Source organism: Myxocyprinus asiaticus, chromosome 41 (assembly GCF_019703515.2).
Source record: "Myxocyprinus asiaticus isolate MX2 ecotype Aquarium Trade chromosome 41, UBuf_Myxa_2, whole genome shotgun sequence".
In the NCBI taxonomy this organism is placed as follows: domain Eukaryota; kingdom Metazoa; phylum Chordata; class Actinopteri; order Cypriniformes; family Catostomidae; genus Myxocyprinus; species Myxocyprinus asiaticus.
In genome coordinates, this window is record NC_059384.1 from 8,687,441 (window position 1) to 8,975,798 (window position 288,358).

At 38.5% G+C, this 288,358-nt stretch overlaps 1 pseudogene; it reads right to left on the bottom strand.

Moving 5' to 3' along the window:
• Window positions 1-23,900: 23,900 nt before the first annotated feature.
• Window positions 23,901-222,347, bottom strand: LOC127431694 (dihydropyrimidine dehydrogenase [NADP(+)]-like; annotated as a pseudogene).
• Between the last annotated feature and the right edge of the window lie 66,011 nt (window positions 222,348-288,358).

Sequence of the window (288,358 nt, forward strand, 5' to 3'; positions counted from 1 at the left end):
CATTCATTGTTACATTTTCTTGACAACCCCCTCCACCCTATTCTCATTACTGTAATGTGAAGAAAAATTTTTTTTGTAGAACTGCCAATCGATTAAAAATTTTAATTAATTACATGACATGGCGATTAATTAATTGTTATTAATTGCATATATCAATATTTGCTAGGAAAGGCCCAAAATAAAGATAATTCAATATATTGTATGTAATACATAATAATTCAAATAAATATAAAAATACTATTTAGGGCCTGTAATAAATTTACTAATTGAAATATATTCAATTTTTGTGGCAGACAATTAGAAAATACAAAAAGTGGCTTTAGAATTCAATATAATGTTTGTTTTATTCCCATATCATCAGTATGTCCTGTTCTCACAGGATGGGTTAAAGTGTTCCATCCGTGCTATTTTAATTTTAGGTCTAGGTATGTGTTAGATGGATGCTTTTGGAGCATCTCACTGGTTTTCAGTGTCATAAACGCTTCATCAGGACCCCACACACCCTGCCCACTCCCTTTTTGAACTGTTGCCCTCTGGCCGGCACTACAGAGCACTCAGCACCAGGACAACCAGGCACAAGAACAGTTTTTACCCTCAGCCCATTTACCACATGAACAATTAAACTGCCTTCAGAACTCCCCATAGTGCAATAATGTAAATAAATATCTCATGTACATATGTAAATTCACTCATATTTAATTCAATAACTGTGCATACCCCTACCTTGCACATATTTTACCACTTGCACATGTACATACACCATTCTATGTTATATGTCCTATTTTTTTGTATGTCTATTTAGACTCACCTTGTTTTATATTCTGTGTCTCACTGTAATGTTCTGTGTGCATTTGTGTAACTGGACAATAAAGCTCATTCTGATTCTGATTTCAGGATGCTGTATCAGGTTAAAAGTAGCTGAAATTTTTAAAAATCATGCCTCGAGATACACTATATTGCCAAAAGTATTCACTCACCCATCCAAATAATTGAATTCAGGTGTTCCAATCACTTCCATGGCCACAGGTGTATAAAATGAAGCACCTAGGCATGCAGACTGCTTCTACAAACATTTGTGAAAGAATGGGCCGCTCTCAGGAGCTCAGTGAATTCCAGCGTGGTACTGTGATAGGATGCCACCTGTGCAACAAATCCAGTCGTGAAATTTCCTTGCTACTAAATATTCCACAGTCAACTGTCAGTGGTATTATAACAAAGTGGAAGCGATTGGGAATGACAGCAACTCAGCCACGAAGTGGTAGGCCACGTAAAATGACAGAGCGGGGTCAGCGGATGCTGAGGTGCATAGTGTGCAGAGGTCGCCAACTTTCTGCAGAGTCAATCGCTACAGACCTCCAAAGTTCATGTGGCCTTCAGATTAGCTCAAGAACAGTGCGTAGAGAGCTTCATGGAATGGGTTTCCATGGCCGAGTAGCTGCATCCAAGCCATATATCACCAAGTGCAATGCAAAGCGTCGGATGCAGTGGTGTAAAGCACGCCGCCACTGGACTCTAGAGCAGTGGAGACGCGTTCTCTGGAGTGACGAATCACGCTTCTCCATCTGGCAATCTGATGGACAAGTCTGGGTTTGGCGGTTGCCAGGAGAACGGTACTTGTCTGACTGCATTGTGCCAACTGTGAAGTTTTGTGGAGGGGGGATTATGGTGTGGGGTTGTTTTTCAGGAGCTGGGCTTGGCCCCTTAGTTCCAGTGAAAGGAACTCTGAATGCTTCAGCATACCAAGAGATTTTGGACAATTCCATGCTCCCAACTTTGTGGGAACAGTTTGGGGATGGCCCCTTCCTGTTCCAACATGACTGCGCACCAGTGCACAAAGCAAGGTCCATAAAGACATGGATGAGCGAGTTTGGTGTGGAAGAACTTGACTGGCCTGCACAGAGTCCTGACCTCAACCCGATAGAGCACCTTTGGGATGAATTAGAGCAAAGACTGCGAGCCAGGCCTTCTCGTCCAACATCAGTGTCTGACCTCACAAATGCGCTTCTGGAAGAATGGTCAAAAATTCCCATAAACACACTCCTAAACCTTGTGGAAAGCCTTCCCAGAAGAGTTGAAGCTGTTATAGCTGCAAAGGGTGGGCCGACATCATATTAAACCCTATGGATTAAGAATGGGATGTCACTTAAGTTCATATGCGTCTAAAGGCAGATGAGCGAATACTTTTGGCAATATAGTGTACATTCTGTTGTGCTTCACCCAGCTGTCAAGAATGCATCCAATGTGACCGGCTCCCATTCTGTGGGTGTGCTGCTTGTGAGCATTTATAATGATGAGATTTTTTTTGCATTACTGTACTGAAAATTTCTATACTTAATTGGCATCATGTAACAATGCAAAAAAATGGAAATGGACTTAAAATGGGCTTCATAGTATTTATGCGAAATATAATTTCTTGGTTTTTTCCTTTTGATTTCGGGGTGAAATATGACCCGGACATTTCTTTGTGAGATTCATTTGAAGTTGACATGGAGAGGTGCACACCATTCACTATGTTTGATCATTTGTATCACAGAAACTAACCTAAAGGAGGTTGCTCCTTCTATGCATTGTAGGGATGGCCATGTATTTGTTGAGAAAGAGGTGGACTTGACCTTTTGGGTCCAAGATGAATAACAGCAAGGCTTCATCTCTAATGTCTGGAAATAGTCACAGATGACCTTTTATTCAGAATGTCCAGCATATTGCTGGGGTAGACCAGCTCTCTAAATGACCATGTCCTGATGGCTAATGCAATCAAAATCAACCACATTTGTTATTAAAAGGAATAGTTCACCCAATAATGAAAACTCTGCCATTATTTTTCAGTGAAACACAAAAGTAGAAATATTTCAAAAAACATTACACAGCATTTACCAATGACATAATGACCAGGGGCTGGCAAGCTCTAACAAGGACAAAAATCACCATAAAAGCACCATAAAAGCGGACCATACAACTTGTGCTATATATAAAATCTTCTGAAGCCAAACAATAGCTCTGTGTGAGGAACAGACCAAAGTTGCTATTCACCTCTGCTAAAGCTCGCATTCAGTCCATGTCCAGACCAAAAAATGGCATTAACGTCATTGGCACCAAAATGGCATTGATTCTCTAATGTGTGGTAACGATTCTCATGCATGCTGTGTAATGATTCTTCAAAATGTTCTACTTTTGTGCCCCACAGAAAATTAACAGCAACAGCAAAACATGAGGGTTAGTAAATAATGCTAGAATTTTCATTTTTGGTGAACTTCACTTTTAAAGGTTAGAAATAAATAAATACAGTAGCAAGAAAAAGTATGTGAACCCTTTGGAATTGGCTGGTTTCCTGCAATAATTGGTCATAAAATGTGATTTCATCAAAGTCATAAGTATAGACAAACACAATGTGCTAAAGCTAACAACACACAAACAATTATAATCTTTCATGTCTTTATTGAACACATCCCATTAAACATTCACATTGCTGTAGAAATAATATCCCTTGGATTTAATACTGGTCAATCCTCCTTTGGCAGAAATAACCTCAACCAAGTGTTTCCAGTAGCTGCGGATTAGACCTGCACACTGATTGGAAGGAAATTTGGACCATCCTTCCATACAGAACTGCTTCAGCTAAGCCATATTCTTAGGATATCTGGTGTGAACAGCTCTCCTGAGGTCATTCCATAGCATTTCTATTGGATTAAGGTCTGGGCTCTGACTGGACTGCTCCATAAGATGATTTCTTTTTTTGAAGCCATTCTGTAGTGGATTTACTTCGATGTTTATGGTCATTGTCCTGCTTCATCACCCAACTTCTACTGAGCTTCAGCTGGTGCACAGCCACCCCAACATTATCCTGTAGGATATCTTGATTATCTTGGGAATTCTTTTGTCCCTCAATAATGGCAAGCAGTCCAGGCCCCAAAGCAGCCCCAAATCATGATGCTCCCTCCACCGTAATTCACCATTGGGATGATGTTTTCATGTTAGTATGCGATGCCCTTTTTACGCCATATGTAGTGCTGTGTGTTCTTCCCAAACAATTCAACCTTAGATTCATCAGTCCACAAAACATTTTCCTAGTAGCGTTGTGGAGTGTCAAGGAGGTCTTTGGCTAAATTCAGGTGCGCAGCAATGTTTTTGTTGGAAAGAAGCAGCTTCCTTTGTGGTGTCGTGCCATGGACACCATGCCTGTTTAATGTTTTCCGTATAGTAGACTCATGAACAGAGATGTTAACCAGTTCCAATGATTCCTTCCAGTCTTTAGTTGTCAATCTTGGGTTCTTTTTACCTCATTGAGCATTCTGCGGCGTACCCTTTGAGTCATCTTGGCTGGACTGCCACTTCTATGAGAGTAGCCACAGTACAAAATAGTCTCCAATTATAGACAATTTGTCTAACTGTGAACAGATGAATATCTAAGCTCTTCGAGATAACTTTGTAACCCTTTTCAGCTTTATGAAAGCAACAATTCTTGATGGTAGGTCTTCTAAAATATATTTTTTGCGAGGCATGGTCCACGTCAGCAAATGCTTCTTGTGAATAGCAAACTCAAAATGTTTGTGTGCTTTTTATAAGTCAAAGTAGCTCTAACCCACACCTCCAATATCGTTTCGTTAATTAGATGCCAGATTTGTCAGCTCCTGACTCTAATTAGCCTTTGTTAATGTCAGTAGTCTAGGGGTTCACATACTTTTTACAACATACACTGAGAATGTTTGAATGATGTATTCAATATGTTCAAGAACAATACAATATTTTGTGTTATAGTTAAAACAGATTGTGTTTGTTAATTACTGTAACGTAGATGAAGATCAAACCAGATTTTAAGACAAATTTATATATAAATGCAGGTAATCCAAAGTGTTCACATACTTTTTCTTGCCACTGTACAATCAATGTCAATTAGAAATAAAAGTAGTTAACAAATCATTTCTAAATAAATAAATTCTTGCTTTACATGCAATGTATTAACATGCTTTAATACTAGTTAATTTTGAAAGGTATACTGGCTGTTTAGAAAACTATTACATATAACAAACCTTTCGTAATCATTGTATGTTGTGGAAAACTTGGTGGAATGTGATTCCAAGCCAAACTAGCCACCATTCAATTAAAACCCATTCATTTTCACATTTCATCACCACCCCTTGTATATCTGATTGCATTCTGTTCAGGATGTAGTGGACAATCCATCACTGTGGCTCTTATTAAGGATACCGTGTTCAGCTATAGACTTCCCACATCTGCGTAAACATGCTTAGATTCATTCCCATCAGCCATCTGAGAAAAAGCAGAAGCTTCACCTCGACAAGTCACCATGCTATTGTTTCAAAATAACACCATGCTTTTCACCCCCCGAAATGACTTTTGGATAATTGGCTCCTGAAAATCAGGCAATTATTTCTTATAACTAATGATTCGCTTGACCCCCTCAACAACACAGTTAAAGGAATACAGTAGATCACCCATAATTTACTCACCCTCATTTTACTTTTTTTTTTTTAAACCGTATGACTTTCCTCGGTGGAATGCGAAAGGAGATGCTAGGTTGTATGTGAGCCTCAGTCACCATTCACTATCATTACACAGAAAAAAAGATGTATGCAAAGAAAGTGAATGGTAACTGAGACGAAGCATTCTAACATCTCCTTTTGTGTTACATGGAGGAAAGAAAGCCATATGGGTTTGTGATAACATTAGGGTGAGTATATGATGAAAGAATTTTACTTTTTTAGGTGAACTGTCCCTTTTGATTCTTCACAAATCAATGCTGTGCCATAGACATTTTGATCTTTTTTATCTCTGATTTCTCTCTTTTCCTCTTAGTTCAGCACATAGGCTCCACGACTTGAGGGATGCCTTGCTTTGGCACATACTGTAAGGCGTTGTCCTGGCAACCATGCTGATGCAGTCGATGATGGGTTAGATGCCGAGGCAGAGAGTGCAGCCGGTAAGCTGTCCTGAATCACAGGCAGATGAGTCTCAGGGTCAAACACAACAGTCTGCCAGACACACAGACATCATTTGGTGATGTTTTGGCAGGCGAAATCGAGTAGAGGCTCCTTTTCAAACATACAGTGCATTCAGAAAGTATTCAGACCCCTTAATTTCTTTTCACATTTTGTTCTGTTGCAGCCTTATGATTACATTTCTAAAAAAATAATAATAAAAAAAAAAAAAAAAAAAATATCACATCAATCTACACTCCATATCCCATAATTTCAAAGCAAAAAACAGATTTCTGATAACTCCATAATTCTTAAATGGAAGAAGTTTGGAACAACCAGGACTATACCTAGAGCTGGCCACCTGGCTAAACTGAGTAATCGGGGGAGAAGGGCCTTGGTAAGAGAGGTGACCAAGAACCTGATGGTCACTCTGGTTGAGCTCCAGAGATCATGTGTGGAGATAGGAGAAACTTGCAGAAGGACAACCATCAATGCAACACTCCACCGATCTGGGCTTTATGGCAGAGTGACCAGACGGAAGCCTTAGTGCAAGACATGTAAAAAAGCACCTAAAGGACTCTCAGACTGTGAGAAACAAGATTCTCTGGTCTGATGAAACGAAGATTGAACTGTTTGGCCTCAATTCCAAGTGTCATGTCTGGAGGAAACTAGGTACTGCTCATCCCCTGCGCAATACCATCCCAACGGTGAAGCATGGTGGTGGTGGCATCATGCTGTGGGGGTGTTTTTCAGTGGCAGGGACTGGCGACTGGTCAGGGTTGAAGGAAAGCTGAGCGCAGCAAAATACAGAGATATCCTTAATGAAAACCTGGTCCAGAGCATTCGGGACCTCAGACTGGGCTGAAGGCTCACCTTCCAACAGGACAATGACCCCAAGCACACAGCCAAGACAACGCAAGAGTGGCTTAGGGACAACTCTGTGAATGTCCTTGAGTGGCCAAGCCAGAGCCCAGACTTGAACCCAATTGAACATCTCTGGAGAGACCTGAAAATGGCTGTCCACCGACGGTCCACATCCAACCTGACAGAGCTTGATAGGATCTGTAGAGAAGAATGGCAGAATATCCCCAAATCCAGGTGTGCAAAGCTTGTCGCATCATACCCAAAAAGACTTGAGGCTGTAATTGCTGCCAAAGGTGCTTCAACTAAGTACTGAGTTAAGGGTCTGAATACTTATGTCAATGTGATATTTCAGTTTTTTCTTTTTAATAAATTTGCAAAGTTATCAAAAATCTGGTTTTTGCTTTGTCATTATGGGGTATGGAGTGTAGATTGATGTGGAAAAAAAGAAAGAATTTGAAGCATTTTAGCATAAGACTGCAACATAACAAAATGTTATTAAGGGGTCTGAATACTTTCTGAATGCACTGTAACTGGACTTCCGCTATTGCGGGAATGTGCTGTTTTGTAATGCTTGATGAGCCACCTATTTGATTGTGACACATTATGTTGATGAATGCTCTTCTATATTAGAAAGCATTAATAATGTGTAATCCCTCTCAGAGATCCACTCACAGACAATGAGCGTCATGGTGAACAATTACTGCTTTGATAAAACCCGCACTCTACTTCATCAATACCCTTATGATAAATTGCAAGGGACATTTATTTAACAGGAGAGGGTGAGATGAATACTTTAATAAAACTGTCAGAGCGTTCCCACTTGCCGTTCTTCTGCAGGCTGAAGCACAAGGGGACATTGTCGTTTTCAGTGCTAATATTCATTACGGTCTCTAAAGGGAAATTCAGGTGTGCTAATGAGCCTGCCAGTAAGAGGCGCCATAGCAGCTTTTTTTTATTTATTTTTTTATTGATAAGGATAGTGAAGAAGGACAGGAAATAATGGGCAGAAGAGGGGGCAAAAGAATCCAGAAATGTTGCGTTGGATTTGAACTCTCGTCACCTGCGCATGTCGCTAAATGCTAGGCCATGACTCTATCTTAGATGCATGTTAAAGGGATAGCTCACCCAAAAATTTAAATTCTGTCATTATTTACTCACCATCATGTCCTTTGTAAACGCATACGACTTTCTTTCTTCACTGCAATTTTTTTCTTACTGAGTATTTATTTCTTGTTTTCCAGTAAAAATATCTAAACATTCTAAAAAAAAGATACATTTATCTGAGACGCAAAATTACATAATTTAACATTTATGCTTATAAAAAGAAAAACTATCTGCCAATGGGGTAAGAAAAATCTTTGATTCAAAGGGAAAAGAAGTTTACTTTTCTTACTCCATTGGCAAATATTTTTTTCTTGTTTTAAGCATAAACATCACTAAACTTTAATACGATTTCTCTGAAAACAAAACATAAGATGTCATTGTGCTTCTACAGTCATTTTTTTCTTGTTTTAAGGTTGTTTAGATATGTTTACCAAAAAATAAGCGGAAATATAACAGATTGCTTTTTATAGATATGTTTTTTGAAGCCATACTGTAAAATGCCCAGAGTGCTCTTTTCCACACAGCACAAATAAATGGGGACTGTGACTGTTAAGCTCCAGGAAATGACAAAAAAGCACCATAAAAGTAGTGGATATGAACTGTTCACTACATTCCAGGTCTTCTGAACCTTTTCCAAGACCTGAATAAATAAAATTAATACCGTATCCCCATAACAAAACAAACCAACAGAATCTCAAAATAAATCATGTATCACAGACTCTTACTTATCCAGACAGGGGCACACATTCAATATGGACTTAACATTGCTTATCAGTAAAACAGGGCAGGCGTAATGCAAGTTTAAAATATACAAGACATGTTTTACAAATATATATAACATTAAAATTGGTGTATGTACCATTATATAAATAAATACAAATTAGAGGTTGACCGACATTGGATTGTGCTGATTTAATTATGTATTGAAAAAAAAAAAAAAAAAAGCCAGTTAATCTGCCAACAGTTTTCTAAAATTGGTAGCCAATATTAAATGTTCTTAGTCTTTTCTTCCTGTGATGGCACTTTAACTTTGAAATACAACTGGGACTCATATTTTAAAATGCTTACGCTTCACTGCTTCCAGCTGCATATTCAAACAAATAAGGGATATCAAATGTGCACTCCTACAATAATCTACAACATATTACATTATAAAAAATTCAAAGTAAACATTGTCATATTTCATCAACATTATATCATCATCATCATCATCAACAGCTGATCTTTAGTGATAGAAATGTCATGAATGGCTTAATCATTGTGAACTGCTCTGCAACAGCTGAAAACACTCACAAGCCCCCGCGTGCTTGGAGAAAATACAGTGCCACGTTTTCACTTTAATGGACGCAACACGTGCATTTATTTAATTAAATTGTATTCTTTTGAAGTTAGATAATCACATTAGTTCATACCACGATTCCTGTCTGTCCGCCCTCAAATTTAAGACCTCTTTAAATAAAAATTAAGACTTTTGTTGTATCATTTGTATCAAGGTATTTAAGACTTTCTATGACCTTAAATTTTGGAAAACTGAATTTAAGACATTTTAAGACTTTTTAAGGATCCGCGGGAACCCTGCTATCACACGGCTTCAGAAAAAATATACAGTGTACAAGTCATGCAGTTTGGTGTTTAATAGAAGATAGAAATCATACGAGTTTTATATGATATTAAGTTGAGTAAATTATGACAGAATTGTAATTTACAAGTGAACAAACCCTTTCTGCAAGCTAGAGGTGAGATCCGGTGGAGGACATGGTTCTATTTCTGTTTAAAAAGCTGCTAGTTGAAGCCATCGAGTCCTTCAGAGGACAGAAGTGATAAGGTAATAGCCAGAGGCTCAAGCTATTGGTTTATGTGAAAACAAACAAGAAGTATGCACACATGTCTCTGTTTAGGTGTTTGGTAGGTAGACAGAGGTATGCACCTGGTATACAATGTCGTTACAGGTCATGTAACACTTCCCACAGTTGATGTACATCTCTGGATCAATCAGAGCTTGCACTTGCTCTTGGATATTTAGGTCCTGATAGGTGCAATATGTTTCAGAGCTTTGGCGATCACATCCTGACCCAAAACACAAAGACATGAGAACTTCCGACTAAAGGTCAAAGGTCGTGATGAGCAAAAGTTCTCAGCTTGAATCATGCATGTATGAAAAATCTGGTGGTAAGTACAGAATTGAAGCAAACACACTTAAACTCTTGGCATGGGTCCTTTAGGAGTGTAAATTCCAGTTCCCTCGGAAATCAAGTTGTCACTATAACCTTCTTCTTTTCCTGCAGGTATGAGCTGAAACTATGTAGACTCTTGACAGAGGGGAACAAGGAACAAGTTATTTTTGAACTGATGGGACATTTTATGGCCTGCGCATATTGCATGTTTTCATATGTGTTTCAAGCCAGTAAAAGACACATACTGTTCCCTTTTGAGGAGTGGCTACTCTTTTCCATCCTTGAAAATGAATGAGATCCCTTCTACCAACATACAGCGATTTAGAGTCTAATCTGTGCCGGGCTTAACCACTTTCATTCCCCAAGGAGTTGATACTTCAGGTTTGTTGTATTTTGCATCATTTTAATGTTAAATGAAAGGCAACGTATTGGTAAGCACAATCAATATTACATCGGCGGTTCCCAAAGCAGCTGTGCGCATTGTTGAAATCACTTGTGCATACAAAGTAAAAATTAAAACTGATGCAGGTCACGCCGAATGCTTTCTGAGAGATTATTGTCCGTTGTTTACCACTTTTGTATCTTTTGAAAGCCCTGTACTGTAAAATCATGCAATATATTTGCAAAAATATTCATTTGCCATTCAGGCTTAAGACATTACCGTGGCGTTGAACAGGGATTGCGTGCGCGCACAGAATTGTGGGTGGAAGACGCCCCTGTTGATGAATTTAGAAGGAATGTGTGGACAAAAAATTCTCTCACCCATTTCACACTTTCTGATTAGAGCTTTTCTTTTCATACAGAAGACTGAACATTCAACATGGGCAGCACCACTCATTTAAATCACCAGTTCTCACCCTGCTGGAAAACCCAGATCATACCAACTTACAGTCAATGTGAAATCAAAATTGACCTTATTTACTTTCTTAAAACACACTCATGGTCTTATTGTACGAAACATTTTTGTGCATGTGGTTCCAAAGACAAAATGTTTGTATTCGTAAATTGATCAAAATGTAATAACTTGTTCCACCTCTGAAATAACTTTGCTTTTTGGTTGACGTCATCAAGCATCTTATTTTTTAACCCTTTATATCTCTGCTTCAACCACCTGGTTCAATTCTGGTATGTTACATTCACTTTTCACAATCCAATCACAATTCCCGATGGATAACATCAAGTCATGTCATACATTTTTTCCTCATTGAATATCTCTTCACTTGCAAATATGTCACATTAAGGAAGCAAAATGGGCTGCAAATGCTGGTTTCCTGCTGATGTTAAGGTTGTTCAAGTTGTGGGAACATGAAAGCTGTTTTTTTGAAGGTCCAAGGTGGTCTCTTACCTTCTTGACCAAGTTAACCTATCAGGTTGAAACCAGGTGAACCAGCTGATTGTCCAGCTGATCAACTATCTAAACGGGACCAGCTAATCACCATGAAAAGCTAGCTTGGACCATCTAGAATCTGTGAAAAACCAGCTTCCACCTTCCAGTTTTAGCTGGATTTTCCAGAAGCACAGATCACAGGAATATGGAGTGGCATTTAAATGGCAAGTATTTACATAATCTCCATACACTGGACTGACATTATGCACCCTAATCACCAGATCGTTGTCCAGACGGAGATTATTATATTACATGTTGTGTGATCTACACCATGAGGAAGAAAAATAAAATAAAGCCAACCAAAGGATTGTCATGGTTTGCCAGACTGCAATTACGTAAGCAATATGTAAAATTGCTGGAAATCAAGAGCAACATTCAGGCCTCTTTTGAGCTCAAATGCATGATTGCAACAATCATATACAGCTGGCAGTGTGTGTGGAGGGCTGGTAGCCCCAACAGAGAATGGGAATTGGGGCAAATTTATCCTGCCATGTGTTTAAGTGGAGAAATACCTCTTTACTGTGATTTCCCCAGGTTATCATATTCAAGACAGTTTGAAATGGAAGGATTCAATACACGGCCACCCTTGGATGCAAGAGGGCACATTATGAGCATGCTGGCAGGCAGTTTGTCTTCGGCCTGCTGAGGACAGGGCTTTGGCGCAGCTCTGCGCGGCTGTTTGTGGATAGCGGGTGAGAAGGACGAGCAGCTGTGACAACAGGACCTGGCACCACAGCTGTGTGAACATACACCAGCCGAAGCACTCAAACTTATAAACACATTTACACAAAGTCAGGTCTGCCGCAATATCAGGCTGCAACCGCGGGGAACGTTGTGGGTGATCAATAAATGAATCACGGAAACAATTTATATTTGCTTCTATTTTAGAGGAACTTCCATTTTTATTTATCTCTGTGAATTCTGTTCCATTTCTGTTTATACAGCCCCTAGAAAAATAAAGTAAGGCTTTTGGAGAACTGACAGCCTCAGAATTGACCACACAATTAGACTGCCAAGTTACTTCATCTCGTAATTAGAGACAAAATTCAACGTTCTCTCATACAGAATCATACTAAACAAACTAACTGACAAACACTAACAAAAACTCCAATGTTTGGTGTGTTGAAGCAGTTAAAGGAATAGTAGATAAAAATGAAAATTCTGTTGTTGTTCCAAACCCGTAAGACTTTGTTTTTTCTTGGAACACAAAGGAGATGTTAGGCACAATGTTCAATATACTTTTTTTCATACATTGTAAATGAATGGGGATGGACACACTTGAGCTCCAAAAATGACAAAAATGTAATATTAAAGTACCATAACAGCAGTCCATACTCAAGCACTACATTCAAAGTCTTCTGAAGCCATACGACAGCTTTGTGTGAGGAGCAGACCAAAATTTAAGTCATTATTCTTGGAAAATGTTCCCCTCTGCTGTAGCTCTCAAATCTCATTTACAATTGCTTATGTTCTGTCTTAACATCTCCTTTTGTATTCCACAGAGGAAAGAAACCCATATGGGTTTGGTACAACAAGAGGGTGAGTAAATGATGACAGAATTTTCATTTTCACAGAATAAATGGAAAATTGAGAATTGAAAATGTCTGTGCTTCACATAAACATTACAGCAACTACAATCAGATCTAATGATGACATTGTTAATTAATGGCATATTGTTTTTGTGATATTCCTGTTATAAGATGCTAAAAATGCAATTTCTTGGCAGCAGTGAGTTTGACTGTGCATTAGAATATCGTTACACATTACTTCGTCATACGTACAAAATAAAACATTCATTTAGTGTCAGAGTGGATGCCAGTGCAATTGCTGATCAAAAGATGTTAATCTTTCTCTCTACAGATTTCTACAGATATAGCGCACAGGTGTCATGCCACAAGTTTGAAGGTAAAAAACTCAAAGACAGGCAGAGACAAGACTACCTACATGAAAGAGCAGCACAGGATCAAAGCAGAAGCAGAGTGATCTGCATATTCCACACGACGTCAGTGGCAGGATTATTACAGTTTTTAATTTTTCATTTAGGTTTTATTTCTGTTTCACTACTTTTCTATTTGCTCTTTAATTTAGTTTTAATTCGTTTTCACTCTAACTAAAAATTTTGTTTTATTTAAGTTTTTACATTGCTTTCTAGTTTGTGTTTAGCTTTTCTTTTCATTTTAGTTGTATTTTAGGGCTGCTAAAGTTAAGTGATATAATTTAAACATGTTAAATGGCATTTCATTTCTAAGAGCCATCCAGTATTATCGCAATATAGTGGCATTTTCATGTTTAAAGCTGAAGTGTGTAATTTCTATGCCACTAGCGCCACTAAACGAAATTGCAAAAATAAACATTGTTTTCTGAGCACACCCTTCATCTCCTATTGGTCGACCTAAAAAATAGTCTCTCCCCCCAACCCACGATATTGGTTGAGCCATTGTTGTTGTGTTGGGCTGGACAGGTTGCTCAAAGATGAGCTGCAGTTAACACTTTTCAGGGGAATCAATCAACAAAAACAAAACTAAAATTAATTTGTTGTCTTAATTTTATTTCAGTTAGATTTGTAGTCATGTGAATGTATTTAGAACAATGTATTTTTCAGTTTTTTTAGAAAACTGTTAAAGATAATAGCACTGCTCAGTGGGGCATTTCCAGTTGAGCACGTCTATACGATCCAACTATTAAAGTCTTATTGCTCTTTCAACTGCTCACTGCCATTAAGAAAAGAGATCAGCTCATGAGTCAAAAATAAAAGCCATAAAGAATGCTATAAACAACCCTGAAGCATAATAATTGTATGATTTATCCACACTCAACTACTGCAGCAGCTATAATTAAATATGAAAACCTAAATTTATCTCAAGAGCGTTCAACCCTCATTAATTTAAACCTAAGACAGCACAAAGTCTTTTTAAAAGCCACAATGTTTTTCCTTCCCATCTTGTTCCTGCCTTTTCCTGACACTGTAGAGCGTTAAAAAGTACATCAGGCTCTGCATTCCAGCGACGTAAACCACAGAAAAAGAAGTGAATATCCTGGGAGACATCAAAAAGTAAAGACCCCACTGTCCTGACTTAATAAGATAAAGCTTTCTACTTCAAAATCCCAGCATTATTTGTTGTGTAATAATGAGCAAAATTATATATTTTCGAAACGACAAGTCGACAGGTTATCTGATTGATTAGTCTTTACACAACCGAGTTAAGCCTTTGCCTGCTCAAACTTCCATGTAAAGACGCAATGGTGCATTAAAGCCAGACCAAATTATGCCTGCTCTAACCCACCTCAGTCCCTAATAAAGGCAGTTCTGATGTTGCTTTGGTTCTGTATAAATGCAATGCAGCATCAGAGCAGCCTTAAAATTATTTGTTGTCATGATAGAGCATACATTTCAACATTTAGTTTCATATTTAAAAGTATAACTTCACATTTTAATTTGTTTCATATTTCTATATTCATAATTTTAATTTTAAACATTACTCTCATAACATTATTTATGAAATTATAATTGGCTTTGGGGGGATATTCGGGGAGATTCGTAAGGCTGTTTAAAAACAATGTTCATTTTTGCAATTCCTTTTAGTGGCGCCGAAATTACATACTTCAGCTTTAAATAAGACACGTTCTTTCATTTCAAAAACAGCTAGGAGAAGTGCAATGAAATTGAACAAAATCCAAGCATTAAGACGTGTTCTTAATATTTGGACTACTTTTAATTTCATATGCCATCTCGCAAATGCAATGCTTGGGGCAGGATGTTCTCACAGCTAAAAAAAAAAAACAAACTCAATTTTGGCTCCACTTTGTGAACATTTCAACCGGAAACTGGAGCTCACACATGCCCATACGTTCAAAAACAAGTCTAGCTTCGGCCATTGTGGGCAGTGATTCGAAATTCGGTAAGCACAGACCGGTTTCAGCTGAAGAACTTTCAACTTACTGCCACTAAATTCACAGTGAGATCAGTCTGGTAGCAGTGGTGCTATAAAGAGGAGGAATTTAAAATCGCAAGTTTTCCAAGAGGTTTTTACCATACAAACTGTGCTAAAGCACAGCATGTTGTTAGCACGCTAATTAAAGCACCACCATTAAAAAATATAAAAACTATAACAACAGAAAAGTCAAGATAAACTAGTCAACCTCACTAATTGACCAGTTGATTATCGGATGACTAGTCGACCACCATGACCCACCCCAAGTAATAATTTAGTTGCCCGCTATTAAAAAAGTTGCATAGTTGTCAAGCTGTGTCTGATTTAATGAAAAGTCCACCACCCCACAAGCTAGCACTGTGCCTTTGACTATCATACAAACGCTCCTAATTGGATGTATTGTTTTTTCCCCAACACACACATAAGCCTTTTGTTCCTACTTGTACGGTCCTCTCAAATTTGTAAACAACACATGCGTAGCACACATCAGCTGTTCAAAGATACATATACTGACAGACAGATTGCTTGTTTTAAGTTATTGTTTACACAGAACACAACATTACAAAGTGGGATAAACTGGGACAACTGCTGACATCTCTTACACCACCGTCAACTACTGTTTAAGAAGGAAAATCTATATTTATGCCTTAATAATCTCCGTAGCCCCTAAAGCTTTATAATAAAATAATAATAATAATACATAATAATACGTTTTATTCATAAATCGCCTTTCTGGCACTCAAGGTTGCCAGAAATATGAAAGCAAAAGCAAAACAAACAGATGAAATTAATGAATAACAAAACTCAGAAAATATCCAAAAGGAAAAAATAACAAGGATATGTCAAATAGATAAAAAATGATAAAATTACTAGCAGGTTATAAGGCTATAAAGGGTTAGTTCACCCAAAAATGAAAATTCTCTCATAATAAAATTCTCAAACATCCATATCTTCAGAAGGTCTGGGTGAGAAACAGATCAATATTTAAGTCCTTTTTAACTATAAATCTCCACTTTCACATTCTTTGTGCATATCGCTACCTACTGGGCAGGGAGGAGAATTTATAGTAAAAAAAGGACTTAAATATTGATCTGTTTCTCAACTACACCTATCATATTGCTTCTGAAGATATGGATTTAACCACTGGAGTCATGTGGATTACTTTTATGCTGCCTTCATGTGCTTTCTGGACCTTCAAAGTTCAGGCAACCATTCACTTGCACTGTATGGACCTACAGAGCTGATATATATATATATATATTTTAAGAATCTTAGTTTGTGTTCATTTACATTTAGTAATTTAGCAGATGCTTTTATCCAAAGAGACTTACAAATGAGACACATAGCAAACAATTTGTCATACAAAGTTTAACAACATCTGCAGAAGAAAGAAAGTCATATACATCTGGGTTGCAATGAGGGTGAGTAAATGATGAGAGAATTTTCATTTTTGGGTGAACTATTCCTTTAATGGAAAATTCTGTAAAGTGTTTCATAGCTTTGCATCACAGTGTGTTCTGCACTGTGACTGGACGGTGTCTCATGGGTCAGATATGAGAGAGGGCTAATAAAAGACCCCATTGAGCAGTTGGACAAACGCAGGGCAATAACAGTACATCTTCACTCTGGCCAGGCAAACAGGACACCGGGCGCCCAAATCCCTTCATATTTAATGTGCACTTCAACAGCCCTCTAAACTGTCCTCTGCAGGACTGTTCACAGCTCATGCACAAATGACTCCATATGTATCCTAAAATAAACATGATTTCAATTGAGAGCTTGGATTAGAAGAGGCTCCTGAACCTGGAATGATATGTGAAAAGTTAAATGAATGTTCTAGCTTTAATAAGCATTTGTGATTGTCAATCAACAGCATTTGTGGCATAATGTTGATTACCACAAATATATTTTCAACTTGTCCTTCATTTATTTAAAAAAAGCAAAAATTGTGGGTACAATAAGGCACTTACAATGAAAGTGAATGTGGCCAGTCCATAAAGATTAAAATACACAGTGTTTCAAATGTATAGCCAAAAGACATACACGTTATATGTGTTAACATGATATTAGAGTGATAAAATCACTTACTAACCCTATCTGTGAAAAGTTACATTTTCAACTTTGTTACAACTTCGTTGTCATGACAACATAATGCCGGTAACCTGTAATCTGGTAAATGCCTTGACTGCCATCCCTGATTTTATCACACTAAAATTATGTTAACACATATAATTCTGAGGGCATTCATAAAATTTAGTCTTTTAAATGTTTGCAAAACATGTCCACACTCAGACACACATACAAGCTCCATCTGTTCCTTTCCTCCCCTGGCCAGGGTGTTGTGTCGGCCCCCTGACAGTGTGAGGCGAGACAACCTTGCTGAAGACTTCATTACCATTATAGTCCTGCCAGGCAGCACTGAACCGCACATGCAGCCAGACCGCTGTTTACAAGCATTAATACCCCCATGGCCTGGCCTAGCTTAGAGAGACTGGATCACATGACCAGTATGTGCACAATCAGGAATCAGTTTCAGTGTTCAACTGCCTAAACACAGCGTTTTGGAAGAGGCTGTGAAAAATTTAACCACACAGCACATCACACAGAGGCGGCGTACATCCCGAGAGACGACAACGCTCGCTGCCTCAGCGCTCTGACAGCCTACATTAGACGAAGAGAAGTAAAAAACAAATATGTCTTTGGATGAACGCTCCGTTAGGCTCCACTTTATCAGCTAGCAGTCATGTGAATTGCTATAACAGTAGCCTTTGGGCTCTTGTCTTCTCTCTTTTGAGTTGTAGGCTCTGTTCCAAAAACTAAAGAGCTACCTCATGTCTACTGCCACTGTCTAGGCAACTACTTTCAAAGGGAACATTCTAACTGAGATGCAACCTCAACAGTGACTGATTTGGAAAGCTCTCCAACTCTGCGCTTCATAAATAGGTGTATGCTGCACATAGGAGACTCAACACTTATCAGCGGGTCAGGCTAAAAGACCACCTAAAAATCATCTTGGCCAGGCTAGGAGAACATCTAGACTTGCTTAAACCAGCTAAAACCAGCAAACCAGCTTCAACTGGTTTAAACAGTTTTTATTGCAGGTAATTGATTCAAATCTAGTTTTGCATTAACATGTTGCTAAGCTAACAATGCAATACTAAGCAGAAAAATAGCACATAAAGAAATATTGGGTAAAAGTAAAAAAAAATTGAAAATTTAGTATTGAATGAAATGTACGTTTTTATAATCACCAATTCTCTCATTTCTACAGTAACCAATTTTTCACCTCTCAAATACGGGACACTTCAGCATTTTTAGAACTTCAGTATGGGATGTTTCGCCGTTGGGTGGGTGTTCTGATCACGCTTTTGCATCTGTCCGCACTGTTTATTAAAGCAACACTTTACAATAAGGTTATATTTGTTAACATTAGTAAATGCATTAGGTATCATGAACAAACAATGAACAACATATTTTTTCAGCATTAATTAATCCTGGTTAATATTATTTTATAAATATAACATTGTTCTTTGTTAGTTCATATTTGTTCATAATGCATTAACTGATAACAATTAACTTTTTTTAAATATAGCTTAAAATTGAACACATTTCACATGTATTAAGTTTATGTTGATATTAACATTAACCAAGATTAATTATAGCTGAAAAGCATTGTTTATTGTTAGTTCATGTTAACTACCTTATTTTAAAGTGTTACCATTCTTTAATTGTTTTGAATTTGAATTTGAATTTGTCTATATAAACAAGCGCTAAAGATACGTCTTTGACCATTGCGCCATGTCTCGCTGTTTTTTCAGTGTCTTGCACAGGAGTGCAACGTTTTTATACGGTGTGTCTAGTTAAAAAGAACATCAGAAAAACCTTTCAAAACACATGCGTTCTGTTCTATTTGTTGATCTTTGTCTTGAATTTTTTTTTTTTTTTTTTTTTTTTTTTTGTGCAAGAACACATTTGGTCTGAAAACCCCCTTAGAATTTGGCCAAAATAGGATAGTCTATCTTAGGAGGCAGCATCCTCAAAAAAAAAAAAAAAAAACATTTTTTCACACCACTCCCTGTCCTCAATCCCCCTTTCCTATCGCTTAGTCTTCGGTTTGGCACTGTTTTTATTTTCCCTCTTTTTCATTGGCTTTCTCACAGTCTCTCAAGCTTTGAAATAAACTGCATCTGGGCTGGTGCTCTCTACTCTCAGTCACACCAAACTCTGCCACAGATGGACTGTCAATCAAAGGCCTGACTCGGGGCTTCAGGAGGGGCTGTCTAAGAGCTGACAGGTAATATCAGTCTGCAGCCCTTCCCTGACTACATCCTCCAGGCATAAGCCCTGCAGAGATTAAGTTGGACTTCAAGATGATGTCAATTTCACAATAACATGGTCTTATTTTATCATGCAAAATTCATTAAACAATAAATTGAAATATAACAGAGGTACTTCAAATGATATCATAGAGACCAAAGTTATATTTGAGCACTTGCAGGGTGCGCATCTTGGAGCGTCTTGTGGCTATACTTTGGAAACAGTTTGTATTTTAATGTTTATAGACTGGCCCCATTCACTTTCATTATAATATAGAATGTACAGGTATATGTACAGTATATATATGGGCTTTTTCACAATGGCTTTGAATGTAGCTCAACCAATCAAAACAGAGAGAAAGAACGATCCGTTTCATAATTTACCATTGACGTGCATCAACAGAATGTTCAGCATTCAAAATCAAACTGCCAGTGATAAAGTCAAGCACTGGTATTTACCCTACTGCAAATCCAGTTTTTCTTAGTAGGCTATATCTTTCTGACAGATGAGTTGATAAAGTTCTCTTTAATTGCACAAAAGCAGAGGAAAAGTGCAATGCTCACATGCTCTAATGTTCATTGATTTTTCTTGTTCTTTATATCTCTTGGTTTACAAAAGACAGTTTGTCATCCGAACATTCCTTTGACCCATGCGGTGAGTGACTTTTACACTTTTACACTGTATGTCACAGCTTTGAGCAGGAACTCTGGATAAAGTTCTATGTTGCCTGGGATTATGTTGGCTGTCGATTTGCATCTACTACATCAGAGGTTCTCAACTGGTTTTGCTTCAGGAACCAGATTTTACATTGAACATAAAGTGGCACACCCAACACAATACCCAAATTGTTCAAATCATTCAAAAGTAAAAATGTCCTTAAAATCAAACACTGAAATTTAAGAATATTCTGGGTTCAATATAAATTAAGATCAGCTGACATCATTTGTGGCATAATGTTTATTACCACAAAAAATTATTTCAACTTGTCCTCAAAAATCTGGGTTCCAGTGGGGCACTTACAATGGAAGTATACGGGGCCAATCTGTAAACGTTAAAATATTCACCGTTTCAAAAGTATAGCCACAAGACGATCAAGCAACGATTTAAACAAATTTAAAGCTAAATTGATACACACGTTTTAACAGAAGAATTAATGTGCGCTTTAATCAAATTTTAAACCCTCCAAAAATTGGCCTCATTCACTTCCATTGAAAGTGCCTCACTGTAACCTCGATCTATGATTTTTTTTAAATAAAAGTAGAAATTCATTTTTGTCGTAATCAACATTATGCCACAAATGCTGTTCATGGTTTTTGAGGACAAGGGCTTGTCACGCAACCTGTCCATGTTGGTATCAACATAATTTGGCTAGCTTCCACCGAATGACTGATAATTTGCACCAAAACATGCACAACCTGTTGCGTCAACAACAAAAACAAAAATATTTGGGAAGTGTTTTCTCCTTCCTATTAAAAGTTGATAAGCCTAATTACTTTGCTTTCTTAACTATGCTCGATTATATGGATAGCATTTAATTATTTGCATTTAGAGTTATTTTATCTCTTCCGTCTACGTCCCAAACAGAACATAAATTTTTAGTCAAGATCTACCAATTGAGAACCACTATACTACACAACACTGCACATTCTCCCTCTAACCAGTGTTATAGATGAGACCAGCTTGTCCAAGTCCAGGCCGAGACCAGAGTAGGTCGAATCCCAGTTAAGACCGAGACCAGAGAGGGTCAAGACTCAAGTCTGAGATGAGACTCATATAGGCCTGAGCAATCTTAATGAATGTACACTTTAAACAACTAAATTGACTCTAGGCTCATATATCAAATATATGTCATATGTTATTTGCTTAAGCTTATGTTGTTTTAAACAATATTACCAGTGGATAACAAACATGAAATACATGCTACTGTCATGCCCCCTTCCAACCACCAGTGCTCTTGAAGAGCTTAGACTACAACTTCGCAGATCTATCACCACCTCGACCATTTCTACTTCTGACGCCGCTGTTAATCAGCCCCAGGAAAGCTTGCAAGAGATTCCTACCTCAGCCACCATACCAGTGAGTACTTCTTCCGCTGCAACGACTTCCTCTACGCTCTTCAGCCATTACTCTGGCCACCTCGCTACTCCAGTGACATACTCTGGCGCGGCAGAGGATTGCAGCAGTTTCTCACTTCAGTGTTCTCTCTCCACGGAAATGCAGCCACACAGATTCATCACTGATCGTTCCAAGATCGCATTCATTATTTCATTACTGTCTGGCAGAGCACTTCAATGGGCCACAACTATTTGGAATCAAAATGGACCAGTTACCCAATCCATTACCGCCTTCCTCTCCCATTTCAAAGAAGTTTTCTCTCACCCTGAAGTAGTTTCTGATGCAGGAGAACAGCTTCATCACATCAGGCAGGGGTAATATCTATTTCTGATTATGCCATCTCCGTTCACACCCTCGCAGCAGCTAGTGGATGGAATGAGACCGCTCTTCTCACCACCTATCACCAAGGACTCAACACTACAGTCCTAGGGGGGCCTGGGTAGCTCAGTGGTAAAATATGCTGGCTACCACCCCTGGAGTTCGCTAGTTCATTAGTTCGAATCCCAGAGCATGCTAAGTGACTCCAGCCAGGTCTCCTCAGCTTGACCAAATTGGCCCAGTTGCTAGGGAGGGTAGAGTCACATGGGGTAAACTCCTCGTGGTCACTATAATGTGGTTCGTTCTCTGTGGTGCGCGTGGGGAGTTGAATGTGGTTGCTGCGGTGGATGCCTCCACACGCGCTATGTCTCCGTGGCAACATGCTCAACAATGGTCTCAGGTTGATGGTCTCAGATGTGGAGGCAACTGGGATACGTCCTCCGCCACCCGGACTGAGGCGAATCACTACGCAACCACGAGGACTTAAAAGCACATTGGGAATTGGGCATTCCAAACTGGGAGAAAAAAAATATATATATAAATAAATAAATAAAACTACAGTCAAGTGTCAACTAGAAGTTACAGTCTAGAAAGATTCATACAACTTTCCATTAGAGTCGCTCATTGGCTGCAGTCCTGTGGTACCGAGGTCCTACCCAAGGCAGAACCACGTTCATCCCCCTCATACTCCACCACTTCCTTTAATGAACCCATGCAAATAGACTCCTCACGTCTCAGTACTACAGAACTTCAATGTCGTATTCAGGACAGACTCTGCATGTACTGTGGAGCTGATGACCATCTTTTCCCTAACTGCTTCATTCATCCTTCTCGTGTGCTGGTGAGTTCAGTCAATTGCAAACCCACCATTCATTCTCCACTGAGTAAAAATGATTACCAACTCACTCTCCCTCACTGTTGAGGCCTTCATCGATTCAGGATCGGCGGGTAACTTCATCTCCAGATCTCTCTGCAAACAACTCAGCATCTGACCATCACCTGCTCCACGGCACTCCCCATCCACTCGGTAGTTGGCCATCCACTGGGAAAAGGTATCATTACTCATCGAACTAAACCCATCCTCCTACAAGTAGGCACCTGTCATACTGAATACATTCCACTTCTCATTCTTAAGGGTTCCACGTCAGAAATTTTCCTTGGCAGACCCTGGCTAATACAACACTCTCCCACAGTGTTCTGGGTCCCACAGTGTCCTGGGTTTCCGGGGAGATCCTTACTTGGGGTGAACAATGTTTCCATGAATGCCTGACCTTACCTCATCTTCACTCTTCTCCTCGTCTTCATCAAACTCATCATGGTCACTCACCTCCTTGTATCACAACATCCTGGATCCATCCCTACTTTCCATCTTCCACACTGATCATCCCAATCGTCCGGCTCCACGGGGACGTCCGCGGTGTGGTGGTGGTGGTGGTGGGGGGGGGGTACTGTCACACCTCCATCAGGCTCCTACCATTCTCTGCTCCCGATCACCAGAGTTCTAATCAGTCTCACCTGCAATCAGTGAACAGCTCATTACAAACAATATATTAACTCACCTCCTACAACACATCATTGTCAAGTCTCAAATTGGACTATTCACGACCGCTCTGCTCCCATGCAGTGTTTCTCTCCTCATCATACAGTACTCACTTGTTTATTATCTACAGTATATGTATTTAGCTACTTACCATTGTTACTTACCTGTTGGAACATCATATTGTCATTCTGCATTGTACTGCTGATATTCCTGCTTAACTGTGTCTGCTGTATCCATCCATCTGCTCATTAAATCCTCCAGCATCTGGGTTCACCTGTGCATTGGTGTGAGTGCATTCCTAACAGCTACATCCTAGGTTAAGTGAACACAATTTTATTACAATTAAGACATGTCAGAGATAACAATATGTCAGTACAATAGTGCAAGGTAATACAAACTACCAGTTTATGTTTACTATTATATTCCAATCATTATAAGTAAACATTTTTGCTATACAAAATACAGTATTACTGTACTTGAACTAAAATGGACCTAAAAACCTGACAATGTATTAAATATGACATACTGTATGTCTGTATATGTACTGTATGTAAATGAATCTAAACCCTTAATTACAATTTGTTTACAATTTCAGTTGAAAAATTGGTACGCATAGAAACTTCAAGGTTTAATTTAATTTCAATTAGAACTATTTAATTCTGATGACATTTAAATAATTATCTTTATATTTTCTTCAGTAGTTGTAGTATTTATGTAATTACTGGCTAACGCATTTCTAAAAGACTTAGAGGCCATTCAGACTGAACACGTTCTTACACTAAAAAAAGCAAAACGAAGCGCAACATATAGAGCAGAACACAAGTGTCACGACATACAATAACATGGACGGATGCAAAAATACATTCGGTGTGAACGCGTTATTCACATGACACAGCACTATTTCAAGTTTACCTCTCAAAAAAGGAGCCATTTGTTTTAAAAATGAGTGTAGGTAAATATCCACTTCATTTAGTGCTATGTTTGTTCTCTTTGTCCTTAAATATCTTGATGCTGTTTTACTGAGTGAGAAACCACTGCAAATGATTCACTGATTTAGCAGTCTGAATAAATCGGTATAACCCGATTGGCCAATTCACTCATAAAGAAATGACTAAAAAGAATTATTCACTTGTGAATTGAGCCTCACTAGCTCTTATTTTAAACAGCCAAAAGAAATACGGGACACACGTCATCACCACTAGAAATGTTTTTCAGATCAGTCGAAGCACTCATGATTTATTTTTTGAAGGGTCTTGATTGGTCTCGGGGAAAAGTCCAAGTCAAGACTGAGTCCAAATGCTCCCAAGTCCATGACAAGACCAAGACAATAAAAAATGGTATCGAAACCAAGTCAAAGACCAAGTCTGGTCTCGAGTACTACAATGCTGCCTCCAACACACCATTGGTTTTCCCAGCACCATGGTTATTGTTGCCACTGTTGCAACAATTCCAGCAATAATGACTTGCACTTATCACTCCCTGCTTCTCTTTCGTTTTATTCCATCATTCTCCAATGCTCATTTGGCATTAGCATTTAAACTATTGCGCTGAGGCGCGGTGAGCCGCCCTCCCGTCAGAAGCTGAGAAGTCGTGGCTGGCGCGTTAGCAAACACTTGGCGGGCTTCAAAGCCTTTTCCTCGACTGGTGAATTAGCAGAAAGGCTGTGATCTGATAAAGGCCTTTAATTTGGCGCTTTGAAAGGAGTTTACTGAAGTTTTGCTCATTTACATGTTGCCTAATATTCCTTGTGCACAAATAATAAGGGAGATTACCAAGGGCTGAGCGTACACGGCAAATACAAACCATTAAACGTGTGAACAGCTGCCTTTGTCAAATCTCATTTTACGATTCTATATTATTTTGTTGCTACTGTTATGTAAATTCTGTGTGCAAGGAAAAAGTAGGAATAAAAGTTGTGACATAAAAGTAAACCAATTATTTTCTACACGAGTCAAAGCTCTTTTGTGCTTCAAGCTTGAAAGATTCGATCCTGCTGCAAGCTCTGTGTTTAGTCTAGCCATTCTCTCAACATTCATGGTTCTTCTGGCTGTTATTAGCAGGTGTACTTTGACTTAATTTGGGTTATAATAGTGCACCCAAAAATGAAAATTCTGTCATTACTCAACCTCTTGATGTTCCAAACCCCTCATGACTTTTCTTTCTTTTGTGGCACACAGAAGAAGAAATATTGAAGAATGTACTGATTGCTCTATTACATGCAATACAATGAATGAAGACTGGAACTTTCAAGCTTTAAAAAGGATGCATATGCATCATAAATGTATCTGGTTTGTGTCAAGTTTGTAGAAATGTAAGCTTTGTGTCCATGTTGGTTTCACAAAATAAATAAATAAATAAATAAATAAAAATGTATAGCATTTTCTACAATAAATTGATTTAATGACTTTAAAAATGTAATGTGGTGTAATCATCAAGTAAAAGGTATTAAAAGACTTTCCTTGCACCTTAAATGCATGTTAATATACGCAACTTAATTATTCATTTTAAATGTAAAAATATCATACATTTTTTATTCAAGAATATCAAGACGTTTTCTCAGTGTTACACCTGAACAAAATGTCCCTGTTCATAAAAATGTCAAAATATTAATATTTAATGATATGAAAAAATACAGATTAAAAAGAAAAATGTCATGCACAGTCTTGAGGGTCTAAAGGGGTCCTCTCTGTTTTATGTTTTTTGTCACATGACAAAAAAATGGCAGCCTACACGGTAGTTACACCACACGACTTTGATTTGGTGGAGAAGTTTTTCAAATATAAATAAAATATTAATTAAAATTTGTATTATTTTTTTCTTTAAAAAAAAAATCATTTTTATTTACATATATATATATATATATATATATATATATATATATATATATATATATATATATATATATATATATATATATTTTATAATAATAAAAGATTTTTCTGCACTACTCATGCCAACATTAGTTTTTATAAACATTTCGGCTTTTAATGAATTTTTTAATTGTATTTTATTTATTTATTTTTTTTCTGTCTCTGGAGTGTTACACCACATGACATTTTTTTACTTTAAAAAAAAATAAATAAATAAACAAAACCAACAAAAACAAAACAAAACAAAACATTGAACTCAGTAATTGAAAATGTTCATCATTGAAGAGGTGTTTTCAATTAATTGTTTTGTGTGAATTTCATGTTAAATGTGTTTTTTAATAATTTAATAAATCTAGACAATAAATAAAAACATAGCATAATGTCAGTGACCCACATGCACATCCACAAAAAGGCAGAATATATAAAAAAAATTACCGTCCATCAAAAGAGTCACAAAAAAAAGATGTCCTTATTCCTAATAAAATCTGTACTGCAACAAAAAACAGCCTGAAATGCTGAATACAATTGACCTTAAGAGAAATCTAATTCTCTGTTTACCGGCAGGGCGAAGACGAGGCAGATAAACCAGAGCTTATGCTCACTCATCAACTGCACGTCAGCGTGCACCGAAGCCCTTTCCATTGACTCTATTACACTCGTGTAGCTCAGAGACTGTGATCTGCATGGAGCGCTTGAAGCCTCTGCTTTGTGCAAGTGTCTACTGCCACTTCAGATGGCAGTCACACCGCATCTTAAGGAAGCAGATAAGATGTGCTTATCTACCGACGCTATCACCAATCTGACATCAGTCTGAGTCGGCCCGAGAACAGCCTTTTTTCACGGGATTAGCATTCAGTCGTATTGCAAATGCTCACAGCTGGTTTCTGACTTTACATGTGGACCCCTGGATATCTGCACTCTCTGAGTTCCTATCTGATATCTCACTCCTAGGGTAGGGATTGGAGAATGGGGTGATGATTTCATGTGGATTTTCATTTGCATAAAACTGGCTACTCTTCTCCGTTACGCCACAGTTCGCATCTACACATCACTTTCGAAAACAATGCCCTCACAGCATTATAAGACAATAATATTATGGTTAAATTTACCATTCTAAAGCGATGGTAAAATCAAAGTGGCAAATATACCACTGGCATTTCAGATTCGGCATATATGTATTTACACAAGTATCACAGTTGCAGGAAACAATGTATCATGTGCTTGAATGTTTATTATTGATTCATTGATTCCATTCCAGAATCATCAAATTGCTTCTCTCTTATTTATACCACAATCAAATGTTTACTAATATTGAATCTCCAGCAATGACCCACTGTAGATAAACTGTCGTCTACATAATATAATATAATATAATATAATAATATATTAATATAATATATTCCAAAATTCAAATTGTCTGGGTCCCAAAAACAACAGTGTAAATGTTAAAACCAAGACTAAATTTGACCAAAAAGCGAGACATATTTGAGTATTTTGAAATATCTTAAGTCTCAAAATTTTACTTTTATTGTCATTCTACCCCTGTGAAGTTTTTAAAGACCTTAAAAAAAATTATATATTTCTATTTTATTGTATGATTCCATGTTAAATATTAAAGGGATAGTTCACATAAAAAAATAAAATTCTCTCATCATTTACTGACCCTCATGCGATCCTAGATGTGTATGACTTACTTTCTTCTACAGAACACAAACAAAGATTTTTATAAGATTATCTCTGCTCTGTGGGTCCATACAGTGCAAGTGAATGTTGGCCAGAATTTTGAAGGTCCAAAAATCACATAAAGGCAGCATAAATTTAATCCAGACGACTCCAGTGGATAAATCCATATCTTCAGAAGTGATATAATAGGTGTGGGTGAGAAACAGATAAATATTTAAGCCCTTTTTTACTATAAATCTCCACTTTCACTTTTGTTTTGGTAATTCAAATTTTTCTTGCATATCGCCACCTACTGGGCAGGGAGAAGTATTTATAGTAAAAAATGACTTAAAATTTGATCTGTTTCTCACCCACATCAATCATATTACTTCTAAAGACATTTATTTATTCACTGGAGTTGTGTGGATTACTTTTATGCTGCCTTTATGTGCTTTTTGGACCTTCAAAGTTCTGGCCACCATTCACTTGCATTGTATGGACCTACAGAGCTGAGATATTTTTTTCTAAAAATCTTTGTTTGTGTTTTGCAGAAAAAAAGAAAGTCATACACATCTGGGATGGCATGAGGGTGAGCAATTGATGAGAGAATTTTCATTTTGGGGTAAACTATCCCTTTAATAAATTACTTTTTAAGAAGTATGACAATTTGTTTTACAATTAATCCTCATAATCACAATTATTTGTATGCAAATTAATCATCAGCCAAATTTCATATCATACCACAAATTCCAATATTTGTGATACACCACTGCTTATTCAGGATCGGTTCCCCCAAGTGAGTTCATCCAAAAATGTAAATTCTACTGCTCTTTCCCTAGTCACCCTAGTTAAACGTACTTACAGTATGTGAGTAATTTCATGTAATTATGTGAGTAAATAAATACAGAATTTTTATTTTTAGGTGAACTATCCCTTTAAGGGACCTGAATTGCTAAAGTGGAATCAGATTTGTTAAATTCCTTTCTATTCCCATCTCTACTCCCTCATCACCCCTCCTCACAGCAACAAAGAAAGAGTTTCTCAGGGGGGTGAAGCATCATTGGCCATGCTGCGGCATTTGTATATTTAAAAATTAAATCCCAAGTGGTGTACCTCATGCTGAGAAAATGGAGGCATTTACCCTGGCCAGCTTATCTCTTGGAGATGTTTTCATTTGGATTTCCATTTGCATAAAACTGGTTACTGTTCTCCGTTACACCACAGTTCGCATCTACACATCACTTTCGAAAAACAAACAAACAAACAAACAAACGTTTGTCTGCTGAATGAGTCCAATTTAGTTGGATAACATTTTACCTTGATTTAACATCAACAAATAAGCTGAGCCTACTGATGCTTGACGTGTAGTTTAACAATTGATTCGTAATTATAGCAGTTAACAGAGCAGACTGGAGTCAATAGTACACATTTTTCACATGTATGTATGGATCAAGGGTCTATGGAGCCAGGAGGGGTGGTCTATTGTTCATCAAAGAAAAACTGTGAATAGATATGTGACATGACCATTTTCACCCTCTATTTGTGGACTTACTTAAAGAAAAATGTGGGATTTGAGTTAACAAATCATTCATTATGATGAAAAGAATCACAGACGAGACTAAACACAGTGTTCTCCCCATGCTGAAAATCCAAGGCTTGTTGCTTTGTGAAAAGGAGTCGTGGCCCATTACTGATTTTCATTTGATGCCAAACATCAAAGATATCCTGACTGGGTGTATTTAGCGCTAATGTGAGTCCTGAAATAAATGTGAAGTGAGAATTTCTAAGTAGTTTCCAGGCAATTGAGACGGCAGGTCCTTTTTATCTGCTCACAAAACTGTGGCGCTGCATTGATTTTGACTTCTTCTGAGATCTCAGACGCTTTTAGATTCAGCACTCTGGCTCATTTCAACTGCCTCTATCCTCATCTTGCGCTCCCTCTCTCTTTCTCTTTCTATCTGCTCTTTTATTTCCTGCAATAAAATCCTGGCATTTAGCTGTGCACCGTCTCCCCCAAAGAGATTCGGTTTGGCATCCAAATGTTACAATGACTATGTATGAAGCTCTTGTCCTTTTTGATACACACAGATTGACCAACGCACCGGGAAAATACGAGCGACTGATATTTTGTCTAGTGCTCCAGGTAAAAGAAAGCACCTTTATGGAAGTCACTGGAAGTAAATGTGTTTCACATGCCAGTGAACACTGGGACTAGATTTGGTCAATATAGTCTAGTTTGGTGGGGACTGTCTAACAAGACTGCATAACCTTTTTCCTCTGGTTTTGCCAAAGGATATATGCATCGATATGTTATTTCTTTTTAAACGTAAACAAAACATTTAATCAAATGCTGCAATGTGGCCTTGCTTGTATTTTAGGCCACATCCACACTAATCCATTTTTAGTTTCCTAATGTCATAATTTTCCAAAGTATGCGATAATGGAGAGCTTTTTCTAAATGCTCCATTCTCAATGGAGGAAAGCACCATTCTAGTGTGGATGAGAGGTGTAAACATAGCTAAATTAAAGCGTTTTCAAACATTTCGTATTTAGCATAGACATGGCCTTAGTCATACATTCTACAAACAAATACATTTTCACTACATTTTTGAATGTTTTATTTGTAGTATTGATAATTTCATTAAAAAAAAATTCAACAAAACATTCTGCAAATGTTTGATCTGGGTTTGTTTTCATAGTAAAACAAACAAACATCCATTGAACACCTGGGTGGCCACGGGCAGATGCATAAAACACAAAAAATACAATGGAAACATTGAAAACGTCACACACACTGTTTTAGTTATTAGATTTTTTTATAAGCAACAACTATTCCAATTCTTTTTTTTTTTTCGTAGTAAAAATATTAATGTTTTGAGGATACTTTCACAACTTTTGAGGTATTTTCACAGTGTTTTTAAAACATTTTAGTTTGGTTGTATAAAATTAAATACAGCAAATGTAACTTTTTTATTTTTGCTATTCCAAACACGACAAATGTACGTCATGTTTTGGTCAGGGGTGGAAAGAGTACTGAAAAATAATACTCAAGTAAAAGTACTGTTACTTCTTAAAAAATGTAGTTTGAGAAGAGTAAAAGTACCTGTCCTAAAAACTACTCAAGCAAGAGTAAAAGAGTAGTTCATTTAAAAGTACTCATGAGTAGTAAGTATTGAGTACTGAGTTGCGAAAGCTATGCCCGTTTATAATAAAAACTCGATGTTGCAATTTAAAAATGTAGCACACATACCGTAATTTATATTCCCTTCTATGGCTGTTTGCCAGAAAAAATAAAAAAATATAGGTATTTTATAGGTGTTTGTGATTGACAACTTTTAAAATACATCACTTATCTATGATACTGTAAACACTACATGAATCTTATTTTTAAAAAAATTAAATAAAAGGGCGACATGATTACAGAAATGAAAAGATGAAAAAGTTATTTTCAGTATCATAATGTATGAAACAATTACATTAAAATCAGTTTATGTGTAGGGTCTAAATTTTCCAAGGTTTAGTCACCCTTATGCCATCCCGGATGTGTATGGCTTTCTTCAGCAGAACACAAATTAAGATTTTTAGAAGAATATCTCAGCTCTTTTGGTCCAAAATTTTGAAGCTCCAAAAATCACACAAATCAGCATAAAAGTAGCCTAATCCATGTCACTCCAGTGGTTAAATCCATGTCTTCAGAAGAGATATGATAGGTTGGGTGAGAAACAGATCAATATTTAAGTCAATTTTTACTATAAATTCTCCTCCCTGCTCAGTCAGTCTCCACTTTAACTTTCACTTTCTTCTTCTTTTGTTTTTGGTGATTCACATTCTTCATGCATATCACCATCTACTTGGCTTAAATATTGAACTTTTTCTCACCCACACCAATCATATCACTTCTGAAGTCATGGATTTTACCACTGGAATCATATGGATTACTTTTGTGCTGCATTTATGTGCTTTTTGGAGCATCAACATTTTGGCATCCATTCACTTGTATTGTATAGCCCAACAGAGCTGAAATATTCTTCTGAAAATCTTAATTTGTTTTCTGAAGAAAGAGAGTCATACACATCTGGCTTGGCATGAGGGCAAGTAAATGGTGAGAGAATTTTCATTTTTGAGTGAACTATTTCTTTAAGTAACACATGGGGGGCCACATTGTCCTCCTTTTGAGATACAATGTTCCACATTGATTTAATTCTTGTATCCTTTAAGCCCAGCAATAGTTGTGTTCTCCCCTGAACCCTCGCGGCTCGATGATTAGTTCCTGGGTTCGCGGCGCCGCTCAAAGCAGCCACGCCCCGCTCCAGTTCCTTTCTTCTTGGAAGTGCATGAGGAGCTGAGAAGGTCGTGGGAGGCACCTTTTACTGCCCGGTCCCGATCTTTCAGCTCCCCCGCCCTCATTTCCCTCAATGGTGGGGTGGCAAGGGGCTATTCGGCGATTCCTCCGGTGGATAAGGCACTCGCGCTGCCACCTGGCGCGGGTGCCCAAAGCTCCTGTCCAAAGCCTGTAGGTTTACATCGTCCCTGATGGCCAAAGCCTACAGTGCCGCTAGACAAGCCGCCTCCGCCCTGCACGCCATGGCTCTCCTGCAAGTCCACCAAGCCAAGGCGCTAAAGGAACTGCACTAGGGTAGTTCTGCCCCAGATTTGATGCAAGAGCTGCGCTCGGTGACTGACCTCGCTCTCCGGGCGACGAAGGTCACGGCGCGATCTCTCGGGCAGGCGATATCCACCTTGGTGGTCCAGGAGAGCCACCTTTGGCTCAACTTGGTCGAGATGGGTGAGGCCGACAAGGTACGGTTCCTTGGTGCCCCCATTTCCCAGGTTGGCCTATTCAGTGACAGAAGCAGCAGACAGAGGCTATCCAGCACATCCTGCCCTGGCGCGGCTCAAGATCCCGCACCCCGCCTGCTTGTCGCCAAGGGCATCCCCCTGCGGTGACTGCAACGGCTCCGCTGCAGCCTGCCCCTTCAGCCCGGCCCTGGCGTGGAGCCCATCGCAGGAAGCAGACGCCACCCGTCTCACGGACGGCCGCCAAGAACCCACGAAAGGCTTTGAAGCGCCCCTTAGATGGGTGACCCAGGGACGACGAAACCCACTGCCTTGGAGCTGGTAAGCAGACCACTTCATCCCCCGGTGGAGGGCCGGGAGGAGAATCTTTTGTTGCCTTTTCATTTCATTTCACCGCATGCCCAAGTGGTTGCTGGCAATTCTTCTCGCCCTGCGGAGGTTTCGGCCGTTGATCCAGGGCAAGCATATGTTAGTTCGGACAGACAACACGGCAATGGTAGCATATGTCAATGGTCAAGGTGGTCTGCACTCCTGTTGTATGTCACAACTCGCCCGCCGTCTCCTCCTCTGGAGTCAGCAGCACCTCAAGTTGCTGCGAGCCACTCACATCCCGGGCGACCTCAACACTGCAGCGGACGCACTGTCTCAGCAGGTTACCCTCAGCGGAGAGTGGAGACTCCACCCTCAGGTGGTCCAGCTGATTTGGAGTCGATTCGGGCAGGCACAGGTAGACCTGTTCGCCTCCCAAGAATCCTCCCACTGCCCACTCTGGTACGCCATGACTGAGGCACCTCTCGGTATAGATGCGCTGGCACACAGCTGGCCCCCTGGACTTCGCAAATATGCATTTCCCCCATTGAGCCTACTTGCACAGACCCTGAGCAGGTTGTCCTGGTAGCACCCTACTGGCCCACCCAGACGTGGTTCTCAGGCCTCATGCTCCTTGCGGCAGCCCCCCCCCCGGCAAATTCCCCTGAGGAAGGACCTTCTTTCTCAGGGACGAGGCACCATCTGGCACCCGCGACCAGACCTCTGGAATCTCCATGTCTGGCCCCTGGACGGGACGCGGAAGACTTAAGTGGTCTACCATCTGCAGTGGTAGACACGATCACTCAGGCTAAGGCCCCCTCTACGAGGCGCCTGTATGCCTTTAAGTGGCGTCTGTTCGCTAAGTGGTGTTCTTCCCGACGCGAAGACCCCCAGAGAAGTGCAGTCAGATCGGTGCTTTCCTTCCTGCAGGAGAGGTTGGAAGGGCGGCTGCCCCCTCCACCTTGAAGGTGTATGTAGCCGCTATAGCAGCACACCATGACACAGTGGACGGTAAGTCCTTAGGGAGGCACGACCTGATCATCAGGTTCCTGAGAGGTGCCAGGAGGTTGAATCCCTTCAGACCGTGCCTCGTTCCCTCATGGGACCTTTCTGTAGTTCTTCAGGGTCTACAGAGAGCCCCCTTTGAGCCCTTGCAGTCAGCTGAGCTTAAGGCACTCTCTTTGAAGACTGCCCCCCTGACTGCGCTCACTTCCATCAAGAGGGTAGGAGACCTGCAAGCGTTCTCTGTCAGCAAAACGTGCCTGGAGTTCGGTCCGGGCTACTCTCATGTGATCCTGAGACCCCGACCGGGCTATGTGCCCAAGGTTCCCACAACCCCTTTTAGGGACCAGGTGGTGAACCTGCAAGCGCTGCCCTAGGAGGAGGCAGACCCAGCCCTGATGTTGCTGTGTCCGGTGCGTGCTTTACGCATCTATTTGGATCGCACGTAGAGCTTTAGTATCTCTGAGCAGCTCTTTGTCTGCTTTGGTGGACAGTGGAAAGGAAGCACTGTCTCCAAGCAGAGGATCGCCCATTGGCTCATTGACACCATAACTATGGCATATCACGCCCAGGACATGCCACCCCCGGTAGGGCTATGAGCCCATTCTACCAGGGGTGTAGCGGCCTCTTGTGCCTTGACCAGTGGCGCCTCTCTAACAGACATTTGCAGAGCAGCGGGCTGGGCAACACCCAACACCTTTGCCAGGTTCTATAATCTCTGGGTGGAACCGGTTTCGTCACGTGTAGTGGCACGCAGGTAAGTCCGGGACAGCTGGCCGGGTGTATCGCTTGCGCATAACGCCTTTCACCTCCCCTGAGCTGAAGATGTGTGCCGTTGACTCCCAGTAGTGTCACAAACTGTGTTCCCTGGTTGATTTCCTCCGAGCCCTGTGGCAGACGAGTTTGCGGAGAAACTCGCTGCTGGATCAGTACACGTGCTAACTAAGCCCTGTACTGGAGTAGGTGCTCCACATATGGTGGTTCCCCGTAGGTAACCCCATGCGACGTATATCTTCTGCTAATTCGTTTCCCTGTTGGTAAACTGCGTCTTCCTTGGGCAGAGGCCCCTCTGCCCCAGTCACTATGCTTGTAGAACTCCTCCCCCGCAGGGTAGGACCTACCATGGGACTTCTCCACATGGCATACTTCCGACAAAGCTCGGCAAGACCACGTGATGTATTTCCACTCAAAATACCCCCACTCTCTTTGGGCGGTGTGTGGTCTCCGCGGTGTTTTCCTCTTGGGAGTGACACCCCCCTCCGACTAGACAAGGTGGCCCCAGTCAGTCAATTCCTTTTTTTGGGGGAGAGGAAAAAAAGGGGATAAGAGGCCAACCCTGGGCTAGCCCATCTCTATCTCTATCTTTTGGGTAGTCGATTTGTCCCCAAAGGACCGTTTGACACTCATAACAGTGTTGGGGGAGGTTACGTGTCGGCCTGGTGCGCTGGCTATGAGGCACACAGTGGTCTGCCTGTCACACACCGCCAGTTCATGTAACACAGTTCAGCCAGTTGCAGCGTTTCGTATAGGGACCCCTAGTGTCACTACATCGACACAACGTCGAGTGAGTGACAGATAGGGAACGTCCTGGTTACTTGCGAAACCTCTGTTCCCTGATGGAGGGAATGAGACGTTGTGTCCCTCCTGCCACAATGCTGAACTACCCGCAGAAATGGCCGGACCTTGTCTCGGCTCCTCAGTGCAAAACCTGAATGAGTGGTTGCATACCAGCTCCTTTTATACCCGTATGTCCGGGGGAGTGGTATGCAAATACCACTCGCCAATTTTCACTGGCCATTTATCAAAGACCAGAGGTGTCTCGGGCTCCCAAGAGTGACCCCTAGTGTCACTAAATCGACACAACATCTCGTTCCCTCCATCAGGGAATGCAGGTTACGCAAGTAACCAGGACGTTTCCTTGTTATTGTTGTATGATTAATAGCCTTTAAGTAAAAGTATACCATTTTAAAACTACTTAAAAAAGTACAATTCCTGGGGGAAACGACTTAATTACAGTAACGTGAGTATTTGTAATTCGTTACTTTATACCCCTGGTTTTGGTTACATAACTTTTGAACATTTTAGGAGTGTTTAGAAAGATCTTAAAATGCTGAACTGTCCCATAAACTAACTGCAACCAAAATGTAATGTTGTCAAATGTTTTTAAAACGTTTTGTGCTTGCTGGGTTAAACGCTAACCATGCTGTTCATTAAAACCTCACTTTGTGTTGTTGGCTCATCTTTTGTTTTTCAGCCCTCTCTGTGGAACCATTTAGCAGTTTGAAACAAAATGACAAAATTCCTGATGTTTTCTGGGCCACAAGTCATTTTTACTACCTGGTGACGGTCTCTTTATTGCAGCTCGCAACTGTTTACATGCACCGGGAAGGACCCAAATTACAGAGTGGATCATTAAGATTGAACCAGCTCTGCCATTAATGAAATTTTGCTCCATTGCCCCCAAAGACCTCCCTATGAAAACACTGTCCCAATCTCCTGCAGCTGCCGCTTAATGCAGCTATTTTACAGTCTCATAATGACAGATGAAAATCTATCATAACAGCCCGATCTTATTAAAGGAGCAGACACTGTACTTTGAAACAACACCGTAAGTGTGAATGCTTGACATCATTACTCTGAGTAAATGAAAGTCATTTGACAGTTTTTCCCCTTTTTTTTTTCTTTTTCATATAAAAATGAAAATTCTGTCATCATTTACTCACTCTCATGGTTTTCCATTCCCGTTTCTTTCTTCTGTGGAACACAAAAGGAGATGTTGGGCAGAATGTTAGTCTCAGTCACCATTCACTTTCATTAAATGTTCCACAGAAGAAAGAGAGTCATACAGGTTTGGAACAATGTAAATAATGAAATAATGACATAATTTACATTTACCTTTCAAACAGTAACATTTTAAGATCTTTGTAGTGCTCCTGAATAGTGGCAGGCACCAAACGAGGTGGCTTACTTTAACATTAAAACACATGAAAGTCAATACACACTATGAGGAGCATGGATCCCCTACAGGGTGATTGCAAAGTATTCGGTAATAAATCAACTAAAGAGTATCGATCGACAAGCAGATCACATTAGCTGTGGCAGGGTAAAGTACATGGGTTAGCAGAAACCCGGGGACGTGGTAGCTATGTAGGTTATTTGCTCTCCTGGTTTGTCAAATGATGCTATGTAATGTGACCCAAGAAAGAAACAAAACAAAAAACATACTGTATTAAAAAAAAAAAAAAAAAACATACATAGATAACAGTACAAAGTAAAGCTAGTCATTATCATGTCAATAGGGCTGAAGATCTTTCCTCTGAGCTAGTGATGTCTGATTTGAAAATGAATAATTCTTTTGAACCAGTTCTTTTCAAAAACGATTCTTAAAAATAAATGTAAATCATTTAAATGCCTTTGTAGGAGTAAAACAATGGAAACAATATTGTTAATAATGTTATTAACAATATTGTTGGCATAAACAATACAACATTTGATGCTATCTACTGTAAATAACCTAATTAAAAAAATAGTAATGAATGGCTCATTGTAATTGTAAGTAATAGTAAGTGAAACACTGTAACTGAACTCAAAAGAACAAGTGAATCGCTCTTTGACCAGGTTCATTTAAATGAATCATCCGAATAAACCAATTTGCTAAAATTAATGAAATGTTAGATTAGCCCAAAGCTATTTTTTTTTATCAGGGTGACAGACATTGCGTTTGTAGCTGACATCATTGGTACATCCTTTTCTCGTGCAGAATGTGGACGAACCACAGAGGAGAACTTTGAGTTAGGCTTTTAATAAGATATCTGCTGCTCTTGAGTAAACTTTAGCATAATCTGATAATAAAAAAAGTTGTCTTTTTGCACACATTTTTTCAACTTTGAGAAATTTAAAGCCAAACGACCACAGGTAACACTGAAGCTCTACAGTTTTGCTTTTTTTTTTCTTAGTTAACAAAATACATCATGCTTTCGCATAGACTTATACTATATCCTGTCCTCAATAACCGAGGAACGTCACAACTCTACAGGTTCAACACAATTCGATCCCAAGAAATCAATACAGGATATGAATTGACTTCATTATATTATTTGTTCTTGGGAGAATAATTTTGTTGTGGTGCAAAATCGATGTGTCTGCTTAGAAACAATAGCACGAGTGCCTACAGCATTTGTGTTTACACTGAGATGTTTCAAATGTGTTGAAAAGCCTGATTCTCCCATTCAAACCATCCATATGCCTTCAGTTCTGACTACAAGAAGCACTGATTGCAACAGTTTGCATTACAGTGCATTCTTACAACCACCACATTCCTAATCCAAAGCTGGTTCGTTCTACATTGACCCAGGCCTGACCTGAATTCTGCAAGCGTGTGGAAAAAAAGCCTAGCCAGGCCTGGATGTGCAAGTTTTATCTTTAAAGATACAACACTGCCAAGGATCTTGGAAGGAAACTGCAATCAGAAACAATGTTTCAGTGTTTATTTCTGTTGTGCTGAAGATGCGGTTGCATGCAAGGTTATTATTGTTAACCAAAACTATTGTGAAGAGTTTGCAAAAGAACAAAAACTGAACTGAAACTATAAATGTGCACTAACATGAGAACAAAACCTCAATACAATTTTGAAGAAAATTACTTTTTATATTTTAAATCAATGATGGATGGTCTGATTTACACTCACCAAGCACTTTATTTAGTGTTCCACTTTATTTAGGGTTCCAGGACCTGTACAGCTACTTATTCATGTGATTAGATAATTAGCTAATCGCGAGCCAGCAGTGCGGTGCAAAAAAATCATACAGACACAAGTCAGGAGCGTCAGTTAATATTCACATCAACCATCGGAATGGGGAAAAAACTTTGATCTCTGTGATTTCTACAGTGGCATGATTGTTGGTGCCTGATGGGCTGGTTTGAGTATTTCTGTAACTGCTGATCTCAGATTTTCACACAAAACAGTCTCTAGAGTTTACTCAGAATGGTGCAAAAACAAAAACATCCAGTAAGCAGCAGTTCTGTGGAGGGAAATGCATTGTTGATGAGAGAGGTCAGCGAAGAATGGCCAGACTGGTTCGAGCTGACAAAAAGGCTACGGTAACTCAGACAACCACTCTGTACAATTTATTACTTAAGTAAAGGTCATCCATTAAAATACTACTTAAGTAAAAGTTAAAAGTACCTGGTTTTTAAAAAAGATACTTAAGCATAGAAAATAAAATTACTACAAATTCAAATCTGTTCATCTTATAAAATGTGACCCATTTATGTTGTTATTTTTGAAGCCATTTAATTGAGTCTCACATAGGTAATACTGGATACAATAAATATTAACTTTTATAGTTAATATTTTCTCTTCAAATTTCAAAGCTTTTTTTTTTTTTTTTTTTTTTTACTTTTGATTGTTTTTATATATTAATTTTATTTTATTAAAAAAATTAAAAAAATTAAAAATTGGGGGAAAAAGCCTATCTAGGGACCTGAGATGCAAATTAGCATGTGCTGTAATCTCTATGTACAATGCATCTTTTTACTATTATTTATATTTATTTATTTATTTTCCTGAAATTATGTTCTTGTACTGTACCTATACAAATAAATATATTTTAAACAACTGTTAATTAAAAAAAGGGATCAGTATTAAACAGCATTTGAACAGATACACCAGTGTGTAAATACCATAAATGTAAACACATTCATGTAAATAAATTAATCGAAAACGGTGGGGAACATCATCATTAAACTAAATATTCAGCAACAAATATGAAGAAGTGAAATAATGCATAGGGTATTCTGCATGAAACTTTAATGAATCATTCATGTACATGAATCCTCCGAACAAACCGATTGACTAAAATAAATCAAACTTCCCAATACCTCATATGAGAGGGAAAGGACAGTTCAGGAGAGCTTCATATACAAATATGAATTGTCCATATATGAATTGTCCAAATGAACCAGTTCACTGAAATTAATCAGACTTTCTAAAGATTCACATGAAAGAGCCGTTTAGGAGAGCACATTTGTGTCACGTGGCAGTATCAGCCTGCTTCAGTTTTTTGTGTACTCCCTTTGTTTTGCCCTTATGTGTTTCAGGTGCCGCTGGCATGCGGAATCAACATTTCCATGGTAACCCTGATTGTTTCCATGGGATACGCTGATCATGACAACTGTCAGCTGTGAGCGGCACCTGTCCCTTGTTTGTTTCCCTGCTTATTTAAATCCCTTCATGTGTCATGTCCGATGTTGGATGTTGTTGTTTTGAGGGTTAGGGTTTCTGTTGTTTCTCACCCTCCTGACAGAATGATCCAACCACACACAGACCCAGCAGAGGAATAATTTCTTCACTCTGCCCTCTCGCAGCGAGAAGTCCTGCTGAGGCGGCAACAGGAACAGATTTCCGCTTCGAGCCGCGTATTGGAGAAAATGTCATAGCAGCTTACAGAACTCACCACGGCGGTTCAACAGCTCCGCCAATTTTCTAATCCTGGCTTGCCTCAGGACACACCCCCATTGGCTTCGTTGGCTCCCCATGCCCCTTGGTGCCCAGAGGCACGCATTCTCCCTCCAGATCTGTTCTCAGGTGAGGGATCCTGTCTCGCCTTTTTGTCCCAATACGTTCTGTTCTTCACTTCGCAGCCCTCTGCTTTCCCGATGGAGAGAATGAAGGTGGCTTACATCATCCTGCACCTCACCGTAGAGGCTGCTGAGTGGGGAACCGCCATGTGGGACAATGAATGCCCTTGTTGCACCTCGTTCTTGGATTTCGGTACAGAGCTCTGCCATGTGTTTGATCCGGCTGTGCTGCATTGTGATGAACCGATCACCACCAGGAGGAGGAGGAGGAGCCAGATGCCTACTCCTCTGCTGCTGACGATGTCCACGGCCATGATGTCCATGGCCATGAGGGCCGTTCCCCTGTTGCTGTCTGCACCCATGGTTGCTGAGGCTGTTTCCCTGCCACTGCCTATGTCCACTGCTATTTCCCTGCTGCAGACAGTGCCCACACCTGCCATGACCAACGAGCCAGCACCCATGCCTGCCACGGTCAATGAGCCTGTTCCTGAAGCCTCATCCATCTCAGAGCCAGTGCCTAAAGCCTCTTCTGTCCCAGAGCCAATGCCTGAAGCCTCGGCTGTCTCAGTGCCAGCATCCTCGGTCATGACGGCCGCTCTCACAGCAGTGCTCCCGGCCGCCCGGCTCCTGTTTCCCAGGTGCTCCCAGTCTCAGAGGCCGTTCCCCTGTCCCTGCCTGTGCCCACAACTACAGAGGTCATTTCCCTGTCCCTGCCTGTGTTCACAGTCATGAAGGCTGCTCCGCTGCCACTGCCAGTGCGCACGATCACAGAGGTCATTCCCTCATCCCTGCCCATGCTCACAGCCATGAAGGCTGTTCCCCTGTCACTGCCAGTTCTCACAGCCACGGAAACTGTTCCCCTGTCACTGCCAGTTCTCACAGCAATGGAAGCTGTTCTTCTGCCACTACCAGAGCTCACGGTCATGAAGGGTGTTCCCCTGTCAATGCCAGTTCTCACAGCCACGGAAGCTGTTCCCCTGTCAGCACCAGATCTCACAGACATGGAAGCTGTTCCCCTGTCACTGCCAGTTCTCACAGCCACAGAAGCTGTTCCCCTGTCACTGCCAGTTCTCACAGCCACAGAAGCTGTTCCCCTGTCACTACCAGAGCTCACGGTCATGGAGGCCATTCCCCAGTTGCAGCTGCCAGTGCTCACGGCCACAAAGGCCGTTCCCCTGCCGCTATCAGATGGGACCACGGCAGTATTGGACTACCTTGGTGTTTTGTGTACCCCTTTGTGTGAGCGCACGGGTCTGGTTGTTTGGGACTGCGTGCACGTGCCACCGCCGTGCACTCTCTGGTGATGTCATGGTCCTGTCAACCTGTCAGTTTGGGTTTTGTCTGACGAGGGCCATGACATCATCGTTCCCTGTCTGTTTTTTGTCAAAACATGTTTACATTTTGCCCTTATGTGTTTCAGATACCGCTGGCATGCGGAATCAGCGTTTCCATGGTAACCCTGATTGTATCCATGGGTTTCTCGCCCTCCTGACAATTTGATATTTATGAATAATGTGCAAATAAACAAGTGCTCATATGGGTAAAAGCAAATGTTCAAATTCCGGGACATTTTGCAAATGTATTTATTTTTCCAGGACAAACCATGAAGATCCCGGGAAAACATGGATGGGTGGCAACTTTATGAGCACACTTTAGAACACACGCAGACATACGCATGCATGTGAGAGTTTGAAAGCAGCCGACAAACAGCACGCAGGTACCAAATTGATTCAATACTCGCTTTTCCATTTATTACCTTTCATGAATAAAGCTAAATCACGTGGAAAAAAAAACACCTACTGTCATTATTCCATAGCATCTTAGAAGAGCCCTCCATTGTTCCTGTGTTCCTTGTATTCTGTGGCTTATACTATACAGTGATGAACAGATTTAGACCGTCAGGTTTGTACATAGCTAGGGTAAAATACATATTATCTGTGCATTTGGAAGTGTGTTTAGCTAAAGTTTAGTCTCTGGTTTAGTTCAGCATGCCTCGCTGGTCTGACAGACTTCTTGAACGCATGCGCTGAGTGTCTGCGTGCTTGTGCTAGCTGCTGTCAATCAAAAACACTGCGTGCTGTTTAAGCTGCTCTCTGCTCTCTTTTCCCAGGTAACGAGTAACAAGAGGAAATGTAGCGAAGTAAAAGTTGCAACAAATTTAAATACCCAAGAAAGTACAATAAAAAAAATAAAAAAGCTACTTAAGTACAGTAATGAAGTATTTGTACTTTGTTACTTTACACCATTGGTTTTAAAAGAGCTCATCTTATGTGAAGCTCATATTTTTATAACATTGCTTATTCCTCTGTTTTAATGGTTTTAGGGTTTACTGTGTTACATTGTCATGGCAGCAAAGTTGTTAAACTGGATATAACTTTACAAATAAAAGGTTAGAAATTGGTTTTATCACACTTAAATCATGTTAACATGCATACTGTTTTTGTCTTGTGGCCCCATTCACTTCCAATGTAAGTGCCTCATTGTAACCCAGATTTTTGCTTTTTTTTTTTTTTTTTTTTTTTTTTAAGAAAAAGCGGGCAAGTTGAAATACATTTTTGTGGTAATCAACAATATACCACAAATGTTGTCTTAACCCGGAAAATGTATTTAATTTCCTAAGCCTGATTTCAGACTATGAGTATATTTTCTCAAAAAGAACCAACCAATTACACACGAAAATACCACCTAATTGACCTGTAAAACTACCAATAACAGTTTGGTTACTGCATTGCTGATAAAGTGTCATACCTTCAGAGGCAGATGAAACGATTTTTGGTGCCGTGTTATAAGGGAGAAAGTGAAAACGAAAACTAAATAAAAACGACTACTAGTAAAACCTAGCAATTTCCAAAAATACTAACAAATTACAACTATTTATGAACAATTAAAACTTACCAAAACTAAATGGAAATTCAAAAAAAAAGAAACTACTGAAATTTTGAAAACCACAATAACCCTGGTTGCATGCATTTATTTTTTTACAGTCACTCTTTGATGTTTTGATGTTAGAACTCATGCCATATCTTGTGTTCTCAACAAACTCATCTTCCCGATTCCAACCCCACAATACATTCCACTAATCCTCTACTAAACCCAAAGTATTAGCATGAAAAAAAAAAAAAAATTCTTTCATCAATTAGACAAACATCTCTAAAGCTCGGAAAGCATCACAAACAGTGATTATATTCTGTACGATGAAATAAAAAATACGGCTTTTTACAGCAGTGAATTTGTAATTGAAGGCATTATTATTCTATCAAGAGCCCAAGTTATTCTGTTATTAAGTTTTCATATTAACTCAAAGGACAAATCTCTGAATGCAAAATGCTCTTCAGATCCCAAATGTTCCTACTGAACAGGTAGGAGAGGGAAAGACATTACCAAAACATTAAATCAACCTTTAAAAATAGTAAATGCATTTATTCAAAGATAGAGATTTGCATACAGATTCTCTAAATGATTACTCCCCAGACACAAGCAAACCGTGATGTGGAGAGTTTAGAAACACTTTTCAATCTGCCATCTAAATATTATGATTAACTATACTGTATCTCATTTATGACAAAGTTTTCTAATTAAAACTTTGTGTACAGCTGAGACAAATGCAGGGTTGACAATATCAGTTAAAAGTAATTGTGCATCGCATAAACAGAACGCACACTATAATTGTGTAACAAACTATAAACACACAGTAGGGTCTAAGTCTAAGTCCAAAAGTCTTAGACCACTAGTGAAAATGTTTCTATTTTGGACATTTAATTAAAAAATAAATAAATAAATAAATTATATATATATATATATATATATATATATATATATATATATATATATATATATATATATATATATATATATATATATATATATATATTATTTTATTTTTTTATTATTTTTTTTATTAAATGTTAAAAATTACACATTTTTTAGTATTTGGTATGTCCCCTTTTCCCTTTATGACAGCATGCACACAAGCTGGCATGCACTTCACAGTCTTATGCAAAACCTGAAGATCCAGCATGATTTAAGAATGTTTTAATGATTCAGTGAAAGCAAGGAATCTGTCAGATGTACAAAAGAGCTAACATGGTCAATGCCATAAATTTTCTTATTTGATGTGTCCTTGAAAAATGTGCAAAATCGTAAATATTTTATTGCATATCAGAACATTTCTTTGTTTAAACTGTTTCAGAATCCTAAAACCTTCTGTTTTTTTCCAGGTTTAAATATGTTGGATTGGTGGAATTCACCACGTTTTAAGAAGTTTTAAACACTATTGGCATGAAAGAAAGATGGAATTTCTGATTTTATCTGAAAGAATGTGATGAAAAACAAAAAAACAAATGTATATTGAAAATGAATAACAGCGACGGAGAAAGCAAGTGAGGTGATTGCCACGACCAAAGGTTTGTTGTGGAATCTTAAAAGGCATGTGTCCAGAAAACACGATAATATCCGTTCACATGTGGAAAGAAAATCTAAAGGTCAGTAATACATATCTTACTTTTTCTCTCTTCTATGAAATATTTTGAATCATCATATAATCATTCTAATCTAATGCATCACCATCTCAACTGTATTATGTCCCACATTAAATAGAATTGAACTTTTAATGACCTAAAACACCAACTGAACTTATCAATTTGTTAATATTGCGTAGTTTGACTTAAATTGATTGGAATCTGTCATTTATTTTAGTGCCATAATTTATGCAATTTACATGTGCAGATGCATGTACAAACGTGAGCAGAACGTTTAAATATTAAAAATATTAAAACTATTTAAGAGATAATATTTAAAAGCTAGTATTTCTGAAAGTGAACTAAGCATGGGACATACAGTACTGTGCAAAAGTTTTAGGCACTTGTGAAAAATGTTGCATAGTGAAAATGTCTTCAAAAATATTGCCATAAATAGTTTTAATTTATCAGTAAACATCATACAAAGTCCAGTAAACATAAAAAAGTTAAATCAATATTTGGTGTGACCACCTTTGCCTTCAAAATAGCACCAATTCTCCTAGGTACACCTGGACACTGTTTTTCTTGGTTGCTGGTAGATAGGATGTTCCAAGCTTCTTGGAGAATTCGCCACAGTTCTTCTATCTATTTAGGCTGTCTCAATTGCTTCTGTCTCTTCATGTAATCCCAGACTGACTCAATGTTCAGTGGAGGGCTCAGTGGGGGCAATGCCATCTGTTGCAGGGCTCCCTGTTCTTCTTTCTTTTCAATTAGCAAAAGGAATGGTTGGGAGTCTAAAATGTATATTTCCTATTGACACACTAAAATTGAAGAAATAAATAACCATCTTAAGACTGTACTGTATATTTTTAATAGTCTTGATAAAACGTATAGAACATTCTGAGAATGCCATTTAACCAACTTTATCTTCGTTTACAGAATTATAGGGCAATGTTTATTGATAAATTAAATAAAGGTCAATATATATATATATATATATATATATATATATATATATATATATATATATATATATATATATATATTAGTTCAAGTCAGAATTTTACATACACCTTAGCCAAATACATTTAAACTCAGTTTTTCACAAGTCCTGACATTTAATCGTAGAAAACATTGTCTGTCTTAGGTCAGTTAGGATCACTACTTTATTTTAAGAATGTGAAATGTCAGGATAATAGTAGAGAGAATGATTTATTTCAGCTTTTATTTATTTCATCACATTCCCAGTGGGTAAGACATACACTTTGTTAGTATTTGTTAGAACTGGTGTAACTGATTCAGGTTTGTAGGTCTCCTTGCTCGCACAAGATTTTCTATTGGACTGAGGTCAGGGCTTTGTGATGGCCTCTCCAATACCTTGACTTTGTTGTCCTCAAGCCATTTTGCCACAACTTTGGAGGTATGTTTGGGGTCATTGTCCATTTGGAAGACCCATTTGCGACCAAGCTTTAACTTCATGGCTGATGTCTTAAAATGTTGCTTCAATATATCCACATAATTTTCCTTCCTCATGATGCCATCTATTTTGTGAAGTGCACCAGTCCCTTCTGCAGCAAAGCACACCCACAACATGATGCTGCCATCCCCATGCTTCACGGTTGGGATGGTGTTCTTCAACTTGTAAAAATTTAAATTTTTGTTTCATCAGACCATAGGAAATTTCTCCAAAAAGTTAGATCTTTGTCCCCATGTGCACTTGCAAACTGTAGTCTGGCTTTTTTATGGCGGTTTTGGAGCATTGGCTTCTTCCTTGCTGAGCAGCCTTTCAGGTTATGTTGATATAGGACTTGTTTTACTGTGGATATAGACATTTGTCTACCTGTTTTCTCCAGCATCTTCACAGGGTCCTTTGCTGTTGTTCTTGGATTGATTTTCACTTTTCGCACCACACTACGTTCATCTCTAGGAGACAGAATGTGTCTTTTTCCTGAGCAGTATGATGGCTGCGTGGTCCCATTGTGTTTATACTTGCATACTATTGTTTGTACAGATGAACGTGGTACCTTAAGGCGTTTGGAAATTGCTCCCAAGGATGAACCAGTCTTGTGGAGGTCCACAATTTCTTTTTTCTGAGGTCTTGGCTGATTTCTTTTGATTTTCCCATGATGTCAAGCAAAGAGGCACTGAGTTTGAAGGTAGGCTTTAAAATACATCCACAGGTACACCTCCAATTGACTGAAATTAGCCTATCTTAAGCTAATTGGCCAATTTCCTAAGACTTGACATCATTTTCTGGAATGTTTTTTTTTTTTTTTACTTATATAATTAAATGGGTTTGGTAATGTTGCCGACATGTTTCAAAAGTAAGCTGTCAGGACCAGTGAGCAAGGGAACCCAGTTGCAGTGAAAACATAAAATCTTTTTTGACAAATGGCAATCAGAAAAGCTCTGAGTAAAATAACTGGGACTGTTAGGGACCCAGAGGAAATGGTGCCAAATGGCTGGAGGTAAGGACGTCAGGAGCGACCCAAGGCCAGTAGCTTGAGGCAAGAGTGTGCAAAGATAAGTATAAAGTAAGGCTGGCCAGGGGTGGGTACCAGAGAAACCAACCCAGGGTAGCAGATACAGACTGAGGCAGGCAGAGGTGGTTACCAGCAGAGCTGATGAGTAAGTCATTTAGTTTTACTTACATATTAGTTGACATGCTATTTTATAGAAACATGTACATATTTTACTAGTTGGACTATTTCCATGACTAGCCAGCCATGATTCAGAGTATTGAAATTTGAAATATGTCCTAATAGGCAAGTTTTAGTTACATTTAAATGTATTTTAGGCTAAAGCAGTTATTTAATTTGTATGCTGTATGATATAAATATATGTAATATGATATAAAAATAATATGAATGTTTAGATTATATTTTAACTAGTGTTTATGCTGCCTCATTATCATCAACGAAGCTTGTGCTTGCAAATATCTGTTCGGGTGTAAATGTGTAAAATGTGCTGTAAATATGCCCATATTAGAAAATCGGCATATAAGAATGATTTCTGAAGGATCATGTGACACTGAAGACTGCAGTAATGATGCTGAAAATTCAGCTTTGATCACAGGAATAAATTGAATTTTACAATATATTCAAATAGAAAACAGTTATTTTAAATTGTAAAAGTATTTCACAATATCCTGTTTTTGCTGTATTTTGGATCAAATAAATGCAGCCTTGGTGAGTAGAAGAGACTTCTTTTAAAAACATTTAAAAAATCTTACAGATCTAAAACTTTTAAACGGAAGTGTAGGTCTAAAGTTTTTAAGTAAAGTCTTTATGTAAAGAAAATGTATAGTCAGATTACTTATTTAAACTTAATTTTGTGAATAAGCTACAAACAATACATTCAATCATTAAGTCTGCTCACATACATTCTCTCTCAGGGGAGGGGTCTTTGTCTCAGGTGTGAATCACATCAATATTCATGATCATCCACGCCTCCTCGCATATGACCTTTCTAACACTAAAAGTGTCTTACAAAAGTTAAATGACTATATTTTTTGTATGAATGAGTGATCAGGATGGTTTTCACGTCATTTTTGTAGCAAAAACTCTAGGCTACAAGATCCAGTTCTCAAAAGTCTTGTGAACAAATGTTTAGTATGTGTTATATGGCCTTATTTCAGTGACTTAAAATTTTTGTTTTTTCAAAAATCATGCATAAACTTTATTTTCTCAAAAATACAAACATGTACATACTGATTGTACAGATTTTAGCCATTAATATGTTTTTAAGCAACTGAAAAGAGCACAAATGTCAAGGCATTTCAAAACTTCTCCAGGGCCCAAAACACCCTCAGACCCCAGAGGGTTAAAAGCAGTCTTCCACTCATCCCCCACCTGGATGCGAAGCAGATGGTAAGCATTGTTGGATGTCCAACTTCATGAAGAATCCTGTGCCCTGCAGAAACTCGAAGGCCGATGACATTAGAGGTAGGGTGTAACTATTCTTAATGGTAATGTCATTCAGCCCACGATAATCAATGCAGGGACGCAGAGATCCGTCCTTCTTCTCCATGAAGAAGAACACTGCACCCGCCGGGGAGGAGGATGGGTGGATGAGACCGGCTGCCAGAGAATCAGAGATGTTATCTGTCCATAGCCTCCCATTCAGGGGAAGAGAGGGAGTACAGTCGCCCTCTGGGAGGAGAGGTGTCTGGGATCAGGTCAATGGAACAATCGTAGGGATGGTGAGGAGGGAGCGATGCAGCCCGGGACTTGCTGAAGACAAGCCACAGATCATGTTAAATCACCAGGTCCTCAGAAAGATCCACAGCCTCGTCCTGCAAAACATGAAAAACAGAGCCAGGAGACAAGGCAGTACCCAGACAATTCCTTAAACAAAAGGGGCTCCAGGACAGAACAGAATTTTCTGCCCATATAATGTGGGGATTGTGCTTCACCAGCCAAGGGTGCCCTATCACAATCGAGGTGCTGGGGGACTCAAGCAGGTAAAACACAATCTCCTCACAGTGATATTAGAAAGATGCATTCCATTAAGAGCACAGGCTATCAGGGGTTCAGGGAGGAGCGAGACTGGAAGTCCCCACTTGTCCGCCAGCGAGGTATCAGTAAAGTTACCCTCAGCCCCGGAGTCCCCATGTACAGACCATAAATGAGAGGAAGAAGCCCATTGTAACACAGCAGGTAGGATGGTACGAGCCCTGGAGGGACTGTTGAAAGGGGTAATGATCACCAGTACCCCCCGGCTACTGGTAAGCACTGGCTTTTACTGGACAGGCTGAGGAAAAATGTCCCGACTTGCCACAATATAAACAGAGGCCCTTACAGATGCAGCACTGCCTCTTCCACAGACTAATGGGTTCTTTCCACTTGCATAGGCTCAGGAACTGACTGAGATTCATGGCCAGAGACAGGAGGAGATGGAGGCTAGAAAATCCCCGGTGTCCAGGGCAAACAAGCCACCTGGTTGCATTGACGCAAGGCCAGATGGTGGTCATCTCTGAAAGTGTGGTCCACAAGATCGTCGAACTGGGGAGGGAGCTTGTGTGGAAACTTCATCCTGAATCTCATCAGAAAGGCCATTGAAGAACATGTCAAACTAAGCTGCTGCATTCCATCCGCAGGAGGCCGCCAGGGTGTGGAATTGGTTGGCATAGTCCGAGACAGAGCGGTCCCCCTGGTGGAGAGTAGCAAGACGATGAGCATCCTCCCTCCCATGAACAGAACAGTCAAAGATCTTGATCATTTTAGCTTCTAAATCTTTGAAGGAGGAACAACAGGGGAATTTAGCCTGCCACACCATCGTAGCCCAATCCCAAGCTCTTCCAGTAAGGAGGGTGATTACGTACGCCACTTTAGAAAGTGACTGGCTGCAGGGCAAAAACCACAGAACACTGGGCGAGAAAGGCATGGCAGACCGCTGAGTCAACATCCTAACAGGACGGCGTGTTCACTCTGGGCTCTGGCAGGCATCGGACAATAGGGGGAGGAGCGGCAGCTTGGGCAGCATCACAATCTGACCACAGCTGCTGGAGTTGTGCAGTGATATCGGCAATCTGGGAAGCCATCATCTCCATGGCTCGACTGGAAGTGGAGAGCTGAGTCTCATGACATCCCAATAAGGCCCCCTACTGGGCAATGGCCGATCTCACTGGGTCATCACTTGCTGAGTCCATACTGGCCAGATCATACTGTCAGGACCAGTGAGCAAGAGGACCCAGTTGTAGTGAAAACAAAAAAAGTCTTTGACAAAAATGGCAAACAGAAAAGCTCTGAGTGAAATAACTGGGACTGTTAGGGACCCAGAGGAAATGGTACCAACTGGCTAGAGGTAAAGTAGGCAGGAGCGACCCAAGCTCAGTAGCTTGAGGCAGGAGTGTGTAGTAGGCTGGCCAGGGGTGGGGACCAAAGAAGCCAACACAGGGTAGCAGAGATGGACTGAGGCAGGCAGAGGTGGTTACCAGCAGAGCTGAGCCTAGGGCAAACAATATCAGCCCAGGGATGGTACAGCAGTAAGAGCCAGACAGCGATCAAACACCGGGCAGACTAGGTAGCAGGGCAACAGAGAGAGATGTCAACCAGGCAGGGCAAGGCAAATTAAAAAAACAAGAAGATCCAACAGGAAACAGACAAGCCGACAGAATCAACAGACACAGGGACATACTGTAAAGCTGGATGTCGAAAGCACTGAGGCAAACAACGATCTGGCACAGGACAACACACACAAGGAGATTAAATAGAGAACAAACCAATCAGGGGAAAAGAGGAACAGGTGAGGCTGATTGTGCTGACAAGCAAACATGGAGATCACCCCTGCAAGGAAACCCTATGACACTGCCAGCACATGGCTGTCAAAACAAAACAAAACACACAAGGGGAGGGGAAAAAACACAGACAGACAGACAGAACAAAAGAAAACCTGAGCTGATCAGACTGGGGCCTTAACATAAGCTAATATAAATAATTTAATATAAACTTGGGCTTGTTCTAATAAAGCACATTAAATATTTTCTTCTAGTATTGTGTATTTATTTTTCATTTAATACATCTTCTGCATGGATGTTTGTAATATTTAAAGACATACTGAAATAACTTATAGTGGAGTGGTAGTTAGGTGCAAATTTTGACATGGAGCAAAGTGTCCCAATTTTTTTGTCATGGTCATCTGGTTACCCTCCTGTGATGTAACTAAAGCCTATTGGCTATTTAAAAAATAAATAAAAAATAAATAAATAAAAGATGTAAGTCCTTCAATACCCTCCCCAAACTTCACAGTTTTCAATATGTTGACACAGGAAATAAAACTGCGCTCACCAAGCGATTTCATGGGGTCTTTAAAAAGTAAATAATGTCAATTTTTACATTGACTTAACCTATAAGCATATGAAACTTAACCTAATGCTTTCACTACAGCTTCAACATTGCAACCATTTTAATAAAATAATAATAATAAAAAACACTAGATTGCAAAAACACATTCGTGCTTAAAACAAGAAAATGTTTGCTATTGGGGTAATAATAAACTTAGAACTTGCTTTCCCATTGAAATAAGTTTATTTTTCGTACCCCATTGGTTAATAGTTTTTTCCTTGTTTAAGGCATGAATGCATGGAGTATGACAAATATACTAAGAAATAAGTTAGTATTTTTTGCAGTGTGGTGTTAATTTTGTTTATTAAAATGATTGCAATGTTAGACATGTGGTGAAATGCTAAGAGTAACTAAATTTCTCTGAAAACAAGGCTTAATCATGTAATTCTGCTTTTTAGATATATTGTTTTAAGGATTTTTGTTTAGATACTTTGACTGGAAAACAAGACAAAAATACATAGTAAGAATTGTATTATTATTATTATTATTTATTTATTTATTTATTTTTTGCTATGCAATCTCTAAACATTTAATGTTTGAGCCCCCTGTGTTACCACATTGGGTTTGATCTGAAGATCTTGGGTAGAAGAGCTACTGCAGATGTAAATTAAATTAGTTAAATCCCTCATACTCTAAAGTTTCAGGCTCTGATTCTCTAGGGAGCGCTGCGTCTCCTTACATTACACCCTTTATTTATTTACCTGAGATGCAATTTCTTGAATAAAATTAAAACCTCTGATGTGATCCCGGTGACAGACGGAGCTGTTTATCACATTAGATTTAACCTCATTTTACCAGCAGCCTTTTTTTCCTGTCATTGATCAGTGGGAGACATTGTTGCTCCTCATTTGGTGCTGGTGTCACTAAAGACAAAGCTCATGGGCCAGTGCACTATCTCCCACACTCTAAAAGACCCTTATTAATAATACGGAGGACTCATGTTAAAGGAAGACTGTCTCAGTCTGTCTTCTCTGAAGAACCGCGTAAGATAAAAAACTAATGGTGGCATTTCCAAGAGCATTACAGAGCAGGACATATATTGAAATCATAAGATGCTTATTCTTTAAAAAAAAAAAAGCAACTTATAGTTAAAGGAACACCAAGCTGAACTGTAAACCAAGGAGGCTCCATTAGTTTGGTTGATTCCATCATTTACACACATTTGCAAGTTAAGCCAACCCAATCTCATGAAAAATCGTACATTATTTATGAGTTGGTTATTTCGTATTGTGTCGCACAATGTTGTTCACATAAACTCGTACGACTTCATCACGTGCAAATTCCCGGATGTCTAATGCGGAAGTAAGCGTGAGTTCCACGCACGAAGCTAAGGACATACTTATTAATATTATGCCCTTACCCAAACCCCTTATCTAAACTTAACCAATCAGTAGAGTGTGTAAACATGATAGGAAGCTGTTGTGTGTGACAAAAGCAAGTAATTGTCGTGTATTAGTTGGAAACGACGTCCAGCGATGTCATTGGCTATAGTGAAAGTCGTAGGAATTCAAATGAGTGTAGTCGCACGATATCATACGAATTAGCCAAATTTAGAAAAATTTTACAAATCCTGACGATTTAGCTGTGAGAGTGTGTTGGTTAAGCCCATAAAAAAGAAAATTCATATATACAGTAAGATCACTTTAATATCTCAACTGTTTCTCCTGTGATATTAAGAGAATTTTGAAGAAGTCTGCTGCTTCTCAGATTTTTCTCTTGAGCCAAAGTTATTTCAACATGTGTCCCTTCAGAAGAGTTCAGAAGAGATCTCAAAAATGACTAAAAATGTCTTTTTTTTTTTTTTTTTGTCTGAAAGAGCAAGCTGAGAAATAAAATTTCCCTCTAAAATGGATTAAAGTGACAACAGTATGTCCATACAGATTAGACCTACCCAGAGTAAGTGTATCTTCTACAACACCATTCTGTTCACAACCCAACAAAAATTAGTATTTCAAAAGCCATGTAATCTACTGACACAAATTCCAGTCTACTTAGTCAGGGGACACTTAGCAGGTTTGCCAGCTGACAAATCTAATCCCTGGGATTTAAATGGAGGAAGGAACTATATTCAGTGGCCATGGAGGAAGGATTTCTCTGGAGAAGATACCAACACCTCTAATTGCTTTAGAAATGGATGAGCTGCTCTCGATGACTGAAGCCTCTCCACAGGTAGAGAACCCTGTCACCCTGATACTGTTTACAAAGACACACACACAAAAATAATTTTCTTTTATGGACTGTCAATGAAAAAAAAAAAAGAAAAACAAAAAGAGAACAGTGTTAGGGAGAGATTGACATTCATATCCTCTACAGTCCTTTGTGTCGCTACACACCTGTCTCAACAGAACTAGGGACATAAACTTTTAGCGCACCACTTTAAGTTCATATTTTAAAGTCTTGTCAGGAAGGATGAGACAAAAGATCCAAGTGCAGAGACAATGATCTGATATTTATTTAACAACACAGCAATGCTGGTAAAGCTTCAATAGGGGAATGGCACCGACTGCAGCGGGAGAAGGATGATGTGTTCGTAGGCTTGTGTGCGTAGTGGTAGTGTTGAATAGATCCTGGAGGAATCCTCAGAGAGTAATATGTTCCTAGGCTTGTGTGCGTAGTGATCATGTGCGGAGCAGTCCCGGTGCAGAGAGGTATCACTGAGGGGAACTCAGGAGAAGCGTCAACGGAGGCGAGGCAACAGGCAGGATAATAACCACAATCCCAGTGCACACAGCGCAGACTGGTAACCAATATACAGAACACATAACACATTGTACTAGGGCAGAGGGAGAGAGTGGTAAGCTACAGCACTCAAGCAACAATCGAGCAACGAACACAAAACAGAGTGAGGTAAATATAGTTAGGGAACTAATGGCGATTAAGTGCCATTAGCTCGCAGCAAGCTGGAATGATCAGCGTTACCATGGAAACAATCAAGGCTTCCATGGCAACACTGATTACGCAAGCCAGCAACACCTGAAGCAACAGAGAGAATATGTATTTACAAACTGGAACAAACCAGCAGACTCACCGAGACTGTGACAAGTCTAAATGACATCAATTAAAGCTGAGGTTTGTAATTTATACACCACTAGCGTCACCAAATGGAAATGTAAAAATAATTACTGTTTTCAAAAAGGTTTCCTGAACACTCCCCTTGTCTGCCATTGGTTGCACAAAAAAGTAGTCACGCCTCGACCTCACGCCATTGGTTGAGCTAATGTTGCTGTGTCAAACCCGGTTCACAAATGCAGCAACTTCTAGCGACAATTTTGATTCGTAGATTTCAAACATTGATAGACTGTTCATCATCTGTTTAATGATTTAATGCACTTTGCCCTGTTTATATAAAAACACTCTCCACTGCAAAATGTTTATTTCTAGCGGCAAGGAAACTAATTCCTAGTCAAATTTGAATGATTAGAGTTTTACAGGCAATGTGTCTCACCAGACTTTCTAATGATATGGCCAGATGTGCAGTCCACCAATAACGTTAGAGCGACAGCAGTAGGAATGCCTACTAGAGACTTCACAGTACAGAGACTAGCGACTTCAAGCGATTAAGTCGCTGCTTGTGTGAACGGGGCTTCAGGCTGTTTGGGAAGCTCAAACAAACAGAGCAAAGTTTTCACAATGCTAAAGAGTCACATTGTTTACATTTTTCAGGGAAACCAACCAACAAATGACTTGCTTATAGTTATACTCTAGATATTACACTGGGATAAGATAAAGTATTTACACTTTGAAAAAATTACACATTTCAGCTTTAAATATCTTTAAAGGTGCACTCAATAATTTTTCCCTCATTAAAAAAGTTTAACTCTTAAAGACATGATTTGTAATTTTGCAATATCTGTAGGAAATCATGACAACTCACATTAAAATGAAGACTCCAGTCATATCAGCAACCTTATAAAAGCTGTTTTATTCTACATGGAGAGGGTCCGCACATGGGGGCTGCCATGTTAGAATCACATGACCAGCCAAATACTACTCGCTTAATCTCAGTAACTGTCCTGTTATTTGACAGTTTCACTCATTGATTAAAGTAATCATGGCTGACTGTGAATACTAAATTTCTACAATGGCATCTGAAACGGAAAACTATCAATTTTAAATTATGCTACATCCAAGCTGCTAGGTGTCAGTATAAGTCCAAGATGACACAAAGACAAAAGTTACTGAATGCACCTTTAATGCCAAAACATTTCTTTAGGCTGTCTGGTAGGGATCTCATAAAATATCGATATATCGATTATTGATAGTTTTTTTTATCTATATATTTTTGAGGCATCGATACATATTAAAATTAGCCGAGATTTAAATTAGAATCCTAATTAGCATGCTTTAAGATTCACTCAGTTGGCCTTCTGTTTAATAGTGTGGCTTAATAGCATTGGGAGACCACAAAAGGGTGATATAACATTTAATGAAACCGGGTCGCATGTAAGAAAAGCACCGGTAAAATATGTTACTGAGGATGAGCTGATGAGGTGCAGCAGAAGCAGTCCAAAGTTACGAAGGTTTTTGTACTTCAAGAATGAATAAAGTGACATTGATGAGTTTGGAGATTAGCGTATGGAACCGGTGTTACTGCACAAACTGAATGATTAGAAATGGTGACTTATATTATGCAATTTCTCTGTATGTAGCCTTGAATAGTTCTTTCATTCAAGCTGTCAAACCAAAAAACTACATACTTGTAACTGAAAATACATTGTGTAGGCTATATGAAAGATACATAGACAAAATATCATCCAGTAATGGCTAGAGTAAATAATATTTGTCCTTTGATAATGATTTGGGTCGTATTTAATAGAAAACTATGCAAGGTACACTCTGTGGCACTTCAGAATTTTGACGTTGAGCATTGGCGGTGTGTGCATACCTTTGTAGAAAATAATGTACAAATTTTAGAACGCTCCATTCATCTATCATGCCTTTAATTTACACTGCCGCTCACACTTTATAATTCTCAAAGTTGTGTTGAGAAATATGTTTGAAAAGACAAACACTATTGTGCAACGAGCAGCACTATTTATATCTGAAAAAAATCCCAAAATATACACAGATCAGCCACAACATTAAAACGACCTGCCTAATATCGTGTAGGTCCCCCTCATGCTGCCAAAACAGCTCTGACCCATCGAGGCAAAGACTCCACAAGACCTCTGAAGGTGTCCTGTGGTATCTGGCACCAAGACATTAGCAGCAGATTCTTTAAGTCCTGTAAATTGCGAGGTGGGGCCTCCATGGATTGGACTTTTTGGTCCAGCACATCCCATAGATGCTCAATCAGATTGAGATCTGGGGAATTTGAAGGCCAAGTCAATACCTTGAACTCTTTGTCATGTTCCTCAAACCATTCCTGAACAATTTTTGCAGTGTGGCAGGTTATCTTGCTGAAAGAGGCCACTGCCATCAGGGAATACCGTTGCCATAAAGGTACATGGTCTGCAGCAATCTTTAGGTAGGTGGCACATGTCAAAGTAACATCCACATGAATGCCAGGACCCAAGGTTTCCTAGCAGAACATTGCCCAGAGAATCACACTGCCTCCGCCGGCCTGCCTTCTTCCCATGTTGCATCCTGCTGCCATCTCTTCCCCAGGTAAACGACACACACGCACCCAGCCATCCACATGATCTAAAAGAAAACGTGACTCATCAGACCAGGCCACCTTCTTCCATTGCTCTATGGTCCAGTTCTGATGTTCACGTGCCCTTTGTAAGCGCTTTTGGCAGTGGACAGGGGTCAGCATGGGCACCCTGACCGGTCTTCGGCTACGCAGCCCCATACGCAGCAAGCTGCGATGCACTGTGTGTTCAGACACCTTTCTATCATGGCCAGCATTAAGTCTTTCAGCAATTTGTGCCATAGTAGCTCTTCTGTAGGATCGGACCAGACGGGCTAGCCTTCACTCTCTACGCGCATCAATGAGCCTTGGGCACCCGGTTGTCCTTCCTTGGACCACTTTTGGTAGGTACTAACCAATGCATACCGGGAACACAGCACAAAGCCTGCCGTTTTGGAGATGCTCTGACCCAGTCTTGCCATCACAATTTGGCCCTTGTCAAAGTCGCCAAGATCTTTACGCTTGCCCATTTTTCCTGCTTCCAACACATGAAATTCAAGAACTGACTGTTCACTTGCTGCCTAATATATCCCACCCCTTGACAGTTGCCATTGTAATGAGATAATAAATGTTATTAATTTCACCTGTCAGTGGTTTAAATGCTGTGGCTGATCAGTGTATCTACAATCATTGGGGAAATCTTCTGATTATCGATGTGTAAAAAAGGCATTGATCCCAAGCCTACTGTCTCGTGTTATCGCTTTTTATGTTTAATGAATGCAGGTTGCAAAGGTTACATAAGGTTATTTTATGACTAAAACAATAATTAAAAGGGATAGTTCACAGAAAAATGTAAATTCTGTCATTACTATCCCATGTTAACATGTTGTTCCACATGCAAATGTTGTTCTTTCTTCAGTGGAACACAAAAGTGGGTGTTAGGCAGAATGACAGTCTCAGTCACCATTCACTTTCATTGAATATTTTGCCCATACAATGACAGTGGATGGTGACTTTGTCTGTCTTTCTGCCTAACTCCTTTTCCTGTTCCACGGAAGAAAGTCAAATGGGGTTGGAACAATATGAGGGTGAGTAAATTATAACAAAATTTTAATTTCTGGGTGAACTATCCCTTAATTTGTAGTCATTTTAATTTTATTTTGAATAGTTTGGAAATCATGAAAATACTTTATGAAAACGTTTTTATGTAGTTTTTGTTTACGTTAATGCTAAAACACAGACTCCCTGTTGCCTGGTCAGTCTAGGTGAGATGCTTACTAAACCCCGGCACGTCACACCTGCTATTCCAATGAATAATTCCGAGCACAGACAGATGTACGGAGGAATCAGACAGGACACAGAGGCCTGGAATTTGGCATCATCAAACAAGTAGAAGAAAGGCAAAACTAAAAGAAAAAAAAAATCACATACAAGGAGAGGCAATTAGGGAAATACACACAGACCTGACCTATGGTATGATAATGAACATCCTGTCTAACTCCATCATGAACACACACACACAGAATGCTGGGAATGGGTAATTGAAGCTGCAAAATATACAAGAGCTGTTCATTTGTATCAAAAGAACATAAGTTATTGACACAGAAGTGCTGTGAATCTGTATTTCGGTGCAAGACAGAAACGTGGAATCAGATGTGGGAGGAATGAGCAATCACGAAAAAAGAGAGACGAAAATGTAGATGAAAAGCAAGCGCTCGAGGGCATGGCAGAGAAGTCAAACATGCACACCCATCATTACCATACTGTGTTATTGACTAATGGGGAACACTTGCAGAGAACACCAGATAGATAGACTGAGCTCTACTGGGTTTCTGTAAATATTCATCTTCAGAGCTTCCAAAAATCCACATATTCAGAATTCCATAATAAGTGATGCTTGTTAAGGCAAGCATCACTACTACTATTGCTCATACTTAAGAGTTCGGAATGTCAACAAACCCTTAACCCTAAGGAGGGACCATATCTAGGGACCAGAATATCACAGAGACTTGGGCAACCCTATAGCAACGCCTTGGCAACCACTCGCAACACCCTAATATTGTGTAGGTGACTTTTGCATGGCCAAGTGCCAATAATATCTTTTATTACATTTTCAAAATCCAGTTCCAAATTGTCGTTCTGGTTTGTTTATAAGTGGCCATGCAAAACTCACACCCTGAAAGGTGTATCAGCTGTCTTTTCTGGCAGTCTGTATGATAATACTAATACTGTATGAATAACTGATTTTAGGTTTCAGTAATAGCGTCAGGAGATGATGAATGTGTGTCCTTGTTAAATGTGTTTTAATAAAAGACTTAAGATAACTCTGACATTTGGGAAAACGTCATCAGTTCACCTTTTCTCTTAATGAAATGATGGCATTACATTTACACAATTATCCGATTAAGCAAAGTAACATGCCAGAATCTGTTGAAAAAAGGTCACTAAGTCGTCACCTCGTCCTCCGTAGACAACTGACAGCACATTTACTTTACTGAAAACAGACACCAAACTACAATGTTTATACTTTCCAAGAGAATCTACTTACGAATGACTTACTTATGGTTAGCATAGAAAAAAGTATTTTAGCATCGAAAAATACATGCTTCTCCAACCATTTCTTCTTGGAGGACATCAATGAATATCTTGCTGTTGTTTTTAATGGCTGAGGTGATTTCAAAGGTTTTCAATGAGCACAATGGATATTCAATGCAACTGCATGTTTGTACTGTAGGACAGAGGAACTACAGTATGTCAGGCCACATACAGAATAGACTGCAAGGTTGGATTACATCGATACAACGCACTATAAAAGACACATTATAGTTAGAATATGTTCAATGTACTGTATGCAATATGGGAAAACTGCTAGCAATGAGAAGAAAGAATTAAAAACATTGTGAGGTTTACTTAGAGCAAGAAAAAAAATATTAAGATGGATATTTCTGGCATTATGTAACAGAAATCTGAAAAGCTACAGTTACCTCTAATCAAAACCAGATAATTAGTAATTACTGAAGTCGGCCTGCAAAGTAAGGTATGGGGGTGGATGATGTCCCATAATTAACGCTCAAACCACTCATTATTACTTTTAGACTTGCAGAAACATGTTCTTTAACCTGTGCTAAATTTTCCACCTATTTAATACTAATCCAATTATGATGCAAATGAGGACCAAGCATGCAATGAAATCATTTACAGCTGCATAAACAAATTAACGAACATGAGTTTATAGATCATCAACTAAAAATGACTACTTAAAAAATCTCAGAGCATGTTATTTCTTTATTATTGTTTCAGCGTTTTGTCTTTATTGGGTTGATGGACACAGGAGTGACTGACAGTCTAATTTAGCGAGTGTGTTATAGATGGCTCATCTAGTGTGTGTTCTTATCATTAGCTGTTAGCCTGTGGTTACATTCACAGCCCACTCCCCGCCCCTGTGATTTAAGGGTCTGCCCTTTAGAGAATATTTAACATAAAATTTTAATCTTGACAGCGGTGAGAAATCCGTCCTGAACAAGGTGGATTTAATTAATCAGACCTACTGTACCGTGCTCTGTCCGACACAGCGGGACACAAGTTAAACAGCCGAGAGCTTCCTGCATCCTAGACGTGCATTAACAGATGGGTCATTCCTGTAATGCAGTACCTTTTGAACTCTGTAACATTTGAACATGCTTGTGTTGTAATTTATGGAAGCATTTTTATAAAAACATGCTCTGGTCAAACTCTTTATGTTTACTTTATTGTGCTATTGTGATAAAAGAAAGCTAACAAGTATGATTTGAAAATGGACTGCATAACAGGACTGACCCACATCACCTCTACTTCGTATCTACGTCAACTCTGTTCATACAGTGCGACCACGCAGGTGGTAACGGACTGAGCTATCAAGGTGAGCATGAATGCAAATACAACAAAAGAAAAGAAAAAAAGAAAACACAAACAAACAACCCCTATATATTTCCCAAGAGTCCTTTGCATAGACGATGTATTTATGACCTATGTGGGAACCACAGACTCTGAACAGGGACCTTTTCCTTATATGCACTTCATCTGTGCCAAAACAAGGGTTGTTTAACTAGTAAACAAAAACAGAGTGTTAACAGCGTTTTTTTTTTTTTTTTTCTTTTATTGCATTTGATGGTAATATGGCTTTGCAGGTGGCCACGGTTCTGAAACGTGCCGGTAGACTAGCAGAGTTCTCTCACTGTCATTACCACGAGATCACGCTTACTTTACCTTCAGCACGGCAATCACAAACAACAAGCACGTAGAATGCGGCATTATGGGTATGTTTGTAAAAGATAAGGTGGAATTGGAGCTTGGGGGTTATAAACCACTGCACAGATGTGTGTTTGCCAAACTTTTTTTGCCTTATGCACCACACAGTCCTTTTATTTAGACTTAACCAGAAATATGTTCAAAAGTCCACTTGTAAAAATACATCCATTTTGCCATTTTCTACTTACAGTTTTGTCCTCATTGCAAATTATCTAATCAGCATATATATATATATATATATATATATATATATATATATATATATATATATATATATATACATATATACTGTATACACACACACACAGTGCTGGGTGATTACAAATTACACGATTTAAATTGTTATCAGTATGTAATATTTTTGATTACACATTTCATTAATCTGATTACTTTTGGATTACTCATTGCATATTTTGAAGAAAATCTAATAATACTTAATGTATTAAGTACCAATTAAAAGAATATTCATGTTCAATGCAAGTTAAGCTCAATTGGCAGCATATGTGGCATAATGTTGATTACCACAAAAATGTATTTCGACTTGTGCCCCCTTTCTTTAAAGGATTAGTTCACCCAAAAATTAAAATTCAGTCATTGTTTACTCACCTCTTTGTTGTTATAACCCTATATGACTTGAGAGTCATGAAATTGTGAAAAACATTTGTTCTCAGTGATGTCATACAATGGCATTTTATGATGACTGCGTCTTCAAGCTTCAAAAGAATGCAAAAGTATAATTCAGAAGTCTAATAAATTATTTCATGTGACTCATGATTGTTATAAAAGCATACAATAAGGTTTGGTGAGAAACAAACTGAAATCGAATGTATTATTTAGTGAAAATGTTCACTGACCATTGTTCTCCTGTGCCCGTTCATGATAAGGCATGAGAGCAACAGCTCACGCAGCACCCTCGTGACATTAGGGCGTTCAAGCAGAACTCGTTTTGTTTATCTAAAAACAGGTCCTCCACAGCGGTAGCGATACCAGAACACAATACAGCTGCACACAAAACAGATAACTTACTAAAAATCTCTGGAGAGTTTGTAGTCAAAGAATTGATGCATTTCTATGCCCAGCCTTGTTTTTTTTTTTGTTTTGTTTTTTTAACTTTTTGGACCGGTGCCATTCACAGTGGACAGAATTACCTGTACAATGCCGAAAATAGAAAATAAGTGATCGATAGAATGTACCGTCGCTCGTCACTGCTGGTTAGGACAAAAATTCCGATTACCATAGAAAATATACCTTTTATTGTGTGCCATTTGCCATCTGTTTATGACACGGTGTGACTGTAGCTGCCTGTAGACTCATCTATGTTTCTGTTTGATTTCCGAGTACTCCGTTAAAAAAAAAAAATAAGGCTAGGCATAGAAATGCATAAATTCTTTGACTACAAACTCTTCAGACATGTTTGGTAAGTTCTGTTCTCTGTTTTGAGTGCAGCTGTGTTGTGTTCTGTTGTCGCTATCAATGTGGAGGACATGTTTTTAGATAAGCAAAACAAGTTTTTGCTTGAACGCCCCAATCTCGCGAGGGGGCTACGTGAACTGATACTCTTGTGCCCTATAATGAACATGCACAGGAGATCAATGGTCAGTGAATTACACTTTTGCATTCTGAAGAAGCATATGGTGAAGAAGTCACCATAAACTGCCATTGTATGACATCACTGAGAACAAAACTTTTTCACAATTTCTCCCTTTGTGTTAAGAAAAAGAAAGTCATACAGGGTTATAATAGCACAGGGATAAAATATACCTTTAAAAAAGCAAAAATCTAGGTTTCAGACAGGCACTTGCAATGGAAGGAAATGGGGCCAATGTGTAAACCTTATAATATTCACTGTTTCTAAAGTTTAACCACAATACATAAACAATATGCATGTTAACATGATTTGAGTGTGATAAAATCACATTCTAACCTTTCATTACCATCATCGAGACTGAGTCTAACTCCATGCCGAGAAAAGAGATGCTCTGAACCGGGGAGAGCTTGCTCTTTTCCCAGTTGACCCGAAGCCCCAACCGTCTGAGGTGCCTGAGCACCAGGTCCCTGTGCGCACACAACAAGTCCCGCGAGTGAGCCAGAATCAGCCAGTCATCGAGATAGTTGAGGGTGCGAATGCCCACTTCCCTTAATGGGGCAAGGGCTGCCTCTCCGACTTTCGTGAAGGTGCGAGGTGACAGGGACAGACCCAAGGGGAGGACTTTGTATTGGTATGCCCGGCCCTCGAAAGCAAACCGTAGGAAATGCCTGTGTCGAGGTAAAACCGAGACGTGGAAGTACGCGTCCTTTAGGTCTACTGCCGCGAACCAATCTTGATGTCAGACGCTCGCTAGGGTGTTTTTGCATCAGCATCTTGAACGGGAGTCTGTGCAAGGCCCAGTTCAGAACTCACAGGTCCAAGATTGGCTGCAACCCACTGCCTTTTTTGGGTACGATGAAGTAGGGGCTGTAAAACCCCTTCCACATCTCAGCTGAAAGGACAGGCTTTATCGCGTCCTTCCGTAGAAGTGAGGCAATCTCCACACATAAGGCAGTGGCGTTTTCACCCTTCACCAAGGTGGAGCGGACGCCGCTGAACTTGGTCGGGCGCCTGGTGAACTGAATCGCATAGCCGAGTTGGACGGTCTGGGTCAGCCATCGCGATGGGTTGGAGAGTGCAAACTCCGGGCGAGGGGGACCAAGGTGACAATCACGTCGGATGTACTGGCGGGTGGGGCCTCGCAGTGGTGTGGAGCCTGAGGCACCACGTCGAGGGGGCTCAAGCCCCGAACCTGTGGCTGTGCTGAGCCTGGGGACATCGAAGCACTTACCTGGCTCCGGATACCCACCATAGGGTTGTTCAGGGAGGGGGAAGGAAGAAAATCGTCCCCACAGTCCGTCAGAACCGGCCTGGCGTGGGCGTGTTTGTGCCAAAACTGGGCGCGCAGGGGCAGGGGGACCTTACCATACGGAGTGCCATACCTGCCATAAAGGAATGTTGGCCAGTGGTCATGATAACGATGGCAGTTAGCACCAGATATGTGACCCAGGAAATGAGGAAACCACTCATTTTCTGAACATGTAGGTGCCACAGCCCTTCGGGCATGCGGCGAATCAAAGAAAAGGCAAAGGATTCTCCTCCCGGCCTTCCACTGGGGGATGGAGTGGTCAGCTAACCATCTCTAGGCCTACATCAGGTCTCAACGTGCTTGGATCGCCCGTCTCAGGGGCACTTTGAAGCCTTCCTTGGGTTATTGGCGGCCGGCCGTGAGACGGATGGCGTCTGCTTCCTGCGGATGGATCCACGCCGGGGGCGGGCTGCGGAGGAGCCGGTGTTGTTGCAGCAGGAATGATGCCCTTGGCGACGAGCAGACGGGGTGTGGGGTTTTGAACCGTGCCGAGGCAGGATGTGCTGAATAGCCTCCGTCTGCCGTTTCATCGCCGAGAACTACTGGCCAAAGTCCTCGACGGTGTCGCCGAACAGGCTGACCTGGGAGACGGGGGCATCAAGGAACCGTACCTTGTTGGCTTCCCACATCTCGACCAAGTTGAGCCATAAGTGGTGCTCCTGGACCACCACGGTGACCCATCCATGAACGCTGTCTCAGCATGGGCAGCGCCCAAGCAAGTAAGACCGCGATCGTGGCCATCGGAAGCGGAGAGGTAACGACCGCAACCAGGAAACGGAAGAATATACTCTTTTAGCTGCTGAAGCACCCAGGGGCATTCTCTGCACTCCACCGGTGCAATCCAACAGCTTTTTGAGGTGAATGGAACGGCAGAGGATTCAGCTTGCTGAACACAACCGCTCGGCTCTAAAGAGAAAATCTGAATGAGTGGTTGCGAGCCAGCTCCTTTTAAACCCGTATGTCCGGGGGACTGGCATGCAAATTCCACTCGCCAATTCCCATTGGCCTTTTCTCAAAGATCAGAGGTGTTTGGGGCTCCCAAGGGCGACCCCTAGTGTCACTACATTGACACAACGTCGAGTGAGTGACAGATAGGGAACCAAATGCCCTGTGGGTATTTTTAGATTGTATTGAGTACTTTCAATGCAGTGTATACATTCTGGAAGCTACATGCACACATGGCTAAATGATACATAGTATAATTATTAAAATACTTTATATTTAGAGAGTACACAAATACAGAACCTCCAAGCGCTTCTTATGATTGGATGTTGAGTCTTTTTCAGTGGGTATAATTTTTATAATTCCTCAAAAAAGAAATAAAACATCATGAAACGTATCATTATTTGCTATTTTAATCTATAATTTTCAGTTTTATAGGTTAAAAAAAAAAACAACTACTCCCTGGAACCTGTTTAAGTACCCCTAGGGTCCATGCACCCCTTGATTAAGAATATCTCCTCTAAGGGTTACATCGTGAAACCAAAGGAGCAATGGAGATTAAGAGATAAAATCGTATTTATACATAAAATGCTAAAAAAGAAGGGAAAGCAGGTACAGACATAACTGACACAGTGAGGATTTCTCATGGGAACCACTGAGTGCTGCATTTGCCTTGCTCTATTCTTCTCTCTCTCTCTCTCTCTCTGAAAATTGGTGTCAGACAGACAAACACGAGCATGGCCACATCCAGCAGCTCTCAAAGGGGCCCTGATTCCACCCACTTCATGACACTGTGCTAATGCACTCTCAGGAAGGTCAATACTCACACAAAACACACACATCTCAGCGCTCAACTCAGCTATTGAAAGGAACCTCCCATGGCCCTTTTAATTGTCAGATGCTACAAGCAACAAAGTGGACACAGTGAAGCTGTTATCCATTAAGGGGAACATTTGAGTTGCAAAAAGTCAGTTTTTTCAAACTTTAGTTTGCTAGTCATTCAGTAGATTGAGTGTCAGGATAGGGTCATAGAGAGTCATTTACGGGCCAGGTTCGGGCTTAACTTAGTGCCCGTGCAGAACTCTTTATTAAGTTAGTACTAGCACTACACTATAGCAGTACTACACTGTTATCATACTATAACCAGTGAGCTTGGGTTTGGTGCAAACTCTAAAAATGTTAAAAGCGTGCGTCAAAGGGCTGAAACAAGGAATTGATGTAAAATTACCCAAAATTATGCATGATATATTTTTCCCATACCATATTGCTAAATAATATCTCTATATATTCTAAAGTCTAAGACGACTGTGTGTGCATGACTATTGCAGCGCCACGACAACATACTGTACTATACTATGCTATACTATACATATCTTAACTACACTATACTGTACTATTCTTCACTACACTACAGTGCACTACACTAAACTGTACTGTACTGCACAACACTCTTAAGGTTCCCTCTCTTTTCAAGGCACAATTTTCCAGGACATTTTATGTGCCCATCGGGTGTTATATTTGCAGCCATTTTTGACTTTTGAAGCAAAAACACACAAGAAGTCATGATGTATATTGTGGTTTTTGGATGGTCTGAGTTCCGTATTCGACAGTTTAATTATATTTTATTATCAAAAGGGTGTCTAATCAAACAAATAATTTTTATTCATAAAATTTTTCAACATAACATTGCATTATTTTTATCAAATGAAATGCTTATGTACAAAATCGATACAGCACAATCTGAAACACTGGAAATAGTTTTTGTCAAATGAAGTGCTGCACAACAGAACATAATTTTTTTTAGATATTGCTTTAGTTTAATACATATTATAATAATTATTTTTAAATTAACGTAAACATTAGTGTTTGTGTTGCAAGCTTTAGAGCGCTCTTCTCACTTTTATCTACTACACACACAAAGAGCACAATGTGTTTTCAATGTATGAGCGGCTGGCTTCACACATTCATTTTGAAGGGTGCAGCACATGCAGATGATATATTTATTAAATCACAGCCTTTTGCGATCTACACTAGGCTGCGATTTTAATTTGATTAATTCTGCATTAAAAAAATCATTTTCGTCCCAAATATATGAAATTCCACATTTATTTACAGTCATGACAGTCAACAATTGATGTTGCTTCACAATGCGCAGCCTGCAGCAAATACACAAAAAACTATACAACTTTGTGTATTTGATGCCTATCCTGAATTATACGATCCTATACTATACTGTACAATGCTACACTACAATGTACTATATTATGCCAAGAGTTTTTTTTTTTTTAAATAGAACTGAGATGTTGAGAAATAGTATTTAGTACTTGCTAATTGATACATAGCTTTAATAATAACACCAAACCATATTATACTGTAGTATGCAATATCATACTGAACTATACAATACTAAAGCATTTGCTAAATGATAAATTGCATTTGATATACAGTTGTGCTCAAAAGTTTGCATATATTGGTAATATATGTACCATTTTTAAAGAAAACATGAGTGAGCAGGCAAAACACATTTATTTTATTTCTTATGGGATTCATATTCAACTGTAGGTTATAACAGAATGGCACAATCATAAAACAAAACATGGCAACAAAGAAAAAAATGAAATGACCCCTGTTCAAAAGTCTGCATTCCCTTAGTTCTTAATACTGTGTATTGCCCCCTTTAGCATCAATGACAGCGTGCAGTCTTTTGTAATAGTTGTCTATGAGGCCCCAAATTCTTGCAGGTGGTATAGCTGCCCATTCGTCTTGGCAAAATGCCTCCAGGTCATGCAAAGTCTTTGGTCGTCTTGCATGAACCACACGTTTGAGATCTCTCCAGAGTGGATCGATGATATTACGGTCAGGAGACTGTGATGGCCACTCCAGAACCTTCACCTTTTTCTGCTGTAACCACTGGAGGGTCAACTTGGCCTTGTGCTTTGTCATGCTGGAAAGTCCAAGAGCGTCCCATGCACAGCTTTCGTGCAGAAGAATGCAAATTGTCTGCCAGTATTTTCTGATAACATGCTGCATTCATCTTGCCATCAGTTTTCACAAGATTCCCCGTGCCTTTAGATCACACACACTCCCAAAACATCAGTGAGCCACCACCATGCTTCACAGTGGGGATGGTATTCTTTTCACTATAGGCCTTGTTGAACCCTCTCTAAACATTGCGCTTATGGTTGTGACCATAAAGCTCTATTTTGGTCTCGTCACTCCAAATTACAGTGTGCCAGGCATGTCAAGGTGTTTTTTTTTTTTTGTGGCATTGGTGCAGTAAAAGCTTCTTTCTGGCAGCTCGACCATGCAGCTCATTTTTGTTCAAATATCGTCGTATTGTGCTCCTTGAAACAACCACACCGTCTTTTTCCAGAGCAGCCTGTATTTCTCCTGAGGTTACCTGTGGGTTTTTCTTTGTATCCCGAACAATTCTCCTGGCAGTTGTGACTGAAATCTTTCTTGGTCTACCTAACCTTGGCTTGGTATCAAGAGATCCCTGAATTTTCCACTTCTTAATAAGTGATTGAACAGTACTGACTGGAATTTTCAAGGCTTTGGATATCTTTTATATCCTTTTCCATCTTTATAAAGTTCCATTACCTTGTTACACAGGTCTTTTGACAGTTCTTTTCTGCTCCCCATGGCTCAGTATCTAGCCTGCTCAGTGCATCCACGTGAGAGCTAACAAACTCATTGACTATTTATACACAGACACTAATTGCAATTTAAAAAGCCTTAGGTGTGGGAAATTAACCTTTAATTGCCATTTAAACATGTGTGTGTCACCTTGTGTGTCTGTAACAAGGCCAAACATTCAAGGGTATGTAAACTATTGATCAGGGCCATTTTGGTGATTTCTGTTATCATTATGATTTAAAAAGGAGCCAAACAACTATGTGATAATAAATGGCTTCATATGAACACTATCCTTAAATAAAAGACCATATGACCAAATATGATCTGTCATATTTTCAAAATCAATGCCAAAATTTCACAATTTCTGCCAGGGAATGCAAACTTTTGAGCACAACTGTATGTAAATGTACTATACTAACATTAACACCAAACTATACTATACCGTACTATACTGTCCAGTTTATACCTGTTTATTTAGATACATCACAACTGAGATGTTGAAAAATAGTATTTAGAAATTGAATTTGATAAAGCTTTTGATAAAAATACCAACAACAAACTATATTATACTGTTCTCTACCATACAATACTATCCTGTGCTATCATATATTATATTGTATCATATCATATCATATCATATATCATATATCATATATCTCATACCATATAATATCATGTATACCACACTGTGCAAGTTTATTTATTGGCCTTACATAAATCACAAATAAGATATGGAGAAGTAGTTGGATGAATAGTTCATATTTGCTCCATCTTAGTTTGGAAAGTTTTCTGTACAGCGTTTGTTTTTCTAAAGCATAATTTGCCTTTGCTATCCATATAGTTAAAAAAAACAAAAAACAAAACAAAACAAACATGCTCACTTGAGCTGGATGAATTTCCATGTCTGTTTATATAGAGCAGCACTTAAAAACAAAAAAACAAAAATCAACAGCGTCATGCAGTGTGTTCTGTCAGAGGATAAGTGAGAGTGTGTTTGTCAAGTCATTTTTATTTGTATAATGCTTTTCACAACACACATTGTTTCAAAGTAGCTTTACAAAAAATCATGCATTAACAGAAAATGAAACTGTAATATCTACAAAGTCTTAGAGTCATCATTGTGTAGTTTGATTAAATATGATTGTAAATTGTGTATAAATATAAAGAAATAAATAATTAAATAATAATTGTATTTAGAACCCCAGTGAGAAAGCCGAAGGTGACTGTGACAAGGAACACAAAACTCCATAAAATGTTGGTTAATGGAGAAAAATAACCTCGGGATAAACCAGGCTCACTGTGGGGGCCAGTTCTCTTCTGGCTAAACAGCATGAACATAATGCCAATATTAGTTGTTTGTGTGCAGTGCAAGTCATGGTTTAAAATTAGTAAACTAAGTGTTAAGGGCCTGTTTTTAAACAAAAATGTTGTATGAACTGTAAGATTAATGACTAAATGACTCAAGATGGCACCGAGTATGGCTGTTGCGTTGCGAGCTCCGAAACAACATTGTAGTTTTTTGTTTGTTTTGTTTACAATTGTTATGTTTTTTGTCTTGGATGTTGTCTGCCTTATTGTCTACAACAGACAAACACTTTAGGACATTGGTTCTGCAATTACAAACCGTAAACTGGACTTCAAATTCCTCAATGCCGACCCGCAGTTTACAAACACGCCAGCGGAGCCCTTTGTCTGGGCTACCCGGCCGCGAAAACGCAGAAGGAAAAGGGGAAACAGAGCCGGTGTTCTCATCAGAGTAAGACGTCGTGCAAATCGACCCTCACTACCCAGTATTCTACTGGCAAATGTTCAGTCTCTGGACAACAAGCTCTGCGAGCTGAGAGCGTGGATCTCTTTCCAACGAGAGACGAGGGACTGCTGCATTATCTGCCTTACAGAAACTTGGATGTCTGCGGAGATTCCAGACTCAGCCATCGAACCCGTGGGGTTCTATGTGCACCGAGTGGACAGAGCGAAAAACCTCTCAGGTAAAAGCAGAGGTGGTGGTGTATGTTTTATGGTCAACAAATCCTGGTGTGATCAGAGGAACGTATATTCTATCAAGTCTTTCTGCTCTCCTAATCTGGAATTCTCATGCTTCTTTGTCAACCATTCTGGCTACCGAGGGAATTCACAGCGGTCACTATTACAGCTGTGTACATCCCCCCACTAGCCGACACAGACCGGGCACTCAAGGAACTGTATGGGATTATAAGCAAGCAGGAAACCGTGCACCCTGAGGCCGCGTTCATTGTGACCGGGGACTTTAACAAAGCCAATTTTAAATCAATCGCACCAAAATACCACCAACACATCAGTTTTAAAACACGAGGGGACCGGGTTTTGGACCATTGCTACTCTCCCTTCCGGGATGGTTACAAATCCCTCCCCTGCCCACCATTTGGCAAATCGGACCACTCTTCCATTCTGCTTCTGCCCGCTTACAGGCAGAAACTGAAACAGGAAGCACCCACCCTCAGAACGATCCAGTGCTGGTCGGACCAATCAGACTGTATGCTACAAGACTGTTTTGATCACGCAGACTGGAAGATGTTTCGGTCCGCCTCTGATGATGACATCGAGGTTTACACTGATAGCATAACGTGTTTCATCAGAAAGTGCATAGAGGATGTTGTTCCATCCAAATCAATACGGATCTACCTGAACCAGCGCGCAGACCTCCGCTTTTAATTCCGGGAACGCGGAGGAGCATAAACAAGCCAGTTATGCCCTCCAAAAAACTATCAAAGCAACAAAATGCCAGTACAGGAAAAAGATTGAAAGACAGTTTAACACCACCAACTCTAGAAGCATGTGGCAGTGAATTAATATCATCACGGATTTTAAAGGGAATAAAAACTCCGCTGTGAACACCACTGCTTCTCTCCCAGATGAGCTAAATACATTTTATGCACGGTTCGAGGGAAATAACACAGCCCTCGCAGAGAGAGCTCTCGCGGCCGAACCTACAGAGGTTAGTTCACTCTCCGTCTCTGTAGCGGATGTAACCTGATCCTTCAGACGGGTGAATATCCGTAAAGCCGCGGGTCCAGACGGCATTCCGGGCCACGTCATCAGAGCGTGCGTGAACCAAATGGCTGGTGTTTTTACGGATATTTTCAACCTTTCCCTCTCTTTGTCGGTAGTCCCCACATGCTTTAAAACATCCACCATTGTGCCTGTACCAAAGCAATCCAAAGTCACTTGCTTAAATGACTGGCGTCCTGTTGCTCTGACCCCCATCATCAGCAAATGCTTTGAGAGACTAATCAGAGATTACGTCTGCTCTATGCTGCCTCCATCACTGGACCCATTGCAGTTTGCTTACCGTAACAACCGCTCCAATGATGATGCCATTGCATCTACAATACACACTGCTCTCTGCCACCCGGAAAAAAGGAACACTTATGTGAGAATGCTGTTTGTAGACTACAGCTCAGCATTCAACGCCAAAGTGCCCTCCAAGCTTGATGAGAAACTCCGGGCTCTGGGCTTAAACAGCTCACTGTACGGCTGGATCCTGGACTTCCTGTCAAGCAGACGCCAGGTGGTTAGAATGGGCAGTAACATCTCCTCATCACTGACCCTCAACACTGGAGCCCTGCAGGGCTGTGTTCTTAGCCCACTCCTGTATTCCCTGTACACACATGACTGTGTGGCAACACATAGCTCCAATGCCATCATTAAGTTTGCTGATGATATGACGCTGGTGTCAGAAGCACAACCTCTTCCTCAATGTCAGTAAGATAAAGGAGCTTGTGGTGGACTTCAGGAGAAGAGAAAGAGAACACAGCCCCATCACCATCAATGGAGCACCAGTGGAGAGAGTCAGCAGCTTCAAGTTCCTGGGTGTCCACATCACTGAGGAACTCACATGGTCCGTCCACACTGAGGCCGTTGTGAAGAAGGCTCATCAGCACCTCTTCTTCCTGAGACGGCTGAGGAAGTTTGGAATGAACCGCCACATCCTCACACGGTTCTACGCCAGCACTGTAGAGAGCATCCTGACTGGCTGCATCTCAGCCTGGTACGGCAATAGTACTGCCCACAACCGCAAAGCCTTGCAAAGGGTGGTGCGAACTGCCAGACACATCATCGGAGGTGAGCTTTCCTCCCTCCAGGACATATACACTAGGTAGTGTGTGAAAAAAGCTTGGCGGATCATCAAAGACTCCAGCCACCCGAGCCATGGGCTGCTCTCACTGCTACCATCAGGCAAGTGGTATCGCAGCATCAGGACCCGCACCAGCCGACTTCATGTCAGATTCTTCCCCCAAGCATTCAGACTTTTGAACTCTTGATCTCTCACGATCAATATACATCAGCACTGCACTTTATTAATCTTATTATCTCACACTGGACTGTCATAAATTATATTCTCTTAACAACACACTGGCAACTGACTATCAACTGACTGAATGCCTGAATGTCAATACAGAACAATTCAACCTACTGTACATTTTATATATATTATATATATATAAAAAAAATATTGTATAATGTGTATTCTATATTGTGTGTATTGTATAATGTACATTGTATGTTATTATTTGTATATTGTGTTGTGTGTAATTATGTGTATATTAGATTTTAAATTGTGTTGTGTAAATTTGATGTTTATTGTAGATTGGTATATGTCTCATCACTGTCACGACTGCTATGTTGCTCGGAACTGCACCCAAGAATTTCACACACTATTGCACTTGTGTATATGGTTGTGTGACAATAAAAGTGATTTGATTTTGATTTGATTTGATTTAATGTCTTTGAAGTTAATCATGGATTAACTGCAGAAGTTTACATAAATGCATTGTCTTTTGTTAGTTGGCTGATGAAGGCATATGATGGCAATTAATTGATAGTCTATGTATTCCATTTTAAGAGTGTAGTCCATCATTAGACCAAGGTGATACCGGCAGTGATCAGTGAGGTGCATCGCAATTCAACCAGCAGTACATTTCAGGTGAGGTCTATCCTAAGTCCAAGGTTCAGGCAGTGGCATATGAAGTATCCGATGTCTTATGGTTGGAGTTGGCATCAGTTCATCCCCTGAAGTCCATCGTAATAGACCGAAGTGATGTCCGGCTGGCACCAGCTGCATTTAGTCATCATCACTCAGAGACACGTAGCAGTGGAATCCGACACCAAGCAGAAAGAGGGTACAAAATTTAACAGGTAGCCAATGTAACAATGATAAAATGGGGCTAATATGATTGTATTTCTTGGTTCTAGTCAGCACTCTGGCTGCTGCATTTTGAACCAATTGAAGTTTATTTATTGAACTTGCTGGACATCCTTCCAGTAATGCATTACAATAATCTAGTCTTGAGGTCATTAACGCATGAATCTGTTTTTCGGCATTAGCAAAAGAGAGCATGTGTCGTAACTTAGCAATAATTTTGAGGTGGAAGAATGCTGTTCTACAAACATTGGAAATTTTATTTTGAAAGGACAGATTGGTATCAAATATAACACCTAAGTTCTTCGCTGTAGAAGACGGTGTAACAGTACATCCATCGAGAGACAAATTATATTTTAGCGGCTTAATTTGAAAGGTTTTTGGTCCAATAATTAGTGCCTCTGTTTTGTCAGAATTGAGTAGAAGGAAATTTCTGGCCATCCAATCTTTGATATCATTGATACATTGAAAATTCAATGGGTTTCGAAGAAATATAAAGTTGGGTATCATCACCATAACAGTGGAAATTTATTCCACAATTCCTGATAATATCTCCCAGGGGAAGCATATATAAGGAGAAAAGCAGAGGCCCTAAAACTGATCCTTGTGGCATTCCATACTTAGCTTTTGTTTGATTTGAAAATTCCTTGTTTACACAGACAAAGTGGTAACAGTCTGCTAAACAGGACCTAAACCATGCTAATGCAAGTCCATAAATGACAACATAATTCGTCCTGGTTACTTTCGTAACCTCCGTTCCCTGATGGAGGGAATGAGACATTGTGTCAATGTAGTGACACTAAGGGTCACTCTTGAGAGCCCCAAACACCTCTGATTTTGAAAAAAGGCCAATTGGAATTGGTGAGTGGAATTTGCATGCCACTCCCCCCAGACTTATGAGTATAAAAGGAGCTGGCTCGCAACTACTCATTCAGGTTTTGTGCTGAGAAGCCGAGACAGGGTCCCGGCCATTTCAGCGGGTAGTTCAGTATTGTGGCAAGAGGGACGCAACGTCTCGTTCCCTCCATCAGGGAACAGAGGTTACAAAAGTAACCAGGACATTCCCTATCTGTCACTCACTCGACGTTGTGTCGATGTAGTGACACTAGGGGTCCCTATACGAAATGCCACAAAAAGCTGAACTGTGTTACGTGGACTGGTGGTGCGAGATGGGCAGACCGCTGTGTGTCTCGTAGCCAGCGCACCAGGCCGTCACGTAACCTCCCCCAATGCTCTTATGAGTGTCGAACGGTCCTTTGGGAACAAGTCGACTTGTCCAACAAATAGGGACAGGCTAGCTCAGCCATGGCCTCTTTTCCTCTTTTTTTTCTCCCCAAACGAGTGGAATTTTGTTTACCGGCTGGGGGCCATAAGTGTCTATGTCGGGGGGGTGTCACTCCCAAGGGGAAGACACTGCAGAGACCACACCCCACCCAGAGGTGCCCGGTCTGGAGGAATTCAACCTCCTAGCACCTCTCAGGAATCTGATGATCAAGTCGTGCTTCCCCAAATACTTACCATCTACTGCATTGTTATGTGCCGAAATGGTGGCTACATACACCTTCAAGGTGGAGGGGGACAGCCACGCCACTTCCTTGGGTTCTTGGCGGCCGGCCGTGAGACAGGTGGTGTCTGCTTCCTGCGGGTGGTTCCACGCCGGGGCCGCGGGGGCGGACTCCGGCGGAGCTGGTGTTGTTGCAGCAGGAGGACGCCCTTGGTGACGAACAGACAAGGTGTGAGGTCTTGAACCATGCCGATGCAGGATGTGCTGAATAGCCTCCGTCTGCTGTTTCACCGCCGAGAACTGCTGGGAGAAGTCCTCGATGGTGTCGACGAACAGGCTGGGAGACGGGGGCGTCAAGGAACCATACCTTATCAGTTTCCCACATCTCGACCAAGTTGAGCCATAGGTGGCGCTCCTGGACCACCAGGGTGGACATCGCCTGCCCGAGAGTCCGCGCCATGAACTTTGTCCCCCGGAGAGCGAGGTCAGTCACCGAGTGCAACTCCTGCATAAATCCCGGGTCAGAACTACCTTCGTGCAGTTCTCTTAGTGCCTTGTCTTGGTGTACTTGCAGGGAGAGCCATGGCATGCAGGGTGGAGGCGGCCTGTCCAGCAGCACTGCAGGCCTTAGTCGCCAGAGATGACATAACCCTACAGGCACTGGACGGGGGTCTAAGGCGGCCCCGCCATGTGGCGGCATTTTGCGGGCACAGGTGCAGTGCAACCGCTTTATCCACCTGGTGAATCGCCGAGTACCCCCTGGCAGCCCCACCATCGAGGGTAGTGAGAGCGGAGGAGCTCAGAGACCGGGTCCGGGCAGTAAAAGGTGCCCGCCACAACCTTGTGGGCTCCTCATGCAGCCGGCGGTCTCATCCCAGAGGGGCAAATGAATGTACTGGGGAATGGGAGGTCCATGGGGAGTTACCCGGCAGAGTGGCTCCCATTGGGGTCCCCAAATCACCCCCAGTGCTAACCGACATGGCCTCAAACCCGTAGGTAGAAGGACCAAAGCGGGGAGCCGCTGGGGTGGTCTTTCCCTCTAACGAAGGAAAAACCGCAACAGCAACGTTGCCATGGTCACGCTTTCGCAGTGAGAACATGACCCGTCCATGAACGCTGTCTCCGCATGGGCAGCGCCCAAGCACGTAAGACCGCGATCGTGGCCATCGGAGGCGGAGAGGTATCAACCGCAACCAGGAAATACACACAGACGGAGAGACTCTCCATTAATGCCACTCTTTTAGAAGGGAAAATATACTCTTTCAGTAGGAAGAATATACTCTTTTAGCTGCTGAAACGCCCAGGGGCATTCTCTGCACTTCACCAGTGCAAGAGGGGGAGAAGCCGCTGTAATGCGCCATAAATCCAACAGCTTTTCGAGGTGAATGGACCAGCAGAGTAATTCAGCTTGCTGAACACAACTGCTCGGCTCCGAAGAGAAAATCTGAATGAGTAGTTGCGAGCCAGCTCCTTTTATACCCGTATGTCCGGGGGGAGTTGCATGCAAATTCCACTCGCCAATTCCCATTGGCCTTTTTTCAAAATCAGAGGTGCAAGTAATTTGTGCAGTCTTTGTACTGTTATGAGGCCTAAATCCTGACTGAAATTTTTCATACATGTTCATAATCCCAATGTGTCATTTTTATTATCTAAGTGAATGTTGATGTCACCAACAGTTAAAGCTCTATCCACAGTAAATACTATATCTGAAAGAAAATTTGCTAATTCACCAAGGAAATCAGAATATGGCCTGGGTGATCAATATATTGTAGCAAGGGCAAAGGACGACAAAGATGTTTTATTTGTATCTGACGGTGTCACATTAAACATTTTTATTTCAAAAGACTTAAACTTATATCCTGTCCTCTGAGTAATACCAAAAACTTCACTGTAAATTGCAGCAACACCTCCTCCTTGACCCTTCAGACGAGGTTCATGTTTATAACAATAACCTGGGGGAGTAGAATCATTTAAACGAATATATTCATCCAGTTTAAGCCAGGTTTCAGTCAAACAGAGCGCATCCAACCTATGAGATCTGTAATAATTTAATTTACAATTAATGCTTTGGTTGAAAGAGATCTAATGTTTAGTAGCCCTACCTTTATATGATGTTTATCTTCAGTTTTTTTTTTTATTTTCAAGTTTTTCCTTAATAAAATGTTTTCTAAATGATTTAGTGAGGGGTTTGTGTTTGGTAGTTCGGGGAACAGACACAGTCTCTATGTAATATCTAGGTGATACAGTCTCTATGAGTTTATGTGACCTCTGTGACGTCTGAAGGCAGCTTGCAGACGTTCGGATTAGCCAGTTTGTCTGCTTCCTCACCTGGGCCCCAGTTAGTCAGATACTATCACTATTAAGACTATGAGCCAAATTACTAGAGAGGAGAGCGGCACCTTCCCTGGAGGGATGGAGTTCGTCTCTCTTTAGCAGGTCAAGTCTACCCCAAAAACTCTTCCAATTGTCTATAAATCCTATGCTATTCTCTGGACACCACTCAGACATCCAGTCATTCAGTGATACTAATCTATTATAAACCTTGTCACCACGACGAGCAGGGAGGGGGCCAGAGCATATTACAGTGTCTGACATTGTTTTTGCAAGTTCACACACCTCTTTAACATTATCTCTAGTGATCTCTGACTGGCGAAGCCAGACATCATTAGTGCAGACATGAATAATAATTTTAGAAAATCTACGTTCAGCATTAGACAGCACTTGTAAATTTGATCTGAAATCAGACGCCCAAGCGCCCAAAATGCATTTAACAATAGTGGCCGGTGTCTCTATTTCCACGTTCCTTACAATAGAATATCCTATAACAAGGGCACTTTCAACATGATTCTCAGTGGGTGCTTCACTGAGTGGGGAGAATCAATTGGAAACCCTAACAGGAACGGGAGAGTGGTGTCGCTTTGCTGAGCGAGTATACCACTGAGACATCACCAAAATGCCCTGCTGCAGGGTCTCTACAGCCCAAATTAAAGTGTGTGTGTTGCTCGCTGTTCTACCCTCATCCAAAACAGTATCTACCGGCTTCTCTTTCTCACTGACCTGAACTAGCATTCAGATGCATGTCTCTTACTCATTAACCTTCTCCGTCAGCCTGACTAATTCCTTACATTTATCACATGTAAATCCCTCACTGTGTGGAATGCAATGCAGGGAGCAATAACATGAGCGGATGCCATGACTTACTGCAATTGTTTGTTGTTTTTGTTATGTTCCTGAGCAGTGAGAGTTTGAGATCGATGTGAATCCATCACACAATTGTTTGCTGTTGTTGTGGAGGTTCCTGATCAGCAGATGTTTATGACTGATGCAATAATCTGTGTAAAACACAGAGAAAACGAATACACGCAGTCGAAATGCGAGATGTAGACAAGGGAAAAATTTTTAAGAAAAAAGAAAACAAACGGGTGCGCACAGTAATATACATGCAGTTGAAACAGTAGAAAAGCTGGGAAGAAAAAACAAAGCACACGGTAAAATAGCAAAGGATAAAACGATGAACGTAGAGGAATAAGCAATGCTAAGCAGGCTAGCAAGCTACAAAAAACAGACGCCACTTCAAGGCATACAGGTGCCTCGTAGAAGGAGCCCTAGCCTGAGTAATCGTGTCTACCACCGCATGTCTTCCGCAAAAAGACTTGAGCATTGTGTCCGTACTCGTTTGTGCATTCTGTGTGAGTATGTGTGTCATGCTTGAGAAGTGTGGCGAGATGTCTGTGTGTGATCTCTCACTGGTATATTATCAGAATCAGCTGTGAACACACATACACATGCTTACACTCAATGAGGAATGGAGGCAGTGATACTCAATGTAACAGCCCCCATGAGGAAAATTACTTCATAAACATTATTAAAAAATTCAATAAAATTCTGTCTTGTATACCAGCTTAATATGCAAAATCAACTACGAGTAAGCCATTTGTAGGTTGATTCCTCAGAAAAGTGCAACAGGATCTATCAAAACATTGTTCTGTTTGTTTGAGCGGCCCGTCCAGCCTGACACAGCAACATTGGGGCAGGGGTTTGGAAACAGTAATTATTTTTGCAAATTCATTAAATTCAAATTCATAAAGACATCATGAATGTCTAAAAATGCAGAAATGTTCATGTAAAAGTTAAGGAATAAAAATATCATTAGTTTAGTATATATATATATATATATATATATATATATATATATATATATATATATATATATATATATAAACAATAGAAGCCATTGGAAAATCCTCACAATGGTAGAAAAAATAAATCAATTTGGTGTTTGGCTCTTCCTGCGAGGACAATGTTTGTTTACACAAATGGGTTAAATTACTACAATCAGAGCAGATAAGAAGTGATTATTCAGCTCAGAAACAGCATGTAAATAGCTGCTCTTCATCTGAAGCACGAGTCTGATCTCATACTAAACACTGTACATTGCTGGTAAGGACACAATAACTGGACACAACATTCTTCTTGCTACCTCACAATAATAAATCTCTCAGGCATACCTACAACAATTTTACATGATGAGTAAATACCTCAACTGTTTGAGAGAATATGTAACACGCCTTTAGTGCCACACAGTGAACATTTCACCTTGGAACTGCCGTGATGTGTAATGAACCACGTAATTTCATTTTACAAAAATGTCACCACAGTCATATACTTTTCATGAAATCAGGTGACCCATTTTACTTCTGTGATCTGACATACTTCTGACGTATTCCACAAAATTCCAGAAATCTGCATCAGGAAGTGATTGGATTGATGTAAAGTGGGCGTTACATAATGGGATTGCTATGATACATGGCACATATGTTAATGTTTTGAGCTCTGTAAGTCTATCTGCATAGTACATTTAACTCTTTTATTTCATAAGACCAAGAAAAATCCTGTTTTCCATGATTTGGCCCCTTTAAAATGAACCACTGTAACTAAAACCCTGGTGAAAAACAGTACATCATAGGTATATTTGCTTCCAGGCTGTTGGCAGTGTCAGCGCTGGCAGCTCGTATGCCTGCAGGCAGAGTGGGGTGATGGATTTTAGGAGGGTGGAGTTGGGGAGACCCTCGCAGCTGGGACCCTCTCCACTCCTGGGGGATGTCAACGAGCTGCACACTGCCACAGCTTCAATGGGGAAAAGATAACATTGAGACAATTCTGAATGCATCATAATACTCATGGAGAGAATGTGAAAGAGAACTAGTGGCCATTTCATCTCCTGAAAATGCAGCATCCTTTAAAGGGGACATACAGTATGCATATATAAACTTCTGTAGCTTTTTATTTGCTTCCCTTACTGTAAGTCCACATACACACACTGAGCACTTTATTAGGAACACTATGGTCCTAATAAAGTGCCCTACATGGTCTTCTGCTGTGGTAGCCCATCTGCCTCGATGTTTGACATGTTGTGCATTCTGAGATGATATTCAGCTCACTACAATTGTACAGAGCGGTTATCTGAGTTACTGTAGCCTTTCTGTCAGATCGAACCAGTCTGGCCATTTTCTGTTGACCTCTCTTATCAACAAGATATTTCAGTCCACAGAACTGCCGCTCACTGGATGTTTTGTTTTTGTTTTTGGCACCATTCTGAGTAAACTCTAGAGACTTTTGTGCATGTGAAAATCCAGGGAGATCAGCAGTTACAGAAATATTCAAACCCGCCTGTCTGACACCAACAATCATGCGACAGTCGAAATTACTGAGATCACATCTTTTCCCCATTCTGATGGTTGAAGTGAATATTAACTGAAGCTCCTGACCCGTATCTGCATGATTTTATGCACTGCACTGCTGCCATACGACTGGCTGATTATATATCAAATAAATAAGTAGGTGTACAGCTTGTCCTAATAAAGTTCTCAATGAGTGTATATTGATAGAATTATCATGCCAAAAACACTAGTAATTCAGTTCTATACAGCCATTTTCCATCCTCTCTCTGACCCTAAGAATTAAAAACGTTTTTGCTACTGTACCTTTAAAGTCAATATAAAACATAACCCTGTTCATTGCCCATTTTTAACCTGGTCTCATTGAATCACGTTACTATAACAACATTTTTTCTAAATGATTTTGACATGCTTAGATGTAAGTATTGTTGTAATATTCTGGTGAAATGAACTCTAGATGAGCTGAAACAGCAACGACTTGTAATCCCTTTTACACAAATCACAAGTAACAGGGCAGATTATCAGTTCATAAACACTTACTTTTCACCCTGTTGTCCGGTTTATGACATCTAAACACTTTTTCTTCTAAGCATTTTAACGCTTGTATTACATAACCAACTACATTTACAAGCTTGTTTGAGCCCAATGAAGCTGCGTGGTAGCTCAACTGATAAGAGCATTGCACTTGCAATGCAAAAGACCAGGCTACGAGTACTGAAGAGCATGTGAGTCAACATGTAAGCCAAAAGTGTCACTGAAGCACCAAAAATGGCGTGGTTTCTTCAGCAATTGCGTTTTTCATGTCACATTTGCTTTTTATGACATCATCGATTAAGTTTTGGTTTAAGGTTTAGGGTAGGGAGGTCAGTTTGTTGATTTAAAACCCGCAAGAGCATTAACCTTAAATACCTCAACTGTTTGAGAGAATATGTAACATGCCTTTAGTGCCACACAGTGAACATTTCACCTTGGAACTGCCGTGATGTGTAATGAACCACGTAATTTCATTTTACAGAAATGTCACCACAGTCATATACTTTTCATGAAATCAGGTGACCCATTTTACTTCTGTGATCTGACGTACTTCTGACGTATTCCACAAAATTCCAGAAATCTGCATCAGGAAGTGATTGGATTGATGAAAAGTGGGCGTTACATAATGGGATTGCTATGATACATGGCACATATGTTAATGTTTTGAGCTCTGTAAGTCAATCTGCATAGTACATTTAACTCTTTTATATCATAAGACCAAGAAAAATCCTGTTTTCCATGATTTGGCCCCTTTAAAATGAACCACTGTAACTAAATCCCTGGTGAAAAACAGTACATCGTAGGTATATTTGCTTCCAGGCTGTTGGCAGTGTCAGCGCTGGCAGCTCGTATGCCTGCAGGCAGAGTGGGGTGATGGATTTTAGGAGGGTGGAGTTGGGGAGACCCTCACAGCTGGGACCCTCTCCACTCCTGGGGGATGTCAACGAGCTGCACACTGCCACAGCTTCAATGGGGAAAAGATAACATTGAGTAGTTTTGCTTACATAAAAAAAAAAAAAAAAAAAAAAAAAAAAAACTGCTGCAATAGTTTCCCGTTTAATTTTTAATGCCGCACCCTGGCTAGCCTTGTTTCTGTCACCATACCACTATATACATATATACGTTTTTCAAGCTGGTTGCTGGTTTTCAGTGAGAGAGAGAGAGAGAGAGAGAGTAAATATGAATATTTGTGAGTAATTGTGTATGTATGTGTATATACAGTATGTTGCTAATAGCTATCTATCTATCTATCTATCTATCTATCTATCTATGCTTTGACAACGTAAACCTTATTTATCATAAGTTCTGATCTGTAATGTGTTGTTAAACTTTAATTTAATTATCAAATATGTTGTTCTATTTTTACATACGTTCACAGCTTTGTGATATTGTATTGTTTACTGTCATGCCAAGAAAGACATTTTGAAATGAACTTAGTGAGAAAGAGAGAACTGAATTGAATTGAACTGAGAGAGAGTGATTGGGATATGGGTGGAGAGGCCAGAAAAATAAGAGAGACTCTGGCCCTTGTAAGTCTGTCCAGACATAAACAAACACACACACACACACACACACACACACACACACACAAGATAGTCAAATGTTGGTGCGGCTAACCTCATGAGGACTTTCCACAGACATAATGATTTTTATACTGTATGAACTATAGATTATATCCCCTAACCTTAACCTTACCCCTAAACCTAACCTTCACAAAAAACTTTCTGCATTTTTACATTTTCAGAAAATGTCGTTTAGTATGTTTTTTTTTAAGCAATTTGAATTATGGGGACAACAGAAATGTCCTCATAAACCACATTTATAGCATAATACCCTTGTAATTACCAGTTTATAACCTAAAAAAAATGTAAACCACCCAAACCCGCCCACACACAAACATACACACACACACACACACACACACACACACACACACACACACACACACACACAGACTCATACACACGCAGACTCATACATACACAGACTCATACACACATACAATGAAAGCCGGCCTCATAAATCGCATTAACTATGCAACAGTATCGCAATAGCACAATGATACAGTACAGAGAACCCACATACAATTGCATACACATTAATTATTGAGGAAGTGAATGAACACACCGCTGGTTGAAAAATATCCCTGAAGATTGGTGTGTGTTAGCGTTTGTGTGTGTGAACAAGAGCCTTGTTATGACACAAAATATCATGCTATAGTGAACACGACAGTTGTAATAAATGATTACACAGTGTATTCATCATGATACCATGAAATAAAATATTTATAAAACAAACAAACAATATATAACAACAATAACAACATTTTTAACATGTGGTTGCTTGTTCTGAGTGGAGTTTGACGTGTTGCTAAGGTATTCTAGGTGGTTGCTTACTAAAGTCAAAAGTAAAGTGCCAATGATAGTCTGGTCCCTAAATATGGCTAAGGTCCCTTCTTCAGTCTAAATCGTATGGTAAAAAAATGGTATGATGTTTTTAGCTTGTTTTAAATTTTTTTGAAAAGGTATAATTTATGGCCGTGTTACTTGCCAATGTTTAACACTTACTGTATACGAGTGATAGTAATTGTGATGCTGGCCTTAGCAAACACAACTAATACATGGAACAAAAATGCTCTTACTCTAAAGCAAGAGTCAAAGCCATCTGATTTCCCAGAATTCGTCAGATGTCAGTGGATGGATATCAGTGTGAAATCCATCAGCGCGGTACCCACAGTGTGGCAAAGAAAACAATTATTCTTTTGAAGACATCTGTCTAATATCTTCATAGAAAGCTGTACAGCAGCAGACAAGATCAATATCCCATGGAAACTTGAGGACCCTCTTTATTCAAGACTCTCTGTTGACGCTCATCACTGAGGATGACAATCTTCTTCTGAAAGCCTCTAACATACACTCACAAGACAAAATATTCACAACTTAATTCTTAAAAGATGGTGAGACTATCTAGGAACATCCTCAAGAACTATGATACCTAAGAAGTTAGATATGCCTGCAGTCTGTCTATATACTGTAAGTGGAACCAAACAAGAACACACCACTGCAATGGAAAAAAAAAAAAAAACAGTATACCTGGCAAAAGCAATCTAATATAAGACAATAGCTGAAGCCCACTTTGTATCCTTTTACTTTGCACTAACAATATGTAATTAGCTATCTATTAGCATTAGCATCTAGATAAAATTAATTATTACTTTGACATTTTGCTAACTTAAACCAGACTAAGCCACTGAATTAGACCGCTGCGCATGACAGCAAATCTGAAGATGCAAAATGACTGACAGGCAAAGAGTGTTTCTCATTGTCTAAAAAGAGTGGGCAACTGTTTACAGACTCTAGGGCTGTCACAGAGACAGGTGTGATTTCTCAGGACACCTATTTTGGTGATATCTGCCAGCTAGTACAGACATTGCATTCACTTATTCATTTGCTTACAGCATCTTTAAACTTTTAGGCTCCTATTAGCCTGTTGTGATTATTAAATAATCGTCTGATCGCGGTTATTTGATCTAACTGTGGTTATTTGAGATAACCACGATGCATTTTAAATTCCAATCACATTTTACTTACCAAATAAGGCAATGAACAGTGCGTTGAACTCCAACCATCTCATTGAGCCGCACCGCACCTAAGTGCAGCATTAAGCACTGTGATGCACGCACCATCTGTGGAGGTTCGCACCAAACTCCCACAAAAAATAAAATAAAATAAAATAAACAAGGATTTAAGGGAATGTAAAGTGCTCCGGTTTCAATTTAATTTAACAATTGTGTAATGGCAAATGTTATTTGTCGTTGTGGGTTCATACACGCAGTGTTAATAACACACAGTGACACAGAGGAGACCTGTGTCACGCCCGAGATGATAGCATGAAGAAACACGTGAAATAAGGGTTTGAGGTTGAATTGGAGAGTCTCAAGTTAAAGTATGTGTGAAAGTGAAGAATTTTGGATAGGAATATTTTACCATTGCATAATATAATATAATATAATATAATATAATATAATATAATATAATAATATAATATAATATAATATAATATAATAGCTATTCAGGTTTGCTGGGATCAACAACAACAGTGTAAATGCAAAATGGACCAAAACTAAAGTTGACCAAAAAGAGAACAGATATTTTAAGTATTTTTAAATATTCTGATATTTAAAATATAATGTATGTCATAAGTTTTTAAAGCCTTAAAGGAAATCATGTAAAAGTTATATATGAATAAATGACTTTCAAGTTTAAAGCACACCTAGTTTAGAAATTCACTTTTAATTGTTTTTATTTTATTTATTTATTTATTTATTTATTTTTAAACTAAAAACCATCTGTCCCCTGGAATCGATTATCTTTTTTCAAAACACAACATGTCGTAAATTTATGTCAAATACTGCCTTCAGTTGAATCAACTGATTCTAACAAAATCTCAATCAGAACAATTATGGCTGTCACTAAAATTATCAAATCAAATAAGTTACAAAAGATGCCATATCAATGCACAAAATATCATAACCATGTTCACATTCAGTGTTTTCAGAGCTGTTTTTAGTTATTTTCCTTAAAATCACTTCATATTAGCAATGAATACTTATTTCTGACAGCTTAAGGTCACTATAGTGTCTGCAGAGGTACTAAAACCATAACAAGATCGGTCTAGAATAAAATATTTTGAAAGGTATCAATGGTGATAATTCAATTCAGGGGCATTTTATTTATTTATTTATTTATTTATTAAATAATTTTCAACTGCATTTTTGCCCCAAGCCCAAGTAAATTTCTGATCCTGGGTCAGACCGACCCTAATCTCGCATACTATATGAGTGAATAAATGAACAGAACACAATGTAGATTATGCTGATACATTTTTTCCTCCTCCTCCAAATCTAAAGGTCTGTCTTTTTTTTCAAGTTGAATCAAGGCATGTTCTTCTGAAAGGTGTCCCTGACAGTGTTTTTCAAATCATTACCTCTCAGAACTGGTTATGCCAACCCGATCTCATAAAAATTCATACATCATTTACGAGTTGGCTATTTCGTACAGTCTCGCTAGATGTTGTTCACATAAACTCGAGAACTTCATCACGTGCAAATTCCTGGATGTCTAATGCGGAAGCGCGAGTTCCGTGCAAAAGGCGTTACGGACATACTTATTAATATTATGCCCTTACCCAAACCCCTTATCTAAACTTAACCAATCAGTAGAGTGTGCAAACATGATAGGAAGCTGTTGTGTGTGACAGAAGCAAGTAATTGTCGCGTATTAGATGGAAACGATGTCCAGTGACGTCACTGGCTGTAGTGAAAGTCGTAGGTATTCTAACGAGTGCAGTCACACAATATCATACCAATTAGCCAAATTTAGAAAAGTCCTGACGATTTCGCCGCGAGAGTGTGTTGGTTATGCCTTTTAGAAATACTCATTACATGTTCGTCCAAAAATGCATGTAAGAATATTACAGCAATGCACTTGCATGTGAAAATAATAAAACCCGTTATATGAAAGACTAAGGGTACTCATGTTCATCTCATGCCATCGGAAATGAGTCATGCAACCAAGCCCTGTTCAATGTATGCTGGCAATTCGCCCATATTTCATATTACACAGCTCAAACTGTTTTATCTTGTTGCAAAAGCCCTGCAGAAAGCTGTTCAGCAGTTTCAGCTCTCCACCAACCTCCAGTCCATCTGTCTGCACTATTAAAGCTTCTGACCAGCGTACACACACAAACAACCACACACATACATACCTATGAAAAAAATAAAACTAGATTTACGCACATGGTCTATCTGTGCCATCACCCGTCAAACCTCAGTGGAGAAAGAAATGGATCCAGTGAGGTGGGTGACACTCACCAGATATTCCGCCATATGTGGTACGTCTTCCGCGGCCGATGCCAGGCCAGGGAGAGCTGTCTGCCATGAGTCCCATCAGCCCTGAAACCATGTTGGTAGCAGTGACACCATCTGCTCCACCTTTGCCAACAGGGATCAGACATTAGGCACGGGGAAGAGAAAGGAGGGAGGCCAGATTTCTAAAAAAACTCTGGATACCAAAACCTGCAGACCTTCAACTATTTGTGTAGAAACTCCAATATGGTATGGGAGACATCAAGCTGTTAGTTGAGGTCAAGTTATCCCCAACAGGGATAAGACATTAGGCACGGGGAAGAGAAGGGAGGGAGGCCAGATTTCTAAAAACTCTGGATACCAAAACCTGCAGACCCTCAACTATTTGTGTAGAAACTCCAATGTGGTGTGGAAGACATCAGGCTGTTAGTCGAGGTCAAGTTAGGAAATAAATTATATTTTATAAGTTATATTAACATATTTTGTGGTATAATATTAGATGTTTTTTAGTATTTCATGATCATGTTCTACTCTTTCCTGACCATTAAAATTAAACAAGCTGTTTTTTTCTCCTGTACCTTTACAGGGATAGTTCACCCGAAAATTCTCTCATCATTTACTCAACCTCATGCCATCTAAGATGTGTATGACTTTCTTCTTCAGAACACAAACAAAGATTTTTAGAAGAATATCTCAGCTCTTTAGGTCCATACAACGCAAGTGAATGGTGACCAGAACTCCAAAAGCTCAAAAAAGGAAATAAAGTCAGAATGAAAGTAATCCATATGAATCCAGTTGGTTTTGGGTGAGAACAGATCAAAATACAGTATAACTCCTTTTTCACTTTACATCTTGACAGCAATCTCCTTGGCGATTATGATTTCAAGCTCGATTTCACTTCCTATAACTCCATCTAGCACTCTACACATACGTCAATCACTAGTTGACGCATGCACAGAGCGCTAGATGCCGCTATAGGAAGTGTAATCAAGCATGAAATCATGATCATCAAGGAGACTGCTGTCAAGATATATGTACAGTACAGTGAAAAAAGGAGTTATATTTTGGTCTGTTCTCACCCAAAACCAACTGGATCACTTCAGAAGACATTGATTAAACCACTGGAGTCTTATGGATTATGTTTATGCTGACTTTATCTGCTGATCACCCTTCACTTGCATTGTATGGATCTACAGATCTGAGATATTCTTCTAAAACTCTTTGTTTGTATTCTGCAGAAGAAAGAAAGTCATACACATCTACACATCATGGCATGAGGGTATGATGAGAGAATTTTAATTTTTGGGTAAACTAACCCTTTAAGACTTCTAAAATGACACCATGGCTTCAGCAAATAATGACATAATACTGGTGTTTTCCTTACACAAAGCTATTCTATGGCTTCAGAAGAATTGAAGTATGACACAAGAATCGTATACACTACTTTCATGGTGCTTTTCTGTCATTTTATAAGCTTGACAGCCCCAGGCCCTTATTAATTTTGTTTTGTATGTAAAAGAGCACTCTGACCATTCTGCCTAGCATCCTTTTGTGTTCCACAGAAGAAAGAAAGTTAAATGTGTTTGTAAAGACATGAGGCTGAGATGAAGGTATTGAGGGTGAAATACTCATTTAATTTAATAAGAACACTATTATCCCAAAAAAGGTTCAAGCAGAAAAGACGACAAAAAAGATCATTAGATACCTTCCTGTGCAGCCCTGGCAATGTCCACAATGTTGGTCACATTAGGGGTGAGTTTGGCAAAGAATGTGATACGGACAGCCTGTCGAACCCAGCGACAGATGTTAGATCGGGATCCTCTTCAAATGGTTCATGAGACAAACTAGCAAACATAAACATGGACCAAAGAAAAAAAGAAAGTTTGATGCTAAAGCAAAGGGACAAAACACAAAATTGTACAACTTAAATATTGGCAGTCTGCTAGACTTTAGTTTGTGTGTGTGTGTGTGTGTGTGTAGAAGACAGAAAGAATGAGCAAGTGATAGATGGTGAGGAGACTGTACTCTGGGATCATAACAGTGTGAACTGCTGTTCCAGGAGGATTCATGCTTTATTAAGCTGCCCTGGTCTGTCAGTCTGAGCTGTTTAGATAGAGAGAGAGAGAGAGAGAGAGAGAGAGAGAGAGAGAGAGAGAGAGAGAGAGAGAGAGAGAGAGAGAGAGAGAGAGAGAGTGTGTGTGTGTGTGTGGGGGGGGGGGGGGGGTGTTTGGTATCTGTGAACCAGAGAATAGAGAACAGAAAAGACCTCTCTGTCTCACTAACGCGTTTTGCAGTGTAAAATCACAACCACAACCTACACAATGTTTTACAACCTATCTATCCAATCTAACCAAACTATTTATCTAAGCATAATCTAGTTTAAGCCAAACTGACTTTTATTCATATATCAATAATTCAATTAGTAGTAAAATGCTAATTCTTGATATCAAAAATGGAATTTTAACTGTAAAAAAGTATAACATAAAAAAACAAAAACATAATTACTGATATCGTTAACTGCAATTTCACCAGTAGAATTTCACAATTATGTTATTTACTCCTGTACAAAAAGCAATGACAGGTATTTATAATTATTTTTTTCTAGTTTTTTTTTTATTCCAATTTCACATATCAGCAGTGTACTACTTATTAGTAAAAACAATAATTTCAGATATCTGTAGTGTGATTGTAACTAGTCCCAAAGTATTTTACGATATCTTTAATTACTCTTCAATTGATATCTAAAAATAATTTCCAGATATCTGAAATTAACATTGCCACTAGTGAAAACCAAATTACAGATTTCAAAAATTTGCATTTTTACTAGTTGTGATTCAGTTGTTGAAACCAATAATGGACATTTGCACAAGTAACAATGTAATTATTGATATAAAACATTTGCAGTTTTACTAATAGGTAGTACATTTCTGATATGTAACATTTAAAATTCAGCTAATAAGAAATTAATTAAAGGCATCTGTAATTGCATTTTGAACAGGAGTGAATGACAGATCATTGTGAAATTCTCCTAGTGAAAATGTGGTTACAGATAAAACAAAAGCTTTTGCTAGTTGAAATTCCATTTTTGATATTTCCATGAATAATGACATTAATGAAAAATTATCATCAAGTTTTTACTATAGTGCAAGTCTAATTACTGATTTCAAAAATAAGCATTTTGACTAGTAGTAATTCCATTCATGATACCAAGAATAAGCATTTTAAATATAGTGAAAATCAATTAAATATCAAAAGGTCATATGATTTGAATTTGATTTGGCCATATGTAAGAATTTCTGTGACATGACCACCAAATCTAATAGTCTAAGCAAAAACAAGATTAATTTGGCATTTAATGGGCCACATTCATAAAACACGAGCAGAACGAATGTCTGTGTACAGTAAATCTCACGTAAATTGTCACATTCAATGCAATGTAACAATTTTCGCAAGAATGGATTCATGAATGATATAGAAATTCTGCTCATATGGCCCAATATGTTGTTCTGTCTTACCTTTACAGAAAACAACCATAGTATAAACATTCAACCGCAGCATTAACCCCTTTATATCTTTATGAAGTAAAACAGAGATGGTTTAATTCAGCGAGTGAAGCCTGAAGTCATATCATAATGCCTTCAAAGACTGTAAACCTAACACTGAGCTTTTATTTAGTACAACCGCTCTCATCCCTGTCCTTCTCTGCATCGAATTTCTTTCACAGGAAATAGGTCTGTTTTGATATATCCAATAACTGTTGGCATATATACCCTTGAGCAATGGCTCTGCCCGTCTGTTCAAAGAAGTGTGATTTACAAGCTATATGTGTAAAGCGGAGTTCTAAGGTCAGTCCTTGCACAGGAAAAGGTTAGTATTTGATTTTTAAAACCATTAGCCAGAATTGATTTGAAAGAATACAGAACCTGAAAGAAAAACAGATCTCCCCTTGACTATTTCCTTTCCAATTCTAAGGCATGCTGAGTGATTCAGTGAAGTACAAAAACAAAAAGTGAAGAAAAAAATCACGGACATGGAATTTGGATGTTTTGTGTCCTTGGATGTGTATTTTAACTGAGATACAGAAGAAGTTGGGTTATATTTGCACCTTAAAGTATTCTGAATGTATTCTAAAGGCTCTAAAAGGGAGGGAACAGAAAAGGTTATTCCATCTGAGATGATAAACTGATTCTCAGATTTTTTTTTGTTATTTTTTTTTTGCAAAGTTATTGCATTTATGCACTTGACCCAGCAGTAAGCACAATTCACAGCAATTTGGCCTGATTTATTCAAGACTAAAACAGGGTATAAACAAGGCTGTAGTGTTAGGTTCAACATGTCCACGCCGAGCAGTCTGCCAAAGCATGAGAGGTAATATCTTGGCCCCAAAGAGCTGCTTAATAGTGCTGACGGGTTGCTGGAGAGATTCATTGGTTGATATAGCAAATCTGGAACTCCAGACAAAAAAAAAAGAACAAAAGAAAGTGTAAAGAACAAAAGTGGTAAGACAAAACAGTTAAGAAAAAAAAAAACCTAGAGACAGAAATTGCCAAAAACATTGTTACTACTTATAGCAAACATATTCATACAACACCTGTGATTTTCCACATTCTTACAAATCCAAATATCAATACATATTAATAAAAAAAAATACACGATTGTCAACATTCTTGTGAATACAAACAGTATGAAATTGTACTCATACAAAAAATCCATGTCTGTAAACATTCTTACACCGAGTCATAACGTGCTATTTTCATGTTGATATAATGTTATACGATGACACATTTAAAACTGAAATATTACTTGCTTTGATGAAGAGAAGCAGCACTCGTATTCACATATTTTGAATGAATGAATTTTACACTTATAGCACTTTCTGACACTACACTCAAAGCACTTTTACATAGAGAACAGGGGACTGAATCACCTCAATCACTACCTGTATATTTTAATATAATTTTTCAAGTGTTTTATCTACTCTTAATGTTTGTATTGTTCTATACTTATCAATTTAAGAGGTGATACTCGTGATATGGCTGATACAAGCTCAATGGAAGACATTAATATTTTTATAATGTATTGTACAGATAATGCAAGTGAACAGTAATACTATAGTAAATATTATGTCTATGCAATTCTCACATTAACACAGTAAACTAAAAACTTAAATAATGATGGGGATAAAATATACTTTATTAAACATGAAAATAATATGCTTAAATATGCAATATAACAGTTTCAATAAGTCAATTTCAGAAGTCATAAATATTAGTAAACATGTCACAGTAACTTCCGACAACGTACATGCATCGCGTTCGGATAACACATGATAAATGTTTGATTCATACAAGCATGACAAGCAAAATAAGCTTCAACAAACCTACCAGACAACATACCCAAGCATTATAGCAGGTACACAACTTCACCAAATGGATAACAAATAAACATCCATCCAGATTGTTGTGATGCTGTCCTGAACTGTGTGTGTGACTGACTGAACTGTAGTTTCTTTCTTCTTTTTAACGGTGACTCACAAACTAAAACGGTGCATTACCACCATCTACTGTTAACAGGGGAACGAGACAGCCGGTTCTTCTTTCCTATGTTTACGGACATGACATAATGACGCAAGGATGTATGTCATAAGCCAACGATGTCATGCCATATCCGACCCAACTGCTAAAAATACAAATCATTTTTATAGGCTTATTGTAGTGAATCGGGGTAAGGTAAGAATATTGTTTTGAACACTGGTTGTTTATGTACTCAATCAATAATGGCAATTTGTTTAGTTTTAACCGAAAAATCTTACATAGTGCAGCTTTAACGCATTAACGCATGCGATTTATTAAAAATGTTCAACACATTATTTTGTTTGTAATCATAATAAACGCACCAGCATCTACCCCAAGTCATTACACTGACACACACATCAAAAACACATCAACCACAAACACACTCACAGCAGCCATGTCTGTGATCAAATAATGGGGAAAGGACCTCTTAACTGTTGTAAAAAAAAACAATCCCATATGGGAAGTGTGAAAGAAATATAGTACTTTCCAGCCTTGTAAGGCACTATTTAATTACTACAGAAAAAGCCATGTCTTAACTATCTTGAAAATGCAGACTGAGACTTTATTTGCAAGCGCTTTTCATGTGGAGTTCACTGCGGCTGTTGACACCCTGGCGCAAATCATGAATGTGGCTTCACAATTGTGGAATATGAGATTTTAAGATATTTAATGCGCATTGCAATGAATATGCAACCTAAACAGTTCAGCAAAGATGTCATCAATGGCAAGAAAGGATTTTATGGTATAAAAATAGAATTTTATTCTTCTGTAATAAATGTTTAGCACTGCTTGACAAGCTTGAAGGTTGAGTGACTGGTGTGTGCCTGGTCAAGCCGTAAACATGCATCCTGAGAGAATGATTTATACGAGCCGAACGGTGGTTGCATTTGAGGGAAACAACAACAGCACAGCCTTACAGGAAGCAGGACATACCTGCTTTCCAAAGGGTCATGGGAAATTGCATTATGCCTCCCTCAACACAAGGCATACGGGTCGTGGCCTGCAGCCAGATGCCAGCCACCAAACAGATGTTGCCTGTAAGAACCCAGCTCCTGCACTGGGGACCTGCATCCCTCAGAGGCCTTCCCGTGACAGCTTATTACAGGCCAGATGGGGGTGAGAGCCGCTGTCTATGAGCCAGGGAGTCTGAAGCAGAGACTCTCTTCCCTCTAAGCAGTTTGCTGTACACAGTATTACATGCTTTGATGGAGAGAGCGAGGGGAAGAAAGAGCACCTGTGTAGCTGGCCCGCTTTTGGCACAGAGTCCATGACCCATCACCAACTGGTTACACATGGAGAGGTGCTTTCCGCAGGCCTGGAAGCACGGTAGACCTACCGAAGGAATCGTGAGTGTTTTAAAAAGGTGGCATGCCTCGAAGACGGGGAGAGCTTTCAGAGCCACTGACGAGCATTCAGAGATGAAAATCGACTTGTGAGCAGCAATAAGGGCTGAGTGACTCCGGCAGCACTGATTTGGCAGGTGGTTAAGGGGGGAGGCTTGTATGAAATTAAAGGAGGGGGCACACTGGATTCTTTATATATTTTCCTTGTCGTCAGGTGGAACATGGAGCAGTTTTGCAACAGAAAGAGAGGAGACAAGAGGGTTATTCCTGTTATGCACTTTTAGAGTATGCAAATCTATCTATCTATCTGTCTGTCTGTCTGTCTATCTATCTATATAGATAGATAGATAGATAGACAGACAGACAGACAGTCTAGCAGCCAAAAGTTTGGAATAATGTACAGATTTTGTTTTATGGAAAGAAATTTGTACTTTTATTCACCAAATAGGCATTCAACTGATCACAATGTATAGTCAGGACATTAATAATGTGAAAAACTGGGGGCCTGGGTAGCTCATCGAGTATTGACGCTGACTACCACCCCTGGAGTCACGTGTTCGAATCCAGGGCATGCTGAGTGACTCCAGCCAGGTCTCCTAAGCAACCAAATTGCCCCGGTTGCTGGTTCTTGCTCTCTGTGGGTCTCTATGCTGCGGAGAATAGCGTGGGCCTCCACACATGGTACATCTCAGCGGTAACGCGCTCAACAAGCCACGTGATGAGATGTGTGGATTGCCGGTCTCAGACGCAGAGGCAACTGAGATTGAGGCGAGTCACTACGCCACCATGAGGACTTAGAGCACATTGGGAATTGGGCATTACAAACTGGGGAGAAAAGGGAAGAAACAAAAGTGAAAAATTACAATTAAAAAAAAATAAAAAAAATTTCAAAGTACTTCAAAGAGTTCTCATCAAAAAATCCTCCACGTGCAGCAATGACAGCTTTACAGATCCTTGGCATTCTAGCTGTCTGTTTGTCCAGATACTCAGGTGACATTTCACCCCATGCTTCCTGTAGCACTTGCCATAGATGTGGCTGTCTTGTCGGGCACTTCTCATGCACCTTACAGTCTAGCTGATCCCACAAAAACTCAATGGGGTTAACCCTCTGGGGTCTGAGGGTGTTTTGGGCCCTGGAGAAGTTTTGACATGCTTTGACATTTGTGCTTTTTTCAGTTGCTTAAAAACATATTAATGGCTAAAGTCTGAAAAAAACAAAAAAAATTTAAGTCACTGAGATAAGGCCATATAACACATACTAAACATTTGTTCACAAGACCTTTGAGAACTGGATCTTGTAGCCTAGAGTTTTTGTTACAAAAATGATGTGAAAACCATCCTGATCACTCATTCGTACAAAACAATATAGTCATTTAACTTTTGTAAGACACTTTTAGTGTTAGAAAGGCCATATGCGAGGAGGCGTATTGATGTGATTCACACCTGAAGAGAAAAAGACCCCTCCCCTGAGAGATAATGAATGTGAGGAGACTTAATGATTGAATGTATTGTTTGTAGCTTATTCACAAAATCAAGTTTAAGTTAAAAGAAGTAATCTGACTATACATTTTCTTTACATAAAGTCTTTACTTAAAAACTTTAGACCTACACTACCATTTAAAAGTTTTTAGATCTCTAAGATTTTTTTAATGTTTTTAAAAAAGGCTGCATTTATTTGATCCAAAATACAGCAAAAACAGTGATATTGTGACATATTTTACAATTGAAAATAACTGTTTTCTATTTGAATATATTGTATAATGCAATTTATTCCTGTGATCAAAGCTGAATTTTCAGCATCATTACTGCAGTCTTCAGTGTCACATGATCCTTCAGAAATCATTCTAATATGCTGATTTTCTAATATGGGCATATTTACAGCACATTTTACACATTTACACCCGAACAGATATTTGCAAGCACAAACTTCATTGATGATAATGAGGCAGCATAAACACTAGTAAAAATATAATCTAAACATTCATGTTATTTTTATATCATAATACATATCATATTTATATCACACAGCATACAATTTAAATAACTGCTTTAGCCGAAACAACATTTAAATGTAACTAAAACTTGCCTATTATGATATATTTCAAATTTCAATACTCTGAATACTGGCTGGCAAGTCTGGAAATAGTCCAACTAGTAAAATATGTACATGTTTATATAAAATAGCATGTCAACTAATGTAAGCAAAGACTTACTCATCCGAAATTGTCTCCTTGGCTGGATCAAGTCGCTGTTCAAAATGCAAACGTTCCTCGTCGGATTCCCGCACTTCTTCTAAGGAAAATGTGAACTCTTCATCACTATCCAGGAGTTTCCTCACCTGTGTAGCGTGCCATCTTCCAAACACACAGGCAAGTGAGTGAACAATGTTTTTTAAGGCATTGTTGGGGGTGTTCACCATTTGCATTGATCGTCTCAGCCCATTACGGTATGAATAGCGCGCTCTGCTGGTGGGTGTGATCACATTAGGGATAATTAGCTGAGCCAGGAGAAACTGTACATCGCTTTGTTTCATACAGATTACATTGCAGGAGAATATTTGTTTTAAATTTGACATTTTAAGCTTTCTTTAGAAATGTTTCGTGTTTGTGTGATAAGTATTCACTGAGTTTCAGTTAATTTTTGTGACGTGTTTCAGAAAGATGCTCACGGAGACAGAGACGGCTAAAAGCGCACCCTGTTTATTTTCTTTATTTTACAAAAGCACAAGGTTTTGTTGTTATTGTGAGTGTACACAAATAAATTAGACCCTTTATAGTCTCTAATGATGTCTTACACTTTCCTGTATGCCCAAAAATGACGGAGTATTTTAAGTTGTTTCCGCTGTTATGAGGAAAAAATCCAGCAGGACGTGCCGGAGTGTCCGTCGACCCCAGAGGGTTAAGATCCATAACGCTCTTTTCCAATTATCTGTTGTCCAATGTCTGTGTTTCTTTGCCCACTTTAACCTTTTCTTTCTGTTTTTATGTTTCAAAAGTGGCTTTTTCTTTGCAATTCTTCCCATAAGGCCTGCATGAGTCTTCTCTTTACTGTTGTATATGAAACTGGTGTTGAGCGGGTAGAATTCAATGAAGCTGTCAGCTGAGGACATGTGAGGCATCTATTTCTCAAACTAGAGACTCTGATGTACTTATCCTCTTGTTTAGTTGTATCTGGGCCTTCCAAATCTCTTTCTGTCCTTGTTAGAGCCAGTTGTCCTTTGTCTTTGAAGACTGTAGTGTACACTTTTGTATGAAATCTTCAGTTTTTTGGCAATTTCAAACATTGTATAGTCTTCATTCCTCAAAACAATGTTTGACTGACAAGTTTCTAGAGAAAGCTATTTCTTTTTTGCCATTTTTACCTAATATTGACCTTAAGACATGCCAGTCTATTGTGTACTGTGGCAACACAAAAATAAACACAAATATAATGTTAAGCTTCATTTAACGAATCAAATAGCTTTCAGCTGTGTTTGATATATTGGCAAGTGATTTTCTAGTACCAAATTAGTAATTTAGCATGATCACTCAAGGACAAGGTGTTGGAGTGATGGCTGCTGGAAATGGGGCCTGTCTAGATTTGATCAAAAATGACTTTTTTCAAATAGTGATGGTGCTGTTTTTTACATCAATAATGTCTTGACTATAGTTTGTGATCACTTGAATGCCACTTTGTTGAATAAAAGTAACAATTTCCTTCCGAAACAGCAAACTCTGTACATTATAGATGCAGGATATATACAGGGTTGGGAGGGTTACTTTTGAAATGTATTCCACTACAGATTACAGAATACATGCTGTAAAATGTAATTTGTAACATATTTCGTTAGATTACTCAAGGTCAGTAATGTATTCTAAATACTTTGAATTACTTCTTCAGCACTGGTAGATTTTTTCACTTGTTTTGACTATAAAAATTCTGCCAGTACAGTAAGACAAAATACACATGTTAAAAATACATTCTCTGAAAAACCTAAATATCTTATGCAGTGTTGTTTCTAAAACAAGATAAATCAAATCGATTTTGTTTTAAGGATTTTTAGATATTTTTACAGGAAAACAATACAAAAATTATTATTAAGAATACGATTTTCGCCCTAATATCAAAGGTCTTACTAGAAAAAAGAAATTATGATCCAACGAGAATTTTCTTGATAAACAAATATAATCGTGGCTAGTAACATGTGCATGTAAAATGGCTAGAAATAGCATTTTAGCTTAGCGTAAAGCTGACAATTTACACAAGGTTTATTTCTATTTCTTCTTGCTCCAAACTTACTTCAAACTTACTTCTCTGTCTGCTCGTATGAATGTAACACATCATAAGAAAGTGTTTCACCGCTGTTCAAATGCACTTTGGATCGCATCATTGATATGTATAAATGTTTTCCATCTGAAAGGACTAAATATTAAATGAAACAAATGACAATAAAATGCAAAGTAATCTCTTCAGTAATCAAAAAACTTTTTGAATGTAACTGTATTCTAATTACCAGTGATTTAAATTGTAACTGTATTGGAATACAGTTACTTATATTTTGTATTTTAAATACGAAATCCCGTTACATGTATTACGTTACTCCCCAACCCTGTATATATATATATATATATATATATATATATATATATATTAGGGTTGCATGGAAGACCGGTGCTAAGGTAGTATCATGATACTAAAGCTTCAAAATACTGGTGGTGCCACAGTATTTTTTTAAAAGGGTAATACCGTTAATATGGTAGTAGGCTACCATAAGTTATGTTGTATGTGAGGTAGTAAATATTATTTTTGCTAAAACCTTCATTTGAATCAGTCCTATATCTGCAATAATATTAAAAATATAGTCTTTTCGAGTGCCCTTCACGCAGTGGCCTTTAAGTGCGTAAAATGCTTTTTAGAATTTGCCCCTTACATGGTATTGTATGAGTGGTTTTTCCATACTTCAAACACACACATCTGAATCCCAGCGTGTTAATTTGGCTTATTGATAATATGGATTTAAGTAAAACTTCGGAGAGTGAGAAGCTTTTTAAACAACACAATTCATGTAGTGAGATTTGGAATTATTTGGGGTTTTGGCTGATGAGACCGTGAAAACACATCTTCCGTGAATGCCTACTGATATTTCAAGCCAGAAGGGGAAACACCAGCAACCTTATTAAACACCTTCGGACACATCCCACTGCCTCTGCAGAATACACACGGGTATTTGAGTGGGACCTACCACCTGCCTAATATTGTGTAGGTCCCCCTCGTGCAGCCAAAACAGCGCCAACCGCATCTCAAAATAGCATTCTGAGATGCTATTCTTCCCACCATAATTGTACAGAGCGGGTATCTGAGTTCCCGTAGACTTTGTCAAACAATGCAGGTTGGTGGTACTTATCCTGTAATAAAGGGAAAGTTCACACAAAAATATAAATTTCATTTACTCACCCTCATGTTGTTGCAAACCCATATGGCTTTCTTTCATGAAACACAAAAGAGCATGTTAGACCCTCAGTCACCTTTTTCCATGAAAATAAAGTGAATGGTGACTGACAGTGCTGGGTGGATTACTTGTGAATTGTAATCAGGTACTGATTACAAATTACATGATAAAAATGCAATCAGTAACATAATCTCATAATTACAGACCGGAGAAGAACATAATGATATTGAAATGAAAATGATCAATTTATTCTTAACAATTTACTGCCATTGCCTTGTTAATATGTAATCATGTAATCTATAAAAAAATAAAATAACTGTAGTCCAACAACAAGTATTTTAAAATGTAATTCAATCCAATTACAAGTACTTGATTTTTTAATGTGATTACATAATCCAGGTCACATATAATCCGTTACTACCCAGCACTGGTGACTGTGGCTAACATTCTTTTTGTCTTCCGGGAACAACATGAGGATGAGTAAATTATAAATTATCATTTTTGGGTGAACTAGCCCTTTAACCCTAAACTGCATACCTCGGGTCTTTAGTGACCCGGGACCTCATTCCACCCCCTGTACCTCATCCATTTTTTGGTGTTGTGCAAACACCTCTTTTTTATAAAAAGTATAAAAAAAAATAAAATTAAAAAAATAAAATAAAAAATTATAATGGTTTAAGTACCAAAAGTGTATAGGGTCATTAGTGTCGTTTATAGAAATCCATCTGAGTTTTCTTTTTTTCTTTTTTTTTTACTTCCATAAATTATATTTTTATGATTATTTCATATCTATATAAGTTTACTATCACAGGCTATCTATTTCTTTGTTTATTACAAGAGGATGAGTACTGCATTCATACAAATGATTACTATGTCATGTTGATTTTTTGTGCAACAATGAATTAACAACAACGGTGATTTATCAATATTCCATGTGCGTGTATACATACATATTATATATGTTATTTGTTACTCAAGGTGGAACTGTTGATTCAGTGATTGACTTGATTTACATTTGACATGATCAAACAACATGGAAGTAAACTATAGCAAGTACAACACATGAACAGTATGATATGACTATTGTCACTTGGGTGTATTATTGAAATTATGTAAGTTGTACATTTGTTTAGACTCAATAAGTGCCTGAGAAAATACTTGTTTTGCTTATGTGTATCTTATGTGTAGCTCAATATTTTTTAAACAGCCAGTTGCGTCTCATGAAATGTAAGTGTGAAAGTAATGAATCCTGTTCTAGATGTGTCCTGATCTGTTGCATTTTCTCTTTAATATAAATAAATAGAAAAATAAAAGATAAATATATATTAAAATATATTTTATTGAATTATTTTCTAATTGTCATGAATGTTTTTTTTATTTTTTTTTATTTATTTTTTTTTTTTTTTTTTGTGCAAATTTGACACTATCTGGGCATTTTGTAGATGCATTTGTGATAGATATTTCTAAAGACCCAAATATGTAAGAGTGTTTGGTGAAATTCCCATGCATTTAAGGGTTAATTATGACATGATTATTTATACAATGGCAAGAAAATTTATATTATGGAACCTAACAGGATGGAAATAAAGAGCTAAAATTTGCCATTGCTCAGTGAAGGATTGACAGTTAGCTTATATACATGAGGGTTTCAATTTGAGGTTAAGTTTAATATTTATTTATTTTTTTTTTACCATATGTTTACATTTTGATAGCATCAGATGGATTTCTATAACTGTATCAAACATGACAAAAGTTTTAGAGTGAGATAAACCAACTAATACAACAAAACATCACAATTAATTTCTAATGCTTTTTTTTTTTTTTTTTTTTTTTTAATTAAAGCTAAAGTTAACCTTTTCTATGTTAAAATACTTTTCCTTATCCCAGATTATTATGCAGAGTCAACTATAAGTAAGCCATTTGTAGGTTGATTTCCTATAAAACTGTAAAAACTGTTTGTCTGTGGCAAAACAAAATGGCTTGGTTTGTTTTAAGCAACATTGGCTCAACCAATGTCATGAGTCTGGGATGGGACAATCTGTTTGTTTGATTAACGGAAGACGGGGGGAGTATTCAAAATAGCTTTTTGAAAACAATGTTTATTTTTGCAATTCTGTTTGGTGACACTAATAATCTACATCTAAATGAAAAAATAAATATTGTTTGAAACATTTCGATTAAAGAAAGAAAAAACAGTTGTAATATTTTATAATAAATTGCCAGTTTTTCAGTTTAGAAGTTTGTTAGCACTTAAGAGACATGGAAACATTCACTCAAACCAAATTAGTGAAATTATTTAAAATTATTTTTCACTTAATTGCAATATTGAAGAAATATATCTAGACAACTTTCCATCTTTAAAATTGTGAGTTTATTATTTTATATAAATAGCAGAAATGAGAGAGAGAGAGAGAGAGAGAGAGAGAGAGAGAGAGAGAGAGAGAGAGACGAATAGTGGTCCAAACCTCCCTAAGGCTATGAGAGGAGGGGATGAGGGGCAAGGGAGGAACATAGGGAGGAATGCAAGAATAATAGCAGCTTTTCACCTGAAATTTTAATTTTACAGTGCAAGGTCAGGGAAGGTGGGCACTCTCGTTAAGAGCCGGCAGGTCTCACAGGAGGCATGATGGAAGTCGGGTGTCACCCTGCTCTGTTTGGTAGGCTCAAAATAGCTCTGGGAACAGGAGCCGGTTTTAATTTGTGAATCTGGGGAACTGTGTTGAGGGCAGACAGCAAAAAAAAAAAGATGAGATCCCGAAGGATGCTGAGTCAACTTATGTAAGAACTCCATGACCTCTGATATAGCTCCATCACATATCCCTCGATCTGTTCCTCAGTTAAAGGGATAGTTCAACCTACAATGAATATTATGTAATTATTTACTCACCCTAATGTCACTCCAGACTCATATGACTTTCTTTTCTCTGTGGAACACAAAATGAGATTTAAAGCAAAATGTTAAACACTGAGAGCCTCTGACACCATTCTCTTTCATTGTATGAAAAACAAGATGCAATGGAAGTGAATGGTGACTGAGACTAACATTCTGCCTAACATCTCCTTTTGTGTTCCACAGAAGAAAGAAAGTCATATGGGTTTGGAATAACATGAGGGTGAGTAAATGATGAATTTACATTTTTGGGTGAGCTATTCCTTTAATGATTAACGCATCTAACTGATCAACATAAACAAGAATTAAACACATTAATGTAACACATGTAAACAAACAGCATCTCTAATCTCCCGCAAGTTAAATGTTAAACAGCACAGAGTAAATGGAGAGCATTTTATTGTAAAAACAAACAGAAATGAGAGTGATCGAGATGTTACAAATAATTTACCCCCTTCTTTTTTCACAGGCAGGGAATGTAAAGAAGGTGCCGAGTGGAGTGATTAAATTATATTGCGTCTCTTTAGTTCTTGTGGCAAATACCTGCCCTCGGGCTCTGATTAGCTCTTTGTCTTACAGCAGAAAATCTACAGCGAACGCAATAGATATGACTGTGAATTTATAGCCTCTTCAGAGGGATATAACTCTGTCTATATTTGGATGGAAAAGCTTGTTTATTTCCTGCAATATAACACACAGTCAGGTGAACAAAATGAAGAGGCATAAGGTCTTTGAGTTTATTCAGGCCTGAAACATGCTAAGAGAAATGGTAATACACCAAGTCAATGTTTAAGTCATGTTACAAACCTTCATTGCTTGATTGTAACAACTTTGATGAGGACATACGGTTGAAGTCAGAAGTTTACATACAGTTATGATGAAGTCATTCAAACACATTTTTTAACCACTCCACAGATTTTATATTAGCAAACTATAGTTTTGGCAAGTTGTTTAGGACATCTACTTTGTGCATGACACAAGTAATTTTTCCAACAATTGTTTACAGACAGATTGTTTCGCTTTTAATTGACTTCATCACAATTCCAGTGGGTCAGAAGTTTACATACACTAAGTTAACTGTGCCTTTATGCAGCTTGGAAAATTCCAGAAAATGATCTCAAGCCTTTAGACAATTAGCTTCTGATAGGATGTGTACTGAATTGGAGGTGTACCTGTGGATGTATTTTAAGGCCTACCTTCAAACTCAGTGCCTCTGCTTGACATCATGGGAAATCAAAAGAAATCAGCCAAGACCTCAGAAAAAACAATGTGGACATCCACAAGTCTGGTTCATCCTTGGGAGCAATTTCCAAACACCTGAAGGTACCACATTCATCTGTTCAAAGAATAGTAAGCAAGTATAAACACCATATGACCACGCAGCCATCATACTGCTCAGGAAGGAGACACATTCTGTCTCCTAGAGATGAATGTAGTATGGTGCAAAAAGTGCAAATCAATCACAGAAAAACAGCAAAGGACCTTGTGAAGAAGGTGGAGGAAACAGGTAGACAAGTATCTATATCCACAGTAAAACAAGTCCTATATCGACATAACCTGAACAGCTGCTCAGCCAGGAAGAAGCCAATGCTGCAAAACCGCCATAAAAAAAGCCAGACTACAGTTTTCAAGTGCACATGGGGACAAAGATCCTACTTTTTGGAGAAATTTCCTCTGGTCTGATGAAACAAAAATGGAATGTTTTGGCCATAATGTCCATCGTTATGTTTGGAGAAAAAAGGGTGAGGCTTGCAAGCCGAAGAACACCGTCCCAACCGTGAAGCATGGGGGTGGCAGCATCATGTTGTGGGGATGCTTTGCTGCAGGAGGGACTGGTGCACTTCACAAAATAGATGGCATCACGAGGAAGGAAAATTATGTGGATATATTGAAGCAACATCTCAAGAAATCAGCCAGGAAGTTAAAGCTTGGTCGCAAATGGGTCTTCCAAATGGACAATGACCCCAAGCATACTTCCAAAGTTGTGGCAAAATGGCTTAAGGAAAACAAAGTCAAGGTATTGGAGTGGCCATCACAAAGCCCTGACCTCAATCCAATAGAAAATTTGTGGGCAAAACTGAAAAAGCATGTGCGAGCAAGAAGGCCTACAAACCTGACTCAGTTACACCAGCTCTGTCTGGAGGAATGGGCCAAAATTCCAGAAACTTATTGTGAGAAGCTTGTGGAAGGCTACCCAAACGGTTTGACCCAAGTTAAACAATTTAAAGGCAATGCTACCAAATACTGACAAAGTGTATGTAAACTTCTGACCCACCAGGAATGTGATGAAAGTAATAAAAGCTGAAATAAATCATTCTCTCTACTATTATTCTGACATTTCACATTCTTAAAATAATGATCCTATCTGACCTAAGACATTTAATTTTCTACAATTAAATGTCAGGAATTGTGGAAAAACTGAGTTTAAATGTATTTGGCTAAGGTTTATGACTTCAACTGTATAAAGCCTGTGTACCTCACTCAAAGTAATAAAGCACAGCGTGACCATGTACTATATACAAAATGTCTAGAAAATGTACATCACAAATAGTCAGTCACATTGAAAATAATGAGCTGTTGTGACAGTATGATACTGAATCTGGAGGAACAGTTTACCCCAAAATGAAAATTCTGTCATCAAAAAAAAAAAAAAAAAAAAAAAAAGAAAAAACCCTGTAGGTCCTCACAATGCAAGTGAATGTTGACCAGAACTTTGAAGGTCCAACAAGCATATAAAGGCAGTATAAAAGTAATTCACATAAATCTACACTTTCAATTCCACATTCTGTTTTTGTAGATTCACATTCTTTGTGCATAGCGCCACCTACTGGGAAGGGAGGAGACATTATAGTAAAAAAGGACTTAAATATTGATCTGTTTCTCACCCACACCTATCATATCGCTTCTGAAGATATGGATTTAACCACTGAAGTCATATGGACTACTTTTATGCTGCCTTTAAGTGCTTTTTGGACCTTTAAAGGTCTGTTCACCATTCACTTGCATTGTGAGGAATGAAAGAAAGTCATACACATCTGGGACTGCATGAGGGTGAGTAAATGATGAGAGAAGTTTTGGGTGAACTATCCCTTTAACCAGTTTGTGTCAGTAACAGACCAGCATTGCCCATCTAAAACCAGAATATTTTCTAATTAAGAAGGTCTTAGCTGGTATAAGGTTTTTTTTGGGTTTTTTTTCCTGCATGGATGGCATACAACTAGAAGCAAGGGTTTGCATGTCATGTAGCTGACCATGATAGTTATGGTTTGAGGCTTTGTCAAACACATTTAGAGACAAAAAACATGTTTTTTTGCTTGTGGAAACAGACAAACAGCCAAATGTTTCCATTTATAGCCTTTAGAATGCATTTTACACTGTTTTAAAACCATACATCAGATATTCAAACAGCTGATGCACTTGATAAAAAACATCACTTCTCTGCTATCACAGAATAAAGTTCTCCAAGGTGCAGAGAAATTATGTTTTTTATCAAGTGCATCAGCTGACAGGATGTTATTTTGCATTTCACAGTTGATGAGTGTGTAAAATCATAAAACAGATGTAGCTGTTTTCTATGTAATATGCACCATGCCATGGCATAAAACACAAAAAACAACAACAACAACAACAACATTCCACCTTAATCTCTAGAGGCCATGCATACAAACACTGCATTTGTTTCAGTTGAGTTATGCGTTTGAATGAAAATTTCTTACAAACCACAAAAGAGATTATTTGTGGATTTTAAATTCGGTTAATTCTTCAGATGAATGTGATGGAATGGAAAAGTGTTATTAAAAGGCTTCGACAAAATCAATGTTACGGTACTGATGCAGGCTTGGGAAAGTCGAGCTCATGACAGCATCACTTCAACCATTCATAAGCACTGTGATTTGGAACAGTACGCATAGGAACACATGTGTGACTGCACATGAATGTATATCTTATTAAACAGAGCAGAATTACATCAAAATCACATCTTCTCAAAATCCACAGAGACAAACTTTTTTTGATTAATTATTTCTGTGTGTGTAATATGAGATATTTATGGAATGCTAAATTGCATGAGGACTTGTGTTATATGATGGTTTGTACTAGTCTTCACACAGTTTTCCATGTAGGTGGACATATGTGCATGGGCTTCAAGCATATAGGTTAGAATAGATTAGATGTCATGTTTTAAAACTTTCTTTGTTATAAGACTTTATGCCTGTTATAAAAACATGTATTTAGACATAAATACATAAGTTTATCAAGACAAACTTTGATGTTGGCTTGACAAAGATTTTCTTTAAAAGATTAACAAATATTTTCACGGTTGGAGTTTGAAGTAACAATCATTCCCTTGGCCCGTCTGAACATTGTCAATGTAAGTCCATAGGATTTTTCAGATTTTTGATCATTTGCTGTGCATTCTGATAATACTGATCAATAAGAAAAGATATGGGAACACGAGTCAGAACGGTCTAAAGATCTGTGTTGAATTTGGTGGTTGTAGCGTGAAAGCTCCAGGAAGAGTTACAATTGATCATTTTGGTCTTGGTTTAGGGATTTTGGAAAAACCCTAAACAAGGTCTGTAGAATAACAGTATATGTTGGTTTTGTCAAGCCAACATAATAATTAAGGGCAACCAAACAGTAACACAAACTGTTTGTACTACTATCATTCAGTACTAAATCTTAGAATAGGTTGCTTTTGGAAAAAATTATGATCTGCACTATGAATATTCATCAAAGGTTTTATGTTGAGCTGTCTAACTGTTGTACTGACAAAAAGTACAATGGTTATACTGTTTTTCAAACATGATAACATGGTTATGCATTGCATTTTTGAACCTGTACCATGGTAATATAATATTTCTGGACATTTGTGCCATATTTTTTTCTAACATGTCCTATGATAATAACATGGTTTTTCTATACGAACCACAGTAGTACCATGGTATTCTTTGAACTACATTAAAGTAATGTAAATACCATGGTACATAAATGTTTTAATCATCCAGTACCATGGTATATATCAAAGTTCCATGGTATTACCATATGACACCATCAATGTCCCATGGTACCACCACATCATACTTTCTAAGGGTTATTATCAATGCCCTGTGATATTAATAATATAATTTTGTACTTGTCATACACCGTATTCTCTGATAAACAAATCTGCATGCAATGCAGGCTGTTAAAAATATAAGACCCCAAACAAGTGCTTCTCAGTAGCTGTTCTGACCCCATGCTGTCTGACTTCTCTAACACACAGCTGACAATGTCTTTGCATGCTGACTGCTAAAGTGATTGTTGAATGTTGGATTTACCTGCCCACAGGCGAGCCCCATTCCCCTGTCCCCAATTCCACGAGGATACGCTAGATTTAGCTCCAAGGCATCAGCTCCAGATGCCAACGAGATGGGAGCAGAATTCTCAAATTATTTAAGTATATACTCAATGCATTTTCCAACTCTGCATTAAAATCAAGCTGATGACTCATGTGCAACTTTGTTATATGGAACATGCATAGCACATTCACTCTTAAAAATAAAGGTTCCAATTAGAACCAAAAAGATTAAGGACAGTTCACACAGAACGTGTTTTTACTTTCGTATGTGTTGTATTTCAAGTGTTTTCCTAGGTGAACATCTCCTAGATGGACATTTTTGACCATTGCAGCATGCCTTGCTGTTTTTTTTTAGAGTGTTTTTAGATGCCGTTTCAAAGTTTAAAAAATAACTTTTAAAAACCTGTCTCAAGACATTAACGTTCTGTTATATTCGTTGCGCAATGTCTAGCTTTTTTCAGCGCAACATTGCCCTGCCCTGTCCTCCCTTCAAGAAATATACACTTCCAGAGTGAGGAAAAAGGCTGGAAAAATCATTCTGGACCCCACTCACCCTGCCCACTACCTTTTTGAACTGTTGCCTTCTGGCCGACGCTTCAGAGCTCTAAACACCAGAACCGTTAGGCACAGGAACAGTTTTTTCCCTCAGGCTATCCATCTCATGAACAGTTAAAACTGTCCCATTAAGCAATAATTATGTGCAATTCACAGTCTAGTCTTTTTATATTCATCCAACACATCCAACCTCTTCTGCCATTGCATTCCCTTGCACTGTATATAACAGATTTGTATTTAGATTTGCACTACGTATGTGTATGTATGTATATGTGTGTGTGTGTGTGTGTGTGTGTGTGTCTATATATATATATATATATATATATATATATATATATATATATATATATATATATATATTGTCTTATCGTGTATTCTATATATACTTTATTTTCTATTCTATTCAATTTTACTTTTTTTTAATTACATTTTTAATGATTTTTTTATTATTGTCTATGTCTTGTTGCTGTTTTTGTATTGTTGTGCACTGGAAGCTCCTGTCACCAAGACAAATTCCTCGTATGTGTAAGCATACTTGACAATAAAGCTGATTCTGATTTCTCCAAACTGTGGCTGTGTGGCACTGTCAAACATTGCTCTGTTTGTCAAATTAACATTGGCTCAACCAGTTGCGTGAGTTTGGGGTATGACTATCTTTTTGTCCATCCAACGGGGTGGAGAATGGGGTGAGTGTTCAGGAAACCTGTTTGAAAACAATATTTTTTGCAATTTTGTTTGGTGACACCAGTGGCGCAAAAAATTACACACTTCACCTTTAAGAGTGCATAACAAATAATAAACAGTATGTGCAAATTATCAAGTAAGGCCTGTAGGATTCTTTGATATGCATTTTCAAAAAAATCAGTTACTTTTAATGCAATGAGTCTTCACCATGCAACAGAAAAAAGACATGCATGCACAAACTAATAAAAAAAAACCTCTAAAAAACACTTTTATGTTTATCAGACTCAAGCAGATGCAAAACAATAAGCAAACTAAATCAGCATTGACTGAGACATTGGCTCCAAAATAGATGAGAGTGGTGATAAGTGTTCCACATGGATGCACGAGAGATGAGCGAGCGAGCGGGCAGGCGGTGCACTCATGGGGTGGGGTGTGTCGCAGAGCCGAGTTTGACAGGCAATTACAGATCCTTAGGGGCTTTAAACTACATCACATGGGGGATTTAAACAATTACAAAAAGCTCTACAAACCTGCCACGCTGACTCCATCTGTAGATTTATGATTTGCCGCAGACTGACAACCATTAAAGGGGGAATAGAATAATAAGCATTTTAGCCTTACAAAGTGCAGAGGAGCACAAGGTGGGGCAATGCTATTTATCACTGTCAGCCGGGCGAAGAGGACAAACCTGCTGCCCTAAAAGATTAGGACCCAGATTTCATGGTCAATTAGGAGTAACCACAGGTACAAATGGACACAATGTGCCGTGATCCCAAAGCCAATTATCAATAATGTTTAATTTCACTCAAGTTACTTTTAAGCCCTTTATAGAGCATTCATTTTTGCCTGCACTTCCAACAAAAGGGTCGACACACAATCACACACACAATCACACACACATACACACACGTTGGTGCAGCTATCATTATGAGGACTCTCCATAGACATAATGATTTTTATACTGTACAAACTATAGATTCTATCCCCTAACCCTAACCCTACCCCTAACCCTCACAAAAAACTTTCTGCATTTTTACATTTTCAATAAAACATCGTTTAGTATGTTTAAGTGATTTGAATTATGGGGACACTAGAAATGTCCTTATAAACCACATTTATAGCATAATACCCTTGTAATTACCAGTTTATAACCTAAAAAAAGTCCTTGTAAACCACTTAAACCCGCCCACACACACACACACACACACACAGTAAGTTAAGTGCTAACATATCGCATCACAGTAAGCTGCTTTCAAAGAGAGAAGGGAGAGAAATACTACTATTTGATAATGCAGGCTTAGTAGTGACAGAGTAGGGATACTGTAAAAGGCAAATGAAAAGAAAACCAAAATTCTTCTGAGAGATTCTTACAGCGTAGTTATGAGGTTGCTATCTGGGTGGTTGCTAGATTGTTGATAAAGTGTTCTGAGTCGCTGTTAGCAAGTTGCTATGCGGTTGCTATGGTACTCTTGGTGGTTGCCAGGGCATCGTTATATGGAAGCTAAGGTCTTCTGTGTAGGGTTGCCACCTTGGCCCCGTAAAATTCCTGGACCCCTGATCAATGACCGAAAAACGTACCAGCTACCGGAAATTAATTTTAAGAGTGTGTTCCAAAATATGAGCTACAAGCTTGGAGCAGATCTGAATCAAACCTGACACCATCTTTGACAAGGAATATTAACTCCAAAGCTGATAAAGAAAACATTAGCCATCCTTGTCATTCTCTCTGGATCAGCAGGGCTACTCTAATCTCAGGGGGCATTAGAGAGATGATAGGATGAGGAGCAAAATGTCTGGTGAAAAGATACACACTCCAAAAGTGGAGGAACAGCATCAAAGGTGTTGACTCACGACCAACCCCAGCACATAGAATAGAAAAGAATAATTGTTTATAGCCACTTGAACACAGCCGGACTTACAAGGGATGTCATCTCAGAATGGCACCATTTTAAAGGTGCTGCAAGTGATTTTCTGGAATACCATGCATAACATGTCCCTACTACTCGACAGATATCACTGAAATAGGTGTGGTGAGAATCACACTTGACTATGTGACAGCCTTGGCATTTTTGGGTTAACTAACCCTTGAAGTATTTTGCTCAAGGGCACAACGGTTTGAACCTACAACCTTTTGGTTACTATCCCAGATTTTTAAGCAATATGATACTACACTACCCCCCAAATCCTAAGTGAGAAACAATTGCAGAGGATGCAGCCCAAGAAACTGGCATTTGAGTGACGGCAAAGAGACTTTCATTAGTTTAAATTCACAGATGCTGTAGCTATGCCACTCACGAACAAGTGCACACTGCACACTTACTGTATTATTGGGCCTGCTTTTAGCCATTTATCTGCAATCCACTGTTCCTTTTGCTTCTGCCAACTTTCAATTGGATAAAATAGGAACAGCTCATGGAGAGACTTTGACATTTATGAATTATAGCCTCAGGCACATCGTTATGATGTAATATTTCTCTCAAAGGCAGTGATTTTATGGAGGGAAAGTAGCAGAGGAGATGTGACAGCTAAAAGCAGAATGGTTTACTTCAGACTGACACTCATGTGAATCGAAAAGAGAGAGTGAGAGAGAGAGAGTCTGGATGAGAAAGAGAGAAAGAGAAAGGGTGAGCTTTCAAGGGAGGGAAAGAAAGCGTGATTTTTTTTTATTTTTATTTTTTTAAGTTGTATCCTTAGGCGAGGAACAGTGTTAAGTGTTCCCTTAGATTTCAAAGTGGGAATGAATGGTTGATTCTCTTTGAAAACGGAGTTGCCATGGCAACTGAGCCTTTATTTCATATTTGCTGGCACAGGTAGCTAAACAGCAGACGCGAAGAAGACGAGGCATTCAGATCACAGAGGAGTTCACCGAATGTTAAAACCCATGGCGGCGGACAAGGTCCAAAGGCAAACCGCATAACGCCATTCTTTCATATCTCTCATACATCCTTTTCTTGTTTCATCTCTGACAACAGATTAATGCTTTTGCTTTCATACAATATAGGTAAAAGAACGAGACTTTCATCAGTTCTATAGTCATTTCCTTTGCTTTTTTCTCTGAAGCTGAAGGAATAGTTTGCCCAAAAATACAAATTTTGTAATCGTCATGTCCTTCCAAACCTGTTTGACTTTGTGTTCAAGCTTCAAAAAACACGCAAAAGCATCAGTAGTCCATATGACATTTGTGTTATATTTCTATATAAGACCTCTGAAGTCATACAATTGCTTAGTGTGAGGAAAAGTTATTTACTGAAAATCTTGACATTTGCCCTAGCTGTCCTTGGTGCGTTCATGAGAGAAGCAGCGCTGTCCACAAAATAATAATTATTTTGAGTCAGATCTTTACAATGAATTGGCTGATCTGGTTCCTAAAACCAGTCTAAATTAACTGGACTGACTCTGTAATTCAGTCACACTAGTTAGCAGCTCTCTTGAAAGGAAGAGTTAATAAGTTTAATAATTACTTAATCAGTGTTGTAGTCGAGATTAGCTCATCCGAGTTCAAGTTTAGTCCGAGACCAGATTAAGTCAAGTTCGAGTCAAGACTGAGACCATAAGAGGTTCGAGTCCGAGTCAAGAACAAGACCGGACAGGGCCGAGTCCGAGTCAAGACTGAGATCAGTAAAGGCCGAGTCTAAGTGAGAGTTTTTATGAATTGATTAAATGTATAGTTTAAAGAACTACTGACTCTGGGCACATATATCAAATATCCCTCATTTATTATTTTCTTAAGCTTATGTTGGTTAAACAATATTACCAGTTGAGAATAAAAATTAAGTGAACAAATTGGTATTACAATTAAGACATTTCAGTGTTAACAAAATGTCAGTGAAAAACTCAAATTAAAGGTTTAAAATGACTATCTAGCTTAGCATGGCAATACAAACTACCAGGTTCAGTATACTGTTATATTCCATTCAAATCAATTAAACATTTCTGCTTTAGAAAATACAGCATTACTGTACTAGAACTAAAATGGGCCTAAAAACCTAACAATAATGTATTAAAATTTTTAGGCAGAAGGTGAATATAAACATTTACATTCAGTTTGTTAATAATTTCCTCAACTGCACTACTAGATTTCATTCACTGTAAGTCAAGTAAGCAATTCTGCTTACTTCTGCCTGCAAGATTTAATCTCAAGGTACGCACAGAAACCATTTTTTATTTTTTCCAGAAACCATTCAATTCTGATAACATTGTGAGAAGTATCTTTACATTTTCTTCAGTATGTGAAGCATTCATGTAACAAATGGCTAAAACATTTCTAAAAGACTACAGGCCGTTCAGACAAATGCAATGCAACAAACCCAAATAGCACACGTACATCTCCGAAATGTCTGTTTTAGATCTTTTCATCTGGAAAGCATCTAACATCTGCTAAATGTCTTAAAAACGTCTCAAAGACATTTGATGAATGACTTATTGACATCTGAGACATGCTTACTGACACGTCTTATATATGTATTGCAGATGAGCAAACAACGTAAAATAGACATCTTCCAGATGTAAACACACATCAAATAGACGTCTGTGTGTTGTATGTGTGCTGTCAGGGAATAGAGTATAACACAATTGTCTCGAGACACGTTTTTAACAGTTGATGTTCTTTTTAAATTGACAAAATAACTTGTGGCGCTCCTGCACGCAGGGTTGGGAGGGTTACTTTTGAAATGTATTCCACTAAAGATTACAGAATACATGCTGTAAAATGTCATTTGTAACATATTCCGTTAGATTACTCGAAGTCAGTAACGTGTTCTAAATACTTTGGATTACTTCTTCAGCACTGGTAGATTTTTTCTACCAGAAATTATCCTGTTTGGACCAAACGAGCTTAAAACAGTGAACAACATTGATTTAGGTATTCTCACTTCTCACGCTAAGAACTTGATAGTAGCCTAAAGGTCGACAAACAAATTAACGAAGTGGTTTGAATTAGTTTTTTCCACCTATGTTGCCTAGCTAAAACAAAACCTTTTCTATCCAGGAAAACTTTTGAAATTGTGATCAATGCTTTTATTTCTTCACGCTTAGATTACTGTAATTCTCTGTACTCTGGCCTGCACCAATCAGCACTATCCTGCCTGCAGATGGTACAAAATGCTGCTGCACGACTTTCAACGGGCAGTCGTAAACATGAACACATCACTCCCATCCTGATCTCCTTGCACTGGTTGCCTATCAGATTTCGAATTGATTTTAAGATTTTAACATTTGTCTATAAATCCTTAAACAATCAGGCACCCCATTATCTCTGTGATTTGGTTCGTCCGCATAACCCAACCAGATCACTCAGATCCGGGGATTGTGGACTTCTGTCTGTTCCTAGATCTAGGATGAAGCATAGAGGTGATCGTGCTTTTTGTATCACTGGCTCCTAACTTTGGAACAGTTTACTGGATTACCTCAGGACCATACCCTCTCTATCTGTTTTTAAATCGTTGCTTAAAACATTCTTATTTTTCTTAGCTTTTAATTTACCATAAATCATGGTTAAGCTGTGAAATTGCCCTTCTACCTATGTTTTATTTCTGTTATACTGTCCTACCTGTGATGCCACTGTACAGCACTTTGGTCAACCATGGTTGTTTTTAAATGTGCTACATAAATAAACGTGATTTGATTTGACTTGTTTTGACTATAAAAACTCTGCCAGGACAGTAAGACAAAATGCACATGTTAAAAATACATTCTCTGAAAAACCTAAATATCTTATGCAGTGTTGTTTCTAAAACAAGATAAATCTAATTGATCTTTAAGGATTTTTAGATATTTTTTTCAGGAAAACAATACAAAAATTATTATCAAGAATATGATTTTTTCCCTAATATCAAAGGTCTTACTAGAAAAAAAGAAATTATGATCCAACGTGAATTTTCTTGATAAAAAAAAAAAAAATATGATCGTGCCTGGTAACATGTGCATGTAAAATGGCTAGAAATAGCATTTTAGCTTAGCGTAAAGCTGACAATTTTACACAAGGTTTATTTCTATTTCTTCTGCTCCAAACTTGCTTCAAACTTACTTCTCTGTCTGTTCGTATGAATGTAACACATCATAAGAAATTGTTTCACCGCCATTCAAATGCACTTTTGATCACATCATTTATATGTATAAATGTTTTCCATCTGAAAGGAATAAATATTAAATGAAACAAATGACAATAAAATGCAAAGTAATCTCTTCAGTAATCAAAATACTTTTATGTAACTGTATTCTAATTACCAATGATTTAAATTGTAACGGTAGTGGAATACAGTTACTTATATTTTGTATTTTAAATACGTAATCCCGTTACATGTATTCTGTTACTCCCCAACCCTGCCTGCACGAGATGCCAAAAACACAGCAATACGGAATGCAATGGTAAAAAACATCCGTTTAGAATGTTTACATAGAAAAACAACTGAAAAACTGATGGATGCAATAACACGTTTGGTGTGAACAGCCCCTCATTAACAAGACACAGAACCAATGGAAGTTTCTCAAAGTTACCTCTCAAAAAAGCACTCTTTTGTTGACTGTAGGTAAATATTCACTTAATGAAACGATTGGTTTGTTTTCCGTTTTCTAAAATATCCATATGCTGTTTTAATGAGTGAGAAACTGCTGAAAATTATTCAGTGAGATAGCAGTCCGAACTTATCGGACTGAATAGCCAGTCGATTCAAACCTTTTTGCTAACCTCTTTGACCAATTCGCTGAAAAGAACCGATTCAATAGAATTATTTATTTGTGAACTGGGCATCACAAATTCTGATTCTACGCAGCAGACTGAAATGTGGGACAAACGTCAAGATTTCTGATACTGTCAGCCAAAAATGTTTCTCAAATATATTGAGGCTTTCACTGTATATTTTTTGAAAAGGGACTCGACTGGACTCGGGTTTAAGTCAGAGTTCACACTTGTTCGAGTTCGAGTCAAGGCCGAGTCAAATTGCTCACGAGTCCTTTTTTGTCATTTTGGAGCTTGAACACTCCAGTTCTTATTCATTGTCATTATATGGGGGAAAAAAAAGGTGGCCAGGATATTCTTTAAAAAAAAAAAAAAAAAACAATTCACCTTTTGTGTTCCACAGAAGAAAGAAATTCATACAGGTATGGTAAGTCATGCGTGAGAGTAAATGATGACAAAAATGTCATTTTTGGGTGAACAAATCCTTTAAAATCACTTCTATTCTTGCTTTGTATATTTTTTCCCCAAGGTTTTACCAAGAGTAGTGTGGTGTGACACCTGATGCGGCAGCCGTACCCTCAAGCGATGTTCTCACCATGCTTTACATCATTCGCTTGCCTTATAAATATACAAAATGCTAAATGTACCTGGGCTTCAGTGACAGGGGAATTTCAGGTGAATATATAATGACAGTAATTTGGAGGGGGGTCAGGGACAGGAAATACCAGATGTCCATCTTTGCCATTAGGGTTTTGGGTGGGTTTGACAGGCCAGTTTAATGAGGTGAGAGAGAGGATGGGGGGACACGTCAATGTAATCGATAGCAGGATTAACACATTGACACGCTGACTGTTTACTTTCAGCCATTTTCTTTGCACAATTAAGCGCCTGAGATCTGCAAGTCAGCTATGATTAATCCAAGGGTCACTTCACTGTCTCCCTCAATTTCCACTTATAATATCAAAGCCTGTGTTTATAACTCTGCATGTGTGTGTATGTGTGGGTGTGTAGACTTATCTGAGTGTGGTAGGTGTGAATGAGTGCGTAAACATGGATATGTTTGCAGGATAGGTTTGCATGTGTGTTTTCACTGGGTTGACGCAGTTTGGGGTTGATGTTGGTTTGGGTTTGATGCCGTTTTGGGGTTGAAGCCATTTGGGGTTGATGCTGTTTAGGAGTTAAAACCATTTGGGGTTGTAGCCATTAGGGGCTGATGCCATTAGCAGTTAATGCTGTTTTAGGGTTAAAGTCATTTGGAGTTGAAGCCACTTTGGGTTGATGCTGTTTTGAGACTGAAGCTGTTTGGGGTTGAAGCCATTTTGGGTTGAAGCCTTAAGGGATCAGTGTCATTAGGGGCTGATCAGGGGCAGACTGGGTAGAAAATTCGGCCCGGGATTTTACATAGAAACCGGCTGTCTTTGCTGTCCTTTTCTGCATATCGCTGCCCCCTTCCACATATCGTGGCACCATTTTGTGGCGATTTTTGCATAAAGCAGCGGCCCATGCTGCCCCATTTTGCGGCCGGCCCACCGGGAAATGGCTCTCCCAATGGCTAGTTCGCGCCTGGGGGTGATGCTGTTTTGGGGTTAAAGCTGTTTGGAGTTGATGCCATTTTGGGGTTGATTCCGTATGGGCTGATGATGTTTTGGGGATGAATCCATAAGGGGTTGAAACCATTTGGGGTTGATGCCATTTTGGGGTCGTTGCTGTTTTGGAGTTGAAGCTGTTTTGGGTTGATGCCATTTTGGGGTTGAAGCCAGTAGGAGTTGATGACATTTTGGGGTTGAAGCTCTTTACGGTTGATGCCATTTTGGCATTGAAACTGTTTTGATGTTGATGCCGTTTTAGGGTTGAGTCCTTAAGGGGTTGATGCTGATTTTCAGTTGAAAGTGTCTGGGGTTGATTCCTTTTGGGTTGATGCTGATTGGTTTCACTGACAACATCCTGGGATCTGGAGAACTCCATTCTCACAGATGGGCTGGCCTGATGAAGTCTGGCCTGTGAAGTCCCTTCATTTCCTCTCCTCCATCCTTCCATCCCCCTCTCCACATCTCCTCCTGTCTCATCCAACCATCAGCGGCTCACTCCTTGGCATCCACCGTGAAATCCCTCTCAGCTTCTTGGCAACATCAGATTAGTTGCTTCCGATAAGCATTTCCCATAAATGTAGCCTACTTTAGATCCAGGATTAGCTGCCAGGGATTCAATAAAGGGCTTTTTTTTTTTTTTTTTTTTTGGATAACAGTAAATGTTGGTTTTGCAGTTTGGTACAGGACAGTATGTGATGCAGTGTTATTGAAAGAGCCAAATTATTCCTAAGGGAAGAGGTTATTATATGTGTTCACAAATTAGCATAATAGACTCACCTCTGCCAGTTTGGCAAGCTCAGTCCAATCAGCTTTGTTGTAGCTGAACATTATGCTTGATATGACAATCTATGATGGGGAGAAGACAGAAAGACAGAGAGGCGATTTCAGCATGGATAGAATTCAAGAACGGGTTGTCCTTGTCTTACCTTGTGGCCTTTTACAGGGGTCCGTTTCATTGTGCACAAAGGTCCCATTTCGGTACATTATAAAATGGATCTGAGAGCCATTATCTTGTCTTTAAAAAACAGCTGCCTTCATTTCTCAAACCTCAAAGTCACAAAATCAATATTTATAATTCAAAAGACCTGGACAAATCCACTGTTGCACTGCCATTATTAAAACAGTATCAAACCCCCGAGCAGGGTCTGAGATAAGAGCATTTGCTGGATTAGCTGTTTTTTTTCCTTAGGACACAATAAGCCAGTCATAAAACAGGTTACGGAAGGCCTGTCTCTCGAAGACAACCAGGTTTTCAGTAATCACAGACATAAAAAGCTTTTGATATGTGGGCAAACTGCACCAAGTGCAGGGTTACTATGGCGAGGTTATTATAGTTTAGAATCTTTTAGTTGATTTGTGTTTGCAATTCAGTTAATTTTCGTTAGTTCTCAGTCAATTAAAATTTTTCCCCTCAGTGTTTCCTAGTGTCAGTTTATTTTAAGTTTTTCTGTATATTTATGTTTTATTTTAGTTTTTTTATATAACTAATATAATTTAAATATAATGTTTTATGTTTTATGATGGCTGGTTGCAAAGCTTCAAATTGTCAAATATACTGTCTCCAAAAAAGAAATGGAGGGATAGTTCAACCAAAAATTGAAATTCCATCATCATTTACCTCCACATCTTTCCAAACTTCTATTTCTTTCTTCTGATGAAGACAAAATGACATGTTGGGCTGAATGTTAGGGACTGACAGTCTTAGTCACCATTTACTTTCATTGTATGAAATAAAGATGCAATGAAAATGAATAGTGACTGAGGCTAACATTCAGCCTAATATCTCATTTTGTGTTCCATGGAAGAAAAGAAAGTCAAACAGATTTGAAACAACATGAGGGTGAGTATATAATGACAGAATGTTTAATTTTGGGTGAACTATCCCTTTAATATGTAAATTGTTTTTTAGTCAATTTAATTAAATTTTAGTTTTAGAGACATGAAAATGGATTTTGGTTTCATGTTTTCCAATTTCACTTCAGTTAACGAAAATGTCTTCATTTAGTTTTGGTTTTCGTTAACAATAATAGCATTGTGTCATGGGTCCAATTCTCCAGATTTGGACATTCTGCCTACACTTGTTGATGAAAAGACCAGATACCGAGTCCACATTTCAGCACACCGTGTCACTCATCTTTATGTTTCTCCAGGAAAAATCTAACCATGTTAACTGCATATGTGGCCATGCTCCATTATGAACCTAATAGCTGTAAATATGTTGAGAAAAAAACCTTGCAAGGAAGGCAACCCTATCTTGTGTTACTTTGTCCAAAAGAACGATTACATCTAAACTCTTGTCTCATCAGATGTCCATGACTTACATTCTGCGATGATGAGGAGGGGGTGGGCGGACTCAGTGATGAAGAAGATTGGTCCTAACAGCAGGAGAACAGGAGTCCGGGGAGACTCGAAGAAAACTGATTTCATGGGAGGATATTAAACTTGGAGGCTGTGTTGTCCCCCAGGGACAAATTTCCGCTAGATATAAATCTCTCAGGCATTACGCTTTCCCAAAAGCAGCAAGCTGTTAGGTGCTAAGCTTAGCCCACCTACACAAGAGCACAAAATATTGCCAAGTTTTAGGAGGCAAATAAAGTTAAGCACTCTGACATTTCCTGCCAAGATTTACTGTACAACAATGACATATAAGTGATATTTGATACACCCTGAAATAGTGTTTAGTAATATTACCATAAACCTCAGGCCACCCGAGAGCAACAACAGGGCTGCTAAAAGAGACAGAGATATCAACGCTGCAGGCTTCATTTCTGTTATTGTACGGTGATGCAAGTAGTCTGTTTTGATTTGGGCTTGGCCTTTGCTCGCTTTAACGTCATGTTATTGAAGAACAGCTCTTGAAAAGCTAGAGAGTGATCTAGTTTTAAGTTTATTAACACCAATCCACCCTGAGCCCCCCCTCCGGAGCGTAACATTAACAGGCGCAGAGGCTGCGGGTTTGGAGGACAGGACTGGGGGATTACCTGGTTATAAGTTCAATAACTTTCCTCCCAGTGTCCACCTCTAAACCCACCTTACACTCTAACAATGTGTCTCCATGGAGATCAGTCACCTGGAGGCGATGTGAAGCGATGACTCCCGCCAATTTCCTAATGCTGTACTGTAACCATTTCCTAATAACAGGGAAAAAATGGAAGCAATGATCACAATTTGTCAGAATTTTCAGTCACACACACTGACCATAGCTGCATTCTGATGAGGTTTGAAGGTGGGCAGCAAAATGAAATGGATAGTTCACCCAAAAATGAAAATTCTGTCATCATTTACTCACACTCATATTTTTATAAACCTGTATGACTTTCTTTTCTTCCATGGAACACAAAAGGAAATGTTAGGCAGAATGTTAGCCTCAGTCCTCGTTTACCTTTCTTTGCATCTTTTTTTTTTTTTTTTTGCATTCAAAGAAAGTGAATGGTGACTGAGGCTGTCATTCTGCCTAACATTTCTCTTTGTGTTACACAAAAGAGAGAAAGTCATATGGCTACGGAACAACATTTTTGGGTTAACTATCCCTTAATTTTTTTATTTATTTTTTTCTGGACAAAATCAGATTTGTCTTTGTGAAGGATGCATGAATCAAGCCATGTACAAGGTTATCCTGGAAGAAAACTTGCTTTATTCTGCTCTGACAATGTTCCCCAACTCTGAGGATTGGTTTTTCCAGCAGGACAATGCTCCATGCCACAGAGACAGGTCAGTCAAGGTGTGGATGGAGGACCACTGGATCAAGACCCTGTCATGGCCAGCCCAATCTCCAGACCTGAACCTCATTAAAAACCTCTGGAATGTGATCAAGAGGAAGATGGATGGCCACAAGCCATCAAACAAAGCCGAGCTACTTGAATTTTTGCGCCAGGAGTGGCATAAAGTCCCCCAACAGCAATGTGAAAGACTGGTAGAGAGCATGCCAAGATGCATGAAAGTTGTGATTGAAAATCAGGGTTGTTCCACCAAATATTGATTTCTGAACTCTTCCTAAGTTAAAACATTAGTATTGTGTTGTTTAAAATGAATATGAACTTGTTCCCTATCTGTCACTCACTCGATATTATGTCGATGTAGTGACACTAGTGGTCACTCTTGAGAGCCATAAACACATCTAATCTATTTTTAAAAGGCCAATGAGAATTTGCGAGTGGAATTTGCATGCCACTCCCCCAGACATACGGGTATAAAAGGAGCTGGTATGCAACGACTTGTTCAGATTTTCTCTTCGGAGCCGAGCGGTTCTATTCATTGAACTGAATTCATCCGCCGAGTTCATTCACCTCTCTCTGCTGGATCTTACGGAGCATTTAAGCGGCTTCTCCCCCTCTGCATCTGTGGTTTGCAGAGAAAGCCCCTGGACGCTTCGGCAGAACATTTAAAAGAGTATATTCTAATAGATTATATTTTCTTTCTGAAAGAGCGGCACGCACGGAATGTCTTTTTAAATATGCGTCTTTTTAAAGATGCCTTTCCATTTGTGTGTATGGTTGCTGTCATTATCTCTCCGCTTCCAACAGCCACGATCGCTGTCTTACATGTCTGGGTGCTGCTAACGCGGAGACATCGTTTGTGGATGGATCATGTCCTCATTGCGAGAACATGACCATAGCAATGTTGCGGTCGCAGCTTGCATTCGTAAGAAAGCAAGCCACCCCAGCGTCTCCCGGCCTCGGTCCATCTACCTATGGGTATGAGCCCATGCCGGTTAACACTGGGGGCGATTTGGGGACCTCAATGGGACCACCTCCGCCGGGTATCCCCCCACGGACCTCCCATTTCCCAGCACGCTCGCTTGCCCCGGTCGCGTGCTCGGACGAGATCGCCGGCTTGTCTCAGGGCGAGTTCGACCCCTCGTTCAGAGCCCGGGAAGAGGATGAGTTATCGAGCGCAGCATTGGAGAGCGGGCTCGTCCAGTCAGACGCAGAGGCTTCGACTGGGCTTCCTCCTTCGGGAATGGTCACCCAGTCCCAGGGTGACGCGGAAATGATGGACATGCTTTCACGGGCGGCCGCGAGTGTCGGGCTAGAGTGGAACCCTCCACTCTCCCCGGAACCCTTGTGGCTCGATGATTGGTTCCTGGGCTCGGGGCACTGCTCACAGCCGCGCCCCACCCCCATTCCTTTCTTCCCGGAAGTGCATGAGGAGCTGACAAGATCATGGGAGGCACCTTTTACTGCCCGTTCCCGATCTTTCAGCTCCCCCACTCTCGCTACCCTCGATGGCAGAACGCGGATGCCCTGCTAAGGGAAGTGGGCATCCGCATCCTCAACTATCTCGATGGCTGGCTGATCCTAGCTCACTCTCGAGAGTTACTGTGCGCACACAGAGACCACGTGCTTTGGCACCTCAGCCGACTGGGGCTTCGGGTCAACTGGGAAAAGAGCAAGCTCTCCCCGGTTCAGAGCATCTCTTTTCTCGGTTTGGAGTTGGACTCAATCTCGATGACAGCGTGCCTCATGAACAAGCGTTCAGATTCGGTGCTGAACTGTCTGAAGGCATTCAGATGGAGAACAGTGGTTCCACTGAAATACTTTCAGAGGCTCCTGGGGCATATGGCATCCTCAGCGGCGGAGGTTTCGGCCGTTGATCCAGGGCAAGCACGTGTTGGTCCGGATGGACAACACAGCGACGGTAGCATACATCAACCGCCAAGATGGTCTACGCTCCCATTGCATGTCACAACTCGCCCACCGTCTCCTCCTCTGGAGTCAGTAGCGCCTCAAGTCGCTACGAGCCACTCACGTCCCAGGTGAACTCAACACCGCAGCGGACGTGCTGTCACGTCAGGTTACCCTCGGGGGAGAGTGGAGACTCCACCCTCAGGTGGTCCAGCTGATTTGGAGTCGATTCAGTCAAGCACAGGTAGACCTGTTTGCTTCCTGGGAATCCTCCCACTGCCCACTTTGGTACGCCCTGACCGAGGCACCTCTCGGTATAGATGCGTTGGCACACAACTGGCCCCCTGGACTACGCAAGTATGCGTTTCCCCCAGTGAGCCTACTTGCACAGACCCTGTGCAAGGTCAGGGAGGATGGGGAGCAAGTCATCCTAGTAGCACCCTACTGGCCCACCCAGACATGGTTCTCGGATCTCACACTCCTCGTGACAGCCCCCCCCGGTGATTTCCCTTGAGGAAGGACCTTCTTTCTCAGGGATGGGGCACCATCTGGCACCTGTGACCAGACCTCTGGAATCTCCACGTCTGGCCCTTGGATGGGACATGGAGGACTTAAGTGGCCTACCGCCCGCGGTGGTAGACACGATCACTCAGGCTAGAGCTCCCTCTACGAGGCGCCTGTATGCCTTGAAGTGGCGTCTGTTCGCTAAGTGATGTTCTACCCGATGCGAAGACCCCCAGAGATGCGCAGTCAGATCGGTGCTTTCCTTCCTGCAGGAGAGGTTGGAGGGGTGGCTGTCCCCCTCCACCTTGAAGGTGTATGTAGCCACTATTTCAGCTCATCACGATGTGGTAGATGGTAAGTACTTGGGAAAGCATGACTTGATCATCAGGTTCCTGAGAGGCACTAGGAGGTTGAACCACTCTAGACCATGCCTCATCCCCCCGTGGGACCTCTCTATAGTCCTTCAGGGTCTACAGGAAGCTCCCTTTGAGCCCTTGGAGTCAGATGAGCTTAAGGCACTCTCTTTGAAGACTGCCTTCCTGACTGCACTCACTTCCATCAAGAGAGTAGGGGACCTGCAGGCGTTCTCTGTCAGGGAATCGTGCCTGGATTTCAGTCCGGGTTACTCTCACGTGATCCTCAGACCCCGACCGGGCTATGTGCCCAAGGTTCCCACAACCCCTTTTAGGGATCAGGTCGTGAACCTGCAAGCACTGCCCCAGGAGGAGGCAGACCCAGTCTTGGCATTGCTGTGTCCGGTGCAAGCTTTACGCATCTATTTGGATCACACGCAGAGCTTTAGAAGCTCCGAGCAGCTCTTTGTTTGCTTTGGTGGACAGTGGAAAGGAAGCACTGTCTCCAAACAGAGGATCACCCACTGGGTCATTGACGCCATCACGATGGCATATCAGGCTCAGGACGTGCCACCCCCTGTGGGGTTACGAGCCCACTCTACCAGGAGTGTGGCGGCCTCCTGGGCCCTGGCCAGTGTCGCCTCTTTGGCAGACATCTGCAGAGTAGCGGGCTGGGCAGCACCCAACACCTTTGCGAGGTTCTACAATCTCCGGGTTGAGCCGGTCTTGTCCCGAGTAGTGGCAGGCACAAGCAGGTAAGTTCCAGGACAACTGGCCGGGTGTACCGCTTGCGCATAGCACCTTTCCCCTCCCATGAGGGGAAGACATGCGCTCTTGACTCCCAGTAGTGTTCACAGACTGTTATCCCTGGATGACTTTCCTCCTTAGCCCTGTGGTAGTTGAGTTTGTGGAGAAACTCGCTACCGGCTCAGTAAGTGCGCTAATGAGGCCCTGTACTGAGGTAGGTTCTCCGCATGTGCTGGTTCCCCCGAAGGCAACCCCATGAGATATTTTCTGCAAAATTGTTTACCTGTTGGTACCTCTGCCCCCGGTCACCATGCTTTGTAGAAACTCCTCCCCCTTTGGGTAGGACCTACCATGGGACCTCTCCACACGACATACTTCCGACAAGGCTTGGTAAAGACCATGTGACGTATTTCCACTCAAAATACCCCCCCCCCCCCTTTTTGGGCAGTGTGTGGTCTCCGTGGTGTCTTCCCTTTGGGAGTGACACCCCCCCGATGTAGACACTTAGGGCTCCCAGTCAGTTAAATAATTCCACTCTGTTTGGGGAGAAAAGAGAAGGAAAAGAGGCCTCGGCTGGGCTAGCCTGTCCACCTATTCATTGGGCAGTCAACTTGTTCCTGAAGGACTGTTCGATGCTCATAAAGAACATTGGGGGAGGTTACATGATGGCCTGGTGTGCTGGCTACGAGGCACACAGCAGTCTGCCTGTCACACACCGCCACTTCACGTAACACAGTTCAGTTAGTTGTGGCGTTTTTTATAGGGACCTCTAGTGTCACTACATCAACACAACGTCGAGTGAGTGACAGATAGGGAACGTCATGGTTACTTTCATAACCTCCGTTCCCTGATGGAGGGAACGAGCTGTTGTGTCCCTCTTGCCACAACGCTGAACTACCTGCTGAAATGGCCGGGACCTTATCTCGGCTCCTCAGCACATAACCTGAATGAGTGGTTGCATACCAGCTCCTTGTATATAGAGGTCTGAAAACACTGCATCTTTTTTGTTATTTTGACCAGTTGTCATTTTCTGCAAATAAATGCTCCTGTCACCAAGACAAATTCCTTGTATGTGTAAGCATACTTGGCAATAAAGCTGATTCTGATTCTGAAATGACAATATTTTAATTTGGAATTTGGGAGAAATGTTGTCAGTACTATATAGAATAAAACAAAAATGTTCATTTTACTCAAACACATACCTATAAATATAGTAAATCCAGAGAATCTGATAATTTTGCAGTGGTCTCTTAATTTTTTCCAGAGCTGTATATATATATATATATATATATATATATGAGAGAGAGAGAGAGAGAGAGAGAGAGAGAGAGAGAGAGAGAGAGAGAGAGGTCAATTCTGATTGGTTAATCGTGGTCTTATATTTGCATTTGCAAATTATATATGCCTAATGTTTTAAAATGATTAAAATAGACAGTCTGAATTACAGAAATCATCAACAAAATCCCTTCACAAAGCTAGATCTAAGACACACATACACAAATATGCATTCAGTCTTTTGTTCTAATGAAGTTTTAAAGGAGCAAAGCATATCTCAGCTCAGTCAGGGTTCTTAAAAGGAGATTCTCTCTCTCTCTCTCTCTCTCTCTCTCTCATCTCTCTGCACCTTGTTTCAGAGCAAACCGATACATCTCTGCTGCTTTCATCCTCATTACAAAAGCCGCCCCAGTGAATGCTGGGCATCACTTCCATTAGTGCAACCCCATGATTGCTGTCACAAAGTCCTGCAGAAATCAATTAATCCTTTCATATTTCTTGAGTACAAAAAGCAACCAAGGTACAGAATCTTAGAAGTGAACAAATGAGTTGTCGTTTTGTAATTTCAGTAAGCATATGCTGCTCCTGATGTATCAATACGACGGCAGAATAATAATAATAATAATAAAAATACTTATGGATGGAGTAAGCTCACATCATAAATATTTGGATTTCATTAACAAACATGAGGATCACATTACTATGAATAATAAATAGAACAATGAAAAATGAATATTGAAATCATATTCAAATTTTATGACTTGAAAGCCAAACCACAGAGGAACAATTGAAAATAACTAGCTACCACAGAAAGTCCCATGTGGATTTCACCAAAGACGAAGACCTCCTCCCATATATTGTGAGAATGAGATTAGAAATTACAATATTCTGTTCTCAACATGTTATGACAAAGAGCTTATTGATGTTCATTCATGTAGAAATAACACCAACAGCAGCTGCTCTGTTTAAAGTCGATGAATTCTAAATTTGAGTTGTTCAAATATTCTTATTTCTGTCTTACACCTTGTTATAACTAGGTACTGCTTGATAAAGTGTCAAGCAGAAAATCACATCTCATATATGTTGAGTTTTTGTCCAAACGAGCTGTGACCGCCAACAGCAGTATGCGTCAGAATATTTTGATGGATGCTTGGTTTTTATTTTTGACATGATGTTCTATTGGGGCCACCCACGGCGAATTTTCATTGGTCCGAAATTCCATTTCACACTTGGTATTTTATACAGGGCATTAGTACTGCTTTTATTGTGATGTATTCCGATGCCAAAGGTATACAATAAGGAAAGATGTGGTGCTAGGGGCCATTCAGACTGAACGTGTTCTTGCAATAAAAAAAGCTAGATGCAGCGTAACGACTGAAACAGAATGCAGATGTCACAGGTGTTAATAGTGTGAAATATATTAAAAAAAATAACCCAGGATTACATTAAGACGGTTTAAAATAAACCTATCTTAAAGGAATATTACTGGTTCAATACAAGTTAAGCTCAATCGACAGCATTTGTGGCATAATGTTGTTTACTACAAAAACATATTTCAAATTGTCCCTCCTTTTCTAAAAAATAAAAAAAAAAAAAAAAAAGAATCTGGGTTGAAGCACTTACAATGGAATTGAATGGAGCCAATCCATAAATGCTAAAAAGTATAGCCGCAAGACAACATGCAAACAACAAGTGTGTTGACATGATTTTATAATGTGCTAAATGGCTAACTAACCTCGTCTGTGTAAAGTTATATCCAATTTTACAACTTTGTTGCCATGACGATGTAACACCGTAAACCATAAAATGACCGTAAAACAACAATTTAAACAACTTTGCAGTTCAAATAATACACTAATTTTAACAAAATATGTATGTAAGTACTTTTATACAATTATAAGCTTCACATTTCTGCCTTTAAACCCTCCAAAAATTGGCTCCATTCACTTCCACTGTAAGTGCTTCACTGTAACCTAGTTTTTTAATTTTTATAAAGAAAAGGATGGATGAGTTGAAATTATTTTTTGTGGTAATCAACATTATGCCACAAATGCTGACAACTTTGTATTGAACCCAGAATATTCCTTTAACAGTTTCAAGTGTGAAAAGCACATAAGTCATGTAATAGGGACATTTTTGCAACTTACATTGTCAGCTTTGAGTTCCTTCATGCTTTAGCACCAGTAGTCAGCGGTCTTCTCACTGATCAGCTCGATGTTGAAAAAGGAGCCCTGCCTGGGAGGTCGTTCCACGCACAGTGCGTGGAGACACATTGGTCATTAAATACTGCAAGGAAAAAAAATGAAGCAATTGGTGCAGACAGGTTTGGATTTACCAAGACTTCATCTTACGTCTGTGACCTCGCTCCACCTTAATTAATGGCTAATAATTAATATACTTACAGACCTACTCTGTAGTCAGCACAAGCACTCGCACTCACATGGCTTGTACCATCCCAATGGAAGCCTTTGCTATAAAATTGTTCTGCGCCTATAATTTCCGTGTAGAACAACATAAAGAAGACGATTATTGCCATTTTCTACAGAAATGCATGACACAAATTCAATAGTGTTATTTCTCCTATACCAGGGGGCTTTGAAGTAGAGCTAAATTCATATTTAATCATACATGTTTAAAATTCTGCTGTGCAGAAGGGAAAATGAGGTCAACTTGAACCACAAAAAAAGGCTGAGGTTTTTTATATTACAAAACAAAGTCATACATCCACCCGTTCACACTAATATTTCCTTTTTCTCACACTTCCCTGACTAGATTTTGTACATCTGGCTTGTCTTGTGGCAGACAAGGTGCCAGCGTGCCCACGAGCTATGATAGATGTTCTTTGTACTACATAAAGCTGTGCATGAAAATTAATCTCTTGGCATAAGATCCCCATGGATTTCCTGCCAAACTGCCACAATATCCATCACTGATTATATGCATAGAGGACAGGTCATCTTGGCTGGACAGTAATCAGTCCACACGGTAAATTAGAGGCATGGCTGGCAGGGACGCAAGGATCATGCCATTAGGTTAACCGATAATGGCTAATGGCTTTGGCAGATTGCAGACCACAGCCAAACTCTTTCAAATTTAAGCTCACTGTGTGGAATGAGTGTATGGACACAGTTTAGACTCGGAACTAGACATCATTTTGATAAGGCGATCCACTGTGCGAAGGAATTCAGGCTATCACAACTTTATCCTTGTTAAATGAATTTCGCATTACTTTCCAGTCTGGTCCAAGCAGGTTTGGTGCTGATCTACCTGGTAGATAAACTGATAAACTCAATGGAACAAACAAAAGAGAGTGACAGCTTATTCCTTTAAACTCTGATAAACCATCCATCATCATTTAACAGTGTGAGGGAACAGTTTACATATCCTAATTAGAACCCATGCCTTTACAGAACAATTACAATAATAGTACCCAAACTTCATTTGACAACATTTGAACAGTTTTCAAGCCACGCAGACAAGAGACTTTTGTTGCTAATTTGATCTAATTAGCATAAATTTGATTTGGAATAGTGTGGCCCAAATATGAAGTTGTTCATTTTATTATGTATGAGCTTTTGTTATTCATTACATATTTCAGTTTTATATATTTATTTTCTGGTATCACTTTTATTATTATAAAACAAATTGTTCCAACTCGAAATAGCCGATATAGCCGTCATCGTGCGTCATCTAAAATCTATGTTAATGTGGCTACTTACTATGTTGTTAGGCCACTATAATACAACCTACAGTTAGTCTAATGTTCTGCATTATTAGAAGCAATAATTTTATTCTGATTATTATTAATACTTATTATTACAGACACATTGGTGTCTTTAATCATATTGCTGTTGCCAACATTTTATAAAAGTAATTAGTCACTTGAGGGCATGTGTTGCAGTGATTTAACCATAGGTATTTATACTAATCATGGTAAAAAAATCTCTTTACACATGGCCTTGAGTGGCTTATTGCTTTTCTAAAAATGCTGGCAACAGCAATATGACACAAGATTCCAATTTTCAATGTTTTTGTGGCTTTAGCCTATAAGTGGGTCACAAAATCAATGATAAAAAAAGAAAAAAATCAATAAAATAAACAGTAGTAATTCTGAATTCCTAGGTCTCCTCTTGTCTTCTGCACCTATTATAAACCTTAGTGTGAATAATCATTATTAGAAGAATATATATATATATATATACACCACAGCCATAACATTAAAACCACCTGCCTAATTTTGTGTGGGTCCCCCTCGTGCCGCTAAAACTGCGCCAACCTGCATCTCAGAATAGCATTCTGAGATGATATTCTTCTCTCCATAATTGTACAGAGTGGTTATCTGAGTTACTGACTTTATCAGTTCGAACCAGTCTGGCCATTCTCTGTTGACCTCTCTCATCAACAAGGTATTTCCGTCCGCAGAACTGCCGCTCACTGAATGTTTTTTGTTTTGGCACCATTCTGAGTAAATTCTAGAGACTGTTGTGCATGAAAATCCTAGGAGATCAGCAGTTACAGAAATACTCAAACCAGCACATCTGGCACCAACAATCATCCATGCGATTATCTAATCAGCCAATCATGTGGCAGCAGTGCAGTGCTTAAAATCACACAGATACGGGTCAGGAGCTTCAGTTAATGTACATCAACCATCAGAATGGGGAAAAAAATGTGATCTCAGTGATTTGGAGCATGGCATGTTTGTTGGTGCCAGATGGGCTGGTTTGAGTATTTCTGTAACTGCTGATCTCCTGGGATTTTCATGCACAACAGTCTCCAGAATTTACTCTGAATGGTGCCAAAAAAACATTTAGTGAGTGGCAGTTCTGTGGATGGAAATGCCTTGTTGTTGAGAGAGGTCAACAGAGAATGGCCAGACTGGTTTAAACTGACAAAGTCTATGGTAACTCAGATAACCGCTCTGTACAATTGTGGTGAGAAGAATATCATCTCAGAATGCTAATGCTTTAAATGCTTATTTTTCCATATCAATCTACACTCCATACCCCATAATTACAAAGCAAAACCAGATTTTTGATAACTTTGCACATTATAAAAAGGAAAAAAAAAAATGAAATATCACAGTGACATAAGTATTCAGATCCTTAACTCAGTACTTAGTTGAAGCACCTTTGGCAGCGATTACAGCCTCAAGTCTTTTTGGGTATGAAGCAACAAGCTTTGCACACCTAGATTTGGGGATTTTCTGCCATTCTTCTCTGCAGATCCTCTCAAGCACTGTCAGGTTAGATGGGGACCGTCGGTGGACAGCCATTTTCAAGTCTCTCCAGAGATGTTCGATTGGGTTCAAGTCTGGGCTCTGGCTAGGCCATTCAAGGACATTCACAGAGTTGTCCCTAAGCCACTCTTGCGTTGTCTTGGTTGTGTGTTTGGAGTCATTGTCCTGTTGGAAGGTGAACCTTCGGCCCAGTCTGAGGTCCTGAGCATTTTCATTAAGGATATCTCTGCATTTTGCTGCGTTCAGCTTTCCTTCAACCCTGACCAGTCCCTCAGTCCCTGCTGCTGAAATACACCCCCACAGCATGATGCTGCCACCACCATGCTTCATCGTTAGGATGGTATTGTGCAGGCAATGAGCGGTGCCTGGTTTTCTCCAGACATGACACTTAGAATTGAGGCCAAACAGTTCTATCTTCATTTAATCAGACCAGAGAATCTTGTTTCTCACAGTCTGAGAGTCCTTTGGGTGCTTTTTCATGTGTCTTGCACTGAGAAGAGGCTTCCGTCTGGCCACTCTGTCGTAAAGCCCAGATTGGTGGAGTGTTACAGTGATGGTTGTCCTTCTGCAAGCTTCTCCCATCTCCACACATGATCTATGGAGCTCAACCGGAGTGACCATTGGGTTCTTGGTCACCTCTCTTACCAAGGCCCTTCTCCTCCGGTTTCTCAGTTTGGCCGGGTGGCCAGCTCTAGGAAGAGTCCTGGTTGTTCCAAACTTCTTCCATTTAAGAATTATGGAGGCCACTGTGCTCTTGGGAACCTTCAATGCAGCCAAAAAATGTTTGTAGCCTTCCCCAGATCTGTGCCTCAACACAATCCTCTCTCTGAGCTCTGCAGGCAGTTCCTTTGACCTCATGGCATGGTTTTTGCTCTGATATGCATTTTCAACTGTGAGACCTTATATAGACAGGTGTGTTTCTTACCAAATCCTGTCCAATCTATTGAATTTGCCCCAGGTGGACTCCAGTCAAAGTGTAGAAAAATCTCAAAGATGATCCAGAGAAATGGGATGGACCTGAGCTAAATTTCAAGTGGCATAGCAAATGGTCTGAATACTTATGTCAATGTGATATTTCAGTTTTTTCTTTTTAATAAATTTGCAGTTATCAAAAATCAGGTTTTTGCTTTGTCATTATGAGGTATGAGGTGTAGATTGTTGTGAAAAAATAAATAAATATTTAAACCATTTTAGCATATGGCTGAAACATAGCAAAATGTGAAAAAAAAAAAAAATGAAGGGGTCTGAATACTTTCTGAATGCATTTTATATATAAATATATAAATATATATATATATATATATATATATATATATATATATATATATATATATAAAACTCACTGAGCACTTTATTAGGAAAACATGTACACCTACTTATTCATGTGTTTATCTAATCTGCCAATCGTGTGGTAGCAGTGCAATGCATAAAAATCAAGCAGATACAGGTCAGGAGCTTCAGTTACTGTTCACAATAACCATTAGAATGGGGAAAAATTTTGATCTCAGTGATTTAGACCATGGCATAATTGTTGGTGTCAGATGGGCTTGTTTGAGTATTTCTGTAATTGCTGATCTCTTGGGATTTTCACGCACAACAGTCTCTAGAGTTTACTTAGAATGGTGGCAAAAACAAAAAACATCCAGTGAGCGGCAATTCTGCGTATGGAAATGCCTTGTTGATGAGAAAGGTCAACGGAGAATGGCCAGACTGGTTCGAGCTGACAGAAAGGCTATGGTAACTCAGATAACCACAATTGTTGTGAGCAGAATAGCATCACACGTCGAACGTTGTGAGCAGAAACACGTCGAACTTTGTGGCGGATGGGCTACCACAGCAGAAGACCACAGCTGGCACTTTATTAGGACCATAATGTTCCTAATAAAATGCTCAGTGAATGTATATACCATATATACATATACATTTGTTGAATGAGTTATTTCTGATGAAGACGTAACCTGTCCTTTAATTAAAGTATTGTGGCCCTCCAGTGAAGACTCTGTGGCAAATTCACACAGCCGTCCCTTGAGCTCCGGCCAATCTGTATGTCTGAATTTAATGAAGCCATGACAAGGGAACATTTGGCTGCCAGTGCTTTGGATTATCAGGCGAGAGGGCAACAAGATGTTTAATATTAAGCAACTAGAAACCATGAAAATAACCAAAAGAGAGGACTGGCATGCTGAAACAGGTGCCACACACAGGTGACGAGAGATAAGACACATACACACTCACAGTTCTATTCTCTCCTTCCCAGCATGCATCTGAATGCAAATTGGATTCCCAAAGATGAGTGCCTATGGACATGAGACGTAAATGCATTCCTCCGCACAAACCGTAGTGTTAATATGCATGACTTCTGCCGGCCAACCAAAGACAGGATAAAACCTGCCAAGGACAGACATGTTATATAGTGGGTGATTTTTTATTTTTTTTTTTCTTGACCTATAGTGGGGTCAGAAAGTCTGAGACTACATTAAAAACCTAAGATTTTTCTTTATGTATATCGGACAATAAAAAAAGTTTAAGGATTTTGGAAAAAATAAACATCAAATGGAATAAAATTAAGAAATATTTAAGATTCTGCAAGATATCTAGGACATTGAACATTTTAAGTCCTTTCTACAAAAGGCCAGATTTCCTTATGTCCATTGAAGCACACCAGATGCTCTTTGGAACAATCTCAAATCATGCTGGACAGCTTGGATCATCAGGTTTTGCACAAACTTGTGGATTCCATGCCAACTCGAGTGCATGATATAATTAAAGCCATATAAAGGGGTATACAAAATAGTCAGAAATTCAGAAATTCACGTCAATTCAACTTTATACTTAATTCATTATGGTGATAATAAAACTTTTAATTAACATTTTACATTAAACTAGAAAAAGGCAAAATAGGAAGATTCCCACTAGTGGTCTTAGACTTTAGAACTCCATGGGTCTGGACACCTCACCAGCTTGTGTGCTGGTTTTTGAAGCCTAAGGGGTCGCACAACTCGTACTCCTATGATCAGAAAAAAGTGAAATGCACAGCATCATAAAACTGAAGTGTGAAATTTCTAAGACTTTAGCATCACCAAACAGAATTGCAAAAATAATCATTTTGTAAACAAATTCCAGTTTTCCATTTGTAAGCCTAACCTGTCTTCCATTTGTTGTATAAACATATAGTCCCGCACCAAACTCACACCATTAGTCGAGCCAGTATTGCTGTGTCGGACTGGATGGCCACACAAACAAAGAAAAGAATGCTGACTGTTCCCCTGCCATCCTAAATTTTGGAAATTTGCAGAGGGGCCACACAAACAAACAGAGAAATGTTTTAATAATCCCACAGAGCCACAGTGTTACACTTTTAGGTGAAATCAACCTACAAATGGCTTACTTACAGTATAGCTATCCCAGCATATTAAGCTGGGATACTAGAACAAATTTTAACATTGAAAAACACTGTACTCATGGCGCAAGACACGAAAACAACAACAACAACAACAACAAAAAAAACATCTAGCACGTTTACAAAGAAAAACTATTTAAAACAGTGAATATGGAATTACAATAATGCATCCTGTGTGAACGGCCCCTAATATGTCTACGGAACAATTTCCTGTTGGAGTCCCATTTCCCATCTGCAGGCAGTGACCTGTAGAGGAACTGCAGGAAGTAATGCTTTTTCACTGTGGCTTCGTCTCGTTCCCCATTTCATGTGTGCTTCTGAGCTAACAATGTTTTATCACAGCAGAACAGGCCCCTAATCCTCCTGTACAACAAACAGTCTTTCAGAAGCAGACACATGCAAGAACTACTAATCAAAATGCACCAGGCAACACTGCTGCACGCTCACACTCAAGCTAGCATCACAAACCACGACCACACGCTTTCTCATACTAATGAGCATATACTGTACTCTGACCTCACTTTGCAATCTGCACAGCATACATACAAGCATCCAAATTACAGTATTTAGAACACAGGAAGTATGATTACAAAATCATAATTCACAACTTCAATGCGATCTTCACCTATTTTTGCCTGTTTTAAAACCACCTCTGAAATGCAGCGGTGGATTATTTGTTTCTCCTTACATGTTTCATTATCTTGAGGAAGATGCGCGCTGCCATTTCTCATCTATCTCTCGCTTGCTCTCTCTCTAGACATGCAGAGGAGATCAAATGTGGAATATACTGCTCAATGGCTGATAATCCCGCACATTAAACCACAGGCTTGAACTAATAGCATATCAAATGCTTTGCTATTCAGATCCAGCATCTCGCAGTAATTGTCTTATTTCAGGGGATCAAAACCTCAGGGAAAAGGCTTGCAGTTCTTTACCGCCAGTTTGGATTGTAAGGAAAAACAGGAAGTACATTTAATGGATCAATCAGCAAAAGGATGTCAATATGTGAAAGAATGGTTAAATCTTTCCTGGAGTTTCTTGTTATAAATGCTTATATCCTGCTTATATGGAGTATATGGAGTGGTGGTGGTATAGCAGGCTAAAGCACAGTACTGGTAAGCAGAAGGTTGCCGGTTCTATCCTCACAGCCACCACCACTGTGTCCTTGAGCAAGGCACTTATCTCCAGGTTGCTCTGGGGGGACTGTCTCAGTAATGTGTGCACTGTAAGATGCTTTGGATAAAAACATCTGCCAAGAAAAATGAAATACAGGTCTCCAGGAAACATTGGTGCAAACATTCAACATATAGCAGAATTACAGCAGCACAGTAGCACCACGTTACAAGCAGACAATAAATAGACATGAGCGACAGTATGTCCAGACATTCATTTTTTTTAAAAAGAAAGAAAAAAAACTGACATATAGTGGGGAACAAAAGTCTGAGAACCTAAGTGAAAATGCTTCTACTTTGCATTAATTATATTTAATTTGTAATTATAAATAATATTATGAGCGTTACAAAAAATACATACTTTTAAAAATTCATTCAATTTCAGAATTTCTTAGTATTTGGTATGTCTCATTTGATGCAAAGCCTAGTGATCCATGTTACTCCATGATGATTTGAGAATGTTTCAAAGAGCATCTAGTGTGCTTCAATGCAAGCAACGAAATCTGACCTTTTGTACAAAGGAGTTAAAGCTGCTGCAAGTGATTTATTTTTTTTTATTTTTATGAAATGGCATGCAGAAATCGCCTCTATTACCTGTCAGATATAACTGAAATATGTGCCATGAAATACCACACCTGTCTCTGTAAAGTCCCTAGGCTGGGTAAACAGCGGGGTAAAAGATGTCCATGGGCCGAGGTCATATCGTTTGTTTAGCTAATCAGAAAACTTTCTTCGTGTCAATCATGTTTCGTGTTCACAGGGCAGCCCTTGTTTGCTCATATAAGTGCCAGTGATTTGCCCTTTTTTACTCCCTAGTATGGTTATATTTAGAGTAAGGTGTTAGGGATGCACCGACACCACTTTTTATCTTCCGATCCGATTCCGATATCAGAAATCTCAGTATCAGCCAATACCGATCCCAAGCCGACACCAGTATTGTTTTTTTGTTTTTATTTTTTGCATAATTAGTTTAGAATATCTTTACATTATTGTGTGGAACTAATTGGGAGTACTCTTTAATATGTAAAGAAACACAAACCTCTAACTACATTATTTCAATATAAATGTATTGCTTATTAAGAAACACTTTATTATTAACTAGTATACTGGGTAAAATTAATAGCTGCAAAATTAACAGTAAATCCAGTCTTCAAGTCTTCAGTAGAAAAGAAACCAGTGTTTTATTTTTGCCTTTTTTTTTTCTTCTTTTTTTCCCAAAAATGTTTCAACTTGCATCTGGACTTTAAAGGATTCAGATCTCTTTTTTGTTCAATTTAGTTGTAAGACATCAGTCCACTTTTCATTCACATAGTTATTTTTTGGAACCCATTCAACTTAAATATTGTTATAAACTGTAAACAAATACTAATACTAATACTAATACTACTACTAATAATAATAATAATAATAATAATAATAATAAATTGTTATTAATATTATTATTATTATTGCCTTTTAATTTAAATTTTAAATACAACAGTAATATATTTAAATCGTGCACTTTTTTCTAAACTCTCCAGGAAGTCCTGTATGTGTCTGTTTGTAGGCAAGTTCACAGTACACTTCTTATTCAAATTCTGGTAAAATGCACCTCCAGTGCCGTTGTAAATGCATATTATAAGTGAACCGAGCTATTGAGCATCTACATCTGAGATGCTGTTCTTGAGTAGCGCTCAAATATTGCGCATCACTGTGAAGGCTAAAAAATAGCCACGAGTGCATCACCAGCCTGCGCCTGAGTTTGTGTCAAAAGAGCAGCACCATTCTTATTAAACACAGCCTTTTGTGATTCACAGAGCTATTGCACATCTTCAGGTGGCTTTGAATAAAATGCACAAGCCATATGAACTGCTTTAATGGTGTTTTTATGGTTCTTTCATGTCATTTTTGGAGCTTGACAGTAACAAACATGACTAACACACAGTATCGGATTTGGATCGGGCTCGTCGGACCAATACCTGATCCGTCTAAAAGCTTTGGTATCGGAGCCGATACCGATCCAGGTATCGGATCAGTGCATCCCTAGTAGGTGTAGGGGCGAAATAGGGACCAATGACTCCTTACTATGGTTAGGGGTGGGGGGAGGGGAGGGGTGAGCTTTCATTTTACAAAGTATATTTCCAGGTTTAAATTAGATTTTAAATCCCAGATTTTCAATGTGGTCTCAGACTTGTGGATCCCACTGTGTATCTTTGTGGGAGCTAGGTTATTGAGCTGATATATTTGATGTAAAAGACATTTACTAGTTGTGTCATTTTAATCCAGCCTTTCTTTCGAACACAAAACCTTAGTGTGATGCAAATCACACCATCAGTCTTGCTTGTTAAAGACATTATAGACTCATTAGGGTGAAATACTCAACATTCTGTGTGGATCGTGCCTGCATTCCAGACAGCTACCATCACCAGAATTGATCTGCGAGATTAGTCTCCGCTCGTTGCATTTGTATAACTATAGTATGCAGAATAACAATGAACAACTTGCTGACAAATTACTGCAACTACCAGATGTGCAGATGTTGCTTATATGATGTAGAGATGCATTAGAAGGGATGCAACACTGATTTCCCTGGTGGAAGAAAAAAAATATAGCTTAAATCAGCCTAAGATGAGAATCCAGCAAAACCAATGGAACACCAGATTGGCCAGGTTTGGAGACCAGCTAGACCATCTGAAAACCAGCATAGTCAGTCTGGGAGACCAGTTAAAACCAGAAAAATAGCTTAGAATGTTTCAAACTGTTTTTAAGATGTTTAAGATGGTCAAGCTGGTCTGGTTTGCTGGATTTAAAAGGGTTTGGGAACTTAACAGCTGGCCAGGCTTGAAGCCCAGCAAAACCATCTGAAAATGTGATTGGCCATGTCAGGGGACTAGTTAAACCAGCTGAAAACTAGATTGGCCAGGTTCGAAGACCAACTAGACCAGCTGAAAACTAGCTTGGACAGGTTGGGAGACCAGATAGACTAGCTGCAAACCAACATGGCCAGGCTTGAAGACTTGATAAGACCAGAAAATCAGTTTAGGCTGGTTTATAATGTTTTTTTTTTTTTTTTAGCCTTTTAAGATTGTCAGGCTCATCAGGTTTGCTAGATTTACATGGGTACTTGTCAGCAAGTCAGGCAGGGAGAACAGCAAAACCATCTGAATAATAGCTTGGCCAAGTTGGGAGTCCAGCAAAACCATCTGAAAATCAGCTTTGTCAGGTTGGAAGACCAGCTAATACCAGAAAACCATCTTAGGCTGGTTTAAGCTGTTTATAAGATGATTAAGATAGTCAGGCTGGATTTAAAAGGGTTTGGGCACTTTTTAGCTGGTCAGGAAGGAAGAACAGCAAAACCATCTGAAAACCAGCTTGGCCAGGTTGGGAGACAAGCTAGACCAGCTAAAAACCAGCATGGCCAGGCTGGGGAAACAGCTAAAACCAGCAAACCAGTTTAGGCTGGTCAGGTATGCTGGACTTAGAGGGGTTTTCAGTACTTGTCAGCTGGTCAGGCTGGGAGATGACCAAAACTATCTCAAAATCAGCTTAACCAGACTGGGGGACCAGCTTAAACCATAAAACCATTTTAGGCTGGTTTAAGCTGTTTTTAAGCTGTTTAAGATGGTCAGGGTGGTCTGATTTGTTTGATTTAGAGGAGGTTTTGGTACTTGTCAGCTGGTCATGCTGGAAGACCAGCACAAATATCTGAAAACCAGCTTGGCCATGTTAAGAGTCCAGCTTGACCAGCTGAAAAACTGCTTAGCCATGCTGGAAGTCCAGCTAAAACCAGCAAACCAGTTTAGGCTGGTTTAAGTTGTTTTTTGTTTACAGTAGATAAAGGGAGCTAAAATGATTCACAGAAATTCCTCCCTTTCACTACCTAAAGACGAGAAACGACTTCATAATAGAGAAGGTGTTATGAATATATGCTTTTGCGGATGATATTTGCTCTATTGAAGCACTGGTTCTGTATCTGATATCTGTGAAGCCCTTGGAGTCATTGCAGGATGGAAAACAGACAAAGAGCCATAATTACATTGAGTGGCCCCAAGTCCGGGCATTAATCATTATAAACAGCCATGGCAGAAAAATCAAACCACGGCTCGTTCTGTATACCCAGGCCAACCAATGTAATACATGAGAAAAAGAAAAAGGAAAAAGAAATGGAGAGTTTGAGGGAAAAAGAATGGAGAAAAAAAAGAGGTAGTTTACCTAAAAATTTTAATTCTGTCAACCACAAGTCTTAACAACTATTAAGAACATTCTCAGGATACATTTAAGAATAAGAAATAAAAAGTAAAATAATTCTTATCTTTTTTCTTAAGCTTGAAAATAAGAAAATACTAAGAAGAATTTTATTCTTAAGAATGTTTCATGAATTCTTGACCATGTTGCAGATTCAAACAAAACAGAAAGATGTCATTGCAATGTCTGTTCAGCTATTACAGCTCTCTATTTACCACAGTGTATGTGTCTAAGCAGTTGTGAATGTGTGTATGCTGAATATACACGCATCAATGCCTGCTGAGATTTCGGACAAAGATCTCCACTGCTACTGTAATCCGCTCTCCATGGCTGTCATTTAATATCTAAGGAACCTTGAATCCATGACAATGTCCCAGAGACACATCTGTACTCCCGGAACCTTGATTAAACCATGTGACAACTTTCTTTGCCTCAGTGAAAAGACTATGCAGCACAATACAAACCTGCATTCCACAAACTTGTGTGAATAGAATTCAGTGAAAAAAAAAAAAAAAAAAAAAAGAAAAAAAAAAGCTCTTTAAGTTTCAAGGCCTCAAGCTGCTTAAAAAAAAAAAAAAAAAAAAAAAAAACCGTATGTAACAATTGTAAAATACAGGCAAGCATGACATTCACTGAATCATGGAAAATGAATGCTGGTTCTGTAAAATGGATTTGAATCTCATGCAGTCGATAAAGCCACGGTCTTCATAGCAAATATTGGACTCAACATATAGAGGGAAAAAATGCACATTTAAAGCTGTAATATTGTTTTATATTATGTTAAAATACTGTACCTTCTCCTATTTCAGTATAATATGCAAAGACAACTTTGAATGACCTGACCAGTTCAACACGGCAACACTGGCTCAACCAATGGCATGAGTTGGGGGTGGGGCTGTCTGTTTGCCCAACCAATGGCAGAAGGGGTAGTTTTCGAGAAAGCTCGAGAAAAAAAAAAAAAAAAAATCTTATATTTGCTATATTAATTAAACAAAAAAAGCTACTTAAAAAAAAAAAAAAAAAAAAAAAAAAAAAAGCCTGCTATTTTTCGTAGGCTGTTGCAGGAACGTGGCACTAATTCCAAAGAGGGTCTAAGATCAGTTCGCCTGAAAGAGACATAATAAATTAAAGTCAGAACAGAGGATATTAACCCTGTTTGATAAATGAACAGGGATATTGTCTGTCAGCTTGGCCATTAGTCCTTTTCAACAATTACTTTCCCGAGTGCAAAGGAAAGTCACAAGTGCTGGCCCGTGGGTTCCCTCCTTTAACGCAACCCAACAAACAAGTCTGAAAATTAGACCATGCAATATATTTGTCACCCTTAGCAATAGAGATAAACATTCACTTGGACATAATTGTTATTAGATTGAGGATCTCAGCAATGGCTTTGATTCAGTATACAACACATTTATTGCCAGGCCAAATCTTAAATATCTGTAGGTAGTTGATGCATGAAATGTCCATGAGCTTTTTTAATCAACATCAAAAGTTAATATTAAAATCTATACAAATGTATAAGGGAAATTGTATGTTTTAGGTAAGATTTTCACAATTTTTAACCACCTTTTTGCCACTAGTTTTAAATCATCCTGTGGTGTGACAAATGAAATCCAAATAAAATATACAATTTCTCTGATCAAATCTGAGCTGTGTAATTTTTCGCAAACACATATGAATCATTTTCTGTCCTCAACTGTCATATCAATGAAAGTGGCACAATGTGGAGAAAGAAAAAAAAAAACTACTATTTTAGATCCTACATACGTAAGGCATTTCTGAACTTAAGCAAACTGCTTTTATTAACTGATCATTTGATGTCTACTTTGGGTGTTGGGTGAGACAACTCAAACATATTATAAACACACAGCCCAACAAACACATTTTGCACTCTTAATAAAAGTATATGAAGCATTTAAAATTGTTGACATTAAGATTTAGTAGGCTGCACTTCAAATAGACCAGAAAGCAGAGCTCTTGGCTCATTGATCAACACCCATCACCAACAGAAACATGAAGGAACACTGAGCGAACAACACTTATCCACCTCGCTGTCATGCTTTATAGGGAGTGAAACACGCAAAAACAGGATGAGATTTTGATCAAATTAGCAGACTAAAGAGATCTGTGAGCCACAACTTATTTGCCCTTTGAGCCATGCAAGAGGTAGTCAGGGGCGCTTTGATCTCCCAATTAAATGGGAATATTTATAAACATAAACATGTAGCTGAAGCTAATGAGCCTGGGCGATTGGACTTGTCATTTTTTTACGCCATGAGGCCCGATCAGCTCCACCTCAGCTAATTTGCTTGTTAAATAAACACGAATCACTGGACTGTGTCTGTTGTTCTACATGCCAATTGCAACTTGCTATTGCTTTATTGTGTTTTTTGTTTTATTCCCCATGAACTAAGTGGTAAAAACACTTGCACTCGACACCATCACCGGTTCTACGATTTGTAATTTTTTTTTTCAAATTGAACGCATAAAGAAACACAAGAACCACAAAAGATACATGTAGAACATTTTTTCAATTTTTTTTTTTTTTTATTATTTTTTTTTTTTTAAATAGGCATCTTTGGGATACTTGCCTTTTTATTAATAATTTGATACTTCAATGATGATTCTAATGTGTCGTAGCATGTGCACGTCTTTGACGTTTTTCCCCTTCTCCTAGTGTTTTCTTTTTTTTTTTTTTTTCTATTACAGGAATATTCTGGGTTCAATACAAGTTAAGCTCAATTGACAGCATTTGTGGCATAATGTTAATTACCACAAAAATGAATTTGGACTCGTCCCTCCTTTTCTTTAAAAAAATAAATAAAAGCTTACACTGAGGCATTTACAATGGGAGTGAATGGGGCTAAATTTTGAGGGTTTAAAGGCAGAAATGTAAAGCTTATGATTTTATAAAAGCACGTATATTAAAAGCACGTTTTTATTGTCGTTTTAGGGTTTACGGCATTACTTTGTCATGGCAGCAAAGTCGTAAAATTGGATATAAATATACACATAAAAGGTTAGTAAGTGATTTTATCACACTAAAATCATGTTAACACGCAGATTGTTTATGTCTTGTGGCTGTATTTAAAAAAAAAAAAATAAATTACGTGTACGGATTGGCCCCAAACACTTCTATTGTAAGTGCCTCAGTGTACCCTTTTTGCTTTTTTTTTTTTTTTTTTAAATAAAAGAAGGGGCCAAGTCGAAATAAAGTTTTGTGGTAATCAATATTATGCCACAAATGCTGTTCATTGAGCCCAGAATATTCCTTCAACTAAGCAGTAAATAAACATACATTTGACCAGCATTGTTTTCTGTATTCATAATGAAATCAATTCAAACTTAAACACAAAAGATACAGTTAGAAAATATGATTGTCTTCTAGGTTTGTTTCTCTTTTTTTTATATTTTTTTTTTATTATTATTGGATTTTTGGGATATTTGCCATTTTAATGATACTCTGATAATGTAAATATGGATTTGAACATGTTGTAGCATCTGCACACTTCTCTGAGATGCTTTTTTATTTATGTATTTATTTTTTATATTAACTAAGCGCTAAATAAATGTACACTTGACCAGCATTGTTTTTTTTTATTTGTTTTTTATTATTATTTATAATGAATTCTATATTTTATTGATGATTTGATGTCAGAACACACCAAGCAACATCTCTGACTTTTATTTTGTAAAGAAAGTTTTGTTCAAACAATTTGCACTTAATGCAAACACTGTTTCTGTTTCATAAAAATATAATTATATCATTGCTTTATTTCTTATTTACTGACACTTTGATACTTTATTAACGATTTGAATGTGTCAGAGTCAGTGTAACGAATTTTCCCCCTTTTTCTAAAAAGAGTGCATTGTTCTGATATAATGTGCCCACAATATCTTGACTTCGTCTCACGCAGGAATTGATAAATGTTATTCTTTGTACATTTATTCTCTAGCCTTGGCAGTTACGTAGAGGTTACAGAAGCAGTGTAGTCTTTTTCTAAAAGTTGTGGATTTCACCTTTGACATTTCTGCCATTGATCTGCTGGAAGTATTTACTGTGTCTTTGCTCAACTTCAAGAAGCAGTGATTGAACAGTGACTGTGTCCCTATCTCCGTCTGTATTGATTAGATGACAGCACAGATTGAGGGGATAGTCTTGTCATGTGTCACGTATCTCGGTTTCAGGTGACTCTTATCTGGATAACCCCAACAAAATGTCAGTGGCGAGATGCCACAGTTTACATGCAACATGACTCTCGATTTGCAGTCATTTATCAGGTTCTCAGAAAAATAAATAAATATAAATAAATAAAAATGAAAATGACAGCAGAAAAAGCATGCATAGGTTGGAGCTGTTGTGCAGTGGTAGCAAACATACTCTTGACAGGTTGTAGCATAAATTATGCATAATTCATATTTGTGCCTAAATTATATTTTGTCAAGGTAAATTTGCCTTTGTTGCCTTTGACTTGCTCACTGTAAGGCTCAATTAAAATGATTTGTACTGTGAAAACCGCTACACAAATAAATTTGAATTGAAAATTGAATTAGAGCCTTGGTGCTCACCCGGATGACAAAGGTTTGAGTCTGGACTGCAACATGTCCCTTTTTCCTTCATTCTTCCCAATAATTTCCAGTCAACTCTTTACTTTACTTACTAATAAAGAGGCAAAAAGCCAAAAAAAAAAAAAAAAAAACATGGTTTGATTAAGTCTGCCCATCTAACATTACACCTACAAGCTTGTATAATGGTAGATGACATGAAATACATTTGGGAAGTTGGTATGTCCTGATGTGACCTCATGATCTCAATGGAGAGACTACTCAGGATATTTTTTACTTTTAATATTGTATTTGTCTACTAAAGGGAAAAAGGTGATTAAAATTAGAGAAAACTTGACTCAGAGGTGCATGAGTCACCTGAAATAAACACTTTCCCTTAACACACCTGTGATGTGAAAATGTATGCATGGTCAGGGTGTTTTGGGTGGTTACTAGTACGCTGCTAGGGTGTTGCTAGGTGGTTGCTAAGGCATTACTAAATGGTTGCTAGATGGTTGCTTACTGGTCAAAAGAGACCTTTCCCAAGTTTCTTTGATATCCTGATCTCTAGATATATGTGGAGACCCTTTCAAAAGAAGTCTGGGATTTTTCCCAAATTTTTCGTCTGCCAGCCAGACATTTATATTCTGAATAGGGCTGTCAACGTTAACGAGTTAATGCATGCGATTAATCAAAAATTTTTAACGCGTTATTTTTTTAACACAAATTAATAATTTGATCAAGTTTGACCCCAACTTCTTTCCGTTATCGCAGCGTGGATGTTACCTAGCTTTGTGTGATAAGGGCACGGCAAAGTGAGTAATACGATGACAGAGGAGACAGTGTCCGCTCTGCTGAATGGCAAGTTTCGTTATAAAAAGCTTCCAGATGGAAGTTTTGATAAAACCAAAGTTGTGTGCACTTATTGCAGTGATGAACTGTCCTTCCACCGAAGCATGATAAGAACCATCTTCAGGCAAAACACATTTTTGCTGATGTTAGAAAAGATGCTAGTGCTGAGACAGGGTCAAAAAGCCGTGCTCGTCAACCATGCAGCCAGGGCAAGTTTGTGAACAAAACGACAACAGCAAAGCTAACTAGTGCAATTGCTAAATGGATCACCACAGACTGCAGGCTCATCAACATAGTTCAGGACCGGGGTCTTCAAGACATCATTCAGATCACCACAGGCGACCCATCATACAAGCTACCTTCGAGGGGAACTATTGTTACGAGAATACATGAACTGTACGATGCTGAAAAAGCTACGAAAGTGAGGCAGTTGGCAGAAGGTACTTTTATTGCACTCACTGGAGACCACTGGACATCAGTAAGTAACCATAACTACCTCGGTGTAACAGCACACCTAATCGATTACAACTGGCAGTTGCACTCATTCACTTTAGGTGTGTTAAAAACAGAAGAAAGGCATTTTGCCGAAGCATGCAATAGCCAGTTTCTCAAAGTTGCAAAATAGTGGGAGAGGGCAAGGTCACAACTATAGGAACAGACAGCGCTCGCAATACGATTGCCGCTGCAAAGAGTTTACCATTCGAGCATGTGCCGTGTGTGGCTCACTTGATACAAAGGGTGATCACAGCGGATTTGACAGCATTTTAGCCAAGTGCCGTAAAATAGTCGGACACTTCAGACACAGTCCCAAAAACACAGCAGAGCTGAAAGCTGAACAAGCCTCTCATGGATTAATAGAGGAGTCCCTCATCCAGGATATACGGACACGCTGGAATTCAACTCTTGAAATGATAAGGCGGATTCAACACAACAAAGATCCACTGAAAGCAACGCTGGCACAGCAGAAGCACAACTTAGCCATGCTAACCTCTGCTGAATATGACAGGCTGGCAAAGTTGGAAATGTTGCTGGAGCCCTGCAGGTAATGTGATTTCTCTGTCTTCTCCAATTTTACTGAAAAAAATAAGTAATTTGTAAGTCATCTAGACATAATTTAAGGCCTATACCCTAAATAGATGCCATCTGAATGAAAACTGTAGTCATTAAGTCAATTGTGTGGTGCTGTGTTTGCACTGTATGTACATCACTGAGCTCCTAGCTGGTGAAAAGTATGTATCCTGCTCCATGGTGCAACCTGCACTATGTCATCTCCTGCATACAATGGAGGTCTCTCATGTTGACCCTGCCTACATAGCGAGCTTCAAGCCTGCATTCACAAAGGACCTCAACGGGCGAAAGGAGAACTCAAACCTGTGGTGGTTAAAGGTAGCAACCGCTCTAGATCCTAGGTTCAAGGACCTTAGGTGCTTTCCCAGAGCAGAGAGGGGAGAGGTGTGGCAAAAGCTGAGTGAGATGCTGAAGGATAGAGAACCTGCACCACAGACCTCTGGAGAAAAAGCGGAGCCAGGGCCACCAAAGAAGATGGCCCTCCTACTGATGGGTCCTGAGTCAGAGTCTGATGATGAGGTACTGTCCACAAATAAATCTCTAGAGAGGTACAAGGCAGAGCCCTGTGTCAGCATAGAAACATGTCCACTACAGTGGTGGTCGTCAGCAGGTGCATATGGTAAGCTGGCCCATATTGCAAAAAGGTACTTGGCTACAACTGCCTCAACAGTGCCATGTGAGAGACTGTTCTCTTTGGCAGGCCACATTCTGCAGAAGAAGAGGTCAGCTCTATCATCTGAAAATGTGAACAAGCTAGTCTGCCTGAGCAACTGGTTGAAAGAAAAGTAGACTGTATGATTGGTTGACAGGAGGCATGTTGCACAGATGCACACTGTTTGAAGTAATTATCTTTAACCAAGAATGTAGAGACTGTTCACTATGTCTCTTCACAGACATTATGGCATTCCATTTCTAAAATAGGCCTACTTATTGTTGCATTCATTTGAGTTGATGTTACTATGCAAAAAATGTACAGGTAAGCTATTTGTGACTTTGTAGCAGACATTCATTTGTAACAGTTTTTGGTTTCTGCTATATATGTATTCAGTTCATATGGATGCCTCAACAAATTAAGAGATTGTTATTGAACACTTGTTAAATAAATGTTAATAGTTGAGATAATAAAATGGAAGAATCTGTTTCCTTAAACCAGTTTGTCATGCATTTATTATTTCAACACTGCACATTTACAAGTAAATCCTAGTATTTTAAATTTGCAATTAATTGGGATTAATCACAGCCCATGACTGTGATTAACTCGATTACATTTTTTAATCGATTGACAGCACTAATTCTGAAATAAAAATCTTTTAGAATATAAACTGTGATTCTGTTTAATTTCAAACAGATACAATGCGTAAGTATTCCACATTTTTTTCCACACAAAATGAAGGGTTTACTCTATATACTGTTAAATATTAGTACCCCACTGACATATACAGTAGGTGGCTGTCTTTCCAAATAAAATGCTACTATACACCAATGAGCCACAAGATTAAAACCACCTGCCTAATATTGTGTAGGTCCCCCTCGTGCTGCCAAAAGAGCACCAACACTCATCTCAGAATAGCATTCTGAGATGCTATACTTCTCACCACAATTGTACAGAGCAGTTACCTGAGTTACTGTAGTCTTTGTAAGTTAGAACAAGTCTGGCCATTCTCCGTTGACCTCTCTCATCAACAAGGTGTTTCCGTCCACAGAACTGCCGCTCACTGGAAGTTTTTTGTTTTTGACACCATTCTGAGTAAATTCTAGAGAGTGTTGTGCGTGAAAATCCCAGGAGATCAGCAGATACAGAAATACTCAAACAAGCCCGTCTGGCACCAACAATCATGCCACGGTCCAAATCACTGAGATCACATTTTTTACGCATTCTGAGCATTGATGTGAACATTAACTGAAGCTCCTGACCCATGCCTGCATGATTTTATGCAATGCACTGCTGCCACACAATTGGCTGATCAGATAATCGCATGGATGATTGTTGGTGCCAGATGGGCTGGATTGAGTATTTCTGTAACTGCTGATCTCCTGGGATTTTCACACACAACAGTCTCTGGAATTTACTCAGAATGGTGTCAAAAACAAAAAACATCCAGTGAGCGGCAGTTCTGTGGACAGAAATGCCTCGTTGATGAGAGAGGTCAACAGAGAATGGCCAGACTGGTTCGAACTGACAAAGTCTACTGTAACTCAGATAACCGCTCTGTACAGTTGTGGCGAAAAGAATATCATCTCAGAATGCTATTCCGAGATGCGGGTTGGTGTTGTTTTGGCGGCACGAGGGGGACCTACACAATATTAAGCAGGTGGTTTTAATGTTGTGGCTGTTTGGTGTATAGTAGCATTTTATTTGGAAAGACAGCCACCTATATGTCAGTGGGGTACTAATCTTTGACAGTAGATATAGTAAACCCTTTATATTAGGCAGGTGGTTTTAATGTTGTGGCTGATAGGTGTAATACAGACAGATTTCACTGTGAACTCAGTGAGAGTAGGTCGAAATTTCCTCAGCTACATTCGGTCTTTGCTTACCGAAATTTGAACCACTGCACCCTGTGGCCGCAGCAAGAAGTGTTGTTGAAAATAAGGGCACATGTAAGCACCAGTTTCTGGTGAAATGTCCACAGAGTTGCGCATAAAACAAGTCATGGAGTGAGTTGTTTTTAGTTTTGACCTTGTGCGACCCCGCATACACATGCGTTGACATTGTATTTTGGCTTTGCTATTTGCAGTGCATAAATTAAATTAATTTAAACTGACTGATCTCGCCAAACACCACGCTGCTAAACACAATGTACACTAATGTGTACTTTAGTGCATCTTTTCATTAGAAATCCTATATTCACTGTGCATTATCACATAGAGTATCAATGGGTTTATCAAAAAGCTGAAAACATTTGCATTTAGAGGCTTTATATGGAGCTAGGATGAAAATAAGGTGCATTTCGAACTGTTCTGAGACAAGTGCAGACAGACAGCACCCTGGAGGTTATTCACTAAATAGGTAGCAAGGGAACAAGGGAGCATCCTATAGCTCTCTATGCAGCTAAGCGCATTCAATCCAAACTCCCTATCCAAAGTTCAGTTTCAGGCTGCAGATGATGTTTGGACTGCTCAACATGTTTGGCAGACATGGGACAATGGTAATCAGTACATAGATTCAGAATTGATAATGTATCATTTCATTTTAACATGGTTGGCACTGATTGGATGATGCTGACCATTACTATGAATAAGAATTAATTATGCAAATTTCTGATGTAATGTCTGTAATGTCTCAAAAACATGAATAACCAACACTCATGGAAATATAATCATACATAATAAAGAAAAATCGGATTTTCTGTAGCTTGGTATTATTTAAGATTTTACAACTTAGTCCCGCTGTCCACATATCTTGCCATCAATTTTTAGAAAAACTATATGCTCTAGAATTATTATTATTATTATTATTATTATTATTATTATTATTATTTTATTATTGTGCATGTTTATTAGGTGCTACTAGTAACATATCAAAAATGGAAATGGAAAATGCCCACAGGAGTCACTCTTGGGTCTATAGCAAGTTGTTTTAAGCAATCTCTGAATCACACTCATAATTTTTTTTTTTTTTTTATGTGAATGCGATTACTTTCTGGTTTCCATACGGAACCTGAACCCATGTTTCTAAGGTTGCAAACACAATGCCACGGGAAAAGGTAAACACACTGGAATTGTTGCAAAAATGTCAGATGGAAGATGCCGCTTGTCAGTAACTTGGCAAAAATGGGGTTGACATCAGGGTACCGGAACATTCGGTAGCAACATGATGACTTCCCATGTTCAGTGTGAAAAACAAGCCTATGCAAATGTTCATGTTTATATTCAAAAGGCAGGTGTTCTGTGTATCTACTGTACTTAAGAACGTTGTATGGAATTTTCTATAAAACAGAAGTTATACATTCATATACCCTTTAATCTTGATGTTGAAATAGTAAAAAAAAAAAAAAAAAAAGGCCGCCAACAACCCATTAGCAAACATAGAACACTGAACAACCAAATACCAACATATATCACAAACGCAGGCCTAAAAACAGGCTTGGCTTTCTGTATGTCGAGCAAAATGTACAGAGGGTATAGTAACTCAGACTTTGTTTGAGGGCACTGTTGGCTGTGACAGCGTTGCTGGCTACAAGTGGAGGGGGCTGCAGCCCGGGCCCCTGCACAAATGACAAGCAGCACTGTTTGCCGCCAACCCCCGATTCTGTCACTCTTTACTTCTATCGCCTCTCCGTGTCATGTTAACCGCCAGTCACTGCCAGTGCGCCAATTACACAGCCAGGTTCCCAGGCATGCCACACACTCTCTCGTTCTCTCTCTCTCTCTTTATAAAAAAAAGAGGAAAAAGAGAGAGACTTCCACAAGACTTGCTGTGCAAGCTTACCCTAATTAACCATCAGCTTAATTAGACAATTTACTGTGTAATTAGCAGGCAATTAGTCAACATCTCTCAGATCTTAGTGACTGCTTTGACAGACCGCTTTTCCAATGCTGATTTCGGAGTCGAAAAGCACCTTAGTTGTTTATTTTCCCCTCCCCTCCCCTAATGTGCACCAACTGCACGGAGGCACAGCGTAATCAAAGCTGATGAGACAGGTATGCAGAAAGACACATGTTAGTTAAGAGGGAGTAGGGTGCACGATGGGGACGGTCTGTCCCTTGTCACCGCAGATGGCTCCTCTGCATTACAAGCGTTTTCTCGGGAAGCTTTCCCCAAGGAAAGAATGAGAATGAGAGGAGATGATACATTTTGCATGGCAATCAGGAACAAGTTCTCCGTCAAAAACAGAGGTGAGCAGCCACTTTAGCTAAACAACTAGTATATAGAATGTTAGATCAATAAATAGCTCAGAGTCTTGATAAGCATCCACAGTAAATGGATGCTTTAAGTAAGAACTATATTTTTGGGTAGACATTAAACACTTTTGGAAATTGATGAGTAGTGTGACATGCTATCAGGGTCGTCACAAGGAATTCTGGGCCCCCTGACAATATATTGCTCTGGGGCCCATACCTATTAAAAAAAATACAGTTTCGTATTTGTTGTGGGCCCCCCTGGACCTTTGGGCCCATAGAATCGTTACCACCTTTCACCACACAAGCTACGGCACTGCATGTTATACTAGTTACAACTAGTTTAAACAGCATTTTGCTAATTCTTTCATAATTATTATGGATGTAGCTTTTATGACATTAATATTTATTTAGAGACTAAGTGGAATATTTGTGACATGCTCTATCATTTTGAGGCTATGTCCACATTAATTTGGATACTTTGAAAATGGCGTTTTCGTTTTCAAAATGCTCTCCATCCAAACTGCATTTTCAAGCATTTTCCAAAAGTTTCTCGTCCACATTGAAACATATGAAAAATCTTAAATCCCCTTAATGCACATGCAAAAAAATTGCAATACCATGTAAGGTCTGAAATGCAATTGTCCTCATGTTCCGTCACGACCAACAATTCCAAATAACCTTCCTGTCGCCTTTGAAGGAATGCAATGTGAATGTTGTACAAAGTAACATTTATCTTGAACAGTGCTATCAAAGTGAACAGCAGGCACAACAACGCCACTACAACTTAGACCGCCATCTTTATTGTCTTGGGTTGAATAGATCACATAACTGCGTCACATGACAACAAATATGTCACCGTTTTCAGATATCTCCATTTTCCCTGTCCACACTACAATGCGAAGACGATGTTTAAAATATTTATCCACGTGGAAGAGCATTTTTCGAAAAGCCTAATTTTTACTGGTTAAAAACACAATCTCCGTGTGGGCAGAAGATGCATTTTCAAAGGAAGACGCATTAGTGTGGACATGTCGTAAGTTTCAGTTGGCCATTTTTAAGGAAACGTGAAATTAGTTAAAAAAAATCTCAACTGTTTTGTGTTTTCTATTATTGTCGATAAAAAGTCTCATCTTTCAAACTATGTCAATGTTTCATGAAATTCAAACTATAAATGTAGTTTTTATGCTTTTTATATGAGATATATATATATATATATATATATATATATACACACACACTAAATAATTAATATATTAATTTACATTATTAATATGAACAAGTAAGAGCACTGTGCCTGCATTAAATATATATATATATATATATATATATATATATATATATATATATATATATATATATATATATATATATATATTATTATTATTATTTATTTATTTTATTTTTTTTTTTTACTTTGTCTTAACTATATTAAGAATATTAACTAAATATTAGAATAAATCTTGCAGTTCTGTCAAATAATGTCTGAACATTGTTTGGATCTTCAGAGTAAATTTTCTCAATAACAACGGTTTATGGCAGCAATTTAAATGATTATACCTCGCCAACGGTTTGGCGTGAAAACATAATAATTACATCATTAGAAAGCTAGGACTTTCTGCATAAACCTAATGTCACTATGGGTCAATGTGACTCAAAATAATGGATTTTTAATTGTAAACATTTTTGCAGGACCATTTAAAATGAAGTAGTAAGACCGAAAAGGTTATAAAAAATGAAAAACTTAAAAGAAACTTAAGTGAAAAACGTAAGTGAAATGGTGACCAGTTACAAGATCTAAGATATACAATTTCCCTTATATATTTATATACATTTTAACCTAGAATCCTGATGTAAAAAAAAACAAAAAAAAAAAACGTTATGTGTCAACTACCCTTTTACATTTATGGCCCCAATGCTATGGTGTTGTGGGTGGTTGCCAGAGTGTTACTAGGCAGTTGCTAAGGTATTTAAAGTGGTTTTAGTGTATTGCTATGTGGTTAGGGTCTGGCTGCTTACTGGCTGCAGTCAAAAAAGTCAACCCCTAAGTCTCTATGCCCTTCTGCTCCCTAGATATGACTTGGGTCATTCATTAAATGTAAGTGTGATTATTTGCCCATTTTATCATTTGCTAGATGAAAAAACAAAGTCTGATTGCTAAGAAAAGTAATAATGCACCGCTCCTCAACAAGTCACATGATTTGAGTTACCATTCATGTCACACGGCATGAAGTGCTGAAGTTTTTTTGAATCTCTAACCCTAAGTACAAGCAATAGTAATAGTAATGTTGTCTGAGCAAACACTACTAGTTAGGTTTGGTAAGTGTGTGTGTGTGTGTGTGTGTGTGTAGAGACAGAGAATAGAGTTCTACTAGCCTCCATTTCCCTGTCCCTCTCTCTCTCTCTCTCTTCACAGCAGGCCAGCAAGCAGCTCTGGGAGGCTGTCCATCTCTCTGCTTTAACTCTGTCACAGAGCTGGAAGTGTAGAAATGGCTGTGTCACATCCAAATAGTCTCAGGGGGCCCCATCCCACAATTCTGTCCTGCTGGTGTGAAATGGAAATGAGCCTGAGTACAGTGCATGCTGGGTAGTGCCTATCTCCAGCTACTGTGAGCACTCTAAAGGAACAGAAACTGCTCTCCTCGATATAGTTTAGAAATATAAAAATAAATGTTGTTTTCTTCATTTTACATTTAACACATTCATATGAAACTTTCTTGGTTTAATCAGGCAAAAATCTATATTCTATACTGGTATTTAAAAAATATGATGAGCTTCTAGTTTTGAATAAACCTAAAATCAAAAAAAGACCCTTTTGTTAAAAGTGAAGTGTATCACTTTTTCAATGTTAAATCATATATTTTTGTATTATTATTATTTTTTGCTTTTGGTGGTGTCAAAATGACACACTTTAGCTTTAATACTTGCTGCTGTCTAATTCAGAATGATTCATAGGTGCATGTTATTCTTAAAAGGATCATGACATGAGGAATCAAATTCCCCTTGATCTTTTGACATATAAGAGGTAATTGTACTATAAAAACATACTGCAAGTTTAAGAACTGAAAACTTCCTCCTTAATAGAAAAAGAGCATTTATTTAAACCAAGCTGCAAAAATGGCACGTTTGGAATTCGTGGAACTTGTGACATCACAAGGACCAAATACATTTGCAAATTTTTCTGTCATTGCACCCTTGGCCCCACCCACTGGTGCTCAGTCAGTCACAATGGTGAAGAGGAGGCCTGTCATGGGAGATTCATCCAAAGTGGACACCTTCATGTGCCTGTCTGGATTTAAATGTTTTTCTACATAAACGTGCACTAGACGAACATCTTTGACCTTTATCATATATCTGCTTTTTAAAAAGACACAATGTCAAGTTATAACTCTAAAAAGGATCCCCCATTGTATTTCATTCAGCTGCGCTGTCTTGCTGTTGTGCAGTTTGGAAGACGTCCTGGGATGTTTTTGCACCCATCTGTGCTAAATTTAATTGTTAGTCTTTTGTAAACATGCACTCGATGGACGCCTTTGATCGTTTTGATGCGTTTTTGGCGATGTGTGTCATGTTTTAAAAGTGGCAAAAAACTCATTCTGCTACTGCCACTGACTGGGAGAAGCACATGCAGTCCTGTGTGTAAAAAAACTGGTAAAATGTGAAGACCAGTGTCTCTGCTTTGGCCTGTTGAAGCCGTTTGAAGCACCCGACATCACTGTGGATTGCATAGTGTTTGTGTATTCAGAAGATTTCAGTGAGAATTGCTTGTGAAACAGTCACAATATGATTCAAGCTTTGCAAAGGAACTGTTATTGAAAGATGGGGCAGTTAAAATTGGACTATTGGACGAAAAACTGTAAGTAACCAATTTAATTCATGAATATTTCATATGACATGACTGTTTGATAATATATGCTGTGCTTGAGCATCGATGTTTGATACATTCAGATGAAATGTGTTGGGTGTACATTATGTGTAAACCCTGAAATGTAGTTTTAATGTTGTGTGGAGTTGGTTCATTTTCTTCGGATTGCATTTCAAATATGCCTGTATTGGAAGGGCTGCATGATATTAGCCAATCACAACAGTGACCATTTACTTTGAAGACTTAAAGGGCCAGGCAGCTTAAAACTGAGCATTTTAGAGGTCCAGAGACAGGGTGGAAAATTATTATATATGAATAAATTATTACTGTTTGGTGCAAAACAACATTACTAACATTCTAAGCGGACCTCAGGGAAGATTAGGTAAAAAAAAAAAAAAAAAAAAAAAGTGCACCTTTAAGAAAAAAAAAAAATGTCTCCATAGTCTTTCTTAAAAATATATGCTCTGCCTCTAAAACAACTTTTCTTTTTTTGGCTGATGTCATAAGGCTATTTTTCAACCCCTCTCACCACTTTTCTCAATCCAATCAATTCCCAATGGATAAAATTAAATTCTGTCCTAATCATTTTCCTCGTTGAACATACAGTTTCACTTAAGCAATAAGGTATGCACCTCTAGTGCCATCATAAACAAATATTAAGGATCCAAATTTTCATTACTACGTTATTAAGAAAATTAAGTGCCCTTCTTCTGCCAGAACACTAATTTCCAAACTTTTGCTAAGTTTGTACCCTTTTTTAAGATCTGTTCACATTTTTGTACCCCTGTGGATGTTTTATTTTTTTTTATTTTATTTTTTATTTTTTTTGCATAGTCAGCAGACCTTACGACACTTTGGGAATCACCATGCTAGAAGAATAACATGCAACAAAAATAACAATCCTCTATAGATCAGCATCCCGGACCGGAATTAACCATTTTATAATTGGATAAACATCACATTACAGAAGTTTAATGGGTTGCGAACGGCATTTCACGTTGACTTAAATACAAAAATATTAATTTGTTAAAGAAAGCAAGTACACAAAGCTACAAACACGGTAGAGCCACATTAGGAAAAGAAAGGGGGAAAAAAACATAAACAAATCAAGTCCATTTCACAGAAGAATGACTCTGTAAACTGAGAGGTCCAAGCTTGATGAACAGAAAACGACAGAATATCTCATTATCCAACCATGAGACCTGGAACCCTTTTGCACACAAAACCCTAATTTAAAGAGAGTTACGCATTACCATGCTACCTATTAAAGACTCATAAGAGTGTGTGTACGTGTGTTTTTTGTGTGTGCGTGTGAGGTTCGTGACCCCTAACCTTTCTGTTCTTGATAAAAATGCAGCAGTTGATTAATCCTAGTCGCTAATTAGCAGAGAGACATATAAAGCCAGGCAGAAGATACCGAGAGAGAAAGTGACAATAGTGTGCAAGGGGGTGATGGGACACATCACACTTCATCTGTGTTACCAGGGAGCTTTATCCAACATTTCTCATTAAATTTAAAACCTCCATCTGAGATGTACTGTTAATGTGTGTGCATGTTTATAAGCACAAATGGGTCGGCTTCCCTGTACGATTTCTTTTGTTTTAACAGCGGTTAAAGAGTTGAGACATGCTAATGCACCACGTGGTTTTATACTAGCAGTCATCAGATTTAGTTCATTCAAATTTGCCCACTTAATCTGCCCACGCCGAGGTGAGAAGGCGCGTTCAAGAATAGACTGATGTGCGGAGAAAGTTTTGCAAGAAAAAGTTAAAGAATTTGAAAGCTTGCTGTAGTGGGTGGAGGACTTGCAGGTCAACAACAATCATTCCTTATTCTTATGGGATAAAAGTGCAGAAAATCTCATGTTCCAGCCATGATAAAGGAAGACCAGAGTTTGCATTATAAAAATAATTATCAAACCAGGTTGTGAGTTTTCCGTCATTCTCTATTTTTATCATTCGCCATTGTTTTTTCCCAATAAATTACATAGATGCATGCCATTCCATTTCTCTATGTAGATTTTGCCTTGATATACCCAATATTAACATTTTCAGTAATTAAACATGACAATGCATGTGTGCACCACCCATTAAACCATTTAACCAAACTTAGACCTATATAATTTTAGATTTTACGTCTGTGACGTCTTTGACGTCTTTGACTTGAAAAAACAGATAATAATGGAATTGATGGAGTTAATAAAGATTAAAAGAACTGTCAGTTTAGTGAAACTGATAAGTTATATTTATTAGTTCCATCATGAAAACATTTGATTTGCAAAGTCAAAAGTTTAAATAATTGCATCTTTAACAAACTTAAAGTTACCCTGTGATTGTTCGGTACAATATCATAACACTCGGTATATTTAATGTGACGACACACTCTGTTTTCACAGGGGTGCTTTAAAACTTTTATTTCTCCCCTTTTCTTTAATTCTAATTTTAATCCTTTACAGTGGGAGTGTTTCTAAAGTAGGGCAATGCAACAGACATGACACCATTTTTTTTTTTTTTTTCATCTGTCTAAATGACAGACAGGATTTTGATTATCTGTCAATAGTTGGATTTCCATACACATTTTTATTTTGGGATATTTTTATTTTTATTGGGCAAATTTTGGGATATCGCTTAAAAATGCTGGATAGAAAAACAAAGATGTGAATAAAATCTCAGAAATGCGCATACAAATAAAAAAAAAACCTGTTACTTGAGGTTGATATTTTTTTATTTATTTGATTAGAAGGTATGCCCATAAACTACAATAGAAACACATTTACTGAATATATTCCTATAGAATTTATATAGGAATACAGATGTGCAATCAAAAATGTCATGTGACTTTGCCTCATCAAAAAGTAAAAACATAATCGCTCAGAGAATATCATCAATATCATCGTATGGCATCTGAAATGATGCTCTGGTTATTCTGAAATGCCGAAGCTAAAGCCTGTCATCAAAATTATTTTAATCAATTTCCCTGTAAGTGAAACACATTGGGAAACAAAGCATTATTCAAAAATTGTTTTTGCGATTTTCCAATTTTTCACATAAATTAAATTAGTAACTTGGATGTAAACATAGCAAATGTTTTGTTTTTAAAATGTGGTTAAACAGAAAGTTTGTAATTAATGCAACTTCTGAGGAACATCAACTGTTAGTTGAGTTTTTTAGTCAACGGTTGCTGATTGGCCAAAGCGCAAGCAAATTGGTGCTTTTGGATGTTAATCAGGTTAGCTCCAATTACAGGTGTGATTTAAACAGGCTTGACCAGTCAGAGTTAATTGGGCTCATTTGCCTCTAGATTTTCTGCCTCAACCCTGGAGATAGTCTACGGGCCATTCTCTCATTCCATAATTAGTCAGAAACCAACCAAAAATGTATCAATCAGATACCTAACGGTCCAGTAATTGGTGCGATGCATTAAAAATGTCCCTCATCACTCCCAAAAAAATGGATGTAGGGCTATGGGTCACGTGAAAGTCCCGTTTGAAAAAAAAAAAAAAAAACATTGAGAAAGTAGCAAGAAAACAACACATTTTCATATGTAATATAGTTCATTAATCCTAATTAACGGTCACACAGCTCACGTACACCAGCTTTGTTAGGCAGTTCTCCCCTTGCCTGGTGTGCTAGCAAGCTAATTGGCGATTCTGTGCACAAACGTTCCCTTCGAAGAGACTCAGAAGCGTGAAGATTCTCATATTCATAGACAATCTGGTAAGCATCTTAAATTCTATCAATAGCACAGCATGGTAATGTTGTGAAAGGGGGGTGGCCCAAGAAAAAAAGGAAGTGCAGGATATTAAAAAAAAATAGAAATCCCCTGTGTTTAAGGCGGGTGACAGTGGTGTAGCGACTGTTCATTCATATTGACATTAAGAACTTCTTTATCTCTTTTCCCCAAAGAAAAACCCCCTTACAATCTTTCCCACTGAGCACACAATAAAGAATAATATGATTTCTGTTTACTGAGATATCAGGTGGTATTTCAGCATATGCTGGCGGGCAATAGATGCAACAGTATATTACAGCCCAATCTGGCATCTACAAATGTCAAGTGTAAAGCGGGTCTCGGGGGAGACGTGGGCAGGGGGCGCCGTTCACATGCAGAAAAATATTACTCGAGCTACGAAATTTGTACAACTTGGAAGCAGAATTCCTACAATATGTGAACGTCAGTCGTTTGAGTTTTCTTTTCGGAAGAGTATAAATGTTCTTAGAATGTGATCTTTAAAGGGATAGTTCAAATAAAATGAAAATTCTCTCATTATTTATTTACCCTCATGCCATCCCAGATGTATATGACTTTCTTCTGCAGAACACCAATGAAGATTTTTAAAATAATATTTCAGCCCTGTAGGTCCTTACAATACAAGTAAATGGTGACCAGATCTTTTAAGCTCTAAAAATCATCCATCTGACTCCAGTGGTTAAATCTATGTCTTCAGAAGCATTATATAAGGTGTGGGTGAGAAACGGATCAATTCATTCCTTTTTAACTATAAATCTCTGCTTTCCCTTCCACATTGTGAAAGTGGAGAATTATTGTAAAAATGAATGATATATTGATCTGTTTCGTACCCAAAGTGATAGCATCGCTTCAGAAGATATATATTAAACAAGTGGAGTCATATGGATTACATTTATGCTGCCTTTATGTAATTTTTGGAGCATCAAAGTTCTGGCCACCATTTACTTGTATTGTAAGGACCTACAGAGCTGAAATATTATTTTGAAAATCTTCATTTGTGTTTGGCAGAAGAAAGAAAGTAATACACATCTGGGATGGCATGAAAGTGAGTAAATGATTATATAGTTTTCATTTTTGGATGAAATAACCCATTAAATGGAAAGTTCACCCAAAAATGAAAATTATGTAATCACTTACTCACCCTTATCCCATTTTCATGTTAGACAGAAAGTTAGCCTGAGACACCATTCACTTTAATTGCATCTTTTTTTTTTTTTTTTTACTCCATACAATGAGAGTGAATGGTGACTGAGGCTGTCAGTCCCTAACATTCTGCCAAACATCTCCTTTTGTGTTCCACAGAAAACAAAACAATCATATGGCTTACGAAAGACATGAGGGTGAGTAAACAATGACAGAGTTTTCATTTTTGTGTGAACTATTCTTTTAATGTCCAGTTGGTACCTCAACGCTGGCAGTTCCCAGGTAAACCACAAAGGCACAATTTCCAGCTATTCAAAACAGTGAGGTTCCACTGTAACGATTTTCCCCATCACTACCTATCCCCTCCCTATGCCATTTGTCTCTTGAAATAAAAAGCTGACCTTTTCCGAGGGGCCGGTGTGCAGTTTATAAAAGGAGAAATGAAGGCAGTGACAGGCATCTATAAAACCGCAACAGCTACATCACTCACTCACACATCAGAGCAAGAGAAACATCATTTACACACTTCACATGCTGTCCCTCACTGTCTGAAATCAACCGAGTGCCGAGGACCACAGGTCGGAATAAACAATTTTATCCAATCTTCCCCGCTCCTGGCTCCTGTCAGTAACATATGGAACTCCGCTGCACTGCTATAGCAATGTCTATCAAAAGTTTGAGCACCATTTCTTTCATTCTGTGTGTTTTTTTTTTTTTTAGCACTTATTTTTATTTTTTTAACATCTCTTGCTCTGCTAATAATTGCAATAAAGCCAACACTGAATAAACATATGTTCTTGATTAATATTGATGTTGCTAATAAAAGGGAATTAAATGTAAATTATAATATTGCTGTCATGTTTTTTTACATACATGGAATAGTATTTTATCTATTTTAAATACATGTTCATTTCAGTTCCTATGACAACATTCATAATCACACATAAATAGCTTTAAGCACAAAATAAAAGCAAGGTGAGAATAATATCTGTCACAATGTCATCTCACCTTTCTCTCGACACATTCATCTGTTCAATGTTCTTTAATTACTTTTAGAGTTAATGAACCATGTACTATAAGTGTCATCTGAGACACTGGGGGAAACACATAATTCATATAAATCTAAGATGTAACAAAAACAATCCTGCAGCAGAATTTATCACGTAGGAAAGAAAAATCACAAAAGAGATCTCTTTAATATCTTCAATTGTTTCTCCAAGACAGCAAAATAGTAAATGGAGACTTTTGCTTTTTCCTGCATCTTCACGTGTCTTCTCTATTTTCAGATGAGACCTCAACAACGTCACAAACTAAGCTCGGATTTGTTAAGACACCAAAATTGAGAGATTTGAATATAAAGTCAAACAGTTCTCATTAAAGACCAAGTTATCTGAACTATACCGTCCATATACAGTATATATATATACACATACACACACACACACACACATATATATATATATATATATATACACACACACTGTATTTGTAATAAATCACCACGTCAACAATTATTTAATCTGGTTTTATTTGTTTTTATATTTTAAGGATTTGAAATGAAACGTCTAAGACAAAGTTGAAACTCCACTGAACATAATCGCAGTCAACTCCATTATGTTTCTGGAGCAATGAGAGAAAATCTGAGGGTGTTTCTATTATATTTTTTAAATATATAAAATAAGAACAGTTCACCCACAAATAAAAAATCCGGTCATCATTTAGTCACCCTCAAGTTGCTCTAAACCAAGTCACTTTCTAGCAAGTCACGCCACTACCTGCCATCTTTAGAACGCTCTTGGGAAGCTTTTTACAGCCATGACAGTGCAGCTTCTTTCTATTTGAATGGGGGAACACCAAAGACTCAAAAACAGTTGCTCAAGATTACGAACAAAGAAGATATTTCAAATCAGCAGTAAAATCTGACAACACTGGTAACATAAATTGGTCTTTAACTCAGATAACAACAAAAAAAAAAGCTTGTATAGCTAATAATGCGCATGCGCGTTCTCGAGTTGATTGACAGGCGATGTCTGTATTTAAAAGGTGATTGGATCGTTTACCTGTAATGCGGAACTTCCTTTCTACATCCTTTGAGTTTGGAGTTCCAATTTCTCCCATTAATTTTAATAGAAGTGGCCCGTCTCTGCTAAATAGTCTCTGTCCAAACCCATATGACTTTCTTCTGTGGAACACAAATGTTGAATTAAAAAAAAATATCCTAGTCACTCTATCTATCTAATGAAAAGGTATCATAAAAAAGGTCCAAAAGACTAGTTCACTAAATTCAAAGTATTCTGAAACCATTAATATTCTGGCAGGATATGCCAGGAGTGGCCATAACACTCTTAAAAAAAAATCAGTTTTTGTGTTGAAGAATGAAAGTTTGGAATGACACGTGGGTGAGTAAATGATGACAGAATTTTCATTTTTGTGGGAACTATCCCTTAAAATATAAATGAAAAATCACTGCAGTTATATATTTGTTTGTGTTATTTTGTGACATCTCTCTGATCAATAACCTTGTCCAATGAGAAGGTTTTGGTGTGGGGCGAAACCCCAACCCAGCTCAAAGGCCCGGCGGATCATGGCGGCACTGTCGGTGGGTGGAGAGCTGGCCAGTCCAAACCGGTCTGGGAACGTAATCCCAGATATCTTCATGCTGATGTCCTCCATGTCAGTGTGTGAATAGAACAGAGGCAGCTTGGGATGGCAGCTGACCGTTTGCCCAAGGACAGACTGTAACAGCAGACAACGCCAGTGCATGTGTAAGACTTTGTCAAAAGCGATTTTCTACTTTGAGAAAGTAAAATTGACTGCAATCACATGAACAAAGCTTTGAATCTCTGGAGATGGCTTATGGTCTATCTGAATGAATGATTCTCAAGGTTACTCTGCTATTGCGATCTGACACACATGGCACGTTTAAGGCAGCAATGGAGCAGATTTACTGGCTTGTGTTTGGGTTTTCTTCTGGCATTTTTATGTCCAAGGGGTTGATATTTGTTTTTTGTTTTTTTGTTGTTGTTTTTGTTTTTTTTATCACACTAAAGATTAGAAACATTTTTGCCATGTCTTTATCATTTATGTTAGGGTTAGGTTAGGGCTACTTTTCAAATGTTTTTCATTTATAGGTTTTATTGTTTTACCATTGTTTACTTTCAATTTTAAAATATTAAAATCCATTATACAAATATAACATTTTTAAAACTACTATTATCCAAAGAAAGCATTTCAATATTTATTGTGTGAAATTATTTGACAAATTAACACAAATTACGATGCATAGTTATGGTGTCATTTCCATCACGACCAACAATTTTGCCCATAATAAAGTTTAATCAAAAGTTAGCATCTTTGTTATCTAACAAAGACAACAGTGTCAGTGAAGAGCATGCTTGAGATAAAATATGAGACATGTAATGTGTGTAGAAAACAAATAAATATCAAGGTAAATATTAGAAAAATGGGTGTTTCTTCAACTTCTAGCACTGTGGACTTCTAAAAGTGAAGCCTTGTTAAAAAACACTGACTATTTTTATTTTATGTAATTATTTATTTAATTACTACTTACACTGTCCAACAGCGTATGCATACGCATCACAGGAGATTTGTGTCACTTTTGGCACTTTTTCTGAAAAAAGAAAAAAGAAAATTCCCACCACAGTGTCATTTCCATCACATCTCAATTTCTGTATGGTGTTTAATAGAATTCCATGATGGATACATTTTGAATGTTTTTAACTAAAATGGCTGCAAGACTTCTTTTTTTGCTTAGGTTGATTCATAGCTAACATTTTATGAATCCTAAATACACACAGTTATAATACTTAAACACTTTTGCATAATTTTGCAAAATTACAGCTTGATTGGAAAGTGATATTTACCTTGAAATTTCTTTGTTTTCTTCAAGCATCAGTTGTCTCGTATTTAATCTCAAGCAAGCTCTTCACTGACACGTTTTTCGACTTGGTTAAGTATACTTACATTTGAAAAACATTATTAGGGTCAAAATTCTTTGGTGTGGTGGAAATAATGGCAAAACTGTGGGACAGTGGCAATTAAAATAATAATAATGATAATAAAAATAAGTTTCACACAATTAATATTGAAATGGTTTGTTTATTTCACTCTTTGTTTAGATTATAATAGCTTCAAACATGTAATAAGTTGCATTTTTGTAATGGATTTTCATAGTTTAATATTGAAAGACTGGTCCTGAAAAAAGGCAAAAACTGTAAAATATGTACATAGAGTAAAATGCATATGAAAAGTACCAAAAACAAATTTTAAATGCCTGGTAAAAAGATTCAAAGTCAGTTTTAATGTGGCCTTTATATAACAAAAAGAAAAAAGTTCAGTAAAAATCAACCCCCTATACAAATTGCCCGTAGTTGAAGAAACAAGCATATTTCTAATGTGCATCATTTCTTATTAACCTGTAATTTTGTCATATTATTGTATGCAAAATTTGATTTATTTATTTTATTTTTTTATATAGTGTGCATTTAGAATAAATACAATGTGTGCGATTAAATTAGCCTTAGCAAGATGAAGTCCACTATTTAATTCCAAAAATGCATAAAATATAATTGCCATCACAGAATGCTGTCAACACAACATCATTTAAGATCGTGTGGAAATGACACTGTGGTGGAAATGTTCATGACTTTCAGAAAAAAAATGACAACTTTTCTCTGATGCATATCCATCTACTGTTGGACATTGTTAGTAGACAAATAAACTAGTGAGAGTGTCAAAAGTCTGTTTAAATGGAGTTTATTTTCTAAACGTCCACAAGGCCAAAACTGCCCATAGAAGAAACACTGTTTGCATGAAACCCTGCCGCATTGTTTGTCTTTTTACATCGTGGCACAAATGCGGCAAATAGCAGTCAAACACCAGCTCTCTCTCTAATGAGCCTAACGTTTATCAAACACGTATGATTGCCCTTGTGGTGATGTCACAGTCGCATAATAAACGAAGGGGTGTCAAGTAAAGAGAGGACGAATGCAGGAACATGACAGCATAAATCCTCCACAGAGAGGACTCATCATTGTGTTAGAGCAAGAGAGAGAGAAAGTGAGAGAAACAACTGAGAAAAACAACAAACGCCAAGGGACATTCTTGAAATCACTTGGGTCCTGACGAATGTGTTGTAGTTGTTAAACGTTTTGAACAGCAGATAGATCTTTAAAAGATGATGCGGTATTGATTTTTTAGTTTTTTTCTAAAGCACTTTAAGCAATTAGCATCTAAAATTTAAAGACAAAGTTAAGCCAAAAAATTAAAAATTGTGGCATCATTTTCTCACCCTCATGTTGTTCCAAACCTGTATGACTTTCTGTCTTATATCTAAAAAAACTGAGTCAAAAACGGAGATCACAAAAGGACATAGGCAGAATGTTCACTTTTACTTTCATTATATGGCAAAAAGATGCAATAAAATGCAAGAAATATCAGATACCCCCCCAAATAATTTTAAAACGGCACGATATCATCATGTTGCTAAGAAACATTTCTCATAATTTATACCTCTGCAATAAATTGAATGGCATTTACACTAATATTATCCATATAATATTATTATAGCTGGCCAGATCCAGCTCCGTTCCTGCTTGGTGTCGGACTCTACTGCTGATGATGTCAAACTACAGCCGGTGCTAGCCAGACATCACTTCAGTCTTTTACGATGGACTTCAGAGGATGAACTGATGCCAACTCCAACTGTAAGACATCGGATACTTCATATGCCACTGCCTGAACGTTGGATTTAGGATGGACCTCACCGAACCTCACCAAAATGACCTGCTGGTTGAACTGCGATGCACCTCATTGATCTCTACCTGCATCACCTTTGTCTATTATGTACTACACTCTTGAAATGGAATACATAGACTATCATTTAATTGCTAACAAAAGCCTTCATCAGCTAACTAACAAAGGACAATGCATCAATGTAAACTTCTGCAGTTAATCCAGGATGGACTTCAAAGACATTAGTCATTAATCTTACAGATCATAAAAAATCATTTTTTAAACACTGGCCCTTAATACTTACTTAGTTTACAAATTTTAAACCATGACCTGCACTGCACATAAATAACTAATATTGGCATTATATTCATGCTGGTTAGCCAGAGGGGAACTGGCCCCCACAGTGAGCCTGGTTTGTCCCAATATTTTTTTTTTTTTTTTCTCCATTAACCAACATTTATGGAGTTTTGTGTTCCTTGCCACAGTCACCTTCAGCTTGCTCACTGGGGTTCTAAATACAATTATTATTTAATTATTAAATTTCTATACACAATTTACAATCATATTTAATCAAACTACACAATGATGACTAAGACTTTATAGATATTACAGTTTCATTTTCTGTTAAAGCATGATTTTTTGTAAATCTGCTTTGAAACTATGTGTGTTGTGAAAAAAAATGAAAAATGACGACTAATTTCAGTACCATACTACAACGTGGTGCTATTAGCTACATTTTACGGATGTGACATTTTTTAGATGAAATCGATGACAATTTGACAATGAATCAAATTTAAATCTTGATATGGCCAAGTGTGATCATTAAACAGCGAAAGGATTTAATTAAATAATATGCAGTCTACACGTGCTGCACGCTTTAGAATAAACGAGAGGTGCTGCCCTGCTCTCTGTCATACTTAACACAAACAGATCACAAGTGATACACATAATGCGGTGTGTTTAGTGTATGAGCGGCTGTGAAGATTCACACAAACTCAGCCGGTGCTGCTCTGAGATAGTGATTTTTTTTTGTTTTGTTTTGTTTTTTGAACGAATCTTTTCAGTGAACGAATCGTTCTCGTTCACCTATATACACTGGCTCATATATTTCGTTCACTGACATCTCACTCTTTCGAAGCCAATGGACTCTGCTGCTTTTCAGGCTTGTAAAGACTGACTATAGCACAAGCAAACAGTATTCAAGTGCACACTGTGAAGAAGCATATCACTGGTTCAACCCAGTGAACAAATACGCCCCTTCACTGAACTAGTCAGTCATTTGAGTCTGAATGAGATGAGAAGTGGTTCGTGAATAAACTGAATATATTAATAAACTCGTTCACAAATGACTCGTGAACGAAGATCTGCTGAACGACTGAATGAGATGAGGCTTGTCATTCGTTCAGTTCGGCATGCGTGTCAGTTGCGTTAAACAAGGAGAGACAGGGGTGAAATTCAATTAAGAAAACTTTAGTGGTAGACACAAAACATAATCCCCAACTTATGAATGTGTAAAAATGACTGAAGACGTACAGTAATGACATGAATTACGGATTGAAATGTTGTGCTTTGATGCACATTGTAAGATATTTAGGATTTTCTTAAATTTTTTCTTTGTCTTGGTAATAATCAAGCCCAGCATTTGACAAAACGGTGATAATGGTTACGGTGTTTGAACTGAATTTTTTTTAAAGTGTCTTCATACTTTTGTAGACATGCAAATTCCATTTGTCTTTGTTGCAATTTTAAAGACTGACTTTAGCATGAGCCAATAGCTTTCGAGAGTGGGCTGTGAAGGAGTATATCATTGTTGGACCAACTGAACGAATACACCCCCTTCACTGAGTCGGTCATTCCATTGGTAACGTGAATGAACTGAATGTATTGGTAAACTCGTTCACGACCGACATGAATGAATCAGTCATCATGAATGATGATCTGACTGGGAGGAGGAGGTGCATGTCTTTCATTTATATCGTCAATGTCATTCAACAAGAAAAGGGTCCAGAGGAATTATAAATAAAAGTGAGTGATGACCACACATTACAATGAAATACAGACGTTATTGAAACTTGTAATTAGTTTTAAGCTAGTATTGTTATCCTTTTTTTATATATATATAGCTTGATAAAATGTCAAGCTCAGCAGTTCACAGTATGATAGATATCCTTTGTTGTCTTTTGTGGGGAAAAGCTTATGATGCTTTAACACTCTGCAGTGCTGAAGTCTCTTAGTAGGATAATTAGACTTGTTGACTGCTTTCGGTTCAATGCAATTACTAAAATGTTCATCTGCAGACACAAAGGCGTAACTTGAAAATCTGGTCAGTGAAACAAAGTTCCATCAAAATAAAAGCTCTGTTTAACTGGGTGCATGAAATTGAAGACATTATGACAGAAAAACTTTTTTTGAAACACAAGATTAATAAATGCAGGAAAATTGTATTATACATTGTTAGTGATATCTAATGCAAACCTTATTGTAAAATGTGACCCAGTAATTATCAAATTGCAGTTTCCATGATTTTGGTTTATTTGTACTTCTAGAAAAAAGTTGAAAGGAGATCAAAATAAGGCGATAAAATGGTGACTTGTCACAGCAACTAAAATACACATATTCCCTTATGCATACATGTACATTTTAACCTAACATCTTCATGTTGGGGACAAAAAAGCTATTGGACACGTTATTAGTTATCTACCGAACTATACAGTATAGTGCTTCTTTTTTTTTTTTAAATCTGCTCAATACGTTTGCAGAGGTTCTATGGATGTTTTAAAGTTATGAAAATTTTCACACCGGGGGGCCCATTTTCATGATTTCACCTAGGGCCCACAAACCCACGAGAATTCACACTAGATCAGTAAAAGAAGCCGTTTTAACCACTCAGTGATTAATTAAATTTTTTAATTTGTCTTGTTTAGATACTTAATTCATGATGCTAATGCGCTAACATGCTATACGCGGCCATAATAAGCACTAGTTTCTGTTATTGTAATTTATGTTGACACTGATACTACTGCAAAAAGATGTTATGTAATATGTTAATATTCAGAATACAGACAAAAGTATGGTGACATATCTTAATTTAGACAAATGTGTGAATGGCTTTCGCTGTAGATGGCACATGAGTAAATGGGCACTTGAGAGTTTTTGAGTAGATTTGATTTCTTTTTGTAGACTAATTAAACAAAACAAAACAAACCAAAAAAAAAATAATCACATAACATTGTTTTGGAAAATGTCTCTATGCGAACAGTCATACAGATGTTGGTAAATTTGCACCAGCTTGCTAATAATTGCACGCAGGTGTGTTCATATTGAATACTCACTGAAAAACTTAAAGTAGTAGGTGGAGCTTCAGGTCACATCTACCGATGACGTGGACCAATGGCAGTAAGATGGTGTTTAGCAGCCGGTGAGAATTTTTCTGAAAATTTCGCCCAGGCGAGCTGTTACGAACCAACGAAACGAATGCCAGATTTAGTTCTAAATTACTTCATACCCGTTTAGTCTTCGATTTCATATGAAGTATATCTGGTCCTTATGGATTACAATCTGCATTTGTGATGATATGCGGCTGAGTACAATCACAGATGAAAATAATGTTCAGATCAGCATGACGTCAGTTCTTCAGTAAATTAAGAAGCAATTGGTCACTTAAACATGAGATTCAGCCCCAGCAACAGAATGATTTTTTATAACAATTTTGATGTGCTTTTCCAGGTGCTGGGCCATTAACTCAGCAGGGAGTCCTGACGGCCAAGGGATAACGACCTTCTGCTGGCAGAAGCTAATGCACACTCCGTCTCTCACCTACTGGCAGTCAATTAAGTAAGTGAAGCTAATACCTGAAAATCTCTGGAAAAAATTGACTAGTGTGATGCCGGCTTAAGGTGTTCTGGGTGGTTGCTAGATGGCTGCTTACTCAACCTTGAATCGTCCTAGTCAAAAGAGCCCACCCTAAAATCTCTATGATATTCTAGTCACTAGATACGGCTTGGGTCCCTCTTTCAATGTAAATCTATGGCACATTTTTTACATTATTTTTACATTATTTTTAAATACATCACATTACAAAAGCTAAATATTTCGCGAATGTGTCCATGCTTTCTTTAAAATAATGTAAACATGTATGTACAGCCAACTTTTAGTCATATAGTCATGCATAACAAGCATTCTGTCTGTTTCATACCACATATATCTTCAGAATGACATAATGGATGATATGGCTCCTTAATTTCTTCCTTGATTTTGATAATTTTGTGTGTGCACTGCTTTATTAGGTTTAGCTGCATGAATAGCCCCGGATTTCTCTGCAGGGTCTCAGTATGTATGTGTTTGACAGGCGGGGGTCTCTTTAAGCCCCTCTAAGAAACCCAGCCTGATCTGGCTCAACAAACAGGACAAATTCTAAGTGCTCACTCTCTCTCTCTAACCTCCCCCCTTCACTCTCCGCAGTTACTTTGCTTGTAGCAAACTAATTAAGCTGAACAAGCTCGCATTGCCGGTGCCTCTGAGGTGAGATTTACGGAATAATCCAGTGTGGAACGGCATTCTCGCTGTGCGGTCCCGGTGAACGGCTCTACTGTGGGAAGCCACAGGAAGGCCATTGTCCTACCGCCCACTATAATGCTAATTTATTCGTTATTGTGCTCTGATTACTCATAAACATACTCATATTGAGAGGCTTTTGGATCCTGCGTTCACACAGTTCTCTCTTTGTAGGAAGCACGTAAAGTTCTCATCTACATAATTAATTAGCACTTCAAATCCTCCTTTTCTATTGTGTTTTGTGATCTTAACATGGGACATAATCAGGGCAACATCTGTTTAGGTCTCATGAGCACAAAAGCAAGTGTTTCCAAATGTGTATTTTTTGAGGATATGAACTTGGATGTGTTTATATTGTCAAATGGGCATATGACATGACATCTCACAGCAGGGACAGCAGTGTTGTGCAGTGTGACATGCTATATTTCATATACACAATTATAAACTGCATTTTTTCCTGAATTATTATTTATACAGATTTTATGACCTCACCCATTTGTTCACCCAAAATGAATATCCGGTCATCATTTACTCACTCTCATGTTGTTAGAAAACCTGTATGATTTTTATTTTTTATTTATTTATTTTTTATTATTTTTTTTGTGGAACACAAAAGATATTTTTTAAAGGGGTCATGTCATAAGGAATCATATTTTCCTTGATATTTTGACATATAAGAGGTATTTCTACTATAAAAACAGTAAATTTCAGAACTCAAAACATAATCCCCAATACAATAAAAGCATTTTTTGAAACCATGCTGCAAAAACGCCTTGTTCTCTACTTCTACGACTACCCTAAGTCACTAGGGGTACACTAATTCATGACCACCTCTACAGCTCAAAAACACCAATGCCTAATTTTACATCAATGCACCCTTGGCCCTGCCCACAGGTGCCTCTGTTTGTAAACTGAGAGAGAAGGTCAAACAAGGCCTACTGTTGCCTAACTATTCCTGAACAACAAAGGGGACCTATCCAGACTATTTTGGATTATTTTGTATATATTCATGCTCTAGACAGACATCTTTGACCGCTTGATACCTATCTCGGGATGCTTTAAAAGATGCGGTGTCAAGTTACAACTCCGAAGAGGAGATTCCATTCTCTTACATTCATCTGCTGTGCCTCTTGTTGTTTTGAGAACAAATGCATTATGGACGCATTCTTACGCCCATTTGCACTATTTTTAATTGTTGGTGTATGAAAACATGCACTAGATGGACGTCTTTGACCGTTATGATATGTTTCTGCCGATGTGACGCTGTATGTGTGCGTCTAGTTCACACCGTGCTTTGGACTATGTGTGTGCATCATGTGGATGTGTCTTCATCGTTTTGCAGCGTGGATTGCATGTTTTTTTGGCTCATATCAGCGTGGATTGCTTGTGAACCAGTCATAATATGATTCAAGCTTTGCAAAGGAACTATTATTGAAGGATGGGGCAGTTAAAAACACTATTGGACCCGATACAAAACAGTAAGTAAACAGTTTCATTCATGAATATTTCAAATGTCATGACTGTTTAAAAGTTTATGGTGCTGAGTGTCAACTGTTGTGCATGAGATGAACAGTTTAATATATTCAGATGCAATGTGTTAGATGTGCTTTATGTGTAAACCCTGAATGAAGTTTTATAATATTGTGGGGTTGTTCATTCTCTTCCAACTGAGTTTCAAATATGTCTGATTTCAAGGGGCTGCACAATGTTAACCAATCATAAAAGTGGCCATTTATATTGAAGTTTAAAGGAGGCGCTTAGACCAAAACCAAGCATTCCAGTCAGAGGGCCAGAGGCAGGGTGGGAAAATACTAAATTATGACTGTTTTGGTGCAAAAAAAAAAAATTTAAAAAAAAATTTAACATGATCAGTGGACCTCAGGAAAGATAATAAAACTATAAAAAAAGAGCATTTCATGACCTCTTTAAGAGTTTTCGAGCTGCTCTTTTCCATAAAACAGAAGATTTGGGGTGTTAAGCACCAAAAATGACAAAAAGCAACAAATACGTATTACAAAAGCAATCCATATAAAGTCTTCTGAAGCCTTTGTATAAGGAACAAACCATAATTAAAAAAATTCCAAAATACGAAGCATTCAAACATGGTGCCTCGGGGGCCTGGGTAGCTCAGCAAGTAAAGATGCTGACTACCACACTTGGAGTCGCAAGTTCGAATCCAGGGCATGCTGAGTGACTCCAGTAGACTTCCTAAGCAACCAACTGGCCCGCTGCTAGAGTGGGTGGAGTCACGTTGTGTTAACCTCCTCATGGTCGCTATAATATGGCTCTCGCTCTCGGTGTCTGCGGTAACACTCTCAACAAGCCACGTGATAAGATGCGTGGATTGACTGTCTCAGACGCAGAGGCAACTGAGGTTCGTCCTCCGCCACCCGGATTGTGGCGAGTCACTACACCACCACGAGGACCTAGAACGCATTGGGAATTGGGCATGCCAAATTGGGGAGAAAAGGGGAGAAAATCCCCCCCCCCCAAAAAAATAAGTAAATAAAAAAACATGGTTTGATATGGAACAATGATGTCAGACACATTTGATTTTTCTGACTTGAACTCAAGCACGAATGAAATATTGATATTGAAAAAAAAATCCTTTTTACTTGTCCATTATCATATGTCATGTGTGTCACAAAAGAAAGCAAGCAAGCAAGATAGAAAATGCACCTTTTAGTATTTTTGCATGTGCCAGGAGGTCTGTTTCCCATCACTGACCTCTTCCATGGTGGTATTGGCCAGACCTGCCACATCGCCCCCAGCAAACACCCATAGCTCACTAGTCTGCATGCTCTCTGGGTCCAGCTCAGGAAGCCCCCATCTGTTTAACCTGATTGGAGCCATGGCCCCTATCACTGCAGAGAGAATGAGCACAGATGAAGAAAAGGGTAAATACATGAGAGAAAGGCAGTAACATAGAAAAAGACCCATAGAAAAGAAAAAGGAAGCCGAAGAGAGGAAACTTGGTAGACTGGAAAGTGTTTTTTAGAAGAATATTTCAGCTCTGTAGGTCCATACAATGCAAGTGAATGGTGACCTAGTCTTGTGTAGTCAGACCTTTGACTTAAACAGCAAAGGTCTGGGGTCTATAGCAGCTTCAATTGGCCAAGAACTGCCCACTTAGACAGGAAAAACAGTCCAACTGACATATAAAGTGACCAATCACTGTGAGTTTTGTCATTACGTGTTGTTTAGGGGTGGGGTTATAGGAGATGTATAATACCATAATAAAAGACCAACATTGGGAAATAAATCATTTGTATAATGGCGCACGAGTCTCCGCGAGCGACATCACAGAAAACACACCGGAAAATACTGGAAAATGTGTAGAGGTTACAAGTACAACAAGAAAAAACAAGAAAAAACAAGAAAAACAAGAAAACCTCATCACAGAAAATTTCACAGACAAAAATAAGAAAACATAGCAGAAAAGGCAGCTCTGCTCGTGGATATCTGGTTTACTTTCTTTTACGTGCCTCAAATAAAACTCTGAATATCTTTAGAAGATTTGATGTCACTCACCTGGCAAACTTGGACAAATTCTGTGATAATTTTGTTCTAAAAAGCACTCATTGCGTCAATGCGAACCTTGTGAATACGACTCTGCTTCCAAGTGGACTGATGAAAAGTCCCGTGTGCTTCAACTTGTGGAAGTTCCGTCACACCAGCCAATCAGATTTGGGCTGACTGGATCGAGAAAGCATTTTCCAATTTTGAGTGCTATACTGTATGCATCAGATGGTAGAGCACAGACTGAGGGCAGTCTGTGGGCGTGCCGTCTGAGGCCGAGACTAATGGTGACCAGACCTTTTAAGCTCCAAAAATCACATAAAGGCAGCATTAAAGTAAGCCATACTATCCCAGTGGTTTAATATATGTCTTCTGAAGCGATGCAATCATTTTGGGTTAGAAACAGATCAAGTCATACAGATCTGGAATGGCATGGCATTCAGAGATTGAAGCAACAGGATTTGACTGTACCTGTAATCCTGTACTTTTCTGGTTCTTCTTTTCTCTTATTTTTCCCCTTTAACTCCCTCTAATGTCTAGAGTTCTCTAAAATTGCCTAGACCTCTTCAACAAGCCTCACTTAACCCATTTCAACACACACACACACACACACACAAACACACACACAAAACACTAACTGTGAGTTGTTTTTCTTTCTCTCCTGTCCGCTGTGGAGAGGTAGTAGAGTGTGTCAGGCCTCTCATAGCCCTCAGAGATCATTCTTAAGTAAAGTAGCAACTCTCTCTCTCTGTCTCTCTTCCCATGGGCATTCTCCTCAGTGATGGATGCAAATTGCAAGGGTCTATTAAGCAAAGGAATCCAGGCTGGATAAAGGACCAACACACCGGGATAGAAGATGAGATGACGAGTTTGTACCTCCATCAGAAACACTTTATTTAGTGAGTGAATAAGCTAGTGAGTGAGTGAGTGAGCAAATTAGTTATTTAGCTTGCTAGTTAGCTAGTGAGATAGTGAGCGAGTGAGTGAGAGAGTGAGTGAGCAAGCAGATTTGTTAGTGAGTGAGTGAATGAATGAGTGAGTGAGCTAGTAAGCAAATGATTTAGTAAGTGAGCTAGTGAGTGAACAAGTTAGTTAGCTAGTTGGTGAACTAATGAGTGAGTGAGCTAGTAAGCGAACAGTTTGGTATGTTACCAATTTATGAGTGAGCCAGTGAGTGAGTGAGCGAGTTAGTTAGCTAGTTAGTGAGTGAACAAGTTAGTTAGCTAGTTGGTGAACTAATGAGTGAGTGAGCTAGTAAGCGAACAGTTTGGTATGTTACCAATTTATGAGTGAGCCAGTGAGTGAGTGAGCGAGTTAGTTAGCTAGTTAGCGAGTGCGCAAGTGAGTGAGTTAGTTAATAAAGTTAGTGAGCTAGTGAGCAAGCTAGTTAGTACGTTAATGAGTGAGCGAGCAAGATATTTAGTTAGTTCATTGTCCACTCTGCTTCACGTCAGGGTCCTGAGGCCTTATTACAGAACCTCCTATCTGAAGTCTCAAAGGGATAGATCACCCAAACATGAATGTTCTGTTATCATTTACTCTCTTCATGTTGTTCTAAACCTGTGAGACCATTTTTTTCTATTTTATTTTTTTTTCATGGACCACAATAGGAGATGTTAGGCAGAATGTTAGGGACTGGCAGCTTCGGTCACCATTCATTTTCATTGCAATTTTGTTTTCATACAATGAAAGTGTTCCAAGGGAAAAAAAAGTCATATGGGTTTGTGTGAGTAAATGGCTACAGAAATTATGCCTTTAAGTTAAGTTCTGAAAATTTCAAGTTAGGATTCTGAAATTGCTACAGTTAATACACAGCTATGTCTCACTCTTAAACACAAGTTCTTGTTCAGAGCAGTCTTGTGGTGGATGAAGCAGCCAGCCTCATTACCACTGATGTAGTGTGATTAATGGAATGCTGATGTTTGAATATTCGGCTGGCCGGGTGGGTGGGGGCGGAGCCTTGGCTGGAGTGACAAGAGCCTGATGCAAAACACTCCATCACAATCCAGCCCCTCTCCCCCACAAAGCAGAGGAAAGAACAAACAGCCAAGTGTGGCGGGGGATCAAATCATCTGCTAGCTCCAGTGGGCAGGACCACTAGATTACCAGCCAACTTTTCTAGCCATGTCAGCTGTTCTGGTAGCAGCCCTCGACAGCAGTGGCCGGACCAATCTGACGAGACACTTGAGTGGGCAAGTAATTCATATTTCCTAAATGAAAGACCACAGACTACTGAAGGAGAAAAAACACCATCCCTCAGCATTTGTTTTTTTTTTTTTTTTTGTGAGACAAAGCGAATGTGCTTACAAGAATCTTAGAAGATGTAACTGTTGTTGCTTGAACAACAAAATGTAATATATTAAATATAAACTTAAAGACAACAATAAACCAAAAACAGGGATCAAAAATAACTTCCAAACAAGAGGAGTCTTATTCCATTTCACTACTAGATGGCACACAATTCACACACAAATGCACAATGACCTCATCAAATACAATAATCTCCCCAAAATCTCTTTGTGAAATTATACTAGCTGGCTTATGGTCAAGTACGCTGCTCCTGCTAAGAGGTGATTTTGTGTGCTTTAATTAACCTTGCAGACTAATTGCTAATAATGATAACCCTCTCCTGCTGCATAGACCTTTCCTGATGTTTAACATGTACCACAGATGCTGTGAGGAGGTCAGACATTGTAAAACAAGCTCTAATCATATTCACGAAACAACCAGAGTCACTAAATTCAAGGAGAGGACAAACAACTCAGACTACACTGAAAAAAAAAAAAAGAAATAGGTCAGCATCATGCAGTGGACCTGGTGAAAATATGGAAGTCTAAGGCATCATTACATTATGATGTTTGTAGCTTAATATATAATCAATGACACATTCTATGAAGCCTATATGTAAAAATATATGAGCTGTCAAAATTAAATTGTTAACTCGTAAAAAAAAAAAAAAAATGTAATGCGTTCATTTTTCTTAATTGCGAATAACGCATTACCAATTTTCACATTAGATTCTGACATTTTTTTTTTTCAGCTCTATGTAAGTTTTAAACACTGGTTGGAAAAGGGCGGAACCTTTACGATGTTTCCGGCAGGGAAATTACACTGATGTATACACCAGAAACACACAACAGCAATTCCGTGCCAATGATCAAGTGATGGAGAAAGGACCTCTTACAAAACAAACCCAGATGGGACTTGTGAAAAAAATAAAGAGCTTTCGAAGTACTTTCTAAATCAGACTTTTACCACAGAAGCATGTAAAATCATAACTATCACATCCAAGCCAAACACGATATATGGCACTGAATAGAGACCGCTGCGCAGCTTGTAGGAGTTCTCCCATGGAGGGTCTGTTGATGCACTCAAAGTTCATATTATTTCAACTTTGTACCCATTGCAGCTGAGCTTTTGAAGTGTCAGCTAATGATTACCAAACATTTTGGATGAATGAAATTGCATACTACTCTAACTATTTCTGTTATACACAGATATGACAGAAGCAGGAAGAGTAGTATGGGTAGTATGCCATTCCAGACATGGCCACTGTCTGCAACGCTTTTCATGTGGAGTTCAAAGAGGCGCTTGATGCCCTGGCACGAATCATGTGAATTCCATATATCTAAAGTGGATAGCCACAGCCTGCTGGCCAATTAATATTGTGGAGCATGATGGTTTAAGAGATTTTATGCACACTGCAAAGTATATGCAACCTATATGGACTAGTTCTTTTAATTTGTCATCCTTCCACTTAGACTTTGAGATACGTTTAATGTTACTAGCATTGGTGCTATTTTAGTGCATTTTTATTATTATAAGTTTTATAAGTTTATGAGTTAGAATCTGGTTTGCGCCATTTACCGATCCCTTTCCTAACTCTTTCTCCATCATTTCCTGTCCTATCTCTATTGTCTTATCAATAAAACTGACATTTTTATTTTTTTTAATAATCAGGGGCCTACATTCATAATATGTTATATGCAGAGTTTATAATTCATAATAAAGGTGTTCATAATGCCTTACAATACACCTTATAATTACCTATATGATGTAAAAAAAAAATATTTACTACATTTATAATGCATTATCTATACATGGTTACACCTTTAAAGAGTATAATGCATTAAAACATGATCAATACACTACTTCATGTGTTATGATACATTATACTACTGTTTATATTGGAAGTTGTGGCAGGGCGGAGGCCGGGCCATGATTCCACACACCCGGCCCCTAATTAGGCTGATTAAGCCCGAGAGGGATGAAGGCGACCGGAGACGGCAGTGCGACAAAGAGAGAGAGTTACGGGCAGCTGCCCGACACCTGTGTGTTTGTTTTGTTTTTTTTTGCTTAAGTTTATTGTTAAAATATTATTTATATTGTTAAGCCGGTCCTCGCCACTAACATCCACACCAACAGAGCAGCCGCGGCCATCCACCAGGGCCGGAGATGCCCAGCAGCCTGAGAGCGGAGGAACGGCCGCTGACCACAACGGGAGGAGGGGCTCCTAGCCGACCGCCTGGAGCGGTCAGTGCCACTGCCAGGGGCAGAGGAGATCCCTACCAGCCGCTAAAACGGGGCGGGGTCAGAGAACCGCCGACCGCGAGGGGGGAGGGGCTCCTGGCCGACCGCCTGGAGCGGGAGGACAACAGCCAGGGGTGGGGGACACCCCTTCCATCCACCGAAAATCCGCCTGGGGAGGCGCGGCTGTCGTCCACTAGAGGGTGGAGGCCGTGATTCCGCACACCCGGCCCCTAATTAGGCTGATTAAGCCCGAGAGGGATAAAGGCAATCTGAGACGGCAGTGCGACAGAGAGAGTGAGTTACGGGCAGCTGCCCGGCACCTGTGTGTGTTTGTCTTTTTTGCTTAAGTTTATTATTAAAATATTATTTATATTGTTAAGCTGGTTCTCGCCTCCTCCTTTCCATTGAACTGTGTTACAGAAGTGTTACCAACAAATGTATTTAAAACAACAACAACAAAATCCATAATAACAAAAAACCTCAATGTTCTTGACTACAGCTAAAGGCTAATGTTTGGATAGATGTAGAAACACATACGTACAGGGTTTTTAGTAGAACATATGTATTAAGCTACATCACAATGCAATGAATAAATATGTTCTTATGATATATACTACAATAAACCAAGCACAGTTTTTAGGTTTTAAAGCAGAATTCTTTAGTTGTAGACAATTTGTGCTGCTACTGCAGGCTGGTCAGTGAGTAAACTCCTAATCAGAATCAGAATCAGCTTTATTGCCAAGTATGCTTACACATACAAGGAATTTGTCTTGGTGACAGGAGCTTCCAGTGACAACAATACAAAAACAATACAAAAACAGCAGCAAGACATAGATAATAATAAAAAATAAATAAATACAACAAATTATACACATACATACAGACACACACACACATACATACATACACACATACACTTAGGTAGTGCAAATCTAATACAGTCTGTTATCTGTTATGTACAGTGCAAATACAAATCTGTTAAGTACAGTGCAAATGTTTTTTTTTGTTTGTTTGTTTGTTTTTCAGAGGAATGAAATGGCAGAAGAGGTTGGATGTGTTGGATGAATTTAAAAAGACTAAACTCTGTATTGCACATAGTTATTGCTCAATGGGGCAATTTAACTGTTCATGAGATGGATAGCCTAAGGGAAAAAACTGTTCCTGTGCCTGACAGTTCTGGTGCTCAGAGCTCTGAAGTGTCGGCCAGAAGGCAACAGTTAAAAAAGGTAGTGGGCAGGGTGAGTGGGGTCCAGAGTGATTTTACCAGCCTTTTTCCTCACTCTGGAAGTGTACATATCTTGAAGGGGGGGGCAGGGGGCAACCAATAATCCTCTCAGCAGTCCGAACTGTCCTTTGTATTCTTCTGATGTCGTAGCTGAACCAAACCAGACAGTTATTGAAGTGCAGAGAACAGACTCAATGACTGCTGAGTAAAACTGTATCAGCAGCTCCTGTGGCAGGTTGAGTTTCCTCAGCTGGCGAAGGAAGTACAACCTCTGCTGGGCCTTTTTCACAATGGAGTCAATGTGGGTCTCCCACTTCAGGTCCTGTGAGATGGTAGTGCCCAGGAACCCGAATGACTCCACTGCTGCCACAGTGTTGTTTAGAATGGTGAGGAGGGTCAGTGTTGGGGTGTTCCTCCTAAAGTCCACAATGATCTCCAGCATTTTGAGCGTGTTCAGCTCAAGGTTGTTTTGACTGCACCAGACAGCCAGCTGTTCAACCTCCCTTCTGTATGCAGACTCATCGTCATCTCGGATGAGACCGATGACAGTGGTGTCACCTGCAAACTTCAGGAGCTTGACAGAGGGGTCCTTGGCGGTGCAGTCATTGGTATAGAGGGAGAAGAGTAGTGGGGAGAGCACACATCCCTGGGGGGCACCAGTGCTGATTGTACAGGTGCTAGAAGTGAGTTTCCCCTGTCTCACAAGCTGCTGCATGTCTGTCAGATAGCTGGTAATCCACTGACAGATAGACATGGGAACATAGTGTTGATGTAATTTATTCTGGAGTATAGCTGGGATGATGGTGTTGAAAGCCGAACTGAAGTCCACAAAAAGGATCCTTGCATATGTCCCTGGTCTGTCCAGATGTTGCAGGATATGATGCAATCCCATGTTGACTGCATCATCCACAGACCTGTTTGCTCGATAAGCAAATTGAAGGGGATCTATTAAGGGTTAAGTGATGTTCTTCATGTGGGCCAACACCAGTCTCTCAAATGATTTCATGACCACAGACATCAGGGCGACAGGTCTGTAGTCATTAAGTCCTGTGATTTTTGGTTTCTTTGGGACGGGAATAATGATCGAGCGTTTGAAGCAGCATGAGACTTCACACTGCTCCAGTGATCTATTGAAGATCTGTGTGAAGTTGGGGGCCAGCTGGTTAGCACAGGATCGAAGACACACTGGTGAGACGCCATCTGGGCCTGAAGCTTTCCTTGTCTTTTGTTTCCGAAAGACGCGGCTCACATCATCTTCACGGATCTTAAGTGCAGGTTGAGTAGCAGGAGGGGGGAGAAGGGGGGTGTTTGGTGTTTGTGTGAATTGAAGGTCAGAGCGGGTGTGGGGTGTGATTTGTGAGTTGTAATTTGTGAGTTGTTTCATGCCACTCCACACTGATGCAGGGTCGTTAGCTGAAAACTTGTTTTTCAGCTTCTCAGAGTATCTTCTTTTAGCCACTCTGATTTCCTTGTTCAGTGTGTTGCACTGAACTGTAAACCACGGTTCGTTATTGCTGAACTTTAAATAAGTCCTAGTAGGCATGCACATATCCTCACAGAAACTGATATATGATGTAACAGTATCTGTGAGCTTGTCCAGGTCTGTGGCTGCAGCCACAAAAACAATCCAATCCGTGCAACTGAAGCAGGCTTGTAGTTCTCGCTCTGCTTCATTGGTCCATCTCTTTACAGTCCTTACTATTGGCTTGGTTGATTTTAATTTATGCCTGTGGGTTGGAAGAAGATGAACCAGACAATGATCAGAGAGTCCCAAAGCTGCTCTAGAGACAGAGCGATATGCATCCTTTATTGTTGTGTAGCAATGATCCAGTATGTTCCTGTCTCTGGTGGGGCATGTAATGTGCTGTTTGTATTTGGGCAGTTCACGTGTGAGATTTGCTTTTTTAAAATCCCCAAGAATAATTATAACTGAGTCCGGGTATTGTTGTTCTGTGTCTGTGATTTGAACAGCCAGCTGTTGCAGCACGGCATTCAAACACGCGTTTGGCGCGATATACACACTCATCAGAATAAACGAGGAAAACTCCTGCGGCGAGTAGAAAGGCTTACAGTTAATAAAGAGCGCTTCCAAATTAGGACAGCACATCCTCTTTAAAGTTGTTACATCTGTACACCAACTTCATTGATGTAAAAGCATGTTCCACTGCCTCTCGTTTTCCCTGTTAACTCTGCGATGCGATCTGCTCTGAACAGCTGAAAGCCCGGCGGATGTAACGCACTGTCCGGAATGGCTTCACTCAGCCAGGTTTCTGTGAAGCACAAGGCAGCAGAGGTTGAAAAGTCCTTGTTTGTGTGGGTGAGGAGATGTAGTTTGTCCGTTTTGTTAGGAAGAGAGTCGAGATTCGCTAAGTGAATACTCGGCAGCGCTGTTCGAAATCCGCGCCGACAGAGTTTGACCAGTGCACCGGCTCGTCTCCCTCAGCTGCATCTCTTGAACAGCAGAGCTGCGCCTCCAAATAAAATGTCTAGCAAAACGTTGGAATATTCAAATACCGGGAAAAGATTGTCTGGTATATGCTGTCGAATGTTCAGCAGTTCGTCTCTGGTAAAACTGACTGGAAAAAGATTACTAAACAACAAAAGAACTGAGGAGCTCCACACCGAGGCAGCCATCCGCGACGCCATCATGATGATTAAATAAAATAAATAAAAAAATGGTGCGATTTACATTACTATGATCTGGACACTACGCACTATCTGTGACATTACGCCTTGTTTTTTTAATACAACTCTAATTGAAAATCATAGCAGATCTGCCCTTTAGCAACCTGATCTAATTAGTGGACTTCAAAATCATGTCAGGAAAAGTTTTGCTCTGTCATCAACAGTGAACACTTGTATGCCGCAGCCCACCGATTATAAATAAGACTGCTGATTAGAGACATTACATGAGTGAATTGTAACAATTAATATTGATAATCAACTGAGTTAATTTAGCTACTTGACAGACACGCTGTAATCATGAGGACCCAACCACATTTATCAGTATTAAAGAATAACCAGGTGAAACTCAGAGCCAGTATTTAGTATGCACGCTAATGAAATGAATTGTTCCAAAAATGAAAATTCTGTCATTACAGTACCTGGTCACCATTCACTTTTATTGTGCCTGCCTGTTCCACAAAAGAGAAGAAATCAAATAGGTTTGGAACAAAATTTTACCAGTTTACCAGTGGAACTTCATTACAATTCTTTCTAAAATAATCACAAAACAAAACCCACCAATTAATGGCAGAAATAAATGGTGCGTTTCTTACGCTGCTATTAGATATAGTTCATGGACTTGGCGAACAGATAATTAAACTGCTGAAAAGAAGACGGTGACTCCGACTGTTAACTCTCACTCTAATGGACACTCATGGCTCTCACGTCACTGAGACCATCCAGGAATAATTTCCAGGTGAAACTGTGTGGTAATGGCTTGTGCTTGCTTCTGGAGGGCTGACTGCAGGAGTTCAATTCTAATCCATTCACGCTGTTTAAGATTGTCATTTAGTAAAAGCATCAAACTCATTCAAGGCCATTTATCTCCACACTGCCATGAGCGACGAAGACAAATACATAACTTCTATTCATTTTTCCACTATTCCAACACTATTCCATTAATATATATATATATATATATATATATATATATATATATATATATATATATATACATATATATATCACACACACACACACACACTACCAGTCAAAGGTTTTGAAACACTTACTCATTCTTTATTATAATATTATTATTATTATTTATTTATTTATTTCACATTTTAGAATAATAGTATAGTCATCAAAACTATGGAATAATATAAATGGAACTATGGGAATTATGTTATGACTCAACAAAATCCAAAATAAATCAAAACTGTGTTATATTTTAGCATCTTCAAAGTAGTCACCCTTTGCCTAGAATTTGCAGACATGTACTCTTGACATTTTCTCAACCAACTCCTTGAGGTATCACCCTGGGATGCATTTTAAATAGTATTGAAAGAGTTCCCATCTATGTTGGGCACTTATTGGCTGCTTTTCTTTATTATTTCTTTATTATAAGTCACCAATATAATGAAATAAATTAATATGGTGGCACAATTATATTTTTGTCAATATATATATATATATATATATATATATATATATATATATATATATATATATATATATACTGTATATATACACTGATTAGCTAAAATATTATGACCACTCACATGTGAAGCGAATAACGTTGATCATCTCCTAACAAGGCCACATGTCAAGGTCTTGGTAGATTAGATGGTAAGCGAACAATCAGTTCTCGTAGTCCCGTTTCTTTTACATCACGTGGGCGCCCGTGTACTTGAGTGCCATTTAAATGGAGAAGTGATGGCACCTAGATGCACTGTGGGAAGATGACAAGCCGGTGGAGGGAGTGTGATGCTCTGGGCAATGTTCTGCTGGGAAACCCTTGGGTCCGGCCATTCATGTGGATGTCAATTTGACACGTGCCACCTACCTAAACATCGTCGCAGACCAGGTACATCCCTTCATTGCAATGGTATTCCCTGATGGCAGTGGCCTCTTTCAGCAGGATAATGTACCCTGCCACACTGCACATTGATTCGCAATGGTTTGATGAATATAATGAAGATTTCAAGGGGTGGCCCTGGCCTCCAAATTCCCCAGATCTAAATCCGATTCAGCATCTGTGGGATGTGCTGGACCAAGGCAGCTCCACCTCACAACTTACAGGACTTGAAGGATATGCAGCCAGTGTCTTGGTGCCAGATATGACAGGACACCTTTAGGGGTCTTGAAGAGGCCATGCCTCAGTGGTTTTGTGCCGTTTTTGCAGCACGCGGAAGACTAACAGCGTATTAGGCAGGTGGTCATAATATAATGTTTTGACTCATCAGTGTGTGTGTGTGTGTGTGTGTGTGTGTGTGTGTGTGTGTGTGTGTGTGTATATATATATATATATATATATATATATATATATATATATATATATATATATATATATATATATATATATATATATATATTCCCACCGATCAGCCACAACATTAAAAATACCTGCCTAATATTGTGTAGGTCCCCCTCATGCCTGCCAAAACAGCACCAACCAGCATCTCAGAATAGCATTCTGAGATACTACTCTTCTCACCACAATTGCACAGAGAAGTTTTCTGAGTTACCATAGACATTGTCAGTTCGAACCAGTCTGGCCATTCTCTGTTGACCTCTCTCACCAACAAAGCATTTCCATCCGCAGAACTGCTGCTCATGGGATGTTTTTTTTTTATTTTGGCACCATTCTGAGTAAATTCTAGAGACTGTTGTGCGTGAAAATCCCAGGAGATCAGCAGTTACAGAAATACTCAGAAATACCAGCCCATCTGGCACCAACAATCATGCCACGGTCCAAATCACTGTGATCAAATTTTTTCCCCATTCTGATGGTGGATGTGAACATTAACTGAAGCTCCTGACCCGTATCTGCATGATTTTATGCACTGCACTGCTGCCACACGATTGGCTGATTAGATAATCGCATGGATAATTGTTGGTGCCATATGGGCTGGTTTGAGTATTTCTGTAACTGCTGATCTCCTGGGATTTTCACGCACAACAGTCTCTAGAAAAAAAACATCCCATGAGCAGCAGTTCAGCGGATGGAAATGCTTTGTTGGTGAGAGAGGTCAACAGAGAATGACCAGACTGGTTTGAACTGACAAAGTCTACGGTAACTTAGATAACTTCTCTGTGCAATTGTGGTGAGAAGAGTAGTATCTCAGAATGCTATTCTGAGATGCAGGTTGCCGCTGTTTTGGCGACAGGAGGGGGACCAACAAAATATTAGGCAGGTGGTTTTAATGTTGTCATGAACTAACAATGAACAGTAGTATTTGACAAATTATCATTAACCAAGATTAATAAATGTTTAATAAATTGTATTGTTAGATAATGATACCTAATGTATCAAACAATGCTACTGAACAGAATCTTATTGTAAAGTGTTACCAAACTATATATGTTTTTAAACAGTGCTGATTTACATACTCGCTGTTATTTAAAGAGAGTGGATTAGCAAGAGACTGGGATACTTGGTCAAATTTACCAATGTATACTTCACTTAATCAGAGAACACTGGTGCAGCAAGACAGCCGATATAATGCCAACTAAATTAAATGAATAAATCTCTGAAACAAAACCAACAATATGGGGCCTCATCCATTTCAGAATGGCAGCTATTCACAGCACTGATGGGTTTACTTAGTGCATAATGAGCCAGAGTCTAACCCACAAACACAACACAGACACAGTTCGGAATCACTAAATTTACTGCAAAACCTAGGGGGAACTGTTCAGTGATAACTTAAAAGTGAAATGTGCAACATCTGTGCCTCTAGTGGTTGAGCCAGTGTTGATGTTTCAGGCTTGTTGCAATGCTCAAAAAATTAGCAATGTTTTGAAAGTGTGACAGAGCCTTTGTGTTCACAATGTTCGGGGAAAATGAATGGCTTACTTATAGTTTTCTCAGCATATTAAACTGGGAAAATTGTTGACGCTGACTACCACCCCTGGAGTCACAAGTTCGAATCCAGGGCGTGCTGAGTGACTCCAGCCAGGTCTCCTAAGCAACCAAATTGGCCCGGTTGCTAGGGAGGGTAGAGTCACATGGGTTAACCTCCTCGTGGTTACTATAATGTCGTTCTCACCCTCAGTGGGGTATGTGATGAGCTGTGCGTGGATGCCACGGAGAATAGCATGGGCCTCCACACGCGCTACGTCTTCGCGGCAACGCTCTCAACAAGCCACAGATGCGGAGGCAACTGAGATTCGTCCTCCGCCACCCAGATTGAGCGAGTCACTACGCCACCACGAGGACTTAAAGCGCATTGGGAATTGTGCTTTCTAAATTGGAGGAAAGGGAGAGGAAAAAAACTGGGAAAATTGAAGGTATTTTAAAGGGGTCATGAAATGGAGAATCAGATTTCCTTGATATTTATACATATTAGAGGTAACTGTACAATAAAAAAAAAATACTGTATATTTCAGAACTCAAAACTTCCTAAAAAGAGCATTTGCCTAAAAAGTGCATTTATAGTTGCCATCCTGCTGAAACGTCTCGTTTTGAAATCAGTCTGTTTGTGACATCACAAAACATTGCTCATTTGTATTTACATATCCCACAACATGCGTCATCACACCCTTGGCCCAGCTCACTGGCGCGCAGTTCAAGTCAAAAGAGCAGGCCTTATGTGGCTATTCTATAACTATTCCTAACATAACACCAAAGGAGACCCATCTGGACTATTTTGAATTATTTTTGTATATAAACATGAACTACACAGACTCTTTGACTGTTGCCATGTATCTCGCCACTTTTAAATGATGCAGTGTCAAGTTACAACTCTGAAAGTGAGAAGCAATTCTCTTTAATTCAGCAGCTGCCTCTTGCTGTTTTGAGCACAGATGCGTCATGGACACGTTCTTTCACACATCTGAGCTATTTTCAATTGTTGGTGTAGGTAAACATACAGTAGATGGACGTCTTTGACCATTTAGATGTGTTTCCGGCGATGTGCACCTCAGAGTTCCTTCAGTAAGTGTGTGCGTCATTTCACCATGCTTTGGACTTTGTGTGTTCGTTTTTTTTCCGGCTCATGTAAGAGTGGATTCCTTGTGAACCAATCATAATATGATTAAAGCTTTGGTGCCAAAAAAATTAAAGCAAAGGAACTGTTATTGAAGGATGGGGTAGTTAAACACACTTGGACCAGATCAAAAACATAAGTAAACTGTTTCATTCATGAATATTTCAAATGTCATGACTGTTTAATGGTTTATGGTGCTGAGTGATAACAGTTGTGCTTGAGATGAACAGTTTAATATATTTGGATGCAATATGTTGGATGTGTGTTATGTGTAAACCCTGAAACCCAGTTTTATAATGTTGGTGGGCTTGTTCATTCTTTTCCGATTGAGTTTGCTGAATTTCAGGGGCTGCATAACGTTAAAGTTTTAAGGAGGCGCTTATGCCAAAACCGAGCATTTCAGACAGAGGGCCAAAAACAGGGTGACAAATGATTATATATTACTAAATTGTGACTGTTTTGGTGCGAAAAACTTTTATTACATTATCATTGGACCTCAGGGAAGATAATAAAATTGTAAAAAGAAATAATAATAATAATAATAATAATAATAGTACTTCATGACCCCTTTAAAATCCCCAAAATTACACACTTCAGTTTTAATGTTTGCTTTGAATTTGGAACGCACCTTGGGGTCATTCAGCAAAGAGCTGAATTCACTGATGATATAGTCAGTCTACAGACGTATGACCTGTTCCTCATCCACCATCCATTGTCCCATTTCTATTTGCTCTGTTCGGTAGAACTCCATTACATGGACTTGACCCCACTTCAGAAACACCTCACGTGGAGACAGGAAGGGTAGGAACACTTTTCCTTCTCGGCTATTTCCACCTAAATATAATAAAAAATAGCAGCACCATATCTTTGTTAAATTACTAGTTCACCCTAAAATGAAAATGATGTTATAATTTACTCACTTTCATGTTATTCCAAACCCATATTACTTTTTTTTCTTCAGTGGACCACAAAAGCAGATGTTTTGTATGTTAAAGTTGCTCTTTTCCATATGATCAGCACCTGTCAAGCTCCAAAAAGGACAAAAAACAAAAAAAGTATACGACAATAAAAGTACTATAAGTTTGAATGTAAGTAAGTACAAATGAGATGTGAGAGCTACAGCAAAGGGTTAGATAGTCAACAAAAATAAAAAATTTGGTCTGTTTCTCACACAAAGATATAAGCAAAGAATTTGAATTTAGTGCATGTTATGACTTCTTTTATGACACTTTTATGGTGTTTTTTTTTTTTTTTTGGTCTTTTTAGAAGCTTGACAGAACTTTTTCTTCCTTGTATGTGAACATTGCACAAAATGCTCCCTTTTGTGTTCCATCAAGGAAAGTAGAAAGTCTTATGAGTTCAAAATATGAGTGTGACTAAATGATGATAGATTTTTTATTTAACGTTAGTGCACGTAACAACCAGCAAAGGTCACGTCTTTTATCTGGCCAGGAGATAATGAATCTCACAATTATGAGCGAGTTGTACCTCATTAAAAAACATCAAGCATGACTCAGAAATCACATCAGAAAGTTTACAGAATATTTTCTCTCAGATTAAAGAAAAACAGATAAAATAAGATATCTGAATCATAGCTATACCTGAAAGAAACTCACAGGCTGAGGGGGTGTGTAGTCGTGCGGTGACAATTCTATTTTCCCACTACTACATTTCTATAAATTGTCTCAGTGCACCTCAATGCACAATCAAGCACTTCGTTCTGATTATTTATGCCTACAGGAGTCTTAAACTTAATATAGCTTATAAAAAGCCTTAATGAGTTGAAGATGATGGCGGCCACATTAGCTGTGAATGTCTCCACTGAAAAGCGTAAACAGATGTGAATAATTACTGTACTTTACCATATTTGTCCTAATGTGGTGGGCGGTGTGAAAAACTATGTGTGAATTAGATCACATTTTAAGGTAAGGTGTGTAGTTTATTCGATGTTAAAATACTTTTTCCTATCCTAGTTTAATATGCAGGGACAACTTTAAGTAAGCCATTCGTAGGTTCACTTTCCAAAGAGTGTAAATACTGTGGCTCTGTGGTGCTTCCAACATTGAAAATGAAGGAACTTAAAGGAATTTTCCAGGTTCATTACAAGTTAAGCTCAATCAAAAGCATTTGTGGCATAATACTGATTACCACAAAAATGTATATCAACTCGTCCCTCTTTTTCTTTAAAAAAGCAAAAATCTGGGCACTTACAATGGAAGTGAATGGGGTCAATCCATAAACATTAAAATACTCACTGTTTTAAAAGTTTAGCCACAAGACATAAACAGTATGCATGTTAACATGATTTTAGTGTGATACAATCACTTACTAACCTTTTGTGTGTAAAGTTATATCCAATTTTACAACTTTGCTGCCATGACGTTGTCATGTCTACAAACCCTAAAACCCTACAACGACCGTAAAAATGACCATTTAAACAACTTTATAGCTCAAATAATCCATGAGTTTTAACAGAATTATTTTGTGCTTTTATAAAATTATAAGCTTCACATTTCTGCCTTTAAACCCTCCAAAAATTGGCCCCATTGATTTCCATTATAAGTGCCTTACTGTTACCTCGATTTTTTTATAGATTTTTTTTTTTTTATTGATCTTAACTTGTATTAACCACAGAATATTCCTTTAAATGCTAACTTCTGAATAAACAAATGGTGAGAGTTTGGGCATGTCAAACAGTTTGTCCGAACAATGATTTTTGCATACTTTTTTCACCCTGCACGGAAATTGTTTACATAGTGTGTTCAAAGACATGGACATGTATAATTGCTTTTGTGTTATTTGTTTAAGCAGGGATTTCACATTTTATAACCAATTCATGCAGAAATCCAGGTAAATCCAAAGGGTTTACATACTTTTTCCTGTAACTGAATGTCACAAGTTCATTTGAGCACTTTAATACAGGCAGGTCAGCAAGACCACTATAGCAGCTTAATGTGCTATTGAAACTGTTCTTAAAATGATTTTAGGGGTCACATTTTACAATAAGGACTTATTTGTTATCATTAGTAAATACATTTGGTATCGTATACTAACAACTGACAATATATTTTTACAGCATTTATTCCTCTTGGTTAATGTTAATTTATGAAGATACAATTGTTAGTTCATTATAGTTCCTAATGCATTAATGTTATTACAACTTTCAATTAAAAAAAAAAAAACATTATTAGTACACAAAATTATTAACATTAATAAACATGAATTTACATGAAACAAGTTCTGTAAAAGTATTGTTCATTGTTAGTTCATGTTAACTATTGGTTAACTAATTGTTAACTAATGCTAACAAATACAACCTTGTTGTAAAGTGGTAAAATGTTTGGACATGCCTAATCATAATGTTATTGTTAACATGGTACCTTGGTAACTTTACATTAAGGTTCTATTTGTTAACATTAGTTAAATTAGTAGGTATCACAAACTAGCACTGATCAATAGATTTTTACTGCATTTATTAATCTTTTTGAATGTTAATTTATGAAAATACAACTGTTCATTGTTAGTTCATATTTGTTTGTAATACATTAAATGTTAACATATACAACTTTCAGTGTTAAAGTTATTAGTATATGTTTAAATAATAAGGAACAAAGATTAATTAGTTCTGTAAAAGTATTGTTCATTGTTATTTTACAGTTAGGTTGTACCATTTTTGGACATTACTAATCATACTGTAGTGTTATTTTTACATTTCAGTTTTCTACATGGAAATGTGCAAATATTACTACAGACCTGATATCCAGATCAATATATCACTTAGACTATTAATTTATCAAAACAGTTAAAGATCATGTAAAACCTTTTGTGCATAACCTAATTATTATTCATGAACTAAGCCTTCGCCATTCATTGACATCACAACCAGTACTTTTGCGTATCCCCCATTTCTTAGTTCTTTGTTGCTGCATCCTATTTAATTTCTTTTTTACCTTTTTTTTAATAGAAAGATGTCTTTAAGGGACTGCACTTTGTTCTAGCCCTGTCTCAAAAACCTTATCATAAAAAATAAAAAATAATAATAGTAATAACTTCCCTCAGTACATCTGACGCACATTTTTCACAGCTTTGTCTAAATGGACCTGATCATGAAAAGTTTAGCCAGCTGGCATCATTACTGGAGTGGAAGCGGGTCTATAGCTCACCGGAGAGCCCCTGTGTGTGAGTGGGACAATTGACAGTAATCTCCCCCTGAAAGCAAAGGCAAGTCTGCAATAAATGAGAGTGGAGAGGCTTAGGAGCCATGTCAGTGGTGTAGAGAGAGAGGCCACTCTCGCACACCTCTTCATAAAGTCTCTGCTTCACACTTCTCTCACACCAAATATTAATAAGCTTCTCTCTGCTGCCTGATGTTGACCCTCTCTCTCACTTCCCATCTCTCCTAGAGTTTCTCTGCTTTCCTGGTCTCCTTTAACTTGTAGTCTTTATTTCTCTAGGGAAAAATAAATTAAAAATAAAACTTAAAATAAAGTTTCCAATTAGAACTAAAAATGGTTTTACAGCTTAGGCCATGTCTAAACTAATACATCCCATCCACACTAAACCAATGACCACGTTTACATGCACTTAAGAAAACAGTTTTTTGCTGAACAAGGCATTCTGAAATGTCATGTAAATGAGAACGCTGATTTCCTTACGCCGCTTAAGGGATAAAGAGAAAGTGGTTTAACACACCTAGGTTTTTTCTCGAGAACACGGCTTAGTGTGGCTATGTAAACACATAAGCGGTTTTGATGGGTGTTTGAAGAGTGCGCATGTGCGTGATAAGATCAGATAACAAACTTCAAAGGAAAGAGCCCAACAGCATTTCAACACATTGGAAAGAATTCATCATTTTTGGCATTACACTGGGAAAAGCACACACACCATGAATAATACCATTTACACACACCAATCTAAAATATTGACTGTTCCTCACATTCACGTTTATGCGCTGGTACACTGGGGGAATCCGGGAGTTTTAAGTAAGGGGGAAACCATACTATTGCAGGGCAATTCCACTGCAGGTCACGATAGAAATTTAAGGAAACAAACACAACAACAAATCTGAAATATTTAGAACAAATCCAAGCAACGGAGAATAAATTAGCCAAGTCTTCCTCCGTTGTCATGTTTTTTATTTCCACAAGCATCGTGGGGAAATTATGTTGCTGTGGAGAAAGCTGATTACTGACGAGCCACAGGTATACAAGAGTAAAGAGTACACCGCTTAGACAGTGCATGTTAACACCATTGCTGCCTTCTCGCAATAAGCTGCTTTCTATTGTCCATGTAATCGTAGTCAGTGTTGTTCTCCAACGAAAACAGAGCATTTTGAAAACATACTTTGAAAACAATGATGTTAGAAAACTGAAAACTTAAGTTTTCAAACGAAAATGGATTAGTTTGGATGTGGTCTAATCCGTTTAAGCTTTAAATCTCCGTTTTCAGTTTCCTTACATCATCGTTTTCCAAAGAATGTAGTTATGGAGATTGTTATCGAAAACGGATGGATAACAGCGCAGGGCAGAAGTGGTGCAGTCGACGGTCGTGTCTCTAGCACCCAGAACAATCACAGTGCCACGGAGCTCCGTCAGTTCTGAGCGACAACTACACATCCCATAAAACAAAAGAAAGGGAGAACAAGACAGAGTGAGAAAGAGAAAAAAAAAACATGATTTCTCAGAACTATTTTCACTTAAAGCTGTAGTCTACACCAAAAAGAAAATCATGTCATCATTACTCTTATGTGGTTTCAAACCCCTATGACTTTTTTTTTTTTTTTTTTCAAGGAACACAAAAGATGATGTTAGGCAGAATGGAAGAAATAAAGGCATATAGGCTCGGAATGACATGAGGATGAATAAAGGTTGACAGAATTTTAATTTTGGGTGAACTATCTCTTTAAGGGCTTAGCAAACATTTGTATGTAAAGCGCTGTAAACTTGCATCTCAGAGTCCATCGACACAGCACGTCACTATAAACTTATTTTGCTTCCATGAGAGCCTGTTTCACCTCGTCCTTTTTGTTTTTGTATTTCATATTTCCCAGAAATGTCCTTGTATCAGTGATTTCACTGATACTCCACACGTTTCTTTGTGCTGCTTTTATTTTTAGATGTGACAAGGGTGACTGCACTGAAATTGAACGCAGTAATTTCAGCATTTGATAAAACATGCTTCATGAATCTATCAGCATCTGATCAGTTCAGCTGCTCTGGGGTTTAAAATCCTCTCTGTCTCTCTCTTTATTACATGACCGAAAACTTTCACTTGTAATTTTGAGCCAGAAAGGACAGTGTATTTTGCAGATTATTTAGTTCACAAATACATAAATAAATAAAAACAATAATACTAATAATTAACTTGCCCCATGTCGTACCAGTCCAGTATTATTTTCTTCTGTGGATCAAAAGAAGAACTTAGGCAGAATATCCGAGCAGCTCTTTTCCATACAATGAATGGTGATTATCACTGCCAAGTTCCAAAAGTGACAAAAAAGCACCAAAACAGTATCATAAAAAATTGTCTTCTGAAGCCATATCATAGCTTTGTGTGAAGACAATCTCCTTTGTGTGTCATGGAAGAAAGAAAATCATACAGTTTTAGATCAACATGGGTATGACTAAATAGAGTTCATCTTAAGGTCTGCAGCATTTTGTTACCTTTTGTACTTGTAAAGAGTCCAACAGTACTTGGCAAACTGCTTTAATGCAGTGAGTTACAGTAAGAGAACTGCACATTGGATTCAGTTTTATTCATTATGCAAGGTTTTTTCCCAAAAATTTCCATTTTCATTTGATTCTGATTCCAATATTGTGAGCCTAAACATCCATTAATCTAGGCAACTGGTACAAAAACATCTCATCTTCCTTTTTGTTCTTTACGATCATTCAGAAATACCTTCAGAAATAGCAATTACATCTGGCATTACAAACCCTGCCATGCACCAGTTTTGTCTGAAACACTGTCTCCACCCCTTCTTTAAAGGATGCCAATTGAATAAGTATATGTGGTGGAAGCCAGACCGAACAGAATTAGCTCCAGAAAATCTCACCAAGAGCAAAATATCAGGCCAATATTCAGATTGAACACTGCAGAATACAGTTCATAATTATAACATAGTTTCAGCTTTTACCATGAATACTTTGATATATACCATCATACTGAATGTTTACCGTATTTATTTACATGGTACTCCAATGTACTTCAAAGAATGCCATGATATTACCGTGGTACATGTCCAAAAAACAGGGTATTACCAATGTGCCATGTCAAAAAAACTTTTTTTTAGTGGGACAACTTTAAACTAATTTAAAGGACTTTGCCGTGGAGTCAAACTGTCTTTATGGCCCCGTTTCCACCTGATATTAAAGGAATATTCTGGGTTCAATACAAGTTAAGTTCAGTCGATAGCATTTGTGGCATAATGTTGATTACCACGAAAAAATAATTTCTTTAAAAAAAGCAAAAATCGAGCTTACATTGAAGCACTTACAATAGAAGTGAATGGGGCCGATTTTTGGAGGGTTTAAATGCTGAAATGTGAGCTTATAATTTTATAAAAACACTTTAATTCTTCTGCTAAACGTATGTATTATTTGATCTGTAACATTGTTTAGTGCTGACATTACCTTGTCATGGCAACAAAGTTGTAAAATTTGATCACACTAAAATCATGTTTACACGCATTGTGCATGTCTGGTGGCTATAATTTTTAAATCGTATTTTATCGTTTACGGATTGGCCCCATTTTCTACCATTGTAAGTGCCTCACTGGAACCCAGAATTTAGCTTTTTTTTAAAGAAAAGTATGGTTAAGTCAGAAATGTTTGTGGTAATTAATATTATGCCACAAATGCTGTCGCTAGAGCTTAACTTGTATTGAACCCAGAATATTCCTTTAAGATGCATTTTTGGTGATCCGATTCACAAGTGGTCAGCGCAAGCTACAGGTGGAAACGGGGTACAATCGGATCACTGAAACCACATACCCTCCCCTCGAAATCCGAACCCAAGTGGTCATAGGAGACACATGGTAATCCCAGATGGAAACAGAAATGTGTCTCGGCTGACCACATTTGATCAGATCACCAAAAACGCATCTTAAAACCAGGTGAAAACAGGACCTAAATGTGGTGCTTCAGCAAACTTTTTGAGTCATCAGGTGTGATTTTGTAGCAGTCAGACTTCTCATGGAGTTCACCTGGTTTACTGGCTTTTGCAATGAGGGGGAGAAAGTCCTTTGACGTGTAAAAACCATGTTCTGCAGAGAGGTCATCAAAACGTCTGTGCCTGTTAGCCTGAAATAGACCTGCAAAAAAATAGTAAAATATCTACTTTCCTTTCTCCAATAAAAGCACTCTACTCTTTTGTGGAACACAAATGGAACATTTTTGAAGAATGTCTGAGCATCTGTTTTGCTAAAACTGAAAGCTTATTACTTTTTATGGTACATTTATGATGGAGTTAAATTATAACTGTGCTTCCTTTGTATGGAAAACAGTGACATTCTAAAAACGTCTCCTTGTGTTGCTCCACGGAAGACAGTAAGTAATATGGAATATTATATGTTTGAAACGTTATGAGTAAATAAAGACAGCCTTTCATTTTGGGGTTAACTTTTCCATTAATATCTATTACTATATTTTGTTTTTAATACATAGGACAGATAGCATACATGTATCCTAAAAAAAATAAAAATAAAAATAAATGAGGGAGATGAAATCTTATCCCACAAATACATTTTCCAATTCCATTTCCCCATGATATTGACTCCTTCCTGGCTCTAATGCCTATTGTGAATGCGATGCCCCTGCACATGTTTGCCACTGTTTAACGTCATTAACATCATTACACATAATCACACATATAATGTAATCTTAGTGGTTTCAGTGGGAGCAATGTTTAGACATAGGCTTCAGGCCTCTGAAATCTCAAAACCCACAATTATCACTAAAATTAGGTCACATCTTCAATATGTAATATCTTAACTGTTATACGCAAGTGAAATGTATTTTGTTGCTTAAATGCAGCAAATACTGCCTCCTCTTCAAGGCGTGTTCCTGTCTTAATGAGATAAAACTCTTTGGCAGAGATTCTGGATTCAGGATTCTGAAGAACTGTAATGTGAGAACTTCATGAGATCCATTGTTACTGAGATGGAAAGCAGAAGACATTGCTAATGAGGCACTAAGTGATTGAGAGATGAAAGACTGGGGCCTTTCTGTCAGAAACAATCAGCTCTCACCATATGCTGTTGGTATTGTCAATGTGATTTCAAGGAAATGCTCTGGCTTTTAGATGTATTACAACTAGGGTTGGGCAATAAAGCTAAAAAAAGAACACATTCAGCTTTTAAGTTAAGTTAACTGTGCCTTTAAGCAGCTTGGAAAATTACAGAAAATGATGTCATGCCTAATTTAGCATCTGATAGGGTAATTGGAGTCAATTGGAGGTGTACCTGTGGATGTATTTTAAGGTCTACCTTCAAACTCAGTGCCTCTTTGCTTGACATCATGGGAAAATCAAAAGAAATCAGCCAAGACCTCAGAAAAAAAATTAGTGGACTTCCACAAGTCTGGTTCATCCTTGGGATCAATTTCCAAATGCCTGAATGTACCACGTTCATCTGTACAAACAATAGTACGCAAGTATAAACACCATGGGACCATGCAGCCAACATACCACTCAGGAAGGAGACGCATTCTGACTCCTAGAGATTAACGTAGTTTGGTGCAAAAAGTGCAAATAAATCCCAGAACAACAGCAAAGGACCTTGTGAAGATGCCGGAGGAAACATGTAGACAAGTATCTTTATCTACAGTAAAACGAGTCCTATATCGACATAACCTGAAAGGCTGCTCAGCAAGGAAGAATCCACTGCTCCAAAACCACCATAAAAAACTCAGACTAGAGTTTGCAAGAGCACATGGGGGCAAAGATCTTACTTTTTGTAGAAATGTCCTTTGGTCTAATGAAACAAAAATGGAAATGTTTGGCCATAATGACCATCGTTATGTTTGAAGGAAAAAGGGTGAGGATTGCGAGCTGAAGAACACCATCCCAACCGTGAAGCATGGGGGTGGCAGCATCATGTTGTGGGGGTGTTTTGCTGCAGGAGGGACTGATGCACTTAACAAAATAGATGGCATCATGAGGAAGGAAAATGATGTGGATATATTGAAGCAACATCTCAAGACATCAGACAGGAAGTTTAAGCTTGGTCGCAAATGGATCTTCCAAATGGACAATGACCCAAAGCATACCTCCAAAGTTGTTAGAAAAAGGGTTTAAGGACAACAAAGACAAGGTATTTGAGTGGCCATCACAAAGCGCTGACCTCAATCCGATAGTAAATTTGTGGGCAGAACTGAAAAAGAGTGTTTGAGTGAGGAGGTCTACAAACCTGACTCAGTTACACCAGTTCTGTCTGAAGGAATGGGCCAAAATTCCAGCAACTTACTGTGAGAAGCTTGTGGAAGGCTACCCAAAATGTTTGACCCAAGTTAAACAATTTAAAGGCAATGCTACCAAATACTAACAAAGTGTATGTAAACTTCTGACCCACTGGGAATATGAAGAAAGAAAAGCTGAAATAGATCATTCTCTCTACTATTATTCTGACATTTCACATTCTTAAAATAAAGTAGTGATCCTAACTGACCTAAGACAGGGAATGTCATTAAATGTCAGGAATTGTGAAAAACTGAGTTTAAATGTATTTGGCTAAGGTGTATGTGAACTTCTGACTTCAACTGTATATATATACACACACACACACACACACACACACACACTACCGGTCAAAACTTTTGAAACACTTGACTGAAATGTTTCTCATGATCTTAAAAATCTTTTGATCTGAAGGCGTATGCTTAAATGTTTGAAATTAGTTTTGTAGACAAAAATATAATTGTGCCACCATATTAATTTATTTCATTATATAACTAAACTTTAAAAAAAAAAAAAAACATTTTTGAAATTGATGACTTGAACCAAATAATAAAGAAAAGCAGCCAATAAGTGCCCAACATAAATAGGAACTCCTTCAATACTGTTTAAAAAACATCCCAGGGTGATACCTCAAGAAGCTGGTTGAGAAAATGTCAAGAGTACATGTCTGCAAATTCTAGGCAAAGGGTGACTACTTTGAAGATGCTAAAATATAACACAGTTTTGATTTATTTTGGTCACAACACAATTTCCATAGTTCAATTTATGTTATTCCATAGTTTTGATGACTTTACTATTATTCTAAAATGTGAAAAAAAAAAAAAATAATATATATATATATATATATATATATATATATATATATATATATATATATATATATATATATATATATATAACAAAGAATGAGTGTGTTTCAAAACTTTTGACCAGTAGTGTGTGTATATATATATATATATATATATATATATATATATATACACACACACACACACACACACACACACACACACACATATAGTTAAAAATAATCAAGAAAAAAAAAAATATTTGAATAAATGAAAACATATTGAATCAGAGTTTTGACTAGGTCCTTTTTCAACTTTCAGCAAATACCACATTAAAAATCAAAATAGAGAAAATAGAGTTTTTCAACAGCACCCTATGGTGTATCATCCAGAAAGGAGACAGGACCTCTCCACCCACCGTTCTCCGATTCAGCCGCTCTGCCTGGCTTAAAAAGACAAGGGCAGCGAGGTGCAAGCATGATTTAAAAAGTTAAACTCATTATTAATTAAACTAGTCATTAAATCATACAATAATTAGATGCCCACTTCTCATCAGACACATTTCCACAAGTCGGCAATAACACAGTAATTACCAAGTTTTTTAAAGTTAACCTCCACCAACCAAGCCAGCATGAGGTTTGTGAATAAACGCTCTTCATCGCTAACCAATAACCAGCCCATTTCTGTTTGGTCTGCATTTGCATTGCTATATTCTGTTTGACAGTGCAGTTTTAAGACTGTGTAGCATCTGGACCAATCACACACACAATAATTCATTATTTAATGAATAATCCAACAGACAACTCAAGACCGTAACAAGCAAATGTCCAAGTAGGCACAAGCCAACTCCGAGATGTCTGCTCTCCCACTGATCATTATCAGCTTTTACTCCCCTTGCTGACACTGGTCCAGCAACTAGTGGACCTCAGAGACATTCCAGGTGGGGGAAGGTAGCCACATGCAAAGCAAAGGAATATGGGGAGAGTAACTCACTCCATTCCCCCATAGGAAAGATACATAAAGCCCATAAAACAGACTTTTCTTCATTAATTTATAGACAAACTGTTCTATAAATGAACATGCATATCCCCAGGACATTGTGTGTATGATTATTACGTATAGTGTATACTGTATATCATTTTATGCATGCTTTATGACAGAACCATTAGATGATGTAAAACTATTGGGATCACGCTTCCTATCAAATTAATCCTTGTGTGACGCCCTGCACATTGGTGTATATCACTTCCTTATAGCATGCATTGTATGATTGTTATATTAATCAGAGCATAAAGGGGCACAAACTGCCAGCTTACTCCAATCATGCAAATGAGTCAACTTCCAAACAATGGAACTTTTCCCACTGGAAAATTGCACCTTTCTCATTGGTCAAGCCAAACTCAAGAGGAGTGACCTCCCTCAGGAGTTAAAGGGCACTGTTGGAGTGACCTCCTTCGCTCTTCCTTCTTCTCTTCTCCTGGTTACTGTTCATGTGGGACCTGAAACAACTGGTCCGACCGCAAGGTCGCGGACCGGCAGGCCTCAACCCATCAAGCCATGTGTAACTTCCTTAACCATAACAGAGTCAAACTAACACCGCAAGTTCATCATCATTTCTTCATTCAATGCAGAAGAAATTGATTGCAACTTCAACACCATCGACTCAATGAACCATCAAGACTTTCTCCTGAGACTGCATCCGGGCGCTCTCTCAACCGCCAAGGCATTGCAAGTATCATAAAATTAACTAACTAAACAGAGGTTTAGTATAACCTGTGAACCCCTTTGTTAACAAAGGTGCTTTGAAGTAAGAAACTGATGGTTTTTTCAGATGGTTAAATGACTCTTTTCATAGCTTCATTCCCTTGTTCTGTTCCGGTTTCATTCACTTTCACTTTTCCATTTCCTATGTATGCGTGATTTGTTTGTGTTTGTTTAGTTATGTGTTTGTGATTTAGTTAAATAAAGCTTTTGTGTACATTCTTGCGAGTTGATTCTGGTCTGCTTGTAAATCAACATCAATTTAACGATTTGATCACAGCTACATGCTAAGAAAGAGTTATTTTTCTGTGGCCACGAAAAATATCCTTTCTGAGAGTTGATAGACGATCAATACTGAGTGTTCGCTGGACGAACAGATGAATTGATTGTAATGTTAATTCAGCTACATCAAGTTAATTCTATTAACTTATCCAAATATTTATAATTAATTATAACGAGTTATGATTAATTATTCATATTTCCCTTTTGAGCTAATTTTCTACAACTGTCTCCTGTATTCCAACCTGACTCACAAGTTCAATATGTTATATAAAAGATTTAGTGTCACTACAGGATTATATAGAAAGTGGTTTTGTAAGGGTAAACAGCTGCATTCAGGCGTGAATCTTGTTTTCTTAGCACAGTACCACACAGTAGTGGTATATTAGAGCAATAAGCCACAAGAGGCTGTGCATTACAGTTTCTAAAACTCCCTTAACCATGGTAAAATCACTGTAATGCACAGCCTCTCATGGTTTATTGCTTTTATTAAAATAGCAGAAATATGGTAAAAGACACCAATTTAATATGTTTGATATATTTCACTTTCATTTAAATCAAAATAGTTCTTAATCCAAATAATATAGCTCAACAGCCTAACTATACTGTAGGTTTTAACAGTTGTTTTAATAGTCGATAAGCAACACAGCGCTCCAATATAGAGGTGGCAGGTGTGTATATCAAATATTTTACAATGGCTTCCAAACTGGCTCATCCAAACTATCCATTTTATAAACAATTATATATTTCATATTTATACATATATACCCAACATAAAATATATCCATGCTGAAGGTGTTGTATCAAACATTACACTTGGTGCAAATCATCACTGATTCTCATTAGTGCACATCAAACACATAATGATGAAACCTGCTAAATAGCTGTAATGATATCTTGATGATATCCTGGCATTTCTACAAACTAAAGCTGTCAGTGTGTCATGACTAATGAACTATGTAAGAAACACTGACTTTCAAAATTACACACAGAGGTCCAAATTTGAAGACAGTATGTGAGTGTGTTCTTCATATGTCTGAGCAGGTGCTTGAGTCTCGTTAGTATGAAAGTCAGTCAGGAGTTATAAAAAAAACAATTTTTATATGTATTTGATGGGTTTGAAAATACGCTCCCTAATCTTTGTGTTTGTGTACTTGGGTGTAAGTTTGTGAACCAAACCAATTAAAATGACCCGTACAATGTTTATTTTAAATGTAGGGGTAACAAGTTATAAGTAACATGCATTACATAATCAGATTACTTTTTGGAAGTAATGTGCTACTCTTTGCGAACTTACACCATTATAACCAAGCTACTTTTTTCAAATAAGTATTTTTGTTTTCATTTAATTTATTGACAAGTACAATTGAAAATCTCTTTCTTCTTAATAACAATCACATAGGTAGGAGCAGTGTTGGGTCCACTAGAAATGACTAATTATTTCTCTAAAATTTTAATCAGATTACTTTACTAATTACTTCATTGAAAAAGTAATCACATCATTAATTACTTTACTTTTAAGTTACTTTCTAAAACATGTTTCCTCTCAACAAATTCAAAATAATGTCTATTTCTTTGTTCATTGTTACACACAAGTCATAAACTCGGCACCTCACATTTTTCCTTCACAATGGCTCATTACGGGGCTCATTAATGTATTCTACAAAAATAATATATTAGATATAAGCATAACCCTACAATGTCATTAAAAGTAATTAAATTCCTTAAAAGTCAGTAACTATAATCTGATTACAATAAATTAAAATGTAATGCATTACACTTATTTTATGGACTAATAATAATTAGAATACAGTAACTAATTTGTCAAGTCATTTTTATTTGTATAGCACTTTTCACAACACATCATTTCAAAGCAGTTTTAAAGGAAATCATGCATTAACAAAAAATGAAACTGTAATATCTATAAAGTCTTAAGAGTGTTCATTTTGTAGTTTGATTAAATGTGATTATAAATTGTGTATAGAAATTAAATAATTAAATAATAATTGTATTTAGAACCCCAGTGAGCAAGCTGAAGGACTGTGGCAAGGAACACAAAACTCCATAAGATGTTGGTTAATGGAGAAAAAAAAAACCTTGGGAGAAACCAGACTCACTGTGGGAGCCAGTGCCCCTCTGGCTAAACAACATGAATATAATGCCAATATTAGTTATTTGTGTGCAGTGCAAGTCATGGTTTAAAATGTGTAAATTAAGTAAGCGTTAAGGTCCAGAGTAAAAAAATAAAATAATAATAATAATAAAAATTATGAATTTTAAGATTAATGACTAATGTCTTTGAAGTCCTTGGATTAACTGCAGAAGTTCACATAGATGCCTTTTCCTTTGTTAGTTGGCTGATGAAGGCTTTTGTTGGCACCTAACTGATCTCTGCCTACATCACCTCGGTCTAATGATGGACTACACTCTTGAAATGGAATACATAGACTATCATTTAATTGCCAACAAAACCCTTCATCAGCCAACTAACAAGGACAATTGCATCAATGTGAACTTCTGCAGTTAATACAGGATGAACTTCAAAGATATTAGTCATTAATCTAACAGTTCTTAAAAAATCTTTGTTTTAAACACAGACCCTTAACACTTACTTAGTTTAATAATTTTAAACCATAACTTGCACTATACATAAGTAATATTGGCATTATATTCATGATGTTATCCAGAGGGGAACTGGCCCCCACAGTGAGTCTGGTTTCTCCCAAGGTTATTTTTCTCCATTAACCAACATTTTATGGAGTTTTGTGTTCCTTGCCACAGTCGCCTTTGGCTTGCTCACTGCGGTTATAAATACAATTATTATTTAATTACTTATTTTTAAACAATACACAATTGTATTTTATCAAACTACACAATGATGACTCTAAGACATTATAGATATTACAGTTTTATCTTCTGTTAATGCCTGATCTTCTGTAAAGCTGCTTTGAAACGATGTGTGTTGTGAAAGGTGCTATACAAATAAAAATGACTTGACTTGATTTGACAATTAAATTATAGTCTATGTATTCCATTTCAAGAGTGTAGTCCATCAAGAGACAAAGGTGATGCAGGCAGTGATCAGTGAGGTGCATCACAGTTCAACCTGCAGGTCATTTCGGTGAGGTTCGGTGGGGTCCATCCTAAGTCCTAGGTTCAGGCAGTGGCATATGAAGTATCCGATGTCTTACAGTTGGAGTTGGTATCAGTTCATTCTCTGAAGTCAAAAGACTGAAGTGATGTCTGGCTAGCACCGGCTGTAGTTTGTCATCATCACTCAGCGACACGTAGCAGTGGAGTCCGACACCAAGCAGGAACGGAGCGGAATCTGTCCGGCTCTGGAAACCTCGGGATATGAATCCTGAGGTTGAGACATGGAAACAAATAGAATAATATTAACATAAATGCCATTCAATTTTATGCAGAGTTATAGATCATGATGGATGTTTCTAGGTCCGGCAGACCTAACTAAAGCAGCCTAATTGTGAGTTGAAGGATAAATGAGGTGTATGCCTGGCTAAATAGATGAGTATTTAGTCTAGACTTAAACTGAGTGAGTGTGTTTTACGGAGACTATTCCATAGTTTAGAAGACAAATATGAAAAGGATCTACCTCCTTTTGTGGATTTTGATTATTAACAAACCAAAATTTTGTGATCGTAATGAACGTGACAGAATATAGCGTGTAAGAAGGTCACTTAAGTACTGTGGAGCTAGACCATTCAAAGCTTTGTATATAGTTAACAGAATTTTAAAATTAAAATGAAATTTAACAGGTAGCCAATGTAACAATGATAGAATGGGGCTAATATGATCATATTTCTTGGTTCTAGTCAGCACTCTGGCAGCTGCATTTTGAAACAATTGAAGTTTATTTATTGAACTTGCTGGACATTGTCCAGTGTTGGATTACACCCAGCACTGGGTAAAAGAAACGGAATAAGTTGCTTTGCATAAAAGTATCGACTATACTGTATGAATAAAAGTAAATGCAATTATGTAATGTGATGCTTTTTAATTTATACTCAGTCTGTATCAATGAGCAGGACAGACAGCACAGAGATAGTGTCACCCAATGTGTGATTATCATCACCCAAAAACTGGAAGTTCTGGACGAATGGGAGATTTTCCGGTTTGGCTTGACGAAGAGTGTTTTAACAAAAGCATGAGGGTTTGTGACATCGCTCTTTGTAAGTAATGCATCTCCATTTGTCTCCTGCTGCAATACATTTTCTTCTGTAATAATCCCTGCGCTGAGTTTCCGTACAGTGTGCTTGCAGCCGAGACTGTTTTTCCCGTGAAAAATCAAAAATAATACATCACCCAGAGAGCAAAAACTCCCTCGTAATCAGAGCTTATCTATGCGTATCTGAGAAGGGGGAGGACATCTGTGGGAGGCTTGTTCTCTCTCCTGACTTTGCCTTTCTCAGAAGACCCTGATCCCTGTGACCCTTATGAACGGCATAACAATGAAGAGTGATCAAGAGTGAAGTGTTAAATAGATAGTTCACCTTAAAAATGAAAATTCTGTCATCATTTACTCATGTACTCATGTAGTTCAAAACCTGTATGGCTTTCTTTTCTCTACAGAACACAACAGAGAGATGTTAGGCAGAATAACAGCCTCAGTCACCATTCACTCTCACTGCATGAAAAAAAAACAAAGATGTAATGAAAGTGAATGGTGACTAAGGGGATGTTCACACTTGTAGTTCGGTTCTCTTGGTTCTCTTGGTCTGGACCAAAAAAGAAAATGATACATTTAGTCCTGGTTCGCTTAGCATTTACACTGGCATTTTTAACACCGAACCTAAAGATACAAAACAAAAGGCATAAGGATAAGGTCACAACCTGATTGGACAGCTTTTATGACGTATATTTTGCGACAAAACTTGCCGAACATCCAAAACAATGCTGGCTGCTAGGCTAAATGCACTCACGGTGGTATTTTTACCAGCTTAGAACAAACGAAGAGCTAATAAAGTCAAAACAGTGCCAGGAATTCCTCCATTGCACACACAAACGAAGATATGCTGCAAGGACGGCTGACGGCGGTTCCAACGCCTGTACCGAACTGTAATGGGCAACATAGCTCCAATGATGAAAAGAACCAGGTATGCTTGAGGTCAGTATTAAAGGCAAATTACTTCCTGTTATTGGTCCGTTTAGATGTCTTTGGTCCATGCTGCGTTCATATATGAGTCGAACCGCACCAGAGTTCGTTTGGAAGCGGACTGAGACCCACTATTCAGGGGATCTCGGTCCGCTTGTTTGGTGCGCACCAAGGTTCGGATAGCAGCGTTCACACTTGTTCAAATGAACCGCACTAACAGAGCAATCGCACCAGAGTTCCTTTTAATCGAACCAAACCTGCCAAGTGTGAACACACCCTGAGACTACAGTAACATACTGCCTGACATCTGAGAGAGTTTTTTTATGAACTGTAATTAAAAAAATTAAAACAAATTATACAATCATGACCATTTACATGAGATGAAGTCTCCAGTCATATAAGTAACCTTATAAAAGCTGTTTTATTGTGCTAGGAGAGGGTCCTCTCATAGGAGCTGCCATGTTAGGATCACATGACCAGCCGAATACTATCTCAGTAACCGCCCCATTATAAAATTAATCATAGCTGACTTTGAATAGTGAATTTCTACAATGGCATAGATAATTGAAAACTTTTGCATTCAGATGATGCTGCATCCATGCCCCTAGGTGTCAGGGTAAATCCAAGCTGAAACAAACCAAAAATTAGTGAGTGCACCTTTAACTTTGTCGGCAGTGAAAATAAGACATTCCGAAGGAACAAAATGAGACAATACTTCCCCCTTAGTTTTAAAAAGAAAATAATCAGCGTCAAAATGTATGCTTTGTAATGGATAAACAAAAAAAGATGATTGGCATTTGAGGTTGGAATTTAAAACCATGCACAAGTGACAGGTCATTTGTATCATGCAATAATATACATTATATTGACTTGCATCCAAAGAGTAACAACCACTGCAGCCAACTCTTAGCAACTATTGATTTTGCAGCTTTTAAAAACTCCAAGCTTTCTTGAGAAACATCTCAGCTGAGCGCACATCTTTTATCATGTCCTTCCCTGTATTGATTTGTTCATCTAAAACATATTCTACCAACGCTTAGCTTATTACTAATATTTCACACCTTTAAGGTCATTATGGGTACATTATATCAGTATGACAGCAGAACACTTAAAGGGATAGTTCAACCAAAAATCATTTACTCACATTTACTCACCGTATGTTGCTCCAAAACTGAACGACTTTGTTCCATGGAACATGAAAGGGGATGTTAAGCACAATATTAGCCTCACTCACCATTCACTTTCATTGCATTTATATATATATATATATATATATATATATAGTGGTGTGAAAAAGTGTTTGCCCCCTTCCTGATTTCTTATTTTTTTTGCATGTTTGTCACACTTAAATGTTTCAGATCATCAAACAAGTTTAAATATTAGTCAAAGATAACACAAGTAAACACAAAATGCAGTTTTTAAATGAAGGTTGTTATTATTAAGGGAAAACAAAATCAAAACCTACATGGCCCTGTGTGAAAAAGTGTTTGCCCCACCTGTTAAAACATAACATAACTGTGGTTTATCACACCTGAGTTCAATTTCTCTAGCCACACCCAGGCCTGATTACTGCCACACCTGTTCTCAATCAAGAAATCACTTAAATAGGACCTGCCTGACAAAGTGAAGTAGACCAAAAGATCTTCAAAAGCTAGACATCATGCCGAGATCCAAAGAAATTCAGGAACAAATGAGAAACAAAGTAATTGAGATCTATCAGTCTGGAAAAGGTTATAAAGCCATTTCTAAAGCTTTGGGACTCCAGAGAACCACAGTGAGAGCCATTATCCACAAATGGCGAAAACATGGAACAGTGGTGAACCTTCCCAGGAGTGGCCGGCCGACCAAAATTACCCCAAGAGCGCAGCGACGACTCATCCAAGAGGTCACAAAAGACCCCACAACAACATCCAAAGAACTGCAGGCCTCACTTGCCTCAGTTAAGGTCAGTGTTCATGACTCCACCATAAGAAAGAGACTGGGCAAAAATGGCCTGCATGGCAGAGTTCCAAGACGAAAACCACCGCTGAGCAAAAAGAACATTAAGGCTCGTCTCATTTTTGCCAGAAAACATCTTGATGATCCCCAAGACTTTTGGGAAAATACTCTGTGGACTGACGAGACAAAAGTTGAACTATTTGGAAGGCGTGTGTCCCATTACATCTGGTGTAAAAGTAACACCACATTTCAGAAAAAGAACATCATACCAACAGTAAAATATGGTGGTGGTAGTGTGATGGTCTGGGGCTGTTTTGCTGCTTCAGGACCTGGAAGACTTGCTGTGATAAATGGAACCATGAATTCTGCTGTCTACCAAAAAATCCTGAAGGAGAATGTCCGGCCATCGGTTCGTGACCTCAAGCTGAAGCGAACTTGGGTTCTGCAGCAGGACAATGATCCAAAACACACCAGCAAGTCCACCTCTGAATGGCTGAAGAAAAACAAAATGAAGACTTTGGAGTGGCCTAGTCAAAGTCCTGACCTGAATCCTATTGAGATGCTGTGACATGACCTTAAAAAGGCAGTTCATGCTCGAAAACCCTCCAATGTGGCTGAATTACAACAATTCTGCAAAGATGAGTGGGCCAAAATTCCTCCACAGCGCTGTAAAGACTCATTGCAAGTTATCGCAAACGCTTGATTGCAGTTGTTGCTGCTTAGGGTGGCCCAACCAGTTATTAGGTTTAGGGGGCAATCACTTTTTCACACAGGGCCATGTAGGTTTGGATTTTGTTTTCCCTTAATAATAACAACCTTCATTTAAAAACTGCATTTTGTGTTTACTTGTGTTATCTTTGACTAATATTTAAACTTGTTTGATGATCTGAAACATTTAAGTGTGACAAACATGCAAAAAAAATAAGAAATCAGGAAGGGGGCAAACACTTATATATATATATATATATATATATATATATATATATATATATATATATATATATATATATATATATATATATATACACACACAATGAATGGTAACTGTACATTCAGTCTAATGTTTATTTTTTTGTTCCACGGAAGGAAGAAAGTCATACAAGTTTGAAATGACACAAGGGAAAGTAAATGGTTTTGATTTTCATTTTGGGTGAGATATCTCTTTAATGTATTTTAACATTTCATTATTGTTGGTATGAAATCAAAAGGGACAGCCAGAAAATCAGGGGCAAAGATCGCAGACCCCATCACTGCATGGCAATGAAGGTGTTAATTCACTCTTTAAAGCGACTGAACCCGAGCCAATGACTCCTGAGCCTATAGCCTAGAAACAATGCTCTTATCTGACTTCTTCAACCTGCCTTCCACTTTGCATATTTTTGCATTTTGCCAGGGAGAAATTAGCATGTCAATCATATGAGTGGATGACATTTAAAAAGACAGTAAAGAACTCGTGTGAAATTATGGAAATGAATTGCAAACACTCAACACTTTCATTTTCTCCCAGAATTAAAATTCCTTTACATCTATTTGTAGAGAAATCCAAAAATGCTCCACGTAAAATACTCATAATTAGGATGCCAGTATTAAGAGACTCAGTGTTACGAAACAATGAATTATACTAAATCTTTTTCTCATTGTGCCGGTACAATAAGACTTTGCTTTAGGCAATGTTTGAATTTCTAAGATCAATGAAGGTGCTACGCAATCATGGTTTAATATCTTTTGCATGAAGTTGTATTATTCTAGTAGTATGTTTATTTATGCTCAGCAGATACATTTCTTAGGCCAGGAGTCATAATTATAAATGTTTTACAATGTAAAGACAAGCATTTTTATTAATTTGAATGAGCAACAAGGGATTGTGGAACGTTTATAGCCAGAAGATATAATCTCGTAAGATTACATTTATTTATTCCTTGGCTTGCTATAATAAAAAAAGAAAAGAAAAAACTAACTATGAGGTTGCACATGCCCAGGCAGCACTTACAGATTTAAAAAAAATGCAGTTTGGAAATAAAAAGCTAAAAGCAAGCTCTTCACTGACAGAGCAAATATGATAATCATTATTTAATTCTAATGGAAAAAGGTCAGATCTTATAATGGCCTGTAAACAGTAAGGAAACAGCGAGAGGAGAAAAAAGGATAGAAAGTAAAATACAGAGATAGAGATAGAATGGGAGAAAGAGAGAGAGAGAGAGAGAGAGAGAGAGAGATGGAAAAAGAAAAAAAATAACTAAATTAACTAAATAAAAGCAAGAAAAGAAGGAAGGAAGGAAGGAAGGAAGGATAGTACAAATAAACAAACCAACAAACAGAAGGAAGGAAGAGTAAGCATGCAAGAAAGGAAAGGAACAAAAGCAAACAAGCAATAAAGAAACAAACAAACAAACAAACAAACAAAGGAAGGAAAAGCAAAGGAACAAAAAAAAGGAAGGAAGGAAGGAAGATTAATCAACCAAGAAAGGAAGGGAATGAAAGCAAGGAAGACACAAACAAGCAAGAAACAAAGAAAGAAAGGAAGGAAGGGTAAGCATGCAAGAAAGGAAGGGAGAAAGGAAAGAGAGAAGGAAGGAAGAGTAAGCATGCAAGAAATGAAGGGAATGAAAGCAAGGAAGAAACAAACAAAGGAAGGGAATAAAAGCAAACAGGCAAGGAAGTGAAATGAACAAGCAAAAAAAAAAAAAACATTTTGCCAAAGACATTGATAGAGACAGAGAAAACAAATTGTCATGATCTCACTCATGAGCATGAGGTGGACTATATCCTAGGATTTAGCTGATATGAGAAGATGCTGGGGAGCACTGTGGGTCAACATGCAACTGCAGTGGAGAGCTCAGACAGAGGGGAACAGGCCAGATATATCTGATGAAGAAACAGGGTTTCCTCCTTTGAGGAGCAGTGGGGAGCTTGAGCATGTGCTGTTGGGTTAGCACAGAAAGAAACAGCAGCAGGAGAAGGGGCTCAAGGACTGGGGCGGAAAATTAGATGTGAATGAGGTTACTGGTAGTGGGGGAGACATTGTGGAGTGGATCATCCATAGCCATTAAAAGAGGGACAGGAAGCTGCCAGTCATTCAGCAAGACAAAAACAGGTTTTCTCCATTGTTTCTTTGTGTATGCTTGTCTTTCCACCTGATAGACAACAAGACAGTGTGAACACACATATAAACTAACCGACTGTGATGAACACAGCTTTGTATCCCTCTTCCTTCACGGAAAGGAGCGTCATTTCATCTTGGCCGAGACCTCTGTCACAGATGATCTGAAAGAGTTCAAACAACGCATATCAATAGAACCAATCCATCAGAAAAGCTCTACAAAAGACCAGAATCTCATTTGAAGGCTTCTAAAATGGTGTCTAAGATCACAGAAGGGTGTCTCTGAAATGTTCTTGTGTCAGCGGAAAAGACTGTCGGAAAAGCTTCTGTCCTCCTCCAGAGCTCAACCATTCACTCCCCTTCCCTTGTGTCTGTTTATAGGAACAGAGAGGGAACATGCAAATGTGTCATCTCTACCTCCTCCCCACCACCCCTCGCTCTTCACGATCTCTGTGGAAAAAATGCATTTCCTGTACAAAATGAATCCTGAGCAGGTGTGCCGGATGATGACTATTGATTGCCCTTTCCCGCAACTGAAGCATTCAGGAAACAAACAGACAAGTGCACACAGCCCCGAGGTACTCCGACGCCGCTGTCTGCCACCCCTAAAGCAACTTTTAATTGTTCTTTATTAGTGCAGCTGACATTTGGACCACAGATCCTCTTCAAGACCTCTCGCCCTCCCTGGCTTCAAAAGGGGCAGGTGGGAGAGCAAAGGAGCATGGAGAAGAGGATGGAGGAGGGGGATGATAGGGAGGTGTGATGGCTTTCATTACCTCCACTCCCAGATCTTTCATCAAATCCAACTCAAACTGAACCATGTCGTACAGCAAGCGGAATTGGGGTATCTCGGAGCTGTGAAAATCAAGAGAGGAAATATTAAATGAGAAGGAAAGGAAGGGCACAAAAAAGAAGTTCCCAAGAGAGATGAAAATGTAGGGGAAGGAAACCTGAGGAATTCCTCCCAACACTAAGGACCATTTTATCTCTGGAATTCTCTGTTATGTTGTGGGTTCTCCGATCTCCAGTTGCGCTGGCTTAAATTCCAACCCAAATAATAGGCTAGGGATAGGTTAGTGATTGACAACCGCATTTACTTACAGGTGTGAGTCTTGTAATGTCCTATACATAAATAAGCTTACAATAATGGCTTGAAAATTGCCTGTATGAACGAATATCCAAAGTCAAGCCCATATTCTATTCTCACATTGGTCTGAGTAGATCTTGGTGCACACTGTACGATTTTTACAGTCCTTCATGATTGTTGCTTGTCAGACTACAATATGAAACCATTTCTTTTACCCACAATTTTGGGTAAAAGCCATGGCACACTGTACAAAATCTGGGAGCCATGGCACTCTGTACATTGTAGCCAAGACTTTGGTCCCTGTCATTGAACAGCACTGACTAGATGTTTTATCTCATTTGGCCGTCTTAGCAGCAGTAACACTACACAACTGCGACACAAAATTTCTGCCACTGCTAGCAAAGGCGATTAATCAGCCGTCAGTGAACATGTCATACCAAGTAATCAAAGACAGACAATTTTGCTTTACGTAAAGAGAAATCTTTTATAATCCCAGAAATTTGTCACAGATGGCAAAATTGTGACCAAAATTGTACAGTGTGAAGCCAGTTTCACACCTGTAACCACAGTGACAGTGAACGATTTTTTTTAAAACATGGCAACCTCTAATACACCGAAAAGTTTTATCACGATTGACACAATGTTATTTAATAAATGCAACCTAGTCTCATAGAATGATTATTACTATAAATACATTTTTGCAAACTGAATTTCACATGCCGAATCTAACGTTTCGCCACAGTTTCCTGCTGAAATTAAAACTAGAGGCGTTACGACAACTGCGTTTTTATTCACTTTCACACAAATCACGACTACAATGGCTGATTATGACTTTATAAAGACATATTTTTCGCACTATTACTCACACACTGCTATGTTAGGATTTTGAAACACTTTTTTTTATGTTATGATATTGAAAAATTTTAACGCTTGTATTACCAACATGTAGCTCACCTCATGAGTGTTGGACTTTGGACTTGGAAGACTGCAGTTCGAAACCAGTCAAGCACGCAAGCTGACACGTGAGGCGAGAGCGTCATAGAAGTGATACGAGATGACGTGGTTGCTTCGGAAAATGTGCTTTTCATTTCTCATTTTGTTTTTGGGCACTATCTGTTAGGTTTAGGCAGTGATGGGCAGTAGCTTTGCTGCAAATAGCGAAGCTATTAGCTTAACTTCATTTCTGAGTAGCGAGGTGGTAGCTTCATTAGTTTTCAAATCTAAGTAGCTTTTCAGTAGCGAAGCTATATTTTTTATTAGGTAGCGGTGTAGCTTTGCCATGTACATGTACCCTGTGTTTACTATCTGCAGTTTTGAATCAGAACTAAAGATGTCAGACTCACAAATTAATCGCTCATATGAGTCAGTTCTTTACAATAAATTGGTCACATGCGATAGAAAAGGGGTCTGAATCGGTTCGCGATTCAATCTGAATGACTGAAAATTAAGATAACACTGGTTGCAGTGGATTTAGAATCAATGGAAACCTGCAAATGCGTCCTATTGTTTGCCAGTGATGAAGAAGTTCTTTATTAAGTTCAACACGTGTTGTGTGCAGCTTATGTACGGCACTGCAGGTAAAGACATTTTACCACCAAATGAGTGTTTAGTTGCCTTCACGAAAACACATAAAAAAGGACCATGGCATTACCATGTTTTTTTTTTACCATTACCTTCATTCCATTGTGAAGGCACCATATTAAGACAATGGTATATAAATAAGTTAATCATATAGTAATGTACCATGGCATTCTTTGAATTACCTTGAAGCACCATTTAAATTCAACTGTACAGTATATGAATATGGTAATCATATACCAGTTACCATGATAGTACCAAGGTATTCTTTGAAGAACTTTGAAGCACCATGTACATACAGAATAGTACATAAATATGGTAACTGTATCTGAAAGTACCATGGTATTACCATATAATACCATCTGATATCACATTGTTATTGCCCAGATGTGCTCACACACACACAAAGAATTTAGCCTCAGATCAAAAGCATATAGTACATTACAGAAATACAACAGCTAGACACAGAATTACAAGATAAGATGAATAGTATATGTATGAGTGTTTATACAGGAGTGTGCAAAGGAATTATGTCCAAATGGACATGGGTTTGTAGAGGTAGTAGTATAATAAATATGAAAAATGAAAATGTAAAAATAGTGATTTTTCATTTTGACCACATGGGTTTGAATAGGTAGCATGTATAAATATAAATTTACATGTTTTTCTTTTTTTTTTTTACATGCATATAAATTTTATATTGCACCATACTGTATACTTGTACCATGGCTTTGATAAACATCATGTGATTAGTATTTAAGATGCTTTGTCTATGATAGTATGCTCTGTGCATCTGGTTGAAAAAAACATTGAAGTAGCTTAAATGTAGCAAGCTACTTTTGGCGTGTAGCTTGTAGTGTAACTTGCTACTTTCTCTGAGGTGTAGCTTTTAGCTTACCTTAACTAATTGTTTTGTTGAGTAGTTGGTAGCTTAGCTAGCTACATTTTTTTGAGTAGCTTGCCCAACACTGGGTTTAGGGGTTGGTTAAGTGTAAGGATGTCTGTTTTGTGTCTACATCTCGCTTTATTTTAGATCATATTTGGTTAGGTTTAGGTTAAAGTTTCAGGTTAGGGAGGTACATATAACTCATTAAAACCTCCATCTATTCACCTTAAAAGCCTTGTCTGATTAAGACACCACTTCACTCTCTTTTGGAGCCTGCCGCTGGACATTTCATTGGGAAACTGCAGCCAAACGTGTAATAAGGCACATAATTTCGTTTTGCAAAACTATTGCCACGGTCACGTAATGTTCATGAGACCAGGCTGAATAAACAAGTCCAATCAAGGCACCAGTTCATCCATCAAATATTAATTAACCAACAGTGGCTTTGAATGATTTAGAACCAAATTAAAATATAAGGGTGTCAGTTTGGTTATAGAATGTGGTTGTCACTCTCATTAATAAACAAACTGTGTGTGAACGAGGCCACAGTCTCATTTCTACTCCCAAATGCTGTTGGGATTCGGCAGCATTGGGCATTCAGGGCCCTTGTATCAATCGACATGCTGGTTAAGTTGCACAGCAGTGGAGATACAAGAGCGTGTAATTGATAACCTCATCCCAGGTCGGCATTTGAAAGATGAATATTCCCAATTACGGAGACCATTCATTAATTATTCTGACCTTCTACAATCTGCCCCATATTGATTGTGGCTGGCCAGATCAACAATGCCCTTTAGTGAACCAGCTTAGATACAGGATGAGAATTCTGAGTATGAACCACAGGTCAGAGTAATTACAGACTTCAGTCCTCCAATTAACCTCTGCTTCACGTCATCGTACCCTAAATGGGCCAGGACAGAGGTGCAACTGATGCTGGGGCTGTAGCCAATCCGAGCTATTTTTGAGTGGTAGCTATTTGGCATCTGATTTGGAGGTGGAAGATCGGGATTCCGTATTTTAGGAATACCCAAGGCCGTAACTATGGGGGGGACCAAACCATTTTAGGGGTGGGGGGGGTCACAAGTGTTGAGGTTACAAATATAATGGTCCTCTTTGGTCCTTTAATATAGTAAAGGCGCTGAATGCAATCATTTTCTGAATAAAGGCTTGAAATGCGATAAAGGCCCAAAATGTTATAATTTTTGGTTATAAAAGATACATGTATTTTTAAAGTTCACACAGCACAAGACAAACACTGTGTCTGCATTGCTATCAATTTGCCTGATTCAGTCATCTTTTCTTTCTATTTTATGCTGTCTCAAAGAAAAGATCAATATAATTTGCATGTTTTTCATCATTGATGTATCTGTAAAATTACATGACCAGCTGGCTAGCAAAAAGAAAATACACAAAATTTTGTACTGCCCTCAAGTTGTCCCTCACTGTTTTTTCCTCCTAGTAGAATCTTAACACAATCTTTTCTTAAAGAATCCTAACGCTGCTCTTTTCCATACAAAAACAGGTCATGTTGAGCACTGCTGTAAAGGTCCAATGAGAAAAAAAAAAAAATAATAATAATAAAAATACCATAAAAGTAGTCCATACAACACACAGCTCTTGTATGGCCCCAGAAAGCTTGGAATATAGTGCACTTGTCATATGGACTACTGTAATGATGTCTTTACTGAACCTTTAATAGTGCTTTATAGTATTTGTCCTTTTTGAAGCTTGACAGCTCCTGCTCACTATAAACTGTTATTCTATGAAATAGAGCTGCTTAAAATATCTATTTGTATGTTCCAATAAAAAAAAACCCAGCATGTGGGTTTTGAACAACATAAGGGTGAGTAAAAGTACATTTTCCATTTTTATGTGAACTACTCCTTTAACTGGTGGCTCAGTTTTTGAGCACAGACCTGACAAGGACATCCTCAAAATAAAATGGTCTCTTTTAAAAGAAGACTCTTAGGAGATGCAGTACAACAGCTGTGATTGGTGCAATTTGTAACCAAAGACCGCCCTCCATGATAACATCAATATCGGAGGTAGCGTCACATTTTATACTAGATTATTTTAATATCAACAGGTATGCATCATATTACATTGTAATTGGACATGGGACCATTAAAGCAATTGTATCAATCAGGAGCATCTGCTGTTTTTATGTTCTGTTTGTGTTTCATGAATTTACAAATATCTGTTTACAGCTTATAAACTCAAAAAACTTTTTTTTAACTCAGGGCTTTTACTTGATATTAATTTGAGAAATAATATGTGCTGTATTCTACTCGCAAATGTTTCAGATCTGCACGATGATTTGACCATATGTTTGACAGTATTGTGTACAGTAAATAATTATTTGTCATAAGTTATGGAAATGGACACTTCTAGTTTGTCAGCAAATTTAAAAGCACCTGGAAAGTGTTGGTTATATTGCCTATATGCATTGTGAAGTCTTTAAAACTATACCCATTTTTCTCATTTATTTACTCTCTACAATGCAGGTAACATGTATAATAAATAATATGTACCTATATTTCAATATGTTCACATACTTTGAACTGGTTTTTAATGCAACAATAATTCATTAAATACATTTAAATCCACAAATTACATAACTTTTGTTTATTTATGAATGTATAATTAGCATTTTGTCTGTGTACTCGCAGAACGATGCAGACACCAACGCAGAACTATAAATGCAAACCAAAGCGTTGTCTATTACGTGGAGCCTACGCCGTAGGTTCGACACAGAAGCTTAAATCAGTCTTTATTGTGGACATGACCTCCCATTTACTGGGTATCCGGACTACTCAGGTTACATGTTTTTGATTTGCTAAAAACAAACCAACTTATAAAGTCATTCGTTCGGGAATCGGACTCCACTGGTTGCGCTTTATGTTTTTTGATCAACAAAAAAGAACCGGCCTTTTTGTATGTTTTACACTGTAGATTCAGTTTGAACGTCATCCAGTTCCAGTAATTTTTAGAAATGGAACCAGTTCTGAATAAGAACCTGCTCTCGGTTCCCAAACCAATACCAATACACAACATATGTGGGTGACCAGCAATGTTCAGTAGGGACAAAACACCACCATCACATTCAGAGACCACCACAAGTGATATTACTTGGTGTCTCCATTAAGAACTGTTTTTGAGAAGCAACAATTTTTGGGAGTCTGCCCAGCCCCACACAAATATTCAGAGCCTAACATGCTTTTAATTTGCCTAAGGAGAAAAATAATAATAATAAAACAGTATACATATGAATTTAAAAACCATGCTGCAATTTGATTAATCACTTCACTGTTAAAAAGTCAGGAGCTACAAACCCACTCAGAGGCACTAAGACAAAAGTGAACTCATTCAGCTCCTCTGAACAGGAAATAAATGAGAAGACAAAGAAAAGAAATAAAAAAGAATTACAGAAACTCATTCATTCCACCGGCGTCCTTAACGCAGATGAAGACATCAACATAAAGATAGTTAGTAGATAAATAAAAAGCACGGCAAGTTATCCAAACAGGCATTAATGAGGAGCCCGTGGCGCTATATCCATTACAAGTTGTAAAATAGGAGGGCAGTTGCTTTGTCTTCTTAATAAGATTAGCAAGATCCATATGTAAAAGCCTGTATTGTTAATACAATATTATGCCTGAACAGGCAACAATATAGGTGATATTAATATAGTTATTCATGAGTTTCATGAACTGTGAAGCCCAAATTGCTACATGACAATGCATTTTTAATAATCCCTATGAGCAGTTTAGACACTGCTATTATTGTGGCTTCAATGGAACAAAAAGTGCTGCAATTCAAAGCACATGCTTGTCTCTCTACAGATCAACAATGGCATTATTTGAATGATGGAGTTCAGACTACATATGAAAAAGCTATGCAGCAGCAGGGTAAAATTCATGGAGGTAAAAGGTGCCTGATGGAACATTAACTCCAAAAGACATGAAAACAAATCTCTTGCACTGAATAAGGCGTTACTAAATGATGTAACATTCTGAAAATTAGATAACGCTGATACAAAAGCCAATGATACAAATCAACTATGATAGCAAATGAAATGTTCAAAAAATAACAAACTAAATGAGCAATTTATTGTACAATAAAAATAAAAAAAAACATTAAAAACAGAAAACTTGCCATCGGTATATTGGAACTGACAAACGTAACATATTTGTTCAACAGCTAAGCATGCATGACTGAACAACCCTAACTGTAACCTAAGTAGAAAATAATATTATGTTCAAAATGTTGACTTTCACTTTCCTGGAACAATAAAAAATAGAAGAATTGACCAAGAGGTCAGCGTGTGGCAATTCAACCTTCTGTTCTCATCAATTTTATTCAGTCTTCTTGTCATACGACAGGTTGCAGGTCAGAGTTCACCAAACTTGAACATTTGTGCACAATGGAATGCAAAATTTATTTGCATGAACTTGCATTTCTGGTCTCCCATTTTTGGATGCATTTAAATTAAAGTGAATATAGTGTGAAGTGTTATGTGACCGCGGCTTTAATCTTAAAATTGCCATTTATCTATCACTTATTCAGCCTGGTCAATTTAAACTTGTCATGTCAAGTTTGATTCGACACCATATTCCACTGGTTTTCACATTGTTCCCTTAAAGGTATAGTTAACCCAAAAATGAAAATTCTCAGATCATTTACTGAACCTCATGCCATCCAAGATGTGTATGACTTTCTTTCTTTTACAGAATATAAATGAAGATTTTTAGAAGAATATCTAAACTCTGTAGGTCCTCACAATGCAAGTGAATGGTGACCCAATGGAGATCAAAAGGTATATAAAGACAGGGTAAAAGTAATCCATAAGACTCCAGTGGTTAAATCCATGTCTTCATAAGAGATATGTTAAGTGTGGATGAGAAACAGATCAATATTTAAGTCCTTTTTTTGCAATAAATTCCCACTTTAACATTCTTCTTATGTTTTTGACAATTTGCATTCTTCGTGCACATCGCCACCTACAGGGTAGGTTGGAGAATTTATAGTAAAAATGGACTTAAATATTGATCCACTTATGAATACACAGAGTCTTAAGAATTACTTTTACGCTGCCTTTATGTGCTTTTTGGAGCTTCACAGCTTTGGTACCCACTCACTTGCATTGTGAGGACCTACAGAGCTGAAATATTCTTCTAAAAATCTTTTTCTGATGAGAGAATTTTTATTTTTGGGTAAACTATCCCTTTAAATGAATGTGACAACAAGTTTGAATATACAGAAACTCAAATGAGATTTGAGAACTCATTTTAATTGCTCCTCTTATCCTTCAAGAGATGGATTTCAGTCAAAAACCCCATAATTAAACCTGTTCCTCACACAAAGATATTGTATGCCTTCAGAAGACTTATATAGTGCATGTTGTATGAACTACTTTGATGGCAGTTTGTTATGGTGCTTATTTTTCTTTATTGGAGCTGACAGTCCCTGATCAGTATATGCTTTCAATGTATGCAAAAGGGCAGCATGAACATTCTTCAAAAGTTCTCCTTTTGTGTTCCCCAAAAGAAAGAATGTCAAACAGGTTTGGAACAACATTATGTCGAGTAAACGTTGACAGTATTTAAAATTTTGGGGCGAAATATTCTTTTAAGTAAAATATTTGCCTTCACTTACAAAGGCCAATTAGTCACAAAGTTTCAAAAGCAGATTTAAAGTGTAAACGTAAAGGAATAGATAATTAGCATTGTGCATTTTTTGTATATCAAAATTTTAATAGCGAATAGGCATTCTTAGAAACTGCCACACTTATGGCATTAGAGTGGGAGTGAGTCAAACACCTCTAAAGATGGTAATGTACTTTGCCACCTCTGGACACCAATGCTGTGTTTCTCCCATAATTGAAAAAAGACACCAACTTATCTGTGATTGCAGACCGACTACAGGAGCGGCCAGTGAATGACGGTGGGCAGTGATAGTTCCTCTTTCTCGGGTTATCTAATTATCGGCTCGATAACCAGACTGACCTCTCACATTTAAGGAGAGAGGAGCTGCCATCTAGACAGAGATGTCTAATAAGTCATAGCAGAGGTGGGCAGCAGGAGAGAAAAGGGGCTGCTTTTGTAATTGCTCCTCTTATCCTTCAGGAATTAATGAAACTTAACATGCCAAAGCGCTTCCTTTTTTAGCCTGTGGTGAACGTGTGGAACAGGTGGGGTCAGGTGACAAAGGTGGGTGGACATGAACTGTCTTTGCCTCCTCACAGTCAGTTAATAAACATGCCATCTGACAAACTCTTAGAATTGCAAACAAATTGCTTCAGGTTAAGAAGAATAAACCCTCGGGCGATACTGCACTGCAGCCAACTAAACGTATGTCTGCCATTGGACATGTTTTTAAATTGCATTTGTAGTGTGTGTTCTTGCACATACACATTCAGAACAATCCCTAAAGCTTTAAACTTTGTACCATTTATGCACTTTTGTGAACAAACAGGCCTAATTAAAGGGGTAGATCACCCAAAAATGTAAATGTTGTCATCATTTACTCACCCTTGCTGAATGTTGTCATAATTTACTCATGACTAGCTTTCTTCCATGGAACACAAAAGGAGAGGTTAGGCAGAATGACAGCCTCAGTCACCATTCACTTTCAATGTATGGAAAAAAATTATACAATGAAAGTGAATGGTGACTGAAACTAACATACTGCCTATCCATTTTATAATGAAGGATATTGTGTCTACACAAACATGCATGCAATGCTTAGACAATCTCCTGCAAATCACATTAAGAAGTACAGAACCTTTATCGAAACTCCCACTCGACAACACATGTGCAGGACTGAGGGTCAAGCAGAGCAAATCAAGCCCACGCATTTTCATTTCTATTTAATTAGTGGTTACCATGGTGCTGCATAATGCCTTCAATGACAAAAACAGATTTTCTGATTTTCTATAGCAAAAAATAGACACAGAAATTAATGAATTACACCTGAAGTTTCCACTATCATTTTACAGGAGAGAAAAGACGATGGATCCATCCATTTACCTTTCCATCTATCCATTCGTCCATATATCTGTCTGTCCATCCATCTATCCGTCTGTCCGTCATATATCTTTGTCGGTCTATCTTTCCGTCTATGTGTTCCATCCATTTATCCATCTGTCTATAAGTCTATCCATCCATCCATCCATCCATCCATCTAGTCCTTTTATCACCATTTATCCTTCTAACCAACCAACCATCCATCCATCTATCCATCCATCCATCCATCTATGTTGTGTGTGATTAAAAGGGCATTGCTAGGTGGTTGTTATTATGTTCCGCCCATTGTAAGGCTCCAATTGAGTACTCTGCTAGGAACAACCTTTCTCTCATTGCGTTATGTTCCTGTTGGACATTCACGTCCCTATATACTGTATAGCTTGGGTTCCTTCTTTAATGTAAGTCTATGGGATTTTTACTTCTTTTCTACATTAATAATTTCTCCTCAACAAGCCACACGATTTGAGGTATCATTCATGTCTCAGATATCAACACAACTAATTACTTAAGGCAAAGCACACACATTCTGCCTTGTAGCAAACCCCTATGACACACATTTGTCTAACAGGTTATTCTGCTAAAACACAAGGGAATAATTCCTGTGCAGCAACTGTTAGAGATTCAACCCCTTAAGCATTCACAGTTACTAATTTATTTGCAAATTTCCCTTCAAATTCAGTCTAGTACATCTACCTTGCGGCATTCATGGATTCTCAACTCAGGCAAGACCCTAAAAATGACAATACAAATTCAGTTAGACTAAAACTTTGTCTGTAATAGCTCACAATATGGAAATAAGGGAATGAAACGACAAATGGAAATGACCATGATAGTGAGGTGAATTTTCTCCTTACCAATCTCAAACCTTCCATTTAAGAGTCATGGCATAGTGGTAAGCGACACATGCTTAACATGTTGAGCCTTGCGGCCATGCGGACGATGCAGGTTCAAATCCGACCTGCAAGCAATCCCATTCCCCTAACTTTCTCCCCAATAATTTCCTGTATCTTTGTATCTGTTGAATGAAAGAAAAAGGTCCTTACTCAGTGCAAACTGCTGCAGTCCCCCGATATGGATGGGTCCTTCCTCAGATGCATATAAATTACACCACGGACACACAGATCTTTGGTGGGACACACTATCCCACAGTTAGACATAAATTATGACAGAATTTTTATTTTTGGGTGAACTATTCCTTATTTTATATACCATCACATACTGTAGCACTACAGATAGAAAACTTTGTGATTATGCCATAGTAAGAGTGCAGCTTGCGAAGTTCAGATTGGATCTATTTTTCTTTTTCTTTTTTCTTCCCATTCTAACAGTAGTCCCCCACTGACTGACATGAGTCTAAAGGAAGTACACTCGCTCTGAAAAGCACGAGGATGGGGCAAAATCTCTCTTCTTCAGACAACCTTGAATTAAGGCCAGAGCACCTCAATAGTGGTCTCTAAATTTGCAGAATGCATGGAATGATGGAAACCTTGACAGAACAACAGCGCAGCACAGAGACGCAGTGTTCCCAGCAACGCACATAAAGGCATTTTGCAGGGGCTTTATTCAAATTTTAATTGCATAAATCTGTTTTTCAGCTTCAAATTAATAACTTGATAGTCAAATATACAGTTGCAAGGCATCTGAAAGAGCGGCTATGGTACAGCTTTAAAAAGTCCTTGAAAAGTCAAATAAATGAGCACAAAAAAACTCATTATTCCATGCGAATAATTCACAGCATCTTGAAGAACAGCAGATCTCTTATTAAAAGCATAACTCAAAGTTCACAGCAGTTTAACCACTTTCGGCACAGGCAATGGATGTCACAATTATGCCTGTTACAACAGCAATGTCTGTCACTCTGATAAAGAGCTCTGGTCTGAGACGTTGTGTGAGCTTGGAGTGCAATGTATTCTAGTAGATAGAGACCAGTTGGAGTTGCCAATTTAAACAAGGATTAGTTCACACATAAAAATCTGATACACTTTTTGAGGGAATCAACCTACAAATGGCTTGCTTACAGTAGTCTCTGCTGCGATATGAGAAGTATTTAAACATGGAAGAAATTTTTTTTTTTAACCCTAACCCTAACATCACTTTAAAGTATGTTTATTGTATGTTATCAACATCAACATACTTTTATAATGTATTACAATACACATTTGAAATAAAATTATAATGAGTTTCTTTGTCTACCTAGTATGTAATTAAAACATGACGAACTTGTAGTACTGTCAGGACTAAGGCAAAACCAGATATATATATGTATATACGGTTAAAAATTGACTTGTAATGTCAGTTGAATTCCCCGGAGTCCGTGAGAAAAACAACATCTGATCAAACCAAGAGCAATCTAGATAGACGGGAAAAAAAACAATCTGAAAAATATGACATTTCATATTCATATAATATGAAATGTAAATATTACTAACATAATAAAAATGCCTTTCCTACAGAAATAGCTGATATGAAAGTCTTATATTAGGAACCTGTTGTACATAATGAAAGATGATGTGCTAGCTAATAGTGTTTTTGTTTGGTTTGCTGTTTGTTTATTGGGCTGACATATGCCTGATCTTGCTGGTTGGCTGTATCAGACTTTCAGATGCTAAAATCAAAATCAAAGTTTAATAGCTTTTAGTCCATGTCTATTAGCTTTGAGGCCATCTATATGCGAGTGTACTGCAAAACATTATAGCTTTTAGCAGCTATGAGTATTTAGAATTTACAGTCTTTCTCTTCTATAAAATGGAACAAATATATTGATGACTCATCTAGTGCACAGGGTCATAACACAGATTTTTGTATAATAATATTCTAGCTGAAATAAGAACATACCATCCTGCTAATGTGACCTACCAACAGCTAGCAACAGCAAGTAGCATGCGAGACGAGTGATTGTTTTGCGCACTTTGTTTGCCGTAATTCTTTTATTGGTGGAGCATTTCTCTTCGAATCATAGGTAGTGTAGTTCTAAGATTTCTAAAAAATGAAGTTAAAATAAAGTGGACTGATTGCTACAGTAGAAGCATTTAACAGGGCCATGCAGAAATATTTTGAGGAACAGTGGCCCAAAAATAAAAAGGGCACCCCTCCCCCCTTACTAGACAGCACAAAAGTAATATAATAAGAAAATAACCACCGTCTTTTCTTGCCTAATCTGCGTTGTATTTTGGCTTTGCTATACTCAACGCATAATTTAATTTGTTTGAACTGACTGATCTCAGTTTAGAAGAGTTAAACTTTTGACGTATGGAGTTATGTGACCAAACAACATGGCGCTGATCACAGCGTAGTATGTCTTTGGGAGAAACGCCGTGTTCATCAAACATTTTAAACATTTAATTGAGTCTAAAGCACTTTTCAATTCAATATGACGCAACCTTTGGTTTTTCAGTATGTGACAAACTTCTGAGTGAAAGGATATTCAACAAGAAAAAAAAAAAAACAAATTGGGGCAGGATTTTATCTATTAAGAAGTGATTGGATCATGAAAATATAGCGGATCCACATTATATTAGGTGTCTTTAACAACAATGTACTTATGTGCATTCTGTATGTGTTGTTGCATTGTACTTACATTTAAATTAACTGCATTTAATTACATCTGTAGTTACACTGGTTAACCTCACCCCTAACCCTAAACTCACCACAAACCTTACCCAAAATCCTAACCCTCCTCCAAAACCTACCCATACAGTACCTCAACCTCAATAGCAGCAAATGTGAATCTTGTGAGAATTTTGCAGAACAACATGTAGCTACACAATAAATACAATGTATTTGATGTATTTTAATGTTGTTACATAGTAGTTAAAGACACCTAATATAAAGTGGGAGCAAGATAGTGAAAGTTATTAGTGATTTACTAACCCTTATATAAAAGTTAAGTCATTTTTCATTTGGGTGAACAATTCATCAAGGTCAAAACTTGTTTTTCTTCGGAATAGCGTGCACTGATGAATCGTGCACAATAAGACCAGGAACTTAATATTAAGCAAGTACCATAAATTAGGTCAATTTTGATTTCTTCGACACAATAATGCAGATGTAGCATACCTTGTTTGCAATACTGGTAATGAAGGCTTTTATGTTCAAATTTGTCAGGCAGATTTATGGAATGGTGCATCTGCACACTTCAAACATCTGTAGAAAAATGAGACATAAAGGAAAAACTATGTTTAAAACTCCAAATCCAATGCAAGCTATTTACAGTAAGACTAGACTTTCAAAGCAGATATATTTCAAGTTTTGCATTGGGCCCCATTGGAACTGCATATTCCAGCCAATTACAAACACTCTACGGCACCCAGAGGAAATCAATCCCAAGCTTTTTTGCCCAAGGAATTTTCTCCCAGCAACTACATCTCAAAGACGCCATATTGATGACACACCAGTTTTGAATGACAAATAGGATAATTTGGAGCCGCCCAATTAAATATTCATGCCCAATCAGAATGGATGTGGTGTGTTTGGCCCCTAGATGTGAATGGCGTGTGACAGGAGGCAGTCGACTGGGGCTGCTGGGAAAAAGAGAGGGGCTGCTACTGTAGCTCACAGTCATTATTTCACATTTTACAAACACACAGCTGTTTAAAAATTCACCACACTAATGACTTCACATGATGTATCAGTAATTTGGAAGAGTGCTTTTTCCTTCACAATGAGCAGAGAAGGGGGGGTGGGGGGTTATAAGGAACAAAACACAGCAAGCAAAGGGATGAAATGAGATACGGAAACAGGAAAAAAAGATGCACAGTTTGTGCTGGGGGTGGGTGGTATTACCATTATCAAGGTAAAAGTCATTTTATATCATGTTAACAGCATTATGGATGTGCAAAACTATATATTTGTTTAAATCAACTTAGTTGGTGAGTTACCTGAACAAATGGTCAACTTAACGGTCAACTCTTGTGCGCCAATTTAAAAAATGTACTCAGAGGACCTTAAGAGGACAAAAATGTCTGCGGCAAAAAACTGCCATAATAATATTATATATTAATATTATTTTCCACTTTCAGTGAGTTCTTTTTTTAACCAACATCAATTCTGATCATAACTACCAAATATTCATTCATTTTCAGGATTTTAAACCTTTAAATGCCAGTTTGTTTATACAATGCCACTGTTGTTTTTACGAAAAAAAAAAAAAAAAGAAAAAAAGAGAATTATTTTCCATATAATAAATGCTAAGGGGAATTTTTTTGTTGTTGTTTTGTTTTTTTTGTTTTTTTTTTGTGGGGGGGGGGATTATCACAGTCTGGGATATGTCAATGATTAGCAACAACATTGATTTTGATGCATTATTATTTTTTGTGCAGTGTCAAGATTAAAAAAAAAAAAAAAAGTACCTTAGAGGACAAAAATGTCTGCGTCAAAAAACTGCCATAAAAAGATTATATATTAATACTATTTTCCACTTCCACTGACTTCGATTTTTTAACCAGCATCAGTCATAACTACCAAATATTTATTCATTTTCAGGATTTTAACCCTTTAAATACCAGTTTGTTTACATAATGCCACTGTTGTTTTTTACACACACACAGATTTCTCAGTACACAGATACAAAACACACTCTGACATCCATACCAAAACACCCACACAATTTTAGCTTTATTTATTCAACTGGCCTGCAGTGCTCTATAATAAAGCAAACAGAAAATAGGAAAAAAGCATGTATTTGCTCCATTGGCTAAACATGAGAAAAATGGCGCCATCTGGTGGAAAATATACATTTACATTTACATTTATTCATTTGGCAGACACTTTTATCTAAAGCGACTTACAAGAGAGGAAAACATAAGTGAATCATCTTAGGAGACAGTGGTATGAAAAGTGCTGTATTACAAAGTATCACTAGCATCATAATAGTATTCAAAACAGAATTTTTGTTTTTTTTAAATGTCTGGTTAAGTGCTCATGGAAAAGATGTGTTTTTAGTCGTTTTTTGAAGACAGAGAGTGAGTCAGCTTCACGGATGGAGTTGGGAAGGTCGTTCCACCAACGTGGTACGATGAAGCTGAAAGTCCGGGAAAGTGTTTTGGTGCCTCTTTGTGTTGGTACAACAAGGCGACGTTCTTTAGCCGACCGCAGGCTTCTAGTGGGCGCGTAGCTCTGCATAAATGATTTTAGGTTTGCTGGAGCAGACCCAGTGACTGTTCTGTATGCCAGCATCAGAGCCTTGAATTTGATACGTGCATCAACCGGCAGCCAGTGGAGAGAAACAAGGAGTGATGTAACATGTGCTCTCTTTGGTTCATTAAAGACCAGACGTGCTGCTGCATTCTGGATCATTTGGAGGGGTCTAGTTGCACATGTAGGGAGGCCTGCAATGAGAGCGTTACAGTAGTCCAGTCTAGTTATGACAAGTGACTGGACAAGCAGTTGTGTGGCATGTTTAGAGAGGAAGGGTCTTATCTTCCTGATATTGTAGAGTGTAAATCTACATGATCTTGCGGTCTTTGAGATGTGGTCTGTGAAATTTAGTCTGTTGTCGATGGTTACCCCTAGATTTCTGACTGATTTGGAAGGCGTTACTGTAGTTGCACCCAGCTGCGCGGTGATGTTGTGTTCAACAGCAGGGTTGGCTGGAAAGACAAGGAGTTCAGTCTTGGCTGGGTTGAGTTGCAGGTGGTGCTCCTTCAATATACAAAATTAAAATTTTGAAGCCTGGGCTCCGGAATGAAAGCATAATATCATAGAATTCATGATTTTATGCTTAAATGGCACTGGGATCAAATATTGCAGTTTTAATGGGTTTCAATGGGGACATTTTTGTCCTTAAGGTCCTGGGTTTAACTATTTTGTGTACACAGTGTATTATAGATGTATTATAGGAACTGAGGTTGAAATATCAAAATTCCCCCCAAAATACACACCTTTGGCTAAATTTATGCCATTGGCATTAACACAGCCAAAATTATCAAAAAAACAAAAATGAAAAAGAAAAAAATGTCCCGAAGGTCGCACAAGAGTTAAGGAAGCACAGTATAATTTGTATAATTATGGTAGGCTGGTTCAACAAACCACGATCAGATATGTTTCTTAGGGGGTGTTTACATAATACACGTTCAGCAGCTAGACAGGGCGCAACAGAATGGATCTAAATTCAGGCTTTTTTAATTATTTAAAGCTGGACTAATTTTATCCTGACATGGGTTTTTTTAAAACTAGTATTTTACAACAAATAGTTCTGCCTCTATATACGGATTGGATGAGCCACATTAAAAGCCGTTGTAAATTAGCTGTTATACACGCACTTGTGACATCAATCAAAAATTGTTAATGCAATGTTGCGAGGCAACCGTAAACAACTAAACTCTGCTTTGGTAAAACAACTCGCTCTCACATGTAAATAGTACTGCGTATTAATAGCCATGCAATTACAGCCAGCCTGATCTCATGAAAAGTATGTAAATGTGGTGACACTTTTTCTTGTCTCCTTACACGTATCGTGGCAATACTGAGGTGAAATGTCCACTGTGTGGCACTAAAATCAAATTAAATTTTCTCCTAAATGGATGAGGTTTTTAAGGTTAATGCTCTATCAAGTTTTAAAATCGACAAAATCTACCTCCCTACCCTAAGCCTTTATTCAGCCAGGCTTCATAATCAACCAACTGGCCAGTTGCTAGGGAGGGTAGAGTTACGGGGGTTACCTTCCTTGTGGTTGCATTGTGATGGTTCTTGCTCTTGGTGGGATGCGTAGTGAATTGTGCATTGATGCTGTGGTGAATAGTGTGAGCCTCCACACACACTAAAGTCTCTGCAGTAACATGCTCCGCAAACCACGTGATAAGATGCACGGGCACTATGCCACACTGACTGGGGCGAATAACTGCGCCACGGCGTGGAACTAGAGAGTTTAGGGAATTGAGCATGCCAAATTAGGAGGAAAAGGAATAAAAAAATAAAAAAATAAAATAAATAAATACATAAATAAATCTAACTGATGTCATCAAAAGTAAAGTGAGAGACCCACGTCATTTTGTGGTGCTTCTATGACACCTTCAGCTGACGTGTGGACTTGCATGCTCTTCAGGACCCAAAATTGAATTGTATAAATGTAGTTGTTTATGTAATATAAACTTAAAAATGTATCGCCTTACAAGACATTTGTGCTACCTGTGGGTGTATGCGTGCAAATTGTGGGTGTATTGTATGTTAATTAAGTGTCGTGTAAAGCGTAATTTTCTATTTTTCTGAGAAATAGGTAATTGTGCTAAGGACTACTATTCTAAGCGCAGTCTAAACTCAGTTCCTGCAACTGCAATTTGGAGATAATAAATTTAATGCCCAAATTCTGAAAAAACATCAAATTATGTTGTAGCCCTTTTATGAAATATATATATATATATATATATATATATATATATATATATATATATATATATATATATATATATATATATATTATATATATTTATGAGATTTGTGTTAAACTTAGGTCATGGTTTATTTGTCAGTTATTATCATTATGTTGATATTTACAATTGTATTTATGATCTCATTTGTATTGGTATTTTTCCACCTGTTGTCATAGAGTGATTTTTAAGTCTGCAAAAACTGCAAAAGGGGCCGGTGGAAGAAGTTGGAAAGAATAAAATGTTTGGATTTGGATTTTTTTTTTAACATTTTTAATTTTTTTTACCACTTCGTTATTTTGATTATATTTTCGTTTCGTTTGAAGTGTAATTTGAATTTATAAATATTTTTTGTTTAATTTTTTGATTTCAATAAATGAATGTAATTTTCAAAATCAGAATCGACTGGTAGAAGTGAACTGCATTCCAATACAATCACTGTTAATACTAGCCAGGATTTGTTGTGTGTCAGTAGATTAAAATGATTAATAATACATTCTCTATAATGTAATGGCGCCTACATCCAAATCCTAACAAGTACCACATTTTACATGTGTAAAAAAGAAGCATATCACTGCCATAAAAATAGACAGAGATGCAGTTAATGTACAAAAGAATTGCACATGACCCAGCCCATTTGCGCTTTGTACGCGCAATTTCGCCAAACCCACTTTCACTTAGACTTAGCGCATGCTTGCATGAAAATAGCAAAACTTTCTGGCCATGCCCATTGACTTTGAGTGTATGACTTACAGCACAATTTTGTGCTTAGCACTAGGACCCTTAAAATAGGGCTCTAGATGTCATAAGATAGCATTGTGTAAGGAACAGGGCAAAAAGTATGTATTTTCTGAACTGATAATGTGCAGTTTTACTCGTGATTTGTGTGAAAGGGAAAAATCATTGTTGTTGTAGCACCTTTAGTGTTCATTTCACCAGGAAACTGCAGTGATATGTACAATGAGCCCCATAAAAATAAAAATAAATGTAGGTGTAGTAATGGTTTGGACACTTTTGGACATTTAAAATGTGTGAATTTCATTTTAGTAGATAACAAATAATCAAACAAAGTGTCATCTGACACTTTGTTCAAATGCTGCTAAACATTTTCTAAGAACTAGCTTCACTTGTCCAAATGCTATTTGGAACCTCTGTATACCACAACATATGTAGCACAATCTCTACCAATTGACACATTTCAACCATAACACTGTATACACCTTCAAACTGCTCAGCCCTGTGGCACACACATGGCCACAAAAAACACACACATACAAGCACAACAAACACTCAAGAAACACCTGCACATTAAGGCACACACAGCTGGACGCCCATAATAATCCCGTCTCACAATTCTCTATGTTCGGCGCAGACTAGAGTGCACAAGGCTGCCATTAATACCACTTACTGCGGTGACAGTGGGGTAATTACTGTACTGCAGCGGCCAGGTACTGACGCCACAGAGGACCACACAGAGCCGCCGTCCATTCTCTTATAAAACCAGGGTGACAGATCATAATGTGACATTAGTTTTGACCCGTTGTTCTTTATTTGATCATAAATTATCCTTAGCCTAAAGGATTAGGGATATTGCAGGGGTCTCTGCTTAGGAGAGGGTCTGGAGTGGGCTTTGACGGGGCTCAGATGAGCTTACACACATATACACACACTCGCCAGTGAGATGAAGGCTGATCTCTAAGGATGGTGGGCCTATCAGAAGTCTGATCTGCAAGGAGATGATTAATACAGAGAGGGGACACACAGAGCAGCCTCGGGAGGACATAAAGCCATACTCACATAAATATATCCCCCTCTCTTTCTCTCTCTCTCTTTTCCTTTCCTCTGCTCATTGTAAAGGAAAAGGCACTCTTCCAAATCAGTGATAATTCATCTGTTATGATCATGGCTGTGTGTATCTTTGAAAATATGCATGTAAAACATGAAACGGTGCAGTGGTTTATATTCAGCTTTATGTTCAACATATACAGTATATATATATATATATATATATACAGTATATATATATATATATATATATATATATATATATATATATATATATATATATATAGAATGTATTTAAGGGGCCATATAATGGAAAACTGGATTTTTTGGGGGGAAATGAAAGAGCAAAATGTACTATGTAGAGACTCTTTAATGCAGCAGTTCTCAACTGGTCTGTTCTGATAGGGTCATGTATAGAAGGAAAAAATGATGCCAAGTGTAAATAATAAAATGCAATTAACCATATAATCGTGCATAAGTTAGGGATGCAAAATAAATAGGCTTATTAATGTATAAGGAAATGCAAAACACTTTCCATATCCTCCCCATATGTTGTTGGCACCAAACTCTGTGCATGTCTAATGAAACTCTATGGTATTGGCACCAATTCAACTGTCACTTGCTAGAAGTTCAGCATATTAGGCAAACCGCAACATGGACAGGAACATGAACAAAACTATGCAAGGTAAAAATAAAAACAATGTGCTGTGAATTATTGGCTAAACAAATTTGGTACTGAAAGCTGCAAAAACAGGAATTTCTTAATACATGTTCCTGGTCTAATTTTTGCAGGATAGGTGATCATAAAGAATCATAAAGAGGTCCTATACATATATAAACCTTAAATGTATGGTAGCAAATACAACCAATTTTATTGCAATGGTCAGTGAGAGGGTGGAAAATATAATATAATCAAGATTGGGAAATGTTTGGTACTAGAAACCTTGACAAATTTGATAAAATATAAAATATTGTTAAGCTATAACATTATGGGCCCTATTTTAAGAGCTCTGTATGCCATAAGTAATACAAGCAAGGTCAAAAGGGCATGGCCATGAAGTTTTGGTATTTTCATGCAAGCAAGTCTAGACACAAGTGGGTTTGACTAAATTTCACACGCAAAGCGCTTATGGGCTGGGTCAAGTGCAATTTCATTTTGAAGGTTTTCTCCAGCACCGTCTTCCAATGTCACACATATTTCTATGACAGTGATACGCTCCTTTTATTCGCATTGAAAAATGTGGTTCTCATCAGGATTTGGATTTACGCTTAGTTAAATTATAGAGAATGTAAGTACTATTAATCATTTTCATCTTCTTACACAAATCATGGCTAATATAAACAGTAATTGCATTGGAACGCTCTTCACTTCTACAGGTCAATTTTGTTTTCGAAAAAATTAATTACCTGAAACGAAAATATCAATATCAAAATAACGAAGTGTTCAAACAAATCATACCAAATCCAAACATTTTACTCTCTCCACCTTCTTCAATCAGCCCCTTTTGCAGTGACTTAAAAATCACTCTACGACAACAGATGGAAAAATACCAATATGATGAGATCATAAATACAATTATAAATATAAACATAATAATAATAACTGAAAAATAAACCATGACCTAAAGGTAGTTTAACACAAATCTCATAAATATTTGTTTCATAAAATGGCTACAACAGTGATCGTTATGGACATAATTTGATGTTCCACAATATTTTCAGAGTTTGGGCATGGACCTTTTTACCACCTGCTGGTGGAATCTCCAAACTGCAAATGTAGGAACTGAATTCAGATTTTGCGCTGAGACAAGACGTGCTTTTGAAATGTCTTAGCGCAAAGACCTATTTCTAAGGAAAATAGCGAACTGCGCTTTGTGCCACTTCGTTAATATACAATACACCCACAGTTTGCGGGCATACACCCACAGATAGCGCAAACACTCTCACCCACCCATTAGCGCTTTGTATTAGCACGAAAATTGCACTTTATTATTAGCGCTCTCACAAAATTGACGACAGATCGAAATGTATAAACATATTCATAAAGATGAGACCCAACAGAAGTCACTTACAGAACAATTATAAGGGTCAGTGAGAGGGAGGAAGTGATTATGTACAACTAAATTATGACTATTTTGCTGTACGAAACCTTGACAAATTTTATAAATGGTCTTTAGGGGAAAAGTTTGATTATGTTATAATGTTAACATAAAAGCATGCGATTGAGACATGTGGCCAACAAAACAGTTGTTTCCCGACAGGTCGAAATGTATAAACATATTCATAAAGATGAAACCCAACTGATCAAAATGAGAATCTGTGAGAGGGGCAGCCTTCAGTTGATTGCCGAGCTTTTTGTCTCTCTTTTCAAAAACTGTAGCTAGGGGGTGAAAAAAAGAGGGTAAAATGAGAGAAAGTGAAAATAAAATAACCTATTCCCTCCTCTGACACACCAGGGCTCTGCGCTATGGCTGAGGACAGCAATACCATTGTCTTTTTTTCTGCTCCCAAGGTAACATTAAAGACACGGCACATCCAGACACATTTTAGACCCTCATCTGTCTCCCCTGGCCAGCAGCCCAAGTGCTTAGCAAATGTCAACAGAAAATAATGCACACACAAAGGCAATCTTATTTGTTCAAGAATTGCTCTAGGTCACAGCAATTCAACTGGGCTTTGAGAGAGGCATTCAGGAAAAGTGTGCCTAGCAGGGCAGTGCATTAGATACAGTGTTCAGGCTTTTCAGGGCTGTAACGCAATCAAATGCATACACAATATTTCCCTTTCTTTCCTTTCCGTTTTTTATTATCCTTTCAAAAAAATAATCCAGCGATTTAAAATGAAAGGAGCTGTTGATTAGCAGACCGCTGGCAAGCTGATTTATTTTCCCCCATTCTCTCTCTCTCCTCCCCACCTTATCAATTTACTTGACTAATAATCTAGCGTTTTAATGTTTTTCCATGATTAGTGTATTTGGGCTCTAGCATGCACAGGTAGCTAATCTCCTAATTCATTGTTTTTATTAAATCTGAACTAAAATGAGCTCACAATGGAAAAAGTACAATTCAATAAAAGCCATGCCTCCCAGGATTTGCAATTTTAATGATTGCTTACCTTTATGAATAAGCTGTCGGCACAAATTTAATTCTTTACTTTTTTGGGGGGAGAAACTAATCATTTTGCTCATAATCTTTGGGTTGTGGGAAACTATCTTCTTTTAATCAGGGACTGTTTCTAAAATCTGGATAAGGACTCAAACAAACCCAGCTGAATACTGTGAATTCAGTCAGGACCAGTGGCACCTTCAAGGGGGGGGGGGCGTACCCCTCCCCTCCTTAGAAAACACTGGCCACCCCACTGGCCCCCCACTCACCATGATCATTATGAGTTTATATTTAACTCAGAATAATATTCTCTGTATATAATATTCTCTATATATTCAGAATAATGTCTATATATTATCAGATATTACATATTTAACATAAAAAAAAGAATTCAACTGCAAGAAGCAGCATTTGTTTATTTAGAATTGCCCTCTTAAACTCCACTCCCAATTTTCTCGAGTATGCACGTTATAGCGCCACTAAGAGGAGTGCTGTGAACTTGACAATGACAAAACAAGCTCTTGGAAAAAACAACCAAGTAAGCATTTATACAACAGTTTTCACCAAACGCTTTACCTTGTAAAAGAGATATATTTTCCCCAAGTGAACCAAAAGTCACTGTATGCACTGTAAAGACTCACTGTAACTGTAAATATGAAGTCGGATGTGAGATACATTTGTCGTCCTTAAACAAACAGGTCTAGTTTCACTTTGAAAAGAATTAAGAATTAGCTTTCCTACTTTTTGTTTCCCATTCGTCAAAGATTGGTTCCATGTGGAAGGTGTATAGCTGTTTTATCATAATTTTGTATAATAAAAACATAGCATTTTTTCTTGACGGAGAAACGGAGCATCTGAAATGTCATATGGTTTACAATGAAAATGTGTTTACAGACTATTTCATGCACAGAGGTGGTAAAGACCAGAATTACATTCGTGGGAAACAAACTTCATCTGCTGATTGTTTTTTTGTTTTTTTTGTTTGTTTTTTGGAATGCCCAATTCCCAATGTGCTTTTAAGTCCTTGTGGTCGCGTAGTGATTCGACTCAGTCCGGGTGGCAGAGGACGAATCCCAGTTGCCTCCATGTCTGAGATCGTCAACCCGTGCATCTTATCACGTGGCTTGTTGAGCGCATTGCCACGGAGACATAGCGCGTGTGGAGGCTTCACGCCATCCACCGCGGCAACCATGCTCAACTCACCACGCGGCCCACCGACAACGAACCACATTATAGCGATCACGAGGAGGTTACCCCATGTGACTCTACCCTCCCTAGCAACCGGGCCAATTTGGTTGCTTAGGAGACCTGGCTGGACATCTGCTGATTGTTGATGATTTAAGACGCGCGCTGTTGTGCGCTACTGATAACGACAGCGTGTAAAAACGCGTTTACAGTCAGCTACTTTTGTTTGCCCAGTCACATATGTTCACTTATAATGCAGCAGCCAGTCAATGTGATTGTTAACATTCATGCTAAAAGTAATCTAATATTATGCTATTGCCTCTTTATGAAGAGAGTGAGTTTACATCATCATCATCATCATCATCATTAGCCTATTATTATTAATTTAGCAAGTTTCCCCAACTAACAATTTTTGGTTTCCAGAACAATCCCAGAACAGAGCTTTAAGGTATGTTTTTGGTTTTCCAGGAAAATTGTCCTTACGGAAATAGATGGTTTTGCACAATGGTTACCCTACATTCCCTTAACCTCTAATTTCTAGAGCCTTTCTGCAACCATGCTGCAACCTCAATAAACAGACAAGCCATCTATAAATTCATTATTTATTATAATGAATTATAATTATTATATAATAATTAAAATCAGCCACAACACATTTTGGAATATTTATATAGTATATCCTTTCTGCAACCCTTCTGTTCCTCAACACAGAAAACTGTGCCTTGTTTTTCAGTTTCCTAAAAACTTCCTCAGCACCATTAATATGCAGATATTAAAGAAAATTATTACAAATAGCCAATGACTCCAACACAATCAAGGGTTTTAAAATCAGAAATGTATTGACAGACATAAAAATAAATAAATAAACAAATAAACATTTGAATAAACATTCAATAAACCATTTAATTACCCTTAACCAGGCTAACATTAATTTCTTACCGTACAGTTTAGTGGAAACATCTCTCTTTCTCTTCAGTTATAGCCAATAAACAGAAAACCACAAGGTTAAACTTACACATCATATTCTTTTTGATTTTATAAGTCAAATCTGTATCAAATTATTAACGTTTAGCCTATAGTTAACTTTTATTTTTTGAGGAAAGCGATAGAAAGAATGTCAGTCAGTGAGTCTGTATCTAAATGACCGTTAATTAAATTGCGCAAGAGCACACATTTCTGTGGATGAATGAAGCACGTGTAGATCAAATGCGTGTTCATATACAGTATAGCTAACAGACAGCGACTAAGGTAATTAGATATTAAGATAATATATTAAGGTAGGAAGGTATTCCTGAATTTTTTCTGCATTTAATTAAATGCTAGCCTACATCACTTATTTAATTAATTGTTGTCTGTCAACCTCAAATAATCAAATGTGATGATGAAAAATGTGAACGAAAAATAAAGCCTAAAAATAACCATTAGATAACTTTATGTATGATATTTTAAGGTTGTCCCACAAAAACCTCCCTGCAACATTCTTGGAAGGTTAGTTTATAGACCATTTCAAGGACTGTTCATTGGTGACGTTATTATTCCATGAACATTTCCTGCTTGTCAAAACAGAGACTATTTAGCACAGATGGGCCACTTCTATTAAAATGAACGGGAGAAAATGGAACACCCAATGGCAGCCAATGGTCAGCCCGCCTTACAGGTAAAATAGCCAATCATCTTTTAGATACAGAAATCACCTGTCAATCAACTCGAGAACATGCATGCGTATTAGCTATACAAGGTGGTATAATTGCATTTATAGCATAATCTGAGGTAAAGAAACACAATTTATTATACCAGCTGTGACGGAATGACACGCCCTTCCCGTGGATCATCGTTGCCCCAACTTGTGTGATCCCAATAAAGAGCCTCATCACCGCTGCCTTTAAAAACCAAGCGCGCCTCTTCTCGGAAGATCGGTCTCTACCTGCTGGCGTCTTTACAGGTCCAGGAACGGAGCGAGGGACGTCCGGTGCGAGTTAGATGCATCGCCGGACCCGCACCCCGGAACCCCGGCACGAGTTGGAGGACGCATCTCGGCCGCTGGGCCAGGATGCTGGGCTGCTATTCCCCTCAAGTGCTGAGGCCCAGGGAAGCCGGACCGCTCAAGTGAAGCCGCGCAGTATTGTCAGATGTCAGATATGTTCTTTTATCGTAATCTTGACCAATCGTTTTGGAGATTTCAGTCTTTCCCCATTCAAGTAGATAGGAGCTGCACTTTCATGCCGCTTGTTTACATAAAAAAATAACTGCCAAAACTGCCCAAGAATATTAAAATTCCTTTGTTTTGGTTTACATTCTTGAAAAGGTCTATAGTTACACAAACAAAATCTAAAAATAACCATTAGAGAACGTTCTGCATAAGTGCTTTTAAGGTTGCCACAGAAAAACCGACCTGCAATGCTCTGGAAATGTTAGTTTATGGTTTTAAAAATATAACCTAAAGAGAATTGGTACCCAAAAATTAACAAAACGGGAACCATATGCTTATGTTAGGGGAATGTTCTGTGCTTGCTGGGTCCTTGTCACAGGCTATTCACCTTTGGCTTGCGCACTGGGGTTTTGTAAAACACTATTTTATTCTCTGTAAAGCTGCTCTTTGTTTGTGAAAATTAGGCCTATTACACAATTAAATTATTGAATAAACAATTGCTGAATTTTAAACATATTAACTGCTAAGTTAAGTTGACTATTAAGTTATGACTTTGGACTTTACCTGGAAGAAAATATAGAAATTGAATGTTACAGTGTTAATTGAATACCACTGTCCTATATGAATTTGTTTAATTAGGCCTAATCACACACACACACACACACACACACATATTGGTGTGGCTATCCTTATGAGGACTCTCCATAGACATAATGATTTTTATACTGTATGAACTATAGATTCTATCCCCTACCCTTAAACATAACCCTCACAAAATCTTTTTTTTAAGCATTTTTACATTTTCAAAAAAACATTGTTTAGTATGTTTTATAAGCGATTTGAATTGTGGGGACACTAGAAATGTCCTCATAAACCACATTTATAGCATAATACCCTTGTAATTACCAGATTGTAACCTAAAAAAAAGTCCTTGTAAACCACCCAAATCATCCACACACAAAATGATATATATATATATATATACACACACACACACACACACACACACACACACACACACACACACAAATTCTTTGGTGTGCCACCCTAAAAATGGTTATTGTTCCCCTCTGGCCACCCCATACAGTGGTAAATCTTGGGATTCAAAGGACTCCCTGGGCTTTTCAGAGATACCAGATGTTTGAAAGTTTGGGCATGACAATTTTCTAAATATGTACTGAAATGTATTACAGTTCAATTCAGCACATCAATTACGATATGAATAAAATATTCTATTTTCAATATTTATCATATGTATTTTATGCACCAAACACTGTTTTGACATTTATAAAAGGGAAATTTATGTGATATTTTTATGGTGGGCATGAATGGAATGGAATGGTGATTGAGAGATATACCTCAAAAGCCTGTTGTATCATATTTGATACATGGATTTCAAAGAGGGGATTTACATGGATTTTCAATAAAATAAAATTCAAAATATTAGCCAGGCACAAGTTGCTTATATTCAGCAAATACTCATTTTAAAATATCAATAAAAATGTTATCATTACTGTCACTTTTACTTTATTAAAAAATCTGTCATATAGCCCAACATAAGAGTCACTTTTCATGCAAGTCCATCGACATTTTAAATAGAGCGATATAAACATTAAAACCACTTTTTTTTTCTTCTTTTTTTTTTTTTTTTTACAAATAACCACTAGATGGTGCCATAAACATGTGAAACTTACATACCATAGGTTGTTTGGCTCATCAGCTTGAACAGAGAGTGAAACAGGAGCCATCAAACATTGTGTAACATATTTGATACACACAGCTTTATAGGGTGGATCATTTTACTTATTTAAAAAAATATATGAACTATACTAATAAAGCAAACTGCAAAGTCAACATTTCATTGTTGCTAACATTTTTGCAAGTTTTATAGGGGGTAAGTAACAGAATTAAAAATACTCTTGTAACTAAGAGTTTTTTTTTTTTCCAGGAATTGTACATAAAGGTGCACTCAGTAATTTTTTGAATATGTCGTCTTGGACTTACACTGACACCTGGTGGCCTGGATGCAGCATTATTCAAACACAACAGTTTTCAGTTACCAATGCCATTGTAAAAATTCACTATACACAGTCAGCCTAGATTAATGTAATCCATGAGTGAAAGTGTCCAACAACTGGGCAGTTACTGAGATTAAGCAAGTACTATTTAGCTGGTCATGTGATCCTAACATGGCTGCCCCCATGAGGTGACCCTCTCCATGTAGATTTGAAAGGCTTTTATAAGGTTACTAATATGACTGTAGTCTTCATCTCATGTGAGTGCTCATAATTTTAGGCATATGTGTCAAAATTACTATTCATTTCTTTAGTAGTAAAACTTTTTATTGAGGAAAAAAATACTGAGTGCACCTTTAAGAAGTTTAAAAATTGTATAATTGTTTTAAGTGATGTAACTCCTATTACTCTGCTATTTTCTTTCCATCTGTGTTCACTACATCCTTGTCCCGATTTTGAACGTGATTAGCTACGGAGAGAATAATCAGTCTTGTGATTCCCGTCAAATGAAATCGCGCATAGAAAACTTAAACGGCAGCAATAAACCTGGCACCAACAGCTACTAATCATGGAGGAGGTGGGGAATAATGTGGAGGATGCCTCAAGCAGCAGTACAACACATGGATGGCTGTACCTTAAAGGGCTTTTCGCAGTGAAGACGAAGAAGGGCAGATGTGTGATCGTGTCATGTCAGCTTTGTTTGTCCAAGGCAGTCGAGATATCAGCTTTCAAGAGTTCTACCTCTAATTTGAAATATAAGGAGGTAAATTTCAGATTTCTGCTTTCTAGATTATGAGTATTTATAATGCAGCCTGTAAATTAGCCATCACTGATATTATTGAGCTGCTGTGTGAGATGGCAATGTTAACAATCTGTATTATGGAACTGCAATGTAATTAGCATTAGCTCGCTATCTCAGCCATATCAGCACATTAGGTGAGGTTAATCGCTTCATATGTAGCCTCACATATTCATTTGTGACAATTAAATAAGTGCCCAACAGCGGACTGTCACATATATGTGTTTTTGGAATTGACAGCGAAATCACAAACTCCCAGATTGTAGATCTGCTTTTGTGCCGAGCTGCTGATGCAGAGAGAGACAGACTTGCTTTGTGTTTCACAGAAACAACTGCTCAAGCATCCTTTTCAAGCACATGATATGTTTATTTTACATTACAGACATACAACAGTTTATTGAATGCATATTGAAAAGAAAGAGCTATAAAGGACAGAGGTGCAAAAAAGGTGGGTTAGGGTTACGTTAGGGTTAGTAAAAATAAAACTGTTGGAGGATGCCTATATTTTTCATTCTTTCTGACAAACAACCATAAAAGGAAACTTGCACTTGCACTTAAAAATAGTAATCCACTACAAATTACTCATTTTCTCTAAAACTGTAATCATATTACTTTACTAATTACGTCACTGAAAAAGTAATCACATTACTATCAACTTTACTTTTAAGTTACTTTCTAAAACACTTTCCCGCACAACAAATTCAAAATAATGTCTATATTTCTTCCTTGTTCATTATTACACACAAGTCATACACTCAGCACTTTACATTTCTCATTACGGGGCCATAATTCATGTATTCTACATAAATAATATATAAATAATAAATAAGCATAACCCTACAATGTACTTAAAAAGTAATTAAATTAATTGAAAGTCAGTAACTGTAGTCTGATTACTGGTTACACTACTTTTTTGGGTTTTTTACTAAAAAAAAGTAATTTGATTACAGTAACTAATTGCTTTGTAATTGGATTACACCCAACACTGAAAGGGGGCATGTCATTCGCAACTCAGTACTCACTACTCAATACTTTAGTACTTTTAAATTTGCTACTTTTTTTACTCTTAGTTATTACAGGTACTTCTACATTAATCACACTACATTTTTACACTACATTTACACTACATTTTACACTAATCACACTACATTTTTTGGGAAGCAACAGTAATTTTACTTCCACCCTTGTATATACTGTATGTGGAAGTATCCTTCTAAAAGAATAAAACTGAATTCTGAAATAAAACTGAAATAAAACCATCAAGCCACAAGTCAAAACAAAGTATGAAGTCATTACTAGTCACAAAAATCTCCCTGCTGAAAAAACAGCTTTAACCAGCCTAAGTTGGTTAGCTGGTCTGCCAGACTTGGGCACTTTGTAAGCTGTTCAGGTTAGGAGATCATCTAGACCTAATGAATGCCAGCTTCACCAGGCTGGAAGACCAGCTAGACCAGTTTTAGCCTGCCAAGATCACCTTAGGCTGGTTTAAGATGTTTTTTTCAGCTGTGCTGAATTGTGTTCTAGTGCTGTTCAACAGTGTTAACTCTAATCTTTGGTACAGACTGGACAAAACACACGCGTATAGAGTGCTCAATCTGTCTGTCTGATAGACGCAGCTGTGTCAGTCTGCTCAGGCATCTGGATGCAAGTTTAATGATGTCAGCAGTACAGCTCGACTGGGGACAGGTGGAGAGAGAGCACCAGGTGAGGTAAGATTACTCTGTGCACTGAGGGTTAGGACAGCGACCGTCAGACCTGTCAAAACCACCCAGTCTAGGTCTGCCTGGGATCAGGGGGATATCAGGGGGATATACAGCTGCAAATACAGCACACTGAGAAATGAAGAGAGAGGGATCTGCACTGCTCTGTGTGTGTGTGTGCTTGTATTGTGTGGATGCACAGATCCAGGCTTGAAGGATCATATGCATTTGATAGACATATCACTCAAAGCTGTCATTTTCAGTAAAGGGGTCGACCACATTCTTGACGTGACATTCCTAATCCAACTGTAGGTAATCTAACTATAAAAAGTCCACTCAGATGAAAATAACACAAAACCTGACAGAGTCTGGTTGCAGGCAATCTTAGTTTACAGTATATGCACTCTCTGATGTCTGTGATGTCATATACAGTATATATATATATATATATATATATATATATATATATATATATATATATATATATGTATATACATATATATATATATATATATATATATATATATACACACACATACACCGATCAGACACAACATTAAAACCACCTGCCTAATATTGTGTAGGTCCCCCTCGTGCTGCCAAAACAGCACCAACCCGCATCTTAGAATAGCATTCTGAGATACTATTCTTCTCACCACTATTGTACAGAGCGATTATCTGAGTTACCATAGACTTTGTCAGTTCGAACCAGTCTGGCCATTCTCTGTTGACCACTCTCATCAACAAAGCGTTTCCATCCGCAGAACTACTGCTCACTTGATGTTTTTAGTTTTTGGCACCATTCGGAGTAAATTCTAGAGACTGTTGTACGTGATCACAGGAGATCAGCAGTTACAGAAATACTCAAACCAGCCCATCTGGCACTAACAATCATGCCACGGTCCAAATCACTGAGATCAAATTTTTTCCCTGTTCTGATGGTTGATGTGAACATTAACTGAAGCTCCTGACCCGTATCTGCATGATTTTTTGCACTGCACTGCTGCCACAAGATTGGGTGATTAGATAATCGCATGGATGACTGTTGGTGCTGATCTCCTGGGATTTTCACACAACAGTCTCTAGAATTTACTCAGAAAGGTGCCAAAAACAAAAAACATCCAGTGTGGGGCAGTTCTGTGGATGGAAATGCATTGTTGATGAGAGAGGTCAACAGAGAATGGCCAGACTGGTTCGAACTGACAAAGTCTACGGTAACTCAGATAACCGCTCTGAGAAGAATATCATCTCAGAATGCTATTCTGAGATGCGGGTTGGCACTGTTTTGGCGGCACGAGGGGGACCTACACAATATTAAGCAGGTGGTTTTAATGTTGTGGCTGATTGGTGTATATATACTCTCTGTAGAGTACATGCCATTATTTTAATTAAATTTCATATTATTTCTATAAATATTTGACTTAAGAGTCTTCAATAGAATTAGATTTTGCGGCCGTTTCGAAATTCATATTGAGAATCGTGACATTTCACCAGTATTGGTTTTGTGATAACCATAATAAGTATGATTTTTTTGTTTAATTGATCTTCAATTGTTCTGTTTAAAATTTTAGTCTGTGAATTTCAAGGAACAAAGTCAATATATGCATGATTAGTTTGTGTATGTTATGGTATTACATTTCTTTCCAAGTACAGTATAGCCAATGTTTTTTTATGGCATTGTGTGGGAATATAGATTGAAATGGCATTTAATCTTAGACATTAATCATTTTGGCGGTACATCACTTTGTTGTGCGCAGTGGTGCTTCAGTAGCAGTCCAGGGTTCCCACTCTTTTCAAAGCACAATGTTCCAGGACATTCTCAGGACATTTTATGTGCCCAACGGGTGTAATATATAAGCAAAAACACATGATGTATACTGTGGTTATTGGATGGTTATTTTATTTTATTTTTTTCTATGTTGTAACAAAAACAAATAATATTTTGCACTATATCAATACTTAAACTATTTCACTGGAGCAAAGCAGAGATGACAGCAGATGAGCAGAGAATGTACGTGACAGGGCATTTCCCATGACTGAAAATGCATGACGGCTTTGCAAAATTCCAGGTATTGCAGTATGTGTGAAAACCCTGGCAGACTCTATGAGAATTAACAACTGAACTATAATTGACACATTCAAAATATATAGTGAAGATTTTAAATAGGAAAACTGTTAAGTATTAAGACAGCAATCTTTTGTTAAATGCATTCATTTTGATTAGTAAACATGAACAGATCTGTTTCCTCTTCCCATTTGACGTCACAGGCAGCGGAGAGTGCATGTCTCCAGCCAGACCCTTCTAAACTGTATACACAATTTTGTTTGTGTAACCATCTGCCAAAAACCCCCTTTTCCCTTTTGACGTATTAAAAGTTTAACAGAATCAAATGCGTGGCTACCATGGCAACCCATACATCGGGAAAATGTAGGATCTGTCAAAGTGGACAAGTGAGGTTAAACGTACATGCCCACTGCACAGATTCACCTGTCAACTTAATTGCTTTGACACTCGTGTTTTTAAGCAATTAAAGCAGATTCTGAGAGGGTCCAGTGAGAGCTGGCCTTTGCTCCACCACTACACAAATTATAGTTTGTATTTATTAAAAATGACAAGCTATCTGACAACATGCAAATCACTGTATACAGTAGCCTGCTGTGTTAATAACATCGCGGCCAATGCATTCTTTGTTTGCAGTGATACATCGCTACATTTTACAGATACAGTATGTGTACAGTTAAAGGCTATTTTTAAATCTATCCTTAATTAAAAGGATAGTTCACCTAAAAAAAAATGCTTTACTCACCTCTTATGTTGTTTCAAACCCATATGACTTTCGTTCTTCCGTGAAACACAACAGGAGATATTGGGCAGAATGTTAGCCTCAGTCACCATTCACTTTCATTGTATGAAAAAATTATGTAATGAAAGTGAATGGTGACTGAGGCTAACATTCTGCTTTATTTTTGCCCGACTTGTCGCCAAAAAAATCTAAAAATCTTTAAAAATGTAAAGGTGCTCTAAGCGATTTTAGCCATTCTGGAACTTCCACCAAAACAGTCACTGAATTAGCCATGCCCCGCTTTTACCTTGCTGTTTAACGAGCCATGGGTTGTTACTAGGGCTGTCAACAGGGCTGAGAAACTAAATTTGCATTTTTCACTGAAATATTACCAAAATTTAAATTATATAAAAATGTTAAAGACATTATTTCAGGTAGGGGTAAAAATATACAAGACATCTGACTTTTAAATCGACATTGTCTTTTACGTCCACAAAAGAGTGCAACAAATCAATATAAACCAATCAGCAGCGTGTTATAGCTATGGTTCACTGCAAAAAACTGATCTGACTGTTAACAGAAGTGCATAAAATTGTAAAACAAAAGATTTAGCCAGTTCATATTCTCAAATCTTAAGTAAAAAAAAAAGTAAAACAAGAGAAGAAACACTTCAATAGATGGTTCTATGTTAACTTAGTCTTGCACAGTAGCCTACACCGGTGCCATAGTACTATTGGTAATTCCACGGACTAGTTTTATAATACCACCGGTACCGGTGAGACGCTCATAAGAGCAAGCCAAGGCATAATCAAGGCAAAACCGGCAAAGACCTCCACCTAAGGGGCCGTTCACTCCGAACACGTCTGTCTTTTTCTATGTAAGTGTAACGGTAGCCAGCTGATACGTGCTGTGCAGTCACTCCCTCACTCCCTGGCCTCAAGAGGCACACTAGCAACTGACACTAGGGGTTGTAGCGTTTAGCCTCCTTGTTAGCATGCCGCCTCCCATGCCGGCTGACACCATTTCGAATCCAGCTCAGAGCAGGTCGAGTAGGACCAGTTACAGTGGTGCCATGACCCGGATGGGAGTGAGGTTTAGGGGGGTGAGTGTAATGGTAGCCAGCTGGTACATGCTGTGCAGTGTGTAAAACCTCACTCCCCTGGCCTCAAGAGGCGCACTAGCGACTGGCGCTAGAGGCTGTAGCCTCCTCGTTAGCGCGCCCACCTTCCATGCCGGAGATGCCGGTTCGAATCCCGCTCGGAGCGGGACCGGTTACATAAGCTTGCACTAGACGGACGTCTTTGACTGTTCCGCCATGTCTCGCTGTTTTGTCAGCGTCTCGTAAAGGAGCGATGCATTTTTTTAAACGCTGTGTCAATTTAAAATAAAATTCAGCCTTTAAAAGGCATCTCGAAACACCCACGTTCTGTTTTATTAGTTGCTGTGTCCACTTTACCCCAAGAATGCAATCAGTCTATAAGTCATCATCAGTGATTGGCACAAATCCAAAATTCGAATGCTCATCTTAACGTTCAAATGTGCATTTTTATCTTAAATTCGACAAATATTCCAATTTAGAATTTGTATTTTGACAGCCTTAGCTGTAACAAAAACAGGTGTGATATTGCATGGCACCTATTTCTGTGATATCTGACAGGTAATAGGGACGTTTTCTACATTTCATCCCTAAAAAAATAAATAAATAAAAAATCACTTACAGCACCCCTAAGTCTGATTGCTAAGAAAAGTTGCAGGACATCTCCTTAATAAGACACTCAATTTGAGGATTCATTCATGTAGCACAAATGGTAGAATAATAATAGGTATAAGCAACAACTTGATTTAGCAGGCATCTCTAATTAACTGAGTTTTTTACTATAAGCTATTCAGAAAAATAAAAAGAGAATTTACAAAGGCCCTGATGTCGTTTTGAAGGTGAATCTGCAGCCTTGAACCCAATGCTCGAGGGGGTTGAATATATAACTGCTTTATTCCACAATGGTGCACTGACAAAGGTCACGCAAAGTCCTCCCAAGGTCTGGGCCATTTGAAATCCAATTGAAATTCATATATCTATTGGATGTGTGTGGAGATGCTTTAAGGGCAATGTTTACCCCGAGCCAAGTTCATCACTCTCTCTGGAGTGACAGAAGGGTTAATGATGCCCGGCGCGCAGCCCGGTGGACAATCAGAGCAAATCAGCACGCAGACGGATGACTACCGTTACATCCCTGTGAGTCATAAGCTTGCATTTAGGGAACGGGTGGCCATCCCTCAGCTCCATGACAGTGTGGACGCGGCCTCGCAGACGGATCAGACACCAGAGAGACGGAGCAAGCGCTTTGAATAATAAGGAGTGCTGTGGGGAGCGAGGCGGGGGCATGACTAAGCATTCATTAGCTACTCCACGAACGCTGCAACTGGACACCTTACCCCTGACCTTCACTGTGACCTCTGACCACCTCCACAGCTGGGTACGAGATGCATCTGGGCTGTCCCACTCGCCCCAGAATTATTTAAGAATTATTTGTATGAATTATTTGTTTTTAATAAATAAGAATTTCTATTATTATTATTATTATTATTATTATTATTAAAATAAGATTTATTACAATGTGGATATACTGTATAATTTTTTACTGTATCCAGTCAGCAATTATACTGATTTAAGTTTTACTAACCTTACAAGTTTGCAAGGATGCACCGATCGATCGACCAACGATTGTGACTGGCCGATATTTGTCATTAATCTGTGATCTGCGATCGGAATATCTTGCTTAAATTAAGGGTCAATCTTTTTCTAATTGCTGCATGCATTTAATTCAACATGTGCGCTCTCAGTGTCACTCAAACACTCCGGTGTGCTAAATATCTAATCAGTCACTCATCTCAGCACTATTTTGTGAGAATCCGATTTAAGCACCCAGCCCCTAATCAGGCTGATCAAGCCCGAGAGGGATAAAGGCGACCGGAGGTGGCAGTTCAAGAGAGAGAGAGAACTACAGGCTGCCTGTAGTTCTCTCTCTCTCGAACTGCCGCCTCCGGTCGCCTTTATCCCTCTCGGGCTTGATCAGCCTGATTAGGGGCTGGGTGTGCAGCATCACGGCCCGGCCCCGCCCTCCGCCCTGCCACATATTAATAACAACAATAACTGTTCAACCTTCAATAACGACACCACATCTTCATGCAGTTACTTAATAATAAGTGAATTGTATTACAACAAAATGCCAAAGACGGTTAACAAACCATAGATACTAATGATATCTCACTGGAGCATTTTGGAGCTAGTAGTAGATATCTCTTATTTTTGAACGCATCTCTGACGTGTGTGATGCACTCATAGAGTTTACTGGTTGCCAGTATGTCACAATGATCTTTGATAGTGACAACAGAACTGTTTTCAATTCAGATAAATGTGTCAAATAAAACTGAATGGAATTTTAGCATGGGCATTAACATATAATTGCAGTGTGGTACTTAAAAAAGAAATACCGGCAATCGGATCGGTATTGGCCGATCACAGTTTTAAAACATCGGTGATTGGTATCGGCCTATAAATTCCTGATCTGCACACCAATACAAATTTGCACTTTTAACATTTGTTTCAAAAAGCACACAACACAGTACTCAGCTCATTCTGAGTCAGACATGAAAAACTGTGATTCAGTGAATTCATAATCAGAGTAGATTCAGTGAGGAAGTGAAATGTCTGACCAACTGAGTCAATGATTCAGACCGATGACTCCTGTGTTCAATTTACCAATGCGTTTTACTGATTTATTAAAAATTAATTTATCCACGATTTGAACAGCACATTGTGCTGTAGGTCCATTTTTATGTGCAGTCAGCAATGGCAATGCAATAGACAGCTGTGTTGATTATTTATTGCCAATATATTGACAGTATTATTATTAATATTATTTATTCATTTTAGTACTTCTGGAATAGACTTTGGAATGCTGCTTGCTGAAAGGGCCTCATTGCGTAGAAAGATGAAAGACAGAAGCTGCTCTTTGGTTGGGTTTCTACCAATACCATATACAAAAAATAATCGAAGGCACTTCTTCTTGTGTAAAAATTAAAGCCTTTATTTTAATTGGCTTGTCACATTGACATTAAGAATGTAAAAAAATCAGTTGCACACTGATGCATTTCATGTGCAGCTACTGATTTTTAACTTTCTTAATGTCAATGTGATGAGCCAATTAAAATAAAGGATTTTTAATTTTTACACCAGAAGAAGTGTTTGATTATTTTTGTATATACTATTATTTAATCACTATTTATTGTCAATATATTATTCCAGTGTTTCACAGAGCCCAGTCTTTATCTCTCGTAACATACAATTCACAAGCTCACGACTCAGCTAAAATATAGAGGTACAAGAAACACTGGTTTTTGATTCCTAAGAGAAACACACTGCAAAGTAAAGCCATCTTGACAGTAAAATGAAACTGGTGAATAAGTGGACTTTTGGAGCCAACTGCAAGCTTACTGAACCAGAAAAGCTTCAGCGAAGAGTCCAAACTAAACTGCATGCTGCCAGAGACTCGGCCCCCTAAACTTGGATCCTAATTTTCCCCATCAAAAAAACTTGAGCACACCAGGTGTGCCATACCAGAGAAACGGTTAAGCTACCTTATATTACTTCCTTTAGTTTGGACAGCATAAGAAGAGGTTCTACCAGTTTTCTATTCCTATCAGCCGATTAATGATGTGATTGCCTAAATTTATTCTCAGGCACTTGTTTTGGGGCAAAAGGGTTATGGATATTCATTGTGAAGGTCTGTGGAGTGATTTGTGCAGCATGAAATTGGTGAAGTGTAGCTAACCTTGTTAACTTCCGCAATTAAAGTCATGTCGCAGACTCATTTCCGTGTGATTATACACCAAACACCCTGGAACAGACGTAATTGAGGAAAGGAACCTGTTCAATCTTCACCAATCTGAGCCGAATGCACACCTCTGCCACCCTGGCAGCTTACAACAGGGTCAGTTATAAGCTCTTTTCAGATTTGCATTTCTATTCATATTCTCATTTATCACGTTTTTGTCTTGTTAACTACCACGTTAAAATTGCATTTTCTTTGACGGTCTGCGGTGGGCAGCAAACGATGAACAGCGTGACATCAGATAAATCCCCTGAGACAAAACCACATTTCAATTTGATTTCACCAGCAAATCTTTTATGAAAACCTCATATGAACTCTCACAAGCAAGCAACACTGTGAGATTGTCAGTACTGACAAACACGTGTGTATTTTCATGTTGGATTTGGCAGAGCAAATCTAAAATGTTCAGAGCTTCATTTTCTTTTCTTCTGTGACTTCTGTGTGCATTTTCTATTTCATTTTTTGATTTGTAACTAGTAACACCTAATAAACAAGCAAAAAAAAATAAAAAATAAAAATCTAGAGCAAATAGTCTGAAAGCAACATTTTCCAGCTTTTGGATGAATATATTTATTCTCAATGTGAAAATGTAGAGTAAATATATAAGAATGCATTTACTAATGTTAATGAATAGCACCATATTGTCCAGTGTTAACAAACAAAAATATAACAAAATTTTGATTTAAATTAAGTGAAATGATCCACAGATTTGTTACTGTGAAAAGTGTTTTTGGAACGTCTGTCAGAAAACAGCTCCACAGCACTCATCCTAGTACTTCAAGTTTATCAGCGCCCCAAAGCGCGAAAATATTTAAAGCAGCATATCAAACAAAACCTTTAAGTTTAAACCTTAAAAGACTCCTTAGTGTGTCCTAAACAGTATGCAATGGGCTTAGATTAGTTAAAATTATGCATTGCATATTGCGAATCCAAAATAGCGAGTCCTCGCATGAGGCAGTGGGGTCGCACGAGGCTAGGGCGGGACTTGATGACTTGATTTTATCCATTTGGATTTGACTGGATAATTTGGTTGACTGAATTTATATTATTGGTTAATATTATTTTTTTCCTCCACCTGCATGGTTGTGCTTACATCAAGGTGGAAAAAGTAGCATGTTTGCTGACATAACCTTTGCTATCAATCCAGCCAATTACGGTTACAACCTGCCATAACTAATAGTCCTGGCAATTTACGGCCAATTTTCCATTAAGGGAATTTAATTAATTGCTATTTTGAAGCTGTGTGTGCATCCCTGATGATGTATTTATCTATGAGCTGCTTAAATATTGCTAGGAATTGCGTTCATATACATGAAACTGACTGTAGTCCTCCTCTATCTCTTCTAATGAAGTAAAGCAGATTAGGGGAGATTTTTACACCGACAACGGCGAGCACCAGTTCCTGTCATCTCAACACATTGCTCAATAAATCTATTCTTGCACCGTGGATCAGCGAGATGAAAGTAAATGAGAAATTAATCAAATACGCTTATTATTTTTTAAATATATAGGACTTTAATATAGTCACTTGTGAAAAGAAGCTACTTTATATTCAAAAAAGTTATAAGCTGTCAAAACGAGAACAATGATGAACAACTATTTTATCTATTTTAGCGCCGATGAGGTCACCGCTCTGGTTTAGCGATCACCTCCACCGCATGACTTATGTAGGATTGAAAATTAATAAAGAAATTCATTTCTGTGTTTCAACCCTTATTCCTTTGTGAAAACAGTCATTTTGCATTCCAGAGAGCACTGATTGTGATCTATCAGCCTACTGGCTGAGGTGTTTGTGCAAATGGTAGCAACTTAAATACAGTGGGGGTTAAAGGCGGTCTGCTGATTGGTCAGTTCAAATGTATCAGGTCTGGTTGTGGTCACATGGTCAAGGAAAGGCTAAAACAAGATTGTAACTTGCGCTCTGGGCTCTTTTTGCCTCTTCCTCTCACTCTTTTCTCTGGCTCTTCTCTCTGGGCTCTGCTTTTGGGTGACTGAGTTAAAGGCCATCAGGCCTAGACTCTAGCTCTCAATGGCATCTCTTTCTCTACCTTCTCTCACTCTTTCTATCCTCCATTCTCTTTCACTCAGGTAGGATGCATACTGGTTTCATAGACATATTTCATACATCCAGTTTTGTAACTATTATATCTAAACTGTAACCATCTACTGTTCAATGTAAGGCTAAAATGTTATTAAGCATTACTGAGTGCAACTGAGTGTACTGTATTTTGCACAATTGACAGTGCATGATATTCAAAAGGACAAACATTGTAGTCTATTATTCAAATAAATTTGCTCTGCCTCTTAAATGACTTTTCTTTTCGGTTGACGTCAACAATCCGTCCAACCACCTGGCTCCATTCTGGTATATAACGGATACTTGATTAAATCAAGTCCCGTCCTACATTTTTTCTCATTAAATATCCTCTTTTACTCAGAAATATGTCACAGTACAGAAGTAACAGTTTGTGAATGCCATTTCATGTTACCACAGACAAGTTAAAGAAATAGTTCACCCAAAAATGAAAATTATATTATTATTCACTTACCCTGATGCCATCCCAGATGTGTATGACTGTCTTTCTTCAGCAGAACACAAATTAAGATTTTTAGAAGAAGATAGAGCTCTGTCAAGTCCTTATAATGGAAGTACGCGGGTGCCAGCACTTTGACGGTCCAAAGTCAAATTTAGGCAGCATAAAAGTAATCCAGGTGACTCCAGTCAATCAATGAATGTCTTCTGAAGCAAACTGATACGTTTGTGTAAAAATAAATCAATAATTTAAATGTTATTAACTTTTTAAAAGCCAGGAGCTGACGCGAAGCGTGATGTAAGCGAGTCGGCGAGTTCACACGATAATTCGGAAGCTGAGATTATTTACAACAAAAGAACGAATGTCACGCAAGAGTTCGGCCATTTCAATCAGCATTAGAGCACTGGATGGAAGCACCAATTTAAAGTTAAAAACGTTTTAATTATCGAATTGTTTGTTACATAAATCTATTGATTCGCTTCAGGAGACATTAATTGATGGACTTGAGTTGCATAGATTACTTTTATGCTACCTAAATGTGACTTTTGGACTGTCAAAGTGCTGGCACCCGTGTACTTCCATTATAAGGACCTGGCAGAGCTCTGTCTTCTTCTAAAAATCTTAATTTGTGTTCTGCTGAAGAAAGACAGTTATGGGATGGCACCAGGGTAAGTGAATAATGAGAGAATTTTCTATTTTTCTATGTAACTATTCCTTTAACTTATCAACACAAACTTAACATGAAAAAGAAACAGACAAGTACAACCACCAAGACAAAATTTGCAAGCTGGTAAGATATCGCACTCCAGAGAGTTAAAATAAATATTGACAGGTTAGCCAAGTGAAGTTTGCTTCTGGTCACCATAAAGCTGATCTCACGCCCTGGGGGACGCCACCTTCTCGCACAAATTAATACCTTTGAGAGGTCAACTGAACGGCAGCAATAAACTCATTTGTTCCCCTACATAATGAAGAATGACTCCCCACAATCCCCCCTCAACCACCACCGCTGGTACTTTGGTCCAATGGAATATGACTGTTGCCATGGTGACCTGGTCTTACCTCACCGCATCCCCAAAGAGCTCCACACTCGCTCAGAGTCGTATGTTTGATGTCATCGAAATTGTTCTCCAGCTTCATGCAGCTCTGCGAGAGGGAGAGGGAGAGCGAGAGCGAGAGAGAGAGAGAGAGGGAGAGGGGCAAAGAAATTAGATGACATAAGAGAAGAAGATCTTTGTTTGGATGTTTGTGTGTATGCAATACATTTCATTGATTGGGGTTGTTACATAGCCTTTGAACACAATCCACTCAAACATCATAAGTGAGACTGTTCCCCAATGTTCTCTGCCATGAACTTCATAAACCTATTTTATTTATTTTTTTGACAGTACTGGCTCACTGGGTGACCATGACAGCATATTGTGGTTGTATATGAAAGAAGTAGTTTTGTATATAACTGTCATATGTGTTAGTCCATTCGGCAAGTTTTAACATATGTATCCACCTTTCTCCTACGTTCTGTGATGTTTAGCGAGAAATATGGGCGTTACTTCCGTTGTCAAGTTAACACAGCTGTTGATGCAGCATTCGTCCATTCATTCTTTCGTTGTGGTGTTGGGATTTTGAGGAGAGCATTTATGATTTCGTATGGACATACATCAATCAATATATCAGTGTGTTACTGAACGATAATAAACTGCAAAAAAAGTCATGAAGACAAAGAAAGCACATCTGTTTCTCCCAGATGCAGTTGAGATTTAATCTAAGCACAAACGCAACATTTTGAGCAAAATTATTGGTTGATTTAGTGGAGTACCTGTGTTAGTTCAGCTTCAGATGTTTGTGCTTGTCATCTTGTCACCCTGCATGTTCAAATCTATACTTGGGTATGTAATAGTTTTTTGTTTTTTTTTCAAGTTTTCCGATTGGACGGCTATTTCCTTTTAAATCCGTACAAAAATTTAGACATTTGTTTGGCGGGTGATTGACTGGTGAGAGGTGGTGCTTCGCTGCTGTCTGGGACACATCAGGACGGCATTTTAAACCTCAAATACAATGTGGTTTTTGACTTCCTCTTTATGTGTTTTTTGTGATCCAATCACAAAACATTTTGCACCCCATTTACAGCTATATGTACCACTGACCTTTGCGATCGAATCATCCGAAGCTGCCTTATTTCTAGCTGTAAATAGGGTCTTACAATGGCTGCAGCCAGATCTAGGGAATGCTGTAGAATGGCTTCCGGCAGACATCCCACCCACATTCTTTTCCCCAGTAAGACCCCCAGGAAAATGGTGGATATGCTGAAAGTGTGACTTGATTGGACAGACCCAAATTTAGGGTGAATTTCTGTCACAGTGCTGTAGACAAACACTTTGTAACTACAATATCCCTGCATCTTTATCATCAAAAACACAAATTACTTTTTGAAAGCATTCCAAATCCACTCCAAAAGTTACACTTCTGCTCTCCGTGTTCATACAGATTGTACCGCACTTCCAGTTATTGTGCAACTCCTGGGCTGGACTGCAGTTGTCATGGCAATCGGCCTCTCCAGCCCCTGACCCCTGACGGTAGGTGCGGAGTTTGAATGAGGCCTGCTGGTACGGACAAGCAAGTAATTACAGGGAAACACCATTTACGCTCTCCAGCTCTCTAGATATACACATCAATAACTTATGCAATAGATACAAACACATGAAAAGAAAGGTGAATACAAAACAAAAGTCTCACTTTTTCCTTCACCCCCCCCCACTCGTCAATCACCCAGATTCTCCCCTCATTCTCCATGTACAAATATTGTGAAAAGACAAAACATCCTTCAAAAGTGAGTTTCCCGTGAATGCATTGGGGTTTCTTTTTTTTTTTTTTTTCTCCCCAATTTGGAATGCCCAATTCCCAAAGCGCTCTAAGTCCTCGTGCTGGCGTAGTGACTCGCCTCAATCCGGGTGGCAGAGGATGAATCTCAGTTGCCTCTGCGTCCGAGACCATCAATCCACGCTTCTTATCATGTTGCTTGTTAAGCGTGTTACCGCGGAGACACAGCGTGTGTGGAGGCTTCACGCTATTCCCCGTGGCATCCACGCACAACTCACCATGCGCCCCACATTGAGAGCGAGAACCACATTATAGCGACCATGAAGACGTTACCCCATGTGACTCTACCCTCCCTAGCAACCGGGCCAATTTGTTTGCTTAGAAGACCTGGCTGGAGTCACTCAGCACACCCTGGATTTGAACTCGCGACTCCAGGTGTGGTAGTCAGCGTCTTTACTCGCTGAGCTACCCAGGCCTCCCAATACACTGGGGTTTCTAAAAAACTGATTTTATGTGAGATGCACATTGGTGAATTTCATAAAAACCTGTCAACAACATGTCCATGTCATATTTAAAGCTGTAAATCGGTGTTAAAATACTTTCTCCTATACCAGCTTAATATGCAGAGACAGCCATAAGTAAGCCATTCATAGGTTAATTTTCTTGAAAACTGTAAACACTGTGTGCCTGTGGTGCTATGAAAATTCCTCTGTTTGTTTTGAGTGACAAGTCTGAAGAGAGACAATAACATTGACTTGACCAATGGCGTGAGTTGGGGGCGGGACTATCTTGTTCGATCAAAAGCAGAAGGGAGGCACATTCAGAAAGCTGTTTTGAAAAATGTGAAAATTTTTATTTTTGCAGTTCTGTTTGGTGGTGCTAGTGGTGTAGAAATGACATAATTCAGCTTTAACCCCAAAATATAAATAAATAAACATACTTCATTTTCTGAAAGAATTTTTTTTGTACCATTTGAAAATGATTTTCGTGACAATCAAGGACATTTCTCCCCAAAATTTTGGTGAAAAAAAACATTAATTACGTTTTTATACATCGTTGTAATATTTGTCATAATGCCTTTAATTAATGATGATTTAAAAAAAAGCATATTACAGTAACGAATTACAAAACAACTAAACGTGTCCGGGCGCATTAAGACATTGAGATTTTTTGCGCTTAATGTGCTTAATTGTCATTAGTCTGCTTAACTGTCATGAAAATAATGTCACAATAAAAACCACTCTTAGTGGTTCTAAAATATGTTTCATTTTCTTTATGCAAAATATATATTTTTTTCCACCCAAATAGTCAAGCAAACTGCTGACCACACGTACACACAATTTAAGAAGGGTAATTTTTAAATCGACTGCACATGAGTTACACTGCACTAGTGCAATAAAGACACCAATGAATGGATTTGCTCTTGTCAATAGTAACTAAGCAACCTACATATTACACAGTAACTTCTCAAATGGTCATGATGTGGTTTCTAACAGTTGTGTTGGTAATTGACTTCAAGCTCAAGCTTTGCGCTGTATGGCTTCTTGGTGAGAACACTTATAGTAACATGTAATGTGATTTCAACTGTAAACTTGACAGTGATTTTTTTATTTTATTTTATTTATTCAGCTAAGGTGACCGTTGGTCTCCACTCAGAAAGTGACAGGTCACATCAATCACAAACTCCCAGACTGAGTAGGAGAGGAAACAACAAGCATATGGCTGTAAACAATTGGCTCTGGACTTCAACCAATTTAAATTGGACCAAATTCAACCAATTTAAATGTCAAGTTGTGACATCAGCAACAGAGTTCAACATTCTGTTTGGACAAGATTAAGGGACGTACACACAAGAAGTGAAAAACAGCTATAAAGAAGGCAACTGATGAAATGGATCAGAACGCAGGGTATGCAAATATTACGATGACTGATGGTTACATTTTGAATGCTAAACATTGCATCAGTGTAAATCAATGGGAGATGCTCACACTTCAATCTCAAACCTTTATCAATACCCAGGAAACCCTTTTAGGGTAAGGGATTAAAAAAAAAAAAAAAAAAATGGAATCAAAACCAACCTAACCCGAATGCTTGAGGAATATGAATACAGTGCTGCTTTGCAATCAATTAATGACCTGAAAGTACTTTCACACTAATTAATAACTCCATATTAGAGTGGATCTTACTTTGAATATGTAAACAGTGTTAGCCTTATATTTCTGCAACAACAACGCTGAGCTCGTCAGCACTGGCTGTTTGGGTTTCATATAGTAGCAATGGTGGCAAACTCGGTGTTAGGCGGGGCACGTGGAGGGCACGTGGAATTTGGAATCTAATAACAGACTGTGCTCGCTTATTCTGAATGACATTCAATTTACATGATTACAGACAAAGTGCAAGTCAGAGTTTTTTTTAATTAAATTTCCCTCCTCATCCCTCCATGCGGTTCTCATTCGAACTGAGTGGCATTAGCAAATGTTTTATTTTATGCTGCTCAAACAATAAAAACACAATCATATGGAAATTGATCATTATTGCACTGTCTGAGCTTGTGGGTGACAAGGAAATATTGCATCTGGAAGCAGAGATATTTGGGAAATTATTTGCGTGGGCACCACACTCTGAGCATTCTACCAAAGTCTGTGATTTGAATAACTCAATAACAGCCCTTGCACACACATATGCGATTTATATTGCCGAAAATCAAACTTCAGCTCCCTTGACAATGATGCGGGACAAAAAATAGCAAATACTCAAATATGACAATCAATTTGAAGTGGCAGAGTTACTTCCTGCCTGAAAGTGAGCAGTCCGTGAATAAAATCACAGTGAGGAATAATAAAGACCCCATGAAATCGTCTGAAGGGGACAGTTTCTTTCCTGTGTTGACATATTTCCTATTGAAACAGGAAGCTGCGGCAGATAATAATGGAGGGCTTTTTTTAAAGTACCCAATAATCTTTAATTTAGACATAATCGTAAACCATGATTTGCTACTTGCTAATGCTAGTCAGAAGTATAAGAGGCAGGGGACATTCTCATTCTAGGAATCATTTTATTTGAAAAACATTTGTCTACATATGCTAAAAGATAATTGTAAACTTTTAGAAGTACACTAACATATAGACGACCTCAAAGCTAACAGACATGATGTAACGACACAAAACTCCAAATTTGATTTCTTGACGTTTTTAAATGTCCTGTACATGTTTTGCAACATCAGTTTCATCTGCACATACAATGAATGAAAGCAGCTGAAAATGCCTCACACTGTCAAAACATGATTAACGTTCCTCAAGAGATTTATAAATGTTCATTTTGCGTAAGTGTGATTAATAAGACTCATTATGTATAGTGAAATGACACGCTTCTTGTCAAGTCTGTGATATGCTTTTTTTAGGGATCCCCATCATTAATCGTTCCCTGCAAAAAAAGCTGCAATAATGACTGCCTTGGCTTACCTCACTTCAGAAAGAAATGAAAGACCCTAAAGACATTGAGAAGACGACCAGCTGTATACGAGTGACTGTCGGAAATCTTATTAATAAAAAAGCGTGACAGAAAGAGGCCTGTTCTGAGCTAAAAACCATTTAGATAATTCCAATGCGCCCGCTACCGCACACAGCCAGATGAGCAGGCATAAAAAAGTCCTTTGTGTTTTCCTTTATACATTAAGAAGCATGGAAAGCAAAAAATGGGGACTTAATAAGGATTTCTATTAACATCAAACTCCAACATTGTAATCTCCTCCCCTTCGCCTGAATGGATTAGGTGGTGAATGTGGTGCTGTAATCCCTGTAGTAGCAGCTAAATCCTGGCATTATAAGTGTGGGTGGTGTTGTGTGCGGGGGTGTATGTGTGCTCCAGTAGATAAAGTTCATTGATCACCCTTTCGACACCTGAAACTGGCATTCTAGTTCTGTGCACTGAAGTAGGCCTTATATCTGCTGAGACAGCGGCAATCGATATCCGTGTTGATCTGTGGCGCACAATTGTACCAGATAATTAGAGATGAGTGCTTGCACACAGTTTAATTCACTACTTAAGACTAAAGCCTGTGTTAAATTAATCCATTGACTAGGCCATAGAATTTTAACTATTGTTGGTCAACATCCAATGAAGTGAAGCAAAAAGATCACTGCATCTAAAAATGTTATATGGTTAGCTGACATTAAATACTTAATGACTGCCATTACATTCCCTTGCACTGTATATAACAGATTTGTATTTAAATTTGCACTACGTATGTGTATGTGTGTGTGTATATATACAGTTTTGGCATTGATTTTGAAAATATGACTGATCATGCAAAAAAACTGTCTTTTATTTAAGGATAGTGATCATATGAAGCCATTTATTATCACATAGTTGTTTGGCTCCTTTTTAAATTATAATGGTAACAGAAATCACCGAAATGGCCCTGATCAAAAGTTTACATACCCTTGAATGTTTGGCCTAGTTACAGACACACAAGGTGACACACACAGGTTTAAATGGCAATTAAAGGTTAATTTCCCACACCTGTGGCTTTTTAAATTGCAATTAGTGCCCGTGTATAAATAGTCAATGAGTTTGTTAGCTCTCACGTGGATGCACTGAGCAGGCTAGATACTGAGCCATGGGGAGCAGAATAGAACTGTCAAAAGACCTGCATAACAAGGTAATGGAACTTTATAAAGATGGAAAAGGATATAAAAAGATATCCAAAGCCTTGAAAATGCCAGTCAGTACTGTTCAATCATTTATTGAGAAGTGGAAAATTCGGGGATCTCTTGATACCAAGCCAAGGTCAGGTAGACCAAGAAAGATTTCAGCCACAACTGCCAGAAGAATTGTTCGGGATACAAAGAAAAACCCACAGGTAACCTCAGGAGAAATACAGGCTGCTCTGGAAAAAGACGGTGTGGTTGTTTCAAGGAGCACAATACAACGATACTTGAACAAAAATTAGCTGCATGGTTGAATTGCCAGAAAGAAGCCTTTACTGCACCAATGCCACAAAAAAGCCCGGTTACAATATGGCCGACAACACCTTGACACGCCTCACAGCTTCTGGCACACTGTAATTTGGAGTGACGAGACCAAAATAGAGCATTATGGTCACAACCATAAGCGCTATGTTTGGAGAGGGGTCAACAAGGCCTATATTGAAAAGAATACTATCCCCACTGTGAAGCATGGTGGTGGCTCACTGATGTTTTGGGGGTGTGTGAGCTCTAAAGGCACGGGGAATCTTGTGAAAATTGATGGCAAGATGAATGCAGCATGTTATCAGAAAATTCTGGCAAACAATTTGCATTCTTCTGCAGCAAAGCTGCGCATGGGATGCTCTTGGATTTTCCAGCATGACAATTACCCTAAGCACAAGGCCAAGTTGACCCTCCAGTGGTTACAGCAGAAAAAGTTGTCACACAACCATATACACAAGTGCAACAGTGGGTGAAAGTCTTGGGTGCAGTTCCGAGCAACATAACAGTCATGACAGTGATGAGACATATACCAATTTACAATAAACAGATTTACACATCACAATTTACATATTTAATATACACATAATTACACACAACACAATATACAAATAATAATATACAATGTACAGTATACAATACACACAATATAGAATATTGTACAGTATACAATACACACAATATAGAATACACATACACACAATATAGAATACACATTATACAATACAAATAGTATATATAGTATATATAAATTATACAGTAGGTTGTATTGTACTGTATTGACATTCAGGCTGTCTGTTGATAGTCAGTTGCCAGTGTATTGTTAAGAGAGAATATAATTTAAGACAGTCCAGTATGAGATAATAAGATTAATAAAGTGCAGTGCTGATGTATATTGATCGTGAGAGATCAAGAGTTCAGATGTCTGATTGCTTGGGGGAAGAATCTGTCATGAAGTCAGCTGGTGCAGCTCCTGATGCTGCGATACCGCCTGCCTGATGGTAGCAGTGAGAGCAGCCCATGGCTTGGGTGGCTGGAGTCTCTGATGATCCTCCAAGCTTTTTTCACACACCACCTGGTATATATGTCCTGGAGGGAGGGAAGCTCACCTCCGATGATGTGTCTGGCAGTTTGCACCACCCTTTGCAGGGCTTTGCGGTTGTGGGCAGTGCTATTGCCATACCAGGCAGTGATGCAGCCAGTCAGGATGCTCTCTACAGTGCTGGTGTAGAACCATGTGGGGATGTGGCGGTTCATTCCAAACTTCCTCAGCCGTCTCAGGAAGAAGAGACGCTGATGAGCCTTCTTCACAACGGCCTCAGTGTGGAAGGACCATGTGAATTCCTCAGTGATGTTGACACCGAGGAACTTGAAGCTGCTGACTCTCTCCAACAGTGCTCCATTGATGGTGATGGGATTGTGTTCACCACAAGCTCCTTTGTCTTGCTGACATTGAGGGAGAGGTTGTGCTCCTGACACCAGCATGTCAGAGTGTGCACCTCCTCTCTGTAGGCCATTTCATCATTGTCAGTGATCAGACCTACCACCGTCGTATCATCAGCAAACTTAATGTTGGCATTGGAGCTATGTGTTGCCACACAGTCATGTGTGTACAGGGAATACAGGAGTGGGCTGAGAACACAGCCCTGTGGGGCTCCAGTGTTGAGGGTCAGTGATGAGGAGATGTTGCTGCCCATTCTAACCACCTGGCGTCTGCTTAACAGGAAGTCCAGGATCCAGCTGCACAGCGAGCTCTTTAAGCCCAGAGCCCGGAGTTTCACATAAAGCTTGGAGGGCACTATGGTGTTGAATGCTGAGCTGTAGTCTACAAACAGCATTCTCACATAAGTGTTCCTTTTTTCCAGGTGGGAGAGAGCAGTGTGTATTTTATTGGAGCGGTTGTGGCAGTAAGCAAACTGCAATGGGTCCAGTGATGGAGGCAGCACAGAGCAGACGTAATCTCTGATTAGTCTCTCAAAGCATTTGCTGATGATGGGGGTCAGAGCAACAGGACACCAGTCATTTAAGCGAGTGATTTTGGATTGCTTTGGTACAGGCACAATGGTGGACGTTTTAAAGCACGTGGGGACCACAGACAAGGAGAGGGAAAGGTTGAAAATGTCAAAAAAAAAAAAAAAACACCAGTCAGTTGGTTCACGCACGCTCTGATGACGCGGCCCAGAATGCCATCTGGACCGACGGTTTTACGGATATTCACCCATTAGAAGGATCGGGTTACATCCGCTACAGAGACGGAGAGTGAACTACCTCTGTAGCTTCGGCCGTGAGAGCTCTCTCCGCGAGGGCGGTGTTATTTCCATCGAAAAGAGCATAAAAAGTATTTAGCTCATCCGGGAGAGAGGCAGCGGTGTTCATGGCGGAGTTTTTATTCCCTTTAAAGTCAGTGATGATATTAATTCCCTGCCACATGCTTCTAGAGTTGGTGGTGTTAAACTGTCCTTCAATCTTGTCCCTGTACTGGCGTTTGGCTGCTCTGATAGTTTTGCGGAGTGCATAACTGGCTTGTTTATGCTCCTCCGCATTCCCGGAATTAAAAGTGGAGGTCCGCGCATCAAGTGCAGTGCGAACATCGCTATTTATCCATGACTTCTGGTTGGGGTAGATCCGTATTGTTTTGGTCGGAACAACATCCTCTACGCACTTTCTGATGAAACACGTTACGCTATCAGCGTAAAGCTCGATGTCGTCATCAGAGGTGGACCGGAACATCTCCCAGTCTGCGTGATCAAAACAGTCTTGTAGTGTGGAATCTGATTGGTCCGACCAGCACTGGATTGTTCTGAGGGTGGGTGCTTCCTGTTTCAGTTTCTGCTTGTAAGCGGGCAGAAGCAGAATGGAAGAGTGGTCTGATTTGCCAAATGGTGGGCGGGGGAGGGATTTGTAGCCATCCCAGAAGGGAGAGTAGCAATGGTCCAAAACCTGGTCCCCTTGAGTGTTGAAACTGATGTGTTGGTGGTATTTTGGTGCAATTGATTTAAAATTGGCTTTGTTAAAGTCCCCGGTCACAATGAACGCGGCCTCAGGGTGCGCGGTTTTCTGCTTGCTTATAATCCCATACAGTTCCTTGAGTGCCCGGTCTGTGTCGGCTTGTGACGGGATGTACACAGCAGTGATAATGACCGCTGTGAATTCCCTTGGTAGCCAGAATGTTCGACACAGAAGCATGAGAAATTCCAGATCAGGAGAGCAGAAAGACTTGATAGAATGTACGTTCCTCAGATCACACCAGGATTTGTTGACCATAAAACATACACCACCACCTCTGCTTTTACCTGAGAGATCTTTCGCTCTGTCCACTCGCAGAGCTTGTTGTCCAGAGACTGAACATTTGCCAGTAGAATACTGGGTAGCGGGGGTCGATTTGTGCAACGTCTTACTCTGATGAGAACGTCGGTTCTATTTCCCCTTTTCCTTCTGCGTTTCCACGGCCGAGCTGCCCAGACAAAGGGCTCCACTGGCGTGTTTGTAAACAGCAGGTCGGCATTGAGGAATTTAAAGTCGGGGTTTTCGATGTGCTATTGCAGAACCAATGTCCAAAAGTGTTTGTCTGTCATAGACAATAAGGCAGACAACATCCAAGACAAAAAAAAACATAGAATTGTGAACAAAACAAACAAAAAACTGCAGTGTTGTGTCGGAGCTTGCAACACAGCATCCATAGCCATTTGAGTCCAAGATTTTAAGATGTTTACAGCACAAAAAGGTGAAGGTTCTGGAGTGGCCATCACAGTCTCCTGACCTTAATATCATCGAGCCACTCTGGGGAGATCTCAAACGTGCGGTTCATGCAAGACGACCAAAGAATTTGTATGACCTGTAGGCATTTTGCCAAGACGAATGGGCAGCTCTGCCACCTGCAAGAATTTGGGGCCTCATAGACAACATTACAAAAGACTGCACGCTGTCATTGATGCTAAAGGGGGCAATACACAGTATTAAGAACTAAGGGTATGCAGACTTTTGAACAGGGGTCATTTAATATTTTTCTTTGTTGCATTGTGTGTGTGTGTGTGTGTGTGTGTGTGTGTGTGTGTATTTATGTATATATGTGTATATATATATACATACACACACACACACCTATATATTGTCTTATTGTGTATTCTATATATACTTTATTTTCTATTCAATTTTTATTTCATATTTTTTATTATTTTATATTATTATCTCTGTCTTGTTGCTGTATTGTATTGTTGTGCACTGGAAGCTTCTGTCACCAAGACAAATTATTATATGTGTAAGCATACTTGGCAATAAAGCTGATTCTGATTCTGAAATACTTAAGTTGACATGTCCTGCAGTGTGACATGCTATACTCCATCTAAAACTATTTTTAAACAGCATTTGCTTAAAGGGATAGTTCACCCAAAAATGAAAATTCTGTCATCATTTATTCTCCCTCAAGTTGTTTCAAACCCATATGACTGGTTTGGAATAACATGAGGTTGAGTAAATGGTGACATAATTTGTGAGTTTATACAAACACAATTATTAGGCTACATTTGTTTTAAAAAAAAAATGATTTTGTTTGACACAAAGAAAGACAATTTACAATGAACTAATGAGGACAAAAAGGTGTTTAAAAATGGTGAAAAACTTTAAAAAAATGTTTTTTACATGAGATACACACTTATATCAATATACTTCCTTATACATTCATATAAATGTAAATCTAAAAACAGTTGCAATGTGTCAAATACCCATTTATATAAATCTCTGTATCATATAAGAAAATCAGTGTTTTAACATGACAACTACCATTCCTCATGTCAAGATGACAAATGTGGTCTGTGCAACAAAGCATTTTGGATTATTTCGTTTTTGGTGCCATAATGTTTTTAAAGGGAAAATTGAATCTATGTTCTCTTACATCATGGTAATGATTGAAAGGGTGATCGGACTATGAGAGCCATAGCTGGTATCATAAGTGTGATGGAGAGGAGGATATCTCCTTGTCGATTGTGACACACAAAACCGAAAGCACAATAATGTCACATCATTCATAACATTGTATGGTGGGGGGTGGGGGGGTCCTTACATTGGACTAGTGAGGATAGAGGGATATTTCACCCAAAAAAACAAAAATTCTGTCATCAGAACCTCCAGTAACCTGTATGAGCCATCAGATTGAACATGTAAAATGTCCCAAACAGACAGACAGACAGACAGACAGATAGATAGATAGACAGATAGATATATAGATAGAAAAGATTTTAGACTTATAGATGGACAGACAGACTATAAGTAATTTGAATAAAGGATTTACAGAGGAAAAACAGACCTTGACCTTAGCCTCGATCAAACAGTATTTTAAAAATCATACCAAGAATGTCTCACTGGATGATTCTTCTTAGGAAAAACATAATTACTAACATTAAAAGCTTCAAAGAACCCTAATATAACTAAGAAAAAATGTTTAGTGCTCGAATTGCGGTAATTTGTCCATAATTTATTCATCTAACGAGTGTGGGGTCAAGACTAGATTCGAGATGCAAGATGATTGTGCTATAAAAGAAAATCTATTTAAGATATTCAGTTTACACTCCTTCTTTGGACCTCGGCAGTGACCCGGCACGGAGCAGGAATTATGAAAGCCAATTTGAATTATTTAACGAAATCCAGAAAGGATTCAAATTAAGTTTTTTTCTCACCCTCCTTTTCCTTTCATCATGTCTCATTAAAGCAATTAGCTCTGATGCCTAATAAACTAGAAGCAGCCCCAACTATAAAGCCCCAGCCAATGACAGAGAACAGAGAAAACTACAAGGAAGAAGGTCACAAGGCAGACATAGATACACATACAGAGCCTTCCTATACAATATTTGCACTGTGTTGATGCTCTGTGGGCTGCATCTGAGTAAATTACTGAAGGATTTTTTGGGAAGAGGGAATAAAACATATACAGCAGCCACTTAAAACCATTTTAAATATTTTGGAAATTGTCAGATACACCTACTTTTTAAGGCAAGTATACCTCTTTTATTCACAGAAACCAAAGTTTCAATGTTTTATAATTAGTATTCACCATCAAACTGCAGTTAAAACTCACTTTTTGTCAGATGTTGTTACCTCGCTCATGATCAAACCGTTAAGGTTACGACTTTGCTAAAACGCTATCGTCCAAAGACATGTCAGCAAACCCAAACAAGCACAACGACTTTTTTTTAATGATTGGCTAAATAAAAATTTTTACTTGTTTATTTTCGCTGTATATAGAGCCAAGAGCTGTCACAGAGACAAGTGTGATTTCTCAAAACCCATAAACTCAGCAAAAAAAGAAACGTCCCTTTTTCAGGACACTGTATTTTAAAGATAATTTTGTAAAAATCCAAATAACTTTACAGATCTTTATTGTAAAGGGTTTAAACAATGTTTTCCATGCTTGTTCAATGAACCATAAACAATTAATGAACATGCACCTGTGGGACGGCCATTAAGACACTAACAGCTTACAGACGGTAGGCAATTAAGGTCAGATATAAAAACTTAGGACACTCAAGAGACCTTTCTACTGACTCTGAAAAACACCAAAAGAAAGATGCCCAGGGTCCCTGCTCATCTGCGTGAACGTGCCTTAGGCATGCTGCATGGAGACATGAGGACTGCAGATGTGGCCAGGGCAATAAATTGCAATGTCCGTACTGTGAGATGCCTAAGACAGTGCTACAGGGAGACAGGAAGGACAGCTGATCGTCCTCGCAATGGCAGACTACATGTAACAACACCTGCACAGGATCGGTACATCCGAATATCACGGTTTTGTTTCACCAGGGGTGATGGTCGGACTCGCGTTTATCGTTGAAGGAATGCGCGTTACACCGAGGCCTGTACTCTGGAGCGGGATTGATTTGGAGGTGGAGGGTCCGTCATGGTCTGGGGCGGTGTGTCACAGCATCATCGGACTGAACTTGTTGTCATTGCAGGCAATCTCAAAGCTGTGCATTACAGGGAAGACATCCTCCTCCCTCATGTGGCACCCTTCCTGCAGGCTCATCCTGACATGACCCTCCAGCATGACAATGCCACCAGCCATACTGCTCGTTCTGTGCATGATTTCCTGTCAGTGTTCTGCCATGGCCAGCAAAAAGCCTGGATCTCAATCCCATTGAGCACGTCTAGGACCTGTTGGATCGGAGGGTGAGGGCTAGGGCCATTCCCCCCAGAAATGTCTGGGCAACTTGCAAGTGCCTTGGTGGAAGAGTGGGGTAACATCTCACAGCAAGAACAGGCAAATCTGCACTGCAGTACTTAATGCACCAGATACTGACTGTTACTTTTGATTTTGACTTTATTTATGTAATATCTTGTATTTAGGACATTTTATGCATGGTATTCCCCCCCAAATTTTATTTTAACTTATAGCACCTTTAATACACAACTTTTCTGGCAGTTACAACTCCAGCATAAGCCTGCGTATTGTCAAGAGTTGATTAAGCAGCATTTCGACATAAGTTTGGTTTACACATGATGTAAATATGCCATCAAGTTTACGGTAAAGGCTCTGGGGCCTATTTTAAGCACGCAAGCACTAAGCACAGTGCAATGCCTTAACTCATAAGTGCAAAGTCAATGGTGTAAGCGTGTGCTAAGTCTAGGCGCAAGTGGGTTCGGCACGTAAAGCGCTGATTGGGTCAGTGGAGGTTTGTCTCTGGCAACATCTCCGTCCTATTATACAGTCCATTCCCTATCAAGCACCAGCGATATAAACTAAGACAGTAGGCTACATTCATAAGAAGTTGGTTGTGTAAATTGACTGTATGCAATGAATTGGAAGAATAAAAATATGGCTCCGTTAAATTATAGAGAATGTAAATATTATTAATAATTTTCTTCTATGGACACATAAATCATGGCTAGAATTATCAGTGATTGTATCGCCACTTTACTTCTACCGGTCAACAATGATTTTGAAAAATTAAATTCATTTATTGCAACACAAAAAAATTTAACTAAAAATATAAAACATATAAGTCGTAAAAAAAAAACAAATTCAGACCAAATCCAAACATTTTACTCTCTCCTTATTCACCGCCCCCTTTTGCAGTGACTTAAACATAACAATAAAAATAATAATAATAATTGAAAAAATAAACCATAACCTCAAGAAAATGTAACACAAATCTCATATTTTTTTGTTTCAACACACGGCTTCAACAGTGATTGTCAAGGACATTATATGATGTTCTATACTTTCAGAATTTTGACATGAACTTTATTACCACCTGCTGGTGAAATCTCCAAACTGCAAATGTAGGACCTGAATTTGGACTTTGCACTAAATTAAAAGGTGGTATTGAAACGTCTTATCGCAACGACCAAATTCTTGGGAAAATAGACAATTGCGCTTTGCACCACTTCATTTACATACAATACACCCACAGTCTGCGCGCATGCACCCACAGTAGTGCAAAAAATTCCACCCACACCCATTTGCACTTTGCGCTGGCACGAAAATTGCACTTAGAATTAGTGCTCTCACAAAAATTGGATAAGACATTGCACACGGTCGTAGCGCGTTGTGCTACACTTTGCGCACTCATGAAAATAGCGCCCTCTATGTCTGATGGCTTCTACTGAGATAGCTAAACTTTAAACCGAAAAAAGCTATTTTTTGTGATGTAGCTTCCTCTTTTCGACCCTCCCACTTGACTTTTCCTAAAACCAAAGAAAAAAAAATAGCTCTTGCTTCTGGCAGATACAGTATAACCGCCCTTCACAAGACCTGAGGTTCATAAAGCAATCTGGAGACTGATTAAATTGTATTAGACCATACAGACAGATTATTAAAAGAAAACCATTAGTAAACAGTGGTGTTATCTCCAAAAACAAGGGCACTTCAAGTGTGTCTCCACTTACAGTGCATCCGGAAAGTATTCACAGCGCTTCACTTTTTCCACATTTTGTTATGTTACAGCCTTATTCCAAAATGGATTAAATTCATTATTTTCCTCAAAATTCTACAAACAATACCCCATAATGACAACGTGAAAGAAGTTTGTTTGAAATCTTTGCAAATTTATTAAAAAAAAAAAAAAAAAAAAAAAAAAAAAAATCACATGTACATAAATATTCACAGCTTTTGCCATGACACTCAAAATTGAGCTCAGGTGCATCCTGTTTCCACTGATCATCCTTGAGATGTTTCTACAACTTGATTGGAGTCCACCTGTGGTAAATTCAGTTGATTGGACATGATTTGGAAAGGCACACACCTGTCTATATAAGGTCCCACAGTTAACAGTGCATGTCAGAGCACAAACCCAAGCCATGAAGTCCAAGGAATTGTCTGTAGACCTCCGAGACAGGATTGTATTGAGGCACAGATCTGGGGAAGGGTACAGAATAATTTCTGCAGCATTGAAGGTCCCAATGAGCACAGTGGCCTCCCTCATCCGTAAATGGAAGAAGTTTGGAACCACCAGGACTCTTCCTAGAGCTGGCCGCCTGGCCAAACTGAGCGAGCGGGGGAGAAGGGCCTTAGTCAAGGAGGTGACCAAGAACCCAATGGTCACTCTGACAGAGCTCCAGCATTTCTCTGTGGAGAGAGGAGAACCTTCCAGAAGAACAACCATCTCTGCAGCACTCCACCAATCAGGCCTGTATGTTAGAGTGGCCAGACGGAAGCCATTCCTCAGTAAAAGGCACAGCCCGCCTGGAGTTTGCCAAAAGGCACCTGAAGGACTCTCAGACCATGAGAAACAAAGATTGAACTCTTTGGCCTGAATGGCAAGCGTCATGTCTGGAGGAAACCAGGCACTGCTCATCACCTGGCAAATACCATCCCTACAGTGAAGCATGGTGGTGGCAGCATCATGCTGTGGGGATGTTTTTCAGTGGCAGGAACTGGGAGACTAGTCAGGATCGAGGGAAAGATGAATGCAGCAATGTACAGAGACATCCTTGATGAAAACCTACTCCAGAGCGCTCTGGACCTCAGACTGGGGCGAAGGTTCATCTTCCAACAGGACAACGACCCTAAGCACACAGCCAAGATAACAAAGGAGTGGCTCCGGGACAACTCTGTGAATGTCCTTGAGTGGCCCAGCCAGAGCCCAGACTTGAACCCGATTGAACATCTCTGGAGAGATCTGAAAATGGCTGTGCACCGACGCTCCCCATCCAACCTGATGGAGCTTGAGAGGTCCTGCAAAGAAGAATGGGAGAAACTGCCCAAAAATAGACGTGCCAAACTTGTAGCATCATACTCAAAAAGACTTGAGGCTGTAATTGGTGCCAAAGCTGCTTCAACAAAGTATTGAGCAAAGGCTGTGAATACTTATGTACATGTGATTTGTTTTGTTTTTTATTTTTAATAAATTTGCAAAGATTTCAAACAAACTTCTTTCACGTTGTCATTATGGGGTATTGTTTGTAGAATTTTGAGGAAAATAATGAATTTAATCCATTTTGGAATAAGGCTGTAACATAACAAAATGTGGAAAAAGTGAAGCGCTGTGAATATATTCCGGATGCACTGTATATCTCCATAGCTGCTGCAAAACTCGCACTTGTTTTTGTTTGGGAGATTATCTCCATCCTCAACATGTGCTATTGAATCAGAAAGACAAATATTGGTGAGGCTCTTGTCAGCTAACTCATAGTGGGTTCTGTACGAGACATTGTCTACAGGGAACTGTAGCAAAATCACCTCACTGACAATGTGCTCCAATGCCCAAGGGGGAAGTGAGGAAACACGCAGGCACCTGAGCCCTGACGGAGGGAGATAACAGCTGACTACTTGCCAACTTATATTTCCAGGAACTCATTTGTAAACTATAGACATCCAGCACTCATGGATTCCCTGTAAAACAAAGTTTACAGCCCCTCTGGCATCCAAACAATTCCATAGGACAATTATGATGCCGCTTCAGGTACCCTACAGAAGTCTTTTTGAGGACCACTAAAATGTTCATTGCTTTTTCTTTACGAAGATGATAAATCTGTGGCTAGCAATCTATATGGAAAACCGTTATCATGAGACTCAGCATTCTGAAGAAGAACCTCTGACATTTATTGGTGAATTGACAAGAAGAAATGCATCATATGAAATACTTGGGAGAAAAAAGTGTCCATCATTTTACTTGCGAAAAGCACACAAAAGCATTAATATTGATTTTGCAACATAAACTGATATACATATAAGCAACAATGCACACTTTCCAGTGCTGTAACGCTTTCCACAAATAGGGTACAAAAAAGGCATGAAACTCTTAAAAAAAAAAGTCTTTACAACAATGGTCAATGAAAGGAGGTGCTTAACCTTCAAAAAATGTTTATCGTCAATCTTATGCATTTTTTATTCATTTTAGATGAGCTTTGCATATTTTGCAATACTGTTACCATAATTTGGGACATGTGTAAATATAAAAATAAAATTTGTATAATTTTGTTATTTTCTAGACAAAATTTTATATGATTAAAAAATATTACTTTCAAAAACTACTTCATACTGGTTAACAGGGTTGCAAATGTAGCCTAAATTAATCTATCCCTCAGTAGGGGATATTTAGTTTGGGAAAAAATGTTGGTGTATCCTTGTGCATCCCCACGTACACATTCATTGGACATTGTATTTTTGCTTTGCTATAGGGAATGCATAATTTAAATGAATTTAAACCAGTTGAAGTCAGAAGATTCTGGGCTGTCAGTAAAGGATTAAATTTTGACGTATGGAGTTATGTGACAAAACAACATGGCGCAGATCACAGCACAGTTTATCTTTGGGAGAAATGCCAACAAGACTACATCTGGTAAGAAACCTAATTAAGTTTTTACATTGACACCTGTCATGAGTCAAAAGATTAGAGTCTCTAGGTTCATCTGATTTTTTAAATTTGAGCGATTTAACGCAAAACGCCATACTGCTATACACAATGTACACTAAACTGTACATTATCAAATTGAGAATCAGTAGGTTCATCCAAAAGCTGAAAAATGTTGCTTTCAGAGGCTTTATATGGAGTTGGGATGAAAATGAGGTTCATTTTGAACTGTTCTGAGACCAGTGCAGACAGACAGCACACTGGAGGTTAAGTCATTCACTAAATAGGGAGCAAGGGAGCATCCTATAACTTTCCTATGCAGCTAAGTGCATTCATTTACATTTACATTTATTCATTTAGCAGATGCTTTTACCCAAAGCAACTTGCCAAATGAGGAAGGTTAACAACATAAGCGATTCATCTTAAGGAGGCAGTAGTTCGAAAAGTGCTAATTACAAAGTTTCAATTGTATTAGAGACCTATTAGCCAACACGGAGATTAGAGTGCAACAGTTTTTATATATATCTGCTTCAAAGACTGATGCATTCCTAAAATCCGAACAAAAGTTTAGTTTCAGGATGCAGATAATGTTTTAACCACTCAACATGTTTGGCAGACATGGGACAATGGTAATCAGTACATAGATTCAGAATTTATAAAGTATCATTTCATTTTAACATGGTTGGCAGTGATTAGATGATGCTGGCCATTACTTTGAATCAGAATTAATTACGCTAATTGCTGATGTAATGTCTGTAACGTCTCAAAAACACGAATAACCAGCACTCCTGGAAACATAATAAACAGTTTGATTAATACAAATCTGACTTTCTATACCTTGATATTATTTAAAATGTCATAACTTAGTCCCGCAGTCCACATATATTGCCATACATTTTGTTTAATATTATTTGCATGTTTAATAGGTGCTACTAGTTACAAATCAAAAGGGAAATGGAAAATGCATACAGCAGCCATGCTCGGGTCTCAGGAGGTTGTAGTTGTTTTTTTTTAAATTTTTTGTAAGGTTTTTTTTTAACTGTTGGATGGGGGGGGGGGGGGGGTAAATAAAAAAAGACGTGGGATTTGTGCTTTTAATGTGTATTACCTATTTGCGGAAAGTGCTTTATGTCAAATTTCCAAGATGCTATAAGCATTGCAAGTCAAAAGATACACACGTATACTCTGGATACAGTACAAATCAAATGCCATATGTTCAGTCTATAGCACAGAGCCTTTATGAATTAAATCAGGCCTGCAATCCATCCCTATTGATTAGAGTGATGAATTAGGCAGCTGTATTTAGCAACAGTGCTGTCAGCAGGGACTAGATAATCTCCCCTACAAAACACCTCCATCTTGTTGTGTCTCTACATCAAACGAGCAGGAGGCTCAGTTGCCTTTAAAGGACAGACGAGGCATAGCAGCCACCTGCCAAAAAACACAAACCCTTCCCGACGCACGCTGGTCTGGGGAGATATTCCTGAGACTTAGATGGCATGTGCCTGGAATTGTAAGATAATTACATTTGAGTGAGTGTCTGTGTGTGTGTTTGTGCGTGTGCATTTGGGTGTAGCTCAGCAACACTTTTATTGTCTTATGATGGAATTGCTGTACAGTCCAAGGAGGTTAAAAGACTATATGTATGTGTGAGCCTGTATTTTTAACATGTATTTTATGTGGTATAGTATTTTAAGTGCATCTTTTTATACAAAAGCAAAACACCATGATAAAAAATTAAGCGCTACATACAGTATATTCCATGTTAATCTTATTTGTAGTCTTAACCATCATGTCGGGTAGCCCTGCCTACAATGCAATCTCATAAGTACTCATTATACAAAAAAAAAAATTCACTGCAAAATGCTGCAACTGACCAATCAGAATGAAGTATTCTGGAGAGCCATGTAGTCAAGTAGGAACAGTACACTGACAATGTGACCTCCATCGCAATCCTCAAGAAAGCACCTTTATCTAAAGGCTTTTGTGTGTGATACAGCCATACATGTGCTGGTATTTTCTTCATATATTTTTGTGATTCTGTGTGAGGGTCTTCTGAGCATGTGTGGCCAAATTCAACTTTGGTTTTAGCAGTTGCGGTATAGAGCACAGCTGCAGATTTCAGGCCAACCAAAAGTTTAAAACACTGCTACCCAGGAAGCCTAACCAGATGGGTCCAGTGCGAGGTAGCAGACCATCTAAATCTGGAAACATCAAGTGTCTCTCTAATCTTCTGCTGGTTGTCGAGTAAGAGCTCTGGTGAGAGGCAGGTGCAAAGTTAAGGGTCGAGGGTTAGAAAGGGGATGCACCTCACAGACTTTCGCTGGGTTTCTTTTCCAGTGCATTTTCTCCAATTTCTTTGCTGAGGGTGAGTAAAGGATGAGAGAATTTTCATTTTTGGGTGAACATCCCATTAAGATGCATTTATGCCATCCTTTTTGAAGACTGACAGCTTTAGTCCCCATTTATTGTAATTGGGACCAGTCAAATATTCAAAATGTCTCCTTTTGTGTTTCATAGAAGAAAGTAATTCATAGGGGTTTGGAACAACATGAGGGTGAGTAACTAATGACAGAATTTGAATTTTTTGAGTGAACTATCTCAGGTAGTTTTATGTATGTGTGTGTTTCTAAGCAGGCCTACACACATTCTTGTACTTGAACAAAAGTAAATCTCGGCAAGGACGTTTCCAACGCTCTGGGAAAAGAGTACGCTGAAAGTTTCACAGCTGAACAATTAAGCAAGTTCTGAGGACAAATCAAAAACGTACCAACAGGCTGTATTTAAAGAATCAAAAGAGACTTTCCAGATGCTTGTCATTCCTAAACTGAAGTAACTCAACATCTTTTCACTCTGGAGAAATGCAGACAGCTAACCTTCAACTCATTCGCTTCCAAAATATCTAATACTTCTGAAAACACACACACAACCATTCAGACGGTGTCAGCTTCCCACATAACCATGTATTTAACATCATGAAAAGATTTTAGAGAATTTTAAGAGTTATTTGGCCTTTGCTAAGGCAAGCATCACTATTTCTATTGCTAAAATGTTGGGTTAGGGATTCAGTTAGGGAACCTTACATTTTCAACTTTGGTGCATATCTCATGCTGCAAAATGTGTGCTAAGGACATCAATAATACCTCAAATTGTGCACCCTAACAACCAACTAGTAAACACTCATAACACCCTAGCAACACCCTACAAACATTCAGAACACCTTAGAAACCACATAGCAAGCACAAAGCAACAAGCTAAAAACTTCTCAAAACAACTTCGCAGCTGCAAAGCAATGCACTAGCAGCAACGACCCACAACGAACTAGCGTCATGAAGTTACTTTTACACAGGCAAACACCATATTTCTTTCAGAAAATGTCAAAATCTTGCAAAACATATAAATGACTGACGTAAAGAGAGGTCTTTCTGCCCTGCTGAAAAAAATTAACACAGCTTAAACCAGCCTAAGCCTTCTTATCTAGTCTTAGCCATTCTCCAAGCCTGGCCAAGAAGAAAAGTGCACAAAACCCCTCTTAAACTTCCAACAGACCAGTGTTGGGAAAACTACTTTAAATCTGTAGCTTTCCCAGCTATAAGCTACTCATAACCAGGGTCTGAAAATTTGTGAGGTGGGGTGCCAAGAATTTTACCAAAATTACAATTATGTTGTCACCAATGAGGTTGCGAAACATTAGCTACTCAAATGAATGAAACAGCATAGCCTTCATAATGGCCAGTGTTTGCATATTTGATATATTTCATTCTGTAGTCTGTACTACAGATGGTGTACTAGTGTAGTGTGCTACTGTTTTTGAACGTTTCAGATAATGTCATGATGATCATTAGGGCCTGATTAAGACTCCTTGGTGCCTCTGGCCATGAAGATATATACTTTTCTTATGGAATATATTATTTTTGTGCTGTTTAACATGTTTTCTAAAATCATATAATAGCTGTGTGTTCCTTCGAGACACAAAACTTTTGTCCTCCAGGGGGCATTTGACGGCTCAGAAAACTCAGTAGTTGGATACACTACAAGCTACTAACAAAAATACGCTAACTATATTAAAGCTACTGTACATTTATATATAACTATCAGATGATATTATTTAATTCTGCAATTAGTTTCCGCCAAAAAACATGGTTACTAGAGTCATGTTACTATACAGTCATGGACATGGTTACTACAATATTACTATAGTACAACCATCATTAATTTTATTAGCTGACCTATTGTCACGCTACTGAAAAATGTAGTTAAGTTAGTAGTGTCACTACTTTTAGTTAACTACTCCCCAACACTGCAACAGACCAGCTAAGACCAGCATACCAGCATACCGGTAGGCTGGTTTAAGATGGGTTTTTCCCCCAACTCATGCAGGCCTGCTGAAAAAACCTTGGTGCCACATAAATAAAAAAATCCTTGGTACACAGAAGACAAAAACATATAGGGACAATACTGTAAATACAACATTTTTTGTTTCATTTTTTTCCTTTTCTTGTAGATCACAGGTGTAGTTGAGCCTCTCAGAGTGGCTGGGGTCTACCTGAGGCCACTTCCCTTTAATCAAACCTGAGTGTCTCTCTGTGCCCCCTCTCCAGCACCGGCATCACGAGCCATGCCATTATCGACCCCTCCCATCTCGTCCTGACAACAAACACAGCCGTGCACCTCTCCATTACAATCAGGGCTGACCCACTCAGCATCAAAGACCAAGTACTCCTGCAGGCTAGCGGGGAAACGAATCCTTAATCACACCTCATCTAGTTTTAACACATCCATGCAAATGCCTGTACAAAACAACAAAGCCCAATACAGTGTGACAGTTAAAACGGAAATTCCAAAATGCACATTTCTGACTGGATGAGCAGAGTTTGTTGTAAAAGAGCCAAAATACACACTGCCCTACAAACTCAAAACAAACATTTTGTCACAACTGATTCATGACCGAAATCGGGTCTCTTGGACTATGATGTCATTTGACAGAATAGTTTGACTAAATTATGCTCAGATTCAAAGAAAACTTGAAAATCTACGTTTGGCTAGACAATAAAAAAATTTGGAAGCCACTTTTCTCTGTGTCCGTGTAGTTACTGCGCTTTGCCTTATGGTCCAAATGGAACCCTCTGTACTTGGTGGAAAAATTATTTAACCTGTCATTGAGTATTGGTTGCTTTTTTCTTTAAAACAGTACATTCACATGCACAGTTAATATCAAGCTAGTGCAGATTTTTGCATATTTGAGATTCAGTCTTCATAGAGTCTAAGTATACATGACACAATGCGCAATCGAATATTTGAAGGATGCGGTGGGAGAGATAAGGAGAATATGGAAATCTTGTGTACTGTTCTGTTAATGTGGCGTTTAACACGCGACAAGGCAAAGGGAAAGCACATCGAGCTGTGAAACGGTCCATATTATCGTTAATGGGGGCAGTTTCTCAGTCTCTGCTGGGCACAGGCATCTCAGTAAAACGTGAGTTACAAGTTGTGATGTAATTCATCATCTTTATTAAATATCTCCCGATTAAATGGCAGTAGCATCCGTAGAGTCCAGAAACATGCGCTCTATCTCTGCTTTCCTTTCATCTCTTGCCCTCATGAGAGAACATGTGTTCCCCTCATTAAAGATCAAGCAGCAACAAGTGAAAAATGAACTATAAATACAATCATCCAACTAAATGAAAAGGCATATATAAATATAATAATTCTTTATACAATATTAAGATACCACAATATAATGAATTAAATATAATGCAAAAAATACAAATCGAAATAAAACAAGGAATAATAATTATATGAAATAATGACAACGAATCAATAACCAAAAATGTCACATTAAGTTTAATTGCACCTATGGGTTATCAGTTTGTCTTCAATTTGACACTAAGCATCATTTTATTTTTTTTAATTTTATCTTAATATAGCTAGAGAATATTTTGTTAGCCTTGACAAAGTCTTTTTATTTTTTATTTTTTTTAAGCTTTTTAAACTTTTTTTAAATGTTTTTGTCGGGAAAAACAAAGCAAAGTGATATTACTGGGAAGAGGAAAATTCAATTAAAAGAGACCGTGTGCAGAAAGCTTCCATATAGCCAGTTATGACAGAGATCCTGATAAAAGGTGAAATAAACGGGATCGGTATCAAACGATCAGATGACAAGAAGATCGGTGATCCGTATCGGCAGTAAAAATCCTGATCGGAGCATCCCTAGTGATAGACAAAGTCGAGCTACAATCGGATTATCTAAGTATTTTAGTTCGACTTCACAAAAATCAGACTGGTACGATTTCAGTCAGACTAATCCATTTTCATGACATTTTAAAAAGACAAATGACTGTTTAAGTCAAACTGAAACTGAATTTTTTAAGTAATGATCATTAAAGCCCCTCAGATAGAGTATACTTTATAGAATCAATATTAGTTTAAACGGTGACAGTTTAGCATGTACAATGCATTTTCTTAAGTGCTTTGATTAGGGTCTGTTGTAAGGCTTTATTAATTATGTGACTTTCAATAGTCTTGAAGGCACCAAAGCTACACTCTCTTTCTTAAATTGCTCAGTCACTTTGAGAGATTTTTTTTCTTCTTTCAACCTTTCCCAACAACATTGAGAGCCAATAACAAGGTCGTTCGTCGAAGGAGAAACGCAAACGGGATTCGTAGACTGTAATCAGCCTGAAGCTGAAACAATGCAAAAACAACTAAACTTCAACCTTTTAAACTTCTCCAGTGTGTATTCTCTCACAAATGCATAAATGGGACTTGTTACAGTGCCTGCCGCAGAAACTCGCTGTTTGTTTGCGGTGGTCAGAAAAATTAGGAAACACAAACACAATTAGCATCTGTTGCCCAAAGGGGAGACAGAACACAGAAAAGCCTTTCCTTTATTAAGAAACGCCCTCTGCAAAATACAACCCCAATGATCAGATTAACTGGAGGCATTCAGAAAACAAAGCTATTAAAAAATATTAAAGAATGACTAAACATACAATTAACAACATTTGCATAACAGATAGTAAATACAGAGATGCTACTCCTTAGTCATTTTTAGGCTTATCTTTGCTTTTTCTGGAGGAGAGCTTACAGAATTATTACATCAATGTTCACATTATTATTGGTTATTATTCTCTCTCTCTCTCTTATATATATATATATGTATAACACTCACCGAGCACTTTATTAGGAACAATATGGTCCTAATAAATTGCCCGATGTGGTCTTCTGCTGTTGTAGCCCATCCGCCTCAAGGTTCGATGTGTTGTGCATTCTGAGATGCTATTCTGCTCACTACAATTGTACAGAGTGGTTATCTGAATAACCGTAGCCTTTCTGTCAGCTCAAACCAGTCACTAACTGGATGTTTATTTTGTTTTTGGCACCATTCTGAGTAAACTCTAGAGACTGTTTTGCGTGAAAATCCCAGGAGATCAGCAGTTACAGAAATACTCAAACCAGCTCGTCTAACACCAACAATCATGCCATGGTCGAAATCACTGAGATCAAATTTTTTTTTGATGTGAACATTAACTGAAGCTCCTGAACCATATCTGAATGATTTTATGCATTGCACTGCTGCAACATGATTGGCTGATTAGATAATCGCATGAATAAGTAGTTGTACAGGTGTTCCTAATAAAGTGCTCTGTGAGATATATATACAGGTGCATCTCAATAAATTAGAATGTCGTGGAAAAGTTCATTTATTTCAGTAATTCAACTCAAATTGTGAAACTCATGTATTAAATAAATTCAATGCACACAGACTGAAGTAGTTTAAGTCTTTTGTTCTTTTAATTGTGATGATTTTGGCTCACATTTAACAAAAACCCACCAATTCACTATCTCAACAAATTGGAATACATCATAAGACCAATAAAAAAAAACATTTTTAGTGAATTGTTGGCCTTCTGGAAAGTATGTTCATTTACTGTACATGTACTCAATACTTGGTAGGGGCTCCTTTTGCTTTAATTACTGCCTCAATTCGGCGTGGCATGGAGGTGATCAGTTTGTGGCACTGCTGAGGTGGTATGGAAGCCCAGGTTTCTTTGACAGTGGCCTTCAGCTCATCTGCATTTTTTGGTCTCTTGTTTCTCATTTTCCTCTTGACAATGCCCCATAGATTCTCTATGGGGTTCAGGTCTGGTGAGTTTGCTGGCCAGTCAAGCACACCAACACCATGGTCATTTAACCAACTTTTGATGCTTTTAGCAGTGTGGGCAGGTGCCAAATCCTGCTGGAAAATGAAATCAGCATCTTTACAAAGCTGGTCAGCAGAAGGAAGCATGAAGTGCTCCAAAATTTCTTGGTAAACGGGTGCAGTGACTTTGGTTTTCAAAAAACACAGTGGACCAACACCAGCAGATGACATTGCACCCCAAATCATCACAGACTGTGGAAACTTAACACTGGACTTCAAGCAACTTGGGCTATGAGCTTCTCCACCCTTCCTCCAGACTCTAGGACCTTGGTTTCCAAATGAAATACAAAACTTGCTCTCATCTGAAAAGAGGACTTTGGACCACTGGGCAACAGTCCAGTTCTTCTTCTCCTTAGCCCAGGTAAGACGCCTCTGACGTTGTCTGTGGTTCAGGAGTAGCTTAACAAGAGGAATACAACAACTGTAGCCAAATTCCTTGACACGTCTGTGTGTGGTGGCTCTTGATGCCTTGACCCCAGCCTCAGTCCATTCCTTGTGAAGTTCACCCAAATTCTTGAATCGATTTTGCTTGACAATCCTCATAAGGCTGCGGTTCTCTCGGTTGGTTGTGCATCTTTTTCTTCCACACTTTTTCCTTCCACTCAACTTTCTGTTAACATGCTTGGATACAGCACTCTGTGAACAGCCAGCTTCTTTGGCAATGAATGTTTGTGGCTTACCCTCCTTGTGAAGGGTGTCAATGATTGTCCTCTGGACAACTGTCAGATCAGCAGTCTTCCCCATGATTGTGTAGCCTAGTGAACCAAACTGAGAGACCATTTTGAAGGCTCAGGAAACCTTTGCAGCTGTTTTGAGTTGATTAGCTGATTGGCATGTCACCATATTCTAATTTGTTGAGATAGTGAATTGGTGGGTTTTTGTTAAATGTGAGCCAAAATCATCACAATTAAAAGAACCAAAGACTTAAACTACTTCAGTCTGTGTGCATTGAATTTATTTAATACACAAGTTTCACAATTTGAGTTGAATTACGGAAATAAATGAACTTTTCCACGATATTCTAATTTATTGAGATGCACTTGTATATATATACACTGGTGATACCCTTGATAGACAATTTTATTCACAGAGAATGCTTTAAATTGTTTAAGGATTACAGCAAAGATATTTATACTGTTAAAAATTACTATTTCTCCCCCCAGAATCATGCATATCTACTTGTTTATATATTTGTATCAACGCTGAAAATAATTTAGTATGAGATACCTTGCCATTGCATGGCTGTGAGCATGTCATATTCAGACAAAAAACTGAAGTCCCCCCTCTGTTGTATGAGTTGGTATCACCCAACTAGATGGCGGTGTCACATGTTATCTGTTACTTTTCTCAGCACTGGACAGGATGCATGAACTCACAGTCATTTATTATTACTGGATGAGGATTTTTAAAAATGCTTTTATAGATAAAGCTGGGGTGGATATGAATCCTTGCAATTATCAGTTTTTATTAAAAATAACTATCCAGTGTAAAATGTCTCCAAATGGGTATAAAGCATTCTTCCTGACAAAACAGTCAGTGGCTGACAATGTGCAATTTTGGTCTGTAAGTTTGTTACTCACAAAACTTTTGTATGAATTTAGATAACATGAAATCTATCACGAGTCATATGTGGAGTCAGTGAAGATGTTAAAGGCGTCCATAGAAATTATCAGTTGTTTTTTATGGTGAGGAAATTCAGATTAGCAGGTAAGAATAATATTTTTCTGAATGTTTGATATGATACAGTGTATACATTTTTAAGGGGATGCATTAAATATACTTTTTTTATTTATCTGTGCATTAATTTGAACTGTTATTATGCATTGTGTAATGTGTTGTGATGAAACATTAAAAACCCCCTCACAACCCACATTTGTTCCCCCTCAATGTTCAAATCAAATCTATGCCATTGCTATTTCAATTTAAATAAATGCTGTATTCTTCAAACTTTCTGTTCATCCAAGTATCCTTCACTTGCAGCAATGACACCTTAGGCATTCTAGCAGTCAGTTTATTCTAGATCTTCAGGAAAACTTTCATACCATACATTCTGCCCTTCCCAAAGAGGTAATTGGCTTGCAGGACACTTCTCAGATTTTCCAAGGCATTTCTAACAAAAGCTCAATAAATCAACAACATTGATTCATACTCATTTCTAATCATTTACCACTCCTTTAGGTTCTTTTGCACGTTCTACCCTCTTCTTCTTATTTGGTAGTTAAGGTCTGCCTAAAATGCCAACATCCCAGAGTCTTCTCTTCACTGCTGCAGAAACTGGTCTTTGGCATGTACTGGTCATCCACTTCCATCTCTTTCCTCTTAGAGCCCATTTGATTTCTTCTTTGAAGACCATAGTGCTTCTCTCAAGAGAACAAAAGACCAAAAAAATTCTAAAAAGTTTGTTTCTTATTGGCCATTTTTAAAACCTAAACTTGACTTGCAAGAAATGCATGTATACTCAAAACAATTCACCAACTGAATATACACCAATGAGCCAAAATATTATGACCACTCACAGGTGAAGCAAATAAAGCTGATCGTCTCCTAACAAGGCCACATGTCAAGGTCTGGGTAGATTAGATGGTAAGCGAACAATAATAGTTTGACAAGGGCCAAATTGTTATGGCCAGATGACTGGGTCACAGTATCTCTGAAACGGCAAGGCTTGTGGGGTCCGAAACCGACAGGTCTCCTGCTGAGTATGGGGCGGCGTAGCCGCAGACCATTCAGAGTGCCCATGATGACCCCTGTCCACCATCCAAAGCACCTACAATGGGCACACGAGTGTCAGAACTGAACATTGGAGCAGTTGAAGAAGGTTGCCTGGTCCGATGAGTCCTGTTTTCTTTTGTATCATGTGGGCGGCCGTGTACGTGTGCACTGTTTACCTGGGGAAGTGATGGCAACAGGATGCACTGTGGGAAGACGACAAGCCGGTGGAGGGAGTGTGATGCTCTGGGTAATGTTCTGCTGGGATACCCTGGGTATGGCCATTCATGTGAACGTCAATTTGCCACCTTCCTAAACATCCTTGCAGACCAGATACACCCCTTCATAGCTATGGTATACTCTGATGGCTGTGTCCTCTTTCAGCAGGATAATGCACCCTGTCACACTGCACACATTGTTCAGGAATGGTTTGAGGAACATAATGAAGAGTTCAAGGTGTTGCCCTGGCCTCCAAATTCCTCAGATCTCAATCCAATTGAGCATCTGTGGGATGTCCTGGACCAACAAGTCTGATCCATGGTGGCTCCTCTTCACAACTTACAGGACTTGAATGATCTGCTGCTAATGTATTGGTGACAGATAACACAGGACACCTTGAGGGGTTTTGTAGAGCCCATGCCTTGGCGGGTCGGTGCTGTTTTGGCGGCATGCGGAAGACCAACAGCATATTAGGAAGGTGGTCATAATGTCTTTGCTAATCAGTGTGTGTATATATATATATATATATATATATATACATACATACATACATACATACATACACACATACACATATATATATATATATATATATATATATATATATATATATATATATATATACACGCACGCACGCACACACACACACACACACACACAGGCAGCCAAAAGTTTGAAATTATGTACATATTTTGCTGTTTCGGAAGGAAACTGGTATTTTAATTCACCAAAGTGGCATTCAACCGATCACAAAGTATAGTCAGGACATTACTGATGTAAAAAACAACACCATCACTATTTGAAAAAAGTCATTTTAAATCAAATCTAGACAGGCCCCATTTCCAGCAGCCATCACTCCAACACCTTATCCTTAAGTAATCATGCTAAATTGCTAATTTGGTACTAGAAAATCACTTGCCATTATATCAAACACAGTTGAAAGCTATTTGGTTAGTTAAATGAAGATTAACATTGTGTTTGCCACAGTATGCAATAGACTGGCATGTCTTAAGGTCAATATTAGGTCAAAAATTGAAAGGAAAAAAAACAGCTTTCTCTAGAAACTTGTCAGTCAATCATTGTTTTGAGGAATGAAGGCTATACAATGCTTGAAATTGAGATTTCATACAAAGGTGTACACTACAGTCTTCAAAGGTCAAAGGACAACTGGCTCTAACAAGGACAGAAAAAGATGTGGAAGGCCCAGATGTACAACTAAACAAGAGGATAAGTACATCAGGGTCTCTAGTTTGAGAAATAGAGGCCTCACATGTCCTTAGCTGACAGCTTCATTGAATTCTACCTGCTCAACACCAGTTTCATGTACAACAGTAAAGAGAAGACTCAGGGGTGCAGGCCTTATGAGAAGAATTGCAAAGAAAAAGACACTTTTGAAACAGAAAAACAAAAAGAAAAGGTTAGAGTGGACAAAGAAACACAGACATTGAACAACAGATAACTGGAAAAGACTGTTATGGATCTTAATCTTGAGCTTTTGTGGGATCAGCTAGACTGTAAGGTGTGGGAGAAGTGCCCGGCAGGACAGCCACATCTATGGCAAGTGCTACAGGAAGCGTGGGGTGAAATGTCACTTGAGTATCTGGACAAACTGACAGCTAGAATGCCAAGGATCTGCAAAGCTGTCATTGCTGCACGGAGGACATTTTTGATGAGAACCCTTTCAAAGTAGTTTTGAAAAAAAATTAAAATTGTAATCGTAATTTTTCAAGTTATTAATGTCCTGACTATACACTGTGATCAGTTGAATGCCACTTTGGTGAATAAAAGTACCAATTTTTTAATAAGAGCAAAATCTGTACATTATTCCAAACATCTTTAAAGTGCGAACTGACAAAGTCTACGGTAACTCAGATAACCGCTCTGTACAATTGTGGTGAGAAGAATAGCTGGTTGGGACTGTTTTGGCGGCATGAGGGGGACCTACACAATATTAGGCAGGTGGTTTTAATCTTGTGGCTGATCGGTGTATATAGTATCTATGTATGCAATAGTGTGTATATACAGTATATACTGTGGATGTGTGTGTGTGTGTGTGTTTTAGAAGACCGTATACAGAAAAAAACAGCTTGTTTAAGCCAATGATATGAATACAGTCTTCATCTTGATAAATTAATGAGGTGTATCTTTTTAAACTAATGTCCTACAAGTACTATTCATTTTTAAAGTGCTAATTTTTACAGTGGAATTTACCAAGCGCAATTTTACCATTTTTATGAAATTCCAGGTCATCTTAGAGACATGAAGAGTATATTGTATATTGCTTTGAGAAGCAGAGCTGTATTTTTTTCATTCAAGTCTCTGCATCACTGTTTTGAGGGATCTAACCAAATAAAATTACTAAAGCACTTCTGTGACTAACTCTCCAAAAGATCCCTGTCTTTAGCCTAGTATTGACCCTCTCCTGTCAAGTGGAAAATGCACAAGAGAAACAGATGTATCCTGGAACTAGGCAGAAGCCAACGCTAATGATGTTTGACAGATGTTTTTAATTCTCTTGTGCTACAGAATGTTTAAGAAAAGAAAAATAAGACAATACCTGTTCTCTTACATGTTCTTTACATTATATTATAAGCAATATTCATTCAAATCAAATGAGTTCAAAGATATCTTGGAAAATAGGACAAAATAGGACAGACAGAAACCTTGACAGAGAAAATGAATTTGTTTATTTTAAGTTTACGACCAAAATGCATTTTCACATTCCGGCACGCAAATCAATATTTCATGTCCATTTACAGTATTTAATCATTTTGTAGGTAGCAGTGTAATATGCTGGATAATGTACAGTCAGTCAGTCGTTATCGCAAAATAAACCCCTTCAGGGTTCTGTTCTGTGATGTCAAGACATTATGCGCAGACGCTATTGAGATCAACACTACACATTAGATGCAATATGCATCCATATCTCCCAATCAATATTGTGTACACACTGCAGCGCATCAATCGTATTTTAAAACGGCCTCTTGCCAGAGAGCAGATGCATCTCTAGGACTCATTTAGATGTAGAGTATAAAGGCAAATACTATAGAAGCAAACTGCTCAGACTGCAGGCTGCATTCGACGTTCGCTTGCACAAACATCCAGGAGGCTTCTTGCTCCCTAGACAAAACGCTTGCTGTGGCGCAGCTGATAAATGCCAGAGACAAAGACTGTCTGAGACAAGCATGGATTTTTGCAGTTATTCATAAGTCCTGGAGGATCCATAGCCAAACAGGGACTAAGTATGTTATCAAACAATATTTTAAAACAGAAATCGGCCAGATTCCCCTATCGTCGACATGACCTTTCTGGTCGGAGAAGGCCGCAGCTACGCGAGAGATGCAGACATGGTTGTGTTGACAGCCCATTCCGCACAGGGCCCATCTGCATGCCTTGGACGGTTTCACGGGGGAGCCGTCACGTCTGTTTTTAATCACTCTTCAATGATCACGCAGCCCAAACAGATGGAAGATCAATAACCGGCTCTACCCAGCCAGATCAGGCAAACTGCAGCCCCTCTGAGAAAATCAGATAGGGAGCCTCTATGATGGACAGTGGCAAATCAAACTCAACTGCAAATGCTAATTAATGTGGGGCTCAGCCTGGGTTGCATTCTGCACTAAAGTGAGACTAACATACTTCATACCAACACAACTTAAAAACAAGAAACTGTGTCTTTAAATGTACACAAAGCGACAAGCTTTAGTCTTGTAGTGCACTTGGCTTTAGATAATGTGCTCTAGCTTTAACTGCCACATTAACAGATATTCACAGAACGACCAAGGATTAATCTCAAATTTGGCCTGGTGCATGTCCTAAGAGCAGTACCTGACAAATGATTTCATCCTGGCTGGTTCTAAGGTCTATGCTTGAAACATTCATATGGCTATTAGCAAAGCAGCTGGTACTGCCCTTTTGCTGTTAAATCAATAACAGCACCATATTGTACAATAAATTACATCCACCGTCCTCTTGCAGCACACCAGAAAACCTCAGGTGGCTTAGTATGCATGAAGCGCTTCTGTTCTTAGCATACATGGAGGGAAACATGCAGCTTAAATTTAACTCTATAACACCTTAATCCTCCCGAACAGGAAATTATTTAGGCTAAAAAAAATAAA